Source organism: Dermochelys coriacea, chromosome 4 (genome assembly GCF_009764565.3).
Source record: "Dermochelys coriacea isolate rDerCor1 chromosome 4, rDerCor1.pri.v4, whole genome shotgun sequence".
NCBI lineage: Eukaryota > Metazoa > Chordata > Testudines > Dermochelyidae > Dermochelys > Dermochelys coriacea.
In genome coordinates this window covers 47,641,316-47,929,673 of record NC_050071.1, presented here as the reverse complement: position 1 = coordinate 47,929,673, position 288,358 = coordinate 47,641,316, and the positions used below count along the sequence as shown (strand labels likewise).

The 288,358-nt window shown below is 39.4% G+C and overlaps 2 long non-coding RNA genes across 2 annotated transcripts; one reads left to right on the top strand and one right to left on the bottom strand.

Annotated features, from left to right (window-relative positions):
* Window positions 1–80,377: 80,377 nt before the first annotated feature.
* On the bottom strand, window positions 80,378–80,789 carry LOC122459922. The gene is made up of 2 exons (XR_006280907.1): window positions 80,707–80,789; window positions 80,378–80,485 (listed from the first exon to the last, which is right to left on the bottom strand). It is a non-coding gene; the product is annotated as an uncharacterized LOC122459922 (long non-coding RNA).
* A 55,804-nt stretch (window positions 80,790–136,593) lies between these two features.
* LOC122459936 lies at window positions 136,594–271,623 on the top strand. The gene is made up of 3 exons (XR_006280924.1): window positions 136,594–136,995; window positions 269,503–270,035; window positions 271,184–271,623. It is a non-coding gene; the product is annotated as an uncharacterized LOC122459936 (long non-coding RNA).
* Window positions 271,624–288,358: the final 16,735 nt, after the last annotated feature.

Here is a 288,358-nt window from a genome sequence, read left to right as displayed (position 1 = left end):
ACTCTTAGGTCTGTGATCGAGTGACCAGAGAGATTGAAGTGTTCTCCAACTGGTTTTTGAATGTTATAATTCTTGACGTCTGATTTGTGTCCATTCATTCTTTTACGTAGAGACTGTCCAGTTTGGCCAATGTACATGGCAGAGGGGCATTGCTGGCACATGATGGCATATATCACATTGGTAGATGCGCAGGTGAACGAGCCTCTGATAGTGTGGCTGATGTGATTAGGCCCTATGATGGTATCCCCTGAATAGATATGTGGACAGAGTTGGCAACGGGCTTTGTTGCAAGGATAGGTTCCTGGGTTAGTGGTTCTGTTGTGTGGTGTGTGGTTGCTGGTGAGTATTTGCTTCAGATTGGGGGGCTGTCTGTAAGCAAGGACTGGTCTGTCTCCCAAGATCTGAGAGAGCGATGGCTCGTCCTTCAGGATAGGTTGTAGATCCTTGATGATGCGTTGGAGGGGTTTTAGTTGGGGGCTGAAGGTGATGGCTAGTGGCGTTCTGTTGTTTTCTTTGTTGGGCCTGTCCTGTAGTAGGTGACTTCTGGGTACTCTTCTGGCTCTGTCAATCTGTTTCTTCACTTCAGCAGGTGGGTACTGTAGTTGTAGGAATGCATGATAGAGATCTTGTAGGTGTTTGTCTCTGTCTGAGGGGTTGGAGCAAATGCGGTTATATCGTAGCGCTTGGCTGTAGACAATGGATCGAGTGGTATGATCTGGATGAAAGCTAGAGGCATGTAGGTAGGAATAGCGGTCAGTAGGTTTCCGATATAGGGTGGTGTTTATGTGACCATCGCTTATTAGCACCGTAGTGTCCAGGAAGTGGATCTCTTGTGTGGACTGGTCCAGGCTGAGGTTGATGGTGGGATGGAAATTGTTGAAATCATGGTGGAATTCCTCAAGAGCTTCTTTTCCATGGGTCCAGATGATGAAGATGTCATCAATGTAGCGCAAGTAGAGTAGGGGCATTAGGGAACGAGAGGTGAGGAAGCGTTGTTCTAAGTCAGCCATAAAAATGTTGGCATACTGTGGGGCCATGCGGGTACCCATCGCAGTGCCGCTGATTTGAAGGTATACATTGTCACCAAATGTGAAATAGTTATGGGTCAGGACAAAGTCACAAAGTTCTGCCACCAGGTTAGCCGTGACAGTATCGGGGATACTATTCCTGACGGCTTGTAGTCCATCTTTGTGTGGAATGTTGGTGTAGAGGGCTTCTACATCCATAGTGGCTAGGATGGTGTTTTTAGGAAGATCACCAATGGACTGTAGTTTCCTCAGGAAATCGGTGGTGTCTCGAAGATAGCTGGGAGTGCTGGTAACGAAGGGCCTGAGGAGGGAGTCTACATAGCCAGACAATCCTGCTGTCAGGGTGCCAATGCCTGAGATGATGGGGCGTCCAGGATTTCCAGGTTTATGGATCTTGGGTAGCAGATAGAATACCCCAGGTCCTGGCTCCAGGGGTGTGTCTGTGCGGATTTGTTCTTGTGCTTTTTCAGGGAGTTTCTTGAGCAAATGCTGTAGTTTCTTTTGGGAACTCTCAGTGGGATCAGAGGGTAATGGCTTGTAGAAAGTGGTGTTGGAGAGCTGCCTAGTAGCCTCTTGTTCATACTCTGACCTATTCATGATGACGACAGCACCTCCTTTGTCAGCCTTTTTGATTATGATGTCAGAGTTGTTTCTGAGGCTGTGGATGGCACTGTGTTCTGCATGGCTGAGGTTATGGGGTAAGCGATGCTGCTTTTCCACAATTTCAGCTCGTGCACGTCGGCGGAAGCAGTCTATGTAGAAATCCAGGCTGCTGTTTCGACCTTCAGGAGGAGTCCACCTAGAATCCTTCTTTTTGTAGTGTTGGCAGGAAGGTCTCTGTGGGTTAATATGTTGGTCAGAGGTGTGTTGGAAATATTCCTTGAGTCTGAGACGTCGAAAATAGGATTCTAGGTCACCACAGAACTGTATCATGTTCGTGGGGGTGGAGGGGCAAAAGGAGAGGCCCCGAGATAGGACAGATTCTTCCGCTGGGCTAAGAGTATAGTTGGATAGATTAACAATATTGCTGGGTGGGTTACGGGAACCATTGTTGTGGCCCCTTGTGGCATATAGTAGTTTAGATAGCTTAGTGTCCTTTTTCTTTTGTAGAGAATCAAAGTGTGTTTTGTAAATGGCTTGTCTAGTTTTTGTAAAGTCCAGCCACGAGGAAGTTTGTGTGGAAGGTTGGTTCTTTATGAGAGTATCCAGTTTTGAGAGCTCATTCTTAATCTTTCCCTGTTTGCTGTAGAGGATGTTGATCAGGTGGTTCCGCAGTTTCCTTGAGAGTGTGTGGCACAAGCTGTCAGCATAGTCTGTGTGGTATGTAGATTGTAATGGATTTTTTACCTTCAGTCCTTTCGGTCTGATGTCCATCTGTTTGCATTTGGAGAGGAAGATGATGTCTGTCTGTATCTGTGCGAGTTTTTTCATGAAGTTGACAGATTTCCACGCTATACGGCTAAATTCAGTGCCTTGCATAATCACAGGTTTCAGAGTAGCAGCCGTGTTAGTCTGTATTCGCAAAAAGAAAAGGAGTACTTGTGGCACCTTAGAGACTAACAAATTTATTAGAGCATAAGCTTTCGTGAGCTACAGCTCACTTCATCGGATGCATTTGGTGGAAAAAACAGAGGAGAGATTTATATACACACACACAGAGAACATGAAACAATGGGTTTATCATACACACTGTAAGGAGAGTGATCACTTAAGATAAGCCATCACCAATAGCGGGGGGGGGGGAGGAGGAAAACCTTTCATGGTGACAAGCAGGTAGGCTAATTCCAGCAGTTAACAAGAATATCAGAGGAACAGTGGGGGGTGGGGTGGGAGGGAGAAATACCATGGGGAAATAGTTTTACTTTGTGTAATGACTCATCCATTCCCAGTCTCTATTCAAGCCTAAGTTAATTGTATCCAGTTTGCAAATTAATTCCAATTCAGCAGTCTCTCCTTGGAGTCTGTTTTTGAAGCTTTTTTGTTGAAGTATAGCCACTCTTAGGTCTGTGATCGAGTGACCAGAGAGATTGAAGTGTTCTCCAACTGGTTTTTGAATGTTATAATTCTTGACGTCTGATTTGTGTCCATTCATTCTTTTACGTAGAGACTGTCCAGTTTGGCCAATGTACATGGCAGAGGGGCATTGCTGGCACATGATGGCATATATCACATTGGTAGATGCGCAGGTGAACGAGCCTCTGATAGTGTGGCTGATGTGATTAGGCCCTATGATGGTATCCCCTGAATAGATATGTGGACAGAGTTGGCAACGGGCTTTGTTGCAAGGATAGGTTCCTGGGTTAGTGGTTCTGTTGTGTGGTGTGTGGTTGCTGGTGAGTATTTGCTTCAGATTGGGGGGCTGTCTGTAAGCAAGGACTGGTCTGTCTCCCAAGATCTGAGAGAGCGATGGCTCGTCCTTCAGGATAGGTTGTAGATCCTTGATGATGCGTTGGAGGGGTTTTAGTTGGGGGCTGAAGGTGATGGCTAGTGGCGTTCTGTTGTTTTCTTTGTTGGGCCTGTCCTGTAGTAGGTGACTTCTGGGTACTCTTCTGGCTCTGTCAATCTGTTTCTTCACTTCAGCAGGTGGGTACTGTAGTTGTAGGAATGCATGATAGAGATCTTGTAGGTGTTTGTCTCTGTCTGAGGGGTTGGAGCAAATGCGGTTATATCGTAGCGCTTGGCTGTAGACAATGGATCGAGTGGTATGATCTGGATGAAAGCTAGAGGCATGTAGGTAGGAATAGCGGTCAGTAGGTTTCCGATATAGGGTGGTGTTTATGTGACCATCGCTTATTAGCACCGTAGTGTCCAGGAAGTGGATCTCCTGTGTGGACTGGTCCAGGCTGAGGTTGATGGTGGGATGGAAATTGTTGAAATCATGGTGGAATTCCTCAAGAGCTTCTTTTCCATGGGTCCAGATGATGAAGATGTCATCAATGTAGCGCAAGTAGAGTAGGGGCATTAGGGGACGAGAGCTGAGGAAGCGTTGTTCTAAGTCAGCCATAAAAATGTTGGCATACTGTGGGGCCATGCGGGTACCCATCGCAGTGCCGCTGATTTGAAGGTATACATTGTCACCAAATGTGAAATAGTTATGGGTCAGGACAAAGTCACAAAGTTCTGCCACCAGGTTAGCCGTGACAGTATCGGGGATACTGTTCCTGACGGCTTGTAGTCCATCTTTGTGTGGAATGTTGGTGTAGAGGGCTTCTACATCCATAGTGGCTAGGATGGTGTTTTTAGGAAGATCACCAATGGACTGTAGTTTCCTCAGGAAATCGGTGGTGTCTCGAAGATAGCTGGGAGCGCTGGTAACGAAGGGCCTGAGGAGGGAGTCTACATAGCCAGACAATCCTGCTGTCAGGGTGCCAATGCCTGAGATGATGGGGCATCCAGGATTTCCAGGTTTATGGATCTTGGGTAGCAGATAGAATACCCCAGCTGTTGGTGATGGCTTATCTTAAGTGATCACTCTCCTTACAGTGTGTATGATAAACCCATTGTTTCATGTTTTCTGTGTGTGTGTATATAAATCTCTCCTCTGTTTTTTCCACCAAATGCATCCGATGAAGTGAGCTGTAGCTCACGAAAGCTTATGCTCTAATAAATTTGTTAGTCTCTAAGGTGCCACAAGTACTCCTTTTCTTTTTGCGAATACAGACTAACACGGCTGCTACTCTGAAACCTGTGATTATGCAAGGCACTGAATTTAGCCGTATAGAGTGGAAATCTGTCAACTTCATGAAAAAACTCGCACAGATACAGACAGACATCATCTTCCTCTCCAAATGCAAACAGATGGACATCATACCGAAAGGACTGAAGGTAAAAAATCCATTACAATCTACATACCACACAGACTATGCTGACAGCTTGTGCCACACACTCTCAAGGAAACTGCGGAACCACCTGATCAACATCCTCTACAGCAAACAGGGAAAGATTAAGAATGAGCTCTCAAAACTGGATACTCTCATAAAGAACCAACCTTCCACACAAACTTCCTCGTGGCTGGACTTTACAAAAACTAGACAAGCCATTTACAAAACACACTTTGATTCTCTACAAAAGAAAAAGGACACTAAGCTATCTAAACTACTATATGCCACAAGGGGCCACAACAATGGTTCCCGTAACCCACCCAGCAATATTGTTAATCTATCCAACTATACTCTTAGCCCAGCGGAAGAATCTGTCCTATCTCGGGGCCTCTCCTTTTGCCCCTCCACCCCCACGAACATGATACAGTTCTGTGGTGACCTAGAATCCTATTTTCGACGTCTCAGACTCAAGGAATATTTCCAACACACCTCTGACCAACATATTAACCCACAGAGACCTTCCTGCCAACACTACAAAAAGAAGGATTCTAGGTGGACTCCTCCTGAAGGTCGAAACAGCAGCCTGGATTTCTACATAGACTGCTTCCGCCGACGTGCACGAGCTGAAATTGTGGAAAAGCAGCATCGCTTACCCCATAACCTCAGCCATGCAGAACACAGTGCCATCCACAGCCTCAGAAACAACTCTGACATCATAATCAAAAAGGCTGACAAAGGAGGTGCTGTCGTCATCATGAATAGGTCAGAGTATGAACAAGAGGCTACTAGGCAGCTCTCCAACACCACTTTCTACAAGCCATTACCCTCTGATCCCACTGAGAGTTACCAAAAGAAACTACAGCATTTGCTCAAGAAACTCCCTGAAAAAGCACAAGAACAAATCCGCACAGACACACCCCTGGAGCCAGGACCTGGGGTATTCTATCTGCTACCCAAGATCCATAAACCTGGAAATCCTGGACGCCCCATCATCTCAGGCATTGGCACCCTGACAGCAGGATTGTCTGGCTATGTAGACTCCCTCCTCAGGCCCTTCGTTACCAGCACTCCCAGCTATCTTCGAGACACCACCGATTTCCTGAGGAAACTACAGTCCATTGGTGATCTTCCTAAAAACACCATCCTAGCCACTATGGATGTAGAAGCCCTCTACACCAACATTCCACACAAAGATGGACTACAAGCCGTCAGGAATAGTATCCCCGATACTGTCACGGCTAACCTGGTGGCAGAACTTTGTGACTTTGTCCTGACCCATAACTATTTCACATTTGGTGACAATGTATACCTTCAAATCAGCGGCACTGCGATGGGTACCCGCATGGCCCCACAGTATGCCAACATTTTTATGGCTGACTTAGAACAACGCTTCCTCACCTCTCGTTCCCTAATGCCCCTACTCTACTTGCGCTACATTGATGACATCTTCATCATCTGGACCCATGGAAAAGAAGCTCTTGAGGAATTCCACCATGATTTCAACAATTTCCATCCCACCATCAACCTCAGCCTGGACCAGTCCACACAAGAGATCCACTTCCTGGACACTACGGTGCTAATAAGCGATGGTCACATAAACACCACCCTATATCGGAAACCTACTGACCGCTATTCCTACCTACATGCCTCTAGCTTTCATCCAGATCATACCACTCGATCCATTGTCTACAGCCAAGCGCTACGATATAATCGCATTTGCTCCAACCCCTCAGACAGAGACAAACACCTACAAGATCTCTATCATGCATTCCTACAACTACAGTACCCACCTGCTGAAGTGAAGAAACAGATTGACAGAGCCAGAAGAGTACCCAGAAGTCACCTACTACAGGACAGGCCCAACAAAGAAAACAACAGAACGCCACTAGCCATCACCTTCAGCCCCCAACTAAAACCCCTCCAACGCATCATCAAGGATCTACAACCTATCCTGAAGGACGAGCCATCGCTCTCTCAGATCTTGGGAGACAGACCAGTCCTTGCTTACAGACAGCCCCCCAATCTGAAGCAAATACTCACCAGCAACCACACACCACACAACAGAACCACTAACCCAGGAACCTATCCTTGCAACAAAGCCCGTTGCCAACTCTGTCCACATATCTATTCAGGGGATACCATCATAGGGCCTAATCACATCAGCCACACTATCAGAGGCTCGTTCACCTGCGCATCTACCAATGTGATATATGCCATCATGTGCCAGCAATGCCCCTCTGCCATGTACATTGGCCAAACTGGACAGTCTCTACGTAAAAGAATGAATGGACACAAATCAGACGTCAAGAATTATAACATTCAAAAACCAGTTGGAGAACACTTCAATCTCTCTGGTCACTCGATCACAGACCTAAGAGTGGCTATACTTCAACAAAAAAGCTTCAAAAACAGACTCCAACGAGAGACTGCTGAATTGGAATTAATTAGCAAACTGGATACAATTAACTTAGGCTTGAATAGAGACTGGGAATGGATGAGTCATTACACAAAGTAAAACTATTTCCCCATGGTATTTCTCCCTCCCACCCCACCCCCCACTATTCTTCTGATATTCTTGTTAACTGCTGGAATTAGCCTACCTGCTTGTCACCATGAAAGGTTTTCCTCCTTCCCCCCCTGCTGTTGGTGATGGCTTATCTTAAGTGATCACTCTCCTTACAGTGTGTATGATAAACCCATTGTTTCATGTTCTCTGTGTGTGTGTATATAAATCTCTACTCTGTTTTTTCCACCAAATGCATCCGATGAAGTGAGCTGTAGCTCACGAAAGCTTATGCTCTAATAAATTTGTTAGTCTCTAAGGTGCCACAAGTACTCCTTTTCTTTTTAGATTGATGAGAGGTAGTGATAATATGTCTATGTATGTTTGGTATCACACCCCTAGCTTCAAGTGTAGATGTAGCCATATATTCATGGATTCCCAGGTGGACAGGACCATTGTGATCATCTAGTTGGACCTCCTGTCAAACATAGGTCATAGAAATTCCCTAAATTAATTCCTAGAGCACATATTTTAGGAAAACATCCTGTCTTGATTTAAAACTTGCCTGTGATGGAGAATCCACCATGACCAAGTAAATTGTTCCAATGGTTATTTACCCTCACTGTTAAAAAATACAGCTAATTTCCAGTCTGAATTTTTTTAGTTTCAACTTCCAGCCATTGGATCATGTTATGCCTTTTTCTGCTAGATTGAAGAGCTCATTATTTGTTTCCCTTGTAAGTAATTATAAATTGTGATCACCTCTTAACCTTTTCTTTGTTATACAAAATAGATTGACCTCTTTGAGTCTATCACAATAAGGAATATTTTCTAATCCTTTCATCATTCTTGTGGCTCGTCACTTTTTATATATTCCAAGGCCAAACAGGATATTGTGATCATCTAGTCTGACCTCCTGTATAACACAGGCTATCATACTTCCACCAAACAATTAATAGATCATATCTTTCAGAAAAAACATTCAGTATTGATTTACAAATTGTCAGTAATGGAGAATCCATCATGACTATTGGTAAGGTGAACCCTTTCCAATTTATCAACATCCTTCAATTTACCAACATCCTTCTTGAATTGTGGACACCCAAACTGGACACAGTATATCTAGCAGTGATCACACCAATGCCAAATAGAGAGGTAAAATAACCTCTCTACTCCTACTCAAGATTCCCTTGTTTATGCATCCAAGGATTGCATTATTCCTTTTGTCAACAAAGTCATACAGGGAGCTTATGTTCAGTTTATTATCAATCATAACCCCCCCAAACTTTTTCAGAATCATTGCTTCCAATGATAGTCTCCAATCCTTTAAGTACGGCCTATATTCTTTGTTCCAAGATCTATACATTTACAGTAAGCCATATTAAAATATATACTATTTGCTTGTGCCCAGATTACCAAGTGATCCAAGTCATTCTGTATCAGAGTGACATATTATCTTCATTATTTACCATTCCCCCAATATTTTTGTCATCTGCAAATTTCATCAGTGATGATTTTATGTTTTATTCCAGGTCATTGATTAAAGAAAAAAAAGGATTAAATAACATAGGGTAAAGAACTGATCCCTGCGGGATCTTACTGGAAGCACACCCACTTTGATGATGATCCCCATTTACAATTAAATTTTGAGATCTATCAGTTAGCCATCTTTTAATTCATTTAATATATGCCATGTAAATTTTGTATCATTCTAATATTTTAATCAAAATGCTGTGCTGTACCAAATCAAATGCCTTACAGAAGTCTCAGTATATGATTACCTTTATCTACCAAACTTGTAAATCTCATCAAAAAAAGATATCAGACTAGTTTGACAGGATCTGTTTTCCGTACCCCATATTAATTGGCATTAATTATGTTACCCTGCTTTAATTCTTTATTAATTGACTCCTGTATTAGCTGCTCCATTTTCTTGCCCAGGATTGATATAAGAATGACATGCATATAATTACCTGGGTCATCCTAATGATCTTTTTTAAAAAAAATATTAACACAACATTGCCTTTCCTTAAGACACGAAGACAAGGTTGACACTGTTTCTTTGTTCCCAGTTCCCTGCTGAAGATTTTAAAAGTTAATCATAAAAAAACACTAAAATGTTTACACATTTCAGTCAGATACATGAGAATATGAGTAGATATTCTTACCTAATTCATATTTAAACGTATATATTTTATGCACCCAATACTATGTGGTGTAACTGCCTCTTCACTTGAATCAATAACTGAGATTTTAGGATGTATGTGTGTTGTCTTTATGATTGGCAGACCATTCTGGGAGATCCTGGGACATCCCAGTCCCTGACTTTGAACTTCATTTCTCTACAAATAGCTTCCCCATGTCACCTCCCCTCACTGTCCCCAACTCCTTCCATTTTGCAAGTGGTTCTTGAAGAGTGAACTGGGTTTGACCTGCTTTAAATGGCAAGATAGTTCTCTGGTCATCCCAAGTGACACTTTTCTATGACTGTCAGACCATTCATAAGAGCCTATGATATGCCACCTTATGATCCAACGCTTCATTTTTCTGTTAAACATTAGCCTGCCTCACATTTCCACCTGACTCATCTATTTTGCAAATATTCCTTGAATAAGTAGGTATAAAAATCTATGAACAACTGAGTTTGATGTGCTATAAATGACAAAATACCTCTCAGGTCACCCAAAGTGGCACATTTCCAAGTGGAATAGTCAACGATGCTGAAGCGATTGGGACACACTAAGTTACATTTTAAAAACATTTAACAGAAAACTTCATATCAAAATATTACACACAAATTAACTCAATGTTTGAATATAGATAAATCCAGCAATATAATAAGTATGGGTGGTGTTATACAATAAGTAATTTAAATAGCATCAGGAAAATAAAGTTTTTACAGAAGAATATACAACCTAAAGCAGGGTTGGGCAAACTTTTTGGCCCAAGGGCCACATCAGGGTTGCGAAACCGTATGGAGGGCCAGGAAGGGAAGGCTGTGCCTCCCCAAACAGCCTGGTCCCCAACCCCTATCCGCCCCCTCCCCACTTTCCACCCCCTGACTGCTCCCCACAGAACCTCCGACCCATCCAATCTCCTCTGCTCCTTGTCCCCTGACCGCCCCCTCCTGGGACGCCCACCCCTAACTGCTCCCCGGGACCCCACCCCCTTTCCAACACCCCCTGCTCCCTGTTCCCTGACTGTTCCAGCCCATGACAGCCCCCCCAGGACTCCCACTCCTATCCAACCCCCCCTGCTCCCCCTCCCCTGACCGTCCCCCCCAAAAACTCTGCCCCATCCAACCACCCCCTACTCCCTGTCTCCTGACTGCCTCCTGGGATCCCCTGCCCCTTATCCAACCCCCCGCCACCTTACCAGGCTGCTCAGAGCAGCAGGAGCTCACTGCCCCACCAGAGCCAGCCACACCACCCACACTGCCCGGTAGGAGCAGTGGACCAGAGCACTGGCAGCGCAACAGCATTGCTGCGGGGGAGGGGCTGGGGGCTAGCCTCCCCTGCCGGATGGTCCCGCTAGCCAGATGTGCCCTGTGGGCAGTAGTTTGCCCACCTCTGACCTAAAGGTACAAACAGGTAGAAATATCTACTATATAGCAATATATTATAGTTGTATAGAACAGAGGTTGATCATGACGAGATTTCCCTGTATCTGGTTGAGTTTATTCTTGCTCTTCATAATACTAAACCCAAAGATGACTATTATCCCTGACTCATACAGAGACTACTCAATAACTTTTTGCCCCTCCTCTAGCTGGAAGACGCAAAGTGGTGGATATTTCAAATCATTATCCACAAGGGCGAATTCTCATAGACCGATGGTTATTTTTTCCCCTTCTTCTACCTACCCTTGAAAATTATTTAATTTTCTGGCTGCTTAAGAGTGATTGTCTGGGCTGCATGACCCTGCCACACCAGCACAGGTTACACAAAATATGAATAGAGAAAGAGAGAGGCAGCTACTATAGGTAAAATGAGTCCAGTAGCTGATGCTGTTATTGCTTGATTTACTGGGCCTTCCTGTGGACAACCAATGGGGAATGTTATGGAAGACTTCATTGGAACTTATCACTTATCTGATTCTTATGGAACCATAAAATAGTTCATAAGTAGCCTGGGCATTTTTTTAGGGACAGTAGGGGTTAGGAAGGAAAGCAAGGGAGACAATAATTAATCTTGCTCCTGCAAAATTGAAAGAGAAGCAAACTATGCTCCCCTCCCAGAAGAGTTAGATCTACTCTGAATCTTTTGTGCACAAATGTTTGAAGGCCAAAACGCCTGATGACAAAGTGGTAAAACTCCTGATAAGGGACATACAATAGATAGTGATCAGTGGCTCCATGTCTATTTGGTAACCGGTATCAAGCGGAGTGCCCCAGGGGTCAGTCCTGGGGCTGCTTTGTTCAATATATTCATTAATGATCTGGAGGATGGCGTGAACTGCACCTCAGCAAGTTTGCAGATGACACTGAACTGGGAGCAGTGGTAGATACGCTGGAGGGTAGGGATAGGATACAGAGGGATCTAGACAAACTAGAGGACTGGGCCAAAAGAAATCTGATGAGGTTCAACAAAGACAAGTGCAGAGTCCTGCACTTAAGACGGAAGAATCCCATACACTGCTACAGACTAGGGACCGAATGGCTAGGCAGCAGTTCTGCTGAAAAGGAGCTAGGGCTTACAGTGGACTTGAAGCTGGATATGAGTCAAGAATGTGCCCTTGTTGCCAAGAAGGCTAATGGCATTTTGGGCTGTATAAGTAGGGCCATTGTCAGCAGATCAAGGGACATGATCATTCCCCTCTATTTGTTACCAAATGAGGTGGAGGAATCTCCATCCTTTGAGGTTTTTAAAGTCAGGCTTGACAAAGCCCTGGCTGGGATGATTTAGTTGGGGATTGGTCCTGCTTTGAGAAGGGGGTTGGACTAGATGACCTCCTGAGGTCCCTTCCAGCTTTGATATTCTATGATTCTATGATTCTAATAGTTGCTAAGCACTAAAGGGCTTGATAGGAGCAGGCTATATAAAAGACAAATGCACAATATCCTAGGTACTGTCTTGCCATGTACTGTATAAAATAAACTGAACCTTAGTTGCTAAAACCCTTATGATCCACAGCCTGTTATCTCACTGCAGGCAGGAATAAGACAGGAAGAGGTGGTTATGCCTTCAGGCTGATCACCTGCAGGGAAGTTGGAAGTAACAGTAGCTACTGAGAGACATCACCCCTTTGTGCATACATCACTGTTCTCTTTGAATATGTTGAGTACATTGGATGTAATCAGTGTGGGCTACCTTCTCCGTAAGGAAAGAAAATACCTGGAAGATTACATGGAAATAAATGCACTCCACAGGGGTAGAACTGTAGGTATGTGCTTTCTGTATGATCACATTTCATGTACATTGTTGGTAGTTTTAATATTAAAATAAAGAAAATCAAGTGTAGTAACCTGAGTTCAAAAATAGTACCTTAGTGTTTAGATACTGTGATAATGGGATCTACAAGAAACTCTGAGACAGATAGCTATGTCATTCACATAGAATCTGAAACCCAAAATCAATGCTTTCCTACTCCCGCCCCACACAGTGAACTCAAGAACACATTACATGAATTTTGCCAGAGCTTTAAAAATAATTTCCATTTTGCTGAGCTCAAGATAAATATTTCCTTAAAAGTCATACACACCTAAAGATAGGAGCTTAGGCCATTTGAATTCTGATGGGTGTAGAGCCAAATTGCAAGGAAAAGTTGCTGCACACATTGTAGAGGCAACATATACCACATTCTCTCAAAAATACTTATTAAAGCTTTATTGGACATTTTTGAAAATATTGTGACAAAATATAAATCTGCAGAATATGTTTTTGACAAGCTGTATAGCTGGTTGGAAATGTTTGGACATTTTAGGAAAACAAAGAAACATTTTTCTGCCAAAATTTTCACATTTCCCGCCTCCCCCCCCATTTTTGACCCAGTGTTATGCTTATAAAAGCACACAAGGTGTTTTTATAGGAGAGAAGGCAATACATTGCACATATTGAAAATACAGCTGTTAGCATATGCTTTTTAGTTATATACATATATTATGGGTTTCAGAGTAGCAGCTGTGTTAGTCTGTATTAGCAAAAAGAAAAGGAGTAATTGTGGCACCTTAGAGACTAACAAATATATTTGAGCATAAGCTTTCATGAGCTACATCCGATGAAGTAAGCTGTAGCTCACGAAAGCTTATGCTCAAATAAATTTGTTAGTCTCTAAGGTGCCACAAGTACTCCTTTTCTTTATACATATATTATGTATACAGTTTTGCTAGTTGATGTTTATAGTTATTAGTTTATAGTTTGGATTAATTTAGTGGCTAGCTAGATTGGTTGCAGAGAGGAGTTGGGCTTCATTGGTTGAGATTTGATGCTTTTGGAGTAGTGGCAAGACGAACGCAAAGCTTTATGGCAAAGCACTTTGTTTTTATAGTTTTTTTGTTGTTGTTGAAGTTTATGGATTTTGCTGTGTTAGTTTATGACAGGTTATTTTTAATTGGTGTTATTTTTTATGTTAATATATTACAATAATTTTGAGAGAGTAACATTAGCCATATTAATTTTTATATAAGGTGTAACTGATTTTTTTTGGTGCTTATAGAGCTTTTATGTACCCTTATTAAAGTGATAGTTTAATTACACAGAGCCACCTTAAGGCTTAGTGTGGGGCATTGTTTGTTTGTTTTTTTTAATTATAACTTTTATTTGCTATTTTGCAAAATAAAATCCAAATCCAAATCCAAAAAACAAATCCAGAATCTTTTTCCATTCTTTTGGTTTTGGCTCCACAAAAATGTTATGCCCATAAAAAGCAGACAAGATCTTTATATATGGGAGAAGGCAACACTCCGCACTTATTGAAAATACAGCAGTGAGCATATGCTTTTTAGTTACTCACATACACACACCATGCACACAGTCCTGCCAGTTGATGTTTATAGTTACCAGTTTAGAGTTTGGATTAATTTAGTGACCAGCCAGATTGGTTGCAGAGCCTGGCTCTGTTGGTCACGATCCAATGCTTTTGGAGTAGTGGCAAGATGAACCCAAAGCCCCATGGCAAAGCATTCTATTTTTATAGGCCTTTTTTAGTTGTTGAAGTTTATGGATTTTGCTGTGTTAGTTTATGGCCGGTTACTTTTTAATTGGTGTTATTTTTTTATGTTAACATTTTAAAACATCTTTGAGAGGGTCATTTTGTCCCGGATTTGATTTAATTAATTGTTTTAGGGGTGCCAACTTTATTTCAGGGTTGTTAATTTGCCCTTTTTTAATTATGGATGCGGGTTGATGGTTTTTTGGTGTTAATAAGTTTTGATAAGTCTTTTTGCTTTTGCTTTTTTTATTATTATTTGGTTAACAATGGCCTTTTCACCTTTTTTTTATGCATACATTTTTTATTTACATAAACAGTCTTTTACAGAGACTTTGAGAATACAAACAGTAGTATTTTATACTGAGCAAAAGGCATTATAAATTAAGCCTTTTTAAATGTTACAATTAAAACAATTTGTATTGTGGCCTAGGCCTTTAACTTTTTTAAATTTATTTAACATAGACACAATACAAAATTTTGTTTTTTTACTAACTAAACCTTACAACAAAAACTAAAAAGGGCCTAATTTGTAATGCATATGGGAAACAGGATTTTATAATTTTACAGGGTTATTTTGTTGTTGTTGTTGTTATTTAAAAAGGGTGGCTGACAGAATGAAATCAAATTATACATTATTTTTATAATATTATTATAATATTTTGTTTTTACACCAGTCATAGAAAGGTACTAAAAGGTATGATACTGGCAGTCCAGATTCCAGCTCATGCCAAGGTCCCCGTGTCTCAGTTGGACACTAACAGATACATATCTGGAATCCATCTGACTTATGGTTTAATATTGATAAATTAGGTATTAGATTGATAAGAAACTGTTGAGTGTTTAGACTCTATTGAATAATTGTGAGTTGCTGAATGCATTAATCTTCTTTGCAAGTAGAAGTAATTTCTTACCGGTATGCTGCACTCGTGGGAGGGACACAAGGGGTGGGGGGGCAAGTGACCTCCCCATGTGACCCCCTGATGTGACTACTCCCTGCCCTGCCCCCAGCCCAGGGCCCCCGCGCTCTCTCCATTCCCTCCCCATGATCCACATCCATCCCATATTACCTGGAGGAGGGGTCTGTCCTCCTCCCGCTGCACCGGAGACTTCTGTTGTACAGACCCCAGGCAGGAGGACTCAGGAGATGCAGCTGCACGGAAGGTCTGGGGATCGGGCTAGGGGTGGTACAGCTGTGCTGGAGGAGCTGCCAGGCAGCCCCATGGTCGCTCCTTTTGCTGCCGCAGTTCCCCAGAGAGCCCTGAACCACAGGGGGTATCCCGGGAACTGCAGAGGCAAAAGGAGAGGAATGTGCAACTCCTCCGGCCACTCCCCAGCCCTTTCATGCAGCTGTGTCTCCTGAGTCTTCCTGCCTGGGGTCTGTACAGCCGCCCCGCAAGAGGACAGGGCTGTGGTAGGGCTGGGGGCAGTACAGACGTGCTGGAGAAGCTATCGGCTGGGGCTGCCCAGCAGCCCCATGTTCTGCTCCTTTCTCTGCTGCAGTTCCCAGGATAGCCCTGAGGTTCAGGGCTTTCCCAGGAACCACAGCGTCAAAAGGAGCAGAAAGTAGGGGTGGCAGCTCCTCCAGCTGCTGTACAGATCCCAGGCAGGACTCAGGAGATGCACCTTCATGGAAGGGCTGGGGGCAGACTCCTATGTCTTTCCAGGACGCCGTACCCGCTATAAATATCTTACTGGTATTGCGTACCGGATCGTACCACCATACTGGAACCACTGCTTATTTGTAATATCTGTGTTCCGTACTGCAATGTAATATTTAACAGTTGCATTGTGAGCTTCTGGGATTGTATGAATTTCCATACAGGAAGCGGACATTAATTCATGTGAAGGGCTGCTCTTCTACAGCCCGTCATGAAAGAGGAGACCCATGGATACCAGATGGATTCTGGGTGTATTTACAATGGGAAATTCCCTACATCTGGATGAGAAACCATCAACAAAAGGATTAAAGATTTATTGTTGTTCTGCTCTCCTCCCCGTGAAGATGAGTCATGCACTCCTCCTATCATCTGAGTTTGCAGCTCAGAGCACATGGTGGAGGGGGGATTAAAAAAAACAAACCATGGGAATACAGGGTTTCTATGCTACTTGAACTCTGGGGGGACAAGATGTTTCTAGGCATAAACAAGAGATCCCCAGCTGCTTAGCCTGGAATACTCCTAAAGGACAAATAGAACTTGCTAATTACAGAAGTTTCTGTTACCTTTCAAAACCTAGGACTGTAACTTATTTGTGCATCTGTGTTGGCTTGCTTCAACCTTGTAAATAACAGTCTAATTTCCTTTTCCTATTTAATAAATCTTTCAGTGGTTTACTATAGGATTGAACACCCGTGTTGTCTTTGGTGTGAGACCTAAAGCAAAATTGACCTGGGGTAAATCACTGGTCCTTTGGGAAGTAATCTGAATATTGCTGTAATTCTTCGTGTAAGGAGCCATCAATCACAGAGATATGCTCACCTGAGTGGCGAGACAGAACATGCTGTCCAAGGGGACTGTCTGTGACTCCATGTTAAAGCTGTTAAAGTTCCTGAGGAGTTTACACTTGGTGTAGTTGGTTGGTGAAATCTAAGTTTAAAACTCACAGCCAATTTGTGAGTTTTTAACAGTCTGCTCTTAGGATGCTACTCTGGGAGCTTCACAGAAGGTACTTAATGTTAAACCCTCTGAGTATTCCCAATTAAATCAATGCCATACTCTAAGTGTGTTAAGTTAGCCCCTGTATAAATATTTGCAGGACCAGGACCTTGGTTTTTATTTTTATATTGTACTGTTTTGTGATTTCTCATAACATGAAATAAAAGTAATTCCTACTCAGAGTGCGCAGTTGCTCTAGAATGGATATGGATACTGTAACAACGACTGTGCGCCAGAACCTGATCCATCTGAAAACCCTTAGCACATTCAAACAATTGGGCCCTTGATGTTGCAAGGTGGGTGGAGAATGAGAGGTGGAGGTAATTTAAGTTTAAAGAAAATTCAGGAGGAGCTAAATTAAGGAAAGAGCATATGAAAAGGATTTTTGGCAAGTATAGAGCATGACAGGAAGTCAGGATACATTTCCTATTCCATCCTTGAGTACTTGGAAGTATGTTCTATAGGTGCTATATTTTAACAATGCATAATTTACCTTGGAGCTTGCTATTAATCTACTGTCTACTAATGTTTGCAGGTAAAATCAGGCCATTTCCCTCTAGTTCAGGGAAATGCTTTTAGTTTAGTTGTATTTTCCATATTTATAACTCAAAAGAATCTAAAAGCTAAATCATGTGTTGAGGATGTGCATATGGAGGATGAAGGTGGCAAGGAGGGTCAGCTGTCTCAGCATTATCATTTCTTTAGCCATCTGGGGATCTGGATGAGGGGAGACAGTTGATAATGGCTGGGAGTTGAAGAGAATGCAGTGATATACTACAGCTACTTTTTTGAGGGGGAGTGGTACAGAGAAGCTGCCAGAAGCCACTTGTCAATGTTCTGCCATTAGAGTTATGGAATTCATATGCTGTCGGGATGCTGCTATATCTAAAGAGTATTTATTTGCCTTTGGGATAAGACAAATTGTCCAAGTATTTAAAAAGAATCCAAGGAATTCTCCCCCTGGAGAACCTACACAGTCTTCAACTCTACACTGACACATTATAGAAGGTAAACTATGAGCTACTCTAACTTTATACTAAGGGGATGATTCCTGGTCACACTGAAGTCAATTATAAAATAGCCATTGACTGAGGTGAGAATTTTAACTTGTACACAGTTAAGAGTATCTTAATGAAAGTCTATTGTCCTAACTATGTTGCCTCCAACCTTGGTTATGGTTTTGAGGAAGCATTCAGGATTCTGAAGATTCTCAGCCCTCCCCATCTGAGAATAACCCTTGTAACACAGGGTTTATCATGGGCTAAGGGTCTAGGTTAATTTGGTCCTTCCAGAGTGCCTAGGGCTGTACTGGATGACTTCTCCAGGTTCCTTCCAGCTCTACTTTTCTATGATTCGATATAAAACTCAAGAAAAGACGCCTGAATCTGAGAGCTGCTGCTACATTCAGAACTATTCAACACTTTCCATTAAATATTTAGTGCTGGTTGTTACCAACTCTAGCAGTATTTTTGTGAGTCCAACAGTTCTGAAGAATTTTTACTTACCTCATATAATATTGAAAGAACTTTCTGGAAGCTCAGGATTTGTTGCTAACCTATAACAGAAGCTGCAGTTTGGGTTTCAACCACTAGATGCATTGAGTGACTGTTGAAATTGGCACAGGCGTGCCACTTCAGAGCTTGCTGCCTATTACAGAGTTTGCTTCACCACTTTCTCAGTTTATGCAGACTGAGAAATTACAGCCCATAGGGCAGACAGAGAAGCAGGGAGCTGGTTTGCGCCAGCACCACAGGCAGATCCTACCCTTTCATAGATTCATAGATACTAAGGTCAGAAGGGACCATTCTGATCATCTAGTCCGACCTCCTGCACAGCGCAGGTCACAGAATTTCACCTCCCTACTCCTATGAAAAACATCACCCATGTCTGAAGTCCTTAAATCATGGTTCAAAGACTTCAAGGAGCAGAGAAGCCTCCCTCAAGTCAACCATGCCCCATGCTACAGAAGGCAAAAAACCTCCAGGGCCTCTCCAATCTGCCCTGGAGGAAAATTCCTTCCCGACTCCAAACATGGCAATCAGCTAAACCCTGAGCATATGGGCAAGATTCACCAACCAGATACCCAGGAAAGAATTTTCTATAGTAACTCAGATCCCATCCATCTAATATCCCATCTCAGGGGATTTGGCCTATTTACCCTGAATATTTAAAGATCAATTACTTACCAAAATCCCATTATCCCATCATACCATCTCCTCCATAAACTTATCGAGTAGAATCTTAAAACCAGATAGATCTTTTGCCCCCACTGCTTCCCTTGGAAGGTTATTCCAAAACTTCACTCCTCTGATGGTTAAAAACCTTCGTCTGATTTCAAGTCTAAACTTCCTGGTGGTCAGTTTATACCCATTTGTTCTTGTCTCCACATTGGTGCTGAGCTGAAATAATTCCTCTCCCTCTCCTATATTTATCCCTCTGATATATTTATAGAGAGCAATCATATCTCCCCTCAACCTTCTTTTAGTTAGGCTAAACAAGCCAAGCTCCTTAAATCTCCTTTCATAAGACAAGTTTTCCATTCCTCGGATCATCCTAGTAGCTCTTCTCTGTACCTGCTCCAGTTTGAATTCATCCTTTTTAAACATGGGAGACCAGAACTGCACACAGTATTCTAGGTGAGGTCTCACCAGTGCCTTGTATAACGGTACTAAAACCTCCTTATCCCTACTGGAAATGCCTCTCCTGATGCATCCCAAAACCGCATTAGCTTTTTTCACAGCCATATCACATTGGCAGCTCATAGTCATCCTATGATCAACCAATACTCCAAGGTCCTTCTCCTCTTCCGTTACTTCTAATTGATCCGTCCCCAACTTATAACTAAAATTCTTGTTATTAATCCCTAAATGCATAACCTTACACTTCTCACTATTAAATTTCATCCTATTACTATTACTCCAGTTTACAAGGTCATCCAGATCCTCCTGTATAATATCCCGATCCTTCTCCGAATTGGCAATACCTCCCAACTTTGTATCATCTACAAACTTTATTAGCGCACTCCCACTTTTTGTGCTAAGGTCAGTAATAAAAAGATTAAATAAGATTGGTCCCAAAACCGATCCCTGAGGAACTCCACTGGTAACCTCCCTCCAACCTGACAGTTCGCCTTTCAGTAGGACCCATTGCAGTCTCCCCTTTAACCAATTCCTTATCCACCTTTTGATGTTCATATTGATCCCCATCTTCTCCAATTTAACTAATAATTCCCCATGTGGCACGGTATCAAATGCCTTACTGAAATCTAGGTAAATTAGATCCACTGCATTTCCTTTATCTAAAAAATCTGTTACTTTTTCAAAAAAGGAGATTAGGTTGGTTTGGCATGATCTACCTTTTGTAAAACCATGTTGTATTTTGTCCCATTTACCATTGACTTCAATGTCCTTAACTAATTTCTCCTTCAAAATTTTTCCAGGACCTTGCATACTACAGATGTCAAACTAACTGGCCTGTAGTTACCCGGATCACTTTTTTTTCCTTTCTTAAAAATAGGAACTATATTAGCAATTCTCCAATCATTCGGTACTATTCCTGAGTTTACAGATTCATTAAAATTCTTGCTAATGGGCTTGCAATTTCAGGTGCCAATTCCTTTAATATTCTTGGATGAAGATTATCTGGGCCCCCCGATTTAGTCCCATTAAGCTGTTTCAGTTTCGCTTCTACCTCTGATATGGTAATATCTACCTCTATATCCTCCTTCCCATTTGTCATGCTACCATTATCCCCAAGATCCTCTTTAGCCTTATTAAAGACTGAGGCAAAGTATTTGTTTAGATATTGAGCCATGCCTAGATTATCTTTAACCTCCACTCCATCCTCAGTGTTAAGCGGCCCCACTTCTTCCTTCTTAGTTTTCTTCTTATTTATATGGCTATAGAACCTTTTACTATTGGTTTTAATTCCCTTTGCAAGGTCCAACTCTACTCGACTTTTAGCCTCTCTCACTTTATCCCTACATCTTCTGACCTCAATTAGGTAGCTTTCCTTGCTGATCCCTCCCATCTTCCACACCCTGTATGCTTTCTGCTTCTTCTTAATCACCTCTCTAAGATGCTTGCTCATCCAGCTTGGTCTACAACTCCTTCCTATGAATTTTTCCCCTTTCTTGGGATACAGGCTTCCGATAGCTTCTGCAGTTTTGATTTAAAGTAATCCCAGGCCTCCTCTATCTTTAGATCCATAAGTTCTTCAGTCCAATCCACTTCCCTAACTAGTTTCCTTAATTTTTGAAAGTCAGCCCTTTTGAAATTAAAAACCCTAGCTGCAGATTTATTTTTGTTAATCCTTCCATTTAGTTTGAACTGAATTAGCTCATGATCACTTGAGCCAAGATTGTCCCCTACAACCATTTCTTCTATGAGGTCCTCGCTACTCACCAAAATTAAATCTAAAATGGCATCCCCTCTAGTCCGTTCAGCAACTACTTGATGAAGGAATCCATCAGCTATCGCATCTAGGAAAATCTGAGCCCTATTATTATTACTAGCACTGGTCCTCCAGTCTATATCTGGGAAGTTAAAGTCTCCCATGATCATGCAGTTTTCATTAGTATTTACTTTATTAAAGACATTACAAAGGGCTCTATCCATATCCAAATTAGATCCCGGAGGTCTATAGCACACCCCAAGCACTGTTGTAGGAGAGGCTTTACTAGTTTTCTTCCCCAATGTAATTTTTGCCCAGACGGACTCTGTCTTATCCATTGCATCGCTTCTTATTTCTTTACATTCTAACTCATCATTGATATACAATGCTACTCCACCCCCTTTACCTTTGTTCTGTCTTTCCTAAACAGCACATACCCTTCAATACCTGTAGTCCAGTCATGACTACTATTCCACCATGTTTCTGTTATCCCTATAATATCTGGTTTCACTTCCTGCACCAGTAGCTCTAGTTCCTCCATTTTGTTACCTAGGCTCCTCGCATTGGTGTACAAACATCTTAATTTTTGCTGTTTGGACTCACTCACCCTTCATTCCTCATATAGTGCTTCACTGGGAAGGAGCAAATGTGAATAATAGGAGGGGTAGAGAAAGGACCCGAAGCTCAAATGCCACCCCACCCCATCCCGTCTCCAAACTGCACTCTCCCTCTTCTTACGCTGCTGCTAAAATCCTATACAGGTGCAGGGACATTGCCCAGGGGTGAGGTAGCTGGCAGAGGGCAGGGATAGTAAGTGGTGAAGAGGTACCTGGGCAGAGGGCAGGGACATTCTCAAGAGGTGGCAGAGGATCTCGGCTGGGACAGACTACAAGAGAGTGAATACAGCAGGGATAAAGATGATGGACATTGGGAAATGTTTGGGATGTATCTTTACCATCAGTCAAAAGTAAAAGTTTCCTACCCATGTGTGTGTGAAAGAGGTTTTTTGTGTGTATTTCAGGCTTTTTCCTGACATGCACATACACAAAAAAGGGTGATTGCCCCTGAGAAATCAAAAATCAGGTTTTTCTTAAAAATAATTATTAAAAAACTCATTTTTAATCTATTCACTTGATTTTTTTTATTCTTGTCCATCTCACAATTTTTTAATTTGCGCAAATGGCAATATAGCAATCCTAAACCAAGAAAACAAGGAGGCACTCTTGCTCTCTCTCTCTTTATGCATGTAGACATTTTTATGTCACTCAACAATGTGGTGTGTGAGCACCATCGAGATGAACACTTTTCATAAAATCATAACTGACAGACACCTGCTCAGAGCAACAGAGAATATCAAGTAGATAGGAAATCCCTTATTTATCTTCAGTAAACAAAATTGTCTTAAGAAATATGGAGCCCAATTCTGCCCTCACTTCTGCAGGCACAGTTCCCATGATTTTATTGGTATTTTCATGTGTGAATATATGAGGGTGGAATATGGTTGTCTATTTTCAGCTACAATGTTTGTAAAATGTTGTTTGCAGTTAAGCTCACATATGACAACTTGTGTCAGATTAATTTGGCTCTTGGTTAATGTGAAGAACACTCTGGGGAAAGAAATTATTTGGCAAACTTGGCATTGATGAATCATGGCTATGTCTGTTGTGTTGGAGCGCCAGCCAGTAAATGGAATACTTGGACCATCACTACTCTGGAAGTAGATATTGTGTGTGAAAGGTGAATACAAGTAAGAAAGAGGACAAAATCCCTAATATTGATATTGTCTTACTCACATCTTACAATTTCAGGATATCTGTACCTCTGTCCCCTCTCTGTGGTCTGCTCGAGTAATGCCCGCTTAGGTATCAGGCGTTTAGCAATCACCTCTCTCTGGATAGAGACCAGCATCTTTCTCTACACTGACTGGGCTTTTCAGCTGCAGCCTGCTTTACAATTTACAGTGATTACTGCAGTGGGTAGAACTAAAAGCCAGCATCAGTGCTTTGCTTTCTCTCAAAGGTTTATGAACAGTTTATGCCAGCCGTTACCAGTAACCAAACAGTTGTTTCAAAGCAGAGTACATTTATTTAAGGATAAACAATATAGAGAAAACAATAGAAGTTCTAATTTCATGTCCCTTCCCCTTCTTGCTGGGATGAGAAGTAAACTTGGGTGCACAATCTACACAAACAATATCAACCTGATCTACAACACATATCAGCTTCTGACCATCCCTGTTCCCCACACATCCTGTCAGCACTATGATCCTCTACCCAGCTGCCAAATCCTCTCCTATCTTCATGAATATATAGATCATAGATCTATGTATGTTTGCATCAATACATATATGAGATGCCCATTCACTGACATTGCAGGAGACTATACATGCCTTACTGTGTTTTGAAATATTACACTGTTCTCCTAGGAACACATTACATGTTTGGCAGAACTGAATAGTTTGGGGGTTCACCTATCATGTAATATAATGTGATAATATATTCTAATCCAGATTTATTATTACATGTGAGAAAGTTGAATGCACCTGTATAAAACTTATTTTATTTTAAAAATATATACATTTAAAACAAGATGTGATTTCAAACTACCTGAAGCAGTGTCTCTTGTATCAGGTTAAATTATGTAGATTACATGATCAAAGAATTTACAAGTAGAAAAACCTTCATGTAGATATTTTTTTGGTGGCAGATTAATAAGCAAGGGAAAGTATCCTACTAAAAGATACTACATTTTGTTAATAATTATATGTTCATAGACAGGGTCTAATTACTACAGCGCTTTATCTGAAAATGGATCCACAACTGACATTGGAAACTTTTAATTAACAGAGAAATAAAAAGTTTAACCAGGACTCCAAAGAATGCAGAGTTACATTTTTCCCTAATTTATACATCTTTTAAAGCACCTGTTTGTGTTTTACCTACTTTAATAATTTTCAACAGTATGTGCCAAATATAATAGCTGTGTGTATTATTACTTACCTAGACTTCTACTAACTGATTAATTCAACTAAAGGGTGACAGAATGGTGGAGATGAACAATGGTTTTTTATGTGACTTCCCAGCATGGTACTGCTCATGTTTGTATTCACCTTGATAGCAGGTGCAAGAGCCTCACTATTAGAAGCACTATTTATAATCTGAATAATATTAATTACTAATGTAATACTTGTCTCTCCTATGGTAACTTGCTGATGCATCTCTGGATGGTATGGGAAGAGAATGCAATACACTGGGAATTGAATTAAAAGCCACAGGTTTTATTGAAATACAATTTTGTATTGTACTCACATTGGAGAATAACCTAGCAGCCAGTAGTCCCTGGCATTGTAACTAACCAAAAACCCAATGGACCCACTCCTGTGACATGGGCCCTATACCTGGGTAACACAGTAGGTCCTTTTCCATTCCATATGCTCTCCTTACACCCTTTTAACACACAAATTGGCAAATCTGGGGAAAAGGAGACCACAACAATCAGCTTCCTCACAGGGCCAGAATCTGATTTCATTTACTGTGGCCCAAATTTGACACAACTGCACTGACTTCAGTGTAAATGTGTTTAGTAATTTGCCCATAGAAAAGGGTGAAAGCCCAATAATCGGTGGTTTATTGGACTATGTCTGAATATACCTGAAAAAATTACCTGGATGACTACATACAATAGGTGTTATAAATGTGCTCTGACATGAAAAGCATGTCACATGAAATGTCATTTGGGACATGTGATACAAATATTTCTGTTTTTTTTTCAACATATAGTGGAATAAAGTGTTCAAATTACTCAAGAGTTGCCAGTCTGCATTATAACTATTTTCTCAAATCTCTGCAGCTACAAAAAATCTTTTAACTGCGATTTAGTAGCTACATTTATTGTTGCAAGCTATGTTTCCACCACAGATGTCACGAGTGAATGCAATTCCATTATAGGTGTGCTGTGTTGATGAGACTACAGCTGTACATGGGGAAGCCGCAAGATCTAATGGGAGTAGGCTCTGGACTGGGAGTCAGTAGATCAAGGCCATGGTTCTATTCTCAGTCTTGCCACTCACCCTAGGTGGAGTAGTCATCCTCTCTGTGCCCAGGTTCCCTTCCCTTGTCACCACACCATCAGGATAGTGGCAAGTTCTTTGAATAAGCTGGTATCTTTCTGGTTATCTTCTTCTTGTGAATAGTAAAAGCAGGCATGTGAGCATCAACCCTCAAGGCAAAGACCCTCACCTCCTCTCTGGTATGGCTCTCTCCCTCTGGGTCTAGTTGAAATAACTGAAGAGTTTAGCACTTTTTTTTTTAAAGATACTTACTTGTGGAACTGGTCCCCACTCCTGGAGATCCCTACTGAGCATGTTCCATGGTTCTGTGAACATTTTTTCCCCCTGCAAGTCCCAGACTGGCTGTAGTCAGTGGATAGCAGCTCCATTCCTCTGGCAAAAAAACAAAAAACAAAAAAACCTCTACTACTACAGTTTAAAGGAGCAATGACAGAAACATGGGTTACTGAAGCACTGTAGGGAATGAACCATAGCAGGAATCAAGGTGACAGGAAATTCTGAATCTTTGCATGCCATCTTTTTCTAAATAAAGTGCATCATATTTGGCTGTGTATTTACATCCCAGATTTACAAATATCAGGGTTTTTTCTTGGCTGATGGAGAATGACTTAGTCAGAAACACTGGATATCTAGTGGACTTTACAAATTCTATTTTCTGTTGTCACATTTCAGAAAGTTCCTATGTGTTCCCCCCTTCCTTCCTGTAAAAAAATAGCAACACAGATTGGGCCTGGTGTAACTGAAAGGACGTGAGTAGAGTGACTACAGATTTACATTAGTGTAAGTGAAAGGATAATCATGCTCATTAATTCATGTATTTGTCAAGCTAATAGAATGAATCTACTGGTCTTCATTTTAGGTCATGCTATCACCAATCTTTTATCACAACAGTTATTCACATATATGTGCATAGTGTTATATACAAAAGTGTGTCATTTAATAATTGTCCCAGAAGCATAATTATGGCCTGCTTGAGAGGAAGTTAGGAAACTGCTGTGTTAATTACTGATCTTCACGCTCTATCACCATTTACAACTATCTGTACCAGTTCCAAAGAACAGCAGCACTTCAGTGTCACATGAGTAGGCACCCATCAGATTTCAGTGGTTCTGTGTTGATATGCAGAGTTGTTTTCATAAGGCAGTTTTTCCTAAGGACTGATTCCTCCAAGTTAATGTCTAGCCATTCTGAATAAAACTTGCATTTGCTCATACTTTGTTCCGTCTGATGATGAATTTATTTATTTTGTTTAAGTAAGACTGTCTTTTTAAATACTCTCCTTGTCTCTCTTGCCAACTAAACCACTCATTGATGTCTGAACACAGACTTCTGCCATAAATGCAAGGAGATGAGTGGAAAGTCCTTCACCTGGACATGAAGGTGTGTTTTCACCTGCATAATACTCGTATTTGTACAAACAAAAACTCTTTACCATATATTTGTGTGAACAAATAAATAAAAATAAAATGGACCACTCCTAAAAAGTATGAATGTTTGCAAACGTTAACTACAGAGGGTACAGACCTAGTCAAATTGAATTGTGCTACCTTTTGCCAATATGTTAATGAATTTCCCCCACTATTCCTCTAATTCTAGTGATACTGGTCAATAACTGAATGTACCAGTGTTTGTGTGTGCAAAGTTATGCATGTGCAAATAGAGACTTGGCAGAGGCTACTTTAAAATGTGGCCAAATAGGTCATTTCAAGCACTTATATCTATTCTCTGCATTTTACATATATATATATATATATATATATTATATATATAATGAAAAATCTGGTTGACAAAATATTAATGGAGGCTTCTTTAGGCAGTATCTTCTGAAGCAGATACACAGTAATCTTTATCTACTGCTCTAAATTGCTTTTGACAGACCCTTTACATGACATTTTTGCCTACTCACTTTGAGATGTCACCAGGCGCCACTAGAGAAAAAAAAAACACAATAGAAATTCCCACACATCTGTGACTTATTCATCAAGAGATTACAACTGTTTTATGCACATATTTACTCTTTTATTAAATAAAAATCAGTAGCTGCCATGGCAAATGCTATATCATATGGTATTGAAATGCTTATATCCAAAGGTTATTTTGGTATATTGACAAAACATTCAGTTTTGTTTTATAACAAGTGTCTTTGCCTGCAAAGAACTCATTGCAGAGCTGAGGCCTGGGTCATTATAAAAGTGGTGTTTTTCATGTTGAGGAAGGTTAAGTCTTCTGTACATAACACCAGTGAAAATGTCATCTCCTTCAAGAAAATAAAATTCCTCTTTCTCTCCACCAGTCTCCCAAGACAGTTTTGTGGTACTTTAAGTGAGTTAGCATTCTAGTTCTATATTCAAGAAGGTTTCCTCTTAATTCATATTTTTACATAAAACCTGATGCCATTGTGTTTGCTCATGGGACATAATACAATGTCTGAGATAACTTAAAATGACATCTGAGTACAGATATAATTTGGTGTAACTGAAAGAAAAGTATCCATCTTTCCCCTTTTACAAACAGATTGGGAATGGAGAACGCTGCACCACAGAGTGGCATTCTGTCATTGCAAATGTACCTTAGGGAAACACAGCCCTGCAATGTACAGTGTGTGGAATAGCTGTAAGATCCAGTAGCCAGAGCCATAAATATTTAACACTTTGGTGTCAGTATTTGTTAATCTAGAATGGTGTGACACTAAAGATGGCTGCTGAATACCTACAGTAACTGAATGAGCTACTCATGGTTCAAACTGTGGGATCATAGCTATGAGTCTGTAGTGACAACTATATTGTGCTTTTCCATTTCAGATGCCTTGCAGAGAGGCTTTTTCTTCAAGACCTTAGGAAAGTATATTCAACTATTCTATGATGTAATTGCCTAAAGAATCATGGTTTATGACATGTATACTTTCACTAGGTCTCAGAAATAATAAATATCTCTAAAAAGATTAACCTTAGTTGAATCAGTCAAAAGAGAAGGGTTAGATCATTCTTTTAGAGTTATTTTAGCAGAATACGATTCACTTGTTTTCTTCTTAAGGATAGAATTTTGTTAAGCAGAGTTGAATATGGTTTATACTCCAAAGAGTGTAGCTAGATTATGTTCTTGTTGTAAATCTTTCTTTTTATTGTTCATTGAATATTAAAGGTATTGTCTCCTTTAATTTCTTGAATTAAATGTATTACCTCTTTCTACAAAGCCTCCCATATCCTTTCTATTTTATAAAAAGGACATAAAAATAGCACAGTAACTTTATGACAGTGCACTGTTTTCACACAGGAGACTTAATTTAATAACTTAACTAAATTTGTAGGATAAACACCGCCGAGTATGGTTCAACCCTGTTAACCTAGCAAACATGAAACTCTATTGGAGGCAAAATGCAGCTTGAAGAAAATAAGCTTAAAGCAATTTACAGAGCCTGTTGTAAGACAACAAAATGCACACTGGTGGCACTTAAACTTAGCAGAGGGCTCTATGAATGTTTTTTGTAGGATTTCATTCAGCCAACAGAATGGATTTAAAATTATCCAAATATGGGTAAAAATTGATAGGTTTTTCCAAGAGCTTTCTTAGAGGAATACAGTCTCTCTGTTCTTTGTTTTTTGGGGTTTTTTTTTGTGAAGCTCTGAAAGGAGGAGTGCTTATCTTGAAGGGTTCATGCACAGACTCCTAGAAATCTCTCACAAGTAATTACTCTTTCCAAGTACTATGTCTTTGTAGGAATATATATTAACTTCCATCTTTCCTTTTGTACTGCAGCATTGGCTTGGCTTAAATGGAAAATGCCTTCTGCTGTGCTCTAACATTTTGGAGAGTGGTATTTCCTCACACAATTATGTTCTAAGAAGTTGTATGGTATTTTGACCAATTTACAAAAAGCAAAGATACACAGGAATAAGAGTTCTACCCACTCTTTAACTCACTCCATTTTTTCAAAGATATGTAGAGGCCTCATGTTCATGTACGCTGCTATATAAGACTAATTAAGGATAGAAGAAAGACTTTGCCTTAATGGTTGTAGAAGTTTTAATACTACTTTTTATTAATCATTTTTTTTTCAAAAAGGGTGATCTGCAAATCAAAAAAGTTAATACAAAGTTAGCTACAGATTTATGTGCTTAATCAGGCTTAAAAAGTGTCCAAGGGAGGTAATTGGGCAGAGAAATAAGCTTTAGCTAACTCTTTTAAAATTCCTTCTCCTCCCCACCACCCACATACATTTTTTTTAATTAGTTCCTGGTTCACAAAAGAAATATGCAACATCACAAAACAATGATTCATAAATTAATAGATTTCAAGGGCAGAAGGGACAATTGTGATCATCTAGTCAGACCTCCCATATAACACAGGCCATAGAACTTCCTCAAAATAATTCTTAAAGCATATTTTCTCGGGGGGGGGGAATCCAATCTTGATTTCAAAAATTGCCAGTGACAGTGAATCCACCACAATGCTTGGTAAATAGTTTCAGTGGTTGATTACACTCACTGTTGAAAATTTACATCTTATTTCCAATCTGAATATGTCTAGCTTCAACACCAGCTGTCGGATCGTGTTATACAATTATCTGTTTGAAGATACCATTATCAAATACTTGTTCCCCATGTTGGTACTTACTGACTGTGATCAAGTCACCCCTTAAACTTCTTTGTTAAACTAAATAGATTGACCACTTTAACAAAGAGAAGGGGTGACTTGATCACAGTCTATAAATACCTGCTTGAGGAACCAATATTTGATAATGGGCTCTTCAGTCTAGCTATTTCATTGTCCTATATAATCTATGATATTTGTAATGTTACAAAATTGCATTCTGTGATACCCTCAGTGAGTTACTATATCATAAAGGGAAAAAAGAATGAAACAGATACATTACAAAATATTTCTATTATTACATTCTATTTCTTCATAGCCTCGTCTGTGGAGGTATCCAGTGCAGCAACCCTTGTTTAAATCCGTTTATATTTTTTGCTTTGCAGTTTACCTTTAAAGTGAATCCAGGGCTTTTGAAATTTGGGACAGTGATTGCACTGGTTTCTGACCTCCTCCAAAGCAGAATAAGCATGAGTAGTGACAATACATGAATCTTGCTTCTACTTACTACTCTATTAACTTACCTCAACCCTTTTCTGGATAGATAATCTCTACAAGTGCAAATGATTCATGGTGGTGTGGTTGTGACACTAAAATGGAAATACATGAGCACTAGAGCTAATGTCACAGATCCTAGAGAGTGCTTCTTCCTGAACACTCACTAAGACTGCTGTAAGGTGAATCCAAGCCTTTGTGTTCTGTATCCCAAGCATTTTTCAAGCTCCTGAAGCCTGAATGGCATCTAGCCATGGTCCCAATCTCAGAGTCCCTAGGAGCAGCTTTCCTCATTTTAAATCAGATTCAAAATGGCTTCTCGCAAAGTTCCCCAATAAGTCTCTTAATAGACTCTTGCTGGGGTCACCTACTTGTTTTGTTCTGCCTTTTTGTAATTTCCATGACCACCTTCCTTCAGACAAAAGACATACCTTGAAATCACTGATAAGTAAAAATAGAGAGGGAGAAGACAAACACAGTCCAGAGAGGGCCCGATTTACTCTAATCCCTATCACCACCATAGGGGGAAGCGCTAAATTTAGTGAGATGTGGGAGGTGTCTTGCCACACTATCAATGGATGCTTGTTAGTAATAAGATTTCCTAGGTTGATGGGAGGATGGGATGCTTGTAAGAGAAATTGTCAATATTAGTGAGTGCTACCAATGAGCAAAATCCTGAGTTTTTACTTAATCCTTACACAGGCAAATTCCCACTGATAGGGAAAAAAGATCTGACAGAGAACTTCAGGATTTGCCCCAGTATCATTAGTATTGTTTGGCAAGAACACTGATTTATAAGGAGTTGGAAAGGACTTATTTGGAGCAACCCAGAGGAGAACATCTAAAAGCTTTGTTTCTGTTGCTGATTGGGGAAGAAGGAGGCTGTTATCTGAATAATATTTGGCTACCCATCAATTTATCCTCAGTCCCATATATTCCAGTGAAATAGCCTGATGCGTTCTCCTGGCTTTGTTCAGCCATTTTATCTACTTGCTGTATTAATTTATTTAAAGGGAGTGGTGGGGGGAGACAGTGTAATCATCTGTTCACCACCTGGGAGCATCACTTCCCATTTGAGTAGTGAGGCAGGCTGCTCGTGTCTGCAGTGTTGCCTTGCAATTCTCTTTCCAAACTGTGCATGCATTAAAACACTAAGTATCAGGGCTTGCTGCAATAGAATGGGGATCCTACTACAGCATTAATCATTTCCCCCGGAAATGAAGGGGTTTGGCCCTGCCCCAGAGAATGGAAGGTATCACTACTTGCTGAACCAGATTGAGTACCACTGCAGGAATCTGGCTTCTACTTATCTCCCCTAGGATGGTCTCCAAAACCTTGCAAAAAATACTGTGTCCTTACAATGCAGGCCTAAAACCTTGCATGCTGGAATAGTCAGGAGACACCTTCCCTTGCCTAGAGTTGTCACTTGCCTGCTGCTGGGAACACATGGAGACATTATACTTGCTGAAGTCCTCCCACAAGAGAAGGAAGCACGGTGCCAAAACCAAGGATAGGCAAGACAGATGAAAAGAGAAGAGACTTGGATGTTAATATGGGATCCATATAAGAAGCACTCCAACCCCTTTCCAGCCTCAACCCTCCATTCTTCTTCCAAAACAGGCAGACACACAGATGGGGGAGGGGGGGATTTCTCTTTGGCTTGGTCAATTACATAAATTTGGAGTTTATAGGTGACCAAGGCATTTGAATAATAAATTGCCAAAAAAGTTAAAAATCTTTTCAATAATTAAACAGGGAAATTTCTGAAATTCTCTAACCTTAAAGTTATTTTTCCATTTTTCTGGAATTTTTCCAATAAATTAGATCTCCACAAAGATATTGTAACCAGTGAATGTAACCAGTGAAATGTAAGATAGAAACATTACTTCATAAGAACAAGTCACATTGGCTGATTATTATTTGTTAAGAAAAACAAAGAAACAAACAACAATAACACTGGTGAACTAGCTACATAACAGAGTAACTGGCAGTGCTTACATAGGAATAATCATCCAAATGTGTTGCTTATAAGATAATGCACTATGATTTAATATCCAATGCTTCCTGCTAGCTAAACTGTGTCAAATTTAGAAGCTGACAAATGTATTTCCTCCTCACAGTGAAAACAAATATTGTATTTTGGAACTAGGGTGTTGATCTATGTCTGCAAAAGGATTAATTGTCACTCTAATCACACAAATTAGTACGTCACCATCTGTTTTAGATACCCATACAAATGATGCAGCCCATTCACTGTGAGCAACAGAGATTATGCTTCTATTTGAGCTTGTCATTCACATTATCTTCCCTTGCATAAGGCACTGATCTAGCATTACAGAATTTTGTAATGGCTTCCAGTGACGCATGTAGCTCCTTGTACTACATTGTTCTCTGTTTGAACCAGCAGATTAATTTAGTATGCACCTTCTCTGCTTATATCAGTAATCTGGTTAACTCTTGGTGAATCTAAATTAAGCTCCTTAGTCCAATCTGACCAAATAAGAAACCCCCCTTTTTTAATATCACCTCTTACATTTACCATCTGCTCCAGACATTTCACTTTACTTGATTTTTCTAATTGCTGTACAATCTTTGAGTTCAGGACCAAATCATAAATCCTCAATATTTCAATATGGTACAAATTTCTTCTATTTCATATATAGCAGACAATTTTATCTCTGTGTTTATTTCCATTTTGATTATTACATAATTACAACTCACCATTACCATATATAGTCTAGCATATTCACAATATATATTAATTATAGAATTCTGTATAATTTTTTACTGTTTCTAATTTACCATTGAACGGATTTAGGAAAATGGATGATTAGCAGAAAAGAGTTGTCTGTACAGTCACTGTTAGACATATTGTCTCATTAGTGTTTCTGAGAAGCAATGTTTGAGAGCAATACCTGGGTGATAACTCTGCTGGGTTTCCCATTATTGCAGATAATCCACTATTCTGTCTAATCTGTCTCTCGTCTATTCATATGTAGCATTTATAGAGTTCTAGTCATCACCTTATTTCAACACCTGATCCTACGGGCTCTCTCTCTCTCTCTCCACATAATAAACATTGTTTGCACTGATAGGTATTAAATCAGGAGCTTGGTATTGGAAAACTTTTTCGTCAAACAGTAAAACCAAATGTGGGTTATTTGTCATTTTTCTTTGTTTGTTTTTGGGGGAGTTGTTTATTTTCCCACTGCTTTTGCTTGCTGTCTTTTTTATGATCTTATGATATCATATATACTGTTCCCTTCAGACAGAATCCTTGATCTGCCAACCTCAGCTCAGAGAGGTTCAGAGAAGATATATTTTTTTTTCCATTTAAAATTATTCTCAGTGTTCAGAGTTCTTGCTTAATACAAATTTTCCCTAAAGCTTGCACTCAGTAGCTCACTGTGCAATTTCATGTCAGTAACTGAACATTGATCTCCCATCTGTTATTTTAATTGAGTGCCAAGTTCATATATAGAAACACAGCTTTATCTGCATTGTTGTTATTCTTTGGGTGTGTTGTTGTTTTCACTTGGGTGTGGTCTATGGTCTTGAAACTGTCTTTCAGCTAACAGAAATTTTTTTCTTAGGTGAACAACAATTTCTTAATGAGAATATTAAACTTAGTTCTCCCAGGCTTTATTGGTGCTAGAAGGTCTTTCAGTAAAGTGAACAGTTCTGGGCTAACTACTGGTGGGAATATAGCTCTTTTCCTGCTTTCCTTTTACTATTTGATTCCAAAATCTCTTATAATCATTTGTCATAAATAATCTTTGTTGCTTTATCAAAATCAAACCCACTGTGACTGCTGAAACAGGCCACTTTCATTTACTATTTTTTCTTTCTTTTCAGAAACAATAGTCATAGAATCATAGAATCATAGAATATCAGGGTTGGAAGGGACCCCAGAAGGTCATCTAGTCCAACCCCCTGCTCAAAGCAGGACCAAGTCCCAGTTAAATCATCCTAGCCAGGGCTTTGTCAAGCCTGACCTTAAAAACCTCTAAGGAAGGAGATTCTACCACCTCCCTAGGTAACGCATTCCAGTGTTTCACCACCCTCTTAGTGAAAAAGTTTTTCCTAATATCCAATCTAAACCTCCCCCATTGCAACTTGAGACCATTACTCCTCGTTCTGTCATCTGCTACCATTGAGAACAGTCTAGAGCCATCCTCTTTGAAACCGCCTTTCAGGTAGTTGAAAGCAGCTATCAAATCCCCCCTCATTCTTCTCTTCTGCAGACTAAACAATCCCAGCTCCCTCAGCCTCTCCTCATAAGTCATGTGCTCTAGACCCCTAATCATTTTTGTTGCCCTTCGCTGTACTCTTTCCAATTTATCCACATCCTTCTTGTAGTGTGGGGCCCAAAACTGGACACAGTACTCCAGATGAGGCCTCACCAGTGTCGAATAGAGGGGAACGATCACGTCCCTCGATCTGCTCGCTATGCCCCTACTTATACATCCCAAAATGCCATTGGCTTTCTTGGCAACAAGGGCACACTGCTGACTCATATCCAGCTTCTCGTCCACTGTCACCCCTAGGTCCTTTTCCGCAGAACTGCTGCCGAGCCATTCGGTCCCTAGTCTGTAGCGGTGCATTGGATTCTTCCATCCTAAGTGCAGGACCCTGCACTTATCCTTATTGAACCTCATTAGATTTCTTTTGGCCCAATCCTCCAATTTGTCTAGGTCCTTCTGTATCCTATCCCTCCCCTCCAGCGTATCTACCACTCCTCCCAGTTTAGTATCATCCGCAAATTTGCTGAGAGTGCAATCCACACCATCCTCCAGATCATTTATGAAGATATTGAACAAAACGGGCCCCAGGACCGACCCCTGGGGCACTCCACTTGACACCGGCTGCCAACTAGACATGGAGCCATTGATCACTACCCGTTGAGCCCGACAATCTAGCCAGCTTTCTACCCACCTTATAGTGCATTCATCCAGCCCATACTTCCTTAACTTGCTGACAAGAATGCTGTGGGAGACCGTGTCAAAAGCTTTGCTAAAGTCAAGAAACAATACATCCACTGCTTTCCCTTCATCCACAGAACCAGTAATCTCATCATAAAAGGCGATTAGATTAGTCAGGCATGACCTTCCCTTGGTGAATCCATGCTGACTGTTCCTGATCACTTTCCTCTCCTCTAAGTGCTTCAGGATTGATTCTTTGAGGACCTGCTCCATGATTTTTCCAGGGACTGAGGTGAGGCTGACCGGCCTGTAGTTCCCAGGATCCTCCTTCTTCCCTTTTTTAAAGATGGGCACTACATTAGCCTTTTTCCAGTCATCCGGGACTTCCCCCGTTCGCCACGAGTTTTCAAAGATAATGGCCAAGGGCTCTGCAATCACAGCCGCCAATTCCCTCAGCACTCTCGGACGCAATTCGTCCGGCCCCATGGACTTGTGCACGTCCAGCTTTTCTAAATAGTCCCTAACCACCTCTATCTCTACAGAGGGCTGGCCATCTCTTCCCCATTTTGTGATGCCCAGCACAGCAGTCTGGGAGCTGACCTTGTTAGTGAAAACAGAGGCAAAAAAAGCATTGAGTACATTAGCTTTTTCCACATCCTCTGTCACTAGCTTGCCTCCCTCATTCAGTAAGGGGCCCACACTTTCCTTGGCTTTCTTCTTGTTGCCAACATACCTGAAGAAACCCTTCTTGTTACTCTTGACATCTCTTGCTAGCTGCAGCTCCAGGTGCGATTTGGCCCTCCTGATATCTTTCCTACATGCCCGAGCAATATTTTTATACTCTTCCCTGGTCATATGTCCAACCTTCCACTTCTTGTAAGCTTCTTTTTTATGTTTAAGATCCGCTAGGATTTCACCATTAAGCCAAGCTGGTCGCCTGCCATATTTACTATTCTTTCGACTCATCGGGATGGTTTGTCCCTGTAACCTCAACAGGGATTCCTTGAAATACAGCCAGCTCTCCTGGACTCCCTTCCCTTTCATGTTAGTCCCCCAGGGGATCCTGGCCATCTGTTCCCTGAGGGAGTCAAAGTCTGCTTTCCTGAAGTCCAGGGTCCGTATCCTGCTGCTTACCTTTCTTCCCTGCGTCAGGATCCTGAACTCAACCAACTCATGGTCACTGCCTCCCAGATTCCCATCCACTTTTGCTTCCCCCACTAATTCTACCCGGTTTGTGAGCAGCAGGTCAAGAAAAGCGCTCCCCCTAGTTGGCTCCCCTAGCACTTGCACCAGGAAATTGTCCCCTACGCTTTCCAAAAACTTCCTGGATTGTCTATGCACCGCTGTATTGCTCTCCCAGCAGATATCAGGAAAATTAAAGTCACCCATGAGAATCAGGGCATGCGATCTAGTAGCTTCCGTGAGTTGCCGGAAGAAAGCCTCATCCACCTCATCCCCCTGGTCCGGTGGTCTATAGCAGACTCCCACCATGACATCACTCTTGTTGCACACACTTCTAAACTTAATCCAGAGACACTCAGGTTTTTCCACAGTTTCGTACCGGAGCTCTGAGCAGTCATACTGCTCCCTTACATACAGTGCTACTCCCCCACCTTTTCTGCCCTGCCTGTCCTTCCTGAACAGTTTATAACCATCCATGACTGTACTCCAGTCATGTGAGTTATCCCACCAAGTCTCTGTTATTCCAATCACGTCATAATTCCTTGACATCACCAGGACCTCCAGTTCTCCCTGCTTGTTTCCAAGGCTTTGTGCATTTGTATATAAGCACTTGAGATAACCTGTTGATCGCCCCTCATTCCCAGTATGAGGCAGGAGCCCTCCCCTCACAGACATTCCTGCCTGTGCTTCCTCCCGGTATCCCGCTTTCCCACTTACCTCAGGGCTTTGGTCTCCTTCCCCCGGTGAACCTAGTTTAAAGCCCTCCTCACTAGGTTAGCCAGCCTGCTGGCAAAGATGTTCTTCCCTCTCTTCGTAAGATGGAGCCCGTCTCTGCCCAGCACTCCTCCTTCATGGAACACCATCCCATGGTCAAAGAATCCAAAGCCTTCTCTCCGACACCACCTGCGTAGCCATTCGTTGACCTCCACGATTCGACGGTCCCTACCCAGGCCTTTTCCTTCCACGGGGAGGATGGACGAGAACACCACTTGCGCCTCCAACTCCTTTATCCTTCTTCCCAGAGCCACGTAGTCCGCAGTGATCCGCTCAAGGTCATTCTTGGCAGTATCATTGGTGCCCACGTGGAGAAGCAGGAAGGGGTAGCGATCCGAGGGCTTGATGAGTCTCGGCAGTCTCTCCGTCACATCACGAATCTTAGCCCCTGGCAAGCAGCAGACTTCTCGGTTTTCCCGGTCAGGGCGGCAGATAGATGACTCAGTCCCCCGGAGGAGAGAGTCCCCGACCACCACCACCCGCCTTCTCCTCTTGGGAGTGGTGGTCGTGGAACCCCCAACCTCAGGACATCGCATCTCATGCCTCCCAACCAGCGGAGTCTCCTTCTGCTTTCTCCCCCCAGACATATCATCTGGTCCACTCTCCGCATTGGTACCTGTGGAGAGAACATGAAAGCGGTTAGTTACCTGTGTCTGTGTTACTGGAACCCGGACATTCCGCTTACCTCTTCTGGAGGTCACATGTTGCCAAGCTTCTTCACTGGCCTCTTGGCTCCTCTGTGCAACCTGCTCTATATCTTTAGAGCTTTGTGCCCCTAGAAGGCTATCCTGAGTTTGGTCCAGAAAATCCTCAGTCTCTCGTATACAACGCAGGGTCGTTACCTGTTGCTCCAGACCTTCAATCTTCTCTTCCAATATGGAGACCAGCTTGCACTTTGTACAGACAAAGTCGCTTCTGTCCTGTGGAAGAAAGACAAACATGGCACATCCAGTGCAGGTCACAACAGCTGAACCCCCCCCTTCCATATCACCTACCTACTATGAGCTTCCTCAGAGACATTGGCAAGATGTAAGCCTCACTGGGCTCACTCCAGGCGAACTCCCAGGCAAACTCCTGCTGTGAGCTGCTCTGCTGTCCCCGCTGCTCAGCTGGTTCGCGAGGCTCTGGCTATTTTTAAACAGCCAGGCTTCCCTGACGCAAACACACAGACACCCTAATGCCCGCCCCCTGCAGGCTAGCAGCCAATCAGACACTCACTCAGGCTCTCTCCCTGCCCTCCCAGCAAACAGTCTTGATAGTCTAAAATATCAAGACTTGATAGTCTAAAATATCAAGATCCCAACCTAGCTACCAACTTGCGTTTAGAGAAATAGTAAAAGTTCAGCAGTGAACTAGACATTCGACAATAAGTGAAGTTTATTAAAAGTTAAAAATTAAACTACATAATCAAGATAGAGACATTATGCTTTCCATTCCAGTTCCATCTACAACTGTAAAGCCAACACAATTTAATAATGAAACAGAAGATTGAAGCATTATATCATCAGAACAACTCACACTGGCTGATCAGTGACACTCAGTGAATGATATAATAGACTGCAAACTTCTGGACTTCTGGGACCTTTTAATTAGTTCTATTATGGATATTACATAGACTCCCACATTCCAACTGGAAATGTTCTCAAAGAGCCTTACAAAACTTTATTTGCCCTGACAGGTAATTTAATTTTTTTTACAGCTAATTTTAACTAATTTTTTCATTGTGTGGTAAGTGTGGACAAACAGACTTTGTACTTCAACATGCACATTTTTATAATGTATTTTAAAGACTGCCTTAGACTACTGCTTCTGGAGGTTGGGGTCAGATTTTGTAAACTAGACCAAGGGATTGTTAAAATGAACCCCCAAACTTCAAACAAACTGAGATGAAAACACTTAAACTAACTTGAGTACTGCCCATCCTATTCAGTAGGTCAAATTCTTATTAAAGTGATAGAGGAAAGGGGCTAAGGCTAGTGCTAACAAAGGCTAGTGCTAAGGCCCTGCAAATCTACAGAATTTGTGATAGCTACTGGTGACCACCTATTGGGTGTAGAGATGGAAAAGCTATGGTGGAAGGTCATTATAGTAGAGGGAGACCCAAAAGAGATGGATAGAGGGATGGTGTGTGGCAGATCACCGGAAGGTCAGCTGCTGAGTGCTCAAAGTTAGCAATGGATCATGAAAACTTCTGAAAATTCTGCTAGGCTGTCACCAGTATTCAGATACAAAATAAATGGATTTACTTATATCAATGGCTGGGCCTATACCCTTGGGAAACACCTAATCCCAAGGTAGAATAAATGCAACATACTAAGTAAAAGGCAGTGTGTACCTACATACCGTTCAAGATAAAAGATCCAAAATTAAGCCTTTGAGAATGGCATGTGAGTTGGGAAGAATCACTAGAGGATTTTAGATCACTAAATTAGGGATCTTATTCCATTCAACTGCCTATCCCCTCCACATGCCATTATCAGGGATAGCATATGGGACTTTCAGCAGCATTGTACAGAGCTTTACCACTTTAACTACAAGGTTACTGCAACTACCAATATCAACAGAAACCTGTAAGTCCTAGGTGCATTAGCCATTAAAGGCAACAAAACCCACATAGGCCCTGATACAGCAAAACATCTAATCACATGCTGAACTTTAAGTACCTGATTAGTCCTGATTACTTAGCAATCTGGGTATTGTAGCAATAACCACAATAGTATTGCAGTTTTATAATATGATAGACCACTTGATCCAGCTAAGGACAAAGAACATGTTAAAAAAATAGTGCTGCTTTGCTTATTTCAAAGTTCAAGTTAATATTTTGTGCTGAATAAATCTAAGCCTAAAATACATTTTCTGTGTTTGACTGCCTACATATTAAATCATCAAAATTGTAGGCAATATCAATTATACACCTTGATTGTAGAAAGAGTATGCAAGTCTTTAAGTATTAATTGACTGAGAATGTTCTTTTGAGACTCTGTTTTGTTGAAAAATTGCAATGGGATCCAAGCAGCTCTTTATTGTTAGTAAGAACGCCAATATGAAATCATAAAAAGAAAAGAAGTACTTGTGGCACCTTACAGACTAATACATTTATTTGAGCATAAGCTTTCGTGAGCTAAAGCTCACTTCATCAGATGCATGAGCTGTAGCTCATGAAAGCTTATGCTCAAAGAAATTTGTTAGTCTCTAAGCCCTCGTCTACACTAGGCACTGAGGTCAAATTTAGCAGTGTTAAATCAATTTAACCCTGCACCTGCCCACATGACGAAGCCCTTTTTTCCAACTTAAAGGGCTCTTAAAATCGATTTTCTTACTCCACCCCCGACAAGGGGATTAGCGCTGAAATCAGTTTTGCTGGGTCGAATTTGGGTACTATGGACACAATTAGGTGGTATTGGTCTCCAGGAGCTATCCCAGAGTGCTCCATTGTGACCGCTCTGGACAGCACTCTCAACTCAGATGCACTGACCAGGTAGACAGAAAAAGACCCACAAACTTTTGATTTTCAATTTCCTGTTTGGCCAGTGTGGCAAGCTGCAGGTAACCATTCAGAGCTCATCAGCAGAGGTGACCATGATGGAATCCCAGAATCGCAAAATAGCTCCAGCATGGACCGAACGGGAGGCATGGGATCTGATCACTGTATGGGGATAGGAATCCGTGCTACCAGAACTACGTTCCAGTTTTCGAAATGCCAAAACATTTGTGAAAATCTCCCAGGGCATGAAGGACAGAGGTCATAACAGAGACCCAAAGCAGCGCCGCATGAAACTTAAGGAGCTGAGGCAAGCCTACCAGAAAACCAGAGAGGCCAACGGCCTCTCCGGGTCAGAGCCCCAAACATACCGCTTCTGTGATGAGCTGCATGGTCATTGTAGGGGGTTCAGCCACCACTACCCCAGCCATGTTGTTTGACTCCTTCAATGGTGATGGAGGCAACACGGAAGCAGGTTTTGGGGACAAGGAGGACGACGATGATGAGGTTGTAGATAGCTCACAGCAAACAAGCGAAGAAACCGGTTTTCCTGACATCTAGGAACTGTTTCTCACCCTGGACATGGAGCCAGTACCCCCCCAAACCCACTCAAGGCTGCCTCCCAGACCCGCCAGGTGGAGAAGGGACCTCTGGTGAGTGTACCTTTTAAAATACTATACAAGGTTTAAAAGCCAGCATGTTTAATGATTAATTTGCCCTGGCATTCGTGGATCTCCTGGATATACTCCCAAAGCCTTCGCAAAACGTTTCTGGGGAGGGCAGCCTTATTCCATCCACTGTGGTAGGACACTTTACCACTCCAGGCCAGTAGCACGTACTCGGGAATCATTGTAGAACAAAGCATTGCAGTGTATGTTTGCTGGTGTTCAAACAACATCCGTTCTTTATCTCTCTCTGTTATCCTCAGGAGAGTGATATCATTCATGGTCACCTGGTTGAAATAGGTGCTTTTCTTAAGGGGACATTCAGAGGTGCCCGTTCCTGCTGGGCTGTTTGCCTATGGCTGAACAGAAATATTTCTCACTGTTAGCCACGTGGTGGGGGGGAGGTAAAATTCAACCTTGTAACGAAAGCACATGTGCTATGTATGTAATGTTAAGAGCAAGGTTTACCGTGAAAGAGTGTAACCATTGTTCTATAAAATGTGTCTTTTTAAATACCACTGTCCCTTTTTTTCTCCACCAGCTGCATGTGTTTCAAGGATCACAAGATCTTCTCCTTCCCAGAGGCTAGCGAAGATTAGAAGGCGAAAAAAAAGCACTCATGATGAAATGATCTCTTAGCTCATGCTGTCCTCCCACACTGACAGAGCACAGACGAATGCATGGAGGCAGACAATGTCAGAGTGCAGGAAAGCACAAAATGACCAGGAGGAGAGATGGCAGGCTGAAGAGAGTAAGTGGTGGGCTGAAGAGAGGGCTGAAGCTGAAAGGTGGCGGCAGCGTGATGAGAGGAGGCAGGATTCAATGCTGAGGCTGCTGGAGGATCAAACTAATATGCTCCAGCGTATGGTTGAGCGGCAGGAAAGGCAGCAGGAGCACAGTCTGCCGCTACAGCCCCTGGGTAACCAACCTCCCTCCTCCCCAAGTTCCATAGCCTCCTCACCCAGACGCCCAAGAATGCGGTGGGGGGGCTCCGGCCCCCCAGCCACTCCACCCCAGAGATTTGCCCAAGTAACAGAAGGCTGGCAATCAATAACTTTTAAAGTGCTGTGTGGCCTTGTTCTTCCCTCCTCCACCACCCCTCCTGGGCTACCTTGATAATTATCCCCCATTTGTGTGATGAATTAATAAAGAATGCATGAATGTGAAGCAACAATGACTTTATTGCCTCTGCAAGCGGTGATCAAAGGGAGGTGGGGCGTGCGGTTAGCTTACAGGGAAGTAGAGTGAACCAAGGGGCAGTGGGTTTCATCAAGGAGAAACAAACAAAACTTTCACACCGTAGCCTGGCCAGTCATGAAACTGGTTTTCAAAGCTTTTTTGATGTGCACCGCGCCCTCCTGTACTCTTCTAACCACCCTGGTGTCTCGCTGTGCATAACCAGCAGCCAGGCGATTTGCCTCAACCTCCCACCCTGCCATAAACGTCTCCCCCTTACTCTCACAGATATTGTGGAGCGCACAGCAAGCATTAATAACAGAGGGAATGTTGGTTTCGCTGAGGTCTAACCGAGTCAGTAAACTGCACCAGCGCGCTTTTAAATGTCCAAATGCACATTCTACCACCATTCTGCACTTGCTCAGTCTGTAGTTGAACAGCTCCTGACTACTCTCCAGGCTGCCTATGTATGGCTTTATGAGCCATGGCATTAAGGGGTAGGCAGGGTCCCCAAGGATAACTATAGGCATTTCAACATCCCCAACGGTTATTTTCTGGTCTGGGAAGAAAGTCCCCTCCTGCAGCTTTTGAAACACACCAGAGTTCCTGAAGATGCGAGTGTCATGTAGCTTTCCAGGCCATCCCACATTGATGTTGGTGAAACATCCCTTGTGATCCACCAGTGCTTGCAGCACTATTGAAAAGTACCCCTTATGGTTTATGTATTTGCTGGCTTGGTGCTCCGGTGCCAAGATAGGGATATGAGTTCCATCTATGGCCCCACCACAGTTATGGAATCCCATTGCAGCAAAGCCATCCACTATGACCTGCACATTTCCCAGGGTCACTACCCTTGATATCAGCAGATCTTTGATTGCATTGGCTACTTGCATCACAGCAGCCCCCCACATTAGATTTGCCCACTTCAAATTGATTCCCGACTGACCTGTAGTTGACCGGCATTGCAAGCTTCCACAGGGCTATTGCCACTCGCTTCTCAACTGTGAGGGCTGCTCTCATCTTGGTATTCTTGCGCCTCAGGGCAGGGAAAGCAAGTCACAAAGTTCCATGAAAGTTCCTTTACACATGCAAAAGTTTTGCAGCCACTGGGAATCATCCCAGACCTGCAACACTATGCGGTCCCACCAGTCTGTGCTTGTTTCCCGGGCCCAGAATCAGCTTTCCACTGCATAAGCCTCCCCCATTAGCACCATGATGCCCACATTGCCAGGGCACGTGCTTTGAGAGAAGTCTGTGTCCATGTCCTCATCACTCTCATAACCGCGCTGATGTCACCTACTCGCACGGTTTCGCTTTGCCAGGTTCTGGTGCTGCATATACTGCTGGATAATGTGTGTGGTGTTTAATGCTCTCCTAATTGCCAAAGTGATCTGAGCGGGCTTCATGCTTGCCGTGGTATGGCATCTGCACAGAAAAAAGGTGTGGAATGATTGTCTACTGTTACCCTGACGGGGGGGAGGGGCGACTGATGACATGGCTTACAGGGTTGGCTTACAGGGAATTAAAATCAACAAAGGGGGTGGCTTTGAATGGCCACCCCAAGAATAGAACTCAAAACCTCAAGGATAGAACTCAAAACTGGGTTTAGCAGGCCATTGATTTCACAGAGGGAAGGAGGGAGTTAGGGAGAAAATGAATACAAAACAAATCTGGTCTATTTCTTGTTTTGAGCCACTTCATCTATCGTTATACATCTTGCTGGCAGAAGACTGTGCAGTACGAGTGCTAGCCATCGTCATCTCCTGGGTGCTCAGCAGAAGACTGTACAGTATGACTACTGGCCATCGTCTTCTGCTAGCTGCAGATTAAAAGACAGTGCACTGCCAGTAGGATTCAATCGCCATGAGACGAAACAAGGGAAATGAGCTGGCTGAGTTACTACCATGTTTGCCCAGGCACCCAGTTAAAAGAGCACCCAGGACTACGTTGACGACGGCTACCAGTCATACTGCACTGTCTGGTTCCAGGTCATTGACAAATGTAGGGCCAAGAATTGATTACTGCTGGCCCCACTAGAAACACACCCACTCAGTGATGATTCCCCTTTTACAATTACATTTTGAGACCTATCAGTTAGCCAGCTTTTAATACATTAAATGTGTGCAATATTAATTATATATTATTCTAGTTTTTTAATCAAAATATCATTCAGTACCAAATCAAGCACCTGAAGTATTCTAAGCATATAACATAAACACTACTACCACCTTTAATCAACCAAATTTGTAAACTCATTTTTAAAAAGGTATGAAGTTAGACAAAATCTATTTTCCATAAATTTATGCTGATTGGCATAAATTATATTACCCTGCTTTATTTCTTTATTACTGAAGTTGATTATCTTGCCTGGGATTGATGTGAGACTAACAGGCCTATAACTACCCAGATCACCCCACTTACCCTTTTTCAATATTGGCACAAGATTAGCTTTCTTCCAGCCATCTGGAACTTCGCAGGTATTCCAAAACTTATTTAAATATCAATATTAATGTTCCAGCTAGCTCCTTAACTAGTTTTTCTTAAACTCTTGGAAGCTGATTTTAAAAAGCATAACTTAGTAGCTGCTCTTTAATAATGTTCTGAGATACCAGTGGAATGGGAAAAGTGTTATCATACGATATGACTACATAATCTGTTTTATACCAAAATACAGAGCAGAAATATTTATTGAACACTTCAGCGTTTTCTGTATTATTATTGATGATTCTAATTTCCATCTAGTAATGGACCAATACCATTGTTAAGATTCATTTCCCCCAATATACTTTTACAAACCCCATTATTGTCCTTAACTTTGCTGGTTGCAGATTTCTGTTTGTGTCCCTTTGCTTCCCTTATACATTTTCTACAATTCCTGGTATCTGATTTATATTAATTACTATCATTTTTCCATTCCTTCATTTTGATATATTATTTTCTATAGCTGCCTTCACTTTCCCTCTAAACCAGGTCAGTTTTTTTCAGAAAAACAGATTTCTTCCTTAATTGTGGCTTTTGGGGAATTCAGATATATAACTGGTCAGCATAACCAGCTCCTAAGAGCAGCAATTTACTTAGTTAGATGGTAATTAAATAACACTAGTTTCACACAAAGTCAGCCTATCTTTTAACAGTCATCTGTTTGTTTTGTTCTTGTTTCTTTCACTGCGCAAAATTCGTCTCCCCATTCCTCATTGTAGAACTTGTATATATAGGCCATGTCAAGGCTGATTCCCCACTCTGGCACTTTGAGTGCAGAAGGTGGGGGCCCGCAAGGATTCTAAAAATTAATACCGGCCACTCCAGGCTGGTATTGAACTCCCAAGGTTATAGCTTCTCTCTGACCTTGTATGGGTAGATGCTGCCACCATCCAAGTGCAAAAAACACCTTTGGACCCGCACTTGGGAATTCCTCCTTGTGGGGTACCTTCAAGCCTTTCGTACTGCCTCCTCCCTTCTGGGGAAGAGCTGAGAAAGAAAACATAGGAAATCAGCTGTTGCCACCAGCTAATTACATAACAACATATGCACAAACCTCTTGGGACAAAAAAAAACACAATTCTGTTCTTAAAAAAAAAGTAAATTTTATTAAAAACAAAAAAAAATACATCTGGAACTTAGGCTATTGCTAGATTTAAAAAGATCAAATGTAATTAAGCATCAAGAATGGTTTTCTTTGGGTCCAGCTTAAAGGTTACAAGCAAAACAAAAAACACCAGAGGTTAGCACAGAGGAGTCCACAAGCCATAAAGAAATAAGAGATAAACCTAATTGCATCTTCCTGGGCATTTCCTGATCTACTTACATATGTGGGGTTTCAATAAGTAGTTTCTAGGTATGATCAGGTGATTTTCAGACCTGGCTCCCAGCTTTTTACAGCATAGCTCTAGTCCTGTCCAGCTCTGTCCCCTCTCTCTGGAGAACAACAAGAGACAGACAATTTTTAAAAGTTCTAGCATTCCCATTGGCTCTTTTGGCCAGGTGCCCACTCACTTCCTTTTACCTATGCGTCCAGTCAGACTTTTTAACCCTTTACAGGTAAAGCAAGTAGAGAACAGCTACCAAGAGGGATTTAATAGCTAACTGGGTGGCTGGGTGTCCATAAAAGGTAGCTACCCCCCACTTCATTTATCATAGGCCCTGATTCAGCAAGCTACTTAAGCACACAGCTAATTTTAATCACTTAAATAGTCTATTGAAGTTAAATTTAGGCATGTGATTATGCACCTTGCCGAATCAGGGCCATATATACAATATAGGTTCTGTGCACAGAACTCCCATTTGGAACAATGTTGCCTACTAGAAAGAATACTGGACTGGGTCCAATAGAAAGAATCCACTGGGCTGCTGGATGATCTTCGACAAGGCACTTTAACTCTGTCTCAGTTTCCCAATCTGTAAAATGGAGCTAATGCTATTGACCGCCTTCGAAAAGCATTTTGAGATCTACTGATACCATATTCTTAAATATTCCTATTTAATATTTTGTGATGGAGACAGTGTTGAACCTGCCTTAGAGAATTGTGCTGCTAATCAAAGGATACAATTTTAACATACTAGCGCACAATGCATAGCAAACCATTGAACTGAAGGTCACTATAGTTGTGAATTGTAAGTACATACTTTATTTCCCTGTCATAAAGACCAGTAATACTCAAAGTTTAAAAGTACTCAAACTTCAGGACTCTCTCAGCGAAGGAAATCACAGACAGTCAACAAAATTCATGACATGATGCCTTGACTAGGCCCTTTGGTTCTGATTCTACACATGAGTAACTTCATGCATGTGATTAGTTCTTCTGAGTTCAGTGGGACTACTCAAGTGCAAAATTTAGCAATATGCATAAGTGTGTGCAGGACCTTGGCTAATCATTTTATTAAAGAATATGAACAACAGGATGCATATGTAATATTAACCTGTTAGTTTAATTAGCAAGAATAGCTGGAAATATATGATTTTAAGGGTATTTGTGTATTAACATTTCTAATTTTTCTATATAAATTGTAGGGCTTTTCTCCCTCTTCCATAACAGTCAATAGCAAGACAGTTTCTTATTTGGCACAGAATAAATCAAAGCAAAGAACCTATAGATCCTAATTTTCTTACAGTTTTATTATAACCGTTGGGAATGTGGTGGAGTAAACTATCAAATTAAATGATAAATCTTTTTAGTGCAATGTAAACAAGTCTTTCTGTGTAGCAAACACAACAATTCAGATGCATTATATAAGTTGTCTTCATGCATAAATATTCACCCATATTAAAAAGAGATTTATATATGTACAGTTAATTTACTCAAATATACTTTTCTTAAAAATAAGCTTTGTGTTGTTATAAGTTTTAGCATTTTTATTACTAGTTCTTATTTTAAGGGTTTTACCCCTACCCATAAATATTTGATTTGTGCTTAAACTTGGCGTGCAGTTTCTGTCTACAGTAATTTCATTAAAATAATAATTCAGACATAGACATTGTTAATTTATATGAAAGTACTAAATGTATAAACAAACACATAGTTTACTAACTTGAAATAACTTTTGTAACATATGACTCAAAACTGAATTCTTTCAAAAATAAGAACGATAGCACATACAATTTTAATTGTCATTTCCTTACTGTTATTCTCTCAATTGTGAAACCTTAGACTATGATTCTGCAGCTAGTTCCATATGGACAACAGACCTGTGCTCCCATGCAAAGCATCACTGACTTCAGATTGAGCATTGGTATTCCCCTAATTTGTTTTCTTTGCATAGAAAACAAACATAAGACAAGGAACTCCCAATACTTATAAAAAAATGAAGTTTGGAAACACAAAGCTTGCTACCCAAGTTTCAATATGAACATATTCCAATTTGATGATAATAAATGTCTAAGGCCTAGAAATACTGGTTGGGGACCCAGAGGGTATAGTCTGCCAGACCAACCTGATAAGGAGAATACAGATTAATCTTTAACTATTATGAACAGGTTAAAGGGAGCTTCTGTGGACCACAGTGTATGTTATGTGGAGATGGGCTGATATCATGCAACTGTCCAAACAACCCAAGGAAACCAGAGATCACTGTCAACCACTGAGAAATGGACTTGTAGTACAAATCAAGAAGTGAACCAATGTTGGATTTTGGCCAAACCAGAAGAGAGACTGGAGGAAAGTAATGCTCCAACATGTGAAAGAGAGAACAGCAACACAGCGAAAGAAATGACCAAGCATAGATCTGCTGGACAACTGAGATCTTTATTACAAAGAGAAGAATTTATGCAAATGAAGACTGAATGCCTGAAACAGTAGATTAATGGTGTTTAATTATGTACAAACAGAAACATAGAACCATAGGACTGGAAGGGACCTTGAGAGGTCTTCTATTCCAGTCCTCTGCACTCAAGGCAGGGCTAAATATTATCTAGACCAGAGGTTCTCACGGGGGTGGTGACCCCTCATGGAGTCAAAAGGTTATTACATGGGGGTTCATGTCAACCTCCACCCCCAAACCCTGCGTCACCTCCAGCATTTATCATAGTATTAAGTATTTTAAAAGTGTTTTAATTTATAAAGGGGTGTCACACTCAGAGGCTTGCTGTGTGAAAGGGGTCACCAATACAAAAGTTTGAGAACCACTGATCTAGACCATCCATGTCTAACTTGTTCTTTTTTTTTTTTCTTTCCCCCAATCTTCCTTCCTAGGACATGTTTTCTAGGCCTTTAATCATTTTTGTTGTTCTTCTCTGGACTTCCTCCAATTTGTCCACATCATTCCTGAAAAGTTGCATGCATAATGGGACACAAAACTCCAGTGGAGGCCTAATTAGCGCATGGAGTAGAATGGAAGAATAACTATTTGTGTCTTGCTTAAAACACACCTGCTAATACATTCCAGAATGATGTTTTCTTTTTTTATAACAGTGGTACACTGTTGACTCATATTTAGCTTGTGATCCACTATGACCCTCAAATCCCTTTCCTCAGTACACCTTCCCAGGCAGTCATTTCTCATTTTGTATGTATGCAACTGATTATTCCTTCCTAAGTGGAGTACTTTGCATTTGTCCTTATTGAATTTCATCCTATTTACTTCAGATCATTTTGCCAGTTTGTCCTGATCATTTGGAATTTTAATCCTAACCTCCAAAGCACTTGGAGCACCTCCCAAATTGGTATCATCCACTAAATTTAATCTCTATGCCATTATCTAAAATCGTTGATGAAGATATTGAACAGAACCAGACCCAGAACTGGTGACTGTGGGACCCCACTTGATATGCCCTTCCAGTATTACTGTGAACCACTGACAACTATTCTCTGGGGATGGTTTTCTAACCAATTAGGCACCCACATTACAGTACCTCCATCTAGATTATATTTCCCTAGTTTGTTTATGAGAAAGTCATGTAAAACAGTATCAAAAGCCTTACTAAAGTCAAAATATACTACATCTACCACTTCCCCACTATCCACAAGTCTCGTTACTCTGTCAAAGAAATCTACCAGGTTGGTTTGCCATTTGTTCTTGACAAAATGCTGACTGTTTATTATCTTATTATTATCTTCTAGTTGTTTGCAAACTGATTGCTTAATTATCTTTCTGGGTACTGAAATTAAGTTGACTGGTCTATTATTCCCTGGGTTGTCCTTATTCCCCTTTTTTTATAGACTGGCACAAAATTTGCCCTTTTCCAGTCACCTGGAATCTCTCCCAGAGCTTTATTTCATTAGGCCCTGGTGACTTAAAGACATCTAACTTGTCTACATATTTTTAACTTGTTCTTTCCCTACTTTAGTCTCTGATTTTCACTGGATTCGTTAAGTTAGATGCCCAATTGTTACTAAACTTTTTGGTGAAAACTGAAACAAAAAAATAATTTAGCACTTCTGACATTTCCACATTTTCGGTTATTGTCATCCCCCCCCGTCTTCATTGATAAGGGACATACCCAATCCTTGGTCTTCCTTTTGCTTCTAATGTATTTGTAGGATGTTTTATTGTTACCCTTTATGTCTCTAGCTAGTTTAAGATCAGTTTGTGCCTTGAGTTTTCTAATTTTCTCCCTACATACACTTGTGTTATGTGTCTATATTTATCCTAATTTGACCTAGTTTCTACTTTTTGTAGGACTCTTCTTTGAGTTTCAGGTCATTGAAAATCTCCTGGTTAAGCCAGACTGGTTCTTTGCCATACTTCCTATCTTTCCTAAGCAGTGGGATGGAATGATACAGGATAAACATGAGCCACAAATGGAAGAAATATTGAGAGAAAATATAAGTAAAACAAAAGCTGAAGCAAGTACAGGAAATAAAAATGATTTGTTGATGGAGATAATGCAGGGTGTAAGAGATGGTAGCACTGGTTGGTGCTCAAAGTATGAAATCTATAGATCAGCAAGGACTTAATTGTGTAGCTTTGAAAGAATCATTAAAGGAAAATGTAAGACTGACAAGTATTAGCCAGTTGAATAATATAATTGGCTTAAAATCAAGCCAACAGATGTGAACCATTGGAAAACTCCCTATATTCAAAACCTTAATGGAAATGAAGTTTAAAGCAGAAGATTAAGCTTTTTTTGTCGAGATATCAGTATGGATGAATTTGAGAAAAATCACTTGAAGGGATAACAGAAATGAACAGGCCCCCGGTACAAAATATCACTTGCATGAAAAAGATGGGAGAATTGTGAAGGAACAATGTAAACAAATATTGCTCACATTGAGTCATAGGCTTGAAATATATTCAACACAAAGCTATCACTATCAAGACAAAAGATTGTTCATGAAACACTAAGAGATTCTTTGAGCAGATCAATGTTAAAAACAGAAGAGAAAAAAGTAAAGCTAATAAATAATGTGGAAGAGTTCAGTGATATTGGGAGGAAATCTGGTCTGAGGATGTCAATATAGTCAGACAGTAGACTGGATGAAAATGTGAGAGAAAAAAAATTAAAACAAATAGAGGAATACACAGGAATATCAAAGAAAGAAATAGATCAGGTACTGAGAGGAATGAAAATTTGTAAAGCACCTGGAGAAGAAAAATCTTACAACTCTCCATGATTGTTTACTTGAACAACTTAATCAGTGTTTGAAGAATGAATGTCCAAGATGGATGGTGACAGAGACAACCATCCTCACACAAAAGAAAGAAAGAAGACTATAGTCATCCAATGAATTATATATTGATCACATGTTTACCAACTATGTGGAAACTTTTAATGGGAATTCTGGTGAAGAAGAGATGGAGAATGCTACCTTGCAATAGTATGCTGCCTTCTGAGCAAAAAAGGCTGCACAATAAACCTCAAAGGGACAAAAAACTATTTCAGGATGAACAGAAGGCTCACAGAAGATGCAAAACAAAATGGAGAGATTTAGAGATGGTGTGGATAGACTACCAAAACACATACAGCATCCCACATCCAGGGATCATCAAGACACTGAAAATGCAAAGCATTCACCCAAATCATCTCCTTTGTGCAGAAATTTATAGTTAATTGGAAAACTCAACTGTACCTGCAAGGGACTCTCACTGACCAAATTAAGAGGAATCTTTCAAGATGATCCCTTATCACCAATACTGTTTGTAATAGCAATGCTGCCACTGATATGGATGCTCTGTGAAGTAAATTATGATTATCATATCAGCAAAAAGAGTAACAACCAGTTAACATTTTGTTATACATGGATGATCTGAAACTATATAGATGATTACAAAGGGAAATACAGAGATTGGTAACATGTAGATAAGTTTGGTGAAGATTTAAAATTGGTTTGGCTTGTCTAAATGTGTGGTGACATCTGTAAAGAGAAGCAAACTAGTACAATCAAATGGCATACAAAATCCAACATATCTCACAGCATGGCCTCTTCTATCTTGGAATCAGGAAACTGTTAGCACTACAACAGAAGGTAGTCAAAGAAGTGAGGAAAGAATATTATAGAAGAATAAGAACTACTCTAAGGACAAAATTCAACTCAAAGAATTTGATCTGAGCCATTAATATGTAGGCAGTACCAACAATATGGTACACTGCTGGTGTGAACAAGTTTAATCAGCAGGAGAAAAAAATGTGACATCCAGAAAAGAAAGCTTCTGGTGATTCATAAAGTAATGAAATCAATCAAGACATGGACAAGATGTACATTGGACACTCTGATTGATGAAAAGGTCTGCTATCTGAGGAGAAAACAATTGACAATGAAGAATATATGAAGTCAGCCAGAGTAAAAGATCATCTGGTCATGACAAGAAGTTATATCCAAGCATGCATCTCAGCCCAATAAGGCATAAAGAAAGGAGAAAACAAATTGTCAAGGAAAGACTTGAAAGATTTATGCAGAAATCAGTGAAGAAATGGTGGTGGAGAGAGACTGAACCCATTAGTGACCAAAGATTAACAAATTCATGGCTTGTAGAAGGATACTTCAAAAGAGAGACAGAGACCCTCATTATGAGTTCATAAGAGGAGTCCGTAAAGCTTAATTACATGAAAAATAAAACTGACCAACAGAATTGCTCCCCAAACTGCAGAATGTGTTTTGAAAAGGAAGCGATGGTGGAGTGTGTGTTCAGTACCTGGCTGGGAGACAATATATTAACAGACTCAATGAGAGCACCAAGTAGAGCCTCTGTGGCAAGTAGGGATTTAAAACCATTGGTATTACAACTACTGGATTGAAAGTGTTCTAGAAGATAAAGAGGCTAAGATGGCATGGGCTCTGACAATTGTCACAGACTAAATGGTATATAGCTGTAGAAAAAAAAAGATGACCATGTTAATTGACCTTGTTATACCAGCAGGTGGAAACATAAAAAAAAATGAGAGGATAGCAAAATATGATCAACTCTGCCATGAAGTAGAACAGTTATGGAAAACAGGAACAAAGACAATCCCAGTGATCACTGGAGCACTTGGAGTGATACTTAAGAGTATGACTGAGCAGATCAAGAATACATTAGGAGTGCAACACGACATGATCAGTGACTTCTAGAAGACAGTGCTCTTAGGATAGCAAGTATTTTATGGACGGTCCAAGAAGAATGAATGCATCTGAACACATAAAATGCAGAACTTCTACAGGGGGATTAACAAAACTCAGACTACTCAAACCTATGGAGTCAATCCATTTCTGGTCAGAATTTACTGGTGATTCTTAGGGATGAACTATAGACAGTAGCTTTCCCCTTTTTATGCTTAAAGACCTTGTATGTTGTGAAGGCTATTTTTTTTTTAAATGTCTCCATGATGTAATACTGAGAGATAATAATAATACTTTGCTCTTATACAGTGTTTGTCTTTATCAGATCTCAAAGCAGTTTACAAAAGGAGGACAGTGTCATTATCCCTGTTTTTACAGATGCACATATAATTAATTTAATAATGTCAATTTATTAACAATGGATCTAAACTAGAGATGTCCTAGAACATAAAAAGACATTGTTCCATAAAAAGCCTCTAATTTAAATCTCATTTTTAGCATGAATGATCTTTAACTCTCCAGAGGTACAAAAAGAACTAATAGGTTTTTAAGGATTTTCCCCTAACCACTAACCCAGCCATGCAACATTTACCTGACAGTGTACTAGCCATACTCAAAATCTATTCACCCGTTATTTTCAAGGATGAAGAGAATGGGGGGCAGGGGACACCTAACTACATTGCTATCGGGGGGACAAAATTCCACATAAAGATGCAAGGGTCTTTGCTAAAGATGCCACTGAGTCAATTCTGGTGATTCATTGTGGCAGTGGTGGCTTGTTAATGCCATGAGGTTAAGAAACTTTGAGACTGTCTGTTCAGAGAGAACTAGTGGAAGAGACAGGAGGGTCCTGTAGATAGAAAAACCTAGGAACAGCCAGCCTTAGACAGAAAGGATGGACTGAAGTTTATAGTCTGTGTTTGTTAGACTTTTCACTAAATTCAATCAAAAGGGTGATTTTACATAGCTTGTGTAGGCTTTATTTGGGCTAGGACTGGAACTGCCACGTATTCCCAAATATTTTCCTTGCCAGTCATTCTTCACCCCAGCTGAGTAGAATTGTTTTAAGATTGTACTAATACTCCATGAAGAGCAGGGCTTAAAAGCATATAGTACACTTCATCCTCTGGTGTAGGTGACTCAAACATAGAGTGAAAGGGTAACCTGGTCAGATTCAGAATTATAGTTGCCATTTCAAAGATGCCATTTCCTTCTTGGATTCCCAGTGTCCTAAAATTATGTGTTTGAGATTGCCACAAGCTCTAGTTTTCACTTTAAAATAGCATTCTCTTTATGATATTCTATAGAGTTTTGACACAATCAGATTCAATTGTGCTAAACTAAACTACAACCTATCTTGAGATTGGCACACATTCACATTTCCCCAGAGAGAACTGGAAAAGGCACTGTACTTCTCCCTGTATGTTCAGGGAGCGAGCAGATGACTAATTCTGTTTTCCCACAACATACTGGCTTTTGGAATCATGACCCATTACCCCAATGTCCATGGGAACAATACATAACTTTGGGGTCCTGAAAGGAAGCAGTGCTCATGTTCCCCTGGGGAGGCGAGGGACGGGGAGTCATGCAAGGAAGAGAGGAAGGCACATTTTTCCCTGTCCCAGGCCCTGATGCCCATTCAAGAATTAGAGACAATTTGTCCCTCAGCTTTTATACAATGTTCACCATAAATTTGGCATTTGTCAGCCTGATGTCTAGTGACAATGTAATGATGCCTGCTATAGCTTCATATTGTGTGCTCAGTGGCCTGAACATTCCCTTCTGTCTTCAAGTTTATCTTTAATTTTTCAACTTGTGGAGTAAATTCCTCTAACACAGAGTCAAATCTCCTCTATTAATGTCATAGCTATCAATACTATACTTAAGTGTAGGCCTGGCTTGACATGAATAATTAAAAATTGGTGAGGCCTTATTTCTTGGAAAACAGGATTAAGGAGGTAAATATAGCAGCAGGTTGAAAACACAGTGTTTGTATTAATTAAGATGGGTAAACGGGTCAGTTAGTTAAGAGACAGAATGTCTGAACTAGCTAAGGTAAGGAGAGGCAACACCCAGGGAACCACTTACAAAGAATAAGATAATAATAGACATGATAAGTCAGGAACGTAAAGAGTAGGTTGAATATGGACAGTAAGTGGACACACCATGGGTATTGGTTCCTACAAAGTAACCAAGCCAGTCCCCAAATGAGTTATGCAATATGCAATACGTGCAATAATATGTGTAAATGTATATAAAGGGAGAGGGTTTCTGCATAACTTTTAATCAGACTCAAATGCAGAGTACATCACAGATTCACTCAGTGGCATGAAATTTTGTCAAAATTGGCATGTTTCCACAAAACATTTAGCTTGCAATGAATTGGCATTTTTTTAATGGAAAAATGTTCCACTGGCAAAATACCAAACACCTCTAGTCAAAATGACAGGCAAGAAAATCCACCATGTATTCAGCAGGGATCATAATGAAATCTAGTAATTGTGCCATTGGTACATCAAGCAGATAGCAACAGAACAGCTGAACCTAACTTACCATTCACTACCTTTTTTTTCCTTCTTCTTCATTTGTCTCCTGCAGTAACCCTGTTCTACTCCCTTCCCTAACCAGAATTTATGTCCGGACAGGAGTCTCAGTTGAAAAACAAGCATTTGATGCAGTCAGCTGAAGCAGGGAAAAACCTTTTTATTTATCTGTGATATGTTAATCTGTATGCCACACGTACATGGAAGGAAGAGGAAATTCCTTCACCAGGAGAAGGGATGGGAACCTACTCTGTCCTATGGAGGCTGCCTGAGTTGTCAAACAGGAGGGAAGACCTTCCAGATAGAACTTTATTATGTAGCATGAATAAATGATGGACAATTTTAAGGTAGGACTCTGTGATTAAAAGTAGATTGACTACCGTTCCTATTGATCTAGTGAAAATTCAGGGTTTTGGACCTAGAAGCTGCAACCCAGGAGATCATTTAACCACATAAAATAACCACAGAACTTCAAGTGATTTGAAAAGAAGAGCAATCTAATCAATTTCACATAGAAGGTTGCATATTAAAGAATAAGAAAGAATCTTAGGACCAAATTCAGATCTGGATCGAGTGAATGTAACTCCTTTGACTTTGTCTGAATTTTGCATTTAAGTTGAGAGTTGCAAAGATGCTTTAAGGTACTAAGACACACAATTCCCATTGAAATGAATTGTAGTTGTGCAGCTAAATCCTCTCTGGTGACTTTGAAAATCTCAGCTATAATGTCCAACAAAGATTTCAAATTCCAGTACTTTTAAATACTTTTTCCAGGATGCACAAATCATGCAGCCCTTCTTTAAAATAAAAACTGGTACATAATGATATTCATCTGTTGTGTACATATACTGAAAAAAACCCGTAAACACAGATCTGACTTTCAACTATGCCTTCAAATGAACGAGTTGCATAAAGTGAACCTTTGCCACATGCCCTCGCAAATCTTTCACATTTATTCAACTGCATATGTAACATGCCTTGTATGTGATATTAAGATTGAAAGCTGTGGATTGAAAGCTCCCATATTAGGACTTGAGCTCAAAACTCAATGCTGTCGTGTACTAGATGGTTACTCCTTCGGATCAATGATGTTGAGTCATTACAGCAAGGTCCCTTCTATCCGGATAGCCACCAGAGACTGACGAAAGCTAAAAGATCAAATGGAACTTTTCAAAAAGAAAATAACTCCAATAACCAGGCAACATTATTCCCTCTCTGAGTAAAACAAATTCTGTTACTAAAGGTTATATGAGAACTATTGTCATGGTATGGTTCCAGTTTTAATTCAATGGTCTGGAAAATATTTTGGAATATCTTCATCTGAAAAATCATCTATAATTCTATTTGAATTCAAAGCACATTCAAACAATCAATAACTTGAAATAGAAACCAAATCTGACCATCATATGGTATACTGTCCCTTTACCACTAAAAACAAAAGCACAAAACATTTCTAACATACAAACACAATCATCTCTGAAATATAATATTTGACTTGTTCTGTTTTCACATTTCTTACATGAATAAATACATTCTGTTTCTAATCTAAGGGTTTGTTTTCACTACTGGGGAGATTGCAATCAATGCAGATGTTGATTTAGTGGTCTAGAGAAGACCCGCTAAATTGATGGCAGAGTGCTCTCCAATCGACCCCAATACTCTAGCTCTCTAAGAAGAGTAAGGTAAATTGACGGGAGAGTGTCTCCTGTCAGCACAGCACAGTGTAGACACCCTGGTAAGTCGACCTAGGCTACATCTACTCCAGCTATGTTATTCATGTAGCTGAAGTAGAGCAACTTAGGTCGACTTACCCCAGTTGTGTAGACAAACTCTAAGTCCTATATCAAAAAAAACTTTCACCTTTCCCAGATGGTGGTTGAAGTTTCTAAAGTCATGTGAGACAAGTTTCTACATTTCCTCTTACCTGTTTGTCTTCTGTGCATTGAAATTAGCATTCCAGATGTATAGCATGACCCTGTTGGCAAGTAGAGAAAAAAAGCCAACCATTAGGGTACCTGCTATAATGCCACTCAGTGGATTTCAGATCCTAGCTTAACAGATCTCTGGCCTCCTGATTGAACTGTGGACTATGAACTCAGGTCCACTGTCAAGCTGTATGTAAAGCAGCTGTTCAACATTTTGTCCTGCAGCTTCTGTTGTAGGGACTAGAGTTTGTCACATGTAACCTTCCACTTGTTGTTTTCCTGTGTGACGTCTAATTGAAACATAATGTCATCCCCACAGGTGTACGAGGGGACTGTAGTTATAAATCATAAATATAGACCTATGTATGCATAGGCTCCTGTGTGAGTGAAAATGTCTCAGATACAATGTTGTGTTACATGTCCCAGAGTAAGGTCTTGCTGCTCTCAGATTTCAAGTAAAAAGATCCACAGTGAGATGATGTAGACTTCTGTTTATGGAGACATTATTTATTTATGCATCCATTTGTTTAGATTTATAAAAGGAAAACAGCTTTTACAGATAAGCCAATAAGCCACTTTAAGCGGCTTTTATGTTAAGAGATAGTGCATGTTATGATAAATGCTATTGCACTAGTTATAACTTTTTTAAAAGTACTTAAGTTTATATCTGTAGAGATCTTATAAATTGAGAAATACTCCAGTAATTTAAAATAAATTGAATACAATGAAAGGTGATGTATGTGCCCTCCCATGTGCCCCCCAGAAATGGAAAAGAAGACAACTGCTTTAGATTCAAATAAACAGCTATGAATGTGATTGTGTTAGGCATTATAAAGAAATACACAGGGTTGAGAGATTTATGAGTTTCTGAGTAGCTGATATATTTTAAAAGGATCATAGCTATTTCCATTGTCTTTTAATGTGGCCAACAACTTGTTCATTTTCTTTAATAACAACATTTCAGGGTCTCAAAGCATTATGCAAACGTTGATTGACACAATAACCTTGTGAGATATATAAGATCTACTATTTATTAGACAAGGGTCCTTGTTCAAATCCAGAAGCAGATCCAAAACCCTCTAAAGTTCACAGGGCATTTGGAGAGGGAGGCTTAAGTTTGAAGTTTGGATGTCAATCCTAACTTCCCCCAAGTTTAAATCTGATTTTCCAATCTGGGCCAAGTTCTAAAGTTTTTTATCTTTTTTTTTTCCAGATGGCAGATGGTTGATAGAATTCTGAAGGCTTTTTTTCTGTCAGACAAAATGTCCAAAATGTTTGAGTTGTGTTGGTCTTTTTAATCTCAATTAAACGAGAAATCTAAAATGACCAGAAACAATGAGCTCCGATTATTCTGTTGACTTCTTTCTTAGTTACACAACGTATGCAAATCTGAATCTTAATGTGGATAATGGAGAAATTTCTGTCCATTTTAACTACTTGAAACATGAGATATTTAGTATATTGTGTATATTGTACTATTTATGCTTCTGCTAACTCAGATAGACGTTAAGCAGACCTGTCATACCTACTGTCAGAGGGTTTGCTTTTGATATCTGATTTTAAGTTTTATAAATTGTTTGGCACTTTGTCTTGCTTTCAGATTTTCCTTTACAAATAAAGATCTGCATTACTGTTCAAAGTGCAACCATGTTTGGCTGGATTCTCCCATCCATACTCATGTTGAGTACTAAAATATTTCAAGATTATTCTCAAAGGCTGCCTTGCACAGGCCTAATCACGAGCTCCAATGCAGGAATGGGGTGAGAGTAAAGGCAGGGCCAGGCCAGAGCTTGGGCCATTGTGCAGAGTGCTACAAAGATTCTGCAATAGCTACGGGTTGCAGACCTGCGTATAGAGAGTGTAGGCAGGCTGCTGAAACTCAGAAACAGCTCCCTACATTGCCTAAATTAAACTGAGGCCATTTGAACCACCCATGCAGTCCAGGAGTACTTATGGTACCTTCAAAACTAATAAATTTATTAGCGCATAAGCTTTCGTGGGTTACAGCCCACTTCATCAGATGCATAGAATGGAACATATGGTAAGAAGATATATAGATATACACATACATACAGATAAGTTGGAAGTTGCCATACAAACTGTGAGAGGCTAATTAGTTAAGATGAGCTATTATCAGCAGGAGAAAAAAAGCTTTTGTAGTGATAATCAAGATGGCCCATTTAGACAGTTGACAAGAAGGTGTGAGGATATTTAACTTTAGGGAAATAGATTCAATATGTGTAATGACCCAGCCACTCCCAGTCTCTATTTAAACCCAAGTTAATGGTATCTAGTTTGCATATTAATTCAAGCTCAGCAGTTTCTCCTTGGAGTCTGTTTTTAAGCTTTTCTGTTGCAAAATTGCCACCCTTAAATCTACAGACAGCCCCCAAGCAAATACTCTCCAGCAACCCCATACCACACAACAAAAACACTAATCCAGGAATCTATCCTTGCAACAAAGCCCGATGCCAACTCTGTTCACATATTTATTCAAGTGACACCATCGTAGGATTTAATCACATTAACCATGCCATCAGGGGCTCATTCACCTGCACATCTACCAGTGTGATATATGCCATTATGTGCCAGCAATGCCCCTCTGCCATGTACATTGGCCAAACCGGACAGTCTCTATGCGAGGACACAAATCTGACATCAGGAATCATAACATTCAAAAACTGGTCGGAGAACATTTCAACCTATCTGGCCACTCAGTAAAAGATTTAAGGGTGGCAATTTTCCAACAGAAAAGCTTCAAAAACAGAATCCAATGAGAAACTGCTGAGCTTGAATTAATATGACCCAAACAATGTTGGGGGATGCAACAGCAGAAGCAAAAAAAAAATCTGCACAAAAAGCAAGTGGTTTCAAAACAGACCTTGCAAGCAGCTTTGCAGGACCAAGAGTTTCTGTGGGAGAAGCACTGGAACACAGCGAAGAGAAGGGATAACTGTTTATCTTTGTGGGTAAGGTTGAGGAGGAGCAAGACAAACATGCAGGCCTAGCTCTGGCAACTCCATGGAAGAAGGCATCTATACTCATGTGGGGTATAGTCTTGAGGGAGAGGATATGTGATGATGTGTGTACCCCACAGGTCCTGAATGAGTTAATGTGGTCTGCAAAACCAACTACCATACCTGGCATCATGTGGGAGAGAGAGAGAAAGCCAGGCTTAATTGATGAAGCCCAGCTGAGGAAGGTCTGGGTGTGTGGAAGCCAGGAAGTAGAGAAGACAAGGGACTGCCAGAGGAGAGATTCCACAATTATGCTCTGGCAACAGAGAGATGGTGAGGAGGAAGCCCAGGAGGGAGGACAGGCCCTGGGAACCTAGTCTTGTCATAGCTGGCTTGCACACAGTTAGTGCATTATAAAGTATCCATTGGGGTGGAGCAGGATCTGAAAGAAGGACAAGATTGGGATTTCCAAGGAGACACACCCTGGAAAGGATGGACAAAATTGTGACCTGGCCAGAATGCTGAGTTATGGGAAGAGATACCACCACATTGATGGAACACCATATGCAGAAAAGCTGCTATGCCACACGTGCCCTTGAGATGGTTCTCCTTCAAACCCTTACAGAACACTTTTTCAACCACAGCTGTCAAGTGTCTTAAGATGAGGTAATTGAGACTCAAAGGTTCAATGACTTGTTTAAGGTCACACCACATGTTTGTGGTAGAGCTAGGAAGAGTATCCAAGTCTCCTAAATCCCACTCTGCATATTCAGTTGGTCCACATCTGGACCATTACATATCAGAGGGCAATGTAATATATTTATCTTTTATATATTACTTATATAATTATAGAGGTAACTATAATTTCCTTTTACAGGACTAATTCCATACAAAAAAAGTGTTACAAGAATGTTGCAGTGTCAAGCACTCCAAATATAGGAAATGCCAGAATTAAGCTTGCTTATGCAGCCAGTTGAGCTTTCTTAGGCAAACTTAACTATAGTGTCTTGTGCAGATGCATTAGGATACCATATTTAATTATACAATCACATTGTTTTTTCCATAGTATCCCTACTTTATTCAATGTATATAGTGGACAGGTCTCTGACAACAAAGCAAATTTGAAATATTTCTTTTTATCTTCATCAGTCAATGCCTAGACTCATACTTTACCTAATGTTCACTGTCCAAAATCTTCACTGAGTACAGAATTAATTTTCTTACTGGATTTTCTATGATGCTCATAATTGTAGTATCTACACCTAACACTTACTAAAGCTTTTATTATTGCAACACCCCTGTGAGTTTTGGAGGGATTTTACAGATGGGGATCCAAGGTACAGGACCAAAACGAAGGACATTTGCAAACATATCCACTAATTCTGTGCATCTCAACAACTGGAAACCCAATGGGTGACATCTAGATGCTGTATTTTCAGAGTACTGTATGTAGCCTTTTTATAAGCTCAAACATTATATGCTCAGACAATAACTAATCCTCACAACTCCTTTGGAAGATAGGTGGGTAAGATTTATCATTTCCATTTTATAGATCTGGAGCATCTGAGTTAAAAGCAAAGCAAGGGCTTCTTTTTAAATGGAAAAAGAAAAATCAACAATTTCAACTATGTGTGACTGTAAGCTCCTCTACCATCACCATCAGCCTAAATTCTGGATCTTCAGCACTGTAGCATGAACCTCTATTATTTTATTTAATATATTAACCACAATATACCTAGGATGTTATTGGTTTATCATCCATTTGAGGAGGAGGCAAAGCACATTGAACTTACATATGCTTGAATAGACCATTTTACTGAGAGTGGCCAAGAACACAGAGTTTGCCCGGGGGGTTTTTGAATAGTTTGGCTGAGACATGGATCTGACATATTACAGATCTTGGTTTTATGCAAACTCTACTGAGCAAAACAAACAGGAAATGGTGATCTCAACAGCTTCTACTCAAGCAAATCTGAAAGGATTTTCATGGATAAAGTAAAGGCACCTACTTTACTTCAGAATTATTTTCCTGCCAAATTACGAGCCAGTGCCACACACCTGATAGGTATTCAAGCTCTTAAAAAGAAATGGTCAGAAAAAAAGTTATAATGGAAAATGTTAGAGCAAAGTAAGTTTAGGGGTTGCCATTGATTCCCCTACTATTATTAGTCAGATCAGTCAATGGCAAGGCTCTTGATTTCACTTTCAAATCCAATATGGAGCTAATAAAGCAGTCCTTTAAAATTGTTTTTAATGGACATGTCATTCATTTGACAGAACATAATTTTGAACCAGATATGAAGTTTATGGTAAGCAGGAGATGAAGTGACAAGTTCTATCTGAACTTAACATTCTAGTTACAATAGTCATAAAAAATTACTATTGTCGTTTGTTCTCTTTTCTGTTTAAAAGCTGTTATGAAAATGAAATATCTGTTACTTGGCTAATTGATATCAAGTTAATAATTGAATTATGAACAATGTTATTGTAGTGTATAAAATGTTGCTGTTATTATTGTTTGGTGCTTTCTAATTCATCTTATTTTATGATCATTTCCAATAGGTTGAGGTAACAAGCCAAACCATGATTCAAAATAAAGATTCAGTAGAACAACAATCTATTAAATTCATAGCAATAAAGAGAAAAAATGATCCAGTGGAGAGGATGCTGGCTTGGTACTCTAGACCTTGATACCATTCACTACTCTGCCACAGATGTCTTGCATGGTCTAGAAAAAGTCACTAACTCTCTGTGCCTCAGTTGGAGTTAAATCTACCGAAAGGGAATATTTCCCTTCATCACAGATAAACAATTTTGATAGAAAAAATAACTGATAAATTGGGGGTTCAATTAAGTGAAAATTTTGGTGAAAAAATTTGTTTTGCATTGAAAATTTCATTTTTTCATCAAAATATTTTGGCCAAAAGCCTCTTGGTTTCACTCTACAAAGCTTCTTGGTTTCAGTCTACCTCTGACAATTTTTGAGTTTTCATTGAAAACTTGAAAATTTCGATAGTAAATTTTGGGAGAAAAATGTTTGTTTATTTTTTGTTTCCTCAAAAAAATTGTCACAGGCTTTTGACCAGATCTTATAAGTACATTAAACATTATGAGGTGCTCAGATACTGTGATAATATGGGCTATATATGTACCTTAGATTCAGATATCTCTTTGGTTCTCTAGGCTCTGCAAAGAAGTTTCTGGATCTCCTTTGGCTTCTTAATTATCCCCTTGAATTGAAGCAGAATTGTGTGTTCCAACTTGAGATAGCAGATATTCCTTCACAAGAGAAGACTGCTCCAGCACACTTCAGCTCAATTTTTCCCCTTCCTTTGACCCAAGGACCCTCACTGTTCCTTTTTATCAGGGATGACCATCATGTTTCCATTTTTGACCAATTGTGAAGGGATTCACTCACAGCAGGAGTGCCTCCTCGTGGCCACACATGGCTGAGAGGCTCTTTTCCCACATGGTGTGTCCTGCCAACAGTCACTTCATCATTGCTGTATTCTCTTTTTCCATAACTCAGCCCTTCAGCTGGGACACAATTTAGTCCATCCCTTCCAGGGTCTTCTCTCTCCTGGCAGTCCAAACCCTGCCTATTTTTCAGGCTTCACTACCAGATCCTGCGCCACTCCAATGGCTTCTTGATGCTCACCAGCTCCTTGCCAGCCTCTTCTAGTCAGCCTAGAATCCTAGGGTGTATTGTCCCCCTTGAGCTTCTTCCTTATCACCTCTCTATTCCCAGAGAGCGACTGAAGACACATACTCATTCTCTTCACTCAACTTCCTGGCTTCATAATCACTCCCTTCCCCCTTCAGCTGAGCTTCATCATCAATTAAGCCCGGCTTTCTCTCTTGTAGATGCTGCCAGGTGTGTTAATTGGCCCCTCAGGCCCACATTAACTCATTCAGGACCTGTGTGGGGTACAAACTACATTACAAAGGGCCTGATCTAACCTCCACTGATGTCAAGAGGAGACTTTTATTGACTTCACTGAGAATTAGATTGGGCCCAAAATGCAGTGCATGATTACATTTTGATATCTATTCCTCTTAGTTTCATAATCAAGGTATCTAAGGTGCACATTATTATAGAAATGTACCTTAAGAGAGTCCTTCCAGAATCCATCTTTGCCTAAGACAAAATACATATCTGTCAGTTTAAATCATTTTCTCCTCTTCTATAATTCCAGCCACACACCACTACATGACAGTCTGAACAAATATTGGTATTTGTTCATGAATGATGATGTGACTCTAAGGTTGATTTGTATTTGTGCATAAATAAGGACTATATTTGTATGTGGATTATAGGATAATGTTCTTTTTGCCCTTCCCTTAAATATTTTATTAATTGTTGAGTCTCATTCTTCCTTTTTTTCCATGGAAAAAAGATTGGTTATGCACAAAATGTATTTGGCAATTATTAGTATTTATTTTGTCCTAAATTACAGTGGATGTTGTCCTTCTCTGTCTGGTGTTCTGAATTTATATAGAAAATCATGACTATAACCATAGGAAGGGCATTCCGTAGCCTTGAAGAAACAAAGCCAATTGCAGAGGTTACTGTAAATAACTCCAGCATCATTAGAGAAAGGGCCAGTGCCACAACAATCTTTTTTTTTTTGGAATTAGTTTAATAGCTAATTTTAAAGTATTAAGCTAACATGACAACTTGAAATATATTAATACTTTTTATTCTTTTTGTGTGTTAGACTTATTTTGCCCTTAACATTTCATATGAAAGTTACCTTTAATAGCTATTATTATATAATCCAGAAATAGAATTATTTCCCTATTTCTTATTTTTTTTTCACATTTTATTAGTTGAAGAAGCAAAATGGACCAGATTCTTTTTTTCTTCATATTTTCATCTAATTTTGTGGTAACAAAATTTCACTTTTTTATTTCTGAAATTTTAACTTGGTGAAAGCTTTTTAATGATAATGTTTTATAGGTTTTGTATGTAACAATGTTTGGCTATAACACAAATGAGGGGCCTTTTAATGGAATTAAAATGATTTTGTAAGAATATTATTAGAACTAGAACTTAGCTATTTTATGTTGAAATGATAGTACTGTATTCTAGTTACATATTTCCAGTATTCACATTAAATAAAAAAAGGCAGAGATGATTAGGGTTAAATCCCACTCACCATACTCATGGAGGAGCAGAAGGAGGAACAGTTCCGTCATCACCTTTAGCCCTGTGGCTCAGGTACTTAAAGAGTCAGGAGACATTTCCCTTCCCCCTCCACCCTCCACCACCAACACATACAAACACATACAAACTCTCTCTCTTACTCACACTTCTGCCTAAAGTGGAGAAGAATCTGAACAGCAATCTGTCATCTTGAGTGCTCTAATCACTATGCTATAGGATATTCTGATGTTAGCCTCCCTCAGTCACTCCTGTTGAAGCTGTTTTGCTTTGAATAAATCAAGAACCATTGAAGCAGGGGGACTGAATCCTGGATCTCCCACGTCCTTGGTGACTGCACCATCAGGTAATAGAGTCAGCCTCATGCTTTCTTACTCTGGTCCAATGACTCTGAGTGTAACTTCCAAGTTTCTTTCTGAGTCTAGCTCTAAGTGTACATCATATGCTGATATCAATTTCCTCCACTGTGCACCATCCCTTACATATGCCTAATATATATGTCTAATATAAAAACTATGTCTAACATCTTGGTAAGCTCTCAGGGTAGAGACCTGTCTTTCACTTTTTCCACCAAGCCTTATTCACATATTATTATCACTGCCCTCCCATTTTTCATGTTTATCTAACATTCTGTAGCTAAGTTCATCTTTGCCTCCTCCTTTGGCTGTGCCAATACCTCTTTAACTCCCCACTGTAGCTTTGAATCTCTGCATATTGTCAGAACAATAATAACCCTAGGAGAATGAAAATGAAATAAAGGACAAAATACTTTGGGAAAGTATAGTTTGTTAATCTTCAAGAACTCTTTATTTCTTATTTATTGATAGAGGGTTTTATGTAGAAGGGACAAATACTGGGAGTATAATAATATAGAGAATAATGAAGAGTTAATGTAATGTGTTAGAAGAATAGTACCAAAACAGCCTTAATCTTTTTACTGTTCACCAATTAAGAGTGTCACCTTTTTTGCTCAGCTTTATTCACTTTATGCATGCAGAGGGCTTATAATGGAACAACCCACATGTTTTTATTAGGAGAAAGCATGTTCAAAATCCCCAACACAGTAAGGGATACGTTCGGGGTGAGGAAGAAGGAAACCTGTTTTAGAATAAAGCTCTGTATTTCTTTGTGTATTTAAATAAATGTAAAGAAAAAGCATTCTGTAACATAAAAAATGAAGTCAGAAAATAATACTTGTTTTTTGCATTTTTATCATTTTCCTTTACAGTTGGACCAAAAAAACTCCAAAACATTCTGGCAATTTTGTTAATGTTTATCTCCCATTTCTTACAATGTAATGCATATCAAAAAGCACCAGAACTATTTTAAATAACAATGAAATGCATCTATTATATATAGTGCCATAGAACACAAATGTGATGTGACATACTACATTAAGCTGCCAAGATACCATAATAACGATTACTATTTATTTTCAACTTTTGATTTAAAAACTACAAAGAGTCACAATTCAAAGCCTAACTGGATAAAAAATTACTTTTGTATCAATGCTATCTCTGGGGATATGTTTGGAATTGAAACGCTTGTTTCTTGAACACTGACATTATTGCTCATTGAAATGAACATGAGAAATTGTTCATCAAAAGTAGAAAGGAAAAATAAAAAGGATTAGAATCTTAAACCTATCCCAGGAGCTTGACTTAAAATTGAAGCAATTTCATAGCCATGGTTTAAATTTAACTCCTTGTGGATTTTAAATGAGAATGGCTTTTATACTGCTTTCACAATAATAATAACAATAATAAAAATAATACTTGCCCAATAGGTTTATGTTTGGGAGATTGGAACTCTATGTGGAAATGTTAATTCAGTAAAAACAAGCACATTCCTCCTTATTTTTTCTGATATTTATTATTTATCCTTCCAAGAAACTGCTTTTGACATGACTATGGAATTCTGTCACATTGGCATGCTGCTGTAATTTCTTTTACTCTTGCTTTTCTTTCATCCTTTCTTCCATTTTCCTGTCCTTTCTTCTTTCTTTTCCTGTCCTTTCTTTCTCACTCCCTCATTTTTCTCCTTTTTATCTCTTTTCCACAGTTATCTTTTATAATTGCAAGCAAAAGTCCTATAACACTTAAGAAGATGTCAGATAGATCATTACTAATATAATTACAGAATGGAGAGCACAGTGATGTTTGAATGTAAATTACAGTGAGTTTTTACAGTTCATTAGAAAGACTCAGGGATTGAATTTAGTTTAATGAAAGCTTGAGTGCTTCTCGTATTCTCAACACGTACACAGCAAAAAAGCATTAATATAGTCTTGTGTATTAAAGATGTATGTCATACTATACATTCATTTAAGAGCATCCACATAGGGTGCATCACAGGTCTACCATGTGAAAGCATAATGGAGTAGAACCAAAAAAAAATTGTATATGACACATTAATTTACAAATGAATATATATTTATTCAGTATTCTACTTTCTGTCTGCAATCACTCTTCCAGCATATAAATACAAGCCTAGATTCTCATCTCTGATCCTGCTCCTTTGAACAGATCAAATTGTGCAAAAGATCCAGATTCTAGCTGTAACTAGCCAGTTGAGAAGTGTTACAGAGCTCTCAGCTGCTGTAAAGCTTGCAGAGCCAGGTCTGGCATCAACTGCCTCCTCACCCACTCCAAAGTAGGGGCATGTCAGGGAAGTGAGATAGTGTTTCGGGGGGAGGAGGGGGATGAAAGGTGGCAAGTCACAGCTCTGCTCCCCTCTAACTCTCAGCTGATGCATGTTCCCTTAGAAACCATACACTATTTGCATACTTTAAAACAGTGCCTGATCTCTAACTCAGAGCCCAGGCTCCAACCTGACCAGGAACATCTACATTATTATCTTTAGCTCTGTAGTGGAAGCCCATGCCAGTTAACACAGGCTCTGAGACTCACTGCCATTGTAGGTGTACCTTAACTCATGTCAGTATCAGTGCATAGTGGCTCACCAAATTTGGAAACTGGTTCCCTGGCACGCCTCTGCTTCCCACCTTCCTGAGCTAAGCAGTTCTCAGTTGCTTTGGGAAATATATGCAGACACTCCTTTATGCGCTTTTCATAAGAACAAAAAAAAAAACATTTAGGACCAAATATTATTTTGAGCTCCTACAGTCAGCTCCTACTGCCAGCAAATACAAATTCAGCGCAATATATGGACCTATGTGTTTTCAGAACTGGGAATGAAAGGGGAAAGAAGACCTGCCCACAGAATGATTAGACATGTATGAATCAAGTCAGATGGAATAAGAATCTCCTTTAGCCATAATCCAAAACTCAAACTGAGTGGGATTAGCTTTTTAAAATTATTATTATTAATTTTCTTTCATGTCTCTCTTTACTTCCTTGTTCCAGACAAGAACAGAAACGGAAATGCCAAAACATGATTAGGGAGGCAAGTGAAAAAGTGTAATGTATAAATTAATGTTGGAAGAGGAACAAGTTTCCTTGTTGTTTAATCTTCTGATTAAAGCAAAATAGATTTGAGAAGAACATGCCTCCCCATCTTAATATCATTGACTTATGGTATACCATATTCTAGAAACCTAACGACCACTTCACTCTGAGAATCTGTTCTCCTGTGCTTGATAGCAAAGTGCCTCCATCTAGTGGTAAATAATTCTGTTGTCCCACAAAAGATGCACCCATTTTAGCCAGTCATATAATATATATCATTTTCTGGGAGCTTCAGTAAAGCAACAATTTTCCTGCCATCATCTGAGGCAGAAGATAGTGACAAGGGGGAATTCCATGATCCTCATGTGAGACTGGCTCTGTGAATAGCATGCTGCTCATCATGACATTTACCTGTATGGGCTGCCCAGATAGACTGTAGCTGGTACTTTGTTTGGTCAGACAGATCAACAAGCAGGATTCTGTATGACATCTTGTTTGATTTTAGTAGGGATGGTGCCTTTATTTCACGTCATTCCACTGAGCTTAATATGGGACCAGTGCACTAATAGCTACAACAACAGTCGTGGCCACACTGGTAGCATGCCCTGTTACATATATGTTGCTTTAAGAACGCACATGCTTCCAATAATATTGTTGCACAATCTTCTTCTTCTGTGTATTTATTTTGAGAATCCCCACTCTTTATTTTACAGATGTCTGATAAAATTCTCTTGTTGCTTAGTGTCTCAGCATAAATTGCAAATTCTAGTTACACTTTAGATGAAAAGGTAAACACTTTAGACGTAAAGTATAATATAAATGATGCTATTATTATTCACAATATCCACTCTTTTGGCCATCAAAAATCTTGAAAATATTCCCCATAACATTGTCATACAGAAGCATCAATGAACAGACAGTGCCTTTTTTTTAGAAACTACTATCTTCAACCACTTGGCAGGTCTCTATGAAGTTGTTAATGGTCTGATAAAACTGACAGTTCCTTCCTCATCTGCATTGTTTCAAATGAGATAATACTGGTTTCTAATCCTTATTGTGAGAGATTCCAAATGCCATTTAAAAAATCTATAGTGTCAGAACATTAAGAGACAAAGCTTACTTTCCTAAGCAATGATATTGCAGATCTCCAAGTCACAATTCTTTGGCCTGAGATATATGTGCCACCAACTTATGTGTGCATAGATCTCAGCTCTTATCTCTACAATAGATCTGATTATACTCTATCTGTGACTAAAATGGTTACAATTTTCCTAAAATCTTGCAGCTTTCCTTTGCTAATGGATACCTACTTTCCTAGCTTTTGTTTTTATTAAAATCCTCTAATTACACATCACAAGCGTCTACATCAGCAAGCACCACATGTAAAAAACTACAGAAAAATTATGGGTTTGAATAGTTTTCTTTTTTTGGCTTCTTCTCACTGCAAGGTTTCATAGGCAAAAGACAAAAATAATCAATCAACCAGAATTTCCTCGAAATTCACCTTTGAAATTAAATTCAAATAAATGAAAAGTTTTTCAGTTATAATAATAATAAACAAAAGCCAATTCCATGGGCTTTATTTTCCAAGGTTCCACATACATTGGACCCCCTTAGATCTGCAGAAGCAGCAGTGTTAGAAGGGCAGAAGGCAACACTGATTTCCCATCTGAGCTTGCACTGCCTTCCACTTCTGCTATCAAACCCAAATTTCGGCCTGACACTTTTGGGGGCTCATCCAACCGAGTAAGGGGTTGTGACACTACCTGCCCTGCAACTCTGGTGCCTTAAATTCTATTCTGCTGTGGATCACAGCCTGGACGCTAACAACTAGCATACATGCATGCAGTCACACCCAGGCTTTGCTGCCGAGTTACTGTTTGCAGAGTGACTGCAAAACCCCAGCAGTCCCTAATATCCCCCAAACTTTCTCCCTGCAGTGTCCAGCTATCTCCTGAAACACAGAAATAATTAAGTTCACTGCTCCTTTAAAAAGACAGAACCAGCAGCTTGTTATCTTGACTGGAGTGAACAATCACTTCAATGAAAGCACTGTGTTGGTTTAGATAGGAAGTACAAGTTTATTGAATTAAAAAGAGGTTTTACGTTACAAACACACAAAAATAAAAATATGCTTTCTAATGGTTAAGCCCTAACTTAACAAACTCCAGCCTGTGTTCAAGATAGTTTCCTCATGAGTCTTCCTTTTCTAGCAATAGCTGACTTGTTCTTAGTCAGGATCCCTCACAGAGTCTAAGGTGCTAGTTTTCCTTGTTTCATCAGGTGAAGGATAACTTGTGGGTTCTCTGTCCCTCTTTTTACAGTCCAGTAAACCTTTGAAAGGTATAGGTCTCAGAGTTAATTGACCTTGCTTGAAGAGGCAAGAGGGCTGTCTGGTGTGCAATCTCTATCACCCATTGAGATTAAGTTATCACTTTTTCACCACTTGCTCTCTTGATGGCATTGTTTGCCTGGCATGCAAATGTACTTTTGTCATTGGCCACACCATGCTCAGTTTATGTGGCAGACACATTCAAGCAGGCTGAACCACATTCCTATGTCAGGAAGAAAAAACCTTATCAACTCCCCCTTACATGTCTGGTTTACACATGTTTTAGTCATAATTACAGCATATCTGTATTATACTTTATGCATTGACCATAGATACATCACACAAGAATGTTAATAATTAGTGTGACAGAATGGATCTCTGTGTCCACACCCTATATAGTATTGTAATAATCTTTGCACAAAGTATGTCTCGTGAGGTATTATTTGTGTGGTGGGGCAGTTGCCCCACTTTGGCAGAGGAGGGGTTAAAGCAGGCTGGAGGGACCCTGTGCAGAACCCAGCCAATCACAGAAGAGCAGAAAGGCAGCCAATCAGGGCCAGGCTGGGCCTTATATAAAGGCTGCAAAGCAGAGGTGACAGCAGTCTGTCCCTGACTAGCAAGGGAGGAGGACTGGCTCCTAGAGATAGCACCTTAGATAGAGACGCACGCACGCACGCACGCACGCACGCACGCACGCACGCACGCACGCACGCACGCACAGAGGGAAAGCTCCAGCCTGATACCTGCCAGGCTGAGGCCCCTGAAAGAAAGGGCTGATAAGATGCAAGAGCCAAAGAGAAGTGGCCCCGGGAGCATGAGCAGTAGAGGGCAGAAAAGGAGGCCAGGACATGGCTGCCTCCAGAGGGTCCCTGGACTGGGACCCACAGTAGTGGTGGACCTGAGCCCCTCCTCCCCCCCCTTACTCTGCACCTGGCTGTGGAGGCACATGGTCCAATACAGACTGTGGCTTGTCCCTGAGGCAAGGGACTAGACTTTGGGGCTGCAGTTGGCCATGAGGGCAGGTGCAGACTTAGGACTGCTGACACTCCCCTGGAAGGGGAGATAACCAAGTGGGGCACAGCCAGATGGCTGTGTCCAGAAGAGGATGCCGCAAGCCAGGGAGCAACATGGGTCCCAGACACACAGCAGAGCAGACAATGGATGAGACACCACCTACACAGGGCACTTCACAGCTGAACAGAGCTTATTCCTAGACCAACCAGCAGGAGGTGCCGTGCTGCTGAGTCAGTGCTCTGTTACAATTTGGAAACTCATAATTTGTTGGTCATTGTCCTGGTAAAATGTGTGTGGCAACACTGCATATGAAGGTATAAGATTCCACTGCATGGTATTATGAACATATGTTCTGAACTGAATTTGGCAAACTGGTTTGTCTCAAACAAAGGAATGTGTGCTCTGATTAATTTGCATTTAAGCAGTAAATACAGTCACAACTCAGGAAGGGAAACACAATATGCTCAAACAGGTGAGGAAAAAATCAGCAGCAGAGAACATCTTTCCCCATAGATCTTATTTATTTATTTATTTATTTATTTATTTATTTATTTTTTGGTCTCCTGGTCCCAGCTGGAAATGTTTTTTTTTTTTTCAAAAGCGGGGCTGAAACTATAAAAAGGGCATATACCCCAGGACACCCCTCCCCCATCTCAATGGCCATCGAATTCATCGCACCTGAAGTGAAGAGGCAAAGAAAGCTTTCATTGGATTTCGGGAGAAGGGGTCCTGACTTAAAAAGTTTGGTCAGTAAGATTGCTGAAAGCATGTGGTGAGAACTTTGCTTTGAATTTAATTGGTTTGTTAAGTTATGCATCTTTATTTTTCTTGTAACTATTTCTGACTTTCATGGCTCATTACTTGTAATCCAGTGTGTTTAAATGGAAATGTTTGTGAAATTCCATTTGGGGTAGCAAGTTGTATGCATATTTCTAACAAACACTATATAAATTTATACTGCCCAGGAGAGGGCTGGACAGTTCAGTGCATACATTCATGTGGGAACATCTAAGACAGGGAGTGTGTTGGGGTCCTACGTATAAACAAGGCTGGCAAGAGCCAAGATGTGGCTGGCTGGCTGCAGCACACACAGAGACATAAGTGAGAGTGACTTGCATGCTGGAGTCTTTTTGTGAGGATTCCAGACTTGAGGCTATAGCAGCAAAACATTGTAAAGGGCACACCAGATTACAGGGCAGGGATTGTAGTCTAGATTGTACCCTAGTATGTCACAATCAGCGAGTCATTAGTTTTCCAGTGACGTATCATATGACACCTTTTGGGTATATGTCATTGTAGGACAAAAGCCTAATAAGAAATTGTCTCAAGTAAATTGTATTCCATTTTGCTTACTTTGCTTTATACTCCATTTTTGCTAGCTTTGAATTAGTAAGAAGAAATTGTTTTGAATTTATTCTTTGATTGTGTTAATGACTGTTCCTAGAAGCACAGAAGTTTTATGGCTGTAATTATTGCCTTATTTACTGTTTGGTATGTGAGTGAAGAATTTATGGTAATTAACTGAGAAGACAGCTGGACCAGATGGTCAAGAAGGGAGTGAATAAGTAGATAGGCACCAACTTCATTACCAGAATCACCAGATGGCAGATTAACGGCCCTATGCAAAGGCATACACCCCAAGGACAAGATAAAGAGTGGAGCCAGAGGGAGGAGATAAGAAACAGCTGTGGATACTCCCAGTAACTACCTAAATAATGCTGATTGGGAGCAACCTTGACTACCTTGTCATTAATAGCTCCAGTGTAACACAACAAGGTCCAGAGACTAGTATGAGAACTTATTACTATAAAAGCCATGAGACTTTGGGTTTGTTGTGCATCAACATCAGAGCTTCAAATGCATTCAACAGAGGCCCAACTCCTCTCCCTCATGTGCCTTTCAGCTGGCCACTGGAACTGACCAAGCAACACTAAGGACCAGTAACTATAAGATCCAGCTGGAGAACCTTTTGGTGTGTGTGTGAATGGAAGCATATGCTGATTTTAATGCTTAAATTGACTCTCAATAAATGTGGCATATTGCCTTAAAAAGATTCAGTGTGCTTCTTATAAGCATAACCTTATGAACACCGTGTGTTAAGTGTAATGAATATGTCAGGCCTGACAAGAATTGCTGACACATAGTGAACAACCAATGGACCTCTATGCCTCAGTAGGATAATAAATTTTAAGAATGAATTACAAATATTTAACATCAACAAATGCATGTGCAACCTTAACTCTGCCTCCTGCTATTAATAACTCTGCTATTACATTACAATCTAGGCTGAAATCCTGACCCCACCACTGAAATCAATAGCAAAATTCCTAACGATCACAATAGTCAGGATTTCACCTCCCATCTTTATTTATTGCATTACATACAGTCCATGATGAGGAAAATGAAAGTGTGTGTGTGTGTGTGTGTGTCCACATGTTCTTCAAATTAAAAAGTTTGAATTTTAATCTCACAGTTGCCACTTTACTTCAAAATTTGTATTAGATGAAAAATAAGAATTAAATTACAGAAGACAATTTTACACATACATGTGTGTGTTTACTTCTATGTGCTTCTATAGGAAAGAACTGCAATTAAAAATCCCTCTCAGATCAGCCTTACAGCTGTTTCCTGGTTGGCACTGGATTTTGATACTTGAGCTTATTAAAGAGCAAAGTAAGTAAACAAACACATTTGTTCTAAAATGGTAATGAGAACATATTTCCTATTCACACTGCGGTGGGCATGTCTTACAAAATGCTGATGAAACAACTCTCATTAAGGTTAATGAGAGCTATTGAATGCCCTCCACTTTTTACCTGCCAACATTAGGCAGGTACTTAAATATGGAGTTAGGACCCTAAAATGTAGGCTCTTCTTTTTGAACATCTGGGCCACTTTTTTAAATGCTAGTTTGTTCTTAATTAGCCTCTTACAGTTTGTATGGCAACTTCCACCTTCTGTGTGTGTGTGCATATATATATCTTCTTACTATATGTTCCATTCTATGCATCCGATGAAGTGAGCTGTAGCCCATGAAAGCTTATGCTCTAATCAATTTGTTAGCCGCTAAGGTGCCACAAGTACTCCTGTTCTTTTTGCGGATGCTACGGAACTTGCTACTTGGATGCTACTTGCTAACAAGGCTGCTACTTTGAGACCTGAGCCCTCCATAGACACCTTCAGATTTTCACTTTAAACAGGAATATAATTTTGTGTTAAAGGAGCAATAAAGGAAAATTTATTTGGGGTAACTTAAAATGTAATGGGATTCATTCCTTCTATCTACATAATTATTTCTGAAATCTCAGTTTCACAGTAATAGGATCATAGTTTTAAATCCAGAAGGGTCTATTATGGCCAGCTAATATGATCTCCTGCATAACATTGGCCATGGATTTTCACTTAGTTGTTTTGAAGTCCATTATTTCTGGTTAATCTAGAACCAATCTTTTAGAAAGGTTGGATTGGCATTTAAAAATTTGGTTTAAAAATTTCAGATGATGGAGAATCCACCACTGTCCTTGACAAGTTGTCCCTATCATTAATTACCTATAGCATAAAAACATGTTTTATTTGTAGTCTGAATGTGTCTATCTTCAGCTTTCAGCCATGGATCTTGTTACATGTATATTTGTCTATAAATTAAAAGGTCTTCTGTTTTCATAAATCTTCTTTCCATATGGATAGTTATAAATTGTGATCAAGCCACCTCTTAACCTAATTAAACTTCTTCAGTCTCTCGCTGTAAGGCAGACCTTGAATCATTTCTGAATCCTTTCCAATTTCCAACACCTTTTTGAAGTATGGATACCACAAATGGTCACAGTATTCCAGTAATAATACCACCATTGCCATATACAGAGGTAATACCACCTCCCTACTCCTACTTGATATCACTTTGCTTATACATCCAAGGATTACATCGCTCCTTTATAGCTATAGCATCACACTGGAAGTTCACGTTTAGCTGGATATCCACCATGATCCCTAAGTCCTTTTAAGAGTAATTTATTCCAGTGTGACCTACATTCTTTGGTCCTAGATAATACAATTTGCATTTATCTACATTACAACACATATTGTTCAAATAAACTCACCTTACCAAGCAATTCAGATCATCCTCTATAGCTGACCTACCCCCATCATTACTTACCACTTCAAGTTTTGTATCCTCTGTAAATGACTTTATATTTTTTCCAGCTCATTGATAAAGATACTAAATATCATTGGGCCAGGAACATATCCTTGCAAAATTCCACTAGAAAATCGGGATTGGATGATGAGTCTCCATATATAATTATTTTTGAGAGCCATTCATTAGCCAGTTTTTAATTCCATCTAATATGTGCCTCATAGATTTTGTATAGTGCATATCTTTCAATCCGAATGCTGCGCCATACTAAGTCAAATGCCTTACAGAAGTCAAAGTATATTGACCTTTATAAAACAAATTTGTAATCTCAAAAAATGATATCAAACATCAGATGAGTTTAACAAAACATATTTTCCACAAAGGTATATTGATTGGTATTAATTATACTGCCATTCTTTATTTTTTTACAGGTTAGCTGTCTTTCCATGTTTTTGTTGAGAGCAGTGTGAGGCTAACTGGCTTACAGTTACCCGGTTTATCCCATTACATTTTTTAAACATTGGCACATCACCAGCTTTTTTAAGTTTTCCAGTATTCCAAGGTTTATTAAAAATCAACATCAATTGTTTTCAGAGAGCAATTCAGCCAATGTTTGAAAAACACACTTTTTTTTATGTCTGATGTAATTCTCAATGATTAAACGGAGGTCACCAAATTGGTTCAGAACTAAAATTAGTGACTTCCCCTTATCTGTTGAGAGAGATGATTCCAGTTCATCAGGAAATTGCAAGGGCTGCACTGCTGATATTCTAATGAATGAAGGGGCAGGGGAAAAAGGAGAGTTATGGTTCTATTTCCCTACATACTTCCTAGTGGAATTGGCCGGCCTTACCAGGAAGGCAGAGAAAATAAGCTGGACCCTGAATATGCCTGTTATTAATTATTACCATCACAATATAACTAGGGGTTCTCCAGAAGGCATTATGTTTTCTGGGGATCCTTCTTGTGAGGCATAGCTATGCACTGGCCCTTACTCAGGGGTATTCATAAAATGCACAGCCCAAAATGGGTTGTGTTTTTGCTTTTAAAAAAAAAAAACCTCTGAGTTAATTTGTGTGTTAGATTTATAAAGCTCTACAAATAGGAATTCATAATTGAAAAGTTAGCAGATCCATTTGTTATAGGAGAGAAAATAATGCCACTAGAGAGATGTAAATATAGCCTAATTGTTTTTTTTGTTTTGTTTATTTCATTTTTTAAACAGCTAGCTGGCATAATGGCAGATATGGGATATAGGTTCTACTGTAAACAAGAAGACTTAAAATAAAGCATCGTTTAAATCTTACAGTTTTGCCTTTCCTGTTTAAAATAACTCTCATGAAGTTTACATGGAAACATGTTTAAAAGAAAGAAAAGGAAAACACAGTAAGTATGAATGCCATAAAACAAAGTAGCACAAGAAATGAGTGTATTTTACCATTAACATTTTGAAAACACCTTACACAGCACCATATAATTGAATTGTGATTTGTTAGTCTTGTAAACTCTTTCTAGAAAGGTATGTCTTGGCAATCAAGGACTGTTCCATTCAGTTTATTTTTGGTAGCAGGCAAACTTTAGTCAGTTAAATGAGACATTTCAGAACTCTGATTTCTCAGGGATATTGGATCAAATTCACCCACAGGAAATTTAAACATAAAATCCTATTTATATGCAAATTCTTCAGTATTTCATGTAAACTGGCTTTTATCTATTGACAATTCTATTGTGTTATTCATCATGTAGATACAATATCTTTAGTAATACTAAAATGAATGAAACAAATAGAATCAGTACAGTTCCAAAGTGTTACAGTAGATCCTGGACTTTCTCAGGGCATTCTGTCCAAGTCCTGTGAATTCTTGAAACATAGAGTTATAAAGTTCAATTTCATAAAGGACTGGGGAAAAAGGTCCTCAAAAAAGGCTCTTCTGAGCTATTTTTAATCTTAATTTCAGAGATAAATGGTACTGGAAAAATGAAGAAATTGTCCATAAGCCACATTATCAAAGAAAATGAAATGTAGTTTTACCACAATAATCAAATCCTCCAGTCTTTCTCAAGATTACTCTGGCAAAATTCTCACTGATGCCAGTTTTGCACATGCAAGTACCTATTGCCTGTGTTGCAATCTTTTCTGCCTTTTGCTATAGATGACCTTTCAGGATGGGACAGTGTTTTGCTGTGAGAATGTCTCTAGCTGTAGTCAGGGATTGGCTTCAATTACATACCATTTCTTCTTCTGCTTGACTTCTTGGCTGGGTAGTTTTCTAATCATACAATTTGGAATTTAGGAGACTTCTTAGGGTGCAGTCCCTGGCTGTGGTGATGCCATGTTAACAGAGGTTTTTATTTCCCTCTGGAAGAAAAAATGATCTGACTAGAATAAAAGCATGATTCCACCATGTCTTTTATCCACACTTACTCTGAAGGTCCATTCTATGGAATGGCTGACTGTACATTTGTATGTGTAGATTCAGTGCTTCCTTTGAGAAACCTACTGTGGAGAATTTGCCTAGGAGATTTGGGGCTATCATATTGGAGTGGAGACGTCAACCCAGTGATGCTGAAGTCTCCAAAGATGATGAGATCTGTGAACTTCATCACCATGTCAGACAACATGTCTCTGGGAACATTTGGGATTTAAGATTTAATAGATTAGCAGAATATCAAAATTAGTTTTATCTCTTTGGTCACAGATTAAGTGAATGCACTGGATATATTTTTATTCAAGTGAGCTTTTTCTTCATCAAATCTGGAGGAAAACAGAATGGCTGCTCCACTTCCAGATTTGATTTTATGGAGTTTAGCTGTATAATGAATAGAGTATCATATGGGGCTGAAGTAAGGTAACACTGGTCCAACAACCAACAAATCAGATGACTCATCAGCAATAAAAGCACAGGATTCAAGAACCATAGGTACTGTCTTGATCAGTGTGAGGTCATGTTCTTTTGACTGTTTGATCCCATTTGAAGTAGGTGTTAGCGACATACAATTAAGTGAGCAATCTAGCAATCTTTTTTTTGTTGTTGTTCCAGGCTGGTGGTTTTTGGATTATTTCTTCTTACAATACTGAGCTCAATATCAGCCCTTTAGAAATAATACACTACAGAATGGAAGTAATTAGGGATCTGAAACTATATTTTAGTAAAAAGAAAAGGAGTACTTGTGGCACCTTAGAGACTAACAAATTTATTAGAGCATAAGCTTTCGTGAGCTACAGCTCACTAATGCATCCGATGAAGTGAGCTGTAGCTCACGAAAGATTATGCTCTAATAAATTTGTTAGTCTCTAAGGTGCCACAAGTACTCCTTTTCTTTTTGCGAATACAGACTAACACGGCTGCTACTCTGAAACCTATATTTTAGTAAGTGAACATGTAACAGAATTTTACATCTTTCAGTTTGTAATGCTAAATAGTACATAAAATACATTAGTTATGTTAGTATTAGTAGTAATTCCAATTGAAACACTGCAGAGATAAATAAATATGATCCAAAAATATTTTCTGAAACAAATGTTGTTACATTTCTCTTCTGGCTACCTTTGGTTTTCAAGAGCTTTGTGGAGTCAGGCATTCAGAAATTGAGGCTTGTGAGGAAATAGAGTAGTTAGAGATATTAGAGTTTGCTCGGTAATTCAATGGCTATAATTAGCAGTAGACCAATTGCTAACCAAGTGAATACAGAAGGTTGTCTTCTCTCACTCTAAAAATGTGACACAAATGAGACTAAACATTCATAGTGTGTTTTCAAGTATTCAGGACCTCTTTTTGATTGGTACATTTTTCCTGTTGTAATCAAGAAGAATAGGAGTTATCAACAGCACACTTCTTATTTCCTTTCTCTGATTGTACCAGTCCCTTTACATATATCTATGATATTTTCAGTTACCTTGTAATATTTTGCCTAAGCATAAACTTATTAAATTTAGATAGCAACCATATTAATTATGGTTCAATGATATTTTCCTATCTTACAGTTTCAAATATCACTAATAACCATCTGGGATAGTGTGTAACTGGACAGCAAAGGGTTAAAGAGCAGTTCTGGTCTCAGAAGGCCCTGCCACTCTGCCCTTGCAAAGCATGCTCCAATTGGAGGAGGCGGTTAAGAGGGGCTGGCCAGCTCAGTTGGGGATGGACAGAGCTGGGAGAAGGAATTGCTCTGGGAGCTCCAAAGGAAGACATAGCCAAATCCAGACTGAGAACAGGAACATCAGTGAGTGGCAATCCTTGCGGGCCAGAGTGAGGTATGCAATCTATGAGATGGCACTTACAGGGACAAATTAGGTAGCATGCTGCAGTTGGTCCCTATAAGCACTGTAGGAAAAAGGGACATAGGAAGTGACTCGGGAAGGCTGACTTCAGGTTCCCCAGGGTGGAAGATGTTGGACAGGTGTCACAGGGCCCTGGATTAGAACCTGGTGGAGTGGAAGGTGGAGTGGGAGGCACAGGTTTCCCTACCCCTCCTACTGCAACCATGAGGCGGGGTGACTATCAGCAACTGCAACCATTAGACGGGGTGACAACTAGGTGCTAATTAGGCCTCAGCTAGAGTACTGTGTCCAGTTTTGGTAACCAGTATAGAGAAAGGATGTAGAGGACCTGGAAAGGATCAGAGGTGCAACAAAGATGATCAAAGGGATGGAATGCAAGCCATATGAGCAAAGGCTGAAGGAACTGGGTATGTTTAGTTTGGAAAAGAGGAGATTAAGGGGACATGATAGCAGTCTTCAAATACTTGAAAGGCTGCCATAAAAAAGATGGAGAAAAGTTGTTCTCCTTTGCCACAGGGGACAGGACAAGAGGCACTGGATTCAAACTACAGCATAGCAGATTTAGATTAAATCTCAGGAAAACTTCCTAACTATAAGAATAGTAGGACAATGGAACAAACTGCCTAGGGAAGTTGTGGAAGGTCCTTCACTGGACCCCTGTGTTGGAAGGTTTAGACACAAATCCTGTATCTTGGCTAAATGACTAAATGAGACTAAATGACCCTTGTAGTCCCTTCCAACCCTATGCTTTTATGATATATTTACTGTTGTTGTTGTAGCTTGGAGTCAAGCAATGTAATTTGTAGAAACCCATTTAATACAGTACTTAGAAATAATGAACTCACTCTTTTCAACAACTGTAAATTACACATCTAAAGCATATGTACCTGTTACCCTTTCAGGTATTGTCCTCAGAAGTATAGCTGGCTGAACTACTCACAGCAAATAATGTATTTGATGAATACATATTTTGTTTGTTTCTTTGCATATTGAATGAAAACTATATTCAGTTTTTACTAATTGGTTCGGTATTCAGAACTGTTTGACACTTTAATGAACAAACATCAACATATGGATTTTTCATGCCCTGTATGTTCTATTCAGTAGTCATTTCCTATTCTAACTGTATTGGTCATTGAAGATTAGCATACTGTACCTCCTGACGGATTGGATGATTTTAACATTTATAATTTTTAGTGCAGACATGTTGTTGTGCAAAAATACAGATCAATGTGTGAACATGCATATTCATATGGTAATATTCTAGTTTGACTTTGAAGTTTTCTGAAACATTCATATGGACAAAAACTTGACTTTCCAAATGTTTACTAACAGCAAACAAAATTAATGTATAATTAGATTAGCTGGATTTATTTACACACATAATCTGGAACCCTTCAGCAACATTTTCTCAGAGGAAGCACTTGCCAACTGTATTCAAGACAACCAGCATTAAATTACTTTCTATGATATTTCTGTTCTAAGCCCAAATCCTGCTCACCTTGCTCAAGTGAATAGTTCCACTTACTTCAATTACTTTTTCCAATTGAATTCTGATGAGATTTTAGCAGCTATTATTGTATATAGAAAAATGCTAAAGCTAGAAATTAATATATTCTACCACCTGTAAATAGCTTGGATTTCCAGATTTCAAATGGCATAAAGCCATTACTCTCACTCTAAAATTTCACGCATTACCAGCAGCTAAAATCATATTGAGAATGGAGGGGCTGGGGAGAGAGGAGAGGAAGAGAGTGGAGGAAGCAACATGGAATGATGTTAAGGTTGAATGTAGCTAATCATTTATTTCTTGGCTGGAAGTACAGGATACAAGACAATAAATAGTGTGGTAAGTCTTCAACTTGGCCAGAGCTGAATGGACAAAAACATTGTTTAACTCTTCTTTAAAGCTATAAAATATGTAGCAATTTGGAGGTAGTGACATTTAAAGATTTACTGTAAAATTAACTGAAAGTTTAAAACACATGAGCTATATCTCTACATTTAGTATATGCATACAATTCCATCTTAATATTTATTGTTTAATATTGTTTACTCAGATCAATTTTGATAAAAATAATAAAATACCATAAAAAGAGAGAGGACAGATTCTGCTCTTAATTACATCACTGAGTCTCAGGAGTGACTTCATGAAATGTGAAACTGTTACTCTGGAAAAAATGACAGCAAAATAGGCCCATATTTTCTTTTACATTAGAAATTTACATTTTAGAATTACTGTGACAAAGCTAATCATAGAATTCCTTTAAATAATCAGACTTGGTAAGTGTAAAAGCTTATCTGCTGTTCTCAGATGTATTTACAATATATTCGTGATCTCCATTAAGTGTATAAACAGAGTACTTCTCTTAATTCTTGACCCTTGGATACAAATGAAAATCAGAGATTAAATGAAGTAAAAAACCTAATCAGTAGCACAATATAATACAAACTAAAACACAGACAACATCCACAATTATTTTGTATTCAGACTTCTCTTTGTATTGTGTTCAAACACTAATCCTTCCATTTACTTTAAAAGATTAATATAACAAAAGGGTGACTAATTGTAAAAGGGGCACAATAGGGTTCAGGTTGGTACTCTTTTGTATTAGAGAAAAATAGTATGTTTGAGATGTAGAAATTAAATTTTCTGGAAGAGGTCATCTTGAAAATCAAATGAATCCCTGTGATTCATGCAGAGTCATGCATTAACCACTTGAGATTTGGAAGGCACAGATTTTAAAGCTTTTTTTCTCCTGTACAGATAATTGCTATTTTGACTTCAGAATATAAACTTTCTAAATTAGTTGAGTTCTGAAGGTGCTCTAGAGCACAAAATCTCTGATTAAACACTTTCTAAAGTTCATTCTTCTGGTAAAAGTGGAAATTCTATTACTTTAGCAAGAGCAGACATGTCAATTTTATCAAGACGATGATAGGATTCGGGTGGGTTGGAGTTAAGGTATTTATGGCTATGATAAGTCACAATCAAAGGGCACAAAAGTTATTATAAACCCTATTATTACATAGCAGAACAATGAAATGAAGTCTTAAATTACTGTGAAACGTTGCATCAACGTTACGATGAATTAACCAAAGGGAGCAATATTCTTCTAGCAGCTGCAAACTTTAAAATGATTGCATTTTCTAAGATGTCAGAGTCATACAAATGTGATTCCCTTTGGCAGCTCTTCACAGGACTGAATACAGAGTAAGACCTTGTTTATTACCTGCTTCTCTGAGGCACTGCAATCTTGAAGGGTAGTGGGGCAGAAGCCACCTTTGTGCCTCTTGAACTGTAGTCCGAAGGACATGTAAGTTACAGCCACCTCAGAGGTGCCCTAATTTACTGGACTTTCAAACAGTTTCTTGTGAGCCACTCCAGAATAGCTAAAGCACAATGTGTTCCAGCCACACATACCCATTACACATCTGGCCACTCCCATGGGGCCCATGCAGGAGGATGGTGTAGGGCCAATATAATGTCCCTCTACTACTTGGGAAACCAGCCAAGGTTATTCCCTGAGAGTCAATTAAACCAGCTTTGCAGTCTCTTTACAGTGCCTTAAAAAGACCTAGAATGGAGGCCAAAATCTGTGCCTAAATTTGCACTAAATGGATGGTGAGATTTTTGCTAATAAATCATGGACAATGTACAGTATTTAATTTTAGTGATGGAACTGACCTACAAGAGTATATTTGCAGTGTTGTAGCCATTTTGGTCACAGAATATTAGAGAGACAAGGTGGGTGAGGTAATATCTTTTTATTGGACCAACTTTTGCTGGTGAAAGAGACAAGCTTCCGAACTTACACAGAGCTCTTCTAGACGCGAAGAAGAGCTTTGTGTAAGCTCAGAAGTTTATATCTTTCACCAACAGAAGTTGGTCCAATAAAAGATATAACCTCACCCTCATCTCTCTACAAGAGTACGACAGTTGGATAGTCAGTTGTAGTATTTCTTCTCCAGAGACCATAATAAGTAACACTCTCTACACGTGTTGTTTCCTTTTATTTTTCCTTAAGGAAAAAATAAATCATTGGGGGAGGGGGAACGGGTTTACAAGAGCAGATAATTTTGATTATATTGCTGCTAACTAACTTAAAAAAGGCCCACCATGTATCTATGGCAGAGCCAGGAATAAAACCCATGTCTTCTTATTCTCAGTGCTGCAAAAATTATGAAAACAGTACTTATTACTCAGAAATAGAGCACATTGTTACTTAGAAGTGGATTTGATGTAATTACGTTGGACACAGAGGGGTAAGGTGCAGAAAAGTTGGGCAAACCCTGAGCATCACGGAGTACAAGGCAGTAGTAGTCCCTAGAACAGATCCACAGAGGTAAAACAGGGATTGGAATGGAACAGGAAAGGACAAGGCATGACAAAGCAGAACCAGTGGATAAACCTCCAATGTAGGGTTGGCACAGAAGCTGAAGAGAGTACTGTAATCCATGTAGCTTCAGCTACAGAGTGGGCTGGGGACAGCGTTTAGAACCCAGGAAGTAGCCCTGCACAAAGCTCTGTTTTTGTTCAGGATAGGAATTTGGACCTTATCCACTGAAAAGAGTTTCCTCATTATTCCAACCCCATGGGACTGATCGTGTATGATTTACTGTGTAATCTCAGAAATATAATGCACTGTTAATGTATGGGAAGCCTAATTTCTGAAAAGTGGCAGTTAAACCAAAACATTAAAAATGCTTTTACATACAATATTTTCTTAGCTTTATTGAAGAAAAGGAAGCAACCATACATATTTATTGAAAGACCCAGAGGAAAACAAACAAACAATTATCCCCCCCCCCCCATGTGAAACAAAATAAGTACCAGACAAAATTTGGGCAAAAAAATGAATCATTATCAATTTGTTGCAGATGGAGTTAGATTTTCTTATAAACAAAATAAAAAGCTTATAACAGGGAAACTGTGTTACTGTGTTTACAATACCATGAGCCTCTTCTATCTTTCAGGATAATTTGCAGCATGGATTCTATTTCATCTTTTCACTGATGCTAGATCTAGAAAAAAATACATCTAAAAAAAGGAAAAGGTCCACTTGGCTATGCTGCATACACCAATTACATTTAAACTAAACACAAAAATCCCTGGCAGAGATTCACATGTGACTGTGACAAGTGAATTACGTTCTAAGTCCTGTGTTAGACAGGAATAAGTAAACTTGTCTCCTATCCCCTTAGGCTCAGCTAGAGGTTATCTTTTACATTATTTTGTCAGGTCATGAAATCCTCTTTCTTGCTAAAAAAGAGTTAATTCATTTAAACTAGGGAAGATAGTTACCTAAGGAGATTTCTGTGCCCATCAGAAATTACCTCTTTGTGACTTGTACAAGGACAGATCTTGCTATTAACATAAGGCCAAATTCTATAACCCAGAATGCTGTTCAGGCAACTGGGGTGTGTGATTAGTATCTTCACAGGAGCTGGAGAAAGAGAATTTTCCACCACCACAAACAAGGTGGTACAATTGCTGAATAAGAACTGTTGCAGTATATCCTGCAGCAGTGTCATTCTTTTTCAAAAGAATAACTTATGTCACTGTGTAATCACAGATCTGCCGACACTTCTCTCCAAATTGCAGACTGAGGAACATAGCTTGTGTTGTACATTGTTACCATAAATGGTTTGCCTAGATCTAGATTACACAGCATATGGGTTGGCCAGTAGCACAGTTAACATCCCTGTCCTTGTTAGATTTGATTTGGAGAGATCCTGTGTGGTGACATTGGGCAGCATAGACTATTTTTGTACATCTGAGAGGTCCACTTGGTAATTGGGTAGAACTATTCACATCTGTGTCTAGTTCCCCATCACCATAGTACCTAAAAATCTTTATATTTATCCTCATAACACCCCATGAAGAAGTACTATTGTCACAATTTTACAGACAGGATACTGAAACACAGAGAGACTTGCCCAAGATCACCCAAGAAGCCTGTGGTAGAGCAGGGAATTGAACCTAGGTCTCCTGAATCCTAGGCTAGCACTCTGTCATCCTTCCTCCCTATGCACTTTATATTCCTCATAAGTTAATTCCAACTCTTCTCTGTCTCAGGTGATGTTATATTTCATGGATTACCTGGATTCTGCCACCCATTTTGCAGAAAATCTGAGCTGGTTTTGCTGGATCAGGGGTTCTGAGGCTGCAGAGGAGGGGAAGATTTTGCCCACAAATTTTTACATCACTTTTATGGTAGTGGTGACCTAGATATTTTAATTAGTCTTTAGTTAATATTACTGATTGATTGGTGATAAAGAATGAGCTTTATGTTTTGTACAGTATTGAGGCCCCATTCTGATACAAGGATGTGCAGGAAAAAAAGGCAGATCCACCTAAGGGCCACTCATGTTTGCCAAGTGCTCCATTGGTGCATCCCCATTGTTGCACATTACTTCAAAAGGATTGGGAAGGAGATGTGGCCATGACCTCTCTCTCACTCCATGCTGCGATATGGCACAGTCAAAGTTCAATACATCCTGCTGGACAGTACTTCTGCCACATCCTAGATGTACATGTTATTCTTCTTGAACTCCCTGAGATATGATGACACCATCTTTAACCCTAGCTAGTGGCTAAAGGCACAAATGTTACATCACCTTTCTCCTAGACAGATGCAGCTTGAGAGAAGTGTTATGAATTGACACAACAGTAGTGACTAATATAAGCCAGGCTTTCCTGAACATATGAATGTTCTATCAAGCTGTTACTGTTGTTTCAATCTCTTTTATGTGCTAGGTTTAGTGTTTCCTTGGGGAATATTCACTCTCATCAATGGTATAAGAAAGCTCTGGTTAAAGCTGTGGGAGAGTATTGAACACAGTTTTCCTCTTGCCTGAGCATTTTTCCTCATTACACTAAAAAATCCAAAACTCTATGGGCCAAATTGAAGTGGAGAATTAGACTTTGTCAGCAATAAACCATAAACGCTGGGTATGGATTTAAATTATTGCAGTATTAACACTGTTTGAATACCATAGTGATTCATCATATTGCCACAATTAAATTCACTAATATGAAAGCAGTTAATAATATCATGCTTCACATCACTAATAAAATAATATTGACATACTAATGCTAATATGGTGTGGTGTGTTACTTAAGTTTTCTGTCAGAAAGTTGTGATTATGAAAATATCTTTCCCAGAGCTTCCCAAATAAATAAAACAAAACTATAATGAAAGAGAGAGAGAAGGTCTAAACGTTAATGTTTCAAAACAGGTGAAAATATTTCTGAATTATTTTAAACATTTATCTCTATGTGTATTTAAAAGGCCAAACATTCAGAGTTTGTGGAAGCAGTAATTATACTTTCTGCCTGCCACCCATCATTATTGGTTCTCAAGTCTAACGATTATCTGGATTGCACAATAGTTTAAAATGTTCATTTCTTTGTCCATTAAAGTCTGTTTGGAGGAAGATAATCCATCTATTTGTGTTTTTTCTAAGTTGCAACTGTCCAGATGTGGATCTTTTTTGTCATGTTTGGCTTTTTCTCAAAAGATTTCCTACCTTTACCAATGGGAATTGTGTGCATGGATTGATAGTGCAGGTCATTATGAGACAAGCATCACAAAAGAAAAGCATTTTATTTTATTTTGTTATTGGAATATCACAATAAAGAATTATGAAATAATAGTAAAATAAGCATATATTGCTTTTCTATAGTACCATGTGAAGATATTTCAAAATGCTGTACACACAATGTAATTTAAGCACATAAAACATCTCTGAAATAATTAAGTATTTTGAGACATGACACAACAACCACTGACATTAGTGGTCATTAGATCAAGCCCTTTATAGTAATGGTGTTTGCAAATTTTCCACTGGAACAATTTTCCATCAATATTTCATGGAAACATACCAACTTTAATGAAAATTTGTTTAGGAAGAAGAGGGAGAGGGAAAGAAAAAGTCGAAACATTCTGTTTCTTTTTAGAATGGAAAGAATATTTACATTTTTCATTTTGAAATGACCTTTTATTTCAACTTTTTTGAAATCTCATATTATAAAATATCATATAACGTTTTAAAAGTTAAATTAGGAACAAAACTTTTTGATAAACCCAAAACATTTTTTTAAATGTTGGTTCACAGGAACATGCAATGAAAGACGCCAGTGTTGTAAGTGAAAGATGATAGCATCACTAGCATGCACAGTATCTCTCAGTTGGGGAAACATCTTTACTGTGCAAAGTAGATGTAAGAAAAGGGGGAAAACTAATAACTCTGTCTTAAAAAGATAGTTGTAGCCTATTAACAGGGACAACTCAGTGACAGAGTAAATGTCCCCTTTATTAGAACGTCTCTAGTTAACCAGATTTGTTTTGTGCTGTATCCAGTTGTGACAGGGTGATGGGCAAAGGGTGGCTGATTTAGCCCTCTGTCACACCATTGCCCATTTAGGGGAATAAATTAGAGCTGGATGGAGGTAACCTGACCCTAATTGGGGAAGCAGAGACAGATGCTGCCTAATTAGCCTGGGGCTGTATAAAAGCAGAGATAGTTGCTGCCTAATTAGACTGGGGCTGTATAAAGGAAGCCAGGAGGAACAGAAGGAAAGGGAAAAGGCAGGGAGTGGAAGCAGGGAGGTAGCACTTTCCTCCCTCCCGCAGATGATGAAGAGCTAATTGTACATGACAAAACAGTGGTGGGAACAAGCTTGTAACTAAACTGCACCAATGGTCTCCAGTGTCTCAGAGTGACTTTGTGGACCTAGCAAAGGCAGGAGACAAAGGGGGCCCTGCTGCACACTGCTATACCAATGCATTAGATACAATTTATTCCCTCCCATTAAACCAAACAATCATTATTCTTCACAAAATATTTTCACTAGAGCATTAGCTTCAGTTGTGATTAACAGAGAAGATATACATGTGTTCCTTTTCTGGAAAAAAATACATTTAGATTGGACGTTTCTAAATCCCAATCAAAATGTTCTGACAGTAGGTCAAATTGTGGTAGAAGTATACACAATAAGTTGATTCTCTAGACCACAAATGGTTGGAAAGATCTGGTAGATATAAAGCTGAGGCAGCTCCAATCCCAAGATAAGAGAAGGGCAAGGCTGTTCTAGGAACAGGGCACAGGACAGAAGATGGTGAGAAGTAGAGCTCTGCTATCCATGATCCTCCTCCAATGTAAGCTCCATTATGCCAATAGTAGAAGTTAGAACACATATCCTGCTATCCTAACTTCCAGGGCTTGGTGGCTACAGATCAGATGTCCACAAAAAGTCTACCTATGGCTGCTATTTTCTACTATGTCCAAGCATGGAATTAGGACCAATATTTGCACAATCTCTGTAAATATATTTAGTTAGAAATCGTTGGGATTTTTTTGACAAAATGTTCTTCTGTCAGAAATTGCTGATTTGTCATAATTGAAACTGTTTGCTGGAAAGAGTCTGTTTCAACAAATTTCTCATTTAAAAAAAATTGCTGATATGTCAAGTGCTGACATTTTCAAAACAAAGCTTTCCATCAACTTTTTCTTTGAAATTTAAGTAATTATAATTATTAACAAAGTCAAAGAAAATTGAAAAAAATTGATTGAGCAGAACTGTTTATTTGTTTTTTTCATATAGTTGGTTTATGAAAATTTTCAAGGTTTCAACTTTTTGTTCCGAGTCTAGAGTAAAAAAACTTTTAAATCTCAAATTGTTCCTGGGATGAAAAAAACATTTTCCACTCACCTGGAGTATTTATATAGCTCCCATCACTGGAGCATTCAAACACCTTCCATTCATTATCCCTGTATTACAGACTGTGTATTGAGGCATAGAGAAATTAAGAGAAATGACCAAGGTTGTATGGGAAGTCAATGGCAGGTCCAGGAATTGAATTCGGCTCTCCTGAGTCCCATACCACCAATGGCTAACCACAAGAGCAAGATTACTTCACTCAATTCTCAGAAAGAGCAGTTAGCCTAAATCCCTTAAATATAAATTGCTTAATCAAGCCAAATTTACAAATTTGGGTCCCAATCCTGCAAACAGAAACACTTTGTTGCTTGTGTTAGGTATCTAAGGGTCAGTGAAGCTCCTGTCCTGCAACTGGCTGCATGTGGAAGAACACCAGTGTCCTCACACAGCTCTACTGGCTTCAGCTTCATGCAGATGAAGAGGTCAGTGTACACAGATCCAGTTACATGATTGTGGCTTTTCTCATCAGTAAAGTAAAGTCCTGCCTCTTCTCCCATTCTGGTGAAAATACCAAACACCTAACAATTATGTGAATATTGTTATATTTTATTTTAAAACATATAGATGTGGACGGTATATCTTAGCACCCTCCCTGTGCCCAGTTAGTTTCATTATGTTTGCAAAAGGCAAATATAGATGCATCAAACACTGTAATGTCACACTCATGACACTATGGTCAAAGCCAATTTGATGATTCCATTAGAAATCTCATTTGCAAGGATTTATAACTCATCTATCTAAGGTTGTTTGTTTGTTTGTTTTCCTGGATGAAACTTATCATACAGATTTCAGGCTTCTTACAATTCCTCACCATTATAGTTTATTTGTTTATTTTAAATCCCAACTGCTCAAATTAATTGTTTTTTTCCTCATTGTTTCAATGGGATTTTTTAACATTGTCAGGATTTGTGTCCTTTGATATTTTTAAGATGGCAAAAGCAATAGAGCAGTTTAAACTTGAAAAGTGCCTGTCATCCATGTTAGTATATAAGACTGTTTGTCAACCAGAGATAGAATTTAGGGTTTGACTTTTTGATACTTTTATATCTTTTACTAATATGTGTAAACAAAGGACAAAGATACTGTGTTACATCTGCCCACAAGCAGATGGGGTGAAAAGAGATAAGACATGGACCTAAAGTGTTACAGGGCATGGCAGGAGTGTAATATATGAACATACACTGAAAGGCTGCCTGACTCCTTTCTCAAGCCAAGGTCAAGCAACCAGTTAGGAGGGTCAAGAGGAGATGGCGGGAGGAATAAAACACACTAAAAGCCAAAGAAAAGCCTGACCTTGGCCAGAACACCACCTCACTCCTCACCATGGGATACAAAAGAGGTGGGACGAAGACCCCAACTCACAGCCCTCTAAAGCGAAACATGACCATAAGTCATAAGGGGTATGACTAGGAGTGTACCCTGAAGGTATATCTGGGCCTGGTAAGGAGAAGGAGGTGAGAAGTGGGAATAAGGACGCACCCAAGGCTCTGCGATGTTAGAGTTGGGAAGGGAGACACAGGGAAAAGGCTCTGCATTGTCAGAGCTGGAACTGGGAACCAGACTCTGCTGGTGTGTAGAGCTATAAATATGTTTGTTTGGAGCTAACCTCAAAAAACATTGCATTGTCTGCACTTTGGACTTCTGGTTTTCTGCTCTCTGTCGGCATGAGAAGAACCAGGGGAGAGGGTGAAGGGAAAGTCCTCTAACAATCCATACGCACCATTTGCTTCTTATATTTGTTTTCATGCATTTTAACTGATAGCTCACTTTGGGAAAATTAAAAAGATTCATTGAAAGTGAAGCAGGTGTTTATGAGGCAACAGCTATAATTTTGTTGGTGAATCTCAATTTGATGAATTTAAAATATGTATTTTATTAAAATTGTTAACCAAATTCTATCATAATCCTGCCTCCATCTACAGCACTTATCAACTGATTTGTTACCAGATATAGAAAAAAATGCAGTTGATATGCAAATATTCTGTTCTGAACTATCAAGAAATTTTGGTCCTTATTACTATAAAAAGTTTCAGGGCACACAAGGTCTGCCACTGCATCATAGAATTGTATGTAAAAACGGAATATCTAGACCCATTCACTGAACATTTAAATGGCTTTCATATTCATCTTAAAACACCATTTATCTAATTGTGATTTTTAGTAGACTGCATCTTTTCAGATAAATACCAATTCAAGCTGAAAAGTTTAATAGCTCACTTCCCTTCAATTTTATGAAACAGTCTCTTAGAATTAGATAATCTTTTAAAAATGTATTCAGTCTTTTATCAATGCTATGAACTGGGTGTTGGTATTACATAAATTAGCTGGGTTTCATTCATTTGTACAATTATATAAAATAGAAACAAAGAGCCTGACTGCAAACACTTACTACTATAATGACAGGTTTCAGAGTAACAGCCACGTTAGTCTGTATTCGCAAAAAAAGGAGTACTTGTGGCACCTTAGAGACTAAAAAATTTATTTGAGCATAAGCTTTCTTGAGCTACAGCTCACTTCATCCCACTATATTTTCCACTGAATGCATCCAATGAAGTGAGCAGTAGCTTACGAAAGCTTATGCTCAAATAAATTTGTTAGTCTCTAAGGTGCCACAAGTATTCCTTTTCTTTCTACTTACTACCATAAAACAAGTTACTACCTTGTTACAAATTGTCATGCATACTACCAGAAGTAGTCCCATTGCTAGTTGGGAATGTTCTTGATACCTAGCAATTCACTTAGTACTAAGTGTTTACAGAATCAGGTCTAAAAGTATTGCTATATTAGAAGACTAAACCAAGGGTCTGTTTACTCCTCTGACTTCAGTGGTCAATGCCAGATGAACCAAAAAAGGTTCAAATATTTTATAATTAACCTATAATCATTTTACCAATTATTTATCATGGGGCATTTGGGATTTCTTCCTGATAGCTGTTAATTAGTTTATGCAGTGAAACATAAAGATCAATAACTTTTGTTATGTTAGCATAACTATTTAGTGTAATTGTATAAACTAGTCTTATTCATATAATTTTAAAGCACAGTACTTCTGACCTGGGATGGAAACAATATTATTTCATTTATTTTCTGTGTAAAAACAAGCTAGTCTCAAATAAATAACAGACATCTCTTTAGGAAATACGATATTTAGATATGGTACCCATGCTTTTTTATCACAAGGACATTACCAGTTTCACTTATTTGAGTGAGCATTAGACAGCAGGTAAATGAGGTAGGATAAAATAGAAAGAGATCTTAAATTTTAGGACAACCACTGTCACAGATGCCCTACAATCCAGTAGTGAATGTTACAACATCTTTAACTAATTAACACAAAATATAAACAATGCAATCCAAAGACTTTCTATCTTCTTACAAGATATAGTAGGTAAGATTCTGTCCAATAATTAATTAACAAAATGCCTGAAAAAAAAGACACATTTAAAAATTTTGTTGAGAGAACTAAGGTTCAAATTCAACTTAGTGATGGCTATAACCAAAGACATGCTAATGAGGCATATGTTAGGAATCCTTATTTAAGTTATGGTGGATTTTCTCCAAGTTTTTTTAATAGCATCACCTATATCATGATAAAATATATCTAGAAACGCTGCTCAATAATTCAAAGCATCATACACCATACTTAATTCAGCTTCTATTCTACTTACTCTCCTATAAATACAGCATAATACCTAGACTTCTCTAGCAAGTTTTTCAATTGAGTTATTATACACCAGCATCTAGATGCACCAAGTAAGAGGAGGGCCTCATTGTTCTAAGTGCTGTATAAACACACAGGAAGAGCCCCGACAAGTTATAATTTACATGGTTCATTTACATTAATGGCTACATTTTCTGTCATTGTGCCATTTTATTTTTAGCTGTGCCTTGATTAAACAATTCATTTGAATTCATTAACTATATCCTCTGGGTTCAGTCAAAATAATCTGTTGAAGTTTGGTTACAGTCTAGCACACATTACTCACCAGTCAACAAGCAAAATTTCTATTATAAAAGAAATCTAACAAATTGTCATTAAAAGCCATTCACCTCATGTACAAGTGGAGCAACTGATAAAAGAATAAACTAAAACAGATGAAGATATTACTACTTTGAAGGGTAACTGTTAGACTGGGTTCAGAGTAACAGCTGTGTTAGTCTGTATCCGCAAAAAGAAAAGGAGTACTTATAGCACCTTAGAGACTAACAAATTTATTTGAGCATAAGCTTTCGTGAGTCTCAGCTCACTTCATCAGATACATGTAGTGGAAAATACAGTGGGGAGATTTTATATACACAGAGAACATAAAACAATAGGTGTTACCATACACCAGAGGTCGGCAACCTTTCAGAAGTGGTGTGCCGAGTCTTCATTTAGTCACTCTAATTTAAGGTTTCATGTGCCAGTAATACATTTTAACGTTTTTAGAAGGTCTCTTTCTAAAAGTCAATAATATATAACTAACTATATAACATATTGTTGTATGTAAAGTAAATAAGGTTTTTAAAATGTTTAAGAAGCTTCATTTAAAATTAAATTAAAATGCAGAGTCCCCTGGACAGGTGGCCAGGACCCGGGCAGTGTGAGTGCCACTGAAAATCAGCTCGCGTGCCACCTTTGGCACACATCCCATAGGTTGCCTACCCCTGCCATACACTGTAACAAGAGTGATCAGGTAAGGTGAGCTATTACCAGCAGGAGAGCGGGGCGGGGAGACCTTTTGTAGTGATAATCAAGGTGGGCCATTTCCAGCAGTTGACAAGAGAGTGTGAGGAACAATAGCGGGGTTGGAGGGGAATAAACATTGGAAAATAGTTTTACTTTGTGTGATGACACATCCACTCCAAGTCTTTATTCAAGCCTAAGTTAATTGTATCCAGCCTGATGGGGCTAAAACATTGTCGCGGGTGGCTCTGGGTACATATCCTCAGGCCCCCATTCCCTCCCTCCCTCCGTAAAAGCAAGGACAGACAATCATTTTGCTCCTTTTTTCTTGAGTTACCTGTGCATACGCCATACCACGGCAGACTGCTGAATTGGAATTAATTTGCAAACTAGATACAATTAACTTAGGCTTGAATAAAGACTTGGAGTGGATGTGTCATTACACAAAGTAAAACTATTTCCCAATGTTTATCCCCCCCCCCACACACACACACTGTTCCTCACATGCTCTTGTCAACTGCTGGAAATGGCCCAGCTTGATTATCACTACAAAATGTTCCGCCCATCACCCCACACTCCTGTTGGTAATAGCTCACTTTACTGATCACTCTTGTTACAGTGTATATGGTAACACACATTGTTTCATGTTCTCTGTGTATATAAAATCTCCCCACTGTATTTTACACTACATGCATTATTTTTTCTGCAGGATCAAGCCTAATATAATAAAACTTAGCCCACTACATATAGCACTCTGAATATACTTGGTATTTAAGGAAAAGTATTAACCTTTTTTTAGTTCATATTTATTTCCATCAGTTTACAGCTAACTTTCATCTTAAGACCTATAGGGTGACACATCATTTGTACGAAACAAATAAACAATAAAGGAAACTATAATGCCTCTCAAATTGATCACCCAAATAATTCATTTGATATATTGTTACTCTTTCAAATAATATATTTTCAAGAATTAATAATTACACTGTTAGAAAATACAGTATGTGTCAGAGTTTTATGGAGAACTATTTGTCAGTTCTGTTGGTAACAGAGATATAAAATAGTTTCTGCTTTGCAGAGACAAAGGGCCTTTAACATTCTTAAAGAGTTGCAAAAGACTAGCTTCATAAAGTGCAATGAAATATTTTATATTCATTCTTGCACTTATTAATCTTGGGGATTTATCAAAGGCTTAAACGTCTTAACCTAGAAAAAAATAGGAAAGCAGTGACTGGGGTTCTTCCTGACTACAGATTAAAACAAAATGAAAGTCTAGGCTCAGACCTTTTTTGTTTTAACTCTGTTCTTTCTTGGGAGAGTGGATCACCATACACCAAATAACAAATAAATTAATTGTGTTCCTGCCTGACAGCACAGGGCACTCTAAAACTAGAAAATAAAAACAGGAAAAAATCTGTTTCTACATAGCAGAAGATGGTGAAATAACTAGTCATAAGATCTACACTAATAACTTGAGTCAAAGGCCAATGAAGTAAATGGGCCTTAATAATCTAAAAACAGCTTATGTTGTCAATTCTTCTTCTTAGTTTTAGTCAAAGCTGTTATGGCCAGATTTTTTTTAAAGTTAACTATAGATGAGTCCTGAGCTCATTTGTGTTTGACAGTCAAATTGGTAATTGAATAGAACCACAAAATATTGTTAAATCTGAAAGGTAAAGATTTAGTTTGATTTCAGAGTAGCAGCCGTGTTAGTCTGTATTCGCAAAAATGAAAAGGAGTACTTGTGGCATCTTAGAGAATAACAAATTTATTTGAGCATAAGCTTTCGTGAGCTACAGCTCACTTCATTGGATGTATTTGGTGGAAAATACAGTGGGGAGATTTATATAAATGTATATAAATCTCCCCACTGTATTTTCCACTGAATGCATCCGATGAAGTGAGCTGTACCTCACAAAAGCTTATGCTCAAATAGATTTAGTTTGATTAATTATATCAATATGCTGGGTTTTTTTCCCATGTAATATAGTTCACATTTAATTCTAATTCTGTTTAGACTTTTATTCATGTTTCCAGGATGTCTACATTTCCATTCCAGGACCAGAAATATGTTTCAGTGCATTTAAGTCTTGTCTTCATAAACATATCTCTAATACAATGTACCTATCAACCAAAATAATTAAATAACTGTGTAGTCTCCTTTTGTATTTCATTAAAATATTATTTAATGAAGAAAATGTTTTTTTAATGTGACCACAATATTATACACATATGTTCACACTCATTTATGCATACAGATCCATTCTTGCTCATCTGATTTAAAAATCTTAATACCCAGTTACTTGATTTTGTGCATGAAATTGCCAGCTTTGGCTAACAAACCAAAGTATGTGCAACATTGAATATATTACTTTTCATTGCACTTGTCACAATTTGGCTGTTTTTTTTTTAAGGTTCAGATTTTCATCATGCAGGAGTTGGGGAATTCAGAAATGAGAAGGTTCTCATACTAATCTTAATTCTACCCTTTCAGGCATATATTATATATTGCAATAGAATCATAGAAATGAAGACCTGGATGGAACCTCAAGAGCTCATGTAGTTTAGCTCCTGCAATGAGGCATGACAAAGTATACCTACGCCATCTCTTACAGGTATTTGTCTAACCTGTTCTTAAAAAGATCCAATGACAGGGATTCCACATCCTCCCTTGGAAGTCTATTCCAGTGCTTAACTATGCTTATTGTTAAATGTTTTTTTTTTTCTAATATCTAATCTAAATCTCCCTTGCAGATTAAGCTGATTCTTTCTTGTCCTAACTTCAGAGGACATAAAAAATTATCTTTGTAACAGCTCTTAAGATATTTGAAGACTGTTATCAGATGCCCACTCAGTCTACTTTTCTCAACACTAACCACATCCAGTTTTTTTAAACTTCCCTCATAGGTCAGGTTTTAAAAATCTTTTATTATTTTTGTTGCTGTTGTCTGGACTCTTTCCAATTTGTCTACCTATTTCTTGAAGTGTGACACCCAGAACTGGACAGAGTATCCAGAGTAGAGTGGGACAATCACATCCAGTGTTTTATATAAGGCTCTTCTGTGAATATACCACTGAATGATATATAGCGTTTTTCACAACTGCATCACATTGTTGACTCATATTCAGATTGTGATCTACTATAACCCCCAGATCCTTTTCTGCTATTCTACTCCGAAGCTAATTATTCCCCATTTTTTAGTTGTGCATTTGATGTTTTCATTTTAAGTGTAGTACTCTGAACTTGTCTTTAGTGACTTTCATCTTCTTGATTTTTAGACCATTTTTCCAACTTGTCAAGGTCATTTTGGATTCTAATCCTGTTCTCCAAAGTGTTTTTACACCTTCCAGCTTGGCATTATCTCTAAATTTTATAAGCATGCTCTCCACTCCATTAACCAAGTCATTAATCACAATAATGAACAGTGCCAGATGCAGGACAGATCCCTGCTAAATCCTACTAGATACATCCCACCTATTTGAGAGCTAACTATTGATACTGTACTCTTGAGTACAGACTTGCACCCCCATGATAGCAATTTCCTCTAGACCACATTTGCCCAGTTTGCTTATGCAAATGTCATTTAGGACTATGTCAAAGTTTTATTAAAATCAAGAGATATCATATATACAGCTTCATCCCTATCCCCTAGACCAGTAACCTTTCAGAGAAGGAGATTAGGTTGGTTTGGCATGATTTGGTCTTGACATATCCATGTTGGCTATTATTTATCCCTTTTGTTTTCCAAGTGCTTACAAATTGATTGTTTAATATTGTATTCCAGTGTCTTTCCTGATATCAAAGTTAGGTTGACAGGTATATAATTTCTTGGGTTGTCTTTGTTCCCCTTTATAAAGATAGATACTGTGTTTTCCATTCTCTAGTCTGCTGGGCTTGCACCTATCTTCCATGAGTCCTCAAAGATAATCGCTAAAGGTTCAGAGATATTGTCAGGCTAGTTCCTTAAGTACCCAAGGGTGAATTTCATCAGAATTTGCAGATATGAATATATCTAACCTACCTAAATATTCTTTAACCTGTTCTTTCCCTATTTTGGATTGAGTTCCTTCTTTCTTTTTGTTGAATATTAATTGTGTTAAGTATCTGGGGAAGAGAGAGATAATACATAGAGATAATACATTTCTTTGCCACACTATGAACCCTTACAGAAATACCTTCTCTAACCTACTCCCTCTCTTGTGGACAATACAAAAAGTAGGAAACTGTCTGTGTGAGGCTGTATAAAATGGAAAATAACTAGTTGTACTCCATCAGTCACCAGTGTTACAAAGTTGCAATAAATCTGGTACAAAGTATGTCATAGGTTTCAGAGTAGCAGCCGTGTTAGTCTGTATTCGCAAAAAGAAAAGGAGTACTTGTGGCACCTTAGAGACTAACAAATTTATTAGAGCAAAGTATGTCATGTAAGGTACCAATGAGAAAGTTATAATTTGTTAAGCATGATTAACCTGTTAAGTATGATTATCTATGATTAGATTATTATCTAATAGATGATTATTATCTATGTGCTATGTGTTTGTATCTCAAATATGTTTTGCTCTTGTTCAAAACAAATTGATCCCGACTAACCATCCCTGTGTTGATGGGCCATCCACATGTTGACGGGTCATTGAAAAGACTCAACTCACCTTGTGCACCCTTCCTGGAGACATTTCAGAAATCATGGAGGCAATGGTTGCCTCATGGTTCAGCAAAGCATGTAAGGACATGGTATCTAAGACTACATCTTTTGTCAGTAACTTTCCAGTAACTTTTGCCAGTAACTTGGGCTGAAAGTAGAAAAGGAAACTGTGACATCATTGTCTTCAATCCTGCTCTACTTCTCTGGACTGTGATTTCTAGCAACAAGGAAGCTTTGAACAAAGGACTGATGACCCCCAATCTTTTGGGTGATTGGAAGACTTATTGCAAGTAGGCAGACTTACCATTACTATTATTATCCTGACCTAGAGACTCTGAAATCAATTGTAATGTATATAATTCCTTTAACCATTTAATAATTCTTTTCTTTTCTTTTCTTTTCTTTTCTTTTCTTTTCTTTTCTTTTCTTTTCTTTTCTTTTCTTTTCTAAATAAAACTTTAGTTAGTTTACTAAAGATTGGCTACAGAATGGTATTTGGAGAGATCCTGAAAGCATATATTGATTGACCTGGTGTGAGTGGCCAGCTCCTTGGTGTAGGAAGAACCTATTATATGTGATTTCTGGTTTTAATAATTGCTTATCACAAAAGTCCATTTATCTGGATGGTAAGCCAGGTACTGGGATGCCTAATTGGACTGTGTTTTGGCTTCTTGTTAACGAGTGTGGTGATACAGGACCTCACTTTTGTTACTGGCTTGGTGACCTCTAATGATAGAATAAACCACCAGTTTCAGGGTGTATCTGCCCTATTTCTTATAGTCTGTCCTGAATTTGGCATTCTCAGCTGTGACCCATACTAGGCAGTGTGACAGTCTGGTTCTTTCATCTATAGCAGACAGCTTACGGTATATCTATACAGCCACTTAGTGTGAGGCAAGCGGGGATGTAAATCTACAGAGCCTTGCAATAGGTGGCCATGTGGCCCCTGCTACTGGGTACTAAAAATTCCATCATGCACATTGATCTACTGCAGTCAGTAGATCAAAGTGCAATACAGAACTTATAGTACATTGTAGCAGTGTTCACACAGCCAGTTAGTGCAAGACAGGCTGGTGCGCTATAGATTTACAATCCAGCTTGCCTCACATTAAATGGCCATATAGATAAGCCCTTAGTCCCTCTCAATTTTCAAACACATAAATTGTGTGTAATGATATAATCAAATTATTATCTTCTTACTTTATACTTCACCCCACCCAATCTCTGCATAGAGTACGTTTGCTGTCTGTTTTTTACCCAAGTGATACATCCTTTATCTAAATTGCCAGTAAAGCACTCTTTGCTAGAAATAGATAAGAGCAAAATAAAGTGATAAATACAAATAAACTACTAACATTTCCAACAGCATTGCTACTTGTCTGTAACATACGTTGAAGAAATCTATATACCACTTCATATACAGAAAGCCTCAAGAAACAGAGAATCCAAATGAAAAATATTGTTACTGAACCCTGAAGTATTATTCCCAGATTTTACCTATGTAAACAATCTGAAACAAACCTTTTGTTGTACTAAGAAAGAATAAAGATACGGAACAAAAATTTCTGTAATTACTCTGATAATATAATCATAAAGGAATATAAATAAGAACACAAATAATTAGAGAGGAATCAAGAGGAATAGGGAGCAAACCACTCAGAAGCATATTTGATGAAACTGACATAATGATCATTCAGGGAAATGACTGTCTTCCAGAAACTTTTGTACTGTTTCTCCCCTCAATTTAAAAAATGCTAATATAGAGCTACTTAAAAAAAAAAAAAAAGCAGTGTCACATGTTCTGTTTCAGCTTCCCCTGCTGGACAGTCACCAAATTGCTACAAGGGATCTGAATGCTGAATACCATGTGCTTTGTGCTTGCTGGGTTTGAGCAGAGTTTATGCATTATTACTGGTTTTCAGCCTCTGGCTCACACTCCACATGCAGACCTGATCTCCGATATCTCTCTTGGATGGAGACACCACTCCAGTTCAAGGCAGTAGGCCCTGAAACTAATTCCTTTTCCCCAAAGCCTTCCTAGCATCTTGTATGTTCCCCAGGGTTCCACAAAAAATAAGAATCTTCTGGTTTACAGTTTCTTTTATGGGACATTATGACTGTGAAAGCCAAGAGATACAAACACATTTTGCACAGGACAGTGTAACACCATTACTCTTTACTTTATCTATGAGAAATACACAGATCTATTAAAAAAATAAACACACCAATACACATTTCCCTACCTCAGTTTCCTCACCACTCTAGAGAGTTGTATGGGCTTGGGCAGAGTTCTATGGGATGTCCAGGATCCTTCCCCATCATCTCATGACTTCTGTTCTAAATCATGGATCCTTTCCAGCGAAGGTAGCTTTCTCTGTTCTTGGCTGGTCCACAGTTAAACAGGAACCCCTTGCTACAAAAGCATGCCCATTTCTCCCCCTCTTCTACCCTAAGCTTTCTGTTCTTGTTTCAGTGAGTTTATATGTCCTCCTTCTAATACCCGGTTCCTTTGTTTTACTTTTGGCATTTTTCCACTCTCCACTTCACCATTCCCCTACAGAAAAGCTGGAGGAAATAGTTTATACCAACTCCAACCTCCTTTGCATACCAACTGTTCAATCCAGAGTGCAGGCATAAATGTTAATGATTCTCCATTGTAGATGGTGATTACCACTTGTCAGTAAATGTGCCATTACACAGCCACCTCGATGCATCAATTTTCAGAATACCAATTTCAGAACATCAACCAAAATTCATAAATTGTATAGCAGATTTCCCAAATCATCACAGGTAATAACAGAAATTCCTTAAAGGAAAATAAAACTAAGACTGACACAGAGAAATAGAAAGAACATAATGATTTCCATGTTCCAACCTCCATTTGAAGGGGTAGAAAACAAAAACAATAAATACCTTTGGACCACAGAAATAATCAAAAACTCAAAGAATGTAGCACAAAACTAGAAGAGGAACCTACACAATTAAAAAAACAACTAAGCAAACAAACAACCCCCCCCCAAAGAAATAAAACCATGACAGAATCAATTGAACTAAATGATAAAGTTAAATATTGAAAGCTATAATAATATAACTAAAATAACACATTAATTACCTAAGCACAGGAACCAAAAAGGCTTAGGTAGGGGAAGAGAGGGAAAGATTCTCCCTGCAATCCTGACCAGCCCTTCTTCTGAGATGGCAAAGTGCACTTTAGAACTGAATTGATTAAGATCTACCATTAAAAACACTCAAAATACATGAGCTAATATAAAATACTACATATTAGTATACAAATCTTGTCAACTGCTGGAAATGGCTCACCTTGATTATCACTACAAAAGGTTTTTTTTTCTCTCTTGCTGGTAATAGCTCACCTTACCTGATCACTCTCTTTACAGTGTGTATGGTAGCACCCATTGTTTCATGTTCTCTGTGTGTATAAAATCTCCCCACTGTATTTTCCACTGCATGCATCCGATGAAGTGAGCTGTAGCTCACGAAAGCTTATGCTCAAATAAACGTGTTAGTCTCTAAGGTGCCACAAGTACTCCTTTTCTTTTTGCGGATACAAACTAACACGGCTGCTACTCTGAAACCTATACAAATCTATAATCTGTATATAAATTAGAGCAAGGGATTGCATAGGCATAAATAAGCAATACACAATTCACCTCATGAGCACACTCATATTTCCCCCTAGAAGCCTCACACCCAGGCATTGACGAGGCTCAATCCAGCATACTTTAAGAGATCTCACAAGACTACAGTCTATGCCTTCAGGTTTGTGATATCTTGCCATTGTAATCATTGAAACCCTGAGAAATAAGATAATAGGAGAAGGAATCAAATGTAACTGTATAGGCCAAGTGTAACCATAGCTCAAGCCATGGCATCAGTAGAAGTTTTCACTGCTTACATGCCAGCACAGTTTGGTTGATAATGTCAGTACCACAACATGACAATTTAGGTTTTATAAACAATATCCTTATGAGGTTTTTCTTCATACATTGTATTCAGGAGCATTTAGGAAATTAAATTTATTTTAGCTCTTTTATTACCCATAATTCTTTCTATAGTGATTAAGACTTATAAGGAAACATAAACAAAGACCAGTTGTTCACTCAAGAAAAAAAAAATCTTCCTTTGGCTGTTGAAGCTTATGCTTAACTGGATTTCACTGGTAATTAAAATAAGAATGTTCTCTGGTAATCTGCATTTGATGGGATAAAAGCATTGAACAAGGAAAGATTTATTGTTGTCAGTTTATTGTACCTTTACATGCTGCATAAATTCTCTTTCCCTCTACTGAAAAGCTGCTAATACTTAACTTTTAGTTCTTTAATACTGAAGATACAATATACTAAATGTTACATATAAAACTATAATATATACAGCAGCTGATTAAACAACATAGGAACATAGGAACTCTCATCCTGGTCACACCTGTGATCCACAGAATCATAGACTCATAGATCATGGGACTGGAAGGGACCTCGAGAGGTCATCTATTCCAGTCCCCAGCGCTCATGGCAGTACTAAGTATTACCAAACCATCCCTGACAGGTGTTTGTCTGAGCTGCTCTCTAAAATCTCCAATGATGCAGATTCCACAACCTTCCTTGGCAATTTATTTCAGTGCTTAACCACTCTGACAGTTAGGAAGTTTTTCCTAATGTCCAACCTACACCTCCTTTCCTGCAATTTAAGCCCATTGCTTCTTGTCCTATCCTCAGAGGTTAAGAAGAACAATTTTGCTCCCTCCGCCTTGTAACAACCTTTTATGTGCTTGAAAACCGTTATCATGTTCCCTCTCAGTCTTCTCTTTTCCAGACTAAACAAACCAATTTTTTTCAATCTTCCCTCATAAGTCATGTTTTCTAGACCTTTAATCATTTTTGTTGCTCTTCTCTGGACTTTCTCCAATTTCTTCACACCTTTCCTGACATGTGGCGCCAAGAACTGGACACAATACTCCAGTTGAGGTCTAATCAGTGCAGAGTAGAATGGAAGAATTACTTCTCGTGTCTTGCTTACAACACTCCAGATAATACATCACAGAATGAGGTTTGGTGTTTTTGCAAGTGTCACACTGTTGACTCATATTTAGCCTATGGTCCACTATGACCCCCAGATCCCTTTTCGCAGTACTCCTTCCTAGGCAGTCATTTCCCATTTTGTATGTGTGCAACTGATTGTTACTTCCTAAATTGAGTACTTTGCATTTGTCCTTATTGAATTTCAGCCTATTTATTTCAGACTATTTCTCCAGTTTGTCCAGATCATTTTGAATTTTAATCCTATCCTCCACAGCACTTGCAACCCCTCCCAGCTTGGTATTGTTCACAAACTTTATAAGTGTACTCTCTATACCATTATCTAAATAATTGATTAAGATATTGAACAGAACCAGACCCAGAACACATCCCTGCGGGACCCACTCATTATGCCCTTCCAGCATGACTGTGAAACACTGATAACTATTCTCTGGGAACTCAGTTGTGAACTCACCTTATAGTAGCTCCATCTAGGGTGCATTTCCCTAGTTTGTTTATTAGAAGGTCATGTGAGACAGTATCAAAAGATTTACTAAAGTCCAGATATTCCACGTCTACTGCTTCTCCCCTATCCACAAGGCTTGTTACTCAAAGAAAGCTATCAGATTGCTTTGACATGATTTGTTCTTGACAAACCCATGGTGACTGTGACATATCACCTTATCTTGCAAATTGATTGCTTAATTATTTGCTCCATTATCTTTCCAGGTACAGAAGTTAAACTGATTAGTCTGTAATTCCCTGTGTTGTCCTTATTTCCTTTTTTTATAGATTGGCACTATATTTGCCCTTTTCCAGTCATCTGGAATCTCTCTCATCTTCCATGACTTTCCAAAGATAATCACTAATGGCTCAGATATCTCCTCAGTCAGCTCTTTGAGTATTCTAGGATGCATTTCATTATGCCCTGGTGACTTGAAGACCTCTAACTTTTCTAAGTAACTTTTAACTTGTACTTTTCCTATTTTAGCCTCTGATCCTACCTCATATTCACGGACATTCACTGTGTTAGACATCCAATCACCTCAAACCTTCTTTGTGAAAATAAAAAAAGAAGTCATTAATCACCTCTGCCATTTCTGTGCTTTCTGTTATTACTTTCCCCCCTCATTGAGTAATGGGCCTACTGTCTCCTTGGTCTTCCTCTTGCATTTAATGTATTTGTAAAATGTTTTCATGTTACCCCTTTATATCTCTAGCTAGTTTGATCTCATTTTTTGCCTTGGCCTTTCTAATTTACTCCTTGCATTCTTGTGTTATTTATTTATATTCATCCTTTGTAATTTGACCTGGTTTCCACTTTTTGTAGGACTCTTTTTTGATTTTTAGATCTTTGAAAATCTCCTGGTTAAGCCAGAGTGGTCTCTTGCCATACTTCCTATCTTTCCTATGCAGTGCACTAGTTTGCCCTTGTGCCCTTAATAATGTCTCTGAAAAATTGCCAACTGTCTTCAATTGTTTTCCCCTTAGATTTGCTTCCCATGGTCTCTTACCTACCTACTCTCTGAGTTTGCTAAAATCTGCCCTCTTGAAACACATTATCTTTATTTTGTTGTTCTCCCTCCTACCATTTCTTAGAACCATGAACTCTACAATTTCATGATCACTTTCACCCAAGCTGCCTTCCACTTTCAATTCTCAACCAGTTCCTCCCTATTTGTCAAAATCAAATCTAGCCTCTCCCCTAGTAGCTTTCTCTACCTTCTGAAATAAAAAAAACATCTCCAGTATATTCCAAGAACTTGTTGGATAATCTGTGCCTGTTTGTGTTATTTTCCCAATAGATGTCTGAGTAATGGAAGTCCCCCATCACCACCAAGTCCTGTGCTTTGGTTGATTTTGTTAGTTTTAAAAAAAGCCTCATCCACCTCTTCTTCCTGGTTAGGTGGTCTGCAGTAGACCCCTATCATGACATCACCCTTGTTTTTTAACCCCTTTTATCCCAACATTTATTTTTCTTCTGAAACCTCAATTTCTGATAGTACCTCATCTTTATTTCCAGAAAAGGCCAGGGCTTTAGTATTTATCTCCCCAACATGCTATGTAGGGAAAAATACTTTTAAAACTATCATTAAATTCTCAGCAATATCCTTATCTTCCTTAATTGCCCATTACAGCCATGTGGACTAACATGATTTCTCATGATGGTACCACTGCTATTGATAAAACATACAAACGTTATTTTAAAACACTGGAGCAGATATTCAGCTGTAAATTGACATACCTCCACAGCTACAGCAGATTACACCATCCGAGAATCTAGCACACTATGCTAAGAGAATGTTACTGTCATAAATGTAAGTACTTAACAGTCAGAAAATGCCAAATTTAAGTTGCATATCCAATCTTAACTCTGTCCCCTTTTGTGTATGAAATATGCCTTTGGTTATATTTGTTTTATTTCATCTTACCTTAAATTACATGTATTTCCAATTAATCATATGATCAAAAGGTATTAATGCCACAGAATGCCTGCTTCATTCAGGTCACAAGTTTAAGGGTGCTCAGTGAATAATGAGGGGATCCTGTGGATCTGTACCTCATTCAGGGGCAAATTTGGTTTACACTTACATCAGTCTCCTTATCTTAACTCTGTACCCACCTAGCCACAAACCATGCTCCTCACAGGTATACACTTATACCATGATAACCACAACTTTAGGGTCAGACCTTATAGGGGAAAGGAAGGAACTAGAAGACTCTTATTACTTGTACCCCTTTGCAACAGTAAGGTACAATTGCTGGGACACCACAGTTATTGCTTCTTCTGTGTCATTTGGATTGCAAGACTCACTAAAGGAGTTAGGCTAGCAAGCAGATGCATCCTTCTCACTTGGCCAGCGAAGCTAGTTAGGTGTGCAGATTGGGATTTCTCCACACTCTGAAGGGGAGTATAAGTAAATACTCTTCTCCTGTATGCCAGTATGTTATAGGGGAGATTCTGCTTCCATCAGACCAAATTCGGTTATGAGTATCCAATGGAATGGTACAGTTCTGCACTATTCCCAACATGAACCATTGCCTGTAAGGAAGCCCTTAGCAAATTTTAAATAACTGACTTCAAATTAAAAGTATTATAATCTCCGGAATGACTGGTGACTCTTCCCTCCATTACAGTAAATAAGCACCATACTAGTTCTTGAAGTACTTGTACTTGATGTTCTGTGACCTAGATGTGTAAGGGGGATTTAATGTTGTGTATGTTTGTGTACTGTCTGGCTCAGAATGATATAATGAAAAGGGAACAGAATATGGTAATATTTCTAGTCTATATAATGAACAGTTTTAGCTATATGGTTATTCAAAAACAGCATCACAAGATTTTTTTATACTGAAAAAGTGTTTTCGCCACTCTGTGATTCAAAAATTAATGATGTTTTTATTCAGATATGTCAAAAAGATTGAACTTTTGTTAAAAATAAAATGAATAGAGTATTTCCATCCCTAAAGGCAAAAGTTGTAGTGTTTTCAGTGGCTGTAAGCAGGTGGTTAATTATGGAGTCTCCTGGAACTTAACTATAGCTAGTTACAACATCTCCCCACTGTAACTCAGTAATATCACCAAAACCCTTTATTGTAATTATAGATTTGTATTACAGGTATAGATTTGTATTTGTATTGTATTGTATTTGTATTATTATTTGTATTATATTTGTATAGATTTGTATTCTAATACATTATTCTTATTATATTTTGGTGAATATAAAGGGATTAAATCTTATACCAAGTTCTAAGCTATATATTCTATTACAACACATGAGATTTACACTAGGTCTAGTTAGGTCCATTGAATATACTAATGGTTGGAAAGATATGTTTTCAATAGCCATAAACAGATGAAATGCATACTTTATTCTTGTCATCTGCTCAGCACAACAGCAAGTTTTGTTGGAATTTACAAATTTTCTCAAACAAAAAATGTAACACTATATGTACATATGGAGAAAAGTATTTCACTAAATAAGAAAGATACTGTACTTTCAGTATGTTCACCAGTATTGTAGTGCAAACAGAAATACATTTAAAAACAAGGTAGTTTTTCATATCTAATTGTCATACATCACATGGAATGGTAGCTAAGTAACAAACAAAGAACAAAACTAGCATAACTATGCCTTAAACTATCTTTATCTCCATGTTCTATATTTTTATCCTTCACTCCAGTCCCTTTTATTTTTTTCCCTGAAGCTCTAAGAGGAGAGGGCTTTATTGGGAAAAGGCCTGCACATCCATTAGTTTAGACCCAGTCTACTAAAAATCCACCTCCTCTAAAACCAGTAGAAGACTGGGCTGCATGCTCCCCTCGGTTAGGAAAGGGTCCAGCCTGGCATGGGCACTTATATGTGTGATTTCTGCAGTGGAGGTTTGTGCCTCAGGACAGGCAAGCATGCCAAACATCTTTTGCTCGGACAAATGTCCTATGTTCTTCCATAGAAGAATCTGTTCTTTTGTGACTGAGCTTATTCCTACTGCCTTAGATTTCACTTCAGGAAGCCTGTCCCAACTTTTCTAGTTCCTGGGTCAAAGTTGAATCCACCCTATCAAGGGCACCACTGTCCATAATCCTTCTTGGACAGAAGACAGCAGACTAGAGATCCCACATTCAGGGGAAGGTATTTTGGCACTGGGCCTGATATTTTTTTCAGAACTTTTCAGGATAGTGGAAACCATTTATTTTTTGAGAGTAGCAGTCTCACTCCTCAAAGCAGTTTGAAGAAATCAGCCACAGGTTCAGCCATGTCATTTGCTGTCTAATCCAAAATGTCTAAAAAATGAGCTTCCGAATGAAAACTGAAATCATCCTCCATACCTCCTCATTGGTTCTCTTTGAGATCTGTAACTAACTCTTGACATTTCAGAAACTAACAGTCCATACACAAACATGCCACTTAAGAGGAGGTGTATTCTTATGGCAAAGATAGATTAAATGGGGGGAAATGCAGTTAGTACTCATTGTTTACTAGTGCTGGGTGTGAATGTGTCTCATGTTGGGAGTTCTCAGGATATTAAGAGTTCAGAAACTCACTCACATCATAACTGGTAAATAGGTATAAGTAAACAAATAAGAAAAAATGAACAGAAAAGAGAATGTTTGAATATATTATTATGGGGCTAAATTATGCTGTCAGTTATTCAAGTGTAAGCCTTGAGTAACAGGTTTCAGAGACTTAGTCTCTAAGGTGCCACAAGTACTCCTTTTCTTTTTGCGAATACAGACTAACACGGCTGCTACTCTGAAACTTGTCATTATGCAAGGCACTGAATTTAGCCGTATAGAGTGGAAATCTGTCAACTTATGCTCAAATAAATGTGTTAGTCTCTAAGGTGCCACAAGTACTCCTTGAGTAACAGTTACTCAAGTTGTTCTGCAGTCAGAATTTACTCCGGATATATACCAGTGTAACTGACTGCATAATTTGGTCCACTAAAACAAAAATGATTAACCATTCTCCAAACTGCTTTATGTAATTCAGAACACATTTCAATTTCATATATGCTGATATTGATTGGTATCCTGACCATACTTGCCTTTCTAGAGATATCTTATGACTTTCAAAGAGTGAACATATTATTTCAATAAATAAAAAATATATATTATCATTGAATTTCTAATCAGCCTAATATGATAAATCTCATTTCCCATTCTGAAGAAATGTAGGAAATGGGGGAAATATAGTAAGCAGCAACTTCTTGGTCATTTACAACTCATAATGAAAATTAACTTTATATTCCCACTTTCTATCCCCTAGAAATAAGTACTTGAATTCTGTTATCAGAGTAGAAACGTGTAAATTGGATGGGAAAAATGCACTGGGATAAAGGATACAGTGCAGAATGGTATGCTTCTATTAGTATAACAAAAATAAGTGTTTGGTGTTATGAATAGTGGGAATATGTTTTAAATTCAAGATTGAAGATATTTGAGAATGTTTTGAAACATAGTCTTTACTTTCCAGAGATAAAAGAGTAAGCCTCCTAGTAAAAATACTTTGCATGAATGAAAACTCATTGAAGACATTGGTATAATGAAGGTGATGTGCTACAATTATGCATACTTTAAATTATATGGCACAATTCACTTTTGTTTCCTCTAAAACCATAGAATCATGTCATAGTGACCATGCAGTAGTAATATACACAAAAAGAGAACACATAGATTGCAAAGATTTAAATATATAACTGTTTGGCGGGAGGGAAGTTGTTTTACTGTTACTATTGGACAACGTACAAGTAGCATTTAGCAGCTTCAAAGTACAACACTTTTGTGTTTTAAGTAGGACTGTGAGAACCACTCACATTGCAATGTATAATCAGATCAAAGTAATCCTGGGCCCATCTCTTCTCCAAACTTGAAACAATATTCCTTTATCATTAGTTTTTATTTTATTTTAATTTATTTTACGAGTACAAGTGTCTGGCAAACTCCAGAAACAAGCCCATCTCTTTTCCTTCTAAAGCTTCAGGACATGACTGCCCAACTCCTTAACATACCTAGGCTCTCCAGAAGTATTTTATTTGCCTGGCTCTTCTGTATTTTTCTGAGTTAGCCAGGGGGCCATCTACCTTCCTTAAAGTTCCCTGTACCCATCCATGCATCTTTTAGAAATATATTAAGAAAAGTGGGACTGGGAATCTTTTTCTGGCTTGTTTGCTGAATAGTCCTTTTCCTTATTCCCTTCTCAATGCCCTATGGATGTGCAGGGCAGGAGCAGGATTCTAAAAGCTGGATCTTCCAAAATGCAGGCAGGGGTCACAAAGCTATAAAATGAAGGTAACAGGAAAAGGTAGCCAGTTGCCCAGGCTTTCCAGAAGAAACCTGTTAGTAAGAGGGAATCTCAGAGCCTGTTGGGTTTAGGAAGACTTGTTGTGAAGGAAATTGTGGAAAAACTTGGTGGTTTCAAACAAAGCCATCAAGTTACACTGCAAGTTTTATGAAAACCTAAAATTTCAATCGCTACATTTAAATTCAGTTTATTAAATGGCTACAGAATTGTCATCTTTGCCTCTGTAACTGAGCTATTTAAATACAGAGTGAAGAAGGACGATTCAGTTTCTGTTTCAGTTACTTATGAAGTCATTTAAGCAGGGCAAAACAGTCCCATAAAGGCAATTGAGAATCCAGTCTTGTGAATATGGTGAGATTACCTTTTTCTAACCTTTTTCTAGGCTCCATTATTGTATCTCTCTCTCTCTCTCCCTCTGTATGTGTGTATATATTAGTTTGCAGAGGTGTCTTCTAAACAATTAAGGTTTACATCTATCTGAAGCCAGGATGGATGCAAATTCTTGGCAAACCTGTGAATTTTCACAGACTTCTGCTGGCAACTGCATGCTTTCTACTAAGGAATCCTGATGATGTTGTTGTTATAGTTGGGACCTTCCTTCCAGATGATGGTGTGGTATCCCTCGCACTGAGGATACCTCTCCAAGGGAGGGAACCCAGCTATTAGAAAGAGACAGGTATTAGTAATGAGCAATTTGTTCTTTAGAAACATAGATATCTGGGTTTGCGATGACCGAGAGAACCGCATGGTGACTTTTTTCCCTGGTTCGAAGGTTGCTGAGCTCTCGAGACATCTAGCTACACTTATGTGTAGTGCTGGGGAGGAGCCGGTGGTTGTGCTATATGTAGGTACCAATGACATAGGGAAGAATAGGATAGAGACCAAATTTAGGCTGCTCAGTAAGACATTGAAGTCCAGGACCTCCATGATAGCATTTGATGAAATGCTTTCAGTTCCACATGCAGGACCAGTTAGACAGGCAGAATTGCAGAGTCTCAATGTGTGGATGAGATGATAATGTATAGAGGAGGGCTTTAGATGTATTAGGAACTGGGGAAACTTTTGGGAAAGGGGGAGCCTATACAGGAAGGATTTGCTCCACCTAAACCAAAATGGAACCAGATTACTGGCACTTAACATTAATTAGGTCAGAACAGTTTTTAAACCAAGGACTGGGGGAAAGCTGACAGGTGCGGAGAAGCACATGGTTTGGACATCCCTTAGGGGAGGATCTATTAATGGATCCTCCCCTAAAGGAGGACAAGAGGATGGAAAATGATGAAATTCAAGCAGGGGTCTGATCAAAAACAGTCAAATAAAAAAGAGTCTGTGATACAGCATGGCCAGAAGGCAGCAAGAGAATGATATAGGAGAGATATGTAAGTCCCAGGATGAGGAGAAGCCTTATTCCCTGTAGAGGGAAGAAAGGTTTCTATAGATTAATTAAAAGCACCTGAAGCCAATTAGAGCACCTGAAGCTAGTCACCTGATAAAAAACCCCTATTTCAATCAGCCAGAGGAAGGAGTTGGAGCAGAGAGCATTTTGAAGGAGTTGAAGTAGAGGAGAGTTTGGAGAAGTGCCATGGCTGGCTAGAAGACCAAGACCCTAGGTAAAGAGACACCCAGCTTGTGTAAAGAGAGAGGGCAAGAAGCCCCACAAGCTGAAGAACAGGAGAGGGAAATAGCCCAGGGGAAGGAAGCATTTAATTCAAGTAGTTTACCACTATCCCTGGCCCCTGGGTTGGGACCCAGAGTAGAGGGTGGGCCCGGGTCCCTCCCTCTCCATTACTCTTCTTTGGGTTACTATTGGGACAGTAAATACCCTAGTTCAGGAGCAGAAACTGTGCCCTGAAGCCCTCCCCCCCGCCGGCTGCAAGAAGAGGAAGCGCGGGACCCATCATAATCGTACCGGCAATTTGCCACAAGTCCCATTCAATTACATTGTGTAATGGCAGACAGCTAAAAGGAGACAAGTTTTTAATGTGCTTATATACCAATGCTAGAAGTCTAAATAATAAAATGGGTGAACTAGGATATTAGTGAGGATATTGATATAATAGGCATCACAAAAACTTGGTGGAATAAGGATAATCAGTGGAATACAGTAATACCAGGGTACAAAATATATTGGAAGGACAGAACAGGTTGAATCAAACTGTACCATAGAATCTCTATGGATAGAAATTCCATGCTGTAATAATAAGAATATAGCGGTAGGGATATATTACCGACCAGCTGACCAGAATGGGGATAGTGACTGTGAAATGCTCAGGGAAATTAGAGAGGCTATTAAAATAAAAAAAACCCTCTATAATAATAATAATAATCAATGGGAGATTTCAATTATCCCTATATTGACTGGATATATGTCACCGCAGCATGGGATGCAGAGATAAAGTTTCTTGACAACTTAGATGACTGCTTCTTGGAGCAGCTGGTCCTGAAACCTACCAGAGGAGAGGCAATCCTTGATTTAGTCCGAAGTGGAGCACAGGATCTGGTCCAAGAGGTGAATATAGCTGGACCACTTGGTAATAGTGACCATAATATAATTAAATGTAATATCTCTGTGGCAGGAAAAACACCACAGTGCCCCAACACTGTAGCATTTAATTTCAGAACTACACAAAAATGAGGAGGTTACTTAAACAGAAATTAAAGGGTGCAATGCCAAAAGTTAATTCTCTGCAAGCTGCGTAGAAACTTTTAAAAGATATCATAATACAGGCTCAACTTAAATGTATACCCCAAATTAAAAAAAACATAGTAAGAGAACCAAAAAAGAGCCATCCTGGCTAAATAACAAAATAAAAAAAAAAACAGTGAGAGGCAAAAAGGCGTCCTTTAGAAAGTGGAAGTTAAATGCTAGTGAGGAAAATAGAAAGGAGCATAAACACCGGCAAATGAAATGTAAAAATACAATTAGGAAGGCCAAAAAAGAATTTGAGGAACAGTTAGCCAAAGACAAAAAAAGTAATAGCAATTTATTTATTTTTTTTTGAAGTACATCAGAAACAGGAAGCCTGCTAAACAACCAGTGAAGCCGATCAAGGACGATCAAGGTGCTAAAGGATCACTCAAGGACGATAAGGCCATTGCGAAGAAACTAAATTAATTCTTTGCATTGTTCTTCATGGCTGAGGATGTAAGAGAGGTTCCCAAACCTGAGCCATTCTTTTTAGGTGAAAAATCTGAGGAACTGTCCTAGATTGAGGTACCATTAGAGGAGGTTTTCTAACAAATTGATAAATTAAACAGCAATAAGTCACCAGGACCAGATGGTATTCACCAAAGAGATCTGAAGGAACTCAAATGTGAAATTGCAGAACTACCAACTGTAGTTTGTAACCTATCATTTAAATCAACTTTTGTACCAGATGACTGGAGGACAGCTAATGTGACACCAATTTTTAAAAAGGCTCCAGAGGTGATCCTGGCAATTACAGGCCTGTAAGCCTGACTTCAATACCGAGCAAACTGGTTGAAACTATAATAAAGAACAATATTTTCAGATATATAGATAAACATAATTTGTTGAGAAAAACAATAAGGAGTCTGGTGGCACCTTAAAGACTAACAGATTTATTTGGGCATAAGCTTTCATGGGTAAAAAACCACTTCTTCAGATGCATGGAGTGAAAATTACAGATGGAGGCATTATTATATTGACACATGAAAAGAAGGGAGTTACCTCACAAGTGGAGAACCAGGGTTGAGAGGTCCAATTCAATCAGGGTGGATGTAGTCCACTCCCAATAATAGATGAAGAGGTGTCAATTCCAGGAGAGGCAAAGCTGCTTTTGTAATGAGCAAGCCATTTGTTGAGGAAGAGTCAACATGGTTTTAGTAAAGGGAAATCAAACCTCACCAATCTACTAGAATTCTTTGAAAGGGTCAACAAGTATGTGGACCAAAGGGATCCAGTGGATATAGTGTACTTAGATTTTCAGAAAGCCTTTGACAAGGCCCCTCACCAAAGGCTCTTACGCAAAGTAAGCAGTCATGGGATAAGAGGAAAGCTGCTCTCATGGATTAGTAACTGGTTACAAGATAGGAAACAAAGGGTAGATATAAATAGTCAGTTTTCAGAATGGAGAGAGGTAAATTGTGGTGTCTGTCCTGGGACCAGTCCTATTCTACAAATTCATAAATATCTGGAAAAAGGGGTCAACAGTGAGGTGGCAATATTTGCAGATGATACAAAATTATTAAAGATAGTTAAGAGCCAGGCAGACTGCAAAGAGCTACAAAAGGATCTCTCAGAATTGGATGACTGGGCAACAAAATGGCAAATTAAATTTAATTTTGATAAATGCAGAGTAATGCACATTGGAAAGCATAATCCCAACTATACATATAAAATGATGAGGTCTAAATTAGCTGTTACCACTCAAGAAAGAGATCTTTGAATCATTGTGGATAGTCTCTGAAAACATCCACTCAATGCGCAGTGGCAGTCAAAAAAGTGAACAGAATGCTGGGAATAATTAAGAAAGGGATAAATAATAGGACAGAAAATATCACGTTGCCTCCATATAAATCCATGGTACACCCACATCTTGAATACTGTGTGCAGATGTGGTTGCTCCATCTCAATAAAGATATATTGGAATTGGAAAAGGTTCAGAAAAGGGCAACAAAAATTATTAGCAGCATAGAACGGCTTCCATAGAATAGAGATTGATAAGACTGCAAATTTTCAGCTTGGAAAAGAGAAGGCTAAGGGGAGATATGATTGAGGTGTATAAAATCATGACTGGTGTCGAGAAAGTAGATAAGGAAGTGTTGTTTACTACTTCTCATAACACAAGAACTAGGGGTCACCAATGAAATTAATAGGCAGCAGGTTTAAAACAAATAAAAGGAAGTATTTCTTCACACAATGCACAGTCAACCTGTGGAACTCCTTGCCAGAGGATGTTGTGAAGGCCAAGACCATAACAGCGTTCATGCCAGGATGGGCAGGAATGGAATAGCCTCTGTTTGTCAGAAGCTGGAAATGAGTGATGGGGGATGGATACTTTGATGATTACCTGTTCAGTTCATTCTCTCTGGGGCACCTGCACTGGCCACTGTTGGAAAACAGGATACTGGGTTAGATGGACCTTTGGTCTGACCCAGTAGGTCATTCTTATGTTCTTATTTATATTACAGTAGTGTTTATGGTGCCCGGATGTCCCGATAAAGTCAGTGCTGTCCCGATATTTAATTCCTTGGCCCATGTCCCAACTGATTTACGATCTGGATGCCATTTGTCCCGATATTGTAAGGTTTCCAGGCGTCTGGTTGGTGCAGGGCTGGCATGCTCCCTACCTGACTCCACTCAGCTCCCTGGAAGTGGCAACATTTCCCTCTGTGTCCTAGGCACAGGGATGGCCACAAGGGCTCTGTGTGTTGCCCCCTCCATGAGTGCCTGCTTTGCAGCTCAGATTGGCCAGGAACTGTGGCCAATGAGAGCTGCAAGAGCGGCTCCTGTGGATGATGCAATGCGCAGAGCCACCTGGCCGCACCTCTGCCTAGGACCAAAAGGGAGATGTCACCACTTCCGGAGAGCCGCCTGAGTTAAGCACCACCTGGAGCCCTCACCCCTTCCCGCATCCCAGCCCTCAGCCCCCTTGTGCACCCAAACTCCCTCTTAGAGTCAGCACCCCAAACCCCCTCCTGAGTTCCACCCCCCTACCACAGTCCTGAGACCTCCCCTTGCAGTGGGGGCTGGAGCTGGTGCCATGCACCCTCGACCTTCCCACAGCTTGCAGGGGGGTCCACAGCCAGGGCCGGGCTCTCCCGACAGACCCATGGCTTGTGGCAAGGGTTGCTGTTGGGTCTCTGCACCCCTGACCTTCAGCTTCCTAGGGCTGTCTGCGCTCCTCCCTGTGGCTCCAGTGGGAGCTGTGAGCCTGTGGCTGTTCCGCACTTCCCCCCCCCCGCATGTGTCCCAATATTTTATTCTTGCAATCTGATCACCCTAGTAGTGCCTATGAGCTCTCATCATGGACCAGGACTCCATTGTAAAAAGACTGCCCCTGCCCCTCAAAGCTTAGTTTAAATATGACAAGAGACAACAGATGGATACAGATGGGGAGTACAAACAAGCAATGAGACAATTTGGCTTTTTTATATTTCTTGGCCTTTAAATATTTACTCACAAACAAACAATTTCACACTGTTTCCAGATCCCCAATATGTTTCTTGTATATTTATAACTTCCTCATGTCTTGCTTTTCCGAGATCTACATTCACACCTTGTATAAACTAGTGGGTCTTCATTTAAATCAGTTGAATTATGTTCACTTACATTTGCTCTGAATGTGATTTAGAAATTTAAATGACAACTGATGAGGGATATATAAAACCACTTTCAGTTCTCCATATGGATTAGTTTTATACGAGACGGATGGCCATTCCTTTGTCTATCAATAAAGATATGCATTGTAAAAGGATGGGGGTGAAATGGGGCAGGAAGGAAACCAAAAGAAAATAGGATTTTTTTAAATGTGCATATTTAAGTAACTGGCAATTAATCTAATTTTGCAGTTGGTAACTATTCAAATAAAAGTACAAAAGTAGACTTTCATTTATTTTAATATAACCCTGGATGAAATATTTTTACAGCAACTTCTTCTCCCTTTCATTTGACATAACATCAACTTCAGCACTTTGGAATATTGAAAAAAAAAATTTCCCTTATGTTTGACAATACGCTTTAATTTATTTAGCTTTACTTAAGTTTAAAATTGCCATAGTTCTAAGTGCTGAATGTTCTTGGCACTAACAACATTTCTTCCAGCTCCATGTGCATATTTCAATACTTCTTTTAAAAAATGCCACTTTATTTAGGTTTGGGTGAGCCAAGACAAAGATAAAAAAGGAAGACTTTGTTTTATACCTACAGTAGTTCTTTTCTTTTCTTTTCTTTTTATTCCTCAGGATTTCCTTACTGGGCACCAGTAGAAAAACTTTAAATATTAATTCTAGCTTTCTTAATAATTTATTATTCATTTATTGTATATGAAACTCAATATATGAAGAACTGGAGGATATGCCTTACATTAACTCATTCTCCCAAATATATGCAGCAAAAAACATTACAACTGAGCCTTTGATATGAGAAATGGCAGCTTCATAATTTGTAATTTTCTTATTGAACTAGTTATGACTCTCTGAAATTATATAGCCAGATTTTGTTATTCATCCAGCACATCATACAGTCATCTTCTTGATCAAGGCAGCAGTTTTGGTTTGGGGTTTGTCAGAAGATTCATTGATATTTATGAACCTTTTGAGTACAGCAGTTAGAAAAAAAAAACTTGGATGGAACCATTTTGCATTGGAAAATCCAGTTCCATTGAAACCAAAACTCTTCTCAATGCTTCCCAAAATTGTGTCAGTTTTGCCAAAATTTTGTCAAAATGTTGTGTTTAGTTCTGAATCAAAATGAAAACAGATTCGAAATCTCATATTCCTTTGGGAAATGTCATTCTCTGCCCATCTCTGCTTTTGAGCCTATCTGGGCACAATTTTGATTGATTTAAGTGTAAGTAAACATTGCTTATAAATTTTGAGCAACATTTTTAGACTTGTGTACCTATTGGTGAGATAATTCAATACACCTTTAGGCACCAGAATAAAAATGCTTGCTTTTCAGAGATGATGAGCACCCACAACACTCATTGAGAAGAAGGCTTTAGAATAACTTTAGAATAAAAACTCCATTGAGAGGAAGGCAATTTACATATTAGCATTGACTGTCATTCTTGATAATTTTAGAAAAACATCAAGTTAATAAGTTTACCCTAATTTTGTTTCATTCCAGATATTGGGCTGAGGCAGCAATTTATCAGTTGTTGGTGGAGTTCAAATTCGGTTCTCACAACTTAAAATGACCAGGGTTGTGAGTGGCAAACCTTAAATATCTCCTAGACACCAAAAAATTCATATTCCTGGATGCCAAAAGCCTCACTTGTGTCCTACACAGGTATGAAAACCTCTAGCTTTCACATATTCACAAATTTTGCAGCATGATTAACAATTTAAATTTGAGGACAGCATAAAAATCAATTAAATTTGATATTAAAATATATTTAATGACAAGAAATATTATACAGATTGGCATATATTTGGTGCAGAAGGGCAATGGGAAAAGCCTTGTGAGAGAGAAAGAGAGTGATGCATAACTTGAGGATCATGCTGAACACTTTTTATAACTAATGTGCTGCATAGAAATTAGTAAATTATAGGGAAAACAACATTTCTTCCCTAAAAGCCTATTTTTACTTATATTTGCTTTACAACTGCATAGAACTAAAAAATTCAAACAACTAGTTAATGATTTAATTTTAAAACCCTTCACTATGAAATTAACAAATATAATTTAATTGGAATTGCTTGCATGATTAATAGGCTAGATTTTCATTCTTAATTCCATCAAGCAATCCGTTAAATATGGCCTTTTTGTTAAATTGTTTTAATTTCCTGAGAGATCAAGTTGCTGTTGCGTGCAAGCTGTGTTATCTGAACACCTCATATTATTATTTCTAATTTTCATATCTATTTGATTAATGGTTTACTCTGATCAATCATATGCACCAGGAAACACAAGCTGATAGTCTTTATTTCATCAAGTAGAACCCCTTGGACTGAAAAAGCATGCTAATGTATTTCAGAATACAAAAGTATGTTGAAGTAAATACATGAATTATACATCTATGCATGATTTCAGACTCTTGCTACCAGAAACTATCCTTGCTAAGAAATCGTACCATACCATGAACAAATAAATTGGATCAGCTACCAAGTGAAGAGGTAGTTTGGTGATTCTGCAAGCTTTTATTTTCTTATATATATAGTTTTAGATGGGTGAGGGAGGAAGCGAAGGTTACAGGAGAGACTAAGAGTTCTGGACCTCCATAAATTGGACAACTATGTTTGAAGCCATGGGGTTGACCAAACTTCTGATTCACTGATTTGCGTTGCTCATTTTCTTACACACACACACTCTTAAACTGGGTTTTCACTTTTATTTTGATTGTTTTCCCATTCTTCCTCCTCTCCCAAACCATAGATGTGTAGTACTGGAAACGACCTCAATAGGTCATCTAAGCCAGTCCCCATCACTGAGGCAGGACTAAGTATTACCTAGACTAAAGGCTAGTCTAGATCTTCTCTCTTCCGCACCCACCAACATAGTATGGTCTACACCGGCACTTAGGTCCATGTGACTTACGCTGCTCGGAAGGGAGGTGGCTTTTTCACACCCCCTGAACAACTTAAGTTATACCAAACTGGTTGTACAAGCCCTAAGTATTTCTCTAATCTGTTCTTAAAAACCTCCACAACTTCCTGAGGTAAACTGTTCCAGTGCTTAACTACCCTTATAGTGAGGAAGATTTTCCTAATGCCTATCCTAAATTTCCCTAGCTGCAGTTTAAGCCCATTACTTCTTGTCCTATACTCAGTGGAGAAGAAGAACAATTTATCACCATCCTCTTTATAACAACCTTTTATGTACTTGAAAACTGTTAACATGTCTCATAGAATCTCAGGGTTGGAAGGGACCTCAGGAAGTCATCTAGTCCAACCCGCTGCTCAAAGTGGGACCAATCCCCAATTTTTGCCCCATATCCCTAAAGGGCCCCCTCATGGATTGAACTCACAACCCTGGGTTTAGCAGGCCAATGCTCAAACCACTGAGCTATCCTTCCCTTCAGTCTTCTCTTCTCCAGACTAAACAAAACCAGTCGGTTTTCTTGTAGGTCATATTTTCTAGATCTTTAGTCATTTTTGTTGCTCTCCTCTGAACTTTCTCCATATTGTCCACATCTTTCCTGAAACGTGGTATCCATAAATAGACACAGTTCTCCACCTGAGGTCTTATCAGTGCTGAATAGAGTGGAAGAATTACTTTTCATATCTTGCTTACAAAAATCCTGTTAATATATCCCTAAATGTTTCCTTTTTTGCAACAGTTTTACACTGATGACTCATATTTATTAAGATCTACTATAGCCCCTAGATCCTTTCCTGCAGTACTTCTTCCTAGGCATTCGTTTCCTATTTTGTATTTGTACAATTGGTTATTCCAAGTATAATACTTCACATTTGTCCTTATTGAATTTCATCCTATTTATTTCAGATAATTTCTCTAGTTTGTTAAGATCATTTTGAATTCAAATCCTGTTCTGCAAAGTGCTTGCAACCCCTTCCAGCTTGGTATCTTTTGTGTAATCTTTATAAATGTACTCTTTATACCATTATCTAAATAAATTATGAAGATACTGAATAGAACTGAACCCAGGACCCCACTTGATATGCCCTTCTAGCTTGATTGTGAACCATTGATAACTCTGAGTATGATTTTCCAACCAGTGGTGTACTCCCCTATAGTAGATTCTTCTAAGCTATATTTTTCTAGTTTGCCTATGAGAAGGTCATGTGAGATAGTATCAAAAGCCATAGTAAATTCAATATAGATCATATCTATTGCTTCCCCCCATGGGCGGCGGGTGAACTGGCTCTTGAGAGAGCCTAACCCCCGGCCCCTCCCCTTCTGCCTGAGGCCATGCCCTTCCCTCTCCCCTTCTGTTCTCCCATCCCCACCAGAGCCCAGAGAACCCCCACCCCATCTCCAGGTCTCCTGAGGGCCCCCAGCCCTGCAGTGCCAGAAGTGCCACCAGCCGTGGAGCGCCAATTGGGTAGCGTGGCCGCAGCCCCCGCAGCCCCCTGGAGTGCTCCGTGTGCAGCATGTGGATGGGGCCATGGCGGGCTGTTTGTGGAAGCTCAGCCTCCCCCAGGCTATGATACCTACTGTCCATGCTTCTCCTCATACACAAGTCTTGTAACTCCATCAGAGGAGGACATTAGGTTAGTTTGACATCACAGGTGCTGAATTCTAATTTTCTCCAGGCTGCTCAACCCCCACTCAGCCCCAGGCCCTGCCCCCCATTCCAACCCTTTTCCCAACCCTTTGCTCCCCTTTTTCCTTTCCCCACCTCACCCCTTCCTCAAGGTCCTGCCCCTGCCCACCTCTTCCCGCCCCTGCTCCACCCTGTCCTGCCTCTTCCCCATCTCTTTCCACCCCCTCCCCCAAGAGCACCCCATCCTCACTCTTCCCCCTCCCTCCCAGCACCTCCTGCATACCACTGAACAGTTGTTCCACGGTGTGCAGGAGGTGCTGGGCGAGAGGGGGACAAGTTGATCAGGGGGGCCAGCAGTGGGTGGGAGTGGTGGGGAGGGAGGGGAGCTTGGCTGCTGGTGGGTGCTAAGCTCCCACTAGTTTTTCTCTGTGGGTGCTCCATGTTTGACATTATTTGTTCTTGACAATTCCACAGTGACTGTTACTTTACCTTATCTTGTAGGTGCTTACAAATTGATTATTGGCTCCATTATCTTTCTGGTTACCAAATTTAAGCTGACTGGTCTCTAATTCATTGGGTTGTCCTTTTTATATATAGATTCTATATTAGCCATTTTCCATTCCTCGGGGATCTCTCCTCCATCATTTCTCAGACATAACCACTAATGGCTCTGATGTCTTTAGCCAGTTCCTTAAGTATTCTAGGATGTATTTGTTAGACCCTCGCAGACATGAAGACTACTAACATATTTAAGTAATTCCAAAGTTTTTGTTTCCCTATTTTAGCCTCACCTCGTACCCCATTTACACTGATGTTCACTATGTTGTCCAATGACTGGTAACCTTTTTGGTGAAAACTGAAACAAGAAAGACTTTTAACACTTTGTTCATTGCTACATTTTTCTGTTTTTGTGTTTTTCATTGAGTAATGTACCTATCCTGTCCTTTGTCTTCCTCTTGCTTCAAATGTTTTCTTGTTACCCTTTATGTCCATAGCTGGTTTGATCTCATTTTGTGTTCTGGCCTTTTCTAATTTTGTACTTGCTTGTGGGTTTTATATCTATCTATCTATCTATCTATCTATCTATCTATCTATCTATCTATCTATCTATCTATCTATCTATCTCCTTCATAGTTTGACCTAGTTTCCATTCTTTATATGATTCTTTTTTAATGTCATGTCAATGAAGATCTCCAGGGTAAGCCAGGGTGGTCTCTTACCATGCTTCCTATCTATCTTACACACAGTTTGAGTTTTTGCCCTTAATAATAATAATGGCTAACTCTCCAGAAATTTTTTCCCCTTAGATTTGCTTCTAACAGGATCTTACCTACCAATTCCCTGAGTTGGCTAAACTCTGCCTTCTTGAAGTCTTAATTCTGCTGTTTTCCCCCACTACTATTCCTTAGAAATAAGAACTCTATTGTTCCATGATCCCTTTCACCAAAGCTGCTTTCTACCTTCAAATTCTCAGCTAGTTCCTCCCTATTTGTCAGAATCAAATCTAGAGCAGCCTCTCCACTACTCACGTTTTCCACCTTCTGTAATAAAATGTCGATTCCAATGCATCCTTGGATAATCTGTGCCCTGCTGTATTATTTTCCCAACGGATGTCTAGTTGAAGTTCTTGATCACCAATGTTCTGCATATGAAGCTCCATCGACCTCTTCTTCCTGTGGTATATAGTAGTATCCAGCCATAGCACCAGCCTTGGTGTTTTTATCCTTTCTTCCTTCCCAGAGATTTTTAACACATCTGCCTCCCACTTCTCTCAACCTTAGTGCAAGTGTATACATCTCTGATATACACCTCTTCCCTTTTTCCCTGCCTGTCCTTCCTGAACAAGCTTTCTATACTAATATTCCAGTCATGTGAATTATATCACCGAGTGTCTGCGATTCCAAGTATGTCATAATTGTGATTATTCACTAGTATTTCTTGTTCTTCCATACATCTCCATATAAAGAGAGTTGTGTTCCATATTCCCAAAAGACTCTGAGTGAGTTAAGTAGGGAAGAATCAACTGCAAAGGCATCAGCAAATATTTATTTTAATTTCCCAAAAGTAGGAGTGTGGCCTGGGATGGGGACACAAGCAAAAGTTTTATTTATTTTAGAAAAGGGATCCACACAGATTGAACCCAGTCCTTGTTGCTGCTATTGCACCTGGCAGAATGATTATATAATAATGCAGAACATTACACTATTGGAACATTACATTATTGGAAAAGGGCATGATGGTAAAGGAGTTATTCTGTACAGAATAGGACACCTAGAGAGTAATCTCTCCTCTGCTTTTTCCACCAAATGCATCGGATGAAGTGAGCTGTAGCTCACGAAAGCTTATGCTCTAATAAATTTGTTAGTCTCTAAGGTGCCACGGGTACTCCTTTTCTTTTTGCGAATACAGACTAACACGGCTGCTACTCTGAAACTAGAGAATGATGAAATCATCAATGAAGTATCAGTTTCTTTTTCCTCCTGTTCTGCTCATTGTAATGGTGATTGTGTAGCTAAAGCTTCACAAAACCTTATCAAACTAAAATATGTTCTGAAAAGTATTGTGTTTAAGTTTCTGTTTTGTTGTCAATTTCATTTTTCTAAACTTATTTTTCTTCTTTTAGGATTGTTTTTAGAAAAATATGTACTTTTTAGTAATATTTTAAAATGCAATTATCTTTTAGATTTTTCCATTTCGCTCTGACATATATGAAGTAAGTGACTAATTTTGTCTGTTAACAATGACTTTTTCATCCCTAGGAGAAATGTGGAAATTAACTTATTGAAAGAATTTCAAATGTTTGTCTCTTTCTTCTATGCTATACTTCAATGTCCTGTCATTAAATGATTATTTAAGTCAGGTCAAAAACTGAAAATATATTTTCTAGCAAAATGTTAAACAATATGATCTGTGGCTGGCTGCAAACACTGCTGATCCTGGCTTACAGTACTTTTATGTGGTAGATATGATCTAAACAATTGCTTTTTAATTTCACCTCCTATTTGCTAAAGCCTTCTTTGTCCATGAATTTATAACATTTATAACTTTTTATTTCCAAGCACATATAAGCAGTTGCTCCAGATTATCTGTTTGCAGACAATCTCTACATTTCTCATAAAGTCTGTTCTCCTAAAACTGGACTTGATTTTTGTCTGATCTTGCCTTCATAGCCATTTTCCAAATTCATTCTGTATACACATTGATGGAAAACAGCTGAAAATGATGCTTCATGGGTAGAGGCATAAATGATAGATGTGTTGAACTCTAAACTTCTATAGCAGTTAACTGTGGCAAGCAGGTTGTAATAACCTAATTTTTGGTGTTTAATGGTTTGTGCTAAATCTGATTTTAAATTGTAAGCCATTTTATATTTTGCTTATACTGTACATGTAGTACTGCAGAATAGAGGCTTTACAAAACAAGATTAGTCTCTAAAGGCAGCAATTGTTAGTGTGAAATCACAGCAGTACTTTAATAATACATCTCTGGCTGATATATTTGAACTAAAGATATAATACCAGTGAGAGGTAGACACATTTTATGAGCTAAACAGGGCCTCAACTTTATATAGAAAAACAAGTAAAGGCAGAGAATCATTATTCTGTGCCATATTGTGGGCACCACAACAGACAAAAATAAATGTGCCAGAGAGGTCTACAGTTCAGTTTTGACTTGATTGGCCCACACAACTAGAAACTGATGTTGGTCAGTAGAACTGGCTGAATTAGTCATTGTAAACAATAATCCAAACAACAGAATTTTACTATGCCTTTTTGGATTTATCCTAATTTTTGTTTAAAATTTTCAAGATTTGTGGACAATTTAATGAACAGATTGATCTTGTCCTTTTTATTCATGAAAATATATATGAATCCATTGTACATTCAGCCAGCTCTCTCAGATATACTGTATATGACATTCTATTCCCCTGAGCAGAATCATCTCCATTACTTTGTGTATCAGAGCATAAACCATGCCTGTAAACTGTTTGTATTTTTTTATGATTTAGATTACTAGATCAGGCTCCATTACTGAATGTTAGTTTACCTTTCCTTCTTCTCATTTATATTCTAGTCCGAGTTTCATACTAGGTAAGGGTTTTTTAATAATGGTATGTTCCAGTATAAGCAGAGTAGAAAAGGTTAATGCTACAGAACTGAAGTGAAAATATCTTATATTGAGTACCTGAAAAACAAAATTAATAACATCATGACATTCACTATTCATTGGCACTCTGACTTGTGTTATTAAGTACGCTTATTTATACAAATAGTCCCCTAGACTTCAACAGGATTACTCAAGTGATAGTAAGCTCTCAGGTCGGGCTTTGTACTGCTAGAGTGGTGCAAAGCAACCAGACAGCTAACCTAACTGGCTCCCTGTGGTGGTGCAAAGAGAATCCCTGAGTGGTATAGTGCAGGTTTAGCAGGTCTATGCCACACAACCCATCTCTCTCAGGACAGGGAGCACTTTAGAAGGGTGGACCAGGGACAGCCAGATGTAATTTAGAATAGCCCTGGGTCTGGTATATGTTGTTCTGGGAACTAGCCAGCCTTGACTGGCCCAAGGATCAGGAGAACACAAAGGTGGCTTAAATCTTCCTGCCATTATTTCCTTTCCTCCACATCTCAGATGCATCAGTTTTATGTTGGCCACAGCTAATGATATTCTCCAGTGTAAGGTACTACTTAGTGTGAATAAGGATGGAAAAATCAGAGTTACAGTAGGGGGGGAAATGTTCTACAGATTTTTGTTTAATACTAAGGAAAAGTATAAGAGATACATGCCAGATTAGCCAAATAATATGTATAGGTCATTAGACTTTTTACTTTACATTTTATGATGTAATTGTGAATTATGTTTTTTTACAATTTGTAATTAAAAGGCAGAACAGATGTGAATGCTAAGAGTGATGTATCCATTAAGATAGGATTCTTACAAGATATTGTTCACTGTATATAATGTGGATTTTTTTTTCTATTTGAAGACTTTAGTTTAAAAAAAATCCAGGGATTTAGAAACACCTAGTGTGTCAGGCAATTCAAAGAAAAAGAGCTCTACTGTATTATTGCTTCATTTTCCATTGGGAAGACCACATATACATCTTTTTTTTTCCTCATAGCAATTCTAATACAAAAGGCACTTTTAAAACTTGGTAGATATTAAAAAATGTTTTGAAGCAAAGAAATTTGAATCTGACTGAGTTCAAGATGTGCTGGAGCTCAGGTGTCATTTACATTGGGGGAATTATACATTTATTAGTTTCAGCTTATGCTTTTTTCTCACCAGAATCTTTCACTTGTGAGTTGACCTTCCAGAGCTTCTTTTACTTTTAATCAATGAATTATATAAGGCCATATCTACAGGAAAATAAAGTAAAGAAAGAAGAATTCATAACATAAGGTCCAGATTGTTCTTGTGCTCAGTGCCTGTGTATTGGGATGGAAGAGCACAAAGAGATAACACACAACATGTCTCCAGAGAGGGCACAGCATGTCATTCCTCCTACAAAATACTCTCTGGATGGATTGTTCTCCAGAAACAAGAGGTGTACTTCTGATCTCAAATGAATCATTGAGATTCAGCAGTAACTCCACTGAAGTCAATACTTACACCATTGTAAAGCTGTTGTGATATAGTAGGATAAGGATATTTTTGAGTCTGCATTGTTCTGTATGGAAATGTTGGACAATAAAACTACACAAGACAGGGCACACCCAAATACAACCTATTATACTGCATTATAGATAAATGTCCAGCCCAGGAAAGGTGTAGTCCTACAGTGAGGTGCCAATCTCTGAGAAACCATCAAGCCTGCAATCTAGGCCATCGATCTTGATTGTCTCTAAACTACTGGCCATTCCCCCGGCACAATGGACATTCTACACAGGGGCCACATGGGGGATGTGGCAGGCATCACAAGGACAGGGGTGGAGTGTCCCAGTGGAGAACATACTAAAAAGAGAAACTATTGAGGAACTGCGTTCTGCTCTGTGAAGGAGGGTCAGCCATTGCCACATACACATAACCAAAGAACTTGCAAGAGGGTGAGAGCTGGAGGGATTCTGCCTAGCTTGAAATGCTGATAAACCTTGAACTGTCATGAAGGGAAATGATCAGACAAGGGGAGGGTGTGTCTCTGGATACTTTTTTTGTTTTTCAAAGAGCTCTGTTTTCTCTGCTTTCCTTGAAAGGATTAAACTAGAAGTCACAGCTTAGGTGGAGCTCTAGGGAAATGTGTGTATGAGAGTGGTGGGAAGACTCAGGAAGTCTCACACAGTCTATGAAGCTGCCCCCCATGTCTCAAAGAAGGGTGTCAGACAAGAGGTCATAGCCTAGAAGTCTGTCCTATATTGCCAGAGCTAGAAACAGTGAAAAGAATCTACACAGATCCAGTTGGTATAGATGTCTGTGGAGCTCAGTGATTGAGTCCATTCACAACTGACTGGGGACCAGATAGTAGAGTACAGGGCCAGGTTCTAACAGATGGCATAAGTAAGATCAGAAACTGACCTACGTTATAGATAGCGACAGGTTGATGGTGTGAGTGATCTCCCTGTCACTATCTGCCTTTTTGTCAGTGCTCTGTGTTCTGTTTGGTAGCTAGAACCACAGGGCACTCTCAGCACCTCACTCAGTCTGGCTCTCTCTGTGTCTCTTCTCAGATGTCTCTGGCATCTTTCATAGTCTCACTCTTGGCTGTAATTCTAGAAATGGCAGCTCCTTTACATTCAGATTACTAGATGTAGATGTGAGATGTATTTTCTAATTTCATTTTTTTATTTTGAAAGCATTACCAAAATAAAACTTACAGGTACATATAAGATTAATTTTAAACTCTTTTAAGAGTTTAAAACAACAAGAAGGTATTAATCATACATTTCAAAGAAAGATGATTCTATTTCCTTAATTTTGTTTTTCTCCTCCTTTAAATAGAATAATGCTTTCTTGAATGATCCATTTGAAGTGGGTTGACTTTTGTACATGGCTTCTATTTTTGAAGGGGACAAATAACTTCCTGAATGGGAGTTTGAGCTGTCAATTATTTTCAGGTGGTGCTCAACTCTTTACAGCAGTAAACCCTAAACTGGTGTTCAGTGAGGAAAAACTTCTGTATATATTGATTTCACTGGCATTGAGTCCTATTCAGACATGCCAAACCTGGGGAAAAAACACAGAAATTGGGCTTGTTTTTTACTTAATTGGCTTGTGGGTTGCTTGTTGGCTAGTTTTTTGCTTGTAGCTTTTTGCTTGTTTGACTTGTAGCTTGTTGCTTCTTTTTTTCTGATCGGCTCCCGGCAAGCCGTGGCAATTGGGCGGGGGGGCGAGAGAGAGAGAGTCAGGGGTTCACAACAGGCCCACCACAATCCCAGACTGCACGCTGGGGGGATATAGTTACATAGAGTGTTGGGGTTCTTAGGGATTGGCTTGTTTTGGCCTTGTTTTGAAATGGGATTAGCTTGAGTTTTGGCTTATTGGGAAAGTCCGGGATGCTTATTTACCATGTGAAAGCTGGCAACTGAGGTCCTATTCTCACCATCCTGTGCATTATAAAGAGTATATTTTGTGACATGAGCTAAACTGGGGATTTTTAAATCTAATATTCTCCCACCCCACTTACTGTGAATCAGACATATGTTCCTAAGTGCCTTTTGAAAATGCAATTTAGGGTCTTTTGTCACTGAGGTACATTAAAATGTTTTTACCATACTTGCTGCCCAAAACATCTGCAGGGAGACTTTCAAAGTCAATGAGAATTGGAGAGCTGACTGCTACTGTATATCTATACACTTGATGGTTCCATTAACTTATGTGGTGAAGATGGTGGTTAGTTTTTAATGATTTTGATAATTTTAAAAAAATATTTTGTGTCACAATGAGATAGCAGCAGTTAATTTTTAGAAGGGATGCAAATGAGCTATCTCTCAGATTAGTAAACAGGCTTACTCCATTTATTTCAGTGGAGTTACTCCATATTTTAGTGCTATTAACTGAGCCCAGAATCTGGTCCATAGACTTAATTTCTAGTATAACAGTACTCTCTCCATGCAGCCGAAGGAATTTTTCCCCCTTCTTAATTTGCCTCTGTATTTCATTTAATGCCACTGAAAGAAATGTTGAAAGATGGGTCTGTCAAATTTTAAATTCTTTGCCTGATTTTGAATAAATTCTCTTAGGAGAAAATTACCAGGGAAAGCACAAGTCAGTTTTTCTAAATGAAAGGTCATATTAAGGTAAACATTTTCAAAATCTCATATTTTCAAAATAAAATAAAAAGAAAATATTATCCTGTGTTTGTGGAAGGTTACTATAAAGAAATAAATCTTTTCACTTTTCTAGCCTTCAGTTACCAATAACCTGCTATGTCAAACTGAAGATGATTAACAGATGGAAGAGTTACAGCTAGATGTTAATACCAACAGACACCTTCTGTGTCAGAGCCTTCAAGAAAAAGCAGTGCCGATGGCCATCATCTTTGGATGTTATGTTACAATTAAATGTTTCTTTAACCTACACCAAATACAATCCAAGTGCTATTATATTTTCTTACACCTGATATTAAAGTGGTTAAATTTCCCATGAGTTTGTGTCAAAGCCTGAATATATTTGGGAGGGGGGAGAACAAAAGGGTAAATATTTTGAAACAAGGGAAATTAAATAAAAGATCAAAAAGTTACTCAGGGCATGTGACAATGCTGGGCAGGAGAGACAAGTGCACATTTTGTTTTTATGTCACTCTACTTCGCTCTCGGCTATGAGAAAAATCACACAATCAAGTCACTTCTTCAACCCGAATCAGCACAGCTTAATTTCACAGGGAAGACAGCCGTTAGTAAATATTGTAGACAAGTATACCAATGTCCTTTGTTTTAGTGTCACAAAGACATGACATTATGAGCTATATTGTAGACATGAATTTACCATGTACACATATCATTTAAAAAGAAATAGTATAAATCAGTATGAGTGCCTCATCTGCACTTCCACTTTGTACACCATAAAAATATATTTTAAAAAATATATATTGTATTAATGGCAACACAAAGCCAAAATTATTGATAGCATTTCAGGCAATAGCACAGTTAGAATTACTAATTTCTAGTGGATCTCAAACAGTAATTCTTTGGATAAATGACATTGTTAATTGTTGAACTAACTAGAAAAAATGTAAAGAGGAATGGTTATCAGCAAATTGACCTATCTTTTACAATAATAGTATTTACACATACTAAACTTATGCTGCCTTCTCTTTTTGGCACTGCTTGCATAACTGAATATGATCATAAGAGAGAGAGAAAAGGTTTGCAACAGTAACAGAGGGAGGAATAGGAGAAGGAAAGGACTATACCAATCTAACTTAGGGTTTTATGCTGCCACCCACCACTATATTATCTGAGTACAATATCCGACTTCTTTTAAAACAAAATTCATGTGTCTTAAATACCAAAGGAAGTTATTTTAAAAAGTTTTTTTATGATTAAGCCATACCTAGAAACAAATGTGCATGTAAAATAAGAGCTAAAATTGATGCCCTTTTAAAAATCAGATCAAAAGGCAGGATCAGGTCAGGTTTTCCAAGATGTTTTACTGACATTCTCTATTTCACTCACAGCTGTCTTGAGACCTCCCCTAAATAGAATTTTAATACATAGAATTTTCATTTGATTGATTCTACTGGTTATTTCTTGTCTGTTTCTACTTAGATTACATGACAGGGTGGGTGGCTGTGTGTGTCAGAGTGAACTTCATACCCAATGTGTTTTCAATCCTTTATGCAGTGTTAACAGCAAGGGAAAATAAAAGCACCCATTTAAAATCCTTATACCTTTTGGCTTCACTCTCTTTTTGTCTGGAATCAATGCTAATAAGCTTTCCTCCATGGTCTTAAAAGCATCGCCAAAAATGTTAGATGTTTGCCCCTTTGTTATTCTATTTCTCTGAGTGGGTCTACAGTGCATATTCCTTACGGCAGTGTGTAGAATACATGCACTGCATGTCTCTCAAGCAAGAGTGTAAATAGCAGTGTAGATGTTGAGGTACTGCTTAGGTGAGTAAAGACATGCCTGAACCCTTAAGGTATGTCTACACAGCACACACCATTGGTGGCAGCATGTAGGGTATGTGTAGCCGCACACTGCAGTGAAAACCAGGCTGTGTTCATATGGTGGTGTGAAATTACACATGAGGAGGTGGAGGGGAAAGGCTTCAGAAGCAGGGAGCTGCCATTGCCTTTCCTACTGCCTCCTGCCTGCCAGTGCCTCTCACTACCACACCACGCTGTGGGTGAAGTTTGTTTTTCACTGTGTCATGTAGCCATACATATCCTAACAGTGGCCAACGAACATGTGCACTGTAAATATAGTTTACAGGTGTGTACTTATGATTCGGCTTTAATAAAATTAAGTAGTACAACAGAGAAGACATGGGTGAGATATCTGCAAATAAGTAAATAAAATGTATAAATCAATTAATATAACTGCTTTTTACTTAGTATTTATTTTTACCTGGCAACCTTTCATCAGTCAGGAAAATCCATGTATCTTTGGCATCCACTAGTGCATCACTTTAGAAAATATGATTATCCTCTTGTTTCTTGCCATAAGTTGGTACTTTTCTCAAAGACAGTAGACCATTAGTGTTGCATTAAGTTCAATGGAATTGCATGGAGCGTAAATCAGGGAAGCATTTTCTCACTCTCATTTTATAAGAGGACAAAAGCCTCTTTTAAAGTTTCATGATGGAAGAAATACTGAAAGTGAGTTTGCCTGCTGTCATAAATATATAGCACTGTATAAATATATAGCACTGTATACAGTGCTATAAAATTCCTCCTGGCCATAGGCAAGACCCTTTCACCTGTAAAGGGTTAAGAAGCTAATCTCGCAGGCACCTAACCAAAATGACCAATGAGGGGACAAGATACTTTCAAATGTGGAGGGTGGGGGGAACAAGGGTTTCGGTCTATCTGTGTGATGCTTTTGCTGGGAACAGATCAGAAATGCAAGCCTTCCTACTCCTGTTAAGTTAGTAAGTAATCTATGCGTTAGGTTTCCTTTTGTTTAATGGCTGGTAAAATAAGCTGTGCTGGAGGGAATGTATATTCCTGTTTTTGTGTCTTTTTGTAACTGAAGGTTTTGCCTAGAGGGATTCTCTATGTTTTGAATCTGGTTACCCTGTAAGGTATTTACTATCCTGATTTTACAGAGGTGATTCTTTTACCTTTTCTTTAATTAAAATTCTTCTTTTAAGAACCTGATTGATTTTTCATTGTTCTTAAGATCGAAGGGTTTGTTCTGTATTCACCTGTACCGATTGGTGAGGATTTTTATCAAGCCTTCCCCAGGAAAGGGGGTGTAGGGCTTGGGGGGATATTTTTGGGGGAAGACGTCTCCAAGTGGGCTCTTTCCCTGTTGTTTGTTTAAAATGCTTGGTGGTGGCACCATACTGTTCAGGGACAGGCAAAGTTTGTATTTTGGGAAAGTTTTTAATCTAAGCTGATAAGAATAAGCTTAGGGGGTCTTTCATGCAGGTCCCCACATCTGTACCCTAGAGTTCAGAGTGGGGAAGGAACCTTGACACCTGCCATTTAGAAAACTTTATTAAAATTTTGCAAAAAGGAACACCACAAAAGATCACCTATTGCCAGTTGCTGAAAGAGGATTTGAGTCTCCAAAGTAACATATGTATGAAAAAGAGCTGCTGCTATTCCGGTAAATGTTGTTTTATAATTGAACTGCAAAGCAAATAGTCAAATAAAAGTCAGAATAGAAAACAGCTTCTGCCCCTGAACAATTTTAACTGAAGCTTATTTGGAAATCTTTGGATGTTTATTCTAAATCATTAACCAGTTTCAAACACTGTATTATTCTATCCTTTCCAGCATCAGTAAAGCTTCTTTTTCACATCCCTCCCCCTCAAAAACTAACAAACCAACAAAACCTGTAAAGAGTGGGTATACATACTAGTAACTTAAGGATAAAAAATCATTTTACCCTTATCACTTTACCCATTTATAATGAATCTAAAACTAGCATTAGAAACCCAAGAAATTCAAAATTAAGGTTACACTTCAAAGAACTCCAAACCATTAAGGTATGGAAATGGAGAAATGATACATCCTAACAACTTTAACTCTGCCCTGAAGTAATACCATGCAACAAGCATGCAATTATGATTAAGGCACCCGTGTTTGTGGCTCCAGATATGCTCTTTTATTTCAATTTTTCATCTTCATGGTGTCACTACAGTTTCGGTGTTTTGGGAGTCTACTGTTCATTTCCATACCTTAGAATGTCTGAAGTTGTTCTAAAGTGTATTTCTTTGGAGTCAATTTTCACTGGCGTCAATTAGGATTGGATTACACTGTGAGCGCATAAAAGTCACACTTTTCACACATTAGTAAAGCTTGTCTATAGATCACAAACTCAAACAAACTTATCCAGAAAACTATGAGCCAAATACTCCAATAAGCCATGGAAATAATTTGCTAACCTAAATGAGTATAACAGTCCTTAGAAAACCTGCGTTTATTTTCATTTTTCCAAGTCTTCACTGCTTGTTACTTGCAGATGGTCTAATAGTAACAGTTAACTGGAAATTATACATCACTCTAAAACAAGTTACTTATTGAAAATCTTGTAGCTACAGTTGCTATGCAGAAAATAAATTTTCATAAAAGAATAGACTTGCTATATCATGAAATGTGAAACTATAGCTTATCAAATTTTAGGTTTTTTTCAAGTTCCATTTTTTTAAGCAAAATTCCATTAAAAGATTTCAGATTTTCAAAATGTTCATTTACAGTTGAAACTGAAATGTTTGAAATTTCAAATTTGTTTTTCTCCTTTCCTCCTTCTTTTAAAATTGTTGCCACTGAATACACTACAATCAAGAATATCTTCTGTTTATTTTTATATTTATTTTTCTCATTTTTTCCCTATTTCCCAGTCTGTAACTATTCAAATCTTCTGCAACTTTGAAAAAGTTATAGAGTGGCTAATGGAAAAAATGAAACTTTGTAATTGTGTCATCCTGTAACTTAGCAAAAGGGAAAAAATAAGTGTAAAAATCAATGTAATTCATTTTATTGCACTCAGTGGCAAAATGAGGAAGTAGGGATTAATATAGGGAGATATGGGAGAATGAAAAATTTAAATGACAAATATTCTAATTTCTTTGAAGTATTTCATGGAAAAAAATACAATGAATGGCGGCGGGGGGGAGGGAAGCGGTTCCATTTCTGAGAAGAGGGAGGAGTATTTGAGAGGCTGCAGAGAAGTTGCTTTAAAGTTCCTCCCTGGGAGGAGGGAGTGAAGAGACTAGCAAACCCATAGGAGTAGGGAAGGCCAGGAGGTATGGGAGTGACTTAGGGAAAGGCACCAAGGTGCAAGGATTGGACCTTAGCTGCTGTGCAGAGGGTCTCTGAACCAGCACCTGGAGTAGAGGATAGACCCAGGATCCCACGCCAGCAAGTGTCTGAGTGGCGCTGAGCGGCAGTGAAATGGGAGACTGCTGGAGAGCAGGAATCTTGATACACACACCCCAAATGAGGAAGCAACAATAGTGACCTGGGTGGCGTCACAGAAAGCACAGCTGCAGCTCCTGAGAGTAAGAGGAGAAACTTACGGCCCTGTCGAGCAGTGAGTAGAACAACCTCATCACAGCAATCCATTATGGAATATGCTAAGAGAGCCTGAAGAGTTGTCAATATCTAGCTTGTTTCATTTACATTGTGTAAAACTCCCTCTTTCTAATGTTCTCTTATTCCTTTTAGTGCTAACAATGTATTTGATATGTCTCTTAGATTTCATTTGTCTTGTTAGCAAATAAGGATATTGCAATGAAGGCATTTCTTATTTATATATTTCAGTTATTTCTCTTTGGAGCAGAGCTTGGAGCTGGAGCACGGAGCAGTGGAGGTGCAGGTTTTTGCCTGGAGCTGGAGCAGAGCCAGAGCACTGCTCCAAAGCCCTGATAAATATAGATGTACTTAAACTGTTAATGGTAGCTGTTTGCTGTACTCTTTACATTCTTTTTCTTTTGGGCTTGTTTTATTTGTTCCAAAGAAAGAAAGAAAGAATGATGATGATTTGTACAATTCTATTACTTATTTTATCATCACTGATAGATACATATTTATAAGAACCTGACTATCATTTCTGTATTGGCTTGAAATAATGTCCTTGATTTCAATAGGCTTTGGGTCTGGGGCTGTTTGTGCTGCCCTTGGTTTCTCTTTTCCCTTAGCATAACCTGATGGCCAAATTCCACCACTCTTGCTCACATGTAGTCCCATTGATCTCCATTAGGCTTCTTGCAGAGTAACTTGAACTCCATGTGAACAAGGGTGGTAGGTCTGGCTCAAAATAATGCAAAGGTTTTTTTTTTTATAGACTAAACATAGGGCTTTCCTGCTTCCACATTATTCTGCCTGTGCATAAAAAGCTGAAAAGATGTAAGTTTTTGAAGGGGGGTATCTATATTATAATGATGCTGTCTGCATTTTGTGGTGCCAAGCCATCTATGTAAATGCTACTCAAATGCCTGGTTAGCCTGAGGTGTGTTTCTGCTTCTCACTCAAGCATGCGAAAGAGGAGCAGTGTTTCAGTCTAGGGATCGTGTTGGAATGGCAGAGTTGCTCCTTTACTGGAAAGCATTACCAGATTCACAGAGGTGTTCCTGTGCTACCAAGGAATTAATGATATCTGTGCAGGTCTGTGTATGGTTCTCAGCACTTGGCTAGAAAAACATGTTGTCAAAATTAATATTGTCAAACATGGTGTCCCTCTCTCCCTCTTTTTAGGGTCTGTATGCACAGAGCAAGCTTTGAGCATAACACACTCGTTTCTACACTGGCATCATCCTGTTCCTTAACTGTATGTGATGTCTCATGAAGAAAATATTCACATTAATTTTGTCATATTTGTGGTGGAGCATATTTCATCATAGATTCATTTTTAGCAAGTGTGTGTCACTAAAGCCAAAATTTGGCCTAGCACCTTTTGTGTCTATTTAGCTATGTAAACTGTAAGTCAAGACTGCAGAGAATGAATAATTTACCTCTAAAAAGAACCAGGAGTACTTGTGGCACCTTAGACACTAACAAATGTATTAGGGCATAAACTTTCATGGGATAAAACCCACTTCATTGGATGCATGCAGTGGGAAATACAGTAGGAAGGGTGTGTGTGTGTGTATGTGTGTGCATGTATGTATGTGTATATATATAATGGGTGTTGCCATAACATCTCTAATGAGACTCATCAATTAATGTGGGCTATTATCAGCAGGAAAAAATCACTTTTGTAGTGATAATCAGGATGGCCCATTTCAAACAGTTGAAAAGGTGTGAGTAACAAGTAGGGGAACAATTTGCATGGGAAATAGTTTTTAGTTTGTGTAATACCCATCTACTCCCAGTCTTTATTCAAGCCTAATTTAATGGTGTCCAGTATGCAAATTAATTCCAGTTCTGCAGTTTCTCGTTGGAGTCTGTTTTTGAAGGTTTTTTTTCTTGAAGAATTGCCACTTTTAGGTCTGTAATCGAGTGACCAAAGAGATTGAAGTGTTCTCTGACTGGTTTTTTGAATGTTACAATTCTTGATGTCTGATTTGTGTACATTTATTCTTTTGTGTAGAGACTGTCCGGTTTGGCCAATGTACATGGCAGAGGGGCATTGCTGGCACGTGCTGGCACGTGCTGCCATATATCACATTGGTAGATGTGCAGGTGAATGAGTCCCTGATGGTGATGTGGTTAGGTCCTACTGTGTTCTACAGTAAGCAACACAAATGCACCACACAAAGGAAATGCACATAATACACCAACATTAAATACATATTTTACTCACAAGTACAATATCTATATAATTATGGTTTAACCAATCAGAGCATGCAGTGTAATCCAATGGGGCGCAGTATGATGGATCTTGATTTGGTATATTGTGTTTCATACAAATCACATTCTAAAATGCTTTATTTAATAATAATAATAATTAATAATTTAATGATAGCGGAAGAGACAAATTAGAGGACAATGAAGAAACAATATGGATATGTTTTCAGATGAGATTTGAAAAGAAATGGAGAATTGATGAGGCAGAGATACAGGAAAGATGTTCCAGATGGCAGAAGCAGCAGAGGAGAAAACTCTTACCCCAACAGCAGCCAGGCAGTGCCGAGTGACAGCTATGCAACAGAATGTGGTTAAACAAAGTTTAAAATAAATCAAACATTAATAAAGACAACTGAAACCGTGTGTACTCACTGCATGTGCTACTCAGATAACAGTGGTCTAGTATGTATATTATTTTTTTATAAGAATTGGCAATTTGTTACTACAGATTTTTGAACAATGAGCATAGAAAGGCTTATTTTCCTTTTTTTTTCTATTCTGTAGATATTAGTTGTGCCAAATGCTCTCCCATCCACCCCTGCAGCCTAAGGGAGTCCACCACCTAATATCCACTGAAAATTAACGGAAATGGGGCACCTAACTCCCTTAGGCTCTTTGAAAATCCCAACCTTATTTCTAGGCAAAGACCACTGCCCAGCTCTTTAATGAAACTAAACTCTGTCTCTTCATAGAGGTAGGTATTTTATAGAGAAACTTTTGCAAGTTCATACCAAAGCCTAGAGATGATCCAAAGTCAGGGGGAGGGGTGTTTGTTTTTTTTCTGGGGGAAAACTTAGCAGAAAACAAAAATGCTTTTACTGAAAAACCAAGCACAACATTTGGGGGAATGTTTTGGCTTTCAGCCAGAACGATTACAATTTAGCTCTAAATTTTCAATAGAGAAGACACTTGTTGCACAAAAAAATTAGTCAACACCAATTTTTCCAAAAATTTCCACGTAGCTCTAGTGGCACTTTTAGTTAACTCGGCTCAACTAACTTTTGCTCCTATGTTAATGTTCCTCCCTCTACATTCCACAAGCAATTTTTCTGCTGATTTAAAGTTTCTGCTGATTTAAAGTTATCCTGAAAAGTCTTTTCAGAATTCTTTAAATCAAGCTTCTTAGGGCAGCCTTGTCTTGTTCCTACTGACAGCCCATGTAGACTGAGGAATATTTTATATAGGCTACTTGAATCTAATAAACACATAGGGGCCTTTGTGTATCTCCATTTACCCCAGTAGAATTACTCCTAATTGCACCAATGTAAATCAGAGCTGAATAAGGTCCTGAAGCTTCTACAATGAGGTGGGAGAAATTATATAAGGTGCTGTCCATACTGAACCTCTCCTCTTCCCTCAAAAGACTATACCAATATGTAACATGCCTTTATGGTAAGCAATCCTACCTTGGAAAGCAGATAGCTGGGTTACCATATAAAATAGCTATTAAATTATGAATTAGGATACGCCCTCAGATTATGCTCTGCATTAAGGCTTTATAAAATGAAAATGTTATAGAAATCTAAGATCTTTATTAAAGATTTCATCCAACTATGAAAGTATAAGAAGCATGAGATAAAACAGGAGACTGAAATCTATTGCATCTAGCATCTCACTTTGGTTTCAGGAGTTCTGATGCAGGGAGGGGAATCCAGTTCAAATCATTAGTAGTCATTCCTGTATATCTTTTTTTCTTCAACTGTAAATCAGCATTTTAAAAATGAAATGTGAATTGAGTAAGGATTAGAAGTAGCTCTTACACAGAAATGGGAAGATACATATTTACTGTTGCAAAAATACACATCCATCAGCCCTTAATATAGGAGTTATAGGTGTTACTTAATATAAGTGTTAGGGATGTGTGTGTATATATGTGTGTGTGTGTGTATATGTGTGTGTATATATAAATATATATATATAGAGAGAGAGAGAGAGAGTAACCATTGAAATAGTTTACCAAGGATTGTGGTGTAGTCTGAACATTTTTTTCTAAAATAAGCTGCAGGAATTGTTTTGGGAAAGTTCTATGGCCTGTATTATGCAGGAGGTCAGACTAGATTATTGCAATGGTCCCTTCTGGCCTTGGATTCTATGAATACCTGATCACTCCTATCTGCACATTAAAGTGACCCAGAAACCCACTTGTGGATTTATTTCCCAGTAGCCAGATCTATCTCAGGCGAGGATTAATTCAGTAGGGAAGAGAGCAAATATTTTCCTTAGAGATGAGATATTCTGATATGAAATGTTTTAGAAGATCATGTCCTTTTTTGAAGAAATAAGCACAAAAATCAATGCTTGCTGAAAAAAAATTCTAGATTCCACATGTAAGAGCAGATTTTTGATAGCCAAGAGTCCAATAACATGCTCAGACCACTGCTCACAACTGGCATACCAATTGTTATGTGTGTAGCTGAAAGTATCCAAAAGGAGGCCTTTCTGAAACTTTAGCACAACTAACAGAGCAGGCGGGGTGGTTGAAGTGAGTGACCACAGAGTAATCCTCTGCCCTCCTGCCTCGAGTTGTTTTTCTGAAGCATGCAGTTTTGCAAGATGGAAAGTCTGGCTATAGTTAACTATTGCTGGACAGCTGGTTAACTGATGGAAAATTCTGCACCTGACAGGCTGGAACTCTCCACACTTAACTTCTGCTCAGCAGTGTTTTTTATGAACAAGATATGTAATACTAACACATGGGGTATAAAAAGAGGAAGAAATCTAAGCTCACTCAAACCCCTCAAGGTCCCCTGCAGATGGAAAGCTGGTCACTGGAAGTCTACAGTCTAGAGACCGCCTCAGTGCCCTGGGTAAATATGAACCTGGGTGCTCTATTAACCTGTTGTGGATGCATATAAGTGCTAAAGACTAAAGTAGAAGCTTTGAGAAAGTACTTTTGTTTGACTCCTTGCATCACTTCTCTATTGGCCAGATGGCTGTGTCCCCATTGATTTGTTTCCTGCCACCGCCTTGCAAAGAGTAAAGTTTACCAAGAGCTTTGGGTTCAGCAAAATTGCAGGTAACACATGCTCCCCCACCACCAGGAGGGAAGAAAGCCATTGGATGTCATTACTGTACTGTAATTGAAAGCTTCCAAAAACTAGGGTTGCTGTAAATGCCAAAAAAAAAAAAATAAAAACTGGCCACCAGAGCTTTGAGATGGCAAAGGCCAAGTCCATAGGCCAGTAATGGTGCTCAGCTGCCACCACGGGATTACATTACTCGGACCATAAATCCAGAACTCCTGTCTCTTCTGTTCCATAGCAGTTTCTTATCAGGATATTATTGCACTGGCTAAACAATCCTCCAGTAAATGCACCGATATTCCTATTACCATCACATTAAGGAGTTTCAGAGTAGCAGCCGTGTTAGTCTGTATTTGCAAAAAGAAAAGGAGTACTTGTGGCACCTTAGAGACTAACAAATTTATTAGAGCATAAGCTTTCGTGAGCTACAGCTCACTTCATCGGATGCATCCGATGAAGTGAGCTGTAGCTCACGAAAGCTTATACTCTAATAAATTTGTTAGTCTCTAAGGTGCCACAAGTACTCATTAAGGAGTTTGTCATTTCTCTGCATGGCTTGAGAAACAGCACTACTACATATTCAAACCAGTGTAATGCCATTTGCCCTAATCTAACACTTATCTTTACTTAGTCCTTCCATATATGTCTGAATAACAGCTCCCTTTGAATTCCTAAGTAGTCCCTGTCTGTAGGTTGTCCAATATACGTGGAAGTTTTCAGATCTGTATGTATGGGTACCTGTATCTGGTTAAGAAGTGTAAACACTTTAGAGCAGGGATCATAATTTTGTTCTGTTTTACAATGTGTTTAACTCCCTGATTTAATACTTATATTCTATATCAACATCTTTGTCTTAAAAAAAAATCAATTGCAATCCTTGCTTCTATTGGAGAGAGAGCTTTTGGATAAAAGGATAAAAACAGACAAGGAAACTGTTCTAGAGGTCCTGGTAATGCATTTGTTTTTCAAACTAGTCTCAGCATGTTCCTTTTACACGAGAGAACCTTTTTAATTATAAGATTAATTGCTTTTCTTTATGAAATTTCCTGAGTAAACTAATAATTACAGCAATCAATTTTACAGATAATCATAGTTCTTTATTTAAACCATAAAAGCAGAGGATCTTAGGAGTAAAACAAAGGCAAACCTCCCTTCTGGTTTAAATAAATATAAAGTCAATGTGTCATGGAGTAGGGGCACCCCATCATGGGGTGTCAGGTCATGTGTGGTCAAAGAAAGGGCAGAGGCAGTACCGCAGCTGGTTAGGTCACATACTGATGACCCTTACTATAAAATATGGTTATATTGCCTAGTGATTGGAGTCAATAAACTTCCACACAGAGCTCCATGGCCCAATGGCTAGAGTCAAAGCAGCCCTTCCATTCAGGGCAGCATGGTCTAATGGCTTGTTGGGGGAGTGGGGCACCAGGTAGGGGTATGTGGTGTGAAAGCTAGGGGGACTTGAGCTCTTCCTGCTTCTCAGAGTCCGAGTCCAGGGCCCTGGCAGTGGTGGGGGTACTCATCACAGAGTCAGCAGGGATCCTCCAGAAACAGGCTGACTGGTTCCCTGGTTCACTCACTGGAGAAAAGTCTATGTTTCCTGGTCTGCTTCCTATCCTATCCTGTCCCTCAGCAATGCTCCATGATTCCCCCCCCCAGTCTCTGTGGCCCTCAAGTGGCGTAGCTCCTGCCAATGTGGTCTCTTCTCTGGGCTTGTCAGGCAGCCTGGAGTCCATCTGGAGCTCTGTGTGCTGTGGCTCTGTAGTTAGGGCCTGTAGCTGCTCCCTGAAAAAAGCCTGCTGTCTGCATCCTCCCCCTTCAGCAGCCTGACCCAGACTGAGTGGGGCTGTTTCCTTTTATACTCTGCCTCCAGCAAAGTATGCACAGCAGACTTGGAGTGGGAGGACTTCCTCAGCCTGCAAAGCAGTTATACTTTCAGGGCTGGTGCAGGGTAGGTACACCATGTCACACAGTGTCAAGCTATTTCTTCAAGCAGACAAGTCTATTAAAATCTTACATCTGCTCTTAGTAACAATTTATGCAATTATTCTTTCTCTCATAGTCAATGTATGACACAACACAAGGTAAACAGCCCAATCCTGCAAATTGCCGGACACTCTTTGAGTATGAAAAACTCTGAATCCAATGGGAAATGCCAAACAGAAGGGACTGAGCACCTTGGGATGACAGATGGCAGAAGATCCATCAGTGTTCAGGAGGCACTTGTGTACTATGATCATGGCAAACTGTATGAATACTTAGGTAGATGAGAAGATGGGATAAATGTTGGAAAGTCTTGGGGCAATGTTGGGACCTTCCTATTTACGTAGTGTAAGATCCTTAACTGAACTCTCTCAAATCCTAAACAAAAGATGGATTTGGCTTGGAGTAAGACAGTTCAGGATGTTTTAATAGAACTACTGTGCACATAAAGTGGCTTGTCCAAACTCTCACTGAAATTATGGCAGAATTGAATCCAGATCACCAGAGTCCCATTTCATTCACTTACCCTTTCCCTTCTAGATCATTAATGCTTTTCTGTGGAGTCAGGTGGTGGTCATGTGAAGTAGCAGAACATGAGAAAAACTGAACACTTACACAAGTCTGTTTAATGCTTTAAGAAGTATAAACATTGAGGCTGTGGTATCTGGCAGAAAGGCTTTTAGTTGCATCTGATACCTTAAATTTCCTGTCCATCGAGTTAATTAGGAAACAATAATCCCAACTGAGGACAGCAGATCTTGTTGAAAAGCAGCAAAGAGAATTATTAGTCTTTGAAGTGTATGAAAACAGGTGAGGGAACATATAGAAAACAACGGGAGGGAAGCACAAGGAAATAATCCAGCAAAGGACTGAAGGACTTATCAAATTCCACTGAAACAAATGGTTTAATGAGTGTTGGATTCTGCCCCTAATGTAAGGAATGAGAAAAAAATCTACTAGGATTAAAAGCTAGAAAAATGTTGTGTATACTATTTGCTACAACCTGGGCCAAATTTAGCCATTGTATAAGGGGGCACAATTCCCCATTTCCTTGTATTCACTTATTCCATAGCTGAATTTGACTATATTTTCTTTGTATATGTTGTTTGTTCCTCTGCATCAACATGGTCAAAGATAATAAAAGCAGCATTACAATTTTTTATCTATATAAATAAACTTGGTTGATAAGGAAAGCTTGTCATTAGCAGAGTATTATTGACTGAAACTAAGCAGTCAGCTACACAAGTCCTCTCCTTCTGATCTACCCAAATGCATTAGGGCTGCATAAGCGACTGCTGCTTCAGAGCTACAATAGTGCCCATGGAGTAGAACTGTAGTTATTTCCATCAGCAGGACGGGTTCCAGTATATAACAACGTATGTTGTCTGTATGCAGGAGAATTTCGGCCTCCGAACAATATCAGAAGCAAGACCATCTCCAAAATTGTCATGCCAGGGTTAGCCAAAGCAGATAAGATAAGATAACTGATTTAAAATCTTTGTCTCAAACTCTCCAGTTTTATGAACACATTTTTAAAAAAGTTTATCTTTTTTTCCTTGCACCCTTTCCATTTCTTGGGCCAGGACTATATGCAGAAACACTGAAATACCATGAAGCCCCCTGCAGTGCAGCACTGAGTGAGTGAGGCTCACTCTAGTGTCCCACCATCTCTCGGGGTCTGCCTTCACTGCATTGCTAGTTCTAGCTATACCGTGTTCTTTGCTCTGATCTTGAATACAAAATACAAAAATATCTAACTCATTTTAAGTAGTCTTTAAGTATGAGCTAGCTGCACTGTCAGGATTGCAGCTTGAGAGATGATGCTCAAGCTAAGAAACAGTGTGGATGTTACATCTCCAGTTACAACAGCTCATCAGCTGCTAATCCAATCTGTGCTGCTCATCTAACTTGTGTAACTCAAGTGATGTTTTGCAGTGTGGTCACTGAGTCCATAGTCACTCGTGCTAGGCTTTCAATTGGCGTTGATGCCGAGGCACTTTTGAAAATCCTACTAGATTCCTAGCTGTATCTTTTTAGATACCTTTGAAAACATGGCTCTTACACTCTAACTCCATTTCCACATGTGTAAAATGGGATAATACTTCCCTAGTTTACAAGAGTGTTATACAGATAAATATATTAAAAATTGAAAGCTGTTCAGCTACTAAAGTACATGGATTTTTTGCCTGTATTATAGGGGAAGATCCCACCTGTTTTTCTTTTGCAGCAAAGGTACATAGAGATGAGAATGTTATCAATAATTGTAGAAATGCATAATTATGGAATAGGCAGAAAATTGACCATTGATGATATAACATTTTGAAACATACTATAAGTCAATTTATTGACCATTTTGAATAATAAAAACTGAACACTAATTACTGTTAAGAGCAATGGATCTATCTGATATTGAAACTTTAAATTCAAGAGAGGAAATTACAATCGCCTTTTAATATTCTCCCAGCATAGAGAGACATGTGTTTTGTTCAACCCAGTGCTTTTGCAATATATTTTCATGTTTCTATAATATATATCCAATAATTGTAATGGAGAAATAAATAAGCAAACAAGCAATTATTATTTTGTATGCAGTTTACATTTATTTGAAATATACCTTAAATCCTAGTGAGTAAAATAACTCCATATCATAAAAATCAAAAGAAATTTGAGTGGGAATTTATATATAATGTTAGATGCCAAAACTTGTAACACATCAACATAGTTTTTTTTTTCTTTTTCCGCCCCATGCACTTATAATTAATTCATCTTCAGAATAGCTTAGGGGCCTTATTCGTATCCATTTTATAAAGTGGTGTTAGGAAATTATGCTTTGTGCTTTCGTTTATTTAAAGAATCACTGCTGAATTCACAATAAGCAAACTAGTTAAAGGAGAGCCTATGGGGAATGTAGTGCATTAAAAACAAAAATACAATGAATGGAATATGGAATTTATAACCAGAATATCTCATGAAGGACTGTGCATTTCCACATTGATATAAATCACAAGTTCTGTAAATATGTATAGCATAATGAATAAATGATTACTTAATGCAAAGCTAAGTAAGCCATGTTACTATAGCTTGTACAGCTACTCCTTCCTAGTTTATAAGAGACGCTCATGAATAATAATTGAGGGGGTTTTGGAAAGTACTGCAATGAAATAACTAGACTGTGCAAGGAATTAAGCATTACTTTCCTTTATTGACAAAGGGCCTGATCCAAAGCCCATTGAATATTTTCATGAACTTCCATGGGCTTTGGATCAGATGCACATGCACATGATTGTGGACTAAATTCAGCCTTGCTCTAAGTGTACACAATTTTATTGCCTTAAATGGAGTTGCCCTTTCTTCTGCTTGGAATAAATATGGTTATAAATAAACCTGTATATTAAAAGCTGGACCAAAGTGAAGACAGTGAGGTCATATCAGGGATGAATTTAGTTGTTTGTTTCAGCAATCTAATTATAGTGTAAAAAAACCCACATCTTCTAGAATGACAAAACTTAATATTCCAGATATTAGCCTTGATTTCCTCCTATTGAAATACATCTCTGGAATGAAGTAGAAATATAAGATGCATTCTATTTGTCTCAGTTTTTTTAATTTATTCTGACCTACCTTTTGTTCTTAAGAAAATAGTCAGATACTACTCTCTGGTATACCAAAAAAAGAAAAGGAGTACTTGTGCAAATTCTGCCACCTCACTGTTTACCTCTTTTTCCAGATAATTTATGAATATGTTGAACAGTGCTGGTCCCAGTACAGACTCCTGGGGGACACCACTATTTATGTCTCTCCATTCTGAAAATTGACCATTTATTCCTACCCTTTGTTTCCTTTTAACTAGTTACCAATCCATGAGAGGACTATCCGTCTTATTTCATGACAGTTTACTTTGCTTAAGAGCCTTTGGTGAGGGACCTTGTCAAAGGCTTTCTGAAAATCTAAGTACACTATATCCACTGAATCCCCCTTGTCCACATGCTTGTTGACCCCCTCAAAGAATTCTAGTAGATTGGTGAGGGATGATTTCTCTTTACATAAGGCATAAATGATGAAAAAGGTGGATAATGTTGCCCAGCTTTCTAAAGTGCTCTAAGATCTGTAGATGAAAGTGCCAGATTATTGCTGTTAAAGCAAGGTGACACCTTCTTTTTCTTGTACGGGATAAATGGGGTGGGGTGCATTGTTTTGTTTCCTTCATGTATGTGTATCTCCTATTGGTGGGAGAGTTATAGGACTATCTTAATAAATAGGTTAAACTAATGAGTGTTATGTAAGAAAGCAAAATGCTTAATTACAAACAAGGCAGGTGGTCTTTGCAGCATTTTGTGAACCAAAGTTTAACAGAAGAAATCATTTTATACAAGGTGAGCAAAGGTGCTCTGCAAACACTATATTAAGTAAAGCAAACAGATACAAACTACAAAATGCAGGAGCGATTTCTGTCTAGTACATGCTGGGGCCTGAAGTAGATTGGGTAGTGAATGATTTGTCCTTTGCTAAGGAGGGCTGCTCCTCAAGCCCTGGTGGAGTGATTTGGGGAAGGAGAGGAGATATAGGTATCAGAGTAGCAGCTGTGTTAGCATTATTGTTGACTCCCCTCTTATAGACATCCTATGAAAAGTGAGCCAGAAGTTGGGACTCGGATGCTGAGGGTTCAGTATAGTAAGGTTGTTAGATCATAGAAGGATGGGTACTCAGTGTTTAGAAGAGAACAAGGAGGAAAAGCACATAGATGGTGTTGGGAGAGACCAACTTACAGGTGTCCCACCATCTCAGGGCACTTAGACTGGCATTTGATGCACCATTTATAATTTTATAATTTATAAATCCCTGTTTGTGCTGCATACATTGACAAATATGTTCTTATTCCCTTGAAGTTCTCTGCCTGAGATTTTCCCTTCTGCCTTCTTCCTTGTGACTTCCCCTGACAGGGATCACAAAGTATTTCCTGTGCTGTTCCTGCTCTGCAACCTTTGAGAAGTAGTAAGAGAAATTCCTCCAGAATGAGAACAGTGCAAAGGATGAGTGATCACAAGACCACTTGAACTTTTATCCTCAGATCCTGGATTGTACATGGAGGGGGTCTCCCTAAGGTTTACTGCCCAGGATGGAGTAAGGGTGAGCAAGGAGCAACTTCTAAACTATGCACAGTTAGTGGGCATAAGGAACTCTGTGGGAGACAGTTAGCATGCTGGAGTGCAAGAGTATGGAAGCATGTCACAAAGAAACACCCCTTAAAATAAATGGAGGGGTGTGTGTGATAACTTATAAATGGACAATTACATCTCTTCATAGTCTGAGGAGAAAGCAAAGCATAGATGCAGGCTTGCTTAGGCAGTCTGACTTGGTAGGGAAATCGGTGTATGCAGGGAACTGTGCACCCTGAAAAAAAAGTCAGGTGGGAGATAGATACAACCTCCACCCAAGAGAAATGCTGGCTCAGGAGCTGGGAGCCTAGGGTAAGTGTCCACTGGTGTACCACCAGTGGGGAAATTCAAGTATAGCTACAACTGTGACAGTTGTTCCAGTTTTCAAGCAGCTTGAGATCCAAAGGCACAGTGGATGATGGGACGCTAGAATGATACCAAAGCCACAGGTCATTTCCCTAGTTTTATCTTCTTTACCAACGCCAGGGAGGTTGGCGTGTGAGCCTCTTAAGATGGTTCAATGCCCCACACAAATTCCCTTCACAGAGAGGCACAAAGCAGGACTCCCCATTACAGCAAGTCGCCAAGAAGGACTGGGAGCTGTAAGACAGCCTTAACAAACCAAAGGATCTGACCTAACAAACATAACGCAACCTGAATGTGAAACTTGCTTTCCTTACTAAAGGGACTTAAATTCAGTATGTGCCAAATGGTGCTAAAGTTTAACCCACAGGACATTTTAACTGAGGTGGAAGGGGGGTTGTTTGGTGTAGTTTTGTTTGTTTGTTTGGTTGGTTTTTTTGAGTCAGACTGACTGTTTTGATAGTTGCAGCAAGTTCTGCACTGGTGACTATAAAACTCTGATCTTCATGTGTTCTGTATGCAAAACCATATTTGATTTCCCAGAGCATCTATTTGGAGTGGGAGATATATTCCAGGGAGATATATTCCAGGTTGTTCCTTCTTCTGAGAGATTCTTGGCCCACACTTTGAGGATACTGACAATTCCTGAGACTTGAAAAGGAAATATTTTTTTTGACAGTTGCTGACTTTAGGGCAACTTTGATGTCTGGCTTATGCCCTTTATTTTTCTCTTTTTTGGATACTCTTCCTTCAGGATTGTTTTTTGTTTTTTCCTTACTGTTCATAGATTCCTCTGTGGCTGCACACACTTGACCTTAAAGTCACTCTGTGAGTGCTTGGTTAGCCTGCCACCAGGCAGTCACAAATTGGCCATCTCTGTGCTAGCTGACAAAAGCGTATCTCAAAATAGTCCAGGTTTTGAAATGCCTTTTTGGCCTTTTCATTGTCAGACCAGAACCCAAGACAGCTTAAAGTGATTTACACAATCTGTTCCTTCTTTTACACTGAGACAACTCCTGTTGACTTCAGATGGAGTTTCAGGTGTTTGTGACATATTCAAAACCTCTCTAGATTTGACCCTCTGGTAACAATGGGTCTCACCCTGTCCACAGCTCATCCTGTGTCAAAGCCATGTGGCAAACTATCAAGAAGAGAAATAGTATTCTTTACCCACATATACCCAAGTTATTTTAATGAATTCTGGCACATTCTCTCATTCTTGGTCTCTTTCACTCAGCCTATATTGGATATCAAAATACACTGTAGGCCAACCATGTGTTACTAGAAATACTGAATTACTAGGTGAAGTTCTATGGTCCTGTGCTACACAGGAGATCAGATTAGATTATCACAATGGTCTTCACTAGTCTTAACACTTATGAATCTATCCATTTCCTCTCACGTCAGTCATTCCTGGTATTGTAGTTTGGCAGAGGGAAGGTTTCACCTCTTTCCCCAAAGATGAATTACTTCACCAAACATTATGCAGGTTTTGTACCCTCTCACACATTCTTTTACTTCCTTCACTTACAAAAGACTCTAGAATAGATAGCCATTGTCTAGTCCTTTGTGGTTACCCAATTCAGTGTAAAATCATCATTTGGAGTCTAATTCCCCCCCCCCCCCCCGTGGAAATTAATAGCAAAGCATTTTTTACTTTTATGGCAAGGGGCCCTTGGGCTATCACTCAGATAATCAGTTTGCATTTATTTACTAAGTCCTTGAGTGCTAGTGAGGTAAAATTAAATAGAAAACATGCTTAGATTTTTTTCCAAGTGAAGGAAACAATATTAGATGTCCCTCTCTTTATTAATTTCTCTAGAACTGATTGGTTTGCCTATCTAAATAAACAGTTAAGCAAGTACAGTAGAAGAAAAGAAAATCACCACCTGACTCTTGATTTGGCAGGTACTTCAAGAATTTTGGATGTGCCTACACTTCATCTTAATGTCTTACACATCAAAAGGTTAGTGTTCAATACAGTTATATTATTCCTTAATTGTACTCTCATCTCACAATGATTACTGAAATCTTGTAAGTTGAGACTTCACATGATACCCTTCAGGGATAAATAGCATGAAAGGTATGTATTAGGTGTAGTGAGTTTGTCAGGTGTGAGACAGAAATGCTTGTAGAGAACAGTGAACCTTTTGCCCATTGGCATCAATGGGCCCATGTGTCTCAGCTTACATGAGGAATTTTAGACTTTCTGTCATCTGCAGAAGTAGTTCGGAGCATAGCAAATGGCCTGAAAACCTGGGAAAGGGAGAGTACATAGACACACACCTCTCCAGTCACAGCCTTCTTTCACCCCAGATCAGCATCTACTACCTAGGGAGTCAGAGTAGGAATAAATGTTGTTGTTGTTGTTATTTTTTGTGGTTTCCTATGGGCATTGGGCGAGTCAACTTTTGGGGGAAATGGAAAGGATTTTTCCCCTCACTCCCAGATTGGTTGGGGTGAGGTAGATTGTTTTTGTTTCCAGTAGCAGGTCAGGGACCTGGGTGGGTAGGTTAGGAGGTCTGATTAAAGTTACCATTATTTATCAGGTGGCAGGTATCCAGTGGAACTTCTCACTCCATAAGGGTCAGGTCCCCTGATAAATTGGAGTTGGAAACAGATTTATGGGAAGACATCCCCCCCTCCAAAGAAGCAGTGAAGTGGAGGTCTCACTCCCCTTTGCCCTCATGTGAGGGGAGGGCAGCAGGGTCCAGCAATAGCCTGGGACCAGGCTTGTGGGTGCAGGGAGGGAAGGATGACATGCACTGTACACTTTTTTGCCAGATAATTCCTAGCTGAGTTAATAAAATTGAGGCCTAATTAAACCATCTCTTGTTGCACAGTCAGGACAATGAGTAAATAGCTTTGAGAAAACATCAGCCAGTCAGTGATTACAATCTACATCTGGTATGGGAATTTCTTTCAAGATCACTTCCTTTTCTGTAACTCCTTGTCCCTACGTGGCGGAAATCCATAGAACCCTGATTATCCAGTTTCAGTCACGCCACGCTCTCTTACATGGTAAGAGCTGGGATAGCACCTCCTGTGGAACTCCTGCATCAGTTACTGTAACACTAAGTGGATTCTTCCTGAAAACTGTTGTGCTCCCACAGCAAAAGAGTTGAGCTAATGAACTCTTCTGTGTAGTTTAACATAGAAAATAAGCAGAATCCTGGGAATCATTATAGTTAATTCATATGTAACCCCCCTCCCTTTCGTCCCTGGGAACTCAGGAGCAAGCAATGCTCGCAGTAAAGTATGTCAGTGAAGGATATCCTCAGTATCCCAGGGGTGGAGATGGGTAAGTGGGAATCCTCTATCCACCCCTCCGCTGCAGTTCTACTTTTTAAAAAAAATTAAATTGGTGGTGCCGCCATCAAGTTGGGCTCTGTACACACTCAATGGTGTCCCTTGGGAGCCTCTAGGAATAAACTTTTAAATTAATCTGTTCAATGGGTCTAACTCAAAATACCAATTATAAACAATATGCACCAATACACACTTAGATTGAAGTGTACATTAAGTAAAGATAATATGCAAAGACAAAAATGCCAAATAATGTGCAGTGGGAATCATAATCTCAAATATAGATATAACTAAATTAGCTGCTGCACTCAAAGATTTTGGAGTTGTGGATAGTTCTCTGAAAACATTCACTCAATGTGCAATGGCAATAATAAAAAAAAAACAATTTCGGGAATCATTAAGAAAGGGATATATAGTAAGACAGAAAATATCATATTGCCTCTATATAAATCCGTGGTATGCCCACATCTTGAATATTGCATTCAGGTGTGGCTGCCCCATCTCAAAAAAGATATATTGGAATTGGAAAAGGCAGAGAAAAGGACAACAAAAATCATTAGGGGTATGGAACGGCTTTCGTATGAATAGAGATTAATAAGATTGGGACTTTTCAGCTTGGAAAAGAGGTGACTAAGGGGGGATATGATAGAGGTCTATAAAATCATGACTGGCATAGAGAAAGTAAATAATGAAGTATTTACATAAGAACTAGGTGTCACCAAATGAAATTAATAGGCAGCATGTTTAAAAAAAAGATATTTCTACATATAATGCAATCAACCTGTGGAACTCTTTTTGTCAGGGAATGTTGTGAAGGCCAAGACAATAACAGGATTCAAAAAAAGAACTACATAAGTTCATGAAGGATAGGTCCATCAAAGGCTATTAGCCAGAAGGTGTGGGATACAAAACTATGCCGAGAAGTGTCCCTAGCTTTATTTGGCAGAAGCTGTGAATGGGTGACGGGGGATGGATAACTTGATGATTACCTTTTCTGTTCATTCCCTTTGAAGCACCTGGCATTGTCCACTGTCATAAGACTGGATACTGGGCTAGATGGACCATTGGTCTGACCCTGTATGGCTGTTCTTAGGTTCATGATACAACAGACTGAGATTAAATATTACCACTAATTTAAATCACCAGGGTCCAGTTCAATAAATCAATTAAATACAATTGAGAGTAGTATAAAACTTGCATTTATACTGCTACTATTTACCCCACCCCTGATTATACACTCCTCTGGATTTCAGAGTTCTAAACACTTGCTTGGGTGGGCATGGTCTAAGATCTTAAAGCTGGAGACAGCACTCTGGTCCAGTGAATCAGTCCAGCCAAGGCAACACGATGCACACCCTCTGAATATTGGAGTTGATTTAGCCAAATGTCAGCAGCCCTGAGTTCTGGTTAAATGAGAAGACCACTCTGCCTCTTCTTGGACACAGATAACCCCTTAAAGTCTCTTTGCTTTCCCCCTTCCCTTGCAAGTACTTTCCCAAACAAAAGTGGTGGTTACTCACTTCAGGTCCACCTCAGTCAGCTCTAGGTGTGGCAATGGTCTCTGCTCTAGCTCAAGTGAAGTCACCAACCACTTCTGAGGCTCCCTGCTTGATCAAATCCCCTGCAGGCTCTCAACAGCAGCTTCTGGCTTCCTAGGAGCATTTTAGCAGCAGCTCCTGATATGGACAGAACTACACAAAAGCAATCTTTGCTCCTGTCCAAAATGGATCCTAGCACTTCCTCTCCAAGTCATCATGGGAGATGTCTCCAAGGCAGGATTGCAGAACTTGGGATCTTCCTACTTGGACACTCTCAATTAAGTTCAGAGGCCCCTCTAGTAAAGGGTGCCTATACATATGAAAACCATTGACTTCCACTTCATTTTTGTAGTCAACAAATTAGTCACCACTTTTGAGGCCTGAATAAATGAATTACTGAATTTCTCCCCCACTACCCGAGAAGTTGTGGTGACAATGTCATTCTGTCCAGTTTCAGGTATTGGAACTAATTGGCAAAAGAGAAAATATTGGGAAAAGACATGGTTTAAAGTCACAAAGTAAAAAGTCTTCACCACCACACTTTTACATGTATATTTCTTTTCTCTGACCCCGCCAAGCATCTTCTAGTCACACAAGGCCCTGGTGACTAGGAGATTAGATCTTAGGGCTCAATCCTGCAATGTACTCACAATTCTATCCCTGGTCCAGCAAAGCATGTAAGCAAGTACAGCTTTCTGTAAAAAAGAGCCATAGAGGTCAGTGACAGGATTTGGGATAGTAATCTCAAAAAAAGGGACTGAAAAGGACTTAGGGGTCATGGGTGGCAATTAACTGACCACGAACTTTCAGGCAATCTCTACATGTGAACTTGGAGGTGTGATTCCCAGATTATGTAGCTGTAAGCATGCTAGTAGCATGGTAGCACAGGTGGTGGCTCAGGCTAGCCATGAGAACATACCCACCCAGGCCCCCGGGTATCTACTCTGGAGATTAGCTCAAGATGCTGCCCGTGCTACCCCAGCTACACTGATATTTTTAGTACACTAGCTTGAGCAGAGCAGCATGGATACATCTACATGAGCTCAAAATCACACCATCCAGCTCAAATGTATATGTAGTCCCAGTTTGATACTATGGCTAAGAGAGCAAATACAATTTCTGAATGTGTAAATGAGGTTGTATTGCATAGGAATAAGGAGATATTACCTCTGTAAACCATTGCTGTGTCCAATTCTGTAGCCAACACTTCAAAAAGGATGATGTAAAAATTGGAAGGGGTTCAGAATAAAGTGTAGGGAACATAAGCCATTTTGAATGTAGGTCTGAGCTACTTCAGTAATGTTGGCCAAATGTTTGTTAGCACTATTAGGAAATGCTTGAATAAGCTTTCTGGCTTGTAGGCAAAAGGTCATTAGGGTAGGTTACTTGCTGGCCCTAAACTCTGTCTTAGTTACTTGCCCTGTGTCACAAGAATGTGTGGAAATATGTAATGCTGACTAGTCCTTAATTGTACTTAGTCTCAAGACACAAATGTCTTAATTGTTTAAGTAGTAGTTTCCTCACCAGCTACTTATCACATGACACACTACTGTGTCCTGAGTAAGGCCATGTCTACATGTAGTGAAGATGCTCTATGCTCATGGGAGAGCTCTCCTGTCAAAGTAATAAGACCACTTCTGTGAGTATTGGAAGCTCCCCTGCCAACATAGCACTGCACACACTAATGCTTATGTTGATGTAAAACTACATCACTTAGAGTTGGAATATTTGCACCCCTGAGCAACATAAGTTTTGCTGACATAAGAGGTATATAGACATAGCCTAAGACATGTACATATTAATTGGAATCTTCTATGTGATCTTATGATCAAGGTGCTAACCAAGACATTGAACCAGGCTGATATAGACAACATGCTGGAACCCCTATATGTACCTGAGTGTTCCCTGGGGTGGAGTAGATCCATATAAAAGTTGCTAACCATGAAGAAATAAATGAGGAGACTCTCACTTTGACTCCTGAAGTTGCATCCTTTTTTCCTCTTCCGTGGACGCTCCACCCAGAGAAGGAGAAGTAAAAGACTGACCATCAGCTAAGCCAAACCCAAAAGATAGAGAAGACCTGCCACATATGAAAGAGCTCAAGGTACATGTTATCACTGACAAGGATACTAGTAAACATTAACCTATGTCCAACCAGCTTCCATGTTTGCTCTTAAAGACTTTAAGATGTGAAAATCCTTCTGTAGAGCATTTCAAGGGTGCTTAAATTGCTCCATCATCCATTAGTGTTTGTGTTTGTGTGTGTCTTTGTGTGTTGCTAACTGTTCCCCAAAGCAGAAACTAAACATTTGAATCTGTTACTAAAATAGTAGGAGATCTCTGAGTTAAACTAGTGTCCTACTAAGTTGCTCAAAGCATGTGATTCTAGTTGTTCTGTGTCTATGCCAGATCAACAGAATGATGCAAGCATTGTATTAAAGTGGGGAGGGGAAATACATTAGATAAAGAAGAATTTGATGTACTTTTTGTGGATGTGTGAAGCTGTAGGGAAGAGAAAGCAGACAAAGAAGAAAGTTACTAAGAAATTTTAAGAACTATACTTCCTGACAAATAAGGCAAGTAACAGCCTCTATCTTTAATCAACTCTTAACTAAATGACTTAAATCAAAGAGAACAGTTTCTCACCCAATCTTCCTGTAAAATGTTAAGAAAATAGTTTTCCTTAATTTGTTCTTTTTAATTTGATTTAATTACTAATTGTAATTGACAAGCCAGATAAATTGAACTATTGACTTAGTGATTTATATGTCAATTGTAATCTTAATTTGACCATTGCATTGCACCATTGTAATATGTAACTCCTATTAGTGTCAGTGGGAGTTAAGTGCCCATAGAAACATAAGGACAGTCTACAAATGATAGGTAGAAATTAAAAGTGCAATTGTGATTATTTTCTAGTCTTTTATTTCAGACTGTGAAAGCACATCTTCAAGGATGGCCACTTAAAATGTGCCTATAAAAATTGCCTAACCATCCAGTCACTACTTACAGTCTGGTTTCAGAGTAGCAGCCGTGTTAGTCTGTATTCGCAAAAAGAAAAGGAGTACTTGTGGCACCTTAGAGACTAACAAATTTATTAGAGCATAAGCTTTCGTGAGCTACAGCTCACTTCGTCGGATGCATTTACATCCGATGAAGTGAGCTGTAGCTCACGAAAGCTTATGCTCTAATAAATTTGTTAGTCTCTAAGATGCCACAAGTACTCCTTTTCTTTTTACTTACAGTCTGGATTTGGATAAACAAAAAAGGCATTTTCAATGAAAAACTGGAGATGTGTGCTTACCATTCTGTCAGCAATTACTAGTTTTGCATGCACGGATTCCAGTTTCCACAAGCAAATGTAGAATTTTCATGCACAACTCACATTGTGCAAATGTATAAAGGGTGCAATTTAAACATACCATTTCAAAAACTGTCCTAGATTGCAAAAAGAAAAGGAGTACTTGTGGCACCTTAGAGACTAACAAATTTAGTCTCTAAGGTGCCACAAGTACTCCTTTTCTTTTTGCGAATTCAGACTAACACGGCTGCTACTCTGAAACCTGTCCTAGATTGTTCACACAATGTAGTTTTTTGTTTTTAACTGGGCTTTCATCTGGTTGGCAAAAAGATGCTGTCTATATTTGATTTAGAGTTTAGTAATTGATGTGTCTAATGGTTTCTCTATTAATTCCATCTCTTAACTGAGCTCCTCATAGGATATTAATTTATATGCAATGAATGCAAAGCTGCTGATCATTTCTTTATTGCATAAATATATTCTTTCCTTTGGTACTTTTGTTTTTGTATCTTATTCTTGTTTGTTTATTTCAGTCCATGCTGGGCAGGGGTGTGGCCCTGGCACACTAGCAGAGTGCTGACTCAGTGCATACAGTGGGCAGCGTCTGCTGTTGGAATCCTATGCAACCTAGGAGAGAAATTTAAAGCCAGGACTCCCCAGGCAAGGTCACTCAGTAATTCTGACATCAAGGTGGGTTTTCATTTTCACACATTTTTGGCAGCAGGGATGAACCAACCTTGTGGAACTGCAGAAAATTGATAAAGGTTGCAAAGGCATACAAAGAGCAAATTATGGGCAGCAGAGTTAACAATAAGTAGTAGTTTTTAAAGTATATTGGGAACAATATTAGTCCATTACTAAATGGAAATTATAGAACTGTAACTAATAAATGGCAGAAGTATTAAACAAATATTTTTGTTCTGTATTTAGGAAAAAGCCAGATGACCCTAGTGATAAAATACTTTTTATTTCAACAGTAACTAGGGAGGATGGTAAGGAGCATTTGCTAAAGTAGACATGTTTAAATCAGCAGATCTGGATCACTTGCATTGAAGAATTTGAGAGCTGGCTGAGGAGCTCTTAGGGCTGTTAATGTTGATTTTCAATGAGTCTTGGGACATTTAGGAAGTTCCATAGTATTGGAAGAAAGCTATCATTGTACCAATATTTAAAATTGGTAACCCGGAAAATCCAGGTAATTATAGGACTGTCAGCCTGACATTGATCTCAGGCAAAATAATGGAAAGGCTGATACAGGACTCTACTCTGCCCCATCTGGACTGCAACCTTTCACACAACTTGTGCTTGGAGGGATCAGGAGTCACTGGCCCTGAAGCAACGCAAGGTGCCCTATGCTGCTCAGTGGTTACAGACCCACTCACTCCAGTGACACCTGATCCATCCAGGCATGCTGTTGATAAATTGGAGACAGTTCATGGAAGAGCCACAAAATGATTAAAAGATTTGAAAACATACCGTCTAGTGATAAACAAAGAGGAGGTTAAGAGCAATTTGATCACAATCTATAAGCACCTAAATGGGGAACAGAAATTTGACAGAGGGCTTTGATAGCTAGCAGATAAGGAATAACAATACCCAAAGTCTAGAAGCTCAAGATAGACAAAATCATGCTAGAAATAAGGTGCAAATCTGTAAAAGTAAGTGTAATTAACCATAGGAACAATTTACCTTATTGTGGTGGATTCCCCAATCACTGGAAGTCTTTAAATCAAGATTTTTTTTTCTAAAATATGTTCTAATTCAAACAGAAATTCATTAAGTATGTGTTATACGGTGGTTTGGCAGAATTCTATTTATTTTTTCAATTCAGATCTTTATCATTTTTTTTAAAATCTATTTTTATTTTTACAATTGGGGAGGGGAGGGTTGGGAGTAGGGTTAGGAATGTGGTGAGAGCAAGGTTGTAGGGGAAACCCTGTGCGCTGTACCCAAGACACCGGGGTGCAAGGCTCAGGGAAGGCTGCTGTTGGTCTGGGCTTGCAGAGCAGAGACTACAAAGAAGAGGACAAGCCCCCAGCTACTGGGGAGGCCAATCCACTGCTGAATGGCCCCAGCCTGGGGACAGAGCCATTCAACAGTGGTGTGATGTCTGGGGATGACTCTTCCTGCTCCTGGCCTAGGGTCTCTGCTCTTCTGTGCCAGGATGACCACAACTTACCCCACACCTTGTGCCAGGAGAGATCTGGTGTCATTGACCATGGGGCTGTATGGAGAGTCCTCTGCAGCTCCACTGTCATGGCAATGTTTCCTCACTCCAGTAACAGTAGAGCTTCAGAGGGCTCCTTGCACAGCCATGGGACCACTGATGCTTAGTCTCTGCTGGTGCAAGGTGCAGAGCACTTCCAGCTGGTGAGTGGGTCTGTGACAGCAAGGCTACAGAGGGCTCCTTGTACTGCTGCAGGAGACATTCAGCACTGAGTGGCCTCCCACATAGTAGCAGGGGGTTCATCCTCCTCCAAGGGTCTCTACTCTGCCCCATCTGGACTGCAACCTTTCACACAACTTGTGCTTGGAGGGATCAGGTGTCACTGGCCCTGAAGCAGCGCAAGGTGCCCTCTGCTGCTCAGTGGTTACAGACCCACTCACTCCAGTGACACCTGATCCATCCAGGCATGCTGATGACTACTGATTGATATTTTCAGTGTTCTATGTTTACGGACAGTTATCAATCAAAGTGGAATCCTGCCAAGCCTAGTTATACAGGAGGTTAGATTTTGGTCCTTTTGGCCTTGTAATGTATTAATCTATGGATTTTCCTATTGGGACTGGATTACAGAAATCCCTGATGCAAAGTGCATGTGTTGTTGTATGCCAGGGAAATATATTGTCACCTTTGACTAGTTTTTTGGCTTCTACGTGTAAATGTAAGAATGAGTGAGTTAATTAGAATAGAAGAGTCCCAAATATGCATATTCATAGACAGATGTAACTATAGTCACATTAATACTTGATCAATTATAGATACCAGAGTCATTTTGCTTGTCCCCACCAATATACTTGCCGAATCACTAAAATAGTGTACTCCACCTTCAGTAAACATTTTCTTTACTAAAAGTTAATAGGATCCAAGTGTATAACTTTCATTGACTTTGTAACGATGTATTTGTAGAGAGCTGGTGAGTAACCTTTTTTTCCCCAGGTAAATTTCGGTAAGTGTGCACCACCTATTAAGGAGAGGAAGGTGTTGGCAGGAGGTAATAAATTCTACCCTACTGCAAGGATCTATCTATTTTAGAATGTTATACTGCCACCATAACATCTGAGCACCTTTCATATCAAATCAATGCCAATAGTGAAGTCCCTAGCTCATTCAAGGAGTCTGTGGAACTTCTCCCTGTTTAGGTAAAAACTCCACTTAGAAGCAGGTTTTCTTTTTTTATACTTTGGAAGGGTTGTGGGGAGGTTGTTGGAATAAGAGGTGTTCATATTGTGAGCATCCCTTTTCGAGGGAAGGCTTTCTCAAAGAGGAAGGTTTTATGACATTTTGTTAAGACATTCATATGCTGCATTCACCTGATCTCCTTTGGAAGATTCTTCCATAGCTGGATCCCTTGACAGAGAAAGCTTTATCCCCAGCTCTCATATACTTCACTGTGGACTTAGTGATCTCCACTGTCCTAGAGCAGTGCAGTGATTGTGGGTCTTCATAGATTGCAATTTAGAATCTTTCACTATAAACTTTTAAGTGAATTAAAGCTGTTGACTTTTTATTTAAGTTGGACTCACTTTATGTAGGAGATTCTGACTTAGGTCCTCACAATGTCAAGTGGGAATTCTGCCACAAAATGGAGACTTTTTTTATCCTTCATCTCCTATCATATTCTTCTTTAAGTTTGAATCATTAAGGCACAAAATGTGAGGTTTTTTACAGTCCTTAAAACATTCAATTGACTTTGTGGTATACTCAGCTATTGAGCTGTTATGCCTTTGTTTTCTGTACATTTCACCTTTACATCTCTATAGTGGCATGCAATCACTTTGCAAAATGTTGCTGGAGCCTATAACAGAGGAGACCCCTCACTGTATTCTCTCATGGAATCTTTACTTTAGTTGCTTCTTGTTTTTCTCCTTAATCTAAAATAATTTATTTTAGATTGAAAGTTCATCTTTTTCTTTGGGTATAGAAACAACTTTTCAATGGGATTTTTCTTTGACTAAAGACTGAGGATGGCATAATTTGCCCAAGGTTAGTGTCTTTAGTAGTTTTCACACCAATAATATACCTGCTTCATATGAATAAAATATAAACTAAACTTTTGCTTTCTAAATTGATCTTAGTTTCCCCCTCTGATTAAAAAACAAACTCTAGGGACTAATCACATGATGTTAAACACTTAAGCAATCAAAATGTTATAAATATGCATCGATTGAAATGATTTCAATTTCAACAACATTAGTGTACAGAATAAGAGAAAAATGAGTATTAAAGAGTTGATGATGTATTCTCTAATGGCTTATATTGAAAATTACTCTGGCTTTGAGTTTACCACATCTATATTTTAACCTCAATAACTTATTTTCTTACAAATGTTGCATCTTTTTAAAATACATGAGAAATTATTATTTTAATTAACCAAATATTAACAACTGATCATCTGTGGAAGACTTTGGGATCCTGTGCAATGAAAAGCACAACATAAATGTAAGGTGTTGATAACATGAATTTTATAATGTATCTAAATATGGTATTGGTGTGCAATCAAGAGTAGCTTTTTCTATAAGCAATGAAGGGGGGCGTGGAATCTAATTTCTCAATGTAACTGCATTTTCCCCTTGGACAGATACTGCATACCGTTGATTACACCTAGAAATCAATGACACTGTAATAAATGAACTTTAAATACAAAATGTCTTCTTCCTGCCATTTATGTCATTTATTCTTAAGTACACAAATACTTTGATAAATCCCTGGACAAAAGAATGCAATAGCTGAAGTATTGTTAACATATTCTAGTTTTATGAAACATCATTGAATCATGTTTTGAGTTAAACCCCAAATATAAAAATGATTTTTTTACTTTATTTTGATGTGAAAATATCCATTTAGATGTTTGTTGGTTTATGTGAAATACATGTTGCCAAAGACAAAGGATAGGAAACAAAGGAGAGAGGCTGGCTATTTATGTTACTTGGGGGACCAATGTATAATTAAAGTTTATATAGCCTTGTCAAGAAAGCATTCCAACATTTCATAGAGCAGGATAAGCCATTTGATTTATCAGAAGCATTCATCGACAAATCAGCTCCTTAACTTTTTACTTCTAGATATAATTACTGACATTTGGCCAATGCCAACACTAATAAGATCCGAAACATGATTTATTATGATCACTATAGAATTCAGAAAAGCATGTGAGATGCTAAAGCATTTAAATTACAGAGCAAAAATAAATATTTATCATACATCATTGAAACATCCCCAAGTTTGCCATTAGCCCTAAAATTGTTTAAAGTCTGAACTGTTTTGATTTGTGAAAAACACATTTGTTTTTACTGAGACTCAGACTGTTATGCAAAATCCATATGTCTGAATAGATTTGTCTACTAAGGTTGGGAATTTTAGATGAGGCTGATTCCCAGAGGTGATTATTATATTATTATTTTTCACTGTTGAATACATGCCATTATGTGACAAAAATCTAGAGGCTTTACACTCTAATTAGAATGTATGGAAATATGATATACTGAACTAAACGCTAACTGTGGTATGTAGAAATGTTTGTATAATGTCCATGGTCTGGTATTAACCCACACAGAAATTTTTGCCTAAGTTATTAAAGAACATACACTCACGGTGGTATAGTGGTTACCAAATACTGGTGTACAAACCTACGCCGGTACTTTAGGCTTTTGTGATCTGTAATCTCCCCCACTCCTCATCTACCTTCAGGTGAGATTGTTGTTCACTCTTTGTGCCAGCCAAGGATAGTATGGGGTATAAGGCACCCATTTACTCTCCTGTGTAGGCTACTTATTACCCAAGTAGAAGAGCAGTCCTTGTAGGGCTCTTTCGCATGCAGATGGAAGAAAGAATAGAAAGGAAAGAAGGATTAGAAAAGAAGCATTGCTCAGTGGTTAGGGTGATAACCTGGGAGTTGGAAGATCTGATTCCCCTCTCCCTGACTTCCTGTGTGGCCTTAGGAAAGAACTTAGTCTCTCTGTGCCTCAATTGCCCATCTGTAAAATGGAGATGACACTATTTCCTTACTGCATCTGGGGTAGTAAGAACAAATACATTAAGAATTGTGGATACTTAGATACTATGTAAAGGGAGTCATAGAAATATGTAAGATAGATAATTGGTAAGGGGCAAGCTGTGGAGTGACTGGGGACTTGACTCTGTCCCCTCTTCCCAGGTGCCAATAAGGGAAGGTAAGCAACTGCAGCAGTGGAAGTAATCTGAGCCGCTATAGGGTCCTTCGTCCACTTCTGGGGCAGCACAATCATTAGAATCATAGAGTTTAAGGCCAGGAGGAACCACTAGATCATCTAGTCTGGTCTCCTGTATATCACAGGACACCAATATCACCCAGCATCCACACACTAAACCCAACAATGGAAATAAAACCCACAAGAGATTAGACTATTATGTGCCACTGACAGAGAACAGGATAAACCAAGGTGCACATATTCTCTGACCATTACTTGGGCAGATTGTTGGCTGACAATCTTGCCTTTAATGATGAGATTTTTTTTCTGGGCCCTAGTGGGCTGCTCCTGCTCACCTCACTTGTGAGTGCTCCCAACAACTGAATTTTAGTTATTCTCATATAATAGCTATTTTGTAGTGATTTTCAAAACTTTTTCCATTATTAATTTGCGAACTTATTTTTTTTGTTGATACCTGCAGTACTCATCCAAAAGGTGGTTAATTGTTTTTAAACCAGCAGAAGGGCACCTTGTGCCAGTTTCACTGAATGCTTTCTATACTGATAAAAATTAGACTTGGGTGTTGCAATGCTGAGCAGAGCAGTGCCTGTTCCTGAGTGTTTTGCTGAAGTGTAATTTTTGGCTTGACATGGGTGAGGCCTTATTTATTGGAACACAGGATTAAAGCGGTAAATGGATCAGCAGGCTGGAAACAGAATGTCTGTACTAGCTAAGTTAAGGAGGAACAACCAGGGAACCACTTACAACAGACAAGATAACAATGGATAAAATAAGTTGGGAATATAAGGATGTGGTAAAGAGTAAGTTGTACATGGAGAGAGTGTGAATAGAGCATGCTGTACATCCTACAAAGTAACCAAGCCAATCCCAAAATATGTAATGTCTAGTAAATGCAATGTAATTTGTAAATATACATAAGATTTGCTGTGAAACTTTGGAAGTGTGATATATCCACCCCCTAAACTTGAGTCTGATTAAGGCTGCATAGCTTTGCAATACACCAAATAATAAATCCTAAGTAACAAAATTGCTGTCGGACAGAGTTCTTGTGGAACTAAGTGGAAGAGGTCTTGGGGAAACCCCAACACTAAGATCACACAGGAAGACTGGGGGGAAAACAAGGAATTGAATGCTGGTGTGCTGAGTGATCAGCTAGAACCCTAAGCACTGGACCATCCTTCCTCACTATTTCCTTACCGTCATTGTTTTTTCATGCTATTATAACAAATGATTTGATGCTAACAGATTTAATGAGAAATTTAAAAAAAATCCCCCACTATGTGTCCACATCATGAAAATAAAGATCAATATTTTCTCCCTGTACGGTCTATTGCTATTTACTGTATCAGTCATGGAAGATATTATATTTACTTATGAAGTAAGAACCCCATGGCCAAGAATAAGGATTGGACTTTTGGAGGTTAGGTTAAACATGCTTATAATGCAAATACAGTTGAATAAGCTCATTTTAATTAATATATTTCTTTCTTTAATTATTCCCTCCAGTCGTAGGACAGACCGTTCCACCTCAAATTGTCACACATTGCTTTTACAATGAAGTCTTCTATCTGCATAAATTAATTAGGTGATAGCCTACATTTCAACTATCTGAAGTAAATGACACAGGGTATAATTAAGAGTAAACAAAACTTGTCCCTAAATTCTATGAGGTCATGTACACTCAGATTATAACAACTCTGTTGGGCACTAACCTATTTGCCTACTAATTGTGCCTCATAAAAGCAATATACCTACACTGATTAATTTTACTTGGAGAAAATACTGCAGCTTAATTAAGTGATCCAGTCTAAATAAAGACAGCCTTTTTAAAGTAACCCTGCAGGAATAGAACGGTTCCATCTAAAAGCATTAGCCAAACACAATATAAATGAGGTTAAACCACACAAAATCCTTGTTGCCCACATATGGTCCTATTACAAGCACTGAGATTTACGTATTTTAAAGAAAATCAAAATGTTCTTTACTAACAGGGAGACTTCCCCACCCCCACGCTTGCCTTTTAAGTATCAGAGTATCGCCACATGGTTAGTGATAAACTTCTAATCTTCATTCTGAAATTCATTGCTGTATTATTGCAGGCTGGCTACTGGTAGAATTAGGTAAACCAAGCAGCATTTCCTTATTTGAATATCTGTTACTAATATGAAACTCAATCTAATTTCTCAAAATTTTTGCCATAAGTATCACAGTTGCCAAAGAGGAAGATCACAAACTCTATAACTACTCCACAAGGTTCACAAAATTTCAAGTGAATCCAGGCTCATTTTCACATGAACTCGAGCTACTATGTAGGACTAAGAATGAATGGACACAAATCAGACGTCAAGAATTATAACATTCAAAAACCAGTTGGAGAACACTTCAATCTCTCTGGTCACTCGATCACAGACCTAAGAGTGGCTATACTTCAACAAAAAAGCTTCAAAAACAGACTCCAACGAGAGACTGCTGAATTGGAATTAATTTGCAAACTGGATACAATTAATTTAGGCTTGAATAGAGACTGGGAATGGATGAGTCATTACACAAAGTAAAACTATTTCCCCATGGTATTTCTCCCTCCCACCCCACCCCCCACTGTTCCTCTGATATTCTTGTTAACTGCTGGAATTAGCCTACCTTGCTTGTCACCATGAAAGGTTTTCCTCCTTTCCCCCCCCCTGCTGCTGGTGATAGCTTATCTTAAGTGATCACTCTCCTTACAGTGTGTATGATAAACCCATTGTTTCATGTTCTCTGTGTGTGTGTATATAAATCTCTCCTTTGTTTTTTCCACCAAATGCATCCGATGAAGTGAGCTGTAGCTCACGAAAGCTTATGCTCTAATAAATTTGTTAGTCTCTAAGGTGCCACAAGTACTCCTTTTCTTTTTGCGAATACAGACTAACACGGCTGCTACTCTGAAACCTATGTAGGACTAAAATTTTAGATGAACTGAGAGCAAACTTTTTTTTTTCATGGATATGCTCTGGAAAAGAGGAGTGACATAGTCTGAACATTATTTGAGGAAGATAACAATGTGTTAAGGGTCTGGGTACCCAGTCCCCCAACTTCTCTTCTTGCAGCCCCCAGTTATGTGGGACAGTAGGATAGCTGAGCCTTCTGGAGGTCTTATGTAAAAGACTACTACTTTGGGGAAGTCTCACAGCAGTAGCAAAGGTGCACCTCAATATCTCCACTTGCTGCCTGATTACCTTCTGAGAACTATCACTTTCCTGAAGCAATCAAGTTTCTTTAATGGGACTGGTAGAACTTGAGACTTTTTTTTTTCAAATGACAGCCTTTGTCTTCTGAAATTCGGTAGCAATTCGGTAGCATAGCAAGTTTACAATTTACCTGTATTGCTATTTATATTGTCCTAATTCAACATTATCAGTCCTGCTTAACCAGCCCACCTTTACATACCCTTCATTGGAAACATGGAGAAATATACATTAAAATTCAAAAATACAAAATCATACCCTTTTCTACATCTCTATCCCTCCCTACCCTTTTCCCCTGTCCATTGATTATTTTTTTCATTTTATTAAGTCTATACTTAGGTTTCAGTCTTGTAGACACTTATGCACATGTTTAGCTCTACTCATCTGTAGCACCAGTGAACTGAATAGGACTATGCATGTGAGTAAAGTTAATCATGAGCATAAGTGTTTGCAAGAGTCAGGGGTTTAGATTTTAATTTCTGTTGGACAGGGCATATGCCTTCTGTTTGGAATTAGCATACTTTGAGTGCTACATACATATTTAAAATTAAAAAAATATTCAGCTATTGGATATTTTGCTGCCCAGCCTTTATCTACTAATAGAGTAAAACGATAGAACTTGAGGCTGTGGCACCAGATGGGAATACAGCAGAATAGACTTCATAGCTCAGAACAAGAATTTTGTGATGAACTTTGTATTACAGAATATAGACATTTCTATCTCTGGTACTTATGTGGCTCCTGTTATTGTGGTACCTTAACATCTCACAGACTTTGATGTGATTATCCTCACAACACCCCTGTGAGGTAGGGAAGTATACATTCCTTGATTAGGATATACTTATGCTTAGATATCCCTTTTAAGTGTCCATCCATTAGGATAGTACAGATTATTACCTCCAGTGTGCCAGGCCCATACTGCAAACTGGTGCAGAGGTGAGTGGACCCATGGCCACACCTCCTGGTTTCCTTTTCAGATGATTTGCTCCCAGAAGAATAAAGTTATCACTGCTCCCAGGGTCTGTTATTGTGATCAGCACTCATACTGGCCCCTCCGTTAGGGGAGGGGGCCAATAATATTGACAACTCTCTCAATTCTATTGCAAGTCTCACGGTATTAGGTATTTTCCTAAAATCCCTGCTCCTGGAATCAGGTGACTACTGGAGAAATCTCAGACGGGGAGGAGTAAGCAAATTCCTTTGCCTCATAGATCATAAAAACCTTGGGAAAGTAAACCATAAGGGCTCAAAAACCAAAAGAAACATAAGAAGAACCCATACTTTATTATTTTTCAAATCTTATGATTTTTTGGGGGGGGGTCTGACTCTCATGATTTTTTTTAATGCTTCCAGTTGGCCATACTAACACAATCAGAACCTAAAAGATATACTCAAGGCATGAATTTGTGCCAAAGCTGGGCTTTTAATTAAGGAATTCTGGGTTCCCAGATCATTCTGAAATTTTGCTATAAATATAACCTGATTCTGTAGGGGTCTGTCTGGCACACTGGTTATGTGTGTTACAGGAAACGGTTGCAAACAGTTAAGACAAGAAATGTTGGTAATATTTATAACTCTGTATTTAAATGGCAGAGCACTTCACAATTTTATCTAATCACCAGAGCATCATGTTCTGTTGAAAATAATAATGTGCTTCATTTCTTGTGCTGAAGGGAAATTGTTGTTAAATTTCTGTTATAAAAAGCATTAGGTTTGCCCTATAAACTTTTCCACAGATTAAAATAAAAGTTGATAAATCAATTGTTGCTATTTTTAATTGGAAACTTAACTTCTTAAAAGGACACATTACAGAACTAATGCAAATTACACATAATTAATATTTCAAGTAAAGCATTGTAAATGTAGCACAATAGAACAAAACTGTTGAATTGTTTTACATTTATAGGCCATTATTTTTCAGCTAACTTGATGTCCTCTTTGCACTGCAGCATGGCACAACAGGGGTGTTAAGCTGTCCCAAGTACCCTACAGTGGCTGCCTGTATGCTAATCCCTTCCCTGTCCCTCCTAGAATACAGATTTATTAGAATCATGATCTGAGTTTCTTGTAGTCCAACCAATCTGCAGGTGTGTAACAGCCCTATCAGGGTGTACCTATCTGGTATAAGTTAGAGGAGCCCTGAGACTTCTCTGACTCATCCTGGAGGCTAGCACTAGGAGATTGCAAAGGTGACTTTAAATTACATCCCAGTCCTGTTCCTGCTTAATATTTCATCTGTAGATTGTAGTTGCTTTTAGAAAGGGAGCTAAGTATAATCTCTATTTTACAGACCAGATAATGGTAGTACTAAAACATAGGTGTAGTTTGATTTCTATATTTGCGGGGGTGAGGCTCAGTGCGGGCATCTGGAGAGGGTGGGAGTGCTCTGGGGTGTGTGTCTGGGTGTTTCTGGAGGGTCCAGATGCATTGGGGATGGGCAGATGTGGGGGAGCAGCTCCCCATACAGTGACTCCTCCCCCCTCAGCTGAGGCGTGATGGAGGCAGGAAGCGGGGATGGAGCTTCCTGCAGCTGTGGGAGGTTCCTGGAAGTGGGTCTGACTCTGTCCCTGCTGCTCTGTGCTGGAGAAAAGGAAATCCCATCCTTCTCCCCCCCACCTACACCCCCTCAGCTGGGCTTAGCGGCTGAGCCAAGCACAGGATTCCCCCAGGAATAATTCGCTCTGTCTCTCACCTGGGCTTGACACAGTCAATGCTGTATGCTGCACAAATGCTTTGGAAGAAGCTCAACCGCCTGGCTCTCCTCACTGAAAATGGCCCCAAGCTGGAGCTCTGCTGTGAGGGTCACTACTCTGCTGCTCTCCCCTTACACAACCCACATGGGGAAACTGCCCTGCAGGCACAGAGGACCTGGCATTACCACTTGCCCCCCTCAAAAATTCCCCTGTGCCCCTCTGGAGGTTGGGGGGAGGAAGTGGCAATGCCAGGTGCTCTGTGCACATGGGGCAGTTTCCCCACATGGGCTATGTTGCAATGGCAACTAGCCTTCTAACCATGAGCCAACAGACTGACCTTATGGTGCGTCTTCAGCGTTGTTCTTTCCTGCAACTTTTGCTCTTTTCTCCAGGTTCTATGAAGGCTGGTACAAACATAGCAGACAGTCTGAGAAGGAGACATGGAGGCATGAGCATGCATGCCTGCAAGCTACAAGGCAGCTGCTGTCTCTAATGTTAGGCCTACAACCCTTGATAGTGTCCATTTTGTAAACAAATACTCTTATAATGAATCGAAATCACATGCAAATGACTTTTGCACATCAATGCTACGATGAAAAAAAAACCCTGGAATGACTTACAATGGATTAATCAATAACATAATGGTTCCTTTGTTATGGATAAGTATATACTCTGGTGAGCAGTTTAGGCACTAAGCTGTGAAGTGAAGCTGAGATGCTTTGTTCCCTGAACTGAGAGTGTCAGTGTAAGTATTAATTTATAGTCAAGCCAAGCATAGACATTTGGAAATTCCTTTTCTTCACTATCAGGTAAATATACCAAAGAAAATATCCACTACCTCTAAGACAAGTGGGTAACTCCTTGGAGAGAGAATTAAGCATTACTGAACATTCCATAATGGTCAGAAATGGAACTGTGCAGTGTACATAGAGTGGAATTTGCTAGTGATACAAAAAGCTAGTGAAAAGCCCCTGGAGGGCCCTCTGCACCATCTAAATCCCTGAGTGGGGCATTGGGGACTAGAGTCCTGTCTTCTTCAAGATCCCTCGAACACTGTGGCCTCACCATTGAGATTACCATGAGGAATGATGAAGAAGCCAGACCAGCCTAGGGCCATGACATCTATAGTCCAGTATATGAGGAGACCCAGCACCTGGTGGATAAGTGGTACAGAGAGGTTGAGGTTACTCCTCTATTGCATAGAATGGAGCAACTGTCATAAGGCATCTGGGCTTCAGCTTCCCATCCAGGACTAGATGTGGGAGGGTGAAGAGATGTATTTCAGCTCCTCATCCCACCCACATTTCACCCATGTATAGCCTGATTCTTGGAACTTATGCAGGCAGAATAAATTTTACCCTTATTCAATAAAATCAGATTTTATTCAACATGAAAGTCTCCTCTCTTTCAGCTTCTCAGTGACAGCTGTCAGAACCCATCAACATTCAGCACAAGATTATAAAGCTAATAGTCATCTTGTAATATCAAAACTAAATGGACTGGTGAAACTCAAAATGAAATACTATTATTGAAAAGATTCTTTTGTCTGGTGCTTTGTGCAGTGGGGGAAAATGGTTTAAATCTTGACTCTTTTAAATGTTGTGTTATAAATGAATGCTGACAAGATTAAACAAATGTACTTTTGACTTGAACCCCCACTGGCAAGGTTTTCTTCATCTCTTTTTGACTTCTCAAATTTATATTATTCAATATTCTGCACAAAGATTCCTTGACTGTAGGTTCATGACCCAAAGCTGGGTTGGTGAGCAGAAGGGGGATACAGTACTAGTGGGGTAGTGACTAGATTTTTTTTAAGACTCCTTTCCCCCCACCCCCCATCCCTCCCTCCATCATTCTGAATTTAACCCTTGATAATGCTGCTGAGTTTTAGCCTGTCATCCTTTATCGGCTAATAGTGTGCCTGTATACAAGCATGCCTGACCATCACAATAACATAATAATTGTCACAGTCCTGGGAATCAATGCATCTCTGTTCCCTTCATGGACTTCTCAAGATTCCTTTAGGACTCAGGACTCTAATAGTCACTTTTCCCAGAGTGAGAACCCACTTCCTCTCTCTCTCTAGATCTGAGTTTGGGGGCTGCAGGACCCTTGCAACTCATTGTGCTTATCCTAGTAGGTCTGATTTTTGTCTCATAGGCTTGCTGAACAAGGTAAAACCATGAAATGTTACTTCCCCACCAGAGGCGAATCTCCATAACCAGCACAGGGAATTTGCATTATTTATTCTCGACTCCCACCCCTGTTGACTCCAGATTCCACACGAAACACACACAGAGATCCAAGAATACAAAGATACATGTACCACTTATTGATACAATATGAATATCCCAGTTGTGCATAGCATCTGGCACATCTCAATAGCTGAATACAATAGTCTTTGAAGTTTATACTCTAAGATCTCACATCTGCCACAAATACCTAGGTCTAGTCTTTAGTAGATCTCAAAGAGCTTTGCAAAGGAGTCCTTATGCATGTACTCATACACATACACACTCACCTGTGGGTGTAGCCAATAAAGTGTTACTTTTACGGACATTTGCAGCCAGCCAGCATTGGGCCACAGTGCTCACTTCCACAGTAATTAGACCAGCAGGGATGGATAGGAACTAATTTGTTGCAGCTGTCTCTGGCACATCACTGAGACTGCTGACCACCTATGACTGTGCAAGTTAAGGTTAGGGAGCAGGTGAGGCTCCTCAGTAGACTGCAGAAGCAATGTTAGCATTTTGGGGTGATTCTGTTAAACAATTATTTTAACAGCCTCATGCCAAAAGTAAAAAACTCCATTCTATGCACAGTGATCATACAGTTTAACAAAGCAGCAGCTTGAAGACAATGGGGAAGGCTAGCAAGGTGGTTCTTTGGAACATTGCCCAGCTATAATTTGTATTCATTATATAGAAAGAGCATGTGAGTAGTAGTATCCTTAAGTCCCCCAACACCACCTTTCTGTACAAACTCATCTGGGATCTCCTCAAAGTGCAGGAATTTGTAGCTATGGTTTTCACATATCCCAGATCTTGGGTGGCTGACTTATGAACAATGAACTTTATGTTCACCAAAAGTTGGTTTCACTCAGCTGCTTGGTTGTAGGGAGAAAACATGGGATGCCTATTCAATGGGCTCTGGATTAAAAACATTTATGTTGTACCAAACTGGGGATAATGTGGCATTAATGCTTGACAGTGTTGTCATATGATCAGCCCATGAAATTTTATTTCTAAAAAAAATTAGCTTAATTTTTTGTTATCTTTTGGATTCCGAATATTCAGAGCTGCTGAGAGAGGCTTTAAAAGTTCTGATAGATTTTGCCTTAAAATACTGTTGAGAAATATGATTTTTGACTTTACATTACTTGAAAAATGAATTGGTCTCATTGCGGAAGATTAAATCTCTTTCTAAGCAGCATTAAGGCACATATAGATATGCTTTGTTCATTAAAAAAGTATAACCTTTACAGAGTATTTTATTTATCAAATAAAATTGATTTGTGCAACACATTGCAAATAATACAGTTATGAATACTTCAATAGCACAATCACACATGTATCTTATCCATAGTTGATATTTTGCAGTATAAGACTGATTGTGTTACACTAGACTTATATTGGTGTAACTGTACTGATTTTGAGTAAGGCAAATAGGCTCTGGTGTCAATTAAATTTTAAAAAATTCCCCTTCCTCCAAAATGTAAATACAGCTTCAATCTCAACTGTCCTAACCTTCTTTTATCATTTTATTCTCTAATAAGATTTTGGCATGCTCACAAAAGGCCTCCTTGTAACAACTGTCTTACACAAAATTTGTAACTTCCTTCTTCCAGATCCCGTTCCCAACTCATTTGTTGCTGAGACATCCACAAAACATCATCCCTTATCACAGGACATAGTGCAGTTGTGATTGGATGGTATAACAGATGTAGAGGTTTTCAATGAATGGAAAGAAGCGTTGTTAATTAAATTGTGGTTTAGGAAGGAGTTTTTAAATTGTAGCATAGCTGTGATTTGATGTTAGAGAATTATGTTTGTAGGACTTGATAGAATCATGAACTTAGAATCAGTGTCTAAATGAGACTGATCACTTTTTTTATTTCAACTCCTTATGTACATAGACTTTAAGGCCAGAAGAAACCATTGTGATCATCTAGTATGACCTGTTACTTTAATATTCTTGGATGACAATTATCCCCAGTTTGGCCCCAGTAAGCTGTTTTCATTTGATTTCCACCTTGGATGTGGTAATTTCTCCCTCCATATCCTTATTTCCATTAGTCATCCTGGCACTATCCCTAAGCTCCTTGCTACCCTTATTAAAAACTGAGGCAAAGGATTTGTTTAGGTTTTGGGCCATGCCTAGATTATCTCTAATCTCCACCCCATTATCAGTGTTTAGCAATCCCACTTCTTTCTTTTTATTTATATGGTTGTAGAACCTTTTACTACTAGTTTTAATTTCCTTTACAAGGTCCAACTCTGCTTGGCATTGGACAGTCCTCAATTTTTCCCTACATTTTTCTGATCTCCAAGATCCTTGGTGATCTTTCCCATCTTCCATTCCTTATAGGCTTTCTACTTTCTCTTAACCTGTTTTGAGATGCTTGCTCATCCAGTTTGGTCTGCAAACCTTCTCTTTGATTTCCCCCTCTTGCTTGGGGGGCTTCAGACAGCTTCTACATTTGGACTTAAAATAACTCCAGACCTTTTCCATAGTCAGATACTAGAGTTCTTCAGTCCAATCCACTTTCCTAACTAATTCCCCCCCCCTTTTTTAAGTTTGCCCTTTTGAAATCAATAACCCTAATTGTAGACCTATTTTTGTTTCTTTCTGTTAAGTTTAAACTGAATTAGCTTATGAAACTCAAACCCAGGCTCTCCTTTACAACCAATTCTTCTATGAAGTACTCATTACTTACCAGTATTTCATCTAATATGGCATCACCTCTTGTTGGTTTGGCAACTATTTGTGAATAAATCTGTCTCTATCACATCCAGAAGTATACATTGTTAGTAGCATTTGTTCTCCAATCTATATCTAGAAAATTAAAGTCTCCCATAATCACGCAATTCCCAGTAATATTTATTTAATTTAAAATATTAAGGAAGTCTCTATCCCTATCCAGGATCCACCTGGGGATCCGTAGCAGACCCCAAGCACTATCCCAGTGAGGCCTCTTGTTCCTTCATCCCCACAGTGATTTTGAGCTAAACAGATAGATTTTATCTATTCCATCATTTCTGATTTCTTTATTCTACATCATCATTAATATTCAATGTTCTTTCACAACCTTTTTCTCTTTCTGTCTTTCCTGAAGAGCACATAGCCTTCAATACCTGTATTCTAGTCATGACACTATTCCACCATCTTTCTTTTATCCCCATAATATCTGGTTTCATTTCCTGCCCCAGTTGTTCTCGTTCCTCCATTTTGTTACCCAGGGTCTTTGCATTTGTGTACAAACATCTTAGTTGTTTCTGCTTGGCTTTACTTAGATCCCTCACTGATTTGGTACAGTCATTCTACTACCAATATCACCTATGTGTCTGTTAGGGTCATTTGTATTGGCACTATCTTTCCTTTTGATGTCCCGTTCTCCTACCCTCTGTTGTTCCTTTCTTCACTGTTGTTTACTCTTACTTGATTTTCCTCCTGCTCAATGTTAGAATGAGGTGTAGAGATTACATGACTATCTCTCAACCATGTCCTCTGAATTCCTAGTTAAAGCTCTTTTAATTAGTTGTGCCAACCTCCATCCCAGAATTCTATTTCCCTCCCTGCTCAGGTGGAGTCCATCCCATAAGAGCAGTCCTCTGTCCATGAATTGCTCTCAGTGATTGAGATCCCTCTTTACAGTGCCACAGCCTAAGTCATGTGTTGCGTCACCTATGATCTTGTCCACTAGTGACAGATAACATCCCACTGAAAATAATTTCTTTAAACATCTTCCCCAGCCTGGCATAGTCTCCCATGAAGGAAGGCCGATCAATCCCAGATGGACTATTAAGAAACTTTGAAGAAGACAAAAGACTTTGTTTACTCATCTTCATGGGTTGGGAATGGTGGGAAGAGTCATGCAAGCTCAGAGCAGAAGGAGGGAAGGGAATCTTTTTTCATACGGTGAGAGTAGAACAGTGGAAACAACAGCATGACTACAGTTGGCCCTTAAGTTCTTTTATATCTTATCCAGTCCTGAGTAAATGTAGACATGTGAATGGCTACGCCGCTTCCAGGAGGAACATAAATGGGATGAACCATCTATGATGTATCTCACAGTTTGCAGTATGCCACAATCCTTCACTTTCCATCTATGGTGTAATTATGCACATCTTCCATGTTGGGTGTTAATATGGTTTAGACCTGTCTACTCACACTATCGGGAGAAGTCTAGCACATGGACAGTTGTGTTGTCTATTAGATTATTGTTTTGGTACATCGGCAGCTGACCAGGCTTCAGACAATCTTCTGTGAATATCCCTATCTTCTGGAAGCAGGGCTGTGGCACGAGATCTTGATTTTTAGTCAGGGGCAACGAGGGTATTCTAGATCATGGTGGAGTGGTAGTGTGCTATTTGCCATGATCTTTGTGTTCCCTGTCACATCATCTTGTCAGATATTTGCTGGTGCAAAGTTAGCTATTGGTATTGGCTATGGAAGTAGAATTTATGTGAGAATAGGACTAATTATACACAGAGCAACGTTAATTTCAATGTCTGCTAAAATGGTGTGTAGGCTTCCACTTCAAACAGGGACACAATATTTCATAGTGGAATGGATCAGGACTAATGTTGATGTTTGGAAAGAGTGGGAGTCATGTCCCCAGGATGTTCCTGCAAGTTTCTGTATGATGATGACCCTTGCTTTCATTTTTTTTCCTTGGTTTGCTCAAGATAGCAACAGAAGCTGAGCATGCAGTCCAGGGTTATCCCCAGATACTGAGGATTATGTTCATGCATCAACGGAGACCCACATAAATTGATGTTTAATTTCTTCTTGGCCTGGGTATTATTCAAATGGAAAGTGGAGACCACTATTTTTGAGGCATTTGGCTATAACCACCATGCCTTAAAATGGGTTTCTAGTGTGTTTAGGTCCCGTTCCAGAGTTTACTCAGGTTTCAAATGAGGAAGGCTGTGTAGCCAGCTCGATGTCATCTGTGTACATGAACTTGTAGAAGGATGTTGGTGGAATTTCACTGATATAGAGGTTGAAAAGTGCTGGAGCTAGAATGGATCCTGGCAGGAGTCCATTGTTCAGTCTTCATGGGTTGCTGACATCACCAAGATACACCATGAATGTATGGTTGCTCAGTATTTCTGCGATGAACCTAATTCTAGGGCATAAGGGCCTGGCTATTGCAAGTTTTAGTAGAAGTCTCTTCCAGCATACTGTATCATATGCTGAACTAAGATCAACAATGCTGTTGCTCTTTATAGTTAGTGTTGGTAGCATCTTCTATATAGCTGGTCCATGGAAAGACTTGGTCACAATACTTTCTGACTATTCTGAAGCCAGCTTGTTGTTTGGAGACTAGTTCCTCTACCAATGACTTCATTCTGAAAAGTAGAAGTCATTCCAATAGCTTATAGCAGTCACTGCTATAGGTCTATAACTTCACACTAGTTGCATCTTTTCCTGGTTTGAGAAAGGCAATAATTTTTGCTGCTTTCTATTCTTTCGGTATTCTCCCTGAAGAATGGGTGTTGGTAAAGAAAGCAGTTAGCCATTTTCTTTCTCTTGGGCTTAAATGCTTTAGCAATTCAGTGAATGTGTCATCAAGCCCTGCTGCTTTTTCAAACTTAATTTGGGTGATATCATTGTCAACCACCTCCACTGAGAAGGGCACAGAAAATTGGGCAAATGGTTGGTATTGTTTGAGGGTATTATAGAGTTCTTTATAGACTTTCTACTTAGCGCTTTTGTCAACGGGGATGTTTGAGTTGGCAATTAGTTGCTCAGCTATGGCATCTGGGCTTTATAGGAGCTTATAGGCTGCAGGCACCACTCCACCAAGGGTGTGGATGGAAGGGAATAAAAACCCCTAACACAAAGGAAATGTATCTTTATATTTCTTGGAATCCTGATGGTAACATTTACTAGGCATAAGAAAAAGATCCCCAGTTCTTAGCCAGGGTTAGCCCTAAAGGACACACAAAACTTGCTTATTATAGAAGCTTCTATTACTTATTGAAATAGGATTGGAACTCATTTCTCTCTCTCTCTCTCTCTCTCTCTCTCCCTCCCTCTCTCTCTCTCAAAATGTTAACCTGCTTTAACTTTGTACTTTCTGGCTTCCTTTCCCTATAGAATTTTTAGATAGTTTATAAGTTTGACTACAAGCATTGCCTTTTGGTGAGAGAGCTAAAGTGTATTTGACCTGGAGTAAGTGACGGAGTCCTTTGGATGTTGCTGTGATCCTTGGTGTAAGGGACCATCTCTCACAAAGGTTGGCTTATCTGGGTGGCAAGATAGATCAGAGTACCCACTACAGTTATAGTGCCTGAAGAGTTTACACTTGATCATTGGTAGGTGAAATCTAAGTTCAGAACTCACACAACCAATTTTATGTTTTGTGCCCTAGTTCTTAACAGTCACACTCTTGAGTTACTGAAGGACAGCTTAATAGTGGCTCCTACTGTGAACCCTTATATGTGGCATAAACCACCTTGTCATATCATTTCCACTTGAGATAGGTGAGAGAGACAGGAGAAGTGATGAGAAAGAGAAGAAGTATTTAAAGTGGTGGTTTGCTGTTATTGCAATTGAAAATTTTAGGTGAGTAGAGAAAGAAATTACATAAAACGAAGTCATCTAAATATAATAGCCATAGGCATTTGAAAATAAATGGATATTGAATTTTACCCTTTCATTTACATAAATATATTTGAAATTAGAATAAATGAGCAGCTTTACTTTCTACTTGCCAGAGGTGACTGTCACAAGCCTCTGTATAAATGAAGTGGGGTTGGCAGACTCTTGCTGTAAATTCCCCATGGCATATGGTTCACACACAGGCATCAGATTTGGTAAGGCTCATATCCTTATCCTGTAGGAAGGAGGAGGATCAGCCTCATAATGGACACTTAAGGAAGGAAAGGAAGTATGTACCAAGATAGAAATAGTGGCCTCTGTCTAGCTGCCACTACAACTACTTTCCTCTCTGCCCATTCTTGAAATAGAATGTACTTAAAACTTCGTTTGAACATCAGTATCAGCATTCTGTATCCATCTGATTGTTTCTTTAACATGCCACCATGAAAGATATAGTAATGTGCTACACAGCTTCAACTTGAATAAAATGGGAGTTGAGAACGCTGCATTTGGTAGAAGTCTTTAGCATCTCATAGGATCAGGTTCAAAGTACACTCATACCACTCCTAAATTCAATTAATATTGTGACTCAGATAATTCCTTTTATAGGCCACAGCTGGTGAAGGTAAATGACTCTCCACACGTCTCTACACAAAAACACTGGGCCTGATTCTATTCAATTCCACTGGTTTTATATCCATGTCAATGCACTGACTTCATATGAAGTTACCCTTAATCTACAACAGTGTAGGTAAAATCAAAATCTGTTGTGGTGGGGGTTCTTAATTTCCTACAAGGCAGTCTTAGGCTTCTCCAGTTATGTGCTGCACTCTGTGACCCATTGATGTATTATGAAAGTTGCTAAAATTACATACAGAGGCATTTTCCATCTTTGGGTAAAATGTTATGACAATTTGAAAGTAACCACAAAATCAGGACCATCCCCAATGAAATATGACAGTCGATTTCCAGTAAATAGTTTGTTGGTGACCTGTGCAATAGGGGTGTACAGTTATTCTTTAGCAAAGGAGTCAATTATAAAATGACTAAAACAAAGTAAGGAGAAATTTCTGACATGCACACAGAGAATAATTTCAAATGTGCATATGTGTTTGTGTGTTATCTGTGTATATATTCAGTGAAGTGACTTTACCTAATTTTAACCCCATTTGAATTTAAAATGTAACATTCTCAAATGTTACTGAGCTCTTCCTTTGCTGTGGAGAGACCTGGGCAGGGAGGGGGACAGTGGAGATGGGAGAAGGCAAGAGAGAGAGAGAGAGAGAGACAGAAAAAAGGCATTGAAAATGTAGAGTGAACAAAAAAGGAAAGTAAAAAGTAAAAATTAAATAGAAACTGAAAAAAGAACAGGATAAAAATTAGGTGCATAAAAAGGGGAACATGCTAATGAAAAGGGTCCATATATACATGCCCAACTTGAGCCAGTTTAGATTTTGTGTGACTACTTCTATCCCAAAACCATAGTATTCCTGTTAACTGTAATACGATTTTTTTGGATGCGGGGGGGGGAGACCCAAATATGAAAATATGCTTAAATGCAGATGCCACCATTTTTTTTTTTAAAAAATATCAAGCTGGGGTAACCACCCAAACTACCCAGCAGGGAGGGTCTAGTGGGATTCTCAAGTTGTACCAAGATCCCTGGTGAATTATAAACTTGAGAGTGAACGAAGGCCATGTTCCCTCTATGGCCTCAGGCCTGCCCAGGGAAACCAGAGTCCTGACCCACTCTCTTTCTCCATGCCAAAGGTAGGTGAGGTAAGATGAGGGGAACCACAAGTTATGTAAAACTTCCAGGCTGACTTCCTCACCGTGAAGTGGATAGAAAATGAGTACTTACTATTAAGCTCACAAAGATTTATAACATACTCTGCTTTATTCTGTGTTCTATGGTTAACTTTTAGGACTTCTGTCAAAACAAATTACAGTTTTCTTTTTCATTCAATTTGTTCTTTGCTATCTGAAAGAGTTACATTTACCTTTTCTATGAAGAAGGTCACCATATGATGGACTAAGCAGTAAGAAGAGTCAAGATAGTTTAAAGACCAAAAAATACTGGAAATGAATCTTTTTTTTGAAGATGTCTGAAGATAGTGACTTTCTTAAAGAACAAAGTCATCTCATTACATGCAAAAGATAACAGTAAAAGAAAACCTGTGATGCTTGGGTTTGGGGTAATACACTAGGTTTCCATAAATATACATATGCAGTATATTTATACCTGCTTCCTGTATTTTCCACTCCATGCATCTGATGAAGTGGGTTATATCCCACAAAAGCTTATGCTCAAATAAATTTCTTAGTCTCTAAGGTGCCACAAGGACTCCTTGTTTTTACTGATACAGACTAACACGGCTACCCCTCTGAAATCTAATATTCTGAGTTATTTCTCAAGCTCAAGAACCTCACAAGAACAATCACCTCCCTGTTCCCATTTGGAATCCCATAACTTTCCGTTGGGAATTAGGCTGCTCAGTTATATGAAAAAAAAATTAGGATAATGATACATATTTCATACACCTTGATATTTTCTTCTGTACCATCCCTTAAGCATGGGATACACTCCTTGAACTAGTCCAACAGGCTACTACTGTCTGCTTCAAACTCCTCCAAAAAAACAACATGCCTGCAATACATTAATTATTTAAAGTTAAATAGATGCTATCTGTGTATAGTTGATATTTATTTCATATATTTTAAAAGCAACTAGGAATTTTTGGTTATTCAACTTAAAGGGGTCTGCTTTTCAGAGGATAGATGTTCAATGCATTCTGAAAACCAGGTGTCCTTAAGTGTCCAAATTACTGAGGCTCCCAAAATCTCTCTCTGACTCTCTCTCTTAAACACTCTTGCATATTTGATCCCTGACCCAGCTTCACATTTCTTATCTTCTGAGGAACTAATCAAATGCCCATGGAAGTTTATAGGAGTTGGATCAGGGCATTGTATCATAATCTCTTTGAGGCAGGGACTTTTTTTGCATAGGATCACAATGGATCAGTTAATTTAATCAGTAATGAAACCTCACAACACTTTGGAGATGTAGATATGTTAATCTATACTCATTTATTTTGTATAAGTAAGCTAATTGAAATTCAAAAATGCAAAATAAATGGTTTCACAGAGTTACATATTAATATTGAATCAAACATAACTTGTGCCAGCTGGTCAGATTGAAAATGAGGTAGGATCAGAGGCTAAAACAGGGAAAGAAAAAGTTAAAAATTACTTAGATGTCTTCAAGTCATCAGGACCTGATGAAATGCATCCCAGAATAATCAAGGAGCTGACTAAGGAGATATGAGTCATTAGCAATTATCTTTGAAAAGTCATGGAAGATAGGAGAGATTCCAGGTGACTGGAAAGGGCGGCCAGCACACCCCTCGGCCCGCGCTGCTTCCCGCAGACCCCATTGCCTGGAGCTGTGAACCGCGGCCAGTGGGAGCCGCAATGGCTGAACCTGTGGATGCAGCAGGTAAACAAACCGGTCCAGCCCGCCAGAGGCTTTCCCTGAACAAGCGGCAGACTGGCTTTGAGAACCACTGGATAATACCTAGTCCTATCATGAGTGCAGGGGACTGGACTAGATGACCTCTTGAGTTCCCTTTCAGTTCTATGATTCCTGCATCACTGATGTTATTTTAGCTGACAGCATTCTTGTTTGTTTAACTTAACCTTATTAATGTTTGTTAAAAACATTTTATTCTCTCATTGGCCAAAACATAAAGGAAGTTTACTCTTCAGAGTGTTGTGACAACTTGCAAAGAATAAAAAGTATGTACCTCAGAAAATCAAATATGCAATCAATTGGTATAACAAAATATAGCCATTGCAACAGACTGTCTCTTGTACTTTGACTTAGGCTTAACATTTAATTATGAGAAATACCAAGGTAAAGTAGAACAATACCATTGTCTTATGACAACATTCTAGTTCTGATGACTCTCTTATATATGAGATTTTTTTATTTACTTATCAGCTTACACAGAATACATTCATGTTTGTGATATAGCAGCAGTAATAGCCAGATGTTATGGACCTCTGTTGTATGAAAAATTATTACAAGAAAGAAATGAAGTACAGCATGCCAAACTTGGCACCTTGTCCATACCCTTGCAAGTTGCCACAGAGATGATCCTAAGTTTACTCAAAGGTGGTTCAAGCTTCAGTCAGGAGCTAGATAATATGCAGGATAACTACATTTGTCTGGTTTCAGAGTAGCAGCCATGTTAGTCTGTATCCACAAAAAGAACAGGAGTACTTGTGGCACCTTAGAGACTAACAAATTTATTTGAGCATAGGCTTTCATGAGCTACAGCTCATCTGTTTGATGTTTGCAACATTGGATGCTGATACACATATAGTTTAATACCTTAAACAACTACTTTTTTTCTTCAGAAGGTTTTATATTTAGTTAATGCCATAGAGGACTTTTGAAATTGTATTAAACTTTCCTGACATATAATTCCTTGTCAAAGTAAAAAACTTTAAGGGATATGGCTTTTTAAGGCATCTCTATATTTAAAGGTCTAATATTGTGTGCCCATATGTTTACATGCCTGAATACCCAGGACCTCTAACTACCTACTTTTATATGTGCGCATGACAGTTATGTGTGAAAATGCATGAGTTTAGATGTCTAAAACTGTGTGTGCAAAATTTTCAGCATACAATTCTGGTCTCAAAAATGTACAACTCAAGTTGAGTCCACTTGCAAGGATTGTCTTACACAAACATCCTGTGGAGTTTTGTAGGCATGAAACAAATAGGATTCTGAATATATTATTCTAAAAAAACAAAATAACTTATTAAAGAAGTCATACTGATTACAGTTTTATTAGAATCTATGGAATTCTATTTAGGGACATATGTACCTATTATATTCTGTGGGATGGTTCAAAACTCTATAAAGTTATATTTTTCTATTAAATTCTTCAGGACTTAGCCTTAAGTTTTACATTACATAATCCTAAAAAGGCCTACAACTAGGCAAAGCATTTCCCCCCTTTTTTTAAGGATGATTATTATTTTGATACAAATAGTCCAGAATATAATTTATGCAATTCAGTCATCAGTGCCAAATCCTGTAGTTCTAATTCAGTCAAAAATCCTTTTAACTTAAGTGGGAGCTTTGCATGTACAATGAGGATCAAATCCAATGGCTCTAACTCATACGAGGGCCATCACTCATGCACAAATCCTACCCATATGCTATCAAAGGGTTTATGACTTCTGGTCAGGTTTCAGAAGTTTGTTACCTAGACTTACAAACTCAGACCTGAAGCCATCCAGGACTTCTGATGAGCTAAAGAGTGCCTGTGGAACCAAGCTCCATGCCTTTCAGGGTCACCACATTATTGTCCCATTAATCTAAATTTAGGGTGGGATTTTCAAAAGCATTGGACTAGCTTTTCTTCTGTTTAAACTGATGGGGAAAGTATTATGAACTTCAATGACAGCAGAATTAGATGCCAAATGCTTTGAAAATCCAAATCTTTGTGTCTAAACTAACTTGAGAGAACCAGATTAATATTGTCAAAGAAAGCTGGCTAGTGAGTAGGAAAGTACATTTCTGAATTTCCTTTAAAGCCTAAAAAGTGTGTGTGTGTCAAAATTATTAACAATTGGAAATGGATTTGCTGTTGTAAGCCTTAAATCATACTACTATAGTATCACCGAACAAAACTGTACTGCATGCATCTGTTTATTTCTATGTATGCTTGTTGGAGCAGTTTTGTGTGTATATTGCTTTGCTCATACATGCTCCGAAATAGCAAATAACCCATACAAAATTAGACTGTTTTCTTCTTCATTCTTTCAGGACTTTCCCCAGAAAACTGACAGTACACATGCCCCACGTCTATTACATTTACAAGCAGCACGGCCACTTACTGAGGCCTCAAAACTCTTATTGCTATAGAAATCTTCTTAATTAAAAAAGCAAAACTTGGCTTTCATGTAATGAGATTACAATGCCAAATGATGAAAAGACATAACTCCCCCCCCCTTTGTTTGTACTGCTTTGAAATGACCGAATACTTGAGTGAAAACAAATAGTATTGATACACTCTTCACCAGTGACTATGTGCTGTCTTTCTTCTATATAAAATTGCTTCTATATAAAATAGCCAGTTCAGATTTGCCTCATTAGACCTTCCCAATTGGAAACTAGCTTTTACTCTGTTCAAATGCTGCCTTAAGAGTCTGTAAAAAGAAAAGGAGTACCCGTGGCACCTTAGAGACTAACAAATTTATTAGAGCATAAGCTTTCGTGAGCTACAGCTCACTAATAAATTTGTTAGTCTCTAAGGTGCCACGGGTACTCCTTTTCTTTTTGCGAATACAGACTAACACGGCTGCTACTCTGAAACCTGTCATTAAGAGTCTGTGGCCATGATTCTGCAAGACACTTAAGATCTGTGATAGAGTGCGAGAAATAGCAACTGATGCAGCACTATGGTCACTGAAACTACAAGTAGCTGCTCTGGAGTAGCCCTGATTAGGAAAATATGTGCCTAACTGATGGATTGGGGTGGGCTGAGGAGAGCCCAAAAGGCTAATTAGCCCTTACCCAAGAGGAAGGAAGTGAGGGACTGGCAGGCTGTTCAGACTCTCAGCCATGCGAGATCTCTGATGGGGGACAATACCTTTTGTTTTCCTTCCTCTTTGACCAAGTGAGCTAAGGATTATATAATACTGTAAATACGGAACTGCATGAGTTTGTATAGGTGGTGGGTAGAACACTTAAATAAACCACAAGGTGTTTGATCAGAAGAAAGTCTTTGAACAGTTTGTTGCTTGAAAAGAAAGATCTGTGGGATCCACCCTTTCATGGTGTCCCTTCTCAGTGATTTGAATGGAAGTGGAGGGTGTTCAGCACCTTGCAGGATTTGGCCCTGAGTATATAGCAATTCAGCATGGTGATATATACAATCTTTGCCTAATATTGAATCAGGGGGGACCTTGAGAAGAGAGATGTTGTTTTATCTGAAGTGAGAATAATTTATTACAGAGAGCCATGTGGTTATGTCCTACTCCTTGTATGATTTCAGTAACCTAGAAATGGCAGAGATTCTAAGCAAGTTCAACAGCCCACAGCACTTCTTTTTCTGTGAGGATCAGACAATGTAAGTCAAAGTAATGCCAATATCACTGTAAAAAAAAATTCTGTCATCTGCATCTCATCGGATGCTTGTCTTTTAAATGATAAATTCCTCAAAGGATAGAATGTGCTTGTATTCATGCGTTCGTTGTACAGTACCATGCATACAGTTAGTGCTTAACAAAGAATCAGTGAATCCAGTTTTCAAACGTGGGCACCTAAATGCTGTTCCAGTTGCTTAGTCAGGCACTTACCTGTTTAAATATGGATTTAGATGCCCATGCTTGAAAAATGTATCGCAAAAATACCACATGGTTAGTGATTTCCTATCAATTTTCTGACCCTCAGTAATTTGTAACTGGAGGAATATAATTGCAATTATACAATGAATGTATATTTCAGGTGTTTGTTTTAGAGAACTGTTTTTTTCTTTTGTGTTGTAGTGTCAATAGGTCTGTAGCACATGTGATGGATGTTTTTTACCAAAGTGAAATGTGATATGTCAGAATGCCTTGCTTATAAACTTTTGTAAGCAGTATTGTTTTTCTGATGTCAACACATGTCAAGAGGAGAAAAGGCCAACACGGATATAAAAATATATAAGGCTGACATTGAAATTCCTCTGTGAGTAGAAACTAACTGAGGCTAAGATTTAAAAAATGGCACTATACCACATCTGCCATTGCATTTCCAGTGTCTAATCTTGAAACCTCTTAAATAGAGATTATCACTTATATTTGTGTGTGTATGATTATTAAACTTTAAGGATAAACTACTTCTACAAAATGCTGCCATAAAGCATGAAATCTTAGTTTAACACCAAGATACTGCTAATTACAGTAACAATAAAATGAAAATATATGGTACAGTTGAGGCTTCTCATTAAACAGATTAATTTTTTTTTCAATTTGTATTTAATTTGAAGCTTCAATCTCAATTGGAATTTTCAATTTAAATTTTCATTAAAATATCAACAACAACTCTGCAAAAGCAATTCTGATATAGATACCTGTAAAAAAAAAATCTGTGTCAAAAATAAATGCTGTAATGAGATCGATGACAGATTTTCAGGGCTGTTGGAAAATCATCAGCAAAAAAATATTGTAGATTCCATAGTGTTCAGCAGGCTCCATGATTTTCTGGTTTCTGGCATTTCAATTATTAAACCTGCCATTATTATAATAAATCTGCCATTGTGCTGCAATGCATGGTGCTGAACAATGGAATTAGAGGCAGCTGCCATCTTAATAAATATTAGTTCTGATTTCAGTTTCTAGGAAAAGTTAGGCTTTCTGAGCCTTGCCTGATCGAAAAGCCCAACATATGTCAGTGTTAGTTTTAACAGTAGAACAAAAATAGAAATGAGAAAAAGAGAAGTGAAGAAATAGTGCAAGTGAAAGGAGAAAATAACATTTTAAAAAGGTCAATGGTATTAGGCAGAGAAAGGAGAACTACATTAAAACAGCAGACGATCAAAAAAGAGAAAGTTGCAGAAGTGATCATCCAACAAGCTTACTTTTTGAAATTAATATGTCAATCCTCCTGATTTATTTATACCACAATTAAAGGGTTTTCCAATGCTGCAAAGAGAAGTTGCTCTTATGATAGATATAGCAAAAAAGAACCCCTATATATTTATGGTAAAAAGGGAGAAAATAGTACCAATGTAAATTGGTGAGAGACACTCTGGTATTCATCAATCCTCCTTCAGTCATTGAGCAACACATTGATTGGGCCTTCTTGGTGCAAGTTACTTCATTTTAAATTCTGAAAGCTAATCCAATCTTGTTTTGAGTTTAAAGCTGGAATCCCATGTTCCTCCACAGATGCTGTGCATGGAAGCTGGACTGGGACATTCTAATGTCCCCTCCAAGCAACACAAACATTCAAATTATCTCTTAACAACTAGCTCTTATGGAAAAGACACATAGAATATGGGATTAAATCAGAAAAGATGTTTATAAATGCAAGATTTAAAATAATCTACAAACTGTAAAGTAGGAATATGCCCTTTGGGTTTTTTTTTTCTGAAATATACTTTAGAATTATATAGTTAAGATATAACTAGGAGGGTTGGGGAAAAAAAACCCTATAGAAAGATTTAACATTTTCTATTAAAGGGTCACTAACTTTAAATCACATGTGGGTCTTAAAATGTTGTCTTACAATGGTTACAAATCATACATAAGATTCCTATTACAAAAAAACCCAACAAGACATCAATAGCTTTACTTTAAAAATGAGTCAAGCTTAAGTAGCAAAAATTGAACCAAGAAAGGTCAACAAAGTTGAACCAAGAAAAAAAGAGAGAGAGAGAGATCTAGGAAGAAGATGGCTAAATGCTTTGATTACTACAATTTGGGGACTGTAGTCAAGTCAAATAGTATCCCAAGGTGACTCCTCAGGAGGAGATTATGCCCATGTCTGTCATCTCTGATCTTGGGGACCTAAACACTCTGTGAATAGGGAGTCAATGAAAATATACGTTTTGAAAGCATGTTTTTCTAAGAATTTTCACAGGTAAATATCAGGATATATCTTGATGCCAGGATATTTTGTTGTACTATCTAGCCAATTATACCCCCACAGTGATTCTCTTTCCAATAGGACATCACTGCTCCCTTTTGAAAATGGGTCCCACTCTCCCACTCCAGCAGCAGGTATTAAGAGCAGCCCTGAAGAGGCTGTCCTGTGGCTGAGATGAAAGGAGTGAGAGCAGCTGAGGGAGCAGCTGACCACAGGTGTGAGGGCTGGGGGGGGGGGACAGGTGTGGGAAATCTGTGAGTGTGGGTGTGTGTGTATATATATATATATATATATATATATATATATATAGCATTGGAGGGAGAAGGGCCTAGCTGCCTGGGAACAGAGGATACCTGATGCAGAGCAGTGCTGGAGAAAGTCAAGAGGAGCTCTAGCCTGGCAACTCCCCAGGCTGAGGCCTTGTTTAAGGCCCAAGGCAGGTACTGGGGCTAAAGAGGTGTAGCCCAGGGATAGGCAGAGGCAGCTGGTCCCACCCCCTTGCCAGTGATGAGCGGCCATTACAGACTGCAGTGTGCCCCAGAGAACAGGCTAGATGATGACTGGCAGTAGCCATTGAGGCAAGGTAGGTTTCGAGGGTTGGGGGTTCCCCTGGGAGGGAAGACCCAGAGTGTGGGGATACTGCAGGAACAGAACCCCAAGGTAAAGGGCACCAGGGTCTGGGAGGGACACAGGGGTCTGAAGCAGGCAAGACACTGGCCACCACGAGGTGTGCTGAGGCTGGAAAGAGCTAATTGCTGGACGACCAGCAGGAGGTGCCACGCCAGTGAGTCTTCGCACAGCTACACTCCTTAAAAGCATCAGTGGGATCCTCTTTAAATATCAGCACTTTGCAAGATAGGGCCATATAAACCAAATCAGATTCAATATCAATTAGCCAATGTGAGGAGAGAAAGTGAAATTTATTTAGAAAATTAAGGGTCAGTTTAAACAGTGGCACTCTTTACATATATTGAAGCCAGTATATCTCTACATGAATCTTTGCGCTGCTGTCATATTTCATAGGAAGACATGTATGCACTGAAATAATCTTGTTTCACATACTTCAAATATAGAAGGACAAATCTTAGTCTATGCTAAATTCCTTTTAGTCTATTCTCGACATAGGAAAAACATCTTAAATGCTGTCCCCAAAGTAGAGGGATCCTCAGCTAGTTTTAAAGATGGCATAGCTAGCTCTGGTCCAGGCCTTCTCACCACACTCTGTTGTAGGGGTTGAAAAGAGGCATTTGGGGGACTAGATGGGTTGGTCAGTTATGTCAAGATTGCAATGCTCCATTCCTCACCAAATAATGGCCCTTAGAGATTGTGGTTGTGTTCAAAAATGGTGTTTATATATCCCCATCCTCATTTGCTCCAAGTTCTGCTATAGATTTAGCCAAAATATTTTAGCACAAATAAGAAGGGAGGGAAGGGTAATGGAGGGAAGGCTATAAACTCATCTGAAATAAAGTTAGTAAATGCGAGTCTGAGGCTATAGTTAGTAAAAGTGAATTTTGATCAACCAAGGATCTATTGTGGTAGTTAGTGTTTGTAAGTTCTGAGTACAAGTGAAGATAAAATAGACAAGTGCAGCCTGCACTCACTTTTTTATGAAGATTATTCTGGGTTTGTGAAGTTTCTCAAACTGACTTCTTCCTTCCTCTTTTTTTTTTAATACTTTTTTAATGGGCTACTGATGCATATTAGAATTTCATTACACCAATTAGTACTGCCACATCAGAGGTATGATGTGCCTTCAATTAAGAAGTACCTAATGGATATTAGTACAATTTAGCTTTGTAATTAAAGTTCTAAGAGCTGTGCAAATTAAACATTATGATTACAAAACATTAAAACAACACTGATGGCATTAAAATTGCATATTTTTAGTGACCTTATAAGCTAGTGCTTTATAAAAGAAGAAAAAGAATGGGATGTGTATTGTGCTCTGCATGGAAAAGATGATGCTGCTGTTCCCATTGTCAGGGCCCAATTTGTAAGCCTGAAAGCTTTTTTAAAAAATGTCCTGTATACCGCTAATGCTAGACTGTGCTTTTATGGCACAGTTCATGCTAAAATACGGTGTGGAGCTCTGCTACCACATACCAGAGACATTTTGTAAATTCAATTTTCTTTTGCTCAGCTCTTGGACAAATGGGGCCAAGTTTTTTTTTCCTGTGTGGAGGGGGAAGAGAAAGGGGACCTCTCAAAATCTAGGGCCAGATTTTTAAAGGTATTTAGGCAGTTAAAAATGCAAATAGACACCTAATGGGATTTTCAAAAATGCTAAGTCACCAAACTCCCATTTTGGCCGTTAGGTTCCTAGGAGTTTTTAAAAATCACACCAGATGTGCATCTTTAGATGCCTAAATGAAGTGAGCTGTAGCTCACGAAAGCTTATGCTCAAAAAATTTGTTAGTCTCTAAGGTGCACAAGTACTCCTTTTCTTTTTTAAAAATGTGGTCCTTCATGCTGGCGGTGGCATTATATCCATATATGCTTTGTGCTCTCTGAGTGAAAAATGTGATTAAAACCTTCTCTCCTCTGGTGCATAAAGGGAGAAAGGATCTTCCCTCCTCCCCCCCCCCCACTTCCCACTCCCAACCAAGCCCAGTCACAATCTAGCCTACAATTTAGTAATCTTCAATTATATCTTAGAAATTAGTCTTAATTGTTACCTTTACTCCAGAAAGTTTGAGAAGAACCTGAGCTGTCAGAGTTCTCTGTGGTAAGAGGTGGTATGTCACCTTTCTGATATTGTGATTGCCTATCCACAATCTATGGAATCCCTTTCACCAAGACACTTTTGAGTAAGAGCATCATGGCTTTTTGTCAGTGGGGCTATGCTGGTGGGGTGTGCGTTAGGCAAGAATAGGGAGACCCGCTGACAAGAAGCAAAAATGAAAACTTGAATTGATAGAAAAATAGAGGAAAAGTTGAAAGAATACTATTTGTTTTTCATCATATTCCTGTAATTACAATAGTAGGAGTTTTGCACCAGACACTCTGTTCCAAAATAAAACTCTGCCCAGTAACTCTACCACAGAAAGGATTGCAAAAAAAGGTTTATCGAAACAATTAATTTTATAATGGCAATAAGAAGGTAATCATCATCCCTTTAAAAAAAAAAAAGATCTTCAGTTCCAAATTTGCTTCTTGGTGCTGCCTCAAAAGAGGCAAAACAGTCAGTAAAATACTCTGAAAGAACAGATTTCTGATAATACAGGGGACTCCTTACCTGCTATAGAACTGGCCTAAACTAGTCCACATGTTTTCACCCTGCCCCTGCACTTCCCAGTTTCTACCATGGACAGGTAGGGTCAAGCAGTGGCATGCCAGGGAGAAGGAGGGCATAGAGACAAGTGTTTGTGCCTTAATCTAATCACAAGACAATACTATCAGAGTAATTCAGCTGATATAACCAAAAGGAACCCTTGGGCTGCTCAGTGTTATGTTGGGGACCATTTTGGCTCCCATCTGGTCCAGGAACTGGGAATTAGAAAGCTGTAAGCTTGATGAAGCAGAGTTGAGCTCAAAGAGTTCATATTACAAGGTTAGATGTGACAAAAGGTAGTCCTGCAGCATCTAATTTTGTGAGTGGTCTTTAACCATAAGAATAGTCCCATTTTTACATAAGAATAGAAAGTATTTACTAGCAGCTTGTTATTGTTGCAACATTTCTCAAATAGCAGCCTGTTGCTTGAGATTGAGTTTAAAGTTGTGCTTTGTAACTATGATATAATTTAGACTTTTTTTTGTTTGGATGTGACATAAGCATATTAAATTACCTTGATGAACTGCAATTTATCATGCTCATTAAAACTGAGAAATCCAAAGTGCTGTTGGTCATTAATCGTGCTCAGTCATAAAACAAAAAAATGGAGTGTGATATATCTTGGTCATCCATGAAACAGGATTAGTTTGAATTTTCAATGAGATCATAAAAGATGAATGCTAATATACAAAGGTGCACAGTAGGCAGGCACGTGACATGTATCCTGTTCCATAAAATGTTGAATTTTCTAGGAGTGATATTTCGTATGTTGCCAGTTGTGGGTTTTTGGGGTTTTTTTGTTTTTTTTTTAGGGGGAGGAGTTGGGTTTTTTTTGGGGGGGAGGGGTTGTTTTTCATTAGATCTAGATACTATACTCCATATATAATTGTTTGTACTATGTTAATCATACTGTATGCAATGGCTTGTGACATCAGAGAAGAAGTGTGAAAACCCAGAATAATGTTGTAGTAAGTATCAGGTTCTGTTCCTGGTTTTGCAATGGATTCAGTATGTGATCTTTGGCTGAAGTCACTCAACATATCTGTGCTCGGTTTCTTTGTCTGTAAAATGGGGACAATTATATTTACCTATCTCAAATTAATATTTATCCAGCACTTTGCTACTTTTCTCCTAAAGATCTCAATGACCTGGACATGAAAACAATGAGACACAGACACACCAATGCGGTTAAATGCAGGGGCTTCAACGTTATTATCTTAAACTACACCTTAACTGGAGCGAACAGAACCCCACACCTAGCTGGCGTGGCCATTCCCGAAAGGATGTTAAGAGGCAATAATGATGGAAACAGGAATTGTAATTTTTGGCCAAGTGGCCTAAACTTTATGAAATCTTTGATTTAAAAAGATCTCTTTGAGGCACCCAGTCCTGGCAGCAGTGAAAAAGGGGAAGACTTCTGCAGCTCTAAGCATCTACGGGTCTTCCCCTTATCTGTTGCTTAAATCCCGAGAATCCTAACTTTTCTTGGGTCTACCTACTGCATATTATGCCAGCGAATACGGAGGCCTGTAGCCATTCCAAGGACTGACCACTGTATGAGGTGATCACCATGCTTCAAGCAAATGCCCATGTCCCCCTGTGAATCCATCCCTACTATCAAGTGTGAGTGGTCTGTTGCCCAACTTGCAGAGAAGGGCATTATTCCAATTCTTGAGCTCTGAGACTCAATCACCACCACTTATGTATCCTGGTTCAGGGGAATCCAACCCATGTGGCCAGCACCAACTACTTCAGTTGTGATCCTGTGAATCAAATGCAAATGAATTGTACCAAACAGACAAAATTAATTACCAGTAGTTGGTGCCTGCTATAGCTGATGCTGCTGAATTACTTCAGGGTTGTGATGTTTGTGCAATTCCAAACTATTCAATCACTTCATAGTCCAGTTGCGTCCATGCAATCCCATTTGTCCATAATAGAAAAACACAACAATTTAGTCACTCTTTTTTCTGAATTACTGAGTTATTGTTCAAGAGACAGCTGCTCCTTACAGAAGAGAAATGATGCAATGCTAAAATATCAACTGCAAGTCTGACACACGAGGACTTTAAGTGCTAAAACATTTTTTGTTTGGTTGTTTTTTTTTTAAACCAAAGATTCTCATCTTTGGCTGCAAGCAAGTAAAGTGGTAGATTTTTATAAAGCACAAACATCCTTTGGGTATTTTTGCAATACTTCAAAAATTGCTATGGTCTGTATCCCACTGACTAATTTAAGTGAAGACAGCTTTTGTTTGGAGCTGAAGGCTTGGTTTAAAGGATAACATGACAGTGGCTGAAAGGACAAGTTCGCACAAAGGGGTTTTGTTGCATTGTCCTTTCCCTTGAGGGGAGAGATTGCTATGGATGAGACATAGCACTGAAGCATATTTTTTTGTGCAGGTATTGTATAAACACAAAAGAGCTTGTTTTCTAAATGGTGAGATGTCATCTTTTCAAAGCATATGAAGTCATTTGTCTTTTTTTGAATTGTACCCAATGCAAAACTGTCATGTAGAAATAAACAGAAGTGAGCATCAGCCACATTTCAGACATGAAAACATGATGATCTAAAGTAACAGCTGTTACTTGATGAAAAGTTGATGGGGGAGAAGGGCCAACAATTGCAAAGGGGGAAAAAAAGAAAATTTATCACCCCGGCAAGAATTGCTGGGGACCAGATGTTGAAATCTAGTATAGTCTGTTTATTTCAGTTGAGAGTGCTGTAAAAAATGTTAACCTAATGTTTTTATGAGCATTGTTATATTACACTTTTATAGAGTGGTGTTCTTGGTATTAAATCATTACACTGTAACTAAAATAACTGCACAACAGGATCAATGTAAAAGTACAGTTACTATAAAATAATGAGAGATCTATATTGTGACAAAGTTCCTTCTCTACCTTGGTGGGTCTTGTGCTTATTGTCAGATTTGCTTGCCTTGGAGCTTCACGGCATCCCTCAGTTTGGCTGTTTTTGTGAACCCACTGTCCAGGTCAACTCCTCCTGTGTCTGACCAGGAGTTAGGAGGTTTGGGAGGGGGACCCAAGCCTGCCCTCTACTCCGGGTTCCAGCCCAGAGCCCTGTAAAATGCAGCTGTCTAGAGTGCCTCCTGGAACAGCTGTGCGACAGCTACAACTCCCTGGGCTACTTCCCCATGGTCTCCTCCCAACACCTTCTTTATCCTCGACATAGGACCTTCCTCCTGGTGTCTGATAAAGCTTGTACTCCTCAGTCCTCCAACAGTATGCGTTCACTCTCAGCTCCTAGCACCTCTTGCTCCCAGCTCCTTACATGCGCACCACAAACTGAAGTGAGCTCCTTTTTAAACCGAGGTGCCCTGATTAGCCTGCCTTAATTGATTCTAACAGCTTCTTGATTGACTGCAGGTGTTCTAATCAGCCTGTCTGTCTTAATTGTCTCCCGAAGGTTCTTGATTGTTCTGGAACCTTCCTTGTAAAAGGGACCTACTTAACCTGGGGCTAATATATCTGCCTTCTATTACTCTCCTGTAGCCATCTGACCCAACTCTGTCACACTATATTGTGGCAAGATGGCCGATTTTTAGTTTGGTGGGTCCTGCGCTTTTCTTGGCGGTGGGCTAAGATGCCATCCTTTGCCCCTGCTCTTGGGTGCCAAGGGCCCCACTACTAGCCCAGGAAGGTGGTAGAGGAGGGAAGTGGGGGAGGGTCTGGGTTTGCTCCTCACTCTGAGTCTCAGTCCCTCTCAACCCCTGTGGGTTTCTTACCCTCATCCTCCTTAGGTGGGGTTACCCTCAATCCTTAGATGCTGTGGGGGGTGGGAAGGGAGTCTCCCTATCCTGCTGGGAAGGGTCTCCCTTACTCCAATTCTCAGGTCTTCCAAATCTCTCTCACCTCCAAGCTCTACTCCTTTCTCCTTCCTCCTCATTCATCTGCCTGATGCAGGGGGTTTTATTAGGTTCCTAACAGGGCTTTAATTGACTGCAGGTGCTCCAATTAACCTGCAGCCACCTTCCCTAGTCTACAGGGAACCATGCCTTAATTAGCCTGGGGCTTATATATCTAGCACTCTCCCACTGTTCCCTGGCCCTCCTGTGTCACATATCCCTCCTCCCCCCCGCTCAACACCACGGGGTTGGGTTACTTGGGACGAGAGATGGTGTTGTCGTGACAGGCTGTCCATATTGCCGTGTTGGCTTCCGGCTCTATGCTGTATCCAGAAGTGGAAAGGTTGTAGGGATAGAAACCATCTAGTCACTCATGCATTCCTCTCTTTTGTGTGTATCCATTGGAGTGGGGCATAGTCTGTCACAAGGGTGAACCGCCACCCAAGCAGGTAGTACTGTAGAATCTCCATGGCCCATTTAACCGCTAGGCATTCTTTTTCTACGACAGCATATTGTTGCTCCCTGGGCAGGAGCTTTTGGCTAAGGTAAAGAATTGGGTGCTCCTCTTCCCCCACCATCTGTGAAAGGATGGCCCCAAGTCCTACCTCCAAGGCATCTGTTTGTAGGATTAATTCCTTTTTAAAATCTGGGGCAGCACCTCTGACAGACCTGATAAGAGCTCAGGGCCATCCTTAGGTCTGTGAAAGCTTCTTCTGCCACTTTGGTCCACTTAACTATCTCTGGGCCCTGAGCTCTTATCAGGTCTGTCAGAGGTGCTGCCCTTGTGGCAAAGTGAGGGATGAACCAGCGATAGTATCCCACTATCCCTAAAAATGCTCTGACATGCTTCTTGTGGATTGAGAGGGGCCGTTCCTGTATTGCCTTCACTTTATTCCATTGGGGCTTCACCAGGCCCCTTCTGACTACATACGTGAGGTATCTGGCCGGGGCTAACCCTGTTGCACATTTGGATGGGTTAGCAGTGAGGCCAGCCTGTCTAAGAGCATCTAGTACCGTTTCCACTTTCCCCAGGTGCATCTCACAGTCAGAGCTATGGATTACCACATCATCTAAATAGGCGGTAGCATACTTGGCATGGGGTTGAAGTAATCTGTCCATCAATCATTGGAAAGTCACCGGGGGCCCCATGGAGCCCAAAAGGGAGGACGGTATATCGGAAAAGCCCATCGGGTGTAGAGAAAGCATTTTTTTTTCCTTGGGGTACTCAGCCAGGGGGATCTGCCAGTAGCCTTTTGTCAAGTCCAAGGTGGTAAGTATCATAACTGATCTACCAGCTCATCAATATGTGGCATTGGTTAGGCATCAAATTGGGATACCTCATTTAACTTCTGGAAGTCATTACAAAACCTCAGGCTGCCATCAGGCTTGGGGACCAAGGCAGTAGGACTGGACCACTGGCTGTGTGATTCCTCAGTCACCCCAAGTTCCAGAATCTTCTTTACTTCTGTCCTAATTTCTTCTTTTTGCCTCTGGTATGCAATAGGGTTTTGTAACCCTTGCTCCAGGACTGGTGATCATATGCTGGATCAGCATCGTACAGCCTGATTGTGTGGAGAACATGTCTTGATTCCTCTGAATCATTTCGACAACCTTTTTTCATTGTTCTGTGGCTAATTCGGGGGATATCTTTACCTGCCCTTGTGGACCATCTGCCTGCTATGGAACCGGCAGGACAGCCAGGCACGTCTCCTGATCATGCCAGGGTTTCAGTAAGCTGACATGGTATATCTGCTCTGGCCCTTGGCGGTCTGGCTGCTTCACTTTATAATTCACCTCCCCAATGGCTTCCACGATCTTATAGGGTCCATGCCAACTGCCCAGGAGCTTACTTTCTGTTGTTGGTACCAGCACCAGCACCCGTTCTCCTGGTTGAAATTTCTGTGTTTTTGCCCGATGATTGTAGTAGGTTGGTTGGGACTCTTGTGCTTTTTCCAAATGCTCTTGTACTATGGGGGTCACTTGGGCTATTCCTTCCCTCATCTGGGCTACATGTGTAATGACGTTTCTCTGAGCTGAGAGCTTCTGGGCATAACCGCTTTCAAGCTAGGTGAATTAGGTCAAATAGTTGTGATTGTGGTGTCTTGTCTTGGCAGTACTGCCATTCATGGAACCTCCGGGCTTGCAGGGCCGTCGTTACCCCTGCCCTGGCCAGAATCTCCACCTTCAGTCTCCTCTGCGGTCATATCATAATAGGCCTTCTGGGCCTCCCCATGCAAAAATGGCAAGAGGATGCCTGACCACTGGTCTTGGGGCCAAGCCTCCCACAGGGCTGTCCTCTCGAAGGCCAGGAGGTTCGCCTCCACATCATCCTCCCGGGTCCTTTTCTGCCGACAGTAGCTGGTCCGTATGGTCTGCATCCGATCATACCCGTGGCTCCTCTCTGTAACGGCCTTCACCTGGTTCACTAATCCTTGCAGCATGGCCCGATCTTGGGTGGCCTGGGTCATCAGCAGGCGATTGGTCTCTTGCTGCAGCCACATGGCCTCCTGCTGGGCAGCTGCCTGGACTCGGATAGCCTCCTGCTGGGTGGCAGTGGCTTGCACCAGTGCTTCGACCACATTCTCCATTTTGAGGCAGTGTGATTGTGACCCCCCAGGACTATGTTCATGGTGCAGAAATCCTACTTCTCACACTACATGTGGCAAGATGGCCGATTTTAGTTTGGTGGGTCCTGCACTTTTCTTGGCGGGGAGCTACAATGCTACCCTCTGCCCCTGCTCTTGGGTGCCAAGGGCCCTGCTACTAGCTCAGGAAGGTGGTAGAGGAGGGAAGCAGGGGTGTGTTTGCTCCTCGCTCCAAGTCTCAGCCCCTCTCAACCCCTGTGGGTTTCTTACCCTCGTCCCCCTTAGGTGGGGTTACTCTCAGTCCTTAGGTGCTGGGGGGAAGGGAGTCTCCCTATCCTGCTGGGAAGGGTCTCCCTTACTCCTGTTCTCAGGTCTTCCAAATGTCTTAACACACCTCCAAGGTCCGGTCCAGTCCAGTCCAGTCCAGTCCAGTCCAGTCCATCCTTCCTCCTCCTCCTTCTCCTCTGTCTGCCTGGCGCAGAGGGGTTTATTAGGTTCCTAACAGGGCCTTAATTGACTGCAGATGCTCCAAATAACCTGCAGCCACCTTCCCTAGTCTACAGGGAATCATGCCTTAATTAGCCTTGAGCTTATATATCTAGCACTCTCCCACAACTCCCTGGCTCTCCTGTATCACAATATATACACATACACAAGCTAGAATTATTAAATAAAGGATACATATACTAAGAATCGATTTGTAGTGTTGTAAATATAATTGGGAATAAATATTAAATTGTCAATCCACATATTGATAGTAATGATTCTTTGACCAAGTTGACTGAAGTGAACAGCGTGGGAGGGAAATATCATTGTGTCCTAATCTCCATAGTTAACATCTTAATAAAGTGGAGAAAAAAAGGTACAGTATCCAAATTCAGATCATGAAGTTGTACCATTGTAAAGCCTGAGTAAGTCCACTGAAATCAGTAGCACGGCTCTGGATATATACAATGTAACTGTGAACAGACTTTAGCTCCTGATTCTGTGGAGGAAAACTGGAAAATATATATCTTCAATATGAAAGAAATCTCTTCTGGGGAAAAAGCTTCTAAGATAATCAGTTTAGGAAGCCTTCTTTTAAAACTTAATGTTTGGCAGAGTAAGACACTGGAGCCATTATCTTAGATGCACAGGAAGAAAAACAAAATGCAAGGAATATGGTTTAATTAGCTCACAGCTTTATTGTTTAACTCATCTGGGAAAGATCCAGCAGTATCTTCTACGGTACAAGTTATGAGTTCCCATCTGAACCACTTCCACCTGGTGGAGAATTGCTATCAGCCCTCCACAGCTGGTTGCAGCCTGTGGCTGGGGCCCCATTGTTCTCCCCCACACATGAATGCTAAGAGGCCAGAAAAATGAGGTTGTCTCCTTGATGTATCAGTCATTAGGATCTCCAGCTTCTTTAGGAGATGACTTTCACAAAGTACACTTCCAGTTCTGGGTATCAGTGAAACAGACCCCTATGATGCTTCCTTACCCTGGAATGCATTCAGGTATGTTACTGACAGGCATAACCAGTTGGGCTCCTATTCCAAATTGTGTTGCACATGTTACCTCCCCAATCCGAAATGAATGGGATTTCACTTTACCAGGCAACCTCAACAATACAAAGTCTTTGACATCACCATTAATGGAAATTTCCTTTTCTGAGGTAACTCCCTTCTCCACCAACAAAAAATTACCTGGCATCCACATTCTCCACACGAGGCAAGTTTATATTCAGGGCTGGATTTGGGGCAGTTGGGGGCACCCAGGTTAGGAGTACTGGTTTTAGTTGTTAGTGACAAACTGTAAAATAGAATGTTTGCAGTAAAATGTTTCAGGTATCAATATGTACATTCTTTTTCACTATCCTCCTAGAATGTTCTGGACCTTTGTACTATCATGTGGGACCTTCTAGGCTTTCTGAGAACTACATTTTCCTCTTCTTGAATGTTGTCAGCCATGCCTTCACAGATATAGAAGAGGCAGGGCGTTACCAGCCAGTCAGTGAGAGATAAGAACAAACTGAAGTGAAGTGGGTTCCCAGCTGCGATATTGTGCACCTTGTTTTATGGTGTAATTGTGAAAATGTACTTGTTTTTTAAGACTTGAAGAGTGTAAGTAGCAACTAATAAAGGACTTAATAAGATGCCAGAGAGATCTACTGAACCCCTATCTATGCAACAATATATCTATACTACTTTTGCCATGCTTATCACGTGATGTTTGATGACTTACTAAGATTGTGGAACATAGATTTTTGTGTTTTCTAATACTGTCTGCTTTCCCCCATAGGAAATAAACGATGCCCCCAAAGAAACCTTCAGGAGCTCAATATAGGAAGCAAAAAGCTCAATTGCAATCTAGTTTTCAGCAAATGGCAAATTTGATTGGAAAATATCTGAAACAGAACAACATAGACCAGGTTTATTATCTTGTATGACAGGGATAAATCAAGCCTGCAGATCATGCATCAAAGTCATGAAACGGGCTACAAATGCAATAAAAATGTATTAAAAAGTTTAACGAACGGGGAGGGGGTGCTTCTCACCTAGGCATCATTTGGTCTATGGCTACCCCTGTCTATAGGGGTTAGACTGGGCAAATACCAGCTTCCATGCATTATTGTAGTACCATGACTCACCTTGTAGACTCTGAGTCATGGTGTTAGATCTCTCTCCACCAGTTGCTATTTGTTAAACTCCACATCCCATCTGAATCCTGCCTTGCTGCCAATACCCCTGATGGAAACCTTCCCTCCAATAGCGTAAGGCCTGGTACCAGGATTCTGATAATGTGCTATCCTTTTGCAAAGTGTAGTGCTCAATAAATAACCCAAATTAGCCAATGTGACAGCCCACAGGAACTCATCCTCCCCTCAAGTGAAGTTGAGTATATTTCTCCACACCCCTAATATTTACGTGCATATGCAAGGTAGTATTTACTTTGTACTAAGGCAGAATTGGTCAAGAATTAAAACTGTCACAGGGTTAGCTGTACACAGATGGCCTCCTCACTGTTAACTCTCAAAATCTACCCACTTCATACTCTGAGTGACTTGGGGAACTGGTCATTACCAATATGGACCACTGCCTGGTTTGTACTTCAGAATCACCTTTCTCTTCCAGATCTAAGAAGGGCCATTTGCCCTGCTGGATACCTCAGGCATGTTGCTCCCCAATGGAGATGATTAAGCTTCCAGGTTCAACTCTGGCATCCAATCCTCCCTTAAACAACAATCCTCTTGCTCTGATTCAGGAACTGTTCTTCACTCAATAAATCCCTATCTCTTAATTTGTCCTTTAATAATAAATTAGGTCTAGTCATGACTGAGTAGGCAGTCAACTGCCAAGAGCAAAATATTCATCACAATGGCACTTGCCAGGGTGTGAAACTGAAGATGGCCAAGCCTGTACTGCATGCAAAGTAATCCTTTTGGATGACCCAGCCCTTCTAGCTAAAGGGGGCAGGGGGAGCTCTGTTTCTTTTTCTGGCAGTATTCCTTGCCTACCAGCCAACCTGCAATGAAGTCAACAGACTTCTATTCTCTCTCAAACCCACCCTTGATGCAAATAAGTTTTTCCAGGTGGCCAGCAGCCTGTAAGTCTTAAACCTGATGTTTGTGCCACTATCCACTCTGGCACTGAACTGAACCTTTGGAGGTCAGCACATTCATGTTCATCCATGGACTTGGCCTGTAAAATAATGTGACCACATAATAAAACCCAGCAAATTAAAGGCTGACGAGTATAGGGACTCAAGTGCCTCAGATCCAGGTCCTCAAAGGTATGTGGTACCTATCTTCCATTGAAATCTAATGCTTTCAATGCCTAAATACCTTTAAAACTCTGGGCCTAAGTGACTTGCCCAATGCCTCAGTTAGACAGTGATGTTATGAGGATTAAAGACTGGGAATCTGATTTTCAGTCAATTGCTCTAATCCCTGAACCACCCTACAAGTAAGCATAAACTATACTAAAAGTTCAAGGTGATGTCCTAAGATGTGCTAATTCGAAGAAGCATGCAGCACTGCATTCCAGTTTTACTTGTTCTGTGAAGAAACAGAGGACTTAATGGCTGTCAAGCCAGTGCTTTATACCAACCAGAGATATTAACAATAAATAAAGTAAAAGAATGTGACATTTTCAACCTTTTCATGATTGTTACTTTAACATTGTCCCCATGCTTTAAGAAAAAAAAGCTACTTTTAGAGATACTGCTGATAGATTTCATATCTCTAAGGTTTCGTAGAAGCCTTTGTTAATATATGCCATGATTCATATTGAAACCAAAAGCAGATGTTAAGTGTCACCACTGGAAAAGAGAGGCGATAATTCATCTGACTTTTTTTAGCAGCATTCACCCCATTCACCTTCTCTTGCACTTCGAGAGCTCTAAGATGTTATGTGGAATTCAAGTAGCAATAGTTCTTCACCAGCTTTTCAATGGCCTTCCTCATGAACCCAAGATTAGATAAAGTGCAGCAATTGGGGTGGCCATGTATTATGAAATATAGCTTTTTCTGAATTAATCAAACTATTACATGGCTTGAGGTGAATGGGGTGACCATCTCTGTCAGCATATGACCTAGTGTCTCTTCACTGTCTTTTACCAGCTCTGCTTGGCAAAGATCAGAGTTGTATGTGGTGGTTCAAACATCCTTTAATGGTTTGAGAACTTTGACTTTGAACCAATAGTGTGGTGGTGTCTGTATGGAAATGTTGGCCTTCTCCTTGAACTCATAAATTTATCTGAAAACGGCTTTTTCTCCTTACAAGTTATTTTTTTGCTATTAACATTGTGAAAATATAATGTTGTTGGTAAATGAACAAAAATGTTTGCAGCAGAATTAAATTATTATTTGTAAGACATTCTGAGATATTGGTCTGCTTCACTTACAAGTAATTCATGGAGTTTAGTGTTGAACAAAAGGTACAATATCAAAATTGCTGTAGGGCATAATTTGTGGAATAATTAACTTAAAATTACTTCTTTTGACTTAATACCTTCACTTTCACTTCAAAATAACTTTAAACCACAACAGTATAATGGCAAGAGGCTTGTGGAGGAAAATTAGGAACTGATTCCTATTTCAAGATTAGATTTTTCTCTGTATAATCTGATCAATACTTTTCCCTCTCCCTTTGACTTTCTCAAACCATAGATAATTTGAAATCAGAAGTTTAGAAGAAAATTACCATGAAAAGACCAGGACTTACAAATATTCAAAGTTACCATGATTGTAAAGTTTTGGCCTTCATACCAAGTGAAAAACTACATGCATCCGATGAAGTGAGCTGTAGCTCACAAAAGTTTATGCTCAAATAAATTTGTTAGTCTCTAAGGTGCCACAAGTACTACTTTTCTTTTTGCGGATACAGACTAACACGGCTGCTACTCTGATACCTGATACATGTTTCCACCCCCCACACACCCCCAAATTTAAACAAGAAGGAGTCACTAAAACTCTCTTTTTGCTTAAAGTATAGTTCATCCAAATTGTTCTCTGTGATTTTTAAATGCACTTTTCCATGGGATAAATATGAGGGGAGTGAATAAAAGGTGATTTTTGAGGAAAATAGAATGAAATAGCCCCAGGAGTGAGTTTTTCAAATTATCCACCCATAAAGAAAATAAACTAAAAGGTCAAATGGTCAATAAAAATTATACCTAATTTGTGCTTTAAACCTGTGATTGATGTTTAACTTACTCTCACCATTCGTGTAATCTTTTTGGCCTTGGAGCCAAAAGATCTTGAAATGAAAAAGATATAAATGTGCCCCCTTGGCCATCCCTTAAACCTTCAGTCTTCTTACATGTGCTTTTAAAAATATAATCCCCTTATTTCCTTAGAGAAAAATTCATGGCACAGAGCCCAGGCCTAGCTGAACTTCGCACTGAGGGCCCCCTGTATTTAATTTAGGGAGGTTGAGAAGAGATACCCATCTTTACATCTGCCCATAAGCAAAGTCGGGGACCCTGCTCAAGCTGGGTACGCATGTATGACATAAAGTTGGTAGTACACCGTGATTCCTCTATGACTGACTAATAGGTAGTTGAGGAGCTTAAAGAGGCCACATGTTAATATTTTTGACCATAATCAGTATGAACTAGATGTGAAATCTTGACTCTATTGAAGTCAATGTTAAATTTCCTGGTGATTTCAACAGAGGCCGAGATTTTGCCTATATTTCCAGAAACTTGAACAGAATTAGAATGCATCAGAGTATTTCTATAGTTTAGGAAATTGCTATACCTTCCTCCCACCCCCAACCTTATACCTGAGGGCTTATTAAACATCACTAGGTGGAACTCTATCTGATGGAGAGGATGCAAAGATAGATTGTCAGTGTGTCAAACAGTGCATCCCTTACTTCCAGCACCACCCTTTAAATCACCAATCACTCCTGCCTGGTCCTTGTGAGGAACCACATGATAAAGTTTTGGAGTAACTGAATCATTAGATTTTTCATTTCTACTCAGTACTTTATAACATAAAAACATATATGACAGCCTAAAGTTATAGTTTACAGAAACAGGAAAAAAAACACAGAAAGAAAAACCTGTTGAATAATCCAGGTTAATCTGGGATTTCCTGAAAGCACTTTTTTCTATCTTCAAAGGGCAAATGTTTTTCTTTCATAGACAAAAACAAGTTTTGAATTCACCATGACAAATAATTGTTCTGTCTCACAATTAAAAATCAATATTAAAAGCCAACAGTTTTTCTCAAACATATGTTCCATACACCATATGTTCAGAGAGATTAAATTAATTATCTAGAAGAAATTCATGTATTTTAAATTCCATGTCTTCACAGTAGATTTTCATGAGGTCCATGGAGTCACACTACACTGATGCCTTGGGTTTGAATTCTGACAAATATCTAATATCAGAAAGGTATTAATAGGACGTAAATGGCATCATCCAGAAGACCCAAACAGTGAAACAAACGTATCTATGAAGAGCAGCTAGATCAATCTCAGTCTGGGTAGAAACAGGGGATCACTATACAGAGTTGGCTAGCAAACTTCTAGACCCTGATCCAAAGACTTCGATTAAGTTCAATGGGCTTTGTCAAGACTCACTTTCTACAGTGTGCCTCTCAATCAAGGCCATAATAAATCTGATTCTGAAGCCAAATTAGACCCCTTCATCCAAGTGTTCAGCACCAGTTTAAACTACAGAAACTCACTTTCTTGGGTCAGAACTTAAACTAAAGTCAGTTTATCCACAGACTGATAGGCAATACCACATTATATCATATTTGTAATATTTTCTTCTCAACCATAAGGACTAGAAATTACTATTTATTAATATTTCAGGAAATTTACAGATCTACTGAAATTCATAGCCCCATGAAACAAGAAATAGGTCAGTTCCTTTTGGCCAATGTCACTTGTAAGAGCAGTAAGAAGTAGATTTAGAGAAAAGCTGTAGAGATAGACATAAGGAGAAGTCAGAAGAGAGGGACAAGAATACATTGGATAGAAAAAGATTAAAACTGGATAAAACACTAGCAAAAAAGCTAAAATGGAAAGGAAACAGATTTAAAGGGACAGACACAGGCATGGGTGATGTAAGAAACTGAAAAGAAGAAACTTGTAAAAATGTAAAATGTATAGAGGAAATGAAAGACAGATACCATAAAATGTTAGCATTCATAGAAGGAAGGAAGAATGAGGATTCCTGGTTAGCGATAGTTATGTTGAGATGTTGGCAGTCTGGCGTGCTGAGAGCCTGTCAATTATGTATGTGCTGAGGTAACATCAAAGGCCTTCTTGTTAAGGTGGAGGGACACCATTTAAAAAAAAAAGAGAGAGAAAAACTGGTATAAATTCTTAGTGCATATGCTACCTTCAAAATATTAATAATCTGAGCTAGTCGCTCACTGTTAGGCTGATCTAAGACTCATACTGGACTCACTTTAGCATTCTCTTTCTATATATTTCAATGTTATTTTTCTTATTTTGCAATGTAAGGATATATGCTGTGTGGATTTGCTTTATGTTAATCATAGCTGGACAGCATTGTCTGCTAATAAAAAAAAAAAAGAAAGAAACCTGTTAACTATTCCATATATGTTTTATCTGAGCAAGCCAATATATTGAATTCAGACATGGGCCTATGTTGATATTTGCTGAGGGAACAGCCCTTACTTTAACTATGCAACTGCCAAAAGTTACATAATAATGTTCCTTTATCTGTTTGTGTTTATAAACAGATAAAAGCCTCCGAATATATTTTTCTGACTAAATGGAAACGACATTCTCTGAATTCCAGAAAAACACCCTTTCCTCTTCTTTTGTTTTATGTAGTGAGGATCTTTAAAACCACTAAAGATCATTAAAGCTTAATGGTTTCTCTCTAGATGTTTTTTTTTCTTTCTTTAACACAAAGTTCTTAAAAATAAAGTTAAATTGCAATTTCTACTTATGATTCATATTCATTATGAATATTATCTATCCATCCACCTGTCTGTCTACCAGCCTATTTAGTTATACATGCAGTGGTGGTGTAGCCCTTTGGTCCCAGGATAATAGAGAGGCAAGGTGGGTGAGGTGACATCGTTTATTGGACCAACTTCTGTAGGTGACAGACAACCTTTCAAGCCTAGGCAGAGCTCTTCTCCAGCCCCGAAGAAGGCTGTGTAAGCTTGAAACCTCGTCTCTGTCACCCACAGAAGTTGATCCAATAAAAGATATTGCCTCACCCGCCTTGTCTGTTTAGTTATATAGGTCCTGTCATCATAACATCTGACTTTCATTATATTTCATATTTCTAGAAATAAAATATTTTACTACTTTAAAAAACTGGGGTTTGGAATGTCCTCAACATAACATCATGTAACATTTCTATAGAATAATATCCTATTAGGACCTTGTAAAGATCCAGATAAGGAGCTAGTCAGTCTTAAAAATAAAATAGCATTTGAGCCAATCATAGATCACAGGACTAAAATAGTAAGAGATAGTGTCATAGTAATTTTGTAAAGAGGCATGCTGAAAAGTGTACGACTATGAAAGTAAGATCAATCCATGGCAGAAGAGGGGAAGATCATGTCGATCATGTTAAATACCAATGAAAAGTGCCGATGGGCTCCTGCTGCCCATGGCAAGCCCCCTTCTACTTTGTGGTATTTAACATTAGCACAAATAACTGGTCAATGCTGGTCATTTCTAAGATAAATTAGATCTCTTTGGTCAGGGATCATGTGGTCTTATATGGCCCTGCACAAAGGGGCCCCACTCCTGTTTGCGGTTTTTAGGCATTACTAGAATGCTCAGTTTCATCATTCTGGATGTATGCTCTCAAGAAAGAGAGTCCAGAAAATAAGAGATGATGGTACCAATTGCACTTAAAATACACTTAAAATTGCACTTAAAATAATTAAATCAATCCATCATCCCTTCAGAGGCTAAAGAATGGGACATGTTGATTGGACTTTCTAGCCTCATGGGGAATTCCTCGGTATCCATAGACCTTTGAGATGCGTAGCTACGCATACTGATTTTCCTTAGTACTAATGATACTTTTTGATTTCTGCTTGCCACCCTACATCTCAGTTCTGTTTTTCCTCAGCTTCCACAGTTCTTATAAAGCTCATGGCAGTTTTAGTAGCTCCCCATTGGGAGCAGAAGGTTGCAGTAATTTCCTCTCTGAATAACTGGCTTACAGATTGAGGTTATGAACTTGTTCTGAGCTTAGTGTAGCTAAAATAAAAAAATAACAGCTTAAAATTATGAAGTAGAAGATCTAAATGAACTTGTGAGGCCACTGTCATGGGACAATAGATGTCGACTATAAACTTCAGAGTTTTCAATGTCTTTCCATCTGAACAATTTCCTTCTTTTTTACTACCTTAGTAAATCACTTATTAAAGCAGTATTAGTACAAAATCCTCTAAAAGACCTAAAATATATGATCACATAATATTATATGCCTTCAAATCTTTTTGTGCACATGCTTTAGTGATTATAATGAAACTGATACATCACAACAAATTTAGGATTTCACCTGTTTCTCTCACTGTTGTGCAAAAGTATTGACTCCGATACAAGACTGATGTTAAAAACAAACAAAAAACACCACCACATACATTGTCTTGAAATTTTATCTCTGGAGCCCCATTACTGCACAAGGAGCCACTGGTATAGACCCAGGACATTGTACTGAATCTCACTTATTTCTGGGAATCTACAAGGGTGCAGGAGTCAATGCTAGATGATCCTCATACAGGATCAGAGGCTTCTCTTGTAAGCAATTGGGGCACAGACAATGGCTTCTTTTATGTATGGAAAGATCCTAGCACCTTTTGGGTGTTATGGGAAACAAACAGAAATTACAATAAGTAATGACCTCAGGCAAAAGCATAAAAATTCTTTTAGGCTAATTAGAAATGTCCAAGAGAAGCATGGTTAAAGCTAAAATAGTGGCAGAGCACCTGAGACCACTTCAGCTTCTATAAATGAAAATAAATTAATGGCCAAGGCTTTATGAAACTTACATGATACAGTTCTGTGGTGACCTAGAATCCTATTTTTGACGTCTCAGACTCAAGAAATATTTCCAACACACCTCTGACCAACATATTAACCCACAGAGACCTTCCTGCCAACACTACAAAAAGAAGGATTCTGGGTGGACTCCTCCTGAAGGTCGAAACAGCAGCCTGGATTTCTACATAGAGTGCTTCCGCCGACGTGCACGAGCTGAAATTGTGGAAAAGCAGCATCGCTTACCCCATAACCTCAGCCATGCAGAACACAGTGCCATCCACAGCCTCAGAAACAACTCTGACATCATAATCAAAAAGGCTGACAAAGGAGGTGCTGTCATCATCATGAATAGGTCGGAGTATGAACAAGAGGCTACTAGGCAGCTCTCCAACACCACTTTCTACAAGCCATTAGCCTCTGATCCCACTGAGAGTTACCAAAAGAAACTACAGCATTTGCTCAAGAAACTCCCTGAAAAAGCACAAGAAAAAATCCGCACAGACACACCCCTAGAACCCCGACCTGGGGTATTCTATCTGCTACCCAAGATCCATAAACCTGGAAATCCTGGACGCCCCATCATCTCAGGCATTGGCACCCTGACAGCAGGATTGTCTGGCTATGTAGACTCCCTCCTCAGGCCCTTCGTTACCAGCACTCCCAGCTATCTTCAAGACACCACTGACTTCCTGAGGAAACTACAGTCCATTGGTGATCTTCCTAAAAACACTATCCTAGCCACTATGGATGTAGAAGCCCTCTACACCAACATTCCACACAACGATGGACTATAAGCCATCAGGAACAGTATCCCCGATACTGTCACGCCTAACCTGGTGGCTGAACTTTGTGACTTTGTCCTCACCCATAACTATTTCACATTTGGTGACAATGTATACCTTCAAATCAGCGGCACTGCGATGGGTACCCGCATGGCCCCACAGTATGCCAACATTTTTATGGCTGACTTAGAACAACGCTTCCTCAGCTCTCGTCCCCTAATGCCCCTACTCTACTTGTGCTACATTGATGACATCTTCATCATCTGGACCCATGGAAAAGAAGCTCTTGAGGAATTCCACCATGATTTCAACAATTTCCATCCCACCATCAACCTCAGCCTGGACCAGTCCACACAAGAGATCCACTTCCTGGACACTACGGTGCTAATAAGTGATGGTCACATAAACACCACCCTATATCAGAAACCTACTGACCTCTATTCCTACCTACATGCCTCTAGCTTTCATCCAGATCATACCACTCGATCCATTGTCTACAGCCAAGCGCTACGATATAACCGCATTTGCTCCAACCCCTCAGACAGAGACAAACACCTACAAGATCTCTATCATGGATTCCTACAACTACAATACCCACCTGCTGAAGTGAAGAAACAGATTGACAGAGCCAGAAGAGTACCCAGAAGTCACCTACTACAGGACAGGCCCAACAAAGAAAAAAACAGAACGCCACTAGCCATCACCTTCAGCCCCCAACTAAAACCTCTCCAACGCATCATCAAGGATCTACAACCTATCCTGAAGGATGACCGATCACTCTCACAGATCTTGGGAGACAGGCCAGTCCTTGCTTACAGACAGCCCCCCAATCTGAAGCAAATACTCACCAGCAACCACACAACAGAACCACTAACCCAGGAACCTATCCTTGCAACAAAGCCCGTTGCCAACTCTGTCCACATATCTATTCAGGGGATACCATCAAAGGGCCTAATCACATCAGCCACACTATCAGAGGCTCGTTCACCTGCGCATCTACCAATGTGATATATGCCATCATGTGCCAGCAATGCCCCTCTGCCATGTACATTGGCCAAACTGGACAGTCTCTACGTAAACGAATGAATGGACACAAATCAGACGTCAAGAATTATAACATTCAAAAACCAGTTGGAGAACACTTCAATCTCTCTGGTCACTCGATTACAGACCTAAGAGTGGCTATCCTTCAACAAAAAAGCTTCAAAAACAGACTCCAACGAGAGACTGCTGAATTGGAATTAATTTGCAAACTGGATACAATTAATTTAGGCTTGAATAGAAACTGGGAATGGATGAGTCATTACACAAAGTAAAACTATGTCCCCATGGTATTTCTCCTCCCCACCCCACCCCCCACTGTTCCTCTGATATTCTTGTTAACTGCTGGAATTAGCCTACCTTGCTTGTCACCATGAAAGGTTTTCCTCCTTTCCCCCCCCCTGCTGCTGGTGATGGCTTATCTTAAGTGATCACTCTCCTTACAGTGTGTATGATAAACCCATTGTTTCATGTTCTGTGTGTGTATATAAATCTCTCCTCTGTTTTTTCCACCAAATGCATCCGATGAAGTGAGCTGTAGCTCACGAAAGCTTATGCTCTAATAAATTTGTTAGTCTCTAAGGTGCCACAAGTACTCCTTTTCTTTTTACATGACTGTGGTTCTGGTGCATTGGACAAATGAAAGTATACAAGGATTAGGAGATGACAGCAGAAGAGAAAGCAAGGGAACTTAATTTATACATCTTGGAGGAAAAGAGATTAAGGGAATATAAAACTGTATAAGTATTTTAAAGGATTCAGGAAAATAATATCAAAGAAAGGGATTTTGTATGGTATCTGAAAGTGGTAAGAAAGTAGTACTATCCTAAAGTTAAAAGTTGAAAATGCTGGTTAGATGCTAGTATAAACTTTCTTTGGTAAGAGAGTAAATAGAGTAGTCTAGCAAGGAAGGGAGGTGAAGTACCTGGAGGGGGTTCACAAATACAGTAACTAATATGCTGCCGCTGATATTGTAGTGAAGTGCTCAGTACATTGCAGGGAAGCAATGTCTGCACCGAACTCTGATTCTACTGAGGGCAGTAGGCTTAAGGCCTTCATAACCAAAGAGAGCTTTTCTGGCCTTCTCATCAAAGTCTCTATGACTTCTCCCCATAGTAGAAGTATGTTACATGTTCTGGGTGTCATAAATATAAAGGGAAGGGTAACCAACTTTTTGTATACAGTGCTATAAAATGCCTCATGGCCAGAGGCAAAACCCTTTCACCTGTAAAGGGTTAAGAAGCTAAGATAACCTCGCTGGCACCTGAGCCAATATGACCAATGAGGGAAAAAGATACTTTCAAAGCTGGTGGGGGGGGGAAACAAAGGGTGTATCTGTCTGTGTGATGCTTTTGCCAGGAACAGATGATGCAGCCTTATAACTCCTGTTAAGTTAGTAAGAAATCTAGCTAGAAATGCATTCGATTTCCTTTTGTTTAATGGCTGGTAAAATAAGCTGTGATGGGATGGAATGTATATTCCTGTTTTTGTGTTTTTTTGTAACAGAAGGTTTTGCCTAGAGGGATTCTCTATGTTTTGAATCTGATTACCCTGTAAGGTATCATCCTGATTTTACAGAGGTGATTCTTTTACATTTTCTTTCATTAACATTCTTCTGTTAAGAACCTGATTACTTTTTCATTGTTCTTAAGATCCAAGGGTTTGGGTCTGTGTTCACCTGTACAAATTGGTGAGGATCCTTATCAAGCCTTCCCCAGGAAAGGGGATATAGGGCTTGGGGGGATATTTTGGGGGGAAGATGTCTCCAAGTGGGCTCGTTCCCTGTTCTTTCTTTAAAATGCTTGGTGGTGGCAGCATACTGTTCAAGGATAGGCAAAGTTTGTATTTTGGGAAAGTTTTTAACCTAAGCTGGTAAGAATAAGCTTAGGGGGTCTTTCATGCAGGTCTCCCCATCTGTACCCTAGAGTTCAAAATGGGGAAGGAACCTTGACAGTGTGTGTGTTTGATTGTTTTCCAGGAAGTAGGATATTCATGTAATGTTTGGACAAACCCAAACTCTTGAGATTTTATCACAAGTTTTGCAATATTTGCTGTTTCTCATAAAGACAGAGCACCTGCAGTCATGTGAATCTCAGAATTTCAGATTCCATTTTAAAAACAGCAGGTTCCAATCTCTCATGGTTGTCAGGAAGACCCAAGTGACCCAAGTACACCCTAAAAGGCTCAGAAACAGGAGCAAATAAAATTAACCTCAAATTTACTACCATTTAAAAATCTCATGATTTTTTTTTTAGGCCTGTCTCATGATTTTTAAATGCTTGAGGCTGGCAATGCTGCCAGCCCAAATAGAATAACTTTACCTAACCCTAGACATACTTTTATGCACCTTTAAATCCATGAAATCAATAATAATAATTATTAATAGAAAATAATAGTGAGCTTAAAAATATGTGCGGGAGGGGTAATACATCTGGAATTTTTCCCCTTTCTTTATTGTAGCAATTGGATTATATTGAAAAGTAAGGTATTTTTCACTTAATTCTCCTGTGTGATGAACCTTTTAGATAAATGCTAAACATAGATTCTTCACTCTAAATGCATCTAACTTACCTTAAGCATGGGGGTGGGAGGCTTCAGTATATTGATCTTTCTATTTAATTCCATGTGTTGAATAATACATTACATAAGTGACCATGTTTTTATGATGTGTTAGTGTCATACATCATAACTAGTACCTTTGCTCCAATGATATATTACCTACACAGTGGATTGAACCAGAAAGATAAATGCTGGCATATGATCATAGATGTATTATTTATTTTCAATAGATATAAAGACAGATTAATTTATACACAGTCTAAAACTTTATAAATAAATAAAGAATTGTGTATCTAGTATAGACTGTATATGTTGGGTGGTGAGAGGATACATTTCTTAGAAAAAGAGAAACTAGAAAGCCCTACATTTGTTTTAAAGTCACATTCTTTGAGTAAAACTTGATTCTCTGAACCAAAGGAATTCACTGAGCCAGGTAGATTATGCATCTTTTCCTAACCACTAGCAGACCCTGAATCATCATGAATAATCCCATACTTTACTCAACAGCTTTACTTTCTACACAAGATGAAACTAGGCTTTGCTGTTAAAAATTGTTTTCAGTGTCAGTACATTGGTGTCCATGAATAAACCATCTTTCACAGCTCTCTCACATTTTCTATCAGTGATATTTTTAGTTTCTCTGAAACATACTACCTGTCCTATGCTTATTTTTTACCCCTGTTTCTCCAGCAGCATTAATATAATTATGTCATTTTCTCATTCACATTATCAAGGTTAAAAGCCATTTTGTGCCAGCAAACTTATAGTGTTTCAGGTGCAGATCTTGACAGTTGAAACCCTAATACACTCATGGGTTTGGTATAAGCATAACAGGCTACTTCTTGGTACCTATTGATGCTAAGGTGTATCTATTTTATTACTTTTCCCCTTATGATCTGGGCAGCTATGGATTCTGAGACAAATGCTAGATCAATGGCATCAGTTCTGTGAATTCAATTTCTCCAAAATCAAACAAATACAAAAGAGAAGACAAGATGGAGAAAATGGAATTTTATCTTTGAAGCAATATGGTAGATGTTTATATGATTTCTGTTATATAAAATAAATGCTGTATGTTTTCTTTGCTAAAACATCATAACATTAGTTAAAAAATGTTTATTTAAGGTTGATCAACATACCAGTTTCTAGAGTATATAGATTCCAATCATATAACAGGTGGATTACAACTGGCTTTGTAATTTAAAGTTTCCATGCACTTTATGAAAATAAATATACTTTCTTTATGTAAAATAAATAAAGTTTAAGAGCGAAGGATGAGATTCATAGATTCATAGATACTAAGGTCAGAAGGGACCATTCTGATCATCTAGTCCGACCTCCTGCACAGCGCAGGCCACAGAATCTCACCCACCCACTCCTATGAAAAACCTCACCCATGTCTGAGCTATTGAAGTCCTTAAATCATGGTTTAAAGACTTCAAGGAGCAGAGAAGCCTCCCTCAAGTCAACCATGCCCCATGCTACGGAGGAAGGCAAAAAACCTCCAGGTCCTCTCCAATCTGCCCTGGAAGAAAATTCCTTCCCGACCCCAAATATGGCAATCAGCTAAACCCTGAGCATATGGGCAAGATTCACCAGCCAGATACTACAGAAAATTCTTTCCTGGGTAACTCAGATCCCATCCATCTAATATCCCATCTCAGGGGATTAGTCCTATTTACCCTGAATATTTAAAGATCAATTACTTACCAAAATCCCATTATCCCATCATACCATCTCCTCCATAAACTTATCAAGTAGAATCTTAAAACCAGATAGATCTTTTGCCCCCATTGCTTCCCTTGGAAGGCTATTCCAAAACTTCACTCCTCTGATGGTTAAAAACCTTCGTCTGATTTCAAGTCTAAACTTCCTGGTGGCCAGTTTATACTCATTTGTTCTTGTGTCCACATTGGTGCTGAGCTGAAATAATTCCTCTCCCTCTCCTGTATTTATCCCTCTGATATATTTATAGAGAGCAATCATATCTCCCCTCAACCTTCTTTTAGTTAGGCTAAACAAGCCAAGCTCCTTAAGTCTCCTTTCATAAGACAAGTTTTCCATTCCTCGGATCATCCTAGTAGCCCTTCTCTGTACCTGCTCCAGTTTGAATTCATCCTTTTTGAACATGGGATACCAGAACTGCACACAGTATTCTAGGTGAGGTCTCACCAGTGCCTTGTATAATGGTACTAAAACCTCCTTATCCCTACTGGAAATGCCTCTCCTGATGCCTCTCCCAAAACCGCATTAGCTTTTTCCACAGCCATATAACATTGGCAGCTCATAGTCATCCTATGATCAACCAATACTCCAAGGTCCTTCTCCTCTTCCGTTACTTCTAATTGATGCGTCCCCAACTTATAACTAAAATTCTTGTTATTAATCCCTAAATGCATAACCTTACACTTCTCACTATTAAATTTCATCCTATTACTATTACTCCAGTTTACAAGGTCATCCAGATCCTCCTGTATAATATCCCGATCCTTCTCCGAATTGGCAATACCTCCCAGCTTTGTATCATCTGCAGACTTTATTAGCACACTCCCTCTTTTTGTGCCAAGGTCAGTAATAAAAAGATTAAATAAGATTGGTCCCAAAACCGATCCCTGAGGAACTCCACTGGTAACCTCCCTCCAGCCTGACAGTTCACCTTTCAGTAGGACCTGTTGCAGTCTTCCCTTTAACCAATTCCTTATCCACCTTTTGATGTTCATATTGATCCCCATCTTCTCCAATTTAACTAATAATTCCCCATGTGGCACGGTATCAAATGCCTTACTGAAATCTAGGTAAATTAGATCCACAGCATTTCCTTTATCTAAAAAATCTGTTACTTTTTCAAAAAAGGAGATTAGGTTGGTTTGGCATGATCTACCTTTTGTAAAACCATGTTGTATTTTGTCCCATTTACCATTGAGATGCACTAGATATTGTTTAATTAACCCATAAACCACGACACTTATTCCAGACTTCTTGGCCTGACTTTAATCTATATCCATACATTAATCTGAACCGAACCTGAATCTTTTCTGAGGTTCAGATGTTTGTTTTTAATATTTTTTAAGTGCACTTAATGTTTTGGATTTGAATCAGGTATGGCCATGGAAATAATGCAAGAAATCTCATTCTTGTACTACTTCTAACTTAATCAAATCTAAAAATACAGGTAATAGGAAAATAACATTGGTTCTTGTGAGATTTGCAGTCTGATTTTTGCATCAATCTTCCAATTCCAAGAGAGAAAGAGAGAGTTGTACTCTTCATTTTGTAGATGATCATTCTATTGTATTATCTCCAGAGTTATGTAGGCCAAAGTGGAGACCAACAACAGAAAAAAAAAGTTAAATGAAACATGAAGGTCTATCTAGAGAACTTTTGACAATTTTGAATATCAATGAATGTTTGAGTAGCATCAGTGATGTTGCTGGCACAAAAGCCCGAGGCAAGCAACAACTGGATTCGTTGCCCGGTGTGCGTCACCCAATAATCACAATGGGGTGGAGAAGTAGAAAAGTTTATTTGAAGCTTCAAGCGGTACAGGGAGACAACAATCTCAAATCCTGCACACCAGTGCAAGCAGTTATACATATTTTATACATTCATTCTTTAGCATACTTATCCAATAGCAAGCTGCCCTGAGTATCCATATAACCAATCTGGTATACCAGCCAGTTCCCCTTTTTCCTCTTATCATCTATTCCCCCATCTATGGAGTTGTTTGTTCAGCACTATCTAACATTCCTGTCCTGCTTGACCTAATCTTGCTCCAGCCAGTCTGTGCCCGCAATACACTGTTGCAAACTTCTCAGCGTGACCGCTGGGAATGTCTCTGGGCAGAAAAGGGAAGGGGGGCCATCTGGGCCTAGAGCGAGGGGGCTTCATCGACCCTTGTGGTCTTCCATCCCCTTGAGTTACCTAGTGGCCATGCCCGGTATCCCCAACAACTCCCTCCTTTGAGAATACTCAACAGCCTTGTCTCTGAGTTTTCTCACTTGGGCTCTTATCTTTTTATAAGGGGACTTTGCATAAGCACTTTGTGGTAGCCCTGAAGGGAATGCATTACCATGTTTTTTTACAAGGGCTTTGACACATGATATTGCACAACATAACACGATCAGTACGATTAAGACAGGAAGAAAACTTTTTAACAACAGACTAAATAAACCACCAAGCCAAGATGACAAACCCCAGCCTGAAAACAAGGTTTGCAACCAGTCACTCTCGGGGTCGTGTAAGCAGCCTGTGCTCCAGCTCGGGCATGGGCCTCAGCCTGTACTACCTTATTATACATTTCATAACTGCTGTCATTTACATATATACAACGTCGGGACCCAACAAGGGCACAGACACCCCTTGGGATGCCAAAAGGTAGTTCAAGGCCAGCCTGTTTTGGAGGGAATACATTCTGAGCTATTGTACCTCCTTATTTAATGTTACTACTGCTGACCCTAGATCATGAATTGAGTCCTCTAATTCTAAGGCTACCTTTTCAAGCACCATTTGAAGCCTTACAATATAGCGGCCTATGCATGCTATGGCTGGCCCGGTAATCAGTGGCACAATTCCCAGTATGGAGCACCCTGTAAGCTTTTCAGTTGTGTGGGGATTCTTAGCATTGCCCTCCAAGGCCACATTAAGTCGCCGCAGGGTCTCTTCTCGTGACTCAACAGAGGTATCTCGGGTATTCCTAATCTTTCCTTTGGGCAGTGTGGTGGTTATTGAAAGATGAGGAACTCCATAAGCTATATAACAGCTACCTGTCCAATTGGGTGACAATACCTTGTAAGCCTTTCGGCCACATACAAAATAGTGACCCTGTAGGGGCCAGTAAGGACTGTTTCTTAGAGAGATTTCTGGGATATTTAAGGCCGCTTTTCCAAACAATTCATATGCCCCCAGGGGGGCTTCCCATCCTCCCGAGTGGGTACAAGGGGGGGTATTCCTAATTGTGCCATTCATATTGCACTCACCATAAGGACCGCTGCAAACCCACCATTGGCCTGCTATAGTGGAAATATTAACTGAACGGCAATTTGTATTTCCTGACCCTCTTTTTGTGGAAGGATCATTCATAAGAGTTTCCCCAAAAGGGGAGGAACCATTACATCCACACTGTTGACCTCCCCTCTCGGTTTTTATCCAATATCCATCGACCCACTGTGTAATAACACAGGAGCTCCTTCCCACAGGACGCCTATAGTGATCAGATTGGTTTTGGGTAAAACAAAACACTCCTTCAGTGAGCACTGCAACTGAATACTCCTGATCCTGGCAGGTAGCTTGCTGCAAAGAGATCTTATCCCAGAACGGTGAGTCCGTTTGATTTTCACTTTCCTGCTTTTTGGTGGTGGCTAATTTTGCTAGGGTTAAGGGCAGCATGACAAGGGGCACTCCTGTTCTGGGGGAAAGTGGAGTCGGAGCACACACCCAGCAATCAGTTTGGTTTGTTAAAGTAGCAACATTGAGCGCAAGTAAAACAAAGGAATTATGTTCCCGATATGCACAGTTTAGAAATAACAGCATAGAAAATAACAGGGTTACACGATTAATTATTACCGGGGTCCTCTCGGTCCAGGGTTTCCAGTTTTTGAGTGGGCTCATTTTGGTGCTAAGGTGCCCACTGTTTGTGTCTCTTAAACAGTACCTTTGGCCCGAGATCGTCACTAGATGTGGTGTCAACGGGGTTGACGGTCCACTGCTCTGCTGATGAAGGGGTGGGTACTGCCTTCAGACGCGAGTGATGGATCCAGTTCTTCTGTCTCTCGACCTTTGCCACCGTATGGGAGATCAGCAGAGCAATGTAGGGTCCTTTCCACTTTTCCTGGAGAGGCTTGTCTTTCCAGGTGCGAACAAGCACAGAGTTGCCGGGCTGTAAGGAGTGGACGGGAGAGTCCCAGGGAAGAGGCTGGGAGTCTTTAGTATACCTGTGAAGAGACAAGAGAACAGCAGACAGGGAACACATATACTGAGACAAAAAACCATTACCCAGCTCCCACTCCCCTGACAGAACTGGTATGCCATTTATAGGCCATACCCTTCCAAACATAATTTCAAAGGGATTAAGCCCTAATCTACCCTTTGTGAGAGCGCGGATAAGGAGCAGGACAAGGGGTGAGACATTAGGTCATTGCAAGGAGGCTTCTTGGCACACTTTTGAAAGATGACGTTTAAGGGTCTGATAGGTACGCTCTACTACGCTGCTGGCTTGTGGTCTTCCAGGGCGTATGGAGTTTCCAGGGGATCTGCAAGGCATTTGAGATGCTTTGGATGATCTTTGATGTGAAGTGTGTCCCATTGTCAGATTCCATTCACTGAGGAAGTCCGAAGTGAGGAATGACCTTCTTAACAAACTTAAGGGCCACCGTCCTGGCAGTGTAATTGCGGCATGGGAAGGCCATCCGCTGAATCGATCCACTAAGACAAGGAGATATTTTTACCTTTGGGTCCGAGGAAACTCGGTAAAATCTATTTGCCACACCCATCCGGGGCCTGGAGTGGGTTCCAGAGCAGCGGGTGGCTCTAGATGTCCTGGTAGGAGGTTATTCTTTTGGCAGACTAAGCAGTCCGCCTGTACCTGGGTAGCCAGGGGTTGGAGTCCAGAAGTTATAAAGTATTTTCCCATCAGTTGGATAAGTGCTTCCCTGCCAGCATGAGTGGTTTGATGTAATTTCTGCAACACTGGCTGGATCAGGCCCTTCGGTAGAAGGACCTTCCCTTCCGGGGAATGGAGCCATTCCTCCTTTTTCTGGAGACTGAGTTTGTTGGTTAGCTGTCTTTCCTTTCCAGAGTACTGGGGGGTTGGAAGCTCCCCCACGGATGGGATAAGGGCATGCATATGGGCATTCTGAGTTTGAGGGGATATCAGGGTGGCAGCGTGCTTAGCCTCTCTATCTGCCCGGGCGTTACCCCTGGCCATATCTTGATCTTCCCTTTGATGAGCTTCACAGTGTACCACTGCCACTTCTGAGGGGAGTTGTAGGAGCCAGAGGATTTGTGGCCCATACTTGACTAGGGAGCCTTGAGCTGTCAGCATTCCCCTTTGCTTTCATAAGCCAGCATGAGCATGTAGCACTCCAAAGGCATATTTTGAATTGGTAAAAACATTGACCTGCTTTCCTTTTGACAGTTCAAGCGCACGGGTCAGGGTGACTGGTTCAGCCAGCTGGGCAGAGGTCCCAGTGGGCAAACCGTTAGCTTCCACAGTGTCATGGAGGGTTACGACAGCATAGCCCGCCCTCCTTTGCCCACTTATTACAGTGCTGCTACCATCAGTATACCACTCATGATCTGCCTTTAGGAGGGGTATATCTTTTAAATCCGGACAGCTAGAGTATTGGGCATCTATGATTTCTAAACAATCATGTTCCTGTTCCTCAGTCTCCGGTAAGAGGGTGGCGGGGTTAAGGGACGGGCAAGACTGTAAGGTGACTTCAGAGTTCCCTAGAAGTTTAGCCTGGTACTTAGCCATCCGAGCCTGGGTGAGCCAAAGGCCTCCGTTTGCATCCAATAAGGCTCGGACCATATGAGGGGTATATATCTGTATTGTCTCTCCCAAAGTTAGTTTCTCAGCTTCAGCCAGCATCAGGGCTGTGGCTGCAACTGCCCGCAGGCACGCTGGCCATTCCTTTGCCACTTGGTCCAGCTTCTTAGAGGAATAGGCCATGAGACGTTTCCATGCTCCCAACAACTGTGTGAGCACTTCTAGGGCCAGCCCCTTTCATTCATGTACATACAACTGAAACAGCTTAATGAGATCCGGGAGGCCCAGAGCCAGAGTTTTCATCAACTTCCTTTTCAAGATTTTAAATGCTCTGTCGGCCTCTGGGGTCCAATCGAAGGGCTCATGATCTGCTCCTTTTACATAATCATACAGGGGTCTAGCCCACAGTCCAAATTCCGGGATTCATATCCGACAGAACCCCACCATGCCCAGGAAGGCTCTGAGGCGTTTACGATTAATGGGAACGGGAACCTGGCAGACAGCCTCCTTCCTCTCATTGGAAAGCTGACGCTCCCCCATCTTATGTGGAACCCCAGGAATTGTACCATTATATCAGGAGGGCAATTTGGGCCTTGCTTCTCGATACCCGATATTCTCGGAGGCCAATAAAATTCAGGAGACCCACAGTAGCTTTGAGGCATGGGGTTAGGACCACGGTAGCAATTAACAAATCATCTACATATTGAAGAAGAGCCCCCTCCTCGTTGTTCCACTCTTCCAGATCCCTGGCTAAAGCCTGGCCAAAAAGGGTGGGGGAAATTTTAAATCCCTGGGCCAATACTGTTCAGCATAGTTGTTTTTTAACCCTTTATGTGTCCTCCCACTCGAAAGAAAAGATTTCTTGGGACGAGGTATCTACGGAATAGTGAAGAACGCATCTTTCAAATCGAGGACCGAAAAATGGGTATACTGGCCTCCTACTGAAGCCAGTAAAGTATACGGATTCGGAACCAGGGGGTGCAGAGTTTTAACCCGTTCATTAACTGCCCTCAGATCCTGTACCAAGCGATACGTGCCATCAAGTTTTCGTACGGGCAGGATGGGAGTGTTCCAGGCTGACTGGCATTCCCGGAGGATTCCATATGTTGGGAACCGATCTATAGTGTCCTGTAAACCTTCTCTGGCTTCCCTCGCAATTGGATACTGTTTAACTCGCACCTGGCCTTTTCCTGGCAGGAGCTGAACCTTAACAAGGACTTGATAGGTAGCTTTTCCTGGGAACCCCGCTGCCCACACTAGAGGGTACACCTGGTCTTCCCACAGGCTCCATTCTGGGTCTTGCATAGCTGAGGGCTCAACTGTAAGGGTCATGATCCATGCATTCTCGGGGGGTAGGGAAAGCATTATTTCATCTTGAGTAAACTGCAAGGTGGCACCTAGGCGATAAAGCAGATCCCGTCCCAGCAGAGGCGTCGGGCACTCAGGGAGATAGACCAGCTTGTGAGATATAGTCCTATTTCCCAAAGCGCCTTCCGCTGGGGCATACACTGGGCACTGGGCCTATGGCACCCACCACGGTAAGGGAGTCTGCTACCGGCAACTGAAGGGGTCGATTCACAGCAGTTCGTGCCGCTCCAGAGTCCACTAAAAAGTCTATTTCCGAACTTCCCACCCGCATCTTTACTCGTGGTTCCGGGGGCAGGGCGGTCCGTCACCCCCAACACCCTATTCCTGTTCCTCCATTTCCATCATAGGGGTGCCCCCCTTTCCATTCCTCTCTGGGCACTTATTCTTCCAGTGTCTCTTTTGTCTACACAAGGCACACTGGTTGTGACCCAGTCGTCTCTCCTGTGGCCCCGGACGTCCTTGTCCATGGCCCTTTCCTCCCAGCCACTTTCCGTAGTGCCGTCCTGTACCGCCGCTACCATCATTCTAACTTGCTTTTTCTTCTTTTCTGCCTCCCTTAGACTATAAACTCGGTTTGCTTTATAGATTCATAGACTCATAGATACTAAGGTCAGAAGGGACCATTCTGATCATCTAGTCCGACCTCCTGCACAGCGCAGGCCACAGAATCTCACCCACCCACTCCTATGAAAAACCTCACCCATGTCTGAGCTATTGAAGTCCTTAAATCATGGTTCAAAGACTTCAAGGAGCAGAGAAGCCTCCCTCAAGTCAACCATGCCCCATGCTACAGAGGAAGGCAAAAAACCTCCAGGGCCTCTCCAATCTGCCCTGGAGGAAAATTCCTTCCCGACCCCAAATATGGCAATCAGCTAAACCCTGAGCATATGGGCAAGATTCACCAGCCAGATACTACAGAAAATTCTTTCCTGGGTAACTCAGATCCCGTCCATCTAATATCCCACCTCAGGGGATTTGGCCTATTTACCCTGAATATTTAAAGATCAATTACTTACCAAAATCCCATTATCCCATCATATCATCTCCTCCATAAACTTATCAAGTAGAATCTTAAAACCAGATACATCTTTTGCCCCCATTGCTTCCCTTGGAAGGCTATTCCAAAACTTCACTCCTCTGATGGTTAAAAACCTTCGTCTGATTTCAAGTCTAAACTTCCTGGTGGCCAGTTTATACTCATTTGTTCTTGTGTCCACATTGGTGCTGAGCTGAAATAATTCCTCTCCCTCTCCTGTATTTATCCCTCTGATATATTTATAGAGAGCAATCATATCTCCCCTCAACCTTCTTTTAGTTAGGCTAAACAAGCCAAGCTCCTTAAGTCTCCTTTCATAAGACAAGTTTTCCATTCCTCGGATCATCCTAGTAGCCCTTCTCTGTACCTGCTCCAGTTTGAATTCATCCTTTTTGAACATGGGAGACCAGAACTGCACACAGTATTCTAGGTGAGGTCTCACCAGTGCCTTGTATAATGGTACTAAAACCTCCTTATCCCTACTGGAAATGCCTCTCCTGATGCATCCCAAAACCGCATTAGCTTTTTTCACAGCCATATCACATTGGCAGCTCATAGTCATCCTATGATCAACCAATACTCCAAGGTCCTGGCTTTAAGATTTGTGCCATGGTCATGCCCATTAGATCCTCTTTTTTCTGTAACTTTCTCTTAATATCAGGGGCTGCTCTGCTCGTGAAAATTTCCTTAATGATTGCCTCAGTTTCCTGATCATCGGGGTCTGCATTGGTGTTCTGTCGAATAGCGTCCCGAATACGCTGTAGGAAGGCCCCTGGGCTTTCCTTTAGATCCTGCATTACCTTATAAGGTTTTGCCCAATTATTATGTCACACAGCCGAGTGACAGAGTCCATGCAAAAGCAACTGCTTATAGATGGTAAGCCGGGTCATACCCGCAGGATCATTTGGGTTCCACCTGGGGTCTACTCGGGGGACCTGCTTATCCGGGTCAGGGACATTATTACAATCCTGGTCGTACCATCTCTGTGCCTCCTCCCTTGCCTTGGACACGACTTGTTGTCGTTCGACCTCCGACAATAAGGTGCGCAGGAGGATATTGCAATCGTCCTAATCCGGCTTATAGCTGCTAAGGCAGCCCTCAAAAACTGAAATAAACCTACTCGGGTTGGTTGAAAACTCCCCTGCATGTATTTTGAAAGCAGCCAAATCCATAGGGTTAAAGGGCACATGGGTATAGTCCTACATAGTTGTGGCCGGACGCTCACCCGTGCCAGTACAGGAGATCTTAGTTTCAGTAAAGGATATAAGCCCACTGTAGGGGCCCTATCAGGTGGGGGCATGGGGGCTGAAGGGGACACTGGACCTGCCATTAAAGTTGGGGTGGGGGTCTGGGGACTAACATTAGCCACTACCGAACCAGTTGGAATCAAATTACATCGCTGTAAGACATCTGATCGATTACACAAAGCCAAAAACAAGTGCGCATACAGATGTTCATTTCATTTCCCCGTTTGCTGACAGAACAAAAGTAACTGGAGGATTGTATTGTAATTAATTGACGCTCCTGGTGGCCACCGCTCCTGGTCCTCTAGTTGATATTGAGGCCAGTCAACTGTACAGTATCATTTTAATTTATTCTTAGTCATCGGATCCGATCCAAATACCTTCCAATTTGCTGGGATACACTCTAGGGGCGTACACTGTGCCCTCCCTCCTGAGCTCTGTCCCTGTCCCATGCCTACAGGATAACTCTGGGCGTCCCCAGATTCAAAACAGAGCAGACAATTCAGATTTCAAAAGGTTCCTATCTTATCCGAAGGACTGGTTCCCCACCGTCACCCGCGGAACTTCTCCACTTATCAGGCGCGTTGCACCGTTGTGCCCTATGGGGCCGGTTGAGCTATGCCCCTCCGAGGCCCCTGGGAATCACACCAGTTGCACTGGGCGTCGGTCGGAGTCCTTACCCGCCGGTCCCCGCAAGGGATCCGGGCAACGCTTGTGTTGTAGCCTCTCGCCCACCCAGGGATGCCAAAAACTGTTGCTGACACAAAAGCCTGAGGCAAGCAACAGCTGGATTCGTTCCCCGGTGTGCATTGCCCAATAATCACAACGGGGTGGAGAAGTAGAAAAGTTTATTTGAAGCTTCAAGTGGTACAGGGAGACAACAATCTCAAATCCTGCACACCAGTGCAAGCAGTTACACGTATTTTATACATTCATTCTTTAGCATACTTATCCAATAGCAAGCTGCCCTGAATATCATTATAGCCAATCCGGTATACCAGCCAGTTCCCCTTTTTCCTCTTATCATCTATTTCCCCATCTATGGAGTTGTTTGTTCAGCATTATCTAACATTCCTGTCCTGCTTGACCTAAGCTTGCTCCAGCCAGTCTGTGCCTGCAATACACTGTTGCAAACTTCTCAGCGTGAATGTCTCTGGGCAGAAAAGGGAGGGGGGGGCATCTGGGCCTAGAGCGAGGGGGCTTCATCGACACTCCTGGTCTTCCATCCCCTTGAGTTACCTAGTAGCTATACCCGGTGTCCCCAACAGTGATGCCAGCTGATTCATCAATCATCAGTGCACAGTACTGGGCACTAACAAGCTGGTCTGCCAAGTCTCTTGCCAACATTCAGTCAATCAGTCAGATGATATGAATGATAATGGGATTTTTCAAATTCATTATACCTTTCAGGTTTTGTCTTCCTTTGTAGCACAATACCATTTCAAATGATTGAATACAGTACATTCGTTATCTCAGAATCTGCAAAAGATTTCTTAACTTGTTTATCACTTGACAAATGAGAAGAGAGGATGGCTTGGAACACTGCTGATCAATAAAACACAGCAAGAAATAGCCATATTGATTTTAGTACCAGGACTCCACAGTTATGGTTTTAACAGTGTATTGGTGAATCTGCTGGGTACTTTGCAGAAAACAGTAAGCATGCAGAATTTGTAAAGTCATATTCTCATGCTTAATTACAGCACTTGTAGCATCAGCACAGGTTAAATACAGTGGCTCTTGAGTTTCCAGCATTAATCAGAAGGAAACAATGACGTTCAGACCATTAGACTTTCAATTCCCTTTCTTCATATTATACCATCACTTGTTTTTTCTGTAAAGATTGTATTCTGCTTTTGACTTTTTATATCAAGCCCTATGAATGATTTGAAATAAAGTATGTCTATAATAACTTGTTACAAAACTTAAACTCTGTGTACATTATAGGTTCTATTAGAATCTTATATTGTAAAAATGGTGGTGGTGGCAGTTGGGTTTTTTGTTTGCTTTTATCTATGTAATCTATCTATCTAATTAATGAATTTCATATGTCAGTCCCCAGAGGATAATAAAATGTTTTAATTAGGGATGTCCATTTCTGCCTGAGAAACTGAGGAGGTAATTACATCATTTATATGCAAAATGGGTAATTATCTCCTTGCTGTTGAGCACTCTACCCTTTCTATTAATTTCTCTGTATCTCAACCCTTCAGTGTTGTGCTATTCAGTTTTATTTTGTATAATCTGGAATCATGCTGCCCCTCTGTCATTTAGCTTCAGCCTCAAAAGAAAGTTTAGTTCAAAAATCAAATCACCCAAGTTCCACCGTTCCATAATGTATCCCTCACTCTTTTATTTCATGCTTTTAAGAGGTTTAGGTTGGCGGAGGGGAAAGGAAGGAAATTGTATTTGCATTCTCACAGTAATAGTTGGGTGCTTTAAAAAAATCTATTTAGTGCAAGTAAGAGAGAGTTGAATTATGGGGAAAATATATATATTTTTTAGGTGAGGTAGAAAAAAAGAAAACTAAAAATGAAAAGGAGGAAAGGAAAGATTGATTAAAGGATCCCATAAAAACCAGCATTAAAAAACAGTGGCCCAGGCAGACACAGCAAGATTTGGTAACAATTTTCCATTCTTCTGAAGGAAAGAAATATGTCTGAGCACTTCAAGGTCAACGGTAATTAGGGCTGGATGAGCTAGTGAATTTGAGTAAGAACTCCCCCCCCCCCTCATTGGCAAAGCAGTGCAAGGAAGCTTGAACTGCTGCTGCCTGTGCTGTATCTGTCCTGTGGATAAATAGAAGATTTCATTTTCTAGAACTGTCAGCTGAACATATTTCATGCACATACACATCCATATAATAATTATTTTGGAGAAAGAAATGGACTGAACCATCATTTATGACTCTACTCAAAATAAAGCAGATTTGTTTGGTTTAGGTTTGAATTTAGTTCAGCTAAGCAGTTCCTTCCCTTCCCTACTTCTGGGCTCAGTCTTGAAAGGAGCTGAGAACCCTCAACCCTATAGGTAGAGGCAGTGAAAGGAATGCTTTATTTTAGTAGCTCTTACAGTATCAAAACTAGGACTTGTACTGTTTACCACACATGGACTTGCAGGACCAGGTCCTTTTTTTTTAATGGCAGAAGATCTTTCTCTTACTCATACACTTGCAGTCAGCTATGGGATTTTCCTGATATTAGTATCCAAAAGTGCACATGGCACCTGGAAACTTCCAAATGCTGCCTGTTCTGAGGAATCACTAAAGAGGAAGTCTCAGGCCACATTAAATTTTAAAAAGGCAGGAGAGGCAGCAGACACTACAGCTTGCTTCTGCTGCTGCTGCTCTCCAAGCCTTCCTTCAGAAATATCTGCTGTTGCTGAACTAGAGGGTGCCAGTATGTAAAGAACTGTCCTGTCTGGAAGAAGTCCATTTTTTTTAAAACCGCTCTGTTTCTTTAGTTTGAGATCAGCGCTTACTTTTGGCTAGCATTAGGGGCTGTTTTATTGCTTTGTCTTCAGAGGCTATTTTCTGTTTAGGGTGTTCTATTGCATCCATTACAATGGTATCTGAGACTGGAACCATGTGTGTTTCAAACTGGTCAATTATTTGTGCAAGTAGTACATTGCAAGCACAATCCGTGATCATGCAAATTAGGGCTATGATTCAGCAAAGCACTTCAGCATGTACTCAGGTGTGGATAGTTAGCACACATTTGTGCATTCAGTGTTCTGAAAATCTAGCTCATTTTATCAAATCAGGTGTTGTGAGCATTTTCAGTGCAACTGCACCTAACTATGTGCAAGGCACACCAACTCTAAACTGAAATACATAAGAAAATAAAGGTACAAAATAAAAATGCAAAATTCAAAAATACCTTCTAAGCTTATTTCTAACAATTCAAATATTCAGCATTTAGTCAAAATATTTCATTTCTCATTCTTTGGCTTTATAGTGTATAAAAGCCAACCTGTCAGTAAGAAAACCTTCTTATAAAAATACCCCAAAAATGTAAAAAATGTTGGAGTCTGAATAATATTTTTTCTTGATTTTATACACTCAACAAATGCAGTGTTGATTGGTCTAACATCAAGTTATTGTCTCTCCAGTTTTTAGAAAGAAAAGCTTCTTTATATGTTATATACAGTTTGATTTACCTGAAATGAAATATTTTTTTTCTTTATCATTACAGATAAACTGAAATACGACAATTTCAGAATTAAGGCTTTTGCCAAGTTCACTTCATTTCCTTTAAATTTCACTCTGTAACATTTCATTTCACTCTTTAAATTTGTCCTCACCTTTATAGTTGTAGGTTATGTGGCTGGTGTTTCTGACACCTTTTTTTTCTGAATAATGAGAAACTGGTCCACTACTCAGCTCAGATTCTAATTATCCAGTCTCCAAGGTTAATTTCAATGTAGAGCTGTACACTGATTAATACACAGTGTTCAAATAAAGAAAACATTTACAGAAAAATCACCATATGGACCCTATTTAAACAGATGATCTAATTAACATAATGCCAAATGAACTGCTACAGGAAAGGGGTTTTTTGAGCACGATGCTACTTCTGGACTTTGCCCTCCAGTTTTGTGCTGCTGCAAAGTCAATGTTGCTCTTTAAAATCCTGTGACCAAATTTTTCTCATTTTACATGATGAATATTGCCATGTGTAACATTCGAGACATCCTTTAATTGCAAATGAGTTTCAAGTTCCAAGGAAAGATGCATTAAATAATGAGAAAAATAAGATTGCTAATAATGACTGAAGTTGTAATTCTGTGAAACAAGCTATTTTAAGAGTGAAAAAAGGAGAATGATTGTAACATTACAAGTGTCAGACAGATGTGTGTGAATAATCCTAAACTGTTTGTGAGCTAATCTCCTTAAAATTTGGGTTTAAATTGTGTTCTCAATGACTCTTCCCCCCCCATTTTCATGCATTCACTCAAGGCATCATGCACAGTTCCCCTAAATAGGCAACAGAACAGATACTCTAAATGCTAGTTATTTTTAGTGCTCATCAACTTGGTAAATTATGCAGATCTGTGTGAAACATTATTGTTTGTAACATTTGATGAGTCAAAAACTGTTTTCATGACCACAATCTGCCTTTTTCCACTGCTAAACTAGCAAAAACACTCTGTCCTCCAACCTCATAAACCTGATACACAGTAAATAATATAAACATACCTATGGTGCTTTTGTTCCTCTTTGATATTTATAGCCAATCCAGGGTCAAAAAGTATTTAAATGTGCCAAGGGCTAGTGAGTTCACATGCTGTTCTAGCACAGTGGGCTAGCTGACTACTAAAGAATTGTCTTCATAGCAAATATCCTATTATTTTCATACATCTAAGGGCTTGTCTACACTTAAAATGCTGCAGCACCACAGCAGTGCTGTTGTAGTGCTTCCGTGAAAATGCTACCTATGCTGATTGGAGGGGTTCTCCCGTGGGTTCATCCACCTTCCTGACAGGTGGTAGCTAGGTCGACAGGCTACACCGGGGTAGGTCGGTTTAATTGTGTTGCTCAGGGGTATGGATTTTTCACGCCTTCAACTGATGTAGTTATACTAACCCAATTTTGTAGTATATACCAGGCCCATGTGCCAGTACCATTGTGGTTACTGTAGACTGAGATAGTGGGTATGCCTATCGTTAAAGTTGCCTAAGGGCTTGTTACACGTAAAGTCGTCTTGCTATAACTATACCCATATTGTAAAATCAGTATACCCCCCTCCAGTTTTAACACAGTTATTACAGTATAAAGGTGCTCACACTGGTACAGCTTATTTCCATAATGGAACTGGAATAAGCTGTAATAGTATAAGGCAGTGTTTCCCAAACTTGGGATGCCTCTTGTTCAGGGAAAGCCCCTGGCAGGCCGGGCCGGTTTGTTTACCTGTTGCATCCGCAGGTTCGGCCAATCGCGGCCCCCACTGGTTGCAGTTCATTGCTGCAGGCCCATGAGGGCTGTGGGAAGTGGCATGGGCTGAGGGACATACCGGCCGTCACTTCCCGCAGCCCTTATGGGCCTGCAGTGGTGAACCGTGGCCAGTGGGAGCTGCGATCGGCCGAACCTGCAGATGCAGCAGTTAAACAAACTGTACTGGCCCACCAGGGGTTTTCCCTGAACAAGTGGCGTCCCAAGTTTGAGAAACACTGGTATAAGGCATCTAAATATATTAGTGTAACTGAGTCAATACTAGTGGGCTATTTAACTATTTTAGTAAAAAAATTACACCTCTATTGAAATAGTTTTAAACTATGTGTAGACAGGCCTAATGCTTTCCATAATAAGTCCTTGTTTGTCATTGCTTAAAATGTTGCCAAGCTTTAATCGTACAGGATGAAATTTTCCATGTTAAGTGTTTGTCTCAAGTTTTTGAAGTGCCTCCATACTTTGGAACAGAGACATGAAATTTTGTTGGAGGCTTCTCTGGGGATCAAGAGAGCCCATTTTGCTGTCCCCATGAAAATCTGCCCAAATTTGACTAAGTTACAAACCTCTGAAAAATCGTAGTTTATCCATGTTCAGTTGAGGTTTGTTAGAGTTTGACAGAAATTATCCAAAGATTCTATCTGCTCTAAGCATGCTCCAGCCTCACAAATCTCCTATATGCTGACAGAACTGAGCAGGTACCCACCATCCCAACAAAGCAAGTGAGGATGTTTCATCCAAGGGCTGCAGAGGCTGAGCAGATCTATTCCTGCAGTTGCTCTTTCCAGATGCTGGGGGCTGCTGTGGTGCCAAGCACCAGAATTGAGAGCGGAGAGACAGTGTCTCTGCTCTCCGTTCCTATCCTGCTGTTGCCCAGGCAGCAAGGAGGAGAAGAAAGAAGCATGCTAACTTGGATGCAGAGGAGTGAAGAGCAGGGGAGGCAAGAGCAGTTAGTGGAAAGGGGGGAAATATGGGCAGGAGCTAATGGGGTCAGAGGCTTAGGGAGGGTACAGGAATGTGGGAGACGATGGAACAGGAGTAGTGAGTGAATTTACTTTGAACTCATCAACAGTCTTGTCATCGACAGTCTTCAGTGGGAGTGGCTTTGACTCCTAAATGAATGTGAAGGATGGAAGGATTCATCATTATCTGAACTAGCAATTGGATTAGACAAATGTAGTCCAGGGGCAGTTAAATGAAACAGCAAAGAATAGGACTCTCACATGACCAATGAGGTTCACATATGGATAGATATTTTCTTGTCATTTTAGCCAGGTCTTGAAAGAAGGAAAAAACTTGGGCTAATTATTATTATTATTTATTATTAATACCACTGAAGATAGTATCAGAGAATTTGAGACAACATAGTTATAAAAACTGTGAATTTAAGTACTGGCATCAAGAGTTTGAAAAAGGGAAAACGCAGAATAATATTAAATAAAAATATTTAGTGAAAACATCTGTGTGGTAAAGATCAGCTGTAAAAGTGAGACTATCCCAACTTCCCAAGATAAATTCCACATATGATCAGGAACCTAAGGGTCCAAACCAGTTTCCCTTGTAGTCAGTGTTAGCCTTTCCATTGACTTCAGTGTAGGGGGAGGAGTGGATTCTGGTCTGTAGCTCTGACCCAGCAAGGCACTTCAGCTCACTGATAGTACCATAGAGTTCAATGGCACAAGTTGTTTGCTTAGGGTTAAGCACATGGTTAAATGCTTTGCTGAATCTGTACCTAAAAAAGTGGCTCAGCATGAGCTAAAATACATAATTTATGAAAAAATAAGTAAAAAAAGTAAAACAAAACAAATGGTGGAAAAAGGATTGGTTTCTGCTCTTTGGCATGAAAACCATTCCTTACACCAAGGAGAGAGTCTCCATTTACTAGACATTCTAAATAGTTGCTAGTTTTCTATCATAGCTCAAAGAGAGGTAGCTGTAGTATGATGAGGATTTGTTACTGAAGAGTGCATTTATTACTTCCTGGGGGATTTTATGAGTGGCCTTATCATTTTCAAAGGGCATTTTTGAAGGACTGTGGAAAGTGCTGTTTTCCCCATCTGAACAACTATGTTCGCTCCATTATTTTAAAGTCTTTTTGGAGTACCTGAGTGTAGAGGAAACATGTAGCATCTCAAGACTTGATTTTTTTATTTTTATTTTATAGATGTTGCTATCTTTTATAACACAAGAAATATTAATACTATAGTAAGAATAGCTATAGAGATCCAATCCTTGTTTCTGAAAATATTATAGAAATCCTGTTATGGTAATGTTTATATACATGTTCAATATATTATTTTCATCAACTCTATTAAACTCATATATAATTATCTGAGATATTTGCAGGAGAAATAGTTTGTTGACTGGACTAGTCATTTGTTTTTAAACTAGCTTCATGGAGATACTCAAAGATGCTCAAGTTTTAAATGATCATTAAAAAGAGAATGAAATAATGGAGAAATGTGCTAAATGACTTTTTCTGTTTCAACATTTGCCAGCTTGCAAAGCCCTTTACAGAGCTCATTGTACTAAAATGCTATTTCACAACCTAAGATGATTCACAGTAGGGAAGCACTTTTTGTATATTATTTTCATCAAATGGAGCTTATATATATTTTTTTTTGCCCATCTGAATATTGCTATTAGAGTACTAATTTACACTTTGGTAAAAGGGTCAGGAGTACTCAATTTGAAACCTGTGATTTCACAGTGTACAGTAGCTTTAAAGTCAAGGTAAATGTAATTTACATTCACTTTAATGTTCCTTTACTTTGCCAGAATGATATAAAGGGCCTTTAGGGTTAATGCAAAAGAGTCTGCAGAAGAGAAGAATGAGGGGGGGATTTGATAACCGCTTTCAATTACCTGAAAGGGGGTTCCAAAGATGATAGAGCTAAATGGTTCTCAGTGGTACCAGATGGCAGAATGAGGAGTAAAGGTCTCAAGTTCCAGTGCGGGAGGTTTAGTTTGGATATTAGGAAAAACTTTTTCACTAGGAGGGTGGTAAAACACTGGAATGGGTTACCTAGGGAGGTGGTGAAATCTTCTTCCTTAGAGGTTTTTAAGGTCAGACTTGACAAAGCCCTGGCTGGGATGATTTAGTTGGGGATTGGTCCTGCTTTGAGTAGGGGGTTGGACTAGATGACCTCCTGAGGTCTCTTCCAACCCTGATATTCTATGAATGAAAGTTCAAGTCTCCAGGTTCAAAATTAGCATGTCAGAAAAGCCATTTTTTCCTGTGAGAAATTTCAAATGAAAAATCTGGATTCAAATATTTTTAGTTGACAAAATTTTGTTTTTTTCCATAGAAAGTTTTAGAAAGAATTTGAAATGAAAATTATCATTTAGTCTCCTCTTAGTGTTCTTTCATTTAGGTGTTTTGGTTTTAAAAAATTGAAATGAAACAATACTTTAGGTTAAAATTTAAATAAATTTTTTGTTCTGTTTCTAAATATTGATGCACAATTTTGTTTTGTAATTTTTCTTTGGGAAAACTGACATTTCTCATTAGAATTGCCATTTTTCTGTCAGAAAAAAATATTTTAAACCAAATCATATTTTTCAGCAGGAAACATTTCTGGGCAAAAAATGTGGTCCACCTTTATAAGCAAGGTTTGATATGTAGGATTTAAATTAGGTAGTAACGAGAGAGAAGGAGAACTTTTATTTAACTAAAATAATTTGGTATGTACTTTCAACAAAATTAAGGTAGAAGATGGACTTCTTTTGAAACAAAGATGAACAATAGGAAGAATGATCACACCACACCTAAATGGGGGATGACATTGCCCAGACTTGCTGGAGGAAGGCAGTAGTGCTTTATGGAGGGGGGAGAGGGGGAGACAAGGTCAGAAACTGCTGCAAAAAGGTGGATTGATCAGCTTTGCAGCCCTGACTCACCCCCTTGTCCCGTAACTAGATAAATGGCCTGGTAAAGGACTTTAAAAGGAGTTGCTGGTTAAAGGAATGGAACGGCATGAAGTTTAGGGCTCTGATGGTTGGAACAGCAGGGAGCCAATCCCTCCTTTCTTATAGTCCACCTTACCCCTCCTATGAGGGGAGATGATGGTAAGACCCCGGCAATGGATTTTCTGGAGGGACCTACATGGAAAAAGAGGGGGAGCTGGTGACCCCCCACCCCAACCGAATTTGATAAGGTCCTGGCAATAGATGTGCTGAAGGGACATGAAAAGAAAATTGGGGGAGCTGGTGGAAGCCCTCCAAGTAATTACAGAATAAACCAGGGTTACCTGCATTGTACACTTTTATCTGCCAGGTAGTCCCAGGCATCTAATAATAAAGTTGCGGCCTGATTAAATCTATATCAAGTGTCTCCTGTCCTTCTTTCGGTATAGCTGGACAATATTAAGGTTCTCAAATTTTTGTACAACAGCAAGAGGCTTAGAGGAAATAAGCAATCAGAACCACAACTGTTACTGAGTGATGGAGAAGAGGATCTAGCAAGCAAAACTGATATCTCATGGCCTAATTCTCATACCTGGAATGTGTATACAAATAGATATAATTGATAAAGGAGAGACAGAAAAGGAACTGGAGGATGGGGAATGTCTCTATAAGATAAAATATTTATAATGACAGCAAGCTACAATACAACAATGAGGAGTGTTGTGGTGAATTCTTTTGAATAAGGATACAAGGAATGAGAAGCAAAGAAGTCAATACAGTGACTTTCTCCTACAACCAGGATTGGGGAGAGTGGGAATGAAGTTAAATTCTTGCAATATTGAGTTGAAACCACAAGATGCTAGATTCATGAGTGGGTTTTTATTAGCTGAAAAATACCTAAAAGGTGACAAATAGAGCCACACATGCATGGTGAAGAGGCTTCTTATGAGCCAGACAACTTATGAAACAGAAATAGAGACTTCAATCTCAAGAGGAGCCATCTACTCTTAAAAATGTCTAATGTGAATTCTGCTTCCCACCCGGTTTGTTTCCTTAGGTGGTGTGAAATAGGTGGGAATTATTGCCCTGTCTACTCCTTACCATTATGTATCCTCGCTTTGCACAAGTTAGCTCTGATTCCCTTGTGACATGAAAAATTCTCTCTTTCATTTGAAAGGGAGACTACACATCATTTTGAAGCTTGCATTGAGCTAACAAGGGCCTTGCAAAGCATTTTTCCTGGGCAACATTTCAGGTTCTCAGTATGGTGCTATTCACATTTGAGATTATACAGAAAATTTTACAGGGCTACAGAAGGGAAATTTCTTCCCAAATCCTAAATGTTTTTAAAACTGGATCAACTAAGATGCTTTTTGGACTTGTATTTGTTTCAGTAGAAACCTGTACAATACACTTCCAATTGGTTTTATTGATTCAAATTTTGGGGGAAGGAAGAGAAACTTTCCCCATGTACACATGTCTAATATGATCATTATTGCTGTGTCTCTGGTTCTTCTTTGGTTCATTTGGATGAACTCTTCAATTCCACCTCAGTGAATCATTTCTTTCAGTCACTGCTTCCCTTCCCTGATCCATCTGTCAATATTTACAACTCTTCTTTCCTCAGCCTTTGACCAGCTTGCTCTCTTCTGATATCATGCTTCTTCCTTTACCACCCACTCACCCAGATAAACAGATTAGGTCTTTAGGTACTATTTGTCTCTTAGACAAATGATGGCAAAATTGAGCGTCAGTGAGTCTGTAACTTGAAGTCTTTCTAGGTCATTTGAAGTCTTTTAATCATGATTTGTGGACTGCAGTAACTCAGCCAGAGGTTGTGGGTCTGTTACAAGAGTAGGTGAGCGAGGTTCTGCAGCCTGCAATGTGCAGGAGGTCAGACTAGATGATCATGATGGTACCATCTGGATTTGAAACCTTTGAATCTCTTCTTTTCTTTAAATCTTGATGTAAAATCTTTCTATGATTTTTTGATTATTGAATCCCTTTGTGAGACTCTACGCTAAAGATATTATATACAATTAAAAAGGACTCTGTTTTCTGGATTTGCTAGACATAGGATTGGAAGTGGCTTGTTTTCTTTTACTAAAATAAGCTTTGTACGACTGATATTGAGTGCCCTAGTGGAAAAAATGAACCAAAAAAAAGTGTTCTTAAGCAGCTGGTCCATTGATAACATCACAGTTCAAAAAGAAATCTTATTGGTGGTGATGATGGTATTTGAAAGAGATAAAGACTTTTAGAAAGGAGGGCTAGATTGTATCTTGTGTAAATGTACTAGAGGGAGGTGTACAGCAGCCTTCCTCTGGTATGGCTGCATAAAGCAAGTCATATTTGCATTCTCTGCACTCAGGTAGTTCCCTCCATGTAACCCTTGGGGCATAAGGAGATTTCTCTCTGCAAACCCTGGGATGCAAGGCATCCATCCCAAATGAGGTGAATGTCAATGTGAGACATGATATCTCCCTCCTTGCATTGACCCCATACAGTAGGCCAGGCATAAGGCTAAGATTTTGTCATGGTTATTTTTACTAAAAGTCTGGGATAAGTCATGGGCAATAACCAAAAAATCGTGGAAGCGTGTCACCTGTCTCTGATTTTTATTAAAAATAACTATGACAAAATGGGGAACAAGGAGGGTCCAGCACCAACTGCTGCTGAGGCTCCAGGGTTCCTGCTATCCGTAGTGGCTGAGAGTGCAGGGTCCCCCTGCCACCCACTGTGGGACTGGGAGATGTGGGTGTCCCCCCACTGCTGGTAGTGGCAGCTTGGGGCTGCAGGGGTCCCCCACCTAAAGTGGTGGCTTGGGCATGTGGGAGTCCCCCCCATCCATGGCAGTGGCTCAGAACTGCTGACAGTTCCAGCCGCACTGCCCCAGGACTGAGGCAAAAATATAATGGAAGTCTCTAGAAGTCATGGATTCCATGACTTCCTTGACCTCTGTGACCTTAGTCATGCATACCAGGTGAGAGCTCAGTGAGAGAGCAATTGGAAAAGAGCTGTGAATATTTCATTGTTGTGATATGTATCATCCACAGAGTGATTCTCTGTTTCCTCATTGGCCTTCATTTTGCATAGTCATTGACACCAGTGCAAAGGGGGTATAAAATGTTACCAAATCAGAATGGTATCATTTTACACGCAATTTCCACTCACTCAGTGATGACAGGTTTCAGAGTAGCAGCCGTGTTAGTCTGTATTTGCAAAAAGAAAAGGAGTATTTGTGGCACCTTACAGACTAACAAATTTATTTGAGCATAAGCTTTCATGAGCTACATCATCAGATGCATTCAGTGGATGGTGTACATGATGAGGGCCATGACGAATCAGGCCTTATATGTTTTAAAATGTTAACACATTGCTCTTGATGCCACAATCACCTATCCAAATGACGACGGCTTTAACATGTGGGACCAGAACAATAGGTTCCAACACCTATACAACTTGCACCACTGAGTCTTTTGCATAAGAATCATAACTCATATGCTGCCATCATCAACAGGATCCCACTCACAGTGCCAAGTATATATAGGGCTTCTGATTTTTGGTTATAACTAATAAACCAATAAACACTGATTAAATACCCCTGTCAGGGTTCCCTCCCCACTCTGAACTCTAGGATACAGATGTGGGGACCTGCATGAAAGCCTCCTAAGCTTATTTCTATCAGCTTACGATAAAAACTTCCCGAAGACACACATCCTTTGTCCTTGGATGGTAAGCTGTCACCACCAAGTGATTTAGACAAAGAATCAGGGAAAGGCTGATTTCCCCCAAAATATCCCCCCAAGCCCTACATCCCCTTCCTAGGAAGGCTTAGGAATAATATACCAACCAAATAGGTAAACCAGATTCTTAAAAAAACAGAACTTTATAATAAAGAAAAAAAAAGTAAAAGAAGCGCTTCTGTAAAATCAGGATGGAACGTAACTTTACAGGGTAATCAGATTCAAAACACAGAGGATTCCCCTCTAGGCAAAACTTTAAAGTTACAAAAAACAAGGATAAACCTCCCTCTTAGCACTGGGAAAATTCACAAGTAGAAAACGAAAGGTAATCTAAAACGCCCTGCCTTATTTACTGACTCTTTCTGCAACATTGAGACTCACTTTAGGATGGTTTATAAGAGGAGTAGTTTTCTGACCTGGTGCTTCTCTGCTTCCCAAGAGAACACACACACAAAAAGAGCACAAACAAAGCCTTCCCCCACCCCCCAGATTTGAAAGTATCTTCTTTCCCCATTGGTGTTTTTGGTCAGGTGCCAACCAGATTATTTGAGCTTTTTAACCCCTTACAGGTAAGGAGGAATTCTAGGCTACACTTAGCTGTATGGTTATGATAACCCCCAATCAATACATACATAAAACCAGCATTTATCTAATTAACATTGGGAAAACACCATAAATGATTACTTGTATCAGAGCTTGTCTACATGGAGCAGTAATGTATTCTTTTTGCAATAAAGGTGCCAGTGATCAGCCACTAAGTAAATGTTCCAAACAGTTTAATAAGAAAAATATATTATAATTTCTCTTTCGTGATAGACATGTCAAAGAGAGAGACCAAACCCTTACTCGTTGAAATAAAAACATAGTTATTGTCAACAGGCAGGGAGGATTCTAAGAATGAGGACAGGCACAGACTATGAAAAAGAAGTTTCCATTTTATAAAGATTTAAAAAATATCTATTAATGGTGTAATTTAACTATAGGTATAGTTATTTGAATATGTGTGTTAAAAAATTGACTCTGTATTTATAACACATGGCTTGATTAAAGTGTACAAAATAAATGTGCCTAGATAAAGGTTTTAATCTTAACTACCGTTTCTTCCTTGAAGCAAAGTAAACCCATTTTTAGTATGCATCTTTGTTTGACATATTGCAACTTGTCCTACCTCTGTATCCTTGGACCTTGGCACATGACTGTTATAAATAAAAATTAGCATTGCCATGATACGAGATCCAGTTCAAACCTCTATCATCCCCATTAGTTTCCCCGATTGTATGTTGTTATTGTCTTTTCAGTGTGAATTTAGCAGGGGATAATCTTGTTATCCTGTAGACAATCCTATTTGCTGGATATGTTCTCTGCAGTACAATCTTATCAATAAACCCTGTTAAGAATCACCTCACGCTCACCTTTGGTCCATTTTGTTAAGTGGATCACATAAAATTTCTGTCTGCAGCTCCACTTTCCTGAGAGTGATTATGGCTATGCTATTCAGCAGTTGAAATACCTCACTAAACAATTTTCAAATTCTTGGTTCTCATCCCCAAGGAAACCATTGTTATAAAAACTGATTAAGTAGTATATTTTGGGGGGAGGTGTGACTGGGGTGTTAGCAGCTCAGGCATTGCCATTCATAAAAACAAAAATGGTCACCAATCCTGTACTAGGAGAATGTCAGATGGTCCACAAAAAGGAATTAAAACTCTTGACTAATTGTAAAGTGGGTGGAAATTGCCCAGTGGCTCAGTAGAACCTTGGTCCACCAAAGTCCCAAGCACTCTGCTCCTGACCCAGTAAAGCACCTAAGCATGTGTCTATGGGACAAAAGCAGTCCTGTTTTAGTCAATAGGACTGCACACATGCTTTAAATGTAAGCACATACTTTCATGCTGTGTTAGATTGGGGCCAGAGGGCTCACACCTAGCAGATCAAGCCATATGTAAGTGGGGAAATAGTCCCGCTATTGTGGGGAACTTTCCTGGCTTCTGCACTACCCCGGTGAAGTGGGCTAGCAAAAGGATCTGAGTCCTCACTCCCACTTCCTTTACCCAGTGGCCTCCCTGCCCTTGAGGACTCCCCTTCCACTCTCCTGTCTGGCTGAGTCCTCATAACCCCAACAAGACTGGGCCCAGGATTCCTGGGGGCCTCAACCCCCAACAATGTTGTGGTCACCTAGGACGGGGGCTAGGGTGTCCCCACTCTGGGGTACTCTCTCTGCACTGGGCACTTCTCTGACCCACTGATCATTACATACAAGTTAAAGCAAATGTAAGTTATTTAATCAACAATTAATTTTAAAAAGAATAAGGAAAATGGGAAACATTAAAGGAAACACATCAACCCACTCTGTGGCAGGGAACATCACAAACAGTGTCTCTGGAATGTCAGGGCAGTTCACAGTCTGTTCATTGTAAGTCCCAGGCCTTCTTCTCAGGTCCTGGCTGTGCTGTAGGGATGCTGTGGGGTGAACACTTGCTCTGGTGGTGGCCACACGCTCTCAGGCCTTCTTCCCAGTGTCGCCCCCGCCCTGTCAGGATTATGATCCAAGCCTGGCATGCAGAGCCTCTTGGCTGAGGCGTCTCCCTGTGCTGGGCCTGCTGCCCAGGTTCCCCCTCGCTCTCCCCAGCTACTCACCACACCCAGCTCCAGACTGCTCCAGCCCCCGCTGCACCACTCTGTCTCAGCACTGCTGCTGCTGCTCTGCCTTCAGCTCTCTGGGCTGCTTCTTTGGCCCCTCTGGCTCTGGTTGCTGCAGCTCTGCTCCCAGGACCGGGTCTGCTCTCTCTGGGCTGCTTTTCTGGTCCCTCTGGATCTGGCATAGCTCTGTTCCCCAGCTTAGCTTGGGCCCCTGCTTTCTCCTTAGCTCAGCCCCACTCTGTCTGACCCAGGGAAATCCAGCTCACACAGAGGATGGGACCTCCCTGGTCTCCTGACTCCCTGATTAGCCTGTTCACCCTGTCATTCAGGCTGACCTGGAGCATTGGCATCTCCCCATTGTTCCTGGGGACTGTCAGTTTCAGGATCCTGATTCCCCATTGACCCTTCCCCCTTTTTAGTACTGGGAGCTAGCAACTAAAACACCCCCACTGAATGTTAGTAAGGGGGCAACAGTCCCCTTACACGTATATGACCTTCTTGTGCCCTGCTATTCCTGGGCATCTCTTGAGTAGATATCATAGTTGGTCCAACAATTTATTATATTTTGCATTTTTTCATTATGGAACATATTTCTGCTAGCAATTTGGATGATATCAAACTGATTTGTCATTTACGGACACATTTTTGTGTATTCTTTATGGACTAGGAGTCCAGTGCTCATGAGATTTTATGTGAAATAGCGTTAACATAAGCGGTGTTAGTGTTTCAGAGCATGTATTCCCTAAAATGTTCCAACAACATAGCTTTAAATCCCAGTAAAAGACAAAGCCCAGGAATTTTGCCACTGAGTTCAATGGCTGCATGATCAAGCTTTAACTTTGATGGCTTCTCTGGATTATATATTTAGATATCTAAAATAAATCTGCCAGATTATTTTTAAAATTATTATTTCAATATATATTTAATAAATTTGGATTATTAAAAGCTATAATTTATTATTTCAAAACTTTAGAAAGTAGGAAAAATATGTCACCTTGCCCTTCCTTTCATCTGGCTCCTACACAAATGTTAAGCAATAAGTATCAGTACTATATATGGCCTCAGTAAAACGTGAAACTTTTTTTTTTCTTTGGCAACTGTAAATACAATTATTTGAATTTCTAGTATATTTAATTATATCACATCAGACGAATTATTAAGATGTTAAGAAGCTGAATAATTGACTGAAACCAAAGCCAAACATTATGTCTTGAAGTTATGCAACAATCCCTATGCAACATCTAGAATCAAGCTAATTATGTCTAATTTTAAGAAACTTTAACATTTTGTTCCTTGAATTTAGAATATTCATTCCCTTCAAGATTTTATGCCACTTTTTGCTGTGAATGTGAAGTGGATGATAGAAGGAGGTATCTACCTATTTCTGAGTTCAAAATGTTTATTTGATTGTAAGAAAACAAAGCAAAGTACTACAGATTTGTACAGAGCCTAGTGCATGAAGCAAAAGCATTTAAAGAAGAGAAACAGAAAAGTAGATATTTTCTGTGGGACATAATGAATAAGTGAAAACTATAGAGTAAAACTAAGAGAGAGTTCAGGAAAAGGAGTAGTAGACATGCTGTTAATGGTAAGGTGGATCATTGGTGACATTAGTGCAAGGTCTGTTTTCTCATCAGTACTGCAGTCTTATAGGAGTAGTGAAATATATGACCACCTATAAAGTATTCAGCTTTTGAAACCTTTTTTGGAAAAAGGTGATTTTTTTAAAACTATTCCTCAAGGGTCCATAAGCCAGCTGGAAATTGTCAGTGAGGAATTGCCTTGTTGTTGGGAGCTCTTTATTGGCACATCCAGGCTTCTGCTGGGCCCCCTGAGTCTGGGGATGTGTCAGATGTTGCAGAGAGTGTGGCAAAGTGCTGTTTATCTGAACCTTCCCTCCAGTTGACTTAATGGATCCTAAGCCAGTGGTGAAACTAAGAACTGCCTGGAAGCAGCTCTAAGTGGTCTCAGGGACAAGGCTGTCTCCATTATGGCTCCTTGATAGTCCCACCACTGAACCAAACTTCTCTCTAGCATATTTAACAGGGACAAATAGTATATATGTGTTTAAGCAGAGTGCCTATTTTTCATATTCTGACATTTAAGAAAGGTTAAAAACTTTATGCCTGCTAATAATGTTGTAGAAATCAAGCAGAAGACAAAAAATGGTTTTAGGTTATTATTTATATGGCAATGGACAAATTCTACTATCATTATTATTTATTAATCTGTATGTCTGTGATATCTAGGAATCCCAGTCACACACCAGGATCTAATTGTGCTAGGCACTGAACAGGAAGACACTTTTTTCCCCAAAGTGTCAATGGAACAAATCCTACATATCTCAGGCAAATCGCCCACTGAAGTTCACTGACTGCACATGCAATATACAAAATGTTTACATTACAATCTGCACGCCATAGGCAAAATCCCATTAATTATGTATAATGAACAACATAATCCTCCAAAACCAACAAAGAGTTGAAATAAATGTCTTATGGTCTCAGGTTTAGCTCCTTACTGACCACACATGATATTAAAACTTCCTTTTTTATTTACATAAACACTCAGGGAAAACATCATGTTACTGTATCCATGTTTAACTCTGTGTTACATAATGAAAATAATCTGCACTGAGGTCAACATTGTGTGCTATTTTCCATTGATTATTTGCAATAATGTTGGGGGATGGTAAATAAAACAGGCTGAAGGTCCAGATTTTGGCCAAACCCTATATAGGTAAATATGGTGCTTCCTTACCCTTTTACTGCCTCATGTAGGGACAAGCTAAAACATGGCTGTGGAACAATGGCCCTGCAAGCACTCCTGAAGGTCCCAGTTGCTTGAAAGCAGGTAAAATGGATGGTGGTGGTGGTGTATTTGTCTGAATCCACAGGAAAAAAGGGCAATGGCTCCTTTAAGGGTCCTTCCCTGGGGTGGCTGTGAGTAGGAAGGAAAGGTACCACCTGAGCTATTGGCCATGCTTATGAGGGGATTCACTTAATCGTCAGGCCACAGGGTCCCATCCAAGACCTTTTCCTAGGGATGACTGACTGAAACTGGTCTGAAATGCTGGAGCAGAGGGTATGGCTGTTTTGCAAAGGGACTGTTCAGTGCAGAAGGCAGTGCATTGCAGTGCAGGCTTAGAACATGCTACTTTGTTCAACTACATAGAGTGGAGGAAAGCACCCACCAACTAAACAGGAAGTAAAGGAGAAGGGAAGTATGACTCCAACTCATAACGCTGAGTAACCCATTTATCCCCTTGTTGATCATTTTACAGCAGGCAGGTAGCCACCAGACCTCCACAGATGGGAATGGCCAGAAGATGTGTGAATCGTCAGGAAGAGGGAGGATTGATAATTACACACCAAATTTATTTGATATATGAGTTATTCAAGAGATATGGGGAGCAGATATATTTGTGGCTGATGGTAGGGAGGAATTGTTAACTATCTGGAAACCTGGCTAAGGGGACGGGGGAAGCATCTGTTAATAAATATTAATCCATTTAGTCCTTTTCTTTTTGTCTCTTTGATTAATTATAAGGCTCTACTTGAATTGTGGGATGATTGTAAAAAATTGTGGCTGACTTGTGGACTCAGCTGTGGAAAATTGCATAAAAGTAATAATGGACCATCAAAGTGTAATATCAAAGTAATATCAGAATATATGGTTGTGGGAGAGTATTTTTGACAAATGGGGGTATCTTTGTTTAAAAGCCTTGTATAATGACAGAAGTTATGGAACTTAAATGAAACTGTGCATCCCACCAATTACAGCAAAGAAAAGACACAGAGCCAGTTCTTTACCTTACATCAATGGTGGCATGTATCTATTCTTTCTGTATTCTGTATAGTATGGTCCTAATCTCTGATTGATAATCTTTGATTACATAATTCCAATTTGAGCCTGTTATTCAACCAGCTCTAATCATCCTTAACTTCAGAAAGGCAACACAGCCAAGTTAATTTCTTGTGCCTACTTGTGTCAGATGTCCTGTGCAGGCCAGTAGGAGTCTGGTTCACTGATTAAAATAGATTTGGAAGTGGATTTATGGAAAGGCATCCCTTAAAGAAGCTGGAAAACAGGATTGTGGTTTCTAATTTTTGGTACTGCAAGGAGGCTACTCTTTTCCCCTAAACCTTAAACTTTATGTGAGGAGATGGTGGTGGGATCCCAACAGTGGGCAAAGGCAGCCCTCCACTAGGTGGAAACAATTAAGGAAGAAATGATGGTCTGCACTGTGTTGGGTTATTGGTGGATTAATTATTAAAGTTGCAGCTCAATTACATCACATCCCTTACGTAGGATAAGGATAAGGGAAGGGAGTAATCTGCTCCAGTTAGTGTAGATGAGAATTCACACTTCTACTGACTTGTGTACACAATAAACACACTGAAACACTAACAAGGCAGGACAACACTCTTCTCCCTTCTCAGTTCCCATAAAGATCTAAATTAGACACCTGTTGGACACTCAGCTTCCTTTATTTTAATTAAATGAATCAAGAGTGAATCAAAATCAATCATTTGATTGACAGAAATATTCACATTATTTGAGAGAGTCTTTCAAAGGGGAGGTTATTTGGTCTTTTTGTTGGCCAACTTTACTATAGCAATATATATTGCTCAGCTTGTCAGTAACAATTTTATCACTCTCCCTTGGGTCTCCTGGTTGTATCATTATAGCAAACATGGACAGTAGAAAAGAGATAATAGAAAACAGAAGTTTTGTTGCTGGCCAAAGCAAAGACAATTTGACATCACACTCCAGTTCAGCGTGAGGAACTGCTGAATTATGGCTCAACAATTTTGAGTTTATATGTTCTGAACTTCTGCAATGTAAATGCCAGGGAGCAATTTACACACTCTTTGAGGGGAAGCAAGTTATGATTATATGTCACAGGAAGAAAGAAAGATGGATAACAAATATAAAAATTAGCGAGGTGGGAAATCAGACTAATTCTGAGAAAAAGCAAATGACTGTAAATCCTGATGTCAGTTTTGATGGGGAAAGTAATTACTAGTTTGTGCTGATAGATGAACATAAATGGAGAAATGCACTAGACTCAAGTCCTATGACACCACTATTTTACTAAACTGCTTTGATTGCCTGGGATACATGCTCCTTGGTTTATTGGTTTCCTTGTCCCTCGCACATACAGAAAGGTACTATCACCTACCTTATTGTTTATCTCTTGCTGGTGATGTTATTTATTAGATGACCTCTAAAATGTGTTTTCGAACAAGGAATTGGGTGAGCGCCACAGATACCTAATGCATGTTAATTTTTCTCCAGTCTTTACACACTCTCCTTTCGCTACTAATGTACACATTGTGAAGCTCATATTTAATAAAGAGAAGAAGCAATTCTAACAGAACTCTTCTCCACTGAAGATGTAATTCTCATTATAGAAAAGTGTTTTGATAGCTACGTGCTCTCGTATTTGCATGTTTTATTAATTCCAACTATTTGCTGTCATAAATGTTGTGATAACTTTTTTGAGGCCAGATTTTTTTCAGCTTGAATGCATTTGGATAACCTGTCAAGAATCCGATTTACTAACCTATCAAGTCTCATTAAAATCCTTGCTGTGCCCAGTTTATATGCCAATAATGTGTCTATGGATCATATTTGCAATGGTCCATTAACTAAGCTTCTGATTACTTATGTCATATGTGCTGTTGTTAATCTGCTTTTATTTCTTTTTCATCTACTGCTGTTTTAATGAGGGAAAAGAAGACACATTGAAACATATCCAAACTTGGTGGTTTCAGCTATTTCAAATGACATTCCACCTTTCATGAGTATCACACTACTGAAAGATACTATTGGCAGACCCACTAAGAGGGAATTTGGAGTAGTCAAGGTGTTAGATGGTGAGAGCACTGTAGTTTGAGGGCACTTTGGATCAGTGTCAGAAGGAGCATGGCTAACTTCCAAATTTAGTATGTAGAAAGGAGAGAAACTTTGAATTTGTATTTCTGTGTCCATCTGAACATTGCTACATCTCTGGAAGTAGCCATAATTGTATTGTGAAAGTTTTCAAGCCCCACAGCACTGTATCTGGTTCTGGGAGATGGGAAGAGGATCCCTTAGTGGATCTGGTGTTAGAAACATGTCAGTCTTTCATTGGACTCCATACTCTATTCTCAACACTTGACTCATGCACAATAAGTATTGATCAGAAGGGGGCTGAAGACTTACAAATTATTGTTCTCCAGTAAGCCTGGACACACCTCACTTGCTGCATTGAGATGGCACCCAAAGCTCCTTTTGTAGTTCTCCTTTCAGAACCCGTGGGAAAGGCATTCAGAACCTCAAGAAGGAAATTGAAGGTATGCTGACATTTGGGATAATTCAGTCTGTGGGCATTACCCTTTGTGCTGGTACCTAATAAGGATGGGACTATCACAGTCTCTGTGAATTATAGAAAGTTTGTCATCACAATGTGTCATGCGTGTCTGATTTGTAGGATCGATAAGATACTAGACAAGTATGAGTGGGGATGCTCAATACCTTACCATTATTGGCTTCACAAATGGATATCTGCAGGTGCCTTTGGATACTGGTGCCAGGCTTAAATCTATCCACATTGGGATGCACCACTGTAAGCTCTCTAGTGTAACTGCTCTAAGCCAACAGGAGAGAGTTCTCCTGTCACCTAAGCTACTCTGCCCTGGGAGTAGCCAGGTCAGTGGGAGAAGCTCTCCCACCAACATAGCAAAGTCCACATTGGCGCTTATGTCACTGTAGCTTCTTTTGCTCGGAGCAGAGATTTATTCACTGTATAAATAGAAGATATCTCTCTCTTTATTCAGATCTGGGTGGACCATGATTCCCAGGTGGAAGAGTGCTCAACTGAACTCAGAATGCAGAACTGACTGTAAAGAGGCAGGCACAATCTATCTGGGCCATAGAGTATGAACTAGCTGTATCAAGCCAGAATATGCAAAGGTGGAGGTTATTAGGAATTGACCATCTCCCAAGACCAGAAAACAGGCACCATCCTTTATTGGAATGCCAGGTTACTTCAGGAGATTTGTCCCTCATGTTAGCTTCATAGCTGCTCCCCTCACTGAATTGTGTAAAAAGGGTAAGCCTGAGAAAGTGGATTGGATTGAATAATGTTAAAGGGGCTTGTGTAAACTGAAGGAAACCCTGAGTAAACAGCTAATTGTATTAAACCCACACTTTGACAAATCCTTCAATATTTTCCCACTGGGCTAGGTGTTGTGCTGATACAAACTTATGCAAAGGGTGAGAGGCATCCAATACTGTACCTGAGTAAGAAATTGTTCACCCAAGAAAAAAAAATAGGAAACTATTGAAAAGTAGTGTCTTGCCTTTGTGTGGTTCCTTAAGAAATTGAAGCCAAATCTATCTGGGCAACGTTTTACTGTTGGCATTGACCACTCATCTCTCACCTGGTTACATCAAATGAAAAAGTCAATAGCAAAATGTAATTTGGTGTTCCAAGGTTATGACATGCTGGTGATTCATGTTAAAGGGCATGCCAATATAATGGCAGATGCTTTATCTAAGAAGCATATGCAAGGACTTCCCTTGGGTGGTTAGTGGGCATCCCGGGTTTGTATCAAATTATGATTTCCACTTTTGTATCTTGTGCTGACCACCATTTTGTATTTTGTGAGACCTTGAAAAGTTCAGTCTTATATTCATTCCAGATTCTTGATCCAGGAAAGGTGGTGACACCTACTTGAATGACTATGAGAAAGAAGCCATCACAGTGCAATCAAGGGCCATCAAGTGTGTCTCTTGACTGCTGGTCCAGCCCCATGGATCACAGAAGACTAAGGCCAGATCTACACTACAAACTTACATTGGTATAACTACATTGCTCAAGGGTGTGAAAAATCCATACCCCTGAGTGATGCAGTTATACAGACCTAGCTCTCCGGGGCGGTGGTGGGGGGTCTTCTCCCATCAACATAGCGGTTGCTTCCCATGTAGGTGGATTAACAATGCCAAAGGGAGAAGCTCTCCAACTGGCATAGTAGCATCTTCACTGAAACATGACAGTGGCACAGTGCTACACTGTTTTAAGTGTGTATCTGCCTTGACTGGAGGAAGGGGTAGAGATTTTTGCCTGGGCATCTGGCAAAAATAGTGAAAGGCTATATTTATAGGAATGATCTCTGTGAAGGAGAGGTAAGTCTATCACCACATGCCAGAAGAAAGGGTTTGAAGAAAGGAAACTCTGCCGAAACTGATTAATCTAATAGATTAGACCTTGGAGTCAAGGAAGGGATGAGATCAGACTAAGGACAGGTGGGGCAGAATGTGTGTCAGGATTTTTATTGTTTTCAAAGATGTATACCTCTTTTGTGCTTTTTAAAAGTAAAATGAGGGAAGTTAAAAATTTCCTTTGCTAATCCTGTGTTTGTTTTTCTGACATGTTGTCCCTCAAAGGTGTTCAACTAAAGGCACGGTACCCACCAAGGCACAGTACTAACAGCCAGATAGAGTTCTGTGAATTCACAGAGGTTAGGGTGGCTAGTCTTTAACGCCCCATAAACCAAGGAAGAGCTCAGACAAAAGGTCTGGCAGTGCACTGTACAAACCCAGAGTCAGAAAGTTACTGGCCCATATCCAGCCCCAGCAGCCTTAGGAGCATGTGGGACCCAGGATTGGCTCCACTTACAACAGACTGGTGCCTGTCTAGAAGAGAGGACTAGACCAAACTGAAACACATTTAACTTCTTCAACTGCCTTTTTAAATATGATGATCAGTTTGGAGATTTTCCCTGTGCAGCTGCTTTTAAACCATTTGGCACATCTCAAGCTGGTATCAACAAATGGGCAACTACATTAAACACAATAAAATGGCATTAATCTTATACTACTTTAGAGATAATGATACTAAATAAACTGCCACACTGTATTAAACAATTGGCTACTACAAGATTCTAGTCTGACTATAACAGAGACAAGATTTTGTTTGTGTGAAAATTCAATGCTACAGCTAAATTTAGATTAAAAAAAAAGCTGTGGTGCATTTTTAAAATATTTTTAAAACTATGGGATTCTAGAAACAGTAAATTATCATTATACAAGCAATTCAATTAAAGTAATCTTTTGAGATTTAATAACTGTCTTTGGTAATGATCATAATAGTGAGAGAAGATATAAAGTGTTCAGTTTTATTACAATCTTTGACACTCTGTTTCACTCCACTGCCCCACTAATTTATAAGCTATATATTTTGGACTCCATAAAGAAGGAAAGTCAATTATAAACTATGTAGCGCAAGGGATATGCTGTTTTACATTTATTCTGGTTTGTGAATATAGGAATATAGGTGTATTTATAAGTATAAAAACCTAAGCTGGTCATTTAGGGCCAAACTCCACTGCCTATATAAAGACCAAGACAAGACCTCATACATTATGGTAAATGAATTTACATGTTAGGCATTGGGATCTACCCCCATGGAATCACTGGACTAGAGAGAAAATGACTCAACAGTTCAGTGGTTACAGCATCTCACTTTGGAGGTGAGACACTCTTGGTCTGCAGTCCCCTTTTGCCAATGAATATTTCAGTATTTATACACAGTGGAAGAGCTTCAACAAGAGAGACTGAGAGCCCAGTTGGTAGATAGGAGATAAAGTTCAAGTCCTTGCTCCAGAGCAGGCAGAGTTGGGGGTTCAAACCCAGGTTTCACATGGCCTGGGTGAGTACTCCTCTGATAGTGTATTTTGTGTGGGTTTAGGTATGCTCTGAGGAGATCTATTGGCTTGGGCTCTAAAGGCAAAGAAACACCTAATTTGTGAATACAGCTGGAGTTTAGGTGCTGAGTTGCTGGACAGTGTCAGACTTTAGGCAGCTGTGTGCTTACCTGGCTACTGAAATTTGGGTACATTGGGATCTTTATCAGTGGAAGCTTAGGAACCTCAGGACTCTAAAAAAAGAAAAGGAGGACTTGTGGCATCTTAGAGACTAACAAATGTATTTGATCATAACCTTTCGTGAGCTACAACTCACTTCATCGGATACATTCAGTGGAAAATACAGTGGGGAGATTTATATACACAGAGAACATGAAACAATAGGTATTACCATACACACTGTAATGAGAGTGGTCAGGTAAGGTGAGCTATTACCAGCAGGAGATGGGGGGGGGGAAACCTTTTGTAGTGATAATCAAAGTGGGGCATTTCCAGCAGTTGACAAGGAACAGCGGGGGGAGATAAACATGGGGAAATAGTTTTATTTTGTGTAATGATCCATCCACTCCCAGTCTTTATTCAAGCTTAAGTTAATTGTATCCAGTTTGAAAATTAAGAATAAATGGACACAAATCAGGCATCAAGAATTATATCATTCAAAAACCAGTCGGAGAACTCTTCAATCTCTTTGGTCACTCGATTACAGACCTTAATGTGGCAAATCTTCAACAAAAAAACTTCAAAAACAGACTCCAATGAGAGACTGCTGAATTCGAATTAATTTGCAAACTGGATACAATTAATTTAGGCTTGAATAAAGAGTGGCAGTGGATGGGTCATTACACAAAGTAAAACTATTTCCCCATGTTTATCCCTTCCTCCCCCCGCTGTTCCTTAGACGTTCTTGTCAACTGCTGGAAATGGCCCACCTTGATTATCACTACAAAAGGTTTTTTCCTCCCCACTCTCCTGCTGGTTAAAGCTCACCTTACCGGACCACTCTCATTACAGTGTGTATAGTAACACCCATTGTTTCATGTTCTCTGTATATATAAATCTCCCCACTGTATTTTCCACTGAATGCATCTGATGAAGTGAGCTGTAGCTCATGAAAGCTTATGCTCAAATAAATGTGTTAGTCTCTAAGGTGCCACAAGTACTCCCTTTCTTTTTGTGAATACAGACTAACACGGCTGCTACTCTAAAGACTCTAAGTGCATACCGGATTAGGCAGCAGCTGAGTGTTGGTTTTGTGAATGCCAGTAGCACCAAAGGTTGGAGTTAGATGTTCAAAGTGGCTGGTAAGTGCCTAAGTCCTTCTTATGAATCTAGACCCAGGTGACTTTAAAGAAGAGAAAACATTGGATTTGTTCCCTCAAAATAGTCCACATCTAACGCATCTTATAGTAAAGGGAGCTTATTTTCTTCAGAAATGCAAATTATATATATAACACATACACACATGCATAACAAGTATGCACTGTACAATAACTACATATGACACATCAGGAATATTAAAAACAAACAGAAAATAAAGAACTAAACATAAACAGAAAATCAAAAACAAATGCTGAATCAAATAAATATGCTATGCATCTTGCCCTAGTGTTCACCAAATGCTGGTTTCAACACACCAGCAAAGTAATTTCAAAGATATGAAGTAAAATCCTGAACCCATTGGAAGTAATGTAAGTTTTGCCATTGTCTTCAGTGCGGCCAAGATTTCACCCATGATAAAACCCTTGAGGTTCTGAATACCCATAACCTCTATTGAAGTCACTGGAAGTTCCAGCACTTCTCGGGATAAATAATTTTGGTTTACTTTGATAATTCGACTAAATAATGCATTTGGTAGTTAATATTTCATTTACTTTTGTGACCAAGTTACATAATGCATATTCCAAGTTGCACAGCTTGCTGATTTTTCATTGACTTACATACATATTTTTCTAGTCAAATTGTTATGTATGCTGCTGATCAAAATTTGCATATTTTAATAATCAGGATGCATAATTTACTACTTTATTTTGCATATTTTATTAATGAAGATCCATGTTCTGTTGATCCCTTTCTTCTTTTAAAGATTCAGTTGCCTGCACTTTCTAGATTGAGCTACTGTATACACATTAACTGTTGAATTTTACAATGCTTTCTTTAACAAGCTGCATATTTCAGAAGTTGCATTGTCACATATATGCTAATTGAGCTGCATACTTCACTAGGTGAAAAGAAAAGGTGAGTGTGCTTTGCCAACAGAAATGCTTATTAGCTGTTGAGGCTTCATGTACTTTGTTGCCCAAGTGTACATTTCAGACTAATTTTCACATTTTTTGTGAAGATGCATATCTTATGGATCTAGATTGAATTAAATATTGAAGAGATATGTCATGTATTTATCTGTATATCAGTTTCCTCATTACTGCTCTTTTATGTTTTTTTAATAAATTGAATTGATTTTGTATTGCTTTAGACTGTATGACTATACTTTTGATTTTTTTTATTTATACCAGAGTGTTTTTCTGTAAAAACTACCATGAGGACTATATTTTTCTCTTAGGGTAAAAATTTCAAAAGCCGGTTTCCCATGTTCAAAAGTTACTTAGGTACTTGGTATTCTAAATCTCATTGAAAGTTGTGTAGACTTTCATAATTTCAAAAGATTATTAATTCAATAACAAATCAAAAGATGTTTTAGCTAAAGAATCCAATCAATTATAAATTAAATCAGTTTTCCACAAGAAATTTATTTATATAGCATGCAGTGTATAATTGTGCAGGAGACCATGAGACATAACAAAATTCTACTGCTAAACAAACCAGAATTCAAATCATAGACACATGCACCTATCCAATAGTAAATACATTTGAAAAAAACCCACTGTTTATAAACAATTTCCATTCAAGCTAAAAGGCTGAATTTATCTAATAAATTTATAACGTTTTCCATTACATTATTTCCGTAAATACATTTCAGATTCTCATCTTTGCCAGATTATTGGTAAATGACAATACACAGCCTAAGCTGCAGTCAGTTAGTTAAACATCAAAGGAAATTAGATGATAAAAGTATATAGCTTAAATCAACCATTAATGCATATGCATTTTAAACATTGGTATACTCGTTAATTAGCAAGGCTCATCAGAGATCAGTAAAATTATACACAAATTCTACAATTAATGGATTTATATTGTAAATTAGTGGGGCAATGATGTGAACTGATTTATAACAGTTGATACACTTCATATCTTCTTCTGTTAATATTATAATTATTAAAGGTGGTACATTAGTCATTACATCCCAGAATATTAGTTTTATTAAATACTATTTTTTTAAAACTGATATAATTTTTCTAGAATGCTGTGGTTTCAAAAATGTGCAGTTCAGTAGCCATTATACTCAGTTGTTAAAAAACAAAATATCAATTGACATACATGTGAAGAAACAGTTTTAAAATACTACTGTTGCTGGCACAAAATGCCCGAGGCAGGCAACAGATGGATTCGTTGCCCGGTGTGCGTCGCCCAATAATCACAACGGGGTGGAGAAGTAGAAAAGTTTATTTGAAGCTTCAAGCGGTACAGGAAGACAACAATCTCAAATCCTGCACACCAGTGCAAGCAGTTACACATATTTTATACATTCATTCTTTCGCATGCTTATCAAATAGCAAGCTGCCCTAAGTATCCATATAGCCAATCCGGTATAGCAGCCAGTTCCCTTTTTTCCTCTTATCATCTATTCCCCCATATATGGAGTTGTTTGTTCAGCACTATCTAACATTCCTGTCCTGCTTGGCCTAATCTTGCTCCAGCCAGTCTGCGCCTGCAATACACTGTTGCAAATTTCTCAGCGTGAATGCTGTGAGTGTCTCCAGGCAGGGAAGGGGGCCTAGAGCGAGGGGGCTTCATCGACACTTGTGGTCTTCCATCCCCTTGAGTTACCTAGTGGCCATGCCCGGTGTCCCCAACACTACTTTTGAAATATTGTACAGTCTCTTTAAAGACCAAAGCAAGCCACAATGAAAACAAGGAGTTGTGAGACAAATTATTGTAAAAAGACTGTTCATTTAAACATATTGATGTGGCCTGAGTCTTTACATGATAATAAAATGCCCTGTCGGCCTCTGGGGTCCAATAGAAGGGGTCATGATCTGATCCTTTTACACAATCATACAGGGGTCTAGCCCACAGTCCAAATTCCGGGATCCATATCCGACAGAACCCCGCAATGCCCAGGAAGGCTCTGAGGCGTTTACGATTAATGGGAACGGGAACCTGGCAGACAGCCTCCTTCCTCTCATTGGAAAGCTGACGCTCCTCCTGCCTGTACTTTGAAAGCAGCCCAATCCATAGGGTTAAAGGGCACACGGGTATAGACCTAGAGCTGATCAAACCATGCAAAAACAGTGTTTGAACATTCATGTTCTATCCAAGAAGAGCAGGGTGAGACTCAGAGTGGTGGTCCTGATTGCCAATAATGCTTCTATGATTTCTTTTGATATGAACGGGCCGGATTCTAGAAATGAAGTGGTTGTGTTGCTTGACTCTTTTTTCCGGTATACTATGAGGCCTGAGTGACCTTTTCTTTGAAATAAGATGATTGTTTCTTGCAGCAGAGGGTGCTGTGCCTGAAGCTGAATTGAGGATTTCTGGGTTTATGAAGTGGTTTAAAGTCCAAAAATTCTTTGCTAACTCTTTAGTAGAGGAGAGGTAGGCTTCTTTCAAGGATATAACAGGTTTATAAACATTCTGAGTCAGTCTGTATCAGAACATATTTCAATACTGTTAGGATATAGATATTCAGGTCAGTCTGTAAAGGCCTATACTCTAAGAATTTAAGTGTATTCTTATCACTTGGCTAGTTATAGAGGTATAAAAGGAAGAATCAAAATCACTGTCTGCCACTGTAAGAGCCTTCTCTTACTGTGACAGTCTGAGGTCCTGTTCTTTGGCTAAGCAGCAGAGGCAGCCATAAGCTGGGAAGCGAGCGGTCACATCCTCACATTTCAAACTAGACAATATGGGGCTGTTAGGAAGGTAATCCGATCTATCACCTCCAGAGAAAGGGAAGAGCCTAGAAGATGTAAAAGGAAATTTAGGTTGATAGTTTTCTGTCTGGTAAGAACTCACTAATCAACAGACACAGCTGGGAAACCCTTATGTCTTTATAGATTTAGTTGTGAAATCCTCACTTCTGTATTGTTTTGTCATTATAGTTCCCACTTTGCTATTGTTTATTTTCATGGTCTCTGGTTCTGTGATTTTTTTCTGTTTGCTGTATAATTAATTTTGCTGGGTGTAAACTAATTAAGGTGGTGGGATATAATTGGTTAGCTAATCATGTTACAATATGTTAGGATTGGTTAGTTAAATTTCAGGAAAATGATTGGTTAAGGTATAGCTAAGCAGAACTATACTATATAGTTTTACTATATAGTCTGCAGTCAATCAGGAAGTGGGTGGGTGGGTGGGGGAAATGGGAACAGGGAATGGGGGTGGGGAAATTGGAATCATGTTTGGCTAAGGGCAGGAATGGGAACAAGGACAAAGGTGTAAGGCTCTGTGGTGTCAGAGCTGGGAAGGGGGACACTAAGGAAGGAAACTGGAACCATGCTTGCTGGAAGTTCACCCCAATAAACATCAAATTGTTTGCACCTTTGGACTTTGGGTATTGTTGCCCTCTGTTAATGCGAGAAGGACCAGCGAAGTAAGTGGGTGAAGGAATAAGCCCCCTAACAAATACCAACAGTCATTTTTTTAGCAGGGCATCCAAAAATTATGGGAATTAGCATGGGAGAGGAGAATTTGGTGTGAGACAACATTACTGGTAGTAGTCAAGGAGTGGGTGTAGTGCCTCAGTAATTCTTCTATTCCGTAGTCTCTTAGGTAGAATCTTCAATATGAAAATTTTGGAATTTGGCAGGATTCAAGAGTTTTTGGTGGAGGAATCATGGTGATGGATTCCTTTTGCCTCTGAAAGGAGAGCATTAATCTCCTCCTGGAGGAGAATTGTTCTGATAAAAAGAGGGTGAGTGATTCTTATGTATGTTCTGTCCACATGCAGCTCAAGAATGGTCAGCTCTGTGGGGGAAGGAGGGAGCTGTCCAGAGATTATCAATCAGGAACCTACAATAGAGACTTTAGGAAGGATGTTTTGACCCATCAGAAGATCATCCAAACTTAAGGAAGGTCTCCCAAGTCTCATGAACTTCATCACAATTTCAGGCAGTGTCCTCTTGGAAGCCCTTGTCATCTGAGGGTTTCTAAAGTAACAGTGCAACTCACTTGAAAATGAAGGTTAAAAACACATGGAAATTACAGCTGGAATATTATGTATCAAAAACTTGTCATGAACACATAACAGTGCCCTTTATCTACCACTGTTTCTCTGTGTTTGAACTGAATTTAAAAAACCCTCACCTAATCTATAATATCTATATAGATTCGTATTCCATGCTTACCACCAAGTTATTGGGATGCTTAAGGGCACTTGATGGGCTACTAGTAAGACTGCTCTATAACAGAGGCTGTTTACCTGTCTACAACTCATCAAGACATTGGACACTCTACTTGCACATTGCAGTTACACATAGTTCTAATTTTGGTCATGGGAGACAGAGCATACTTGATGACGGGACATGGCTGTAGTATGAATCACTACCAGAGATCAGGCTGACTTAGAGAGTTCTCAAGTTCAGATCTTACTGCAAGACTCCCCCTTTGATAAGTCTTTCTCCAGGAGAGCCATGGCCTCCACTGGAGCTCTGGAAGGAAGAAGAAAAGAAAATATGAAAAAAAATGTCTGGAACCTGGAGAAAGAGTAAGCTGAGGTGCCTTTGGGCAGGATTATACCAATGCTGAATGTAGTTTCGTACTTAAGACAACAGTCAGAGGCACTTTATCAATATCATAGGTAAAAAAAGATAATTGACAGACAAACTATCCAGAGTTCGTTTTAGCTGTTTCCACTTTCTTGGAATGACTGGCTTTCCAGCAATGTGGCTAAATGAATAGAAAATGTCTCAGAGATCACACAGCTCCATTCATTTTTGGAGAGAAGTGACACAGTTCTTCAACAGTGCACCCCCATCAACATTACCAACCAGCAGTATTTATTTAGCATGACCTTTTTTAAAAAAAGATGCTGTTTATTATTGTATGTTTTTGTAGTAGTCACTCTGAATGTCTAAAATCTGCAAATTAGAAATTGGCAGACACAAATTACTGTGTGATCTGGTTACAAATGATTGAAGGAATAAAATCATAGCAAGCCTCTGCAGCTGGCTTGTGTGTTTTGTAGGTGGATAAAAGTTCAGATCCTCTCTTCCAGAACAAAAGCTTTGGGAAAAAAATGAATGTGTTTTGAGTCTCAGCTCAAGGACTTTTTTCAAAGACTTTTCATGATCAGTCTTTGTTTGTAAGTATAGTATTCGGCTCTGTTGCCATGCCAAAATTTTTATGTATATTAGAATGAATGTACTGCTTTATTATAATCATCCCATTCTTCCAAGAATTGTTAAATTATTGCACACACAGTAAAACAATTGAAGTGCCAATATATATGAAAATAAGTTTTGGATTTCAGTCAGTTGATCTCTAAAATATCCACTGAAAATAACAAACATAAATATTCTGACAGGAGCAAAATAATAGCATATTTTTTCTAAAAAACAAGAATTCACATTATCGAACTTAGACATAAATGAAAAGCATTTCACTGACTCCTTTCCATGAGCAAAACTAAACATTATATACGATGAAATGAAAATTGGAGCTCAAAAGTATATTTCCGCAGTTAGAATACAAACACTTATCCTCTCCAGCTTCAAGTCTCTCCTAGACTCAATTATGTAATATTTTCACAGTATTAGTTTAGGAGACATCATAGTCTAGTAGACTGATCAAAGACTGCAGCTCACAGTCTAATCCCATTTCAGTTTGTGTGACTTTCAGCAAGCAATTTGACTGTGCTGTGTTTTTATGTCCACATCTGCAAAACAAATAAGGATAATAATATTTATCTACCACTAAGTAGTATTGTGACGATAAATTCATGAATTAATGCCAGTATGGTACTTAGAAGAAGTATGGTAAAGCGAAGTATGCGAAAATTATTACCTACATTTACTGAGAGCTTTCCACATACATGGGCTGGACTTCATAATAAATACTGTGGTTGTTTTCCAATGTTGAGAAGGATCAGTCAAGACAGAAAATAAACAAAATAACCTTTACATAAAAATGATTGAAAACAGTCTAGAATTCCTTACATTAAGGTGTATTAAAACATGAACTAACAAAATGTTACTATGATGAAGGCAGAAGGATAAATTTAGAGGTAAAACTAATGTGTGTTACATTAAAATTAGTTCAGGAATTTCTACACAAGCTGCAGTCATATCCCATAATTATAATCTAGCTAGCTCAGGAACCAGAGCGGTAGAGCCATGTCTGAAACTGGTGCTGCTGTCTTCCAAGCTAGCTAAAGTAAAGCTGTCTTGGGTATGTCTGCATGAGCTGCAGTAACACAACATGATTGCAGTAGAGACATAACCAAAGTAAACATGGAAGGAATTTAGCTGATATACTATTCCTTAGGATAATGTTCAATGAAACACTGGGTGGACGATACAAGGAAATGGTTGGAAGACTCAGTCCTTGGAGTGTGCCTATTGCTAATCTATATAAAGAGAACAAGGCCTACGTAGGCCTACAAGATAATGCTTGTGTTGCCTGTGTCTGGTGTAGTGGGAAGCTGACTCCAGGAAGGCATAGACAAGACTTCTTCTCTCCAAGAGAAGGTAGTAGCTAGATGCCTCGCAACCCTGGGAAGCGTCACAACAGCATTCTGAACTGTATATCATGGGTGGCCTAATCATGATCTTACACACTTTTTTCTTTGGTTTAGTTAGCATATTCTTATTGCAGTGAACTCCTTCAGCTTGCACCAAGTGCTCTTCATGCTACTTCTCACATTCACATTCCCATCATGGCTGGACACTGAGCTGAGGTATTTGAATTGTTGTACAGACTTTAAATCTATATTACTTATATAATATGACAGTTATATCATCATATGTGTCTTACTGTAATCATAAATTATATTGTCTTAACTTTGTTCCTGTGTAACTGATTCACTTTCTAGAGTGAATTACTTTACTGTAATAAAGCCCTTTTTAACCAGATAAAGTCAGACCCGAATTATCAAACTTCTCTTGTGAAAAATGTGAGTGAAGAGAAAGTTTTGAATTGTATATTAGGTCACTGATGCCTTGTAATGTCTCAAGATCAGAGATCTGAAACCAAGGTAGTGATTCACTTTAAAATTGTCTTTGCAGAGTAACCTTGGAGCTGTTTGCAAATCCAGGACTGCTGAATCTTCCATATGCATGCCAAAAGACAGAATGATATATCTAGATATGGTAGAATGAAAGGGCAGAAAGGTTGTGATATGTTGGGCTTTGTTTGGTAACTTTCAGGGACAGGGAAAATCTGGGATAAAAATTACCTTTATTTGGGTGAAGTCACAAAAGTTAATAAGAAAAGTTAAATATAGACTGGTTTTATAAAGAATTATGGGTGTTATATTTTTAATTAAATGTACAAAGAATTGTAGTCAGTACAAAACAGAAAACTTCTATCTCTTTGTGAATAAAACATCTGACCTCCAAGTACTTTAGCTGCTAGTACTTAGCATGTTTCAAATATAGATAGCCACAATAAATATGGGTCACTTACGTGCTCACTGAATATTACTTTTATTGGGATTAATACATTTGCCCTAATACCAAAGATATGACAGTCACAACTTGTATCTATCATGTGCAGGAAATTCACTTAAAAGTACTTTCAAGACACAGTATATAAAACATGCAATATAAATGCAAATACAATATAATGGAAAAATATGTGCTACTAGCTGAGCCTTTTACAGTGATTTTGTAATAGCTATTATTACAGATGAGTATACTTTCTCTAGGTAGCTATTGAGGTCCTTGACCTTGTTTCCATTACTTCAATTTTATATGGTAAAATATGGCACTGTAGAAAGTCTTATTGGGAGCACCTATTTTAATCTTTTTTTTAAAAGAGATCTATGATGCCTTTTTGTAGGGTAAGGAGATTTGTTCACTCTCTACACAGGTTCAAACACTATTACTCAGTGGAAAAGGTTGATTTCAGCCTTAGACATACAACTGGTGCTGAATTATATGAAAAAGAGTTCCTTGGATGACTGAAAATGAACAAAACTTAAAGGAAATTAATCTCTTGCAGTTTTTACAGTATTTAAAGACAGGCATTCTGGATAAATATAAGAAAGTAGAAGGTGAGTACATGATGATCACATTTAGCACATGTTGTATATATTATTTAATGGAGAAAATATGGAAAACTACATAGAACGGATGGAAACAAATAAAAAGAGGAAAAGTCTTAGAAGGATAAGGGTTTGATTCAGCAAAGTAGTTACACTCACCTTGAGTTAACTTTACTGGGACTTTACTTCTATTGGATCACATGTGATTAAAGTGAGACATCCTTAAATTCCATCATAGTAAATGAGCTTAAAGTTTGCTGAATAGAAGCCATACTTTATTACCTTTTTTGAAACTATATCACCACATGAAGACTAGGAAAGCAGACAGATCTGTGGCAGACTGGGAGAATTTAAAGCAGTGAAGGCTGCTTTAAACTTTCTGCTTTCAGTTCATTATTTTATACACAGGATTTTCTCAACTCTTCCATCGAGAACTTCTAACAAGCATTTAAGGAAGCTCTTGACTCATTATGTTTTGAATTTGTGTCATCTCATTCCATGGGTTTAAATATATTTATCTTCAATCTCTATTCCTTTGCCACATTTTAGTTTTCATTTCTGATGGCCTTTTTTTCCCTCTTAGATTATTGTTTTGTTTGTTTGTTTTATTTTCAATTTTATTGTGGGCCTTCCTTGCATTTTTCTCTTCAGTACTTTTCCTCCTTAATGATTAAAGTATGTTTGTGATGCTCATTTGAGAGAGTCTAATTTTTTAAACTTTGCTATTGTTACAGATTCATGAAATGCCTTTTGAATTTTTTAAAGAACACATACACTTCAAGAATAGATCTAAAGCTGGAAGAATTGAACAATAATTATCTCATTTTAAGAGAAAAGAACTCCTTTGCATGCAGTCTATTTTTTTTATATATTTTCATCTCTTTGTCATAAAACTTCCCAGTCCTGGGTGCAGTTCCTTTTCTGTCTTCACAAAATAGTCATTTTAAAAAAAGGTTGGGGAGTTTTGTATCTTTTAAAATCTATTTCTTTGATGAGGGATCATATTGCACTGAAAGTCTAATTTAGGGGAGAGATAGGTGTACTAGTTCCAACATCTGTAATTTAAATTTTTATTTTATTTATTGTCCTGTTTTCAGTAGGAATTTCTGAAGTTCATTGTTTTGATGGTGCTGGAAAGTGCAGGTTTTGCTGTGTGTGTGTGTGTACACACACTCCCCAATTCAGTGCATTCTTCACATGAATGAATTTTTAAAAACTGAAAAATGCTGGGCCTGATTTAACTGTAATAAATCAGGAATAACCCTATTGAAATCAATTGAGATAGACTAGTGTAAAACCCATGTAAGAGAAAATCCAGCCCTTTATCCTTTTAAAATGTTGAATCTACAGTAAATGCTGTAGTAATCTGTGACATATCGCTCATCATCTTCTGAGTTCTTATAAGGCAGCATTCATTTTCATAATAATATAATATAATATAATTTTATAATACCAAGGTAGTTATATTTCCTATATGCAGCTGACTGTCACAGGGCCAGATCCAACTGCAATTTAAGTCAATGAGTTTTGTATCCAAGCACAAACAGTAAACAACTGTTGATATTGTGAGCTGTATATGGACCAGACATAGGCCATACTTGGAGAAGGAATCCCTCTGATGCAATAAATAATAAGTCTGTTCCTATATTCTACCCTCAGTTTCACCTATAGTGTCTGGTTGGCAGCAGTCACATAAAAACTGGGGCAAAAATTCAAATATCACCTTTACAAAAATACATGCTCATTTTGTAAATGCATTAAAACACTTCAGACAATGAAAAAAACTAACACTGATGAATACACACCTTTGCCTTGTACTTGTAGCACAAGTACATTAATTAGCACTCTATACAGTCTACTCTCTGCAATTTCTTAGATAACAGGATTTGTGGGTTGTTCTCTTCCTTATCATGCTTTAAATCCTGGGTTGCATAGTTAAGATAAGTTCTTTTGCATTGTGGGTTGTTGGTTTTTTTGTGATCATGATGGTGTTTTTTTACATTTTTCCTTTTATTCACATTTATGCTTTGTTTAACAAAAGAGTAGTGTTACAGGTACTCAATCTGTTTGTGATTTGGTAAATGTATTGCTCTCCAAACAAATATTAGCCATGTCTCTATTTCTGACTATCCAAGTAATAGATTATCTCAATGAGCCACATCTCCAGCTCTGACTTGTAATAAATATGCACTACAAACAAAATAATTACTTAGGTTAATATTTACTAATGTTTTATGGACATTATTTTTTTTAAATTAACTCAAAATATTGTGATCTAAGCACTCTTCCACTCTACTAAGTAATTTATAAAAATTCATAAAATAGACAATTAATTTAAAGGTCACAAAAATCTCATAAGAATAAATGACCTTTGATGCTGGAAATCATGAGAGGTTTCTTCAGCTTGTGCATAATGTATTATGCATATCTTTTCTTAAGAAGTTTTCATGCTAAAATAAGATTTTTAAATAATAAGGCATGGATAGAAGTGGTACCACTATACCATTTACAAGATTATTACTATTAAAGGTACAGTAGATGAACAGTACTGCATGCATAAGAAGATATTTTTCCACAATAAAAGTGCCTTTAAAGTAATAATAGATGTTTTATTTGTTTGAATAAACTTGAGTTGCTGTGTAACAAGATGGAAACTGAACTCCTCTTTAGCCACAGAAAATGTACCTGTAAATAGACAGCATCTGTGCAAGAACCTCTATATGGTTCTACCTCTATACCTCAACAATGACACAGAAAAGGGTGAAAGCAGGATTGTTGCGATTTTTCTCAAACCCTGCAAAAAATTATGTGTTAAGGGGGAAACGGAGGAGGAAAACCATGAGGACTTTGTTAAATAAAACATAATACCTATGCTTGGTGGTTCACTCCATAAGCGTGTATTTATAAAAATCCTTTATACTCTTACAAGATTATTACTAAAAAAGCACACTTGGTGCAAAATTAAAAGCTTGAAATTTTTAAAGTACAAGAACACAATAATTAAATCCCCACTCTACTATCTAATTTGGATTACTACTCTTTTGGACCTTAAAAATCAATACTCTTTTACAAACTGCTCATTGCTTAATCAATCAGGGAAACAGAAGAAATGCCATGTACTTTTCAGCTCCTGACAAGTCCTGGCTCAAAACTCAAGATTCCTATGAAAAACTGCATTAAAATGTCCATGGATATGCAATAGCTCCAAATTGTTGTTCCAATTTCAAAGATCTTTTTGCTAACAAGAACAAATTTGGCATGCAAACATTCACATTTAGCAAAGAGACTTACAATTAGGCACATTTCAAATATTATTAATTTCTTGTTTGAATATTTTACACAGCTATAATGACAATTGGCCAGGAAGAATTTTTTTTTGGTTACATTTCCAATCTTGCTATATTATATCAATAACTAGAACATATCAAAATATTTGGGTTTACAGTGGTGACATTGCAGAATTTTATAAATAAATGTATCTTGTTTGAAATCATAAGACTCCTCAAAACAATATTTTCTGGACTCTTTCCTTCCAAATGCAGGCATGCTTTAAATTATCTCTGCATATCCCCATAGAGAAGGGCTTGAAAATGAGAATTTTGCCATTAACTTCAATGGAGCAGGAGCTTGTTTCCAGGTTTATAAATACCTTTTTATGAGGAAAGGCTAAAGAGATCACTTATTCTCACATGAGAAGGAAAGCTTCTAAATGACTGACTAGAAATATTCATACTTATGAATGAATATACATGCTCACCATACAGTCTAGTGAAAGTTTAGGAAACCTGAACACATAATATATAAATGATAAAATTTAAATAACTAATGGAATTTAAGTTAAACTATTTCATACTTTCATAGAGTTGTAAACACATGGGATAAGTGTGTCAAATTAAGTAAGCAAAGCAATTATGAATGAAAGTAGAGGACAGCTAGCCATTTTTTTGGAGACAGAGAATGAGAGAGACTGACTATAAGTGTGCAGTGATGCAGAGATGTTCAATTTAATTGATTTGAGAAAAATGCCCAAGCCCTTCCATTCTGTGTCTTTCTTGTTACTTTAAAATTATGAGAGACCTTGTGAAAGAAAATGGAGAATGAATAAATATCATACAAATGAGGGAGATGAAGAATAGGTATTTCCAGAGGAGCCCATACCATTTATAGGACAAAGTAAGTCCTTTCCTGTTCTTCAGATCTTTACCTAAAATGAACCTGATCTAAGTCCATTAATATGGCTAATTCATACATTCTCAAAGTCTTTACCTGAAAGTTAATTTTCTGTTAGAAATCACTTTGGTTTGTACAATCAAGTGAACTCAGCTATAAGATAATTGAGTTCTTTTGAAATTGCAAACAACTTTTACTCTCTCTTACCAACATATTAGGTCAGCCTGTTCCTTTCAGAGCTATATCTGAAAAGCTATCATCTTAGTGCATTTCTAACCTCCATTTCTTGGCTGAACTTATGTTTAAGGTTCAAAACAAAACCCATTCAACCAAAGCTGTGACAACAGTAGTAAGCAGCCTCAGGGTCAGGGGAACTATCTGGAGTTCATTGCATGCTTTCACTAGAATTTTTGCCTCACTGTATCACTGAGTTTATTTGAGTTTGGACATATCACAAGGTCTGTTTATTTCGCTTGAACATCTTGTCTTTCTCCAGCTTTGCTCAGGCCTCCACCATCTGTTTAGGGATCTGTTTTCTTAGATTGTATTGCTTGGTGAATGTGCATGTTTGTATATATGCACAAGCAACTTATTTTGTCTTCGCTTGTTCAAACTTCTTTGTATTGTTTTACTCCTAAAACCAATAGGGTGATTTGAAATATTTTTTGACTTTATTTATTGATCTATCTGATGATCTACCTCTTGTTCCTGGACTGTGTGTGAATAGCAAGCTGGGTTTCTCACTTTTGCTCAGTGTTTCTTTAAACTTTGAGTCACTGAGGTGGCACCTCTCTCCTGATTTTTCCTGATTTTGTTTCAGCTCTTGGAGGTGGAGAGGAAATTCTGGCCTTATTCAAGTGAATCAGAGTTTTGCCATTTCACTGGGGCTGGGATTTCACCCTTGAGCTATAGATCACTTACAGAATTATTGTGGTGGTTGGGTTTTTTAGCCTCTTGTTGCACAATAACAACATGTGGCTCCCTCCACGGCTGAGATTCCAATTCAGTTGTTCTGCCTCTGGAACACCAGTTGAAGTCAAAGGTACCATAGATGGCAGCTTGATGGCAGGATCAGGCCCACAGCAAAATAATATTCATAACCTGCAATGATATCTGTCTTTTGGTATGAGAGGTAAAGATTTCAAGTTATGCTATGTTTTCATTAAAAACCCCGTTATCTTTTTCTTCTCATTAGAATATCTATAGGTTTGCTGAAGTAACAGGTCAGAATTATCATGCATTTGACTGAGGATAATGCCAATGCAGGTTCAGAGTTTAATGGAGTGTTCAATAGAGAAGGGGTGAAAACAACTACAAAACAAAGACAGGATGTGCTAAGTGTTTGATTGTAAATGAACAACGTAGATGCTGAGCTTGTTAGTACGACATAATCACAAGTTAAAGTCGACTTTTCTGGGGTGTTTTATTTTTCACCATTACAAATAACTGTGATCAAATGTTTTTCTGAAGAAAACAAACCACAATAGAAATAGCATGTTACATTTTTATGGACAAAAATCAAAATGACTAATATAAAAACATCAGTTTTGGCCCAGTGACTTATTAATCAAAATCAGCACTGCCAGGAGCTGTTGGTAACCTACTTTCCATTCTCAGGTAACTTATGCCAGAGGCCAACGAAAACTGGGAGTGGCACATAATTAGTATATTTTATCACTGCTGGGCAATGATGGTCAAGGGGAATGCCTTATGTTGCTCAAAAATTATTCATATGGATGGTTAAATAAGTAGCATTGCCACTTGTCTGAAATAGGTTATAAGCACAGTGTTATAGGAACAACTCATGCATCTGGCAATTTGCCAAATTAATCTAATAATTCGCTGTAATTAGTATATTAATAATGCTTGACACTTTTCATTGTCAAAACACTTTACACATATTAATTAATGAATTCTTACAATACCCTGGTGAGGTAGGGAAGCACCATTATTCCCAGTTTATAAAAGGAAAAGCTGAGACATATATATTATATATGGGGAACAAAAGCACAGAGAGACTACTTCATTTGCCAAAGGTCATACAAGAAGTATGAGGCAAAGCATGGAATTAAACCCAACACTGGCAACAAATCAGAGTCAGAGAAGGATTAGAACTCAGAAATTCTTTGCTTCCTGTTCTTTTCTAAGGCCATGGTTCATTTGTATTATGTATTTAGTTATTTCAACATAGTTAACCCATATTATAAAAAAGAATTAGTCACAATAATTGTAGAGTGATGGAAAGCCTAGAAAAAGCATGGAGCATAAAAAATTACTTTACAAATAATCTGGAAAAGAGAGAAGAAAAAATTAGAAAGGTGGAATTATTTCAAGAATCCTGTTGCCCCAAGATTTCTCCACTAATTTTGCAGACTCAAGGATATCCAAACGTTCAGAAATTTATGCAAAATGAATTTAAACTCCAAACCTTAAGTTTCTCAATGCTTCCCCATATCTTTTTGTTCCTCTTCCAGCAGTAGTCTTCAGACCTATGTTTATTAAAAAGCTGTCATATTTTTTTCATGTTAAACATCCTCACATTTTTAATTGACCATGGCTATGTATGTAGTGGTGTTGTAGTCTTGTCAGTTCCAGCCTATTAGAGAGACAAGATAGATGAGGTAGGCGGGTTATTGGACCAACTTCTGTTGGTGAGAGTGACAAGATTTTGAGTTTACATAGAGATCTTCTTCACATCTGGGAAACTTCAGGCAAGTGTGCACTTAAAATGTTCCATTGGTGCAGATGCACAGTTTTAATGAAGACTCTTTAATCCAAGAGGGGATAACTTTCCTATCAGCAGAGTTAATCTACCTCCCTGAGAGGCAGTAGCTATGTCAGCAGGAGAAGCTTTCCCACCAACATCATGCTGTCTATGCCGGGGTTTAAGTCAGTATAACTATGTCACTCAGGGGTGTGGATTTTTCACACCCCTGAATGATGCAGTTCAAACGATATAAGTCTGTAGCATAGACTAGACCTTACTTAGGCTACGTTTACACTATAACCTATGCTGGCAAAACTTATGTCACTGAGAGGTGTGAATATTACACGCTCCTGAGCAACATAAGTTACACTGATGTAAGCATTCATGTGCACAACGCTATGTCGGCAGGAGAGCTTCTTCTGCTGACATAGCTGATGCCACTCCTGGAGGTGGGTTTTTATGCCACCAGGAGAGCACTACTGTTGGCACAGAGCATCTTCACCACGAGCTGCAGCGGCACTGCTATACCGGTACAGTTGCGCCACTGCATCCTGTACATATAGACATGACCTTTGCGTGTCACAGCTAAATACAATATTGACCAGATTGTTTAGCATAAGTAGTTAACACATATTTCAAGGGACCATTCAAGGTGAAGTGGCCCATTAACAACTCTCCAGTCACAGGAAGGAAAGGAAGGGGGAGTGGGAAACAGCTATGGGGGGGGAGGGGGCCATTACTAGTGGGTTATAGATTAGTGTAAATAAATCCAATGTCTCTATTCAGTCCATGATTTTTAGTGTCTACCAAAGTTATGTTCATCTTTTGAAAGTGTTGTTCATGTTTTCTTTGAGAGTCAGGATTGATAGGTCAGATACAGAGCAATTGCGTTGTGAAAAGTATTCACCCACAGGTAATAGGATGTTCATCTTTTATCATTTTCCTGTGAGAATTCATTTGAGTGTAGCGATTGTCTGCTTTCACCCACAAAGTTGCTATTGGGACATTTAGTGAACTGGATGGAGTACACCACATGTAATGATAGATATGTGTAAGATCCATAGATCTTGAATGGTATGTTGATCACTGTAGCAGTGGAGATATGTCTGTAGGTTTTGCATCTGTTGTCCTACCAAGGTCTGGTGCCACTTTGAGTTGGTGTGTCCTGATCTGTTGGGAGCTTGTTTCTGATTATGAACTTGGAGACATTGGGATGTTGTTTGAATTCCAGAATATGTAGTCTATTTTAAAATGTTCCAGAAATTGCCTTAAACAGATTGAAAGGAGCAGTAATTAGTAAGCCATCTTAAATATTAGCATAAATATTGAGGCTAATGTTCTCATGTTTATAGTTGTTGTTCTGTAATGATAGTGTGGGATATTAGTCACTTGAGAGATAATGGTCCTTTAAGAAGAACATACAAGATGCACACATTAGTGTTCAGGAGAGAGGGCTAAGAACAAAAAGAAAAGTAAGAATTAAAGCTGATTATGTAGTGTTCAGCGATCATTTATTTAGTGAATTTTGTGGGTTTTTTTAATACCTTATGTTCATTCTTCACTCAGTATTTAGATCTCGATGAATAATTCACGTGTGTGTGTGTGTGTGTGTGTGTCTTAATATGTAAGAATGTCATGATTTTTTCACATATTTACTTATTATTATTATTATTATTATTAATTTGTCTAGCTTTTTCAGGCCATACAGACTGGAGAGTTAGTCCAGTCTGTTCTTGGAGTAAGGGGCAGGTCCCAGGTGTCCAGTTTCAATAGTGCTCTAGCCCCATTCCCATAATGCACTGAACTCTTTTCTTTCTGACCCTTACACAATCTATATAGGTCCTGTCCCTCATTTTCACCAGTAGTAGCATGCTGCACTAACTACATCAGTACAGCTTTCTGCTGCACTCCTTACAGATGAATACAGGTGACAATGGATACAGCTCCAAGAGCAGCTGCCTGTCACATCAAGAATACCTGGGTGCTGATCAACATCTGGGTGGAGTACATTGTCCTCCATGATTTCAGCTGAAGCAGCAGGAAAATTCATGTGTACCAGGAAATGTCATGAAGGCTGGATCTGATGAGCATTCAGCAGGCTCCGTCCCAGTGCCAGGAACAGATGAAGAGCCTAAGGCTCCTATACAGGGAGGCAAAAGACTCAGTCAGACCAGGAGGGCTCATCACACATGCCTCTTCTACTAGGAGCTTGACTGGATGTTGTCAAGAGCCAGCAGTACTGAGCCTAAAGTGTCTCACACTGCCCTGATAAAAGCAGCTGGCCTCATTGTCCAACAGGAAGCAGCAGGGACCATGAAGATTCTCCTAGAAAACACAGAGGGTGAAGAGCAATTTATTCTGCACCTTTGCCCAGAGGTCCACTTTGCAGAAACCTCTTACAACGAACTCCAGGAGGACATGGTGCTACAGCAGAATCAGGACCCCGGCTGGTAAGTTACAATGCCCTTTCCTCCAGTATCCCCTCCTGTTGTGATGCTAATTTCCCAATTTTAAGATCCCAGGCGTTTGAAGTAACGTGTGTTTATTTTTCCTCCCTGGATTACATGCCATGCATTGTTCTATGGCTCTGTGTATGTGTGTGTGAAGTGCGGTGCTGAAGCCACTCCATTGTCATATCCTATCCCCTTACCAAATTCCTTGAACTCCCCCCCGCCTCCATCTAGCCCCTGCCTTCCTCCCCAAATAGGTCCTCAAGTGAGACAAAGATTTTATTGATTTCTGATGAACCACAATTACAGGGTCTATGCCTTGGCTTCTAAAGCTAATTTTTTTAGACCTTTGAAATAAAAAATAGTGTGCCCCTGTTCTGTGTATTTCTCAGACCCTTGTCAAGAAGTGAGGGTTCCATGACATGTTGCCCAGGAGGGAGAATAGGAGAGGGGTCCTGCTTGAGGAAGGGAGAAAAGTTGTAGCAAACTTACAATTGAATATCTATGGTGCAGTTACTTACACACTGTTTTCTCCCTTGGAAGTTTACAAAATATGTCTGTCCCAACTCTATGACCTGACTTCACAGAGAACCAAACTGCATAAATTGGAGGAGACGGAAGGGGAAACAGGTCCAGTATCTCAGTCATAAAAATGCAGTGCAGTATTCCTCTCCAGTTATCTGAGATAAAGGCTTACAGTGCTGAGCTGGATTTTCAGGAAACCTAATAAAACTATGGTGTGTGTCTCATTCCCATTGTTATGCAGGCAAGGGAGCAGGATTTTCTGGTAAAGCTCAGGGCAGGATAAGGGGGGAGAGTTTCATGGTTCACATCACCTTTTGCATGAAATCTTCTCATCCTAGATCAGAATGTCAATGGTAATTGCCTCCCAGTTACCTGTTCAAGACAGGATAAGCATTTTAAATTGTTAAAAAAACACTGCTAAATTTTTCTCACTTTTTTTGCTCCTTCCTCAAGAGCTGCAACAGGTTTCTGAAAAAGGAAGCTGGTCAGAGAGTTAAATCCCTCAAATGATTAAAAACATCAAAATTGTGCCCTTCTACAACAAAGTTATATCAGGTGGGGGCATTTCTCGGCTTGTTACAAAGGCACAAAATATAATGCTTTCCTTCTCTTTGAATTGGCAGGAGCTTCAGCTTGTGAGAGTGAAACCATGCCAGCAAGAGGGCAGAATCAACACCCCAGAGAGGGAAGGAATAGGAGGAAAAGGGCCCTAGAGGACCTGTTTAAAGGAGAAGCAAAACCAGGAGCAATTTGAGTTCCTCAGGGCAAGAGATGAGGGGTCGCTCCTCAGCAGGAAGAGGCTTTTGGTCCAATTTTTGGATACTACATTGAGAACCTGAACATTCCCTAATGAAATGCTAATTGGATTGGTGGCTGAGGTCCCAGAACCAGCCCATCAACTGCCTCCTCCTCTTCCTCTGGCTGCTTCTTTAGAGCCTGTAAATCCTCATTAAATACCTCTCTGACCAGCCAGAGGACAAACACTGGATCTACATGTACTGTCCTCCCAAAGCCCTTGCAGGAAATATTCTTAAATTTCATTGCGAGCTATTTTCCCCTATTGTTCATCCCTTCTGATGGAGGTGGGGAAGGAGATGGGAACAAAGACATTGGAATTTTTTTTTAGAATATGTTTTAAAGTGAAGTTAACTGTTTATTTTGTATGTATCTTGCCTCAATTGTTCTTTGATTAATTGGTTATGTATTTCTAGGAAATGAACCTACCTCTCAATTCTAGGAAATGTTATTATTTGTTTACCATACTTAGGAAGAAGTATACACACATACACACTTAAACTGAAAGTGTTTTGGTGTGGAAATGAGCCCCAAGCTTCACACCTCATGTAACTGAGTGGTGTGTGAAATTTTGGTGCTATGACAGTGGAAATCTTTTTGAGTCTCCCAACAGGTTAAGCAATATCTGAAGTCCTATGGATACCCTGGAGGGATGAGGAAAGTGGAGTATACGTTGTCTGTGCAGTGAAAATCACCACTGCTTTTCAATATATCAGATGTCTTGTACATAGGCAGTAAAGGGTGGATGATTGTCTTTCTAAATGCCTTTATGAAACATAACAAGCCAAAATAACAAAAAATATTCAGGCAATCATACAATGTCTGCCAGTACACTATAATGAATCCTGCTCCTCCCCTTCCCCCCCTCCCCCCCAAAAATCCATCCCAAACCTTTAAGCACTTTCAAGCAGACCAGAGATTAGTAGTCTCTAATAGCTGTGAATTGATGGTTATAAAGCACTAAATTTACACAATTACTTCATACCCCCTCTAGCAATGCCTCAAACACATTAAAAACTAAGGACAGGTTTCAGAGTAGCAGCCCTGTTAGTCTGTATTCATAAAAAGAAAATGAGTACTTGTGATACCTTAGAGACTAACAAATTTATCTGAGTGTTGGCTTTCATGTTAAGTTAGCACAAGTGTTTGTTCTAAGGCCATGAAATGTCGTAATATGTAGTTTGTGACTAAAAAATTGAATCAAACAAAAAAAAACCTCTAAAGAATAAAAAGCAAGATTTGAAATAAGGTAACTGTGGTACTAACCTCATTTCTGTTTCAAAATTATTAGCAAATAAATTGCCTCAAATAGGGGTACTAGCTGTCAGAAGGTTAATTATGGTTAGCTGGAATACCAAACATGAGCCCCTAGAAAACCATACCTGGGCAAGGGCTGAACCCTCATCAAATATGGTCCTGGACATACATGTGGAATCAAAAAGGTATATAAAATATGTGGTTGTCCAATCTTTAGTTGGGTAACTTCAAGGTCTACAAGGTGGTATAAACTGGGTCATCACATCTCATTTATGATGAACTCCACCAGCTTTAGTCTTCTAGCTTTGTTTTCCACCAATTTCAGGACTTTGTGAGTATGGTAAAACTGAAAGTTGTTCTCATATTTGTATCAATTTATTGTGGCATTGCAGTTATTTGTATACTATTTCAATTTTAAGTAACATCTTCAGACCCATCCTTAATAAAACCGTTACATAGCCTCCTGGGTAAAGTACATGTAGTAGTGAAATGTGTGATTTTGCACTCTAATCAATAGTGATACCGATAGTATTCACTATTCTGTGATCCACTAAGGCTTGAAGAATGATGGACGTTTTGGCTCAAATATTCACTTACACCTTGTGGTAGGCAGCCTATTGGTACATGAGTGCTATTGATTGTCCCTGAACAGTTCAGAAACCCCAGCATTTGAATAAAGCTAGTAGTTCTGGAATTTTTCTTAGGCCAAGCACCCATGGGAAAACTAGGGTGTTACTTGACTCAAATCTACAAAACCATAACCTCAGCTATGGATTTTCCAACCCCAAAGCGCTCAGCAATTGACCTACAGCTATCAGGGTAGTCAGCTTTCATGGGGCAATACCAACCTGTTTCTGAATCTGTATGGTTTTCTTGAATCAAGTGTTCTTGTGCTGGTGGGTTGAAGCAAGAGTCTCACCCAGCTCCCTGAATATGTGTTTCCTCATTTGCAAGTTCTAAAGTCATTTGTTGTTCCACGTTTCCAAGATGATATGATCTCCCCACATCTTGCTAGTTCTTCTGCACCCAAATCAATGGTGAATCAAAGGGCATAATATGGAAATAGTGGCCTTCAACATATCTGTCCACTATGATATACATGAATTCTCTTTGGGCCTGTGGGGGATAGCCATTTTCAATGAGTCAGAAAATGCAGCCAAAATGCTATGTAGTGTCTTTCACAGCACATATTCCAATACATAAAGATTGCAACCCAATTTTCCAGAGCTCCAAGTGAGGGGCTAGTGAGCTTCAAGTGCTTTTCAGCACATGTTTGAAGGCAGGGAACAGTACCAATAATACATAAAGTGGTTCTTAGATCATCTCCCTGGGAAGAACCCTGGGACACCACCCACGAAATGGTAGCTCTAACCTCACGGACCTAGAGTGACTGCATAGGCAGCGCGTGACTCTTGCTTTTAGAGAGGCTGAGCATGAGCACAAGAAGCTCCCTAGAAGTGGGACGGGCCACCAGCGGCCAGAATGCAGCCCAGGCCCGACTCCACTCTGAGGCCCTTCCCCCATTCAGCTCTTCCCCCAAGACCCTGCCCACGTGCCACCCCAGCTCTGGCCTGATGCCCATTTCCCATTTGGCCTCTTCCCACAAGGCTATGCCCCTGCTCCACCTCTTCCCCATTGTCCCCTTAGGGACCCCACCTGCATCTGACTCCTCTCTGCCCCCTCCCTGCTCCCATCACTCACTCCTTAGCAAAGTTGCTCCAGCATCAGCACAGCAGGAGTCCCACAGCTGAGCCAACCAGTGAGAGACAGAACCACTTTTTAAAGTTCTGGCAGGTAGGGGAGCCTCAGAGGAGGGGGTGGAGAGGTACAAGTGGCAGGAGTGGGGAGCTCAGGGGAAGAGGCATAGCACAGGCAGAGTCACTGGACAGGAGGCGGAGTATAGGCAGGGCCATGGTCTGGGCACTGGTGGCCCCCCCACTTCTTGGGAGCTTCCGGCAGCGGCACTCCAAAGGCAGTGTGCCACATCTGTCACCTTTTGCCCCATTTGGGGAGGCTTAGCCCAAGTCTCTTATATGTGCCATCCATGAGCGGCAGTATAGATGGGAGTAACGTGTGTACACAGCATTATATCTGTGTCCAGCACAGGTATGGGGAGCATGCACAAGCATGAAGCAATCCAGTAGTCAGGTACGCATACCAGTGTAGACATAGCCGCCCCCACCACACACACACTCACGCTGTAAATAGAGATACTCAAATAGTCATGAACTTAAACCCTGCTTTCAAAGTACAACAGCAGGCAAAAATAGAGTTTTGAATGAAGAGTAACACTTTATTTTACACTATATATATTTATGTGTCATAGGAGATCATATAACATTTTTAGATTAGGCTCTGTGGGTTTATTTACTGAGGCCTAGAAGGTCATCAGCTTCCAAGGCTGTAATTAATCAGACTTTTAGACACTCGTGGGTTCTTAGAAAAACCACCAAAGCACCAAGATGAAACCAGAGAAATCACCTGGCACTTCTTATAAAATCTCAGTGCAACACTATGGGCTATATTAGTGTTTCATAATTCATGAAAGAACACAATCCCCTGCTGAGCACTATAACCAGTTGAGATAACAGCAAGAACAGTTGGTAAATTTGTTAGTGTGATTTTCTTCTCCTCAAGTGTAAAGACACTACAGTATGAAACCACTGGACCATATATTCAATATATGATTGATACAGTGTCATGCTAAAAATGTCAAGTAAGCTAATCGTCAAATGGAAGTTTTACTTCACTTGTCTCATTTACAAGATTGGGATATGGATGGGAATAGTGAAAAAGTGAAGATAAATATATAGACAGAAGTAAATTTAGGGTTTATAGACACTGAAGAAGGAAGGATGATCTTATAGTTGAGGCATCAAGAAATCTGTGGTTTGATTCCTGACTCTGGCACCGATTTCTTGGGTAGTCTTGGGCAAATCACTTTACCAATCTGTGCTTCAGTTCACCATATATAAAATGGTAATAAACTTAGCAGATAAGCAGTGCGAGAAGGAAATGTTATTTATTGTTTGTATCACAGTCAGAGCTAGGAAACCCAGTCATGGAATGAGGCCCCTTGTGAAAGGCATGGTAAAAACACAGAACAAAAAGATCCCTGTCCCAACAAGCTTACATTTTAGATTTTAAATTCATCAGGAAAAGAACTGTCTGTTACTAGGTGTATGTACTGTGCCTAGCACAGCTGGGACCAGAAAACATTATTGTACAAATAAAAAAATAACAACATATCTGAAGAAAGAAAAAGAAAACCCTATAAATAGAAAAATCCACAGTAAATAAAGACCTTGTGTACTTACTTTTGTGTGCATCATTTTGATACACACAAAAGTGAAATTTTGAGCATATATTTCTTTGTACAGTGTAGGATGTATTGTCCATTATATGAGCTGCTACTACATAGAGGGGAGGAAACTACATTTGCTCTCCCTGAGTTTCCAATATATTCTTCCATTGAACACAGAGGCATGGTTTAAAGAGGTACATTGCCCGCTGGTCCTCCCAGCCTCAAACTCACCACTTTCAACCCCTTAGCGTCCATTAGCAACCATAAAGAGACTTCCAAGTTTTCACAGGGATTATGTTAAGGAAGTAACACTGCCTCTTTAATGTTTTTGTCTACCCTAAGAAATCAGAAGAAATATCAACCTATATATCACAAATGACTGACAGTGGGGAAAATTACCATAGCAGCTTATCAGAGTACCTTTATTTATTTATTTATTTTTTAAAAACGACAACAGGAACAAAATTATTTTGAGATGTCATTTGTACCATAAGGGCTGAACACAATAGCCCTTTTAAAAAAATTATTCTATGGTTTTAGATCCAAGAAAGCCACAGTTTATTTTGGGCTGCCTGTGTAGAGGCATTATATCATGGGTCAGGCAGCTTAATAGTTTCTGTTTATGTAGCATTGGCAAAACTACACATTTCTGTGCATCTCAACAGCAGAAAAATGTTACGAAATTGTAGGGAGTTCCAGGAAGATCATCAAAATTAATTAACAGCCTGGAGAGACTGATTTATCAAGCGTGATTAAAATAATTAATTATGTATAGCTTTGCTAAATCAAAAACCAAACAGGGAGGATACAAGACCAACCAGACATCTATAAATATTTCATGTTGATAAAGTTATCGATTAAAAAGTCAATATTTGTATTCCATTATAGTGGTCATGGTCAAGTCATGGTGTTTCCCTATCCTTATAGATAGTATTTAAGATATAACTGTATGGAAACAGTTTGGTGGAAAAAATCCAACATTTTAATAATGATCAGTATACATAGCAATTATTTAGAGAACCCACCAGGATATTTAAAACCAACCATGAATTTATGGTCTGAATACTAGAGGGGGGGAAAACAAACCAAGGCAAAAAGGCACCTGCGTCCCTCAAACAAACAAAACCCACCAAAAGCTGTTTGAAAAACAGTCATTAATTTGTGCAGAAAATTTTGAAACATTTCTGTACTTTTTAAAAACTTTACAGTTAAGCATGTGCTTAAGTGCAGTCATGAACTGAGCTGGTCAAAACAATTGACAAGGAACCTTTTTTCAGTAAAAAATGCCAATTCATCAACAACAAAATGTTTTACAAAAATGTATTGGTTTTGACAAAAAAAAATTCACTGGGAAGAATTCTTAAGCACAGTATGGAACTTCTGGTCAAAAGGAGAATGAGAGAGAGCCTGACTCCAGGATAATCAACAGCCCAGTACTTAGGGCACTAACTCTGACTCAGGCAGTGCAGGGATTTTAACCTTGGCCTCCCACATCCTAAGGAAGTTCCTAAGCACCAGGATTGGTTATTTTGGGTAGAAGTATTTCTCAGGCATTTTTTTCTTTGTAAAAAAAAATCAAAATGCTTTGTTTGTATTATGATTCAGAACAAAAACAAATTTTGAAACCTTGACATTTTTGCAAAATGGACATCTTGTTTTCTGGCTAACCATAGTTCTGAATAGCGATGCTTGAATTGGGTCACATACGTGACTAAGCTCCTGAAATACCATTTGTTACTATTCACTACCCATGAATGTTTTGATGGCTGCTGTGTTTATGAATATCTTTGTGAAATTTGGAAGTTTAATAAGCTCATGGTAGAAGAACACACTGTGCTATTTATTGTTTGCTGTTCACTTGTCTTGAAGTGAAAAGTTTTAAACAGCTAGTTGGTAACGTGGAACAATACCACAAACAAACAGTGATAAAGAACAACAAAAATCAAAGAGAACATCTCATGAACAACCTATCATATGAATAACATTCATTTGAGTAATTTGATGAATACTTAAGAATTCTGAGTACATTCACAGTTACCAGGATTGATTTGTGAATGGGGGAGGAGGGAGGATTCTATTTGATGAATGTTATTTTACCATCTTTACTGATTTTTGTGATTCTATGGACCAGACTGTGACCCAATAACTCTCACTGGTCAATAGATAATGGCATAGAGAGTACATTTATAAAGTTTGCAGATGATACCAAGGTGGGAGAGGTTGTAAGTGCTTTGGAGGATAGGATTAAAATTCAAAATGATCTGGAAAAACTGGAGAAAGGGTCTGAAGTAAATAGGATGAAATTCAATAAGGACAAATGCAAAGTACTGCACTTAGGAAGGAACAATCAGTTGTGGAAAGGGATCTGGGGGTCATAGTGGAACATAAGCTAAATATGAGTCAACAATGTAACGCTGTTGAAAAAAAGCAAACTTCATTCTGGGATGTATTAGCAGGAGAATTTTAAGCAAGACATCAGAAGCAATTCTTCCGCTCTACTCCGTGTTGATTAGAGTACTGTGTCCAGTTCTGGACTCCACATTTCAGGAAAGATGTGGAGAAATTGGAGAACGTCTAGAGAAGAACAACAAAAATGATTAAAGGTCTAGAAAACATGACTCATGAGGGAAGACTGAAAAAACTGGGTTTCTTTAGTCTGGAGTAGAGAAGACTGAGAGGGGACATGATAACAGTTTTCAAGTCATAAAAAGCTGTTACAAGGAGGAGGGAGAAAACTTGTTGTTCTTAAGCTCTGAAGAAGCAATGGACTTAAATAGCAGCAAGAGCAGTTTAGCTTGGACTTTAGAAAAAACTTCTAAACTATCATAGTGGTTAAGCGCTGGAATAAATTGCCTAGGGAGGTTGTGGAATCTCCATCATTGGGGATTGTTAAGAGCAGGTTGGACAAACACCTGTCAGGATGGTCTAGATTAGGGGTTGGCAACCTTTGAGGAGTGGCGTGCCAAGTCTTCCTTAATTTAAGATTTCACATCCCAGAAATAAATTTTACATTTACAGGGGCTCCCCGACAGAACCCCAGACTGGCAGCAGGCTGAGTGATGCCAGTGGTTGGGACCCCGGCTGGCAGGCGCCGGTGGCCAGATCCCCAAACCGGCGGCAGGGGCCGGTGGCCAGAACCTTAGACCGACGGAGCGGATGGCAGATGGAACTCCAGACCAGCAGCATGCTGAGCTACTCAGTCCTGGCCGCCGGCCTCTCTCAGCCCGAGTCCTGGGCGCTTGCCCCGCTCAACCCGCCGCTGGTCTGGGGTCCTGGCTGCCAGCCCCGCTCAGCCCGCTGCTGGCCTGGATGGACAGAACCCCAGACCGGCAGCGCACTGAGCCGCTCAGCCCACTGCCAATCTGGGCTTCTGTTCACCAGCCGCTGCCAGCCGGGGTCCCCGCCACCGGCTCCGCTCAGACCACTGCCAGCCCGGGGTTCCGTGCATCAGAGCTGGCGGCTGGGACCCTGGCTGGCAGCAGAATGCCACTAAAAATCAGCTTGCATGCCACCTTTGGCACGCGTGCCGCAGGTTGCCAACCCCGGTCTAGATAATACTTAGTCCTGCCTTGAGTGCAGGGGACTGCACTAGATGACCTCTCGAGGTCTCTTCTAGTTCAATGATTCTATATTCACATAAGCAGTCTTACTGAAGTTGCCTGACTCCTGGTGGTTCATAGTCTGGCTGTAAGCCATCTCCTGGAACCATAAATATATTTACTCCTTCTAACCACTATAGGAAAGCCTTGTATCAAAACAAAGAAAGATCCAAAGTTCACTTGATTTGGCATCGCACTATGAAAGAAAACCTTTTTCTCACAAATCTTTGACTCAGAGATTCTTTTAAAATGTTCAGACCACTCCTCAGCCTACCATTTGCCCCAAAATACATTGGCTTGGAATGGAGCCTGTTGATTTTGGCTAACCAAAAACATTTTAATTGGTGCCAATAGTGAGTTGTTATTTTTCCCCTCCCATGTTTTCACTTTCAATTCCCAAAATATCCTTTTATGTTTAGGGGAAAAATGATATTTCTCATCAATTCATGTTTTGCCTCAAAAGTATATACATACAAAGCAATACATACTATATACAGTATTAGCAAATACATTGTTATCCAATGCATTCAAATATTAAAAATTTAGATTAATATTTTAGCATAAAATGAGGGGGAGTTATCTCTCTAATATTAATGCTAAGATGTTACATGCTTAGAGAAAAACAAATGTCAGCCTGTTTTATTTTTATATTTGGCACATTATTTCTGGAAGATAGCTGAAGTTTTAAATGAAAACATACATCTTATGTTTAGGTTCTGGTATCATCACCAGATTTGACTGACTAATTTTTCAGCTGTACAAGATAAATTTCCACTTCTTGAAACTTTAAAAAGGAATCAAATATATTACACATACCTGGAGTACAGTACCTCGGACTTGAACTGTCAAAACAGTCCCTTACCCTTATACTTAATTCCTGGTTTTCGCCCATAATAATAAAAAGTGTGGCTTTTTGTCCCTGAAAGAACTTAATATTTCTAATAAGTAGCGTATGGCATGAATTGCCCTTTTGCACCAGTTGTTCGCTGGAATCAAAGAATGTACTGTGGGGAGGGAAAGAATCCACCTTAGAGTATTTTTCCACCATCTGTTGTTTCTTAGAGATGGCTGTCAAATTCATTTCAACAGACTCAGAGTTAAAATGCCATTTGATTTTTCATCTTCACCCAGGATTAGGATGGGAACATCACAGTGGGTTTATCTATAGATAACTCACCCCACTGGAATCCTTCTAAATGTCTTTTTCTCCCCTTTTATCCAAGAATTCACACAATGCTAGAGAATAAAGCATTTGTTTCCAATCATTGTATTTGTGACAATTACATTATTAAATCTAATAATGTCTTTTTAATAGCATCAATAACATTTCAGGAATTATTCTTTTAAATGTATGAAATATAGAAAGCTGGAACTCCATCAGATTCTGAAGAGTAAGATTAGAGTATGATGCTTTAGTGATGTGATCCAGGATTTCAAGCTTAATAGGTATAATGCTTAAAGATCTAAAAGATGGTGTGAAGAGTGAAGTAGGAAAATTTGCAGAAAATGCAAAATTATTTTGAACAGTGAAGATTAGGCAGGATTATGCTGAACTCCAAAGATGGGGACTACTACTAGCACATAGTATAGACAAATGCTGGGTATAGCATATCTGCAGAACTATTGAAACTATTTATGCACATTGAGGGATTCTAAATTGGCTATAGTAACCTCTTGTGGGAAAGGATGTGGGGTAAAATCCTAGCCCCATATAAACAATGGGATTTTTGCTATTGAGTTGAGGGAGGGTGAGACCCCCTGCACTCAGGAAATAACTTGGATATCAGTTACAGTGAAGAAACTTCATAGAAGACAGTTACTGTGAATTTACACCCATGAAACTACTAGGGTTGCCAATTCTGGTTGGACGTATTTTTGAGGTTGCATCACATGACATAATCTTTCATTAAAGATTAATCTGTAACTCTTGGAGACTCTAGGACAATCCTGGAGGGTTAGCAACCCTAGTAACTTCAGATATGTTTACATAGCAGATGGAAGCGCACACACAGACAGGCACTAGCAGTATGGTTGCAGCTGCACAGGTGGCAGCATGGGCAACAGGTTGGGCTAGCCACCTGAGTACATACACAGGGGGGGTTGAATGGAATTGTACTCATGGTATCCTGTCCATGCCGTCATAGCCACAAGGCTATTTTTAGTGCACTAACTCAAGCAGAGTTAGAACTCGTCTGTCTACCTGCACCAGGAAGTGTGCTAATGGCTGTTGTGTAGGCATATCCCAAGAGGTCACTGATTAGTAATTTGCTTCTATTCCATTCTAGGGTTCTGCAAAGATGTCCATTCACCATGCGGCAAAGATTTTTTTTTAAAAATGACTCAGATGTTTACTGTAGTCAGAAGAGGCTAGAGACTATTGTGAAAACATTAATTTTCTGGGTTTACTGGGCCAAATTCATTTGTGGTGTAACTCCATTAATGTAAATGGCATTACACAAGAAATTAAGTTATTTTTATTTTTAACTATTATTTCTTAAAACACTTACAAGACGGCCTTTGCCAAAGTTTTGAGAAGTTGGTCCATTAGCACACAAATTGGCTCATGGTATGTCATTCTGTTTTCTTTTCTTTTTCACAAATAGAAAGTACTAGAATGTTAGTGCTTCTTGTACTAATACTAAACTCTACTGCTTTTTCAGTACTTGTGGCACCTTAGAGACTAACAAATTTATTAGAGCATAAGCTTTGCATCCAATGAAGTGAGCTGTAGCTCACGAAAGCTTATGCTCTAATAAATTTGTTAGTCTCTAAGGTGCCACAAGTACTCCTTTTCTTTTTGCGAATACAGACTAACATGGCTGCTACTCTGAAAACTGCTTTTTCAATGTTTTACACTATGATTGGCATTCCTAGTCCTTTTTATACCTTTGACATCCTGAGAGAAAAGGTCTGGCCAGGTAATCTTAATGCATAATATTGAAATGACTCACTAGTACACCCATTACTGTTTAAGACTGTATATGCATTAAATTTCTACTCTTATTTCTGTGACAGTGATTGTAACAAGAACAGGAAATGATAAACCATGAATCTGTTATCGTGATGATGATTATAATGAGAAAGGGAAAGAGTGCAATTTTCACCTATTCTTGTTACATTCTTAACACTATAAAGACTGTATTCAGGCAGGGCTCCTCAGATGCTGTGCAAGGGAATCAGTTATGTGGGGAAGAAGTAGGAAATTCTATGGTTTAGAATTTATAAAGTTAGCAGAGCCTTTGCACATATACGTACATATATAATAAAACCATGACTTTTAATTACAATAATATCAGAGTTCATATCCATTGAAAGAGTGAGCAACATTAGGTTTGCTGGTAGAAATCCAAAGTAATCCATCATATGTGAAACTCTTGCATTGGAGCAGAAACTTTTTTTTTCCATGCAATTTTCTGTTTTAATGGAGAAGCTCACATTACATGCTGGCTCATAGGTTTCCAAGCTTCATGGCAATATCATGAGATTTATTGAATATGATGTGCTGTTTCTAATGCTTTTTGTTTCAGTTTTAATAGAAATTATTTTCCATCAGACTTGTAGTTGTATATCATGTCTATCTACTAAATTTCACTTTAGCTGTCTTAATTAGGGACCATGTTTTAAATGAAAGCAACTTCCAAGACAAACAAAGAAGGAAAAGTGATAGACATTTGTTGTTACAAGTGAAACAGGTCATGTAGCAATACATGTTACTTCTGCTTAATGAACATCAAACGGACATTTTTCATTGTGTATGTTTGGTTTGCTTAGCTTTATTGCTTTATTTTTTCAGTTGATAAAACTTTATATGTTGTTGCTTCCACCTGAAACACAGCAATAAATCAAGTCAAGGGTAACTGGTAAGTGTTTTCTGAGTTCAGTGACCAGATGAGAACCATTTGAATTATTAGTGAACTTCAATCATCTATAGTAAAGTTATAATCATTCATTTTCTGTTGGGCAATTACTAGTACATGTATCAGAGAAGTGCCAGCTATTTATACCATTTTAAAATGTATCTACTTTTACTTGCTTTTACTACAGGATGTAATTCTGCTGCAATGCAAGAGTCACACAAACACTTACAGAAATACCAACTTAAATGAACACCTTTTAATCAAACAACTCAACTTAAAGACCTTTCTAGTGTTTCTTGTTAGGTCTATCATCCAATAAACACTCAATTCAGTTATATACACGTTTCCCATATTTTCCTGCAATATGACCAATGCTGTCTGAACTGACTTCAGTGAAACTACTTGTACACTTAAAAATAGGCACATGCTTAAGTACCTTACTAAGTGAGGACCTTACATTTTTCATAATCTTCAAAAAATCCTTCAGTTTGGTTTGCTCTCTTGTCCATTGTTTTACTGTCTTTGTTTTTCTAAAACCTAGCATATATTTTTCCATGCTTTTCTGGCCAACTTTTGGCTCTGCTATGACTCCCTTTATAAATGTTATACTTCAGTTCTGTGTAATTTGTATTTGCATCTCAAGGACTATAAGGCCAAATTGATGAGTGGGTAGCCTCATAGAGTCCATTTGGATATTCAGACTAGCTTTTAAGGATATGACTTTGCATAAAATTATTGCAGCAACTCTTTACTTCTTTTTGTATGATAAAACATTATGGCTTTGTTTAACATAACCATGAAAGGTTTTCCTCCTTTCCTCCCTCCCCCTGCTGCTGGTGATGGCTTATCTTAAGTGATCACTCTGCTTACAGTGTGTATGATAAACCCATTGTTTCATGTTCTCTGTGTGTGTATATAAATCTCCCCTTTGTTTTTTCCACCAAATGCATCCGATGAGTGAGCTGTAGCTCACGAAAGCTTATGCTCTAATAAATTTGTTAGTCTCTAAGGTGCCACAAGTACTCCTTTTCTTTTTGCGAATACAGACTAACACGGCTGCTACTCTGAAACCTGTCATTATGCAAGGCACTGAATTTAGCCGTATAGAGTGGAAATCTGTCAACTTCATGAAAAAACTCGTACAGATACAGACAGACCTCATCTTCCTCTCCAAATGCAAACAGATGGACATCATACCGAAAGGACTGAAGGTAAAAAATCCATTACAATCTACATACCACACAGACTATGCTGACAGTCTGTGCCACACACTCTCCAAAAAACTGCGGAACCACCTGATCAACATCCTCTGCAGCAAACAGGAAAAGATTAAGAATGAACTCTCAAAACTGGATACTCTCATAAAGAACCAACCTTCCACACAAACTTCCTTGTGGCTGGACTTTACAAAAACTAGACAAGCCATTTACAACACACACTTTGCTTCTCTACAAAAGAAAAAGGACACTAAGCTATCTAAACTACTACATGCCACAAGGGGCCACAACAATGGTTCCCGTAACCCACCCAGCAATATTGTTAATCTATCCAACTATACTCTTAGCCCAGCAGAAGAATCTGTCCTATCTCGGGGCCTCTCCTTTTGCCCCTTCACCCCCACGAACATGATACAGTTCTGTGGTGACCTAGAATCCTATTTTCGACGTCTCAGACTCAAGGAATATTTCCAACACACCTCTTACCAACATATTAACCCACAGAGACCTTCCTACCAACACTACAAAAAGAAGGATTCTGGGTGGACTCCTCCTGAAGGTCGAAACAGCAGCCTGGATTTCTACATAGAGTGCTTCCGCCGACGTGCACGAGCTGAAATTGTGGAAAAGCAGCATCGCTTACCCCATAACCTCAGCCATGCAGAACACAATGCCATCCACAGCCTCAGAAACAACTCTGACATCATAATCAAAAAGGCTGACAAAGGAGGTGCTGTCGTCATCATGATAGGTCGGAGTATGAACAAGAGGCTACTAGGCAGCTCTCCAACACCACTTTCTACAAGCCATTAGCCTCTGATCCCACTGAGAGTTACCAAAAGAAACTACAGCATTGCTCAAGAAACTCCCTGAAAAAGCACAAGAACAAATCCGGACAGACACACCCCTAGAACCCCGACCTAAGGTATTCTATCTGCTACCCAAGATCCATAAACCTGGAAATCCTGGACGCCCCATCATCTCAGGCATTAGCACCCTGACAGCAGGATTGTCTGGCTATGTAGACTCCCTCCTCAGGCCCTTCATTACCAGCACTCCCAGCTATCTTCGAGACACCACTGACTTCCTGAGGAAACTACAGTCCATTGGTGATCTTCCTAAAAACACCATCCTAGCCACTATGGATGTAGAAGCCCTCTACACCAACATTCCACACAAAGATGGACTACAAGCCATCAGGAACAGTATCCCCGATAATGTCACGGCTAACCTGGTGGCTGAACTTTGTGACTTTGTCCTCACCCATAACTATTTCACATTTGGGGACAATGTATACCTTCAAATCAGCGGCATTGCAATGGGTACCCGCATGGCCCCACAGTATGCCAACATTTTTATGGCTGACTTAGAACAACGCTTCCTCAGCTCTCGTCCCCTAATGCCCCTACTCTACTTGCGCTACACTGATGACATCTTCATCATCTGGACCCATGGAAAAGAAGCCCTTGAGGAATTCCACCATGATTTCAACAATTTCCATCCCACCATCAACCTCAGCCTGGACCAGTCCACACAAGAGATCCACTTCCTGGACACTACGGTGCTAATAAGTGATGGTCACATAAACACCACCCTATATCGGAAACCTACTGACCGCTATCCTATCTACATGCCTGTAGCTTTCATCCAGATCATACCACTCGATCCATTGTCTACAGCCAATGTCTGTATGTCTGTTGATATAACCGCATTGCTCCAACCCCTCAGACAGAGACAAACACCTACAAGATCTCTATCATGCATTCCTACAACTACAATAACCACCTGCTGAAGTGAAGAAACAGATTGACAGAGCCAGAAGAGTACCCAGAAGTCACCTACGACAGGACAGGCCCAACAAAGAAAATAACAGAATGCCACTAGCCATCACCTTCAGCCCCCAACTAAAACCTCTCCAATGCATCATCAAGGATCTACAACCTATCCTGAAGGACGACCCATCACTCTCACAGATCTTGGGAGACAGGCCAGTACTTGCTTACAGACAGCCCCCCAATCTGAAGCAAATACTCACCAGCAACCACTCACCACACAAAAGAACCACTAACCCAGGAACCTATCCTTGCAACAAAGCCCATTGCGAACTGTGTCCACATATCTATTCAGTGGACACCATCATAGGGCCTAATCACATCAGCCACACTATCAGAGGCTCGTTCAGCTGCACATCTACCAATGTGATATATGCCATCATGTGCCAGCAATGCCCCTCTGCCATGTACCATTGGCCAAACTGGACAGTCTCTACGTAAAAGAATGAATGGACACAAATCAGACGTCAAGAATTATAACATTCAAAACCAGTTGGAGAACACTTCAATCTCTCTGGTCACTCGATTACAGACCTAAGAGTGGCTATCCTTCAACAAAAAAGCTTCAAAAACAGACTCCAACGAGAGACGGCTGAATTGGAATTAATTTGGCAAACTGGATACAATTAACTTAGGCTTGAATAGAGACTGGGAATGGATGAGTCATTACACAAAGTAAAACTATTTCCCCATGTTATTTCTCCTCCCCCCCACCCCACCCCCACTGTTCCTCTGATATTCTTGTTAACTGCTGGAATTAGCCTACCTTGCTTGTCACCATGAAAGGTTTTCCTCCTTTCCCCCCCCTGCTGTTGGTGATGGCTTATCTTAAGTGATCACTCTCCTTACGTGTGTATGATAAACCCATTGTTTCATGTTCTCTGTGGGTGTATATAAATCTCTCCTCTGTTTTTTCCACCAAATGCATCCGATGAGTGAGCTGTAGCTCACGAAAGCTTATGCTCTAATAAATTTGTTAGTCTCTAAGGTGCCACAAGTACTCCTTTTCTTTTGCGAATACAGACTAACACGGCTGCTACTCTGAAAACTGATATTATATTACTGTAGCCAATCTTTAAATAGTAGGGGCCCAGTACCCATAAAGTGCTACTGGTATGATACTCAGTTATAAAGCTAGTATAGCTCAAGCCCTACCCAACACTCTTGACTCCCCCCAGTATAAGGGTTTGTGCTGTGAAAGGGCTCAGTGCCTCAGTGGTCTTTGGACAACACAATGGAACCTTGTGGGCTATTACAACCAGGTATAAGTTGAGCAGCCTTGAAGCTATTCTAAATTATTCTGGGGATTGGTGTGCAACACATTAAAACCACCTTGGCCACTCTCTTTCCTCAGCTGCTCTGAGCAGAGCTTCATCAAACCTGAAGATTTATTAGTACAACTTGTCTATGCTGACTAAATACAGAATTTCATCCTAATGAATATGACAAATGTTTAGATTTTATTCTGAGTGGATATGTTTTGGAATGTCCTCAGAGTAAATCCTGATGTATGTTGCTAATGTTAAAGACTTACAAGATACATTTTACTCCCCTTAATGTATGTTACTTCTGTCAACATTAGTAGGAGTTATATGTATGCATTGAGTTACTCAGAATATACCTCTTTAGAAGCTCCTGTAATTAGAATATTATAGTGTTCTGAAAGTCCCAGAGATCCTATGGTTTTCATACACCTTTGCAAGTTTTATTACTTTCTAGGTTGAAAATTAAAAACACATTTTTCAGCACTTCAAATGTCTGTGAGAATGTTTTAAAACGTTTTAGATAATTCTAAAGTTGTATCACATAGGCAGAACATTTTAAAACTTCCTGGGGTGAACTCACTATGTAAATAATATGATACATTATAGATAAATTATATTCACCTGTTACATTTCACTCTTTAGTATTTGGAATGTTTCTTGTGGCAAACATTA